Source organism: Cupressus sempervirens, chromosome 1 (assembly GCF_028749045.1).
Source record: "Cupressus sempervirens isolate cs-2001-9-10 chromosome 1, ASM2874904v1, whole genome shotgun sequence".
NCBI classification, from domain to species: domain Eukaryota; kingdom Viridiplantae; phylum Streptophyta; class Pinopsida; order Cupressales; family Cupressaceae; genus Cupressus; species Cupressus sempervirens.
In genome coordinates, this window is record NC_143118.1 from 538311124 (window position 1) to 538599481 (window position 288358).

At 33.7% G+C, this 288358-nt stretch overlaps 2 protein-coding genes across 3 annotated transcripts in view; one reads left to right on the forward strand and one right to left on the reverse strand.

Moving 5' to 3' along the window:
- The first annotated feature begins 89870 nt into the window (after positions 1-89870).
- On the forward strand, positions 89871-200917 carry LOC149578586 (callose synthase 3-like). Its single transcript, XM_089830012.1, has 42 exons — positions 89871-90544; positions 90640-90740; positions 116907-117031; positions 124338-124431; positions 124574-124684; positions 124989-125126; positions 125323-125415; positions 125517-125608; positions 125764-125890; positions 129493-129630; positions 129746-129822; positions 129909-130002; positions 134978-135100; positions 135267-135384; positions 144029-144360; positions 144574-144626; positions 144765-144825; positions 145071-145152; positions 145233-145282; positions 145394-145480; positions 145686-145820; positions 145957-146051; positions 146156-146240; positions 146323-146483; positions 146813-146936; positions 147034-147131; positions 147217-147340; positions 147422-147573; positions 151791-151900; positions 152008-152142; positions 152248-152316; positions 152501-152690; positions 152805-152916; positions 171985-172104; positions 172182-172297; positions 172539-172622; positions 198318-198430; positions 198567-198796; positions 198968-199765; positions 199880-199930; positions 200127-200312; positions 200424-200917. Exons 1-42 carry the CDS (start codon positions 90355-90357, stop codon positions 200664-200666), a joined length of 5817 nt encoding a protein of 1938 aa, XP_089686138.1. The 5' UTR covers positions 89871-90354; the 3' UTR covers positions 200667-200917.
- Positions 200918-286416: 85499 nt separating this feature from the next.
- Positions 286417-288358, reverse strand: part of LOC149578587 (microtubule-destabilizing protein 60-like) — a 7555-nt gene continuing 5613 nt past the window's right edge. The window contains exons 4-8 of one of the 2 annotated variants that reach the window (XM_089802394.1): positions 287437-287556; positions 287221-287319; positions 286934-286993; positions 286763-286857; positions 286417-286669 (exon numbers count right to left, since the gene is read on the reverse strand). In XM_089802394.1, the coding sequence (XP_089658520.1) occupies positions 286534-286669; positions 286763-286857; positions 286934-286993; positions 287221-287319; positions 287437-287556 (510 nt within the window). In that variant the 3' untranslated portion in view covers positions 286417-286533. The remainder of the gene's footprint in view (positions 286670-286762; positions 286858-286933; positions 286994-287220; positions 287320-287436; positions 287557-288358) is intronic. The other variant, XM_089802370.1, reaches the window with a different exon arrangement.

A 288358-nucleotide genomic window follows, 5' to 3' on the forward strand; every position in this document is an offset into this window, starting at 1 on the left:
GTTTGTACTCTTCAACTCAAACTTGCATTATTTGTACTTTGTAAACATGAAAAAGTTGTCAAATACATTTTGAAATCAAATATATACTAAAGATCTTCTATCTGATCTTCAGATGCTACTCAAGGTTTACTATAGCCTCCTTCCATCACGACAATGCTCCACAAAACTTTGCTTCACAAAATTCTCTGTAAAAACATGAATTTCATCTTCTGTTACATAATTAACTTTCTCTGTAATAACAATAACTCTTTATTCCTTCATAACTAGTTTAAATAAGCTCCAAATTACAAGCAAGATTAGATATTGTTTAAACTTATCTTGATACACTTTTTCCCAACTTTGCTACCTCTAGTTCTATCTTTAGATGAAGTTTCAAATTCTGGTGTAGTGAGCAAGCTTAATTCAAATTAATTGAATCAAACTCAGTTACTAACTTTGATCTTTCTATCTCATCATCTTCAAACTTTTCTTTTGAGATGTCCAATCCTTTTACAATGCCTCATTGAGTTCTTCTCAAAGTTCACTAACTACATTTATTTTTTCCTCATTGTCTTTATTAGTTCCTTAGTTCCTCTCATGGTTCCTCCTATCATTTCTAACATTTCTTCCATCATTCCTTCTATTTCCAAAGTTTCTTCCATTGTTCCTTCTATCTCTAAAGTTTTTGTCCATTCTATAATACTTTGTTGTATGTCCAAAGTTGTTGCATAACTAACATACTAGAATTTTTCTTCTAATATTTTGTTGATCATCAAGTTCATGACAATTCTGAGCTATGTGTCCAAAGTTGTTACACTTATAACACACGATTTGTCTTTTTTCTTCATAAGGTCTTCTTTCTCTTGATGTCCTTTCATTAGATCTTCTTTTATCTATGAAGTTAGTATTTCCAGACATTCTACTATTCCTTCTATCATTATCATATTTAGGCTTCCTACAATCATTTTCTCTATGACTCATACCATGAAAATTATGACAATAAAAATATGTAACATGATTAAATGACTTATTGTTACAATCTCTTTTCATATGACTTATTTCATTACATGAAAAATACTTACCTCTAAATCCATACTTGGTTTTTTTAGGAGATTCTACTTGCTCTGGTTCATCTAATATCTCAACTTCCTTGTCTTGTCCAACTTCTTTGGGTTTATCATAAGATTGACTAGATTCATTCTTACCATTAGATTTATCTTTTTATTTCATATATAATTTAATCTTAGGTTTCTTTGTAGACATGTTAAATAAATAACCAAGACCAGTCTTATCATAATTAGGTCTTTGTATTGACATTGAATCATCAATTTTTTCTCTACTAGATTAAATTTTCTCAAGTTGTTGTTTGCATAAGTTAATTCACCTTTCACAATAGTATTGTACTTATGAATTTCTTCATGATCTTCTTTCAATGTTTCAAAATTAGATGTCTTCTTTGCTAGATTTTCTCTAAGATCTATATTATCAGTCTTCAAATTAGTTTCAACTTTTCTAGGATCACTCTTCAAAGTCAACTTTAGATTCATAATCTTTAATTCATGATTCAAGATCTTGTACTCTATCTTTAGGTTTGAATAATCATCATCACTAGTTCTAGATTCAGTAGATACAGACTTGGATTTGAGCTGGTCAATCTTTTCCTTCAACTATCCAATGTATTCTTTGGAGTTTTCATATCTATTATAATGTCCCATTTCAAGACATTAGCTGATTTCCTCTTATTTGTATAAAATTTGATAATTTTTTCGTATGATATGTTCTCAAAAGTTGACATTTGATATATATAGATGGTATTTCATAGAGACATGCCCTTTCAATAACATTAATTAGATTATATTAGTAATAATAATTATATAATTATATTAATAATATATATTAATTATTATATCATATATTATTTTAATAATATATCAACTGTATAATAATACTTTATTAATTTAGTATTAAAATATATCTCTATTATTTATTATTTCATTCATATTTTTATATTATTATTATTATATAACATAATATGATTATTATATAATATTACTTGTAATATAATAATATTATTATTTTGATATTACTTATATAAAATATTTATTTATTATTTAGATTAATTGCCAAAATGGGGACATCACAATCCTCCCCTCTCAAAATTTTCTTGTCCTCAAGCAAAATCACAATCATAGATATAAACATTTTTGCATATAAAGCTTAAAAGATTTATAAAATATACATGTTGATGAATGAGAACACGAAGCAAACATAGTACAAACAGATGAAGACACGGAGCAAACACAATGCAGACACATCATACATTCTTTATAAAAAAAAATTACAATGAAGTAGAGTAAAGGGAATGATTTATAACATATAGTTCCCTGGTACACCTTTTGATAGTGGATCCTACACACACAAATAGTTATTAGCATGTACATGATATAATAGCTTCAAAGAAAAAATTAGTCATGATAAATTAGTTCTAAACCAACTTCCTACCAAGCCCAAGAGAAAAACTTTGGCCCTCTTGGCCTTGATGGCATCCTATGACATCCATCAAGGTGGTCTACTTGGAATATTCTTAACTAAATTGAGTTGACATGTTGTCAAGTCTTAACTTAAACAATCTAAGCCCAGGAGCAAAACTTCGGCCCTCCTCACCTTGATGGCAGCCTCTGACATCCATCAAGGTGTTCTACTTAGATGATAATCCTATTCTTCCTACCTAAGCCCAAGAGCAGAACTTTGGCCCTCTTGGCCTTGATGGTAGCCATTGACATCCATCAAGGTGGTCTACTTAGGAGGTAATTTTATTCTTCTTAAGTATCCTACCTAAGCCCAGGAGTAGAACTTTGGCCCTCTTGGCATTGATGGCATCCATTGACATCCATGAAGGTGGTCTACTTAGGAGGTAATATTTATTCTTCTTAAGGAACTTCTTATAACAAATCTTGACAAAAGTATTTATATTCTTAGTTTTTAGAGAATACAACATATTTAACTTTAAAATAATCTTATCAAACTATTCTACAATCAAGACAGTTTTTGTAGTGTTAAAAACTTAGTTTATTATTAAAATATAGGAGGAGGAACCATAAGAAGGTGCCTTTGTATGATGTACCCTGGGATATCCGCTCCACTGTAGGCCTTACTCGGTACTCGTAGGCTTTATCCAGTACCTCAAGTGGTGTCACCTAGTCCATTCCACCGTAGGCCTTATCTCAACTTGGAGAATCATGATCTTATTAGTTTTAAGAATTATTCAATTGCTATTCTAATGCCTCCTCTGATTAATCTATTCAATTATTCTGAGAGAAATTAATATTAATCCAATTATCAATTTTAATGTATATTATTGCAATGAAAAGTTTGATATTAATTCAATTATCAATCTTAGTGTACATTCTTTTAATAGAGAGATTGAATATTAATTCAACTATCAACTTAGATGTATAAGCTTTAATAGAAAAGCTAATGTCAGTTCAATTATTAACTTAAATGTATATTCTTCAATAGAAAAACTAATATCAATTTAATTATCAACTTTAATGTGCATTCTTTAATTTAATGTATATTCTTTTAATTCCATTACCAACTTAATTTATATTCCTTTAAATTAATATTATTTCAATTACCAATCTTTAATGTATATCCTTTTTATCCATATTGATTTGATTTATCTACTTAATATATTCTTTTAATAAAGCTAATGATAATCACTTTTCTCAATGATCACTTTTAATTAAACTACCTTATATCGATTTGGATGTATATATATACATACCTAATAATGGTCTGCGTACGGGAGTAGTACCTATGTCAATCCTACGCAGGGCTCTTTGGTTGTATCCTATGATGTAGGGCCATAGGTAATAGTTAATCTTTGCTAGCACAAATCCTTCACCATATGTGGTGGAAAATATTTATCACGCCCACCCTTATTTTCATTCCAAACTTTTTCTATTGATGTGGAATCCGAGCTAGATGCCTCGACCTCCCTTTTGGGAAACTACTTGTATACCTACTTCATGTAAGTGCACTCATTTTATTCTTTGCACATGCAATCTCACTTCAAATATTGAGTTGAGTTGGATCTGATTTGTGAGCAAACTCCTTGGCAGTTTCTATTTAATGGTTTCTCAATGGATGACAACCAAAAGTAATTCCACTACACGTTTTAAATCAGTAGCCTTATTTTTAATAGTGCCCCTCCCGATTATCAAACTCTTAATGCCCTACAAACACATTTTCTTAAAGTTCAACATATTTCTGGTGTTATATATTCCTCTCTCACTCCTCACTTTTTCCTCAACACCAAGCTCTCTACATTCTTGATTCTTTTTCCCTCCACTTGAAAATATCTTTCCCACAAAATTCAAAACTATAATTCTAGATATCTTTCACTTTGCTTGAAAAAAATGAGAAAACTACAAGATCCCACTCGAAATCCACTCCACAAAATCACAGAGAAAAAAGCAGGCAATTTACTAGAGTTCGAATGAGAAAATGGGGAAAATGGGTTTTTGAGGTGAGAAGTCCCAATTCCAGAGCTAATGTGATTCAGTGTCAATGTGTTTATCGTGCTTTCTCATTTTAGGTTTCACGCCTCTTAAATGATGGTAGTCTTCAATATGCTTCTTGTTAACTTGTTCCTTGTCCTCCTAAGTGGTTGTCTTCCTAATTTGCTATTTTTGTGACAAATTTGATCTTTTCCTTATTCGCTGACTCCAAACATATCAAATCTAGAACCTGTCAACTCCTCTGGCAGTGTAATCTCTCTAGAAACACTCAATCAACATCATTAAAGGTGTGCATTGAAAAAAATCTCACTGTAGATTCCAATGGAAATCACATTAACTGTTCAAATCTTTTCTGTGTTAATTTTGACATCGCTAATTCCATAGCGAATGTGGGCAACCTATAAATCTGTTATTTTATGTTCAACTCTCTCTCTTCCCAATCGGCTGAGATTTGTATATAATACATTGTGCCATTTACTCTATTATTTTCCCAGTTCTACATAGTTATTAGTGGAATAAAGTACATTCTGTAGCTATGAACTTGAAGAACTTAATCAGATCTGAGGCTATTTGTGCAGCAACTCACTCATAACATGTAAATTTCATTTTAATGAATATAAAGCTCCTATCTATTTCTATTTTCGCTCCCCTATTTCATTTGAATGCTCTCTTGTATCCTTCAAACTACAAACATATCAAATTGATCACTCTATATAATTCCCTTCCTCTCTATTTCCTTGACTTTCTACTGAATACTCTCTACATGATGGCAAGAAAGATGCTTTGAAACCACTTGTAATGTCCCATTTCAAGACATTAGCTAATTTCCTCTTATTTGTATAAAATTTGATAATGTTTTCATATGATATGTTCTCAAAAGTTAACATTTGATATATATAGATGGTATTTTGTAGAGGCGTGCCCTTTCAATAACATTAATTAGATTATATTAGTAATAATAATTATATAATTATATTAATAATATATATTAGTTATTATATCATATATTATTTTAATAATATATCAATTGTATAATAATACTTTATTAATATAGTATTAAAATATATCTCTATTATTTATTATTTTATTCATATTTTTATATTATTATTATAATATAACATAATATGATTATTATATAATATTATTATTATAATATAACATAATATGATTATTATATAATATTATTATTATTTTAATATTACTTATATAAAATATTTATTTATTATTTAGATTAATTGCCAAAATGGGGACATCACATATATCCTTCAACTTATCTCTTTCTTTAGTAAGGAGATCATTCTATTCAAGTGCTCCTTCAAGGTTCTTCATCAACCGTTCCATATCCATAGGGATCTTACTCAAGTTGTTAAGCCTCTTCTAAGTAACTATGCTCTAATACAAATTGTTAGAAATAGGAATTACTAAGAGGGAGTGAATCAGTAATCTACAAACTCTAGTCACCAACTAGATATTATTAGTTACTTTGAACCATACATAACAAAATATACAAGTAATGATAAATAGTAATAGTAACCATGTACAAAGATAACTCATAACACCATATTTTGTTAACTAGGGAAACCTTTCCAAGGGAAAACCCCAGTGGGGATGATACCCACTAGATAATATATTGATATATAAGTTCCTTGTTATAGGTTGGACCCTGTTAAGAGTCAATGAGTAAATTTAGTATAGAGAGTCCCTATTAGGAGACTTTGAATCCTTGTTAGAAGATTCCAACCCTGTTAGGAGTTGTAGTATAGTATATGCAAGATGATCCCACTACCTAAACTCACACTTCCAATTACAAGAGTTCACTACAGGAACAAGTAATTAGACTTCTGGAATGTAGGTATTGTAACTTCTTCCTTGTCTGATCTCTAATCTTTAGCTCGATCTCAAATCACAAAAATAGATTTACAAAACTTCACATATATCGCTTTTACAGAAAGTTCGCATATCACAAAATTCTACACAACTTACACTTTCCTTCACAAGATGTCCTTTGCATAAATACAATGCCTTTTCACAAATTTTTGCTAGTTCAACTAGGACCAAAATATACTTTTCCAACTTAGAGTAAACATCTAGAATGTCAGTCCTAATTGGTCAGGTAACTATTTTGTAAGAAAAATAATTCCTTCCTTTAATTTTGCTATCATGTTTCACTGGTTAAAAAATGAATATCTCTTTTCCATACAATTTGTACTAGCTTCCAAGGTTATACATGTCATCATCAATATGTATACAATCTCCATCTAACTTTTCTAGTCATAATATGATGTTGGTAACAAGTTACATACAAAACAATACTTTGTTGTGAAGTAAATTCATACTTAGACAATTTTCTGAGTACCAAAAGCTAAGTATCTTTATTTTCAAGGTTTCCTATAAGTATGTACATCATGTGTTGCCATAAATGACCAATTACATATCTTCATTAGCCAATTTTTTACACATAGAGCCTCTAACATAGTGAAAATTTTTGGGAGGTCAATACCCATTGAAGAACCACTCCAACTCAAAAAAATCAAAAGTTTAAATTGTTTAAGAAAATTAACATGTTGTTATAAAATCGTAGATTATCATCAATTACTTTAACTATAAAATTAGAACTATTTTAAGTTTTTTAAACTTAAAAATGAAAAAAAGAATAAAATTAAAATAATTATTGGTTGTGAGATTGGCACCTTACCAGGCTCTTATTTGGGATTGCCCCTTTGTCTAGACCCACCTGAGATATTTTGGAGTTCGTTGATTGATAAAATCCATTCAAAGTTAGCAGGGTGGAAAGGATCCCTCCTTAGCCAGGCTAGTAAGATTTGTGTTCTTAAATTCACATTATACAATGTTTTGATGTATGCTTTGAGTATAATTAAGATCCCTAGAAAGTTTTCCTTAGCAATTGAAAAAATTTAGAAGCTTTTCTTATGGATGGGTATAAACAAAAAAAAAAATATTAGCCTTGATTGCATGGGAGAAAGTTTGCATGCCTTTCAATAAAGGTGACCTTGATCTAAGAAGAGTTGCCCCTATAAATGATTATTTTCTTGCCAAGTTGATATGGAGATGGCATAAAGAGGAAGGAGAATGGCAAGATATTTGGAATGATAAGTATAATAGGGAGAATCAAGATCTTAAACACTTCTTTAACAATGAGACTTTACAAGGGGGTTTAATGATTTGGAAACATGCACAATAAAATAAGTAGATTATTAAGAAAGGGATCATATTGAAGGTGGGAAATGGGAGGATTATCCTTTTTTGGGATGATATTTGGATTTTTTATCACTCCCTCAATTTTGATCAAAGGTGGAATGGTTTTATGGAGCAATGCAAGAATCTCTTTGAGATTTTTATAGGAGACTATTAAGAGGAGAATAATTGGTTGAACCTCAATAGAGTGGATAAAAACCTTAATGATCTCAACAAGATTTTGCATTATGTCTTTTTAAGCCATGAGGAGGATGCTCTGATATGGAAATATAATCCTAATGGATTATTTTCTATGTCTTCAATGTATGCTAATGCTTTTGAAGAGCATCATGAGCCTTGCTAGGCTAAAGCTTGGTTTAAAGATATGACTCCCAAAGTTAACATATTTTTTGGATTCTTCTGCAGGATTAAATCTTGACAATGGATAAAATTTTAAGAGAGGTTTGAACATTGTTAATAGATTTTATCTCTATAAGGATGTTGATGAATTGATTAATCATTTGATTATTCGTTGTTCTTATACTAGAAGATTATGGGAAAAGGTTTGTGGCTTGTTGAATATTACCTGGGTATTCCTTGCTACAACTCAAAATTTTTTTAATGGTTGGAAGTCTCCCTCTACTAATACCTTGGTTATGAGATTGTGAGATTTTATTCTCCTATTCCTTTTCTAGGGCGTTTGGAAGGAATGTAATGATAGTGTGTTTAGGGGTATAGAAACTAATCTAGGTCAGTTATTCTATAAGACTAAGAATATGGTGTCTGAGAATATCAAATCCTATGGAAAAGGACACCAAACCTCAGAATGTTTGGGAAGAATTAGTGTTTCAGAATTGGAATTTGAATGGTCTTAGTTTGGTGCAAAATGGTCCTAACCTTAGGGATCTAGCAAGATGAGATTGTCCTCTGAAGGATTGGTATAAGATTAATTTTGATGGGGCCTCAAAAGGCAACCCAAGAATAGCTAGTTTTGGTATCATCATTAGGAATATGAATGGTTATAGAGTGGGTGGAATGGCCATTCCTGGCAAAAGCAAGTGTGGCCCTCTATGGTCTTAGGCTTGCAAAAAGTTTGAATTTGAATAAGATACGGCTTGAGGGGGACTCCCTTAATATTATCAATTGTCTTAATAAAGTTACTAATCATTCTTGGACTATGAATAATATTATAGGTAAGGTTACAAATCCTATCAATTCCTTTGAAATGTGTGTTTTCACTCACAACTATAGGAAAATGAATCAAGTTGTTGACTGGGCAGCTAATATGGCATGCAAGAGTGATGAAAAGTTAATTTGAAATCACAATGATATCATTCCTATTGAGGGGTTTTTATTGATCAAGCATGACAAAGCTATAATCAAACAAAAATATTTCATTAATGATGAATATTCTAGCAAGGAGTAATTATTAAATGGGTAGGATAGGGAAGTGGTGGGCTATTATGAGAAGAATAGTGTATTACCATTCAATACCTCACAAATTGTGGGTCTTTTTTCCCAGAATAATCCTTGGCTACAATTTTGACTCTAGTTTTCTTTTGCAGAGGGTTTTTTTGAGAAGAGAGAGTCTTTGTTTTAGTTACAAGAAGATGGGAGGAAGGAGAAAAAGAATTGAACTGGCAAGCTACAAAGAGTGGAAGAAGAAGAGTGAGATTTGGGACATACTAGAGCAAGGTAATTTTACTAGTTATATGGAAAAATTGAAAGGAAGTAACCCTGCCATTACCTAGCAATTTATCAAAACATGGAAAGATGGGAGTATGTTGGTGGGAAATAACAAGATGGAGGTTTCTAAAGATATCATTGCTGAATTAATTGGGCTTGACACTGAGGCTATTAACTTCTATTGAGATAGGAAGCTCTCAGATCAGGTAGTTAAAGAGTTTGTGGACTCGGCTAAGGAACACAGTAGAATGGTGAAAATAGGTAATTCTTACTTTAGCACTAGTTCCATTTCTTGCCCCTAGAGATTTATTATATTTGTGGTGATTGAGTATCATACCTTAGATGGTCACTTCACTAAGATATATGGTCACCACTTCATGTTGGTTAACCATTTTAGGCATAGGTTTAGGATAAATTTACCCTTTTACCTCAGATAATCTTTGGGTAATTCCATTTTAGCCATTCAAAATTGTCCTAAGGAAGATCATGCCTATCATGGGGTGTAATGGTTTTAATAATGAACATTCTGAAATCAAAAAAGGTGGATAGGCCTAGGCAGAGCAAGAAATCTCTAGATTGTGAGACAGAGTGTAGTGAACCTGAGGAGGATTTTGATGAGGAAACAAAGGATGAGGTGGCTGAGGTTGAAATGAAGAAGAGGAAGAAAGGTGATTTTGGAAGCTCTTCCAAGAAGAAAAGGAAGGAAAAGGAGAGTAAATTGGAACAAGATAGTGATTATGAGGAGGAGTAGAAAAAGAGTTTTTAGAAGAGAGGATCTTTGGGAAAGGTTTTGAGAAATAGGGAGAAGAATGTTGAAAGAGATCTTGTCCCCTCTAATGATGAACTCTTAATTAAGAGGGTTGAAATAAAAAGAGAAAAGGTGCTTACTTAGGATGCAAGTGATGAGAATGAAATTAAGGAGGTGGATCTAAATAGAAACAAACAAAGGGAGCATGAGGACTACTTTGAGCATAATAGGGATGAGGATGACTAGGGGTTCCTAAAGGGAATCATTGGTAACCTAGGGACAATGATAAAGGATATTGGTACCCTAAAATAGAAAATTTAGGATATATTAAGGGACTTTGATCAGCTTAGCAAGATGGCAAGGGAGGAGAGAACACTGGGTCAACACAGTGATAGACTCTCTAAGGTTATTGGCAATGCAGAAGAGGTAAAGAATTTGATGAAGCATGTGCCACCACTTGAAACTAAAAATAGTAATTTAGATCAGTTAGGCAAAGATCTTCAAAAAAGGATGGATGGTCTAGATTTTAGAGTGAGTAACATGGAGAGAACAGTCAAGATACTGGCAAATCAAAACTACATTATTTTGAAGACCATGGCTAACAACTTTAACACCTTGCCAAACAAGTTGGAGCAGAGTAAAGGCCAAGACTCCCATGTTGTGAATGAGGACCAGGGCATGAGCAAGTGCACAAGGGCTAATTCCAAGAAGAATGAAGGAATGGAAGCAAAAAAGTAGCAGAACTTTTGAAGACTCTGTAGTTGTCTGGTGGCTATCCTCCTACTTTTCTTTTGCTATCTTTTCTTGCATAGAGGTATTCTGGCCTCATGTTTTTTGAGATTTTTTTGTCTATTTACCTTTTGGCTTTGAGGCCTTCTATTCTCTGAACTTTTATGTTCTTATTTCTCTGATACTTTATTAAAGTTTTTGGGTCCTTTAAAACCTATTTTTACATAATCAAAACTTTAAAATGAAAAAAGAAATTTACATTTGTAATTATTAATTGATCAAAACTAAAATTTAATTAATTTAAAGTTAAACAAATTTAAAAAGACTAATTAATAGTAAAAAAATTCATCAATTTAACATTAAATTAAAGAGGCACAAGTCTTTTAATAGTAACATAATTACAAAGGCATTTAGTACCTAAGAAACCTCTATACATTAGAAGGTAAAGATAAACTAACATTTATATTATTAATTGTTGAAAAATAAAATTTAATTGGTTTAATATTAAAGTAAAGAAATGTATGATATTGCCTGTCATAAAAATATTTAAAATCAAACTAATATCAATAAAAAAGAATTACACAATGATTTTAGTTAGTGTCTAAGAAGATTATATATATATTAGAAGACCAACATGAGGACCAATTATACTACAAAGAGTCATAGGCCAAATAGATCAATCATTCTGATCAATCAAGGAATAAAACACTCTCTAAAATAGGAGTCTTACAAACAAATGATCACAAATGTAGCATCGAGAAACCACTCTACCTAGAATGGAAAGCAATACAGAATCAAATCACCAAGCACAAAGAAATTCAAATTTCAACAATGTTGTTGACAAATTTCCTAAGGAAAAAGGTCGTGGGTCATCTTGATTCCTTCAAAAATCCCTCATCTTGCATCTAGAGAGAATTCCATATTGCTTGGAATAAATCAAAACCCTGATCATCCACCTACAAAAAAGTGCTCTCACCCATGCCCTAACCCTAAAATAATTGGGAAACCCTCATATTCCACATCTCCCACTACAAACAAATATATCTATTTTTTCCATCAAATATCGTATTCCATGAAAATTCATGTTATAATGGGCAACACCAACTATATTATGACCATCATTAACAAAGATTACATAGATGGAATGCGGAACCACTATAAAGATCATGGATTCTTTGTGTTTTGGGATGACTCTACTTAACCTATTTCCACAATTATGGAATGGATTTTTGAAGCACTAGGAAACTATGTAAGTATCACAATTATGGAAAATAATAATTCGTTCTTAGGTTGCAATAATCTTGAGCTATTAGTAAATTCCTAGTATATTTTTTTCAAAGGGCATGCTCTAAGTTTCATTAGATAGAAACATTAAAAGATAAATAACTTAACTATTGCATATTAGCTTGTGTTAAGAATTTTCTTATGAATTACTACACCCTAGCATCAAAGAACCATTAGGTGGAGCCATAGGAATTGATAAATCCTACTTATCAGATTCATGAATAAAATTCCTAATTAACTTAACTATTAGATGCTCTAATAGTTAACTAGATGCTCTAAGTTTCATTAGATAGAAACATTAAAAGATAAATAACTTAACTATTGCATATTAGCTTGTGTTAAGAATTTTCTTATGAATTACTACACCCTAGCATCAAAGAACCATTAGGTGGAGCCATAGGAATTGATAAATCCTACTTATCAGCTTCATGAATAAAATTCCTAATTAACTTATATCTAAAAACTCAAAATATTAAGCCACTAAAATTATCACAAATCAGTCCTTGTACAATCTAATACTAGCAATCCATATATGCAATATTATAGAAATTGAATGGTTATAAAAAAAACTTCTAGTCATGAAATGACCTGTCATGACAAGGAAGCAACTACTTCACTATTGTAGTTGAAATTCACACAATAAAGGGTATCATATTTATGCATTTCCTCTCAACAGTCACCACTCTCTAGATTTTACAAGTTTGAAATCCCTAGAATGTTGTTGTAGATGAATGACATGGAGATCATTATTCTTAAATTTATAGATCTAAAGTCCTCAAACACATGAGCTTCTTCCCAAGTTTGATCCACATATGAGGACATGGATAAAATATATCAAAATTATTTCCTACAAATTTATGATCTAGATTTTTTTTGCAGTGCAATTTGGAGGTAGTTTACAATTGTTGAAGTTAATGGAGCTTCTTGCTTTCCTATGCTTGTCTTCTCTTTGTGCTCTTGTTTATTGTCAATATCTTCTCATTCTGTGTTACAAATTGATTGTAATGGGTACAATAATTTCACCAACAAATTTAATCTATTATAGATGTCAAATATGTTCTCTACTAGAGATGCACCAGGATAATTAGTTTTTGACCTCATAATGTTGATCAAGAATGATATAGAACATTGAGGTTCTTTCCTATTGCAATGGACTTTTTTTTAGTTTAGTGAAAGTTCATTATGATTGATATTACATGCAGACGTTCTGTGAATATGACAATTATGATAGTTGAAAACATAGTGCAAGTTTTAAATTTTTAATGGAGGGAACTCTTGTCTTCAGTTGGAGATCACATTTATTAGAAGAAAATATTAAATTTGGTGCTTATTCAAATCCATTTAGTTCCATTAATGATGATTAAGCCATAGTATTCTTGTACAACATTTCCTTAGATGCCCTTTTTATTGGGGCATTAGAAATTATTTAGGTTGATCCATTATCTTATGCTTCACCCTCATTTTTTATTTGTTCTCTAGGTTATGAGAAATTGAACCCCTTCTTTATTGAATTTATTCTTCCCCATTAGGGTCAATTATAGATCCCTTTTGCATTTCTTTAAATTTGTATTCCCAAGTAGTTCATTAATAAATTATTTTTAAAAAGGTCAAGAAATGGGAAAAAGGGCCATTATACGAGACTAGATGAGGTTAAGAAGACCTTGTATAACACATTCTCTAGTGTTTCCAATTCATTGTCATGACTTTATAGGAAAGAAGAATGCCACATTGTCGCCACCATAGTAGAATTGCCTTTTCTTTGGCCTCCAATAGTAGTGGTGCTATCTACAATTTCTTGGGGACTAGGCTTCATTTTCCATGGAAAATTGTTCTTAATTCATGTCATTCAAATAGCTCAACCTAGTCTATAGGCACCAATCTCTAGATCACACAAAGCTTTCTTTTGAAGCTAGAAAGCAACATGTATGGCAGGTAAGTATTGAAATTTAGAGATATGTTATGTATTTCTAGTAAAATTGATTGTTTTTAATGTTTCCTAAATGGTGTGAGTAATTTGTGGTGTGTGTATATATATATATATATAGGTTAGTAGTAGTTGGGATTTAATCAAATTTAGTTTCCTCATAGAAATGATAGGTTGAAAATCTAGTCTTATGAGATTGCTTTTTCTTGATCATTTTAAATATTGGATTAGGTTATACTTCTCCTTTAAAATAGTATAGGGGATACCCAACCATAGTTTTGGGATGCAGCATGTGTCATACTACCTCATCAATGTTGGAAATTCCCTTTAGACAATAGCTCATTAGATTAGTTGTGGTTGAAATTTTTTTATTTAGATATCTTACAAACTATTATTGACACACATTATTACATTCAACATCCTACCCCCATAGTTTTCCCTTTTCTTAGAACTCAAACTCTGAGTTTGAATTGTAGTAAGTATTTTAAGTTTAATAAGATAAAAGATAATATCATGCTATGAACCCATTTTAATGATTAAATAAACAAGCATCAATAATCCAAGCATGTAATTTTCTTATCCTCGTGCTATATGTTTTTTTATATATTTGAAGATGGACATATAGATGTCATGTTAATAATTGGGTGTAAAAAGTATGGGTGATTGTTTTGTAATTAATATTGTTTTTATATATTTGATAAAAGAAGCCCCCAAACTATACTCATGTGTGTTCCTACCAATAGGCTTATGCTGAAAATAAATTCTAAAATGTCACTTTATGTATAATGAGTTCAAACAATTACCTAAATTCAGTTCTACTTAGTCATCAAGTTTGTAGTTTAAGTTGGATATTTGTAGAATTAATCAAATATTATATCTCATCATTTTATATTGATGCAAGTTTATATCAGAAATTTTTGGTGAACTACTCATCGTGAGATTCAAATGATGTTTTTAATAATATTATAGGAGAAAGTAGAAAATATACCAACAAGGTCTAATGGCACAAGAATTAGATTGAAGATCAAGAGTAGCAGAAATATTTGGCTATCTTTAGGTTTGAAATATATTTTTTCTCCTTTCATACCTAATTTAAGATTAAATTATCATATTAGAAATTTTTGGTGAACTACTCATCATGAGATTCAAATGGTGTTTTTAATAATATTATAGGTGAAAGTAGAAACTATACCAACGAGGTCTAATGGCACAAGAATTAGATTGAAATTGAAGATCAAGAGTAGTAGAAATATTTGGCTATCTTTAGGTTTGAAATATATTTGTTATCCTTTCATACCTAATTTAAGATTAAATTATCATAATTTATATTTTCTAGTCTTGGAAAACTTATTAGTTATAATGGTTTACAAAATTACATATTATTGGGTAAATCGGGAGCTACAAAATTAGATTTTGTCAACATACTTGAAAGATAGTATTGTGTCTATTACTTCCAAGGTTGTAGTTTTTGTTCAAAAAATCTAGCACATCTAATGTGTGCATGCAATGATATCAAAATGACTAATTTTAGCATATAAGGTTTGTTTAAAATGCAAAAATCATAGTTAGATGTGTATTGTACTTGGCACATATCTATAAGTGGGAGATACAATATTTTTTGCATTATGTCTAGTTTATGGATGACAAATAGTCTAAGGGCCTAGATCCATTGCATTTTTCACTATTAGCTAATTTGTATATTGGAATACCTATGAGGATTTCATAAAAAATGTCCAATATAGGGGGGATTTTTAAACAATTTTTGAAATCAAATTATGGCCAATATGCCCTTGATGTTTTTAATAGTGTTTCTACATTTAAACATGATTTTTTTCAAAGTTATTATTCAGCCCACTTCTATACCTACAAATATGTCAATCTAAAAAAAAATCTCTACAAACACAATTTCTTCACATCTGGGTTTTTCATTGAAATTTCATCATTTTGTTGTACGAAGCATGCAACCTACAAGAAATATTTTAGGTCATGTTTTTTCACTAGAAAATATACCATTAAGTTTTCTATAGATTCTCCAAATCTAGAAGTACTCATAAATTTAAGAATTTCAACAAACAATACAGCGATCAAAATCAGTGTCATTCCAATTGTAGCACACTAGCTTCACAGTATTTGTTGTGTGCAGGGATACAGTCAACAGTAGCATACCACCCAATTTATTCCATTATCCTAAGCAATAATCTCCAATAAAAAAATTTAAGTTTATCAATATGTTTGTGTTGAATATTAGCCTCTATTTGTACACAAAAAATGCTTATTACTAGTTATTCTTATTAGATGATATAGTTTTAATACACAAGAAGCTACATTTTCTTGTATTCATAAATAGATAACCTAATAACTCATTAATTTTGGTCTAGTCTTTTCTTAATATATTTATATTTACTCAAGTCTGATATTGGCTATAAAATTCTAGTTAGATCCTAAAGTGATACTGATTGTTGGTTACCTACGAAACTTTTTTTGGTGTAATAATAAGATTATTCTATTGAATTCATGATTTTCTTAAATATTCATTTATTACCATCAACAATAATCAAAAAGGGGTATAATAACAAAACTACACCAATTGTGGTTCCAAAGGCAACACAATCAACATGAAAATCTTTGTCAAAAATCCATGAGCATAAACACAAGCTCCTTGATCATCTTCTTCAAGAATTCAAATGTCTTAATTATGGCAATAATCCATAAGCCTATATTCAACACACAAGTTAATGGCATATAAATAACATTAAACTTCTAATGAATTGATAATTATATTTTTCCAACCCGATGAAACATTTGACAAGTAAGTGTTGATAGGGAAATAGCTTCATATTAGAATAATGTAATTAGCAAACTTGAGGATGTGACTCAACAAAGACTCATTGGAGATAAGATCTAGCATGGTACTCACCCTTTTTTAGCACCACACACATCTATTTCACCTCCTTTACATCATGATGAGGCTCATCATATTGAGGAAAGATTGTACCCAATACTACCCCTATAAGGACAAGTGCTTGAGTCATTCCACATCCAAGTGGATAAAGAGTTTTTCTCTTCCACTATACCTTCACAAGTCAGGCTTGGTAGTTCTTGTAATTATTTGGAGGGGTGTTTTAATGTACACCTTCTTTTCCCATATCCACATGCTAAATAATATGATTTCTTAGAAAGTATGAGGCCTATGGCTAAAGCTATTGCCAATAATTTCAATTTTTGTTTACCATGTCTCATTGTAGAGGATAGAATGGGAATTTTTTTAATTTTATTTCATTATCCTAGTTTTACTAATTTCCCTACTTTACATTACCTTCATATGTATTAATTCTTATAAAGTTATTCTCTTACTATCTTCCTAATATATTTTTATTAGTTGATAGGCTCTTCTCCTTGAGAGACGTCGGTCAGATTGTTTAGACAATTTGATGGTCTTATGTTGGGAAAAGAAAGCTAATGGTGTTGGAAAATGGCCTAAATTTTTTGTCAAAACACATGGTCACACTAGTACTTTGTTGAGTAGTCAGGTGTTTGTATGGTGAACAATCTAGCAATGTCTTTGTCAGCAATTAAAAGAAAGTTATTGAACCATTTCCTATAATAAAATATTTGTTACTTTCTAGAGTGCACATGTGATGGTAAAATTTTGAAATGAATAGTTGGTGGGAAAGTTGGATGTCATGAAATCATGTATTTGCCACCAGTGTTATGCTATTCTCAACAGGCACAAATCTTGTAGTCTCTCTTGTTGTCTCCATTGCATCTACATAGAGAGCCCAAACGAGCGTTACACTATAATTCCTCGTTGGTATAACTTTTTATGATTCATTTTAAATAGAGATTATTTTGAGATTTTTTGGGTATGGTTTGTGATTAATGTTCAGTGATCAATTAGTAAGAAGATAAAAATCTTTATTGAATATGATCTTAAAAATGCACACTCAATTTAGAAACAAATAGTTATAGAATATAATCTCTTTACTTTCTATGTTCATCATCTATAGAATGTGATATAAAACATTGATAAATATTTATTCACATCACATAAATGAATCCATAAACAATATCTAATCAATATAATCATGAATTTCTAATCAAATAAGTAAAGGTTACAAGATCTCACTCATTTGATCCACTTTGATTGATCTAAAATGTGCAGTGCATCTTTTATTGTAAGCCTAACCTCATACATATCTAGAAGAGTTGAAACCTGCATATAATATTCTTGACAAGCATTTATGATAGTTGTGGGCAGGGATATCTCTTGAGCACATCACGAAAGCATCTAAATTTTGTTGTGCTGGAGTGAAGTAGTAAGATGATCTAGTAGTGAATCCATTATAATTACCCTCAGAAGAAGCCTCCATAGAAAAATTGGCCAACAACTTCCCCAGACAAGCATCAGATTTAGCAGGGCTCTTGGATATCCTTTATTACCTGTCCTAATCCATGGCATTTTTCTTTTATTATTTGATCAGTTCTGAATTTGGTTGTGTGATGAAGCATGTATTGGACATGATGCCTACATCCAAAACAACAAGAAACAAATGTGTTGAGGTTTTGGATCATGCTCAATTTTAGGTGCTTAATATTGTAGCTTTCAATCTGATAGATACACCAATTTGGCAGACATTTATTTTCTTAAAATTTTAAGGGATTTTAGATTTTATCAAAATTAGATTAATTCAATTGAAGAAGTTTACTTTATTTTATTCATATAAAAAGAAAGTATTTATGGACAAAGATAAATAAATAATATAAATAAAGGAAGAAAGATAAATAAATAATATAAATAGAGGAAGAAATTATTGCATATCCAAAAACAATAATTCATGTAGATGCTACTAATAAGGATTCACTCAATACTAAGAAAAGAAATAGCTATAATGACATTTTTAAGATATCCAATTGTATTGAGATTTAAAGATGTAAAGTTTTAGTTTTCTACCTGGAAAAATAAAATAAAAAAATCTTTTCATTTATTTTTTTAGATGATATCTTCATTTTCATACAAATTAGACACGTATTGTCACTGTAATTTGTATTCAAATTAAGTTTCCTTCTTTTAATTTGTATTCACACATATGTAATTTTTCTTCAATTTAGACTCATCTACAGTAAGCATTTAAATTTTTTTAATAGCTCTTTCTTTAAAATTATGCTAAATAATTGTAAAACTAAAAAGTAAAGAAAATAACATATCAAAATATTGTATCTTATATCATGTGTTAATAATGTTGTCAACACTTATCATGATGCCACATTTCCATATATTGGGTTGCCTAATGGAAATGTCTATTAAGTTTGGAAGTTTAAAATTGGAATACCATAATAAATAAATGATGTATACAATTTGTTTTTAAAGATATACTAATATGATATATATCATAATATTATCATAAAGCTTAATTAAAATTTAATAATATTTTAGTAATAATATATATTATATAATCAAACTAGGAAATTATACAACACAAAGACATTATTTAACATATAATATAACTACCAGCTTTACCCTTGCACCCTTCAAAAGTGCAAGTACTAGTCTAGTTTGTGTTGGATTTGGTGTGTTGCACAACATGTGTGTACACCCACTTGCATATTTATGACATTTGAGGCTAGCCATGTATTTTTCTATTTCAATTTAGCAAAAAATATTTTCTCTATATATTTATATCTATGCATACATGCATCTATTACAAAGATTTTTTAATCATTTTAGCATTTGGATTGATAATTGTGTTTTTATCCTATCAACTTATCATTGAGTTAGTTGAGAATGAACCAATTATAAATTATGATATCTTTGTTTTAAGATATAATAATTTCTTGACAAGATCAAGTTGCTCCTTCATATGTATGCAAACATTTTAATAGTTTTTTATTTTTATTTTTTTTAGAGTTGATGCTTGAACTTTCATATGATAAGAGTAACACTATTTGAAATTTGTTTTCTAGTCTTGAATGGAGAAATTTTTTAATGTATAGAGATCAATCCATAGGAGGTAACCATGTTATTGTAGGAAATTTGTTTTTCTAGTCTTGGATGGAGAATTTTTTAATGTATAGAGATCAATCAATATGATGTAGTCATGTTGTTGTAGCATAAAATTGGTTCATATTACAAAATTGTAGCCATAGAATGCTAAATAGAAATAAAGTTACTAATACCTGTGTGTTATAATTTATTGATAATTTTTTGGACTATGCCCACCAAATGATGAACTAGACAATGTTGGTGCTTCTCAAATAAATGGTAAATAATTTTCTTTCTTTTATTTTTCATAATAATAAAAAGGAAATTCAACACATCTATCATTCATTATATATACTAAATTCATTTGATTTTATATGTTATTTGTGTTGGGATTTTTTGTATTTAAATTTGTAATGATTTATCCTAATTGAGTTTTTATTTTACTCAAGAATAGGTAGAATTAAGTTGGTTTTTTTCCTCCTAAGGCTACCGATCAATATTTGGATAGTTTTTCTTCATAATATATTAACTTTTTATTCCTCAAGAAGAGTATAACATAGCTTGATACTATAGTTGGTATTCAAGGCCTAAATCTATTACCTTGTTATAGTAGATGATACTTCAAGCACTTATTCCTGATGTCAACCCCTCTTCAATGTTTGACCAAGTTCTAACATTTTGAGTATGCATTTTGTAGATAAGCCAAATTTCACAAATTGTAAATAGAGATTTTGTTAAATTATAAGGTTGATGTCTACTATAATATATAGGGATGACTTTCCAAGAATGACCAATCTCATAAATAGAAATCAATTTGTAATAAAGATATTAAATTTTGGTGGGAAAATATGAAGAAGGGGGTAAAAACAACCATATTAATGCAATTTTGAATTTTTTTACGTTATTCTTTGAAGGGTACTAGCTCAATGGAAGAGCACCTACTTTACATGTACATAAGAGGAATGTGGTTTAATTCCATTGTGCCATAATGTGATTAAATGAATGATTAAACTACCAAATATACTACCAAATAAACTACTAAATAAATTACCAATATACTGCCAAATAAACTACCAAACTTACTACCAAATATACTACTAACTAAACTACCAAATCAAATACCATATAATTTGCCAAATATAGTACCAAAATCACCAAATAAACTACTAGGTAACTATAATAAATCACCATATTAATGATTAAAATTATTTAGTCATGTATTTGGTTGTGAGATAAATGTCTAGCAATAAACTACCATTGGTCATTTGATCAAAATTAGTCATATATCTACATTTTATAGTAGTTTATTTAGTCATATATTGTTGTTTTTGTACTAGTGACCTAACAGTCCTTGCATAATCTCCTAACCGAGTGCATACTTAATTGTATTGTATAAATCCTTTCACAAGGTGGACCTAGAAGTCCTACTTACTCTTAACTGAGTAGATCACCAAAAGTGATCAATTGTAAGACTTAATAGACCAACTTTATTACTATAGTAGTGAAGCATTGTGGGTGTCATCCCCACCCTAGTTTTACCTTCTCCTTGGAGGGTTTTTGGGTTACCAAATATTATGTCAAAGTATTATGGTGTTGTTACTTTTATTTCTTTATGTTTCATGCATGCAAGTAGATTAGGTAATCTATTAAAGTGGGATTAAGGGAAATAAGTTGTAGTGGTTCCTAATTCACCCCCCCCCCCCCCCCCTCAATCACTCAATCATCATTACATTTCCAAATATAGGGACCAAGGATGAATTTGGATGATTAAAAAGGGTAATGGATAGATAAATCAACATGTATAGAGTGATGTATTTGAGGCTTTCATCTATATGATTCATCTTGATGCCAATACACTCATGAGTATCTTTCGTAATAATAATGTGTATATAAGTTGAAGCTTGAAGGGATTACTTATTATGCAAATATTTGGAAGAATAAGATATTTTTGAGGTGTATATGGAGGAGTATAAAAAGAGGATGAGGGCATACACTAATCTTGATAAGGAAATTTAGATAGCATATGAAGAGTTTTTTGCACTTTTTCTTTCCTAGGAAGTGAATGGATAGGTGGATCTTGATATGGAGGGATATATTATTGAAAAAAGGTAAAAGGTATGTCTAAGTTATCATTACTTGGGATGTGATACATTGGTCAATTATTAGGCATGGATGGATTTCTTGATCTAGATCCTCAGTAAGACTCATTTTTTCACCTTTTGGATTATCCTCTCGAAATGGAACCTCTTCCAAGGATGAGTAGAGGTTTTTATTTGGGTGAGATATTTTTGAAGGGTTGATGGAGGATTATATAGAACATCTTTGGTAGGTTTTCAAGAACATGGAAGCTTGGGGTCCATAATTTTTGAGCTATGGAAAATAATTAAAGAAAGAGGTAGGTTATCTTGGATCTATTTTAGAGGCATCCATTGAGGGTAGACATAGTCAACATGAAAGTAATTAGGTTCTTTGTTCAATGGAGGAGCTTTGGATATCTTAGATTCTTTAGAAAGTGACTGCATTTTAGAAGAATTCAAGGTCCTATTTAACCATTACTAGATATAGGTTCATGATGTTGATCAAGGTTGAGAGTGGTATCTTTATTAGATGAATCATTAGGATTTTAAATCTCAACTATGTCACCATAAATTAAACTTTAGATTTTATTCTTCAATTCCATGCAATCTAAAATTTTATGCTCATTATTTCTATGATAGGCATAATAGGTACTCACAAATGAGACTCCATGCAAAGTGGCTCAAGGTGGCATTATGAGATTGTTTCCAAGAAGCTCTTCCAAAGTTGATTTGTAAGATGGGTGAGTGATATAACCACTAGAATTGTAGAGATGTTGGATTCAAGATCATGGGGATTTGATTTTTTATTGTCATAGGATTGATATATAATATTCTTTTCTAAATCTGTTATAAAATTATCTTCAAGCTCTTGATCATAGATTGGATTACCATAATTTTGTAGAAAAGATTATTGATCAAACATTAGAATTTCTTGAGATTGTGAAGTGAGATCTTGATTAAAGATGATATTGATATGAGATTTTAAGGTAGAAATTTTATTTGAGGAAGATGAATATATGAATGAGTCATAATTGTAGAAGGAAAGGAAAATTTATCTCAATGAGAACTTGGTGAATTATGTATCATTTTGTTCCTTTAGGTGGATCTCAAAGATTGGATTTATTTTCATATTTCCATGATAAGAATCTCCTCTTCCTTGCTAGGAGTGTAGGATTAAGCCCATTTGTTTTCAACCATTGTGGCATTGTATCTCTTCTTTCTTTATTCAAAGTTCTATTGAGTTGTTCTAGTCCAAAAGGGCATAAAAGATTGATGAGATTGATATATTGAAAGTTCAATAAGATATGAAGATAAAATCCAGGATGAGAAAGTGACTTTTTCTCAAAAGATAATGAGATTGATTGTTGATTAAGCTAATATGATGTCAAACTAAGTACAAGATATCAAAGAAATAAATAAATAGCCTATAACAGTGACACTCATGACAAAATTTTAGACATTATGACTCATAAATTTTGTTTGACATTTGAATGAATGGATATGAGATAATTTCATTCATAAATTTAAGAAAAGATCATCAAAATTAGGCATATAATTAGCTAGCAAATCATAGATATGGATTGACTATCACATATAGACTAGTCACATAACTGAACAAATAATAATAGGTCTAAAAGAGAATAGTTTTTAATAGAACAAGATCATTAGAATCAAAATATTCTATATGTTTGTATGACAAAATACAAGTTCTAGACAACAAAATACCAATCCCAAACAACAAACTACAAGTTGTGATAGAAGTTGAAAATTTTGGCTATGTTTTAACGAATGATTTCAAACTAATTTTAGTGTTATTAGATGAAAATATAAGAATCTCTATACAAAAATGTTCATTCAAAAGATCCATAGGTTTTTTCTCATACTAGATAGATATAGGGAGCAAAAAATAAACTAGCAAATCTAAGATTTTATCTAGATCTTACACTATTTGAACTTGATGAGTTCATTTTTAGAGTCTATGTTAGTTTTTAGATTGAAAAATAAGAATAACATGACATAAATAGTAGTCTCAAACAATCTTACAATTGACAAAGTAACCTTGCAAGATGAAAGCATATGTAACGTTTGATCTTCACAGTGTGAGAACATCTATAATTTTATAGCTTTTTTGGGTCCAAGTGTGATAACTTGGTATATAAAAACAAAGAAATTTCAAGTACTTAATTCCTAATGAATAAGTTGAGTATAAAAAAACTTTTCCCCACAACTTGAATATCCAGTCAGCTCACACATTTGTGTCACCCCTTAGAGGGCACCTGTGTTTATGCCTTCTCAAGGAGCTCAATGGAATATGATATAGAGGGGACTATGTAATGAGCCCCAATAGCATATCTACAACATTAAAATTCATAAGAGGATTATTATAGTGAGTTTATTTACAAGATATTGTGCCCCCTCCTTGTAGAAAGAATAATAATACTTTAGAGGTAATCTGGGTAGGCCTAGTTTAATGACGTTTAATATGGGTTTTGTTTGCAACTATACCTTGTAGCCCTGCAAGTAGTAGTAAAATTTCTTATCCCTATAAGTACTCAATATATTACATCCTTTAAATAAATATTGAGGCCTATTTTATCCCCAACTAGTAATATTGTTAATGTATGTGAAAGAGTCATATCAATTCTTATATTGTCATTGATGTCAAGCCTTAATTAGTAAGACATTGTACTAATTCAGTAGAGTTCTATATTATTTGGTTGATGAAAAATAATTTCAAGATATTATAGTGATGATTTAAATGTTGGAAAGTGTATTGTATTCAATGGGAACTTGAATGAGTTAGACTTTGATAGTATAATGTTGGTTTGATTGTTTTACATGATTTGATTAAGTGTTGAGATCATGGATAGGTAAGATAGTTTGTTCGATGAATGAAGAGTAATAGTATTAACTAAGCTATTATACTTGTCACTGAGCACATAATGAAGAAGTGAAGGATGTGTAGTATTAACCAAGAAATAATAGTGTTAATTGAGCCTAGTATTGACCAAGTGAAGTGTAATGTTGACCAAGCAATGACAAGGAATAATAGTTTGAAGATGAATTAATTTGAGGTCAACATTTGATGAAAGTAAATATTATTCAAGAATTTTTGAAGATATGGACGAGGTTAGTTATTAGATCTACAATTGGAGAAATTCAAAGAAGAACACATGAAGGACATTTGATGAAATGAATTGAAGCACAAAGTTCAAGGTGAAGGTGTGATAATTGAGTATTTAGATTCAAAGAATCTAAGATGAAGGAAGATTAAACAAGTGTAATTAAGAGCCAAAATATGTAAGAATATAGTGAAGTAGTAAAGAAAATTATATTTAAGGGATGAGTGAATTATTCACTATTTCTTATCAAGTTAAAGAAGAAGATTGATAGACAGGGGATAACCAAGTAGAATTGCATTGTGAAGATCAAGAAAGAGAAGAGTTAAGTTGATATGTGAGTGAAGGGATCAACCAAAAGGGAGAAGAAGGAATAATGAGGGTGAATAGACAAAAGAGATAGAGAGAAGTAAAGACCTAAACAAGAAAATGTAGTGTTAATTTAAATAGATCATTTGACTATCACTCTCTAACCATTAAATAGAAGAAAATATCTTAACCAAATGGACCCAATAGTCTTATTTGTAAACCCATTGTATGGTGAAATTCTATTGAATATTTTTTTAAGTCCCTTAGAGAAATTCACTCTATAGATATTCAGGAGTGATACAGTCTAGATGATATTTGGTGAAAATCCTCTAACAAGGTCACATTAACAACATGTTTGTAACCTTTAACAAGGTTGGCTCCTAGCAAGGATCACTTTAGAAGAGTGAAATTTTTGAGTTGCTAGTCTGAGGTGGTTTTTCCCATAAGAGAGTTTCTAGGTTAAAATACTTGTTTCAAATTATGTGGATTCTTATTGTGTTGCATATTTATTTCATGTTTACTATTTATTGATGCAACTCAATATACAATGAAAGTTTACTCTAATACTCAGTATATGAAGTTAACAGTTTTCTAAAATATTAGTTTGAATGTTTTATATGTTTACCAAGCTAGGGATATGAAATGCTAAAGTGTTTATGTTTGTGGAAAACAATTCAAAGGCCTGTAGGTAACTGGTAATAACTTATTTACCCCCCCTCCCCCCAATTATCTAACAATTGGTATCAGAGAAAAGTTCTTGAAGGATAAAGTTTGAAGGAACATAAGGCAAAGATCTGAAGATGTATAAGAGAGGGGTACTTAAGTTGAATAAGGAGAAATTTTCTTAATGCAAAAGCAAGATAAGGTTGAACCTTTCAGGAATTACACACTATGTATTACATTATTTGGACAATAAATACACACCTCCAAACCCTCTTATGATAGTTGAGGAGATGAAACAAAAACACAAACACAATAGACTGATGATAGAGTTTACTTCTTCTCTAAATGATGTTGAATTTGATGATGTCAAAGATTGTGCTACTACTAAAGAGATATTTTGAAAGATAATACTTGTGCATGGTGAGATAAAAGGTCTTTGAGAGCCAAAGCTAAAAGCCTAAGAGAAAAGTATGATGACATGAGGATGAAAGAATGAGAAAATATTGTCCAATATAGCAACTAAATCAAGGAATTTATTAGTGTCATCAAAGCTACCAGAGGAGTCATAAGAAAGGAATAAGTTGTAAGTAAAGTATTGAAAACCTTATCACATATTTATGCTATTAGTGTATCTTCTTTCATGAATTTAAAGATATTCATGGTAATGTTCTTACTCTTGATGCCTTGGTTGGTAGATTGAGTGCATTTGAATTTTATAACTTTAATAATATTATAACTAAAATTGAGAATGATTTCAAGACATTTTACTAACTATTGGAAGTTCAAAGAAAGATAAATGTAGTACGAATGACAATAATTAAAATTCAAGATGACAAAGAGATGGATGAGCTTGAAGTAGTGTTGGCTAGGAGGCTACCAAAAGGTAAAAGAAGATTCAAAGGTAAGCTACCCTTGATATGCTTCAAATATAATGAAGTTGGTCATATTACTTCTAAATGTCCTAACAAGAATAAGAATGACAAGAATAACAAGAAGGATATCAAATACCAAAGGAATGAGGATTATAGAGAAAAAGGAAAGAATTCATGTTACTTTATTGAGGAAGAGAACCCTTAGTCAGTAATAGATGATGAGAATAAAGTGAGGAAGTTGTATATGTTGATGTGAAAGAAGATTCAAATTCTAACTCCTTTTCCAACTAAGTGTCCCAATAACTTACCCTTAGTAACAACAAATAAACACTTCCTAGGATTTAGAGAGATACCAAACTTTAATGTTCTAATGAATACCTTTTCAAGGTGCATATAGTAATCATTCTCATCTTTTGAGTAAGTTGTCAAGTCATCCTGATATAATACTAAAAATTTGTCAATAATATCTACAAAAGCCACATCCATAGCTCTTTTAAAAGTATCACCAGCATTTTTTAAGCCAAATGGCATTCTACTATATAAACATAGGTATCCTAGGGTGTTGTAAATATTATTTTATACTATTCTTATTCTTTTACAACCACATGGTTATAGCTTGAGAAACCATCCATCATGGACATGAGTTCTGCTCCAATAACTCTCTATAACATTGCCTCCATGTTAGGTAGACCATAGTTGTCTTTCAATGAAGATATGTTTAATTTTCTAAAATCAACACATAACCTGATATCTCCATTCTTCTTCCTAACTAGAACCAAATTTGACACCCAAGATGAATACTTGATAGGCTTGGTGATCCCAACATCTCTTAACTTTGTTAGCTCTTCCTGCATCTTGGATGCAAGAGTAGGATTGATTGGTCTTTTGTTCTACCTAAAAGGATTTGTACCATCCTTAAAAGGAATTTCATGTTGAAATAAATCTTCTTTATATGCCTTTAAATCATCATAGGACCAAGCAAATACATGTTCATACTTTCTTAATAAACCAATCAATCCTTGTCTAGTTTTAGGGGCTAATTTTTTACCAATGTATACCTTCTTAGGTACTTCATTACTCCCTAGATTCACTTCTTTCAGATCCTTAGCATAAGATTCTTTGTTTTCCACCTTAGATCTATCATGGTTGTCAAAGATAGTATCTAAAACAACCAACCCTTTTGGGATCTTGTTGGTTTTTAACTGCACCAACTCGTGTCCAAATATAGTTTCCTTACCATCAATATTCTCTACATAAGCTACACAATCATATTTTTTCCCCCAAAACTAGTCTTCAAAATTCAAAAAAATTATTATATCTTTGTCTTCTTCAAATACTTGCCAATTTTGGATGTTATTGAGGACTAAGGGCATGGTCTGCACTTCTACTTTTGATAGACTAGCAAAAGTTACATCATCAAGCTTAATAGAAATATTTTCTAATAAGTCACCCATTTTATTATTACTTCTATCCTTCTAGACTATCCCAAAAGAATCAAATCATTTAATCATATCCTAGAAAAAAATTCTATATTGCTTCGATCTTTTATTCTTTAAAACATATACTCTTATAACTTGAGAAACAATTAGTTTAGAATCACCAATGACATACAAGCATTTGATTCTATGTTTATGAGCTAATCTTAATCCTAGCAATAGGGCCTCATACTCTACTATGTTATTTGTACATGGAAAACTCAGAGTAAAAGAGAACTTATAAGTGCAACCCTTGGGAGAAATCAAAAGAATACCTACCCCTAATCCCTCCTTGCAAGAAGCTCCATCAAAGTACATCGTCCAAAGATCACCCTTTTTTTATTTTGATTCAACTTCTTTTGCAATAGGTTCCTTGTTCTTATCTTTATTCAGTACCAATATTTCAGCCCTAAAAGCATTCACATCAATATCTACAAAGCATGTCATATCATCTTTATCATCTTGCTCAATCATGTAGATACTTTTGGGCTCTATATTTACCTTCGCCAACTTATCAACAATTTGAAACATTGCATGTGACAGATCATATTGCAAACTTCCCCCCATTGTTGCACTCCATTTTCTAGATAACATGTCATATTGGGATGGGATATCTACAACTAACACACTCATGGTTTTCTCCTTTTTAGGATAGGCAAGTAATTTGTAAGGCATTTCATTTATGGTCCCTATGATTGCAACTTCTCTTTTATTCATAGCACATCACCTACCCTAAGGAGTGTCCACTTTCAATCCTAATTCCTTCATTACCTCATAAGGCATGATTGTGTTGGATGCTCCAAAATCAATCATATATTTTTTTAATGGTTTTCCATTTATAATGATACTTAGGAAGAAAGAATCTACACTTCCTAGACATTGTTTCATTGAATCATTTAAGTACATAGGTGGAATTTGGGACACAAAAACCTCAATTTCTATTTTATTTTTAGGCTCATCAAGGATCTAATTTATGTTACAATCATGATCAATCTTACTATCTAAACCCTTGGCCCATGCAATGGCTTTGCTCTTATGTTCAGGGGTTCTTAACAACTCTAAAAAAGGAACTTTTACTATGATTTTTGATAACAATGACAACATATCAATAGGAGGGCTGGTAGAGTTATCAATTTACATACCTTTCACCTCCTTTTTCTTATCATATGAGCTTGGATCATTCTGACCATTTTGTTTCTCACTCATAGTAGTGATCACTAATGACCCCTTTTCTTTCTTACTATCATTATTCTGAATTTTAGGATCTTTTGTAATATCTTCTTTCTTGGCTTCCCTCTTTTTATTAATTTTTTTCACCTTGATATTACTCTTGTCCTTTGGCTCATTGATCTCTATTTTGTTTGGATTGGTTTTTTTAATAAAAACACTAGACATCTTATTACCTTCAACCTTGTGCATCGTACCTCTTGCTTGCACTTGAGAAACCATGTCTATAATGATATGATCAATTTCTTTCTTAGTTGGCATTCTCAAGGTCACTTCATTTTTTAATGACACCATATTGCAAGTAGTATCATCCTCATCTTCCTCATCTAAGAAAATCTACTAGTGTACTATACTACTAAAATACCTTATGTCATGAACATCATGTTCATTATCATCACATTAAGAAGTATTATCAAAATATGAACCTACCATGTTGCATCCAACATCTTCAATTCCATCATCATAACCTGGTTGTTCTTCATTATTTTCTTGATCAACAACAAATGATAAAGCAATAGCACAATATTATGGTGCATGAGGTAATTGACAGATCATACACCACTAAGGGTCACTAGTGAGAAAAATACTCTCGATCCTCTGCAAAAGACATGTCTGTTATAGAGGATCGAGTGTATTTTTCTCACTAGTATTATTAGTAGGAAGAATAATAGGCTTACAATCCTTCCATTGAGTGGTATAAGGGAAGTTTTGCATTCTATTCTACCTGTTATAATTATTGTTGAATGAAGCTTTCTCACCAATATTGGGCTTGTTTGCATTGAATGTTGGTGGATTCATATTCTCAAGTAGGTTTAGAACTTGACCTATTGTATCCTCTTTAGGCTTCTTACGTACTATAGGCTTTTTACTTTCTTTCTTATTGTTTTTGGTATTAAATTATTTTGGGTCATCTCTTCTTCCCAACTTACCAAAAGCTCTCTTATTGTTCTCAATATTCATAGCCATCTTACAAGAATCTCTTACTATCATGGGATCTTTGTCTCTGAGCATAGAGGCCATCTTACTATCAACTACATTGAAGTAAGTAGTGAGACAAACATCTTCACCAAGTCTCATCACTTGGAATAGTTTCTACATTCCCTTTTGAAAGAAATTAAAATCAAAGGTGGACTCATTCAAGATCTTTTTTATATTATTGAAGTTATTCATCATAAAAGAAACATTGGTATTATCCCCATACTTCTCTTTAAAAAAACTTTCCTTGGTCACTCCATGAACTAATGTTGTCATCAAGAAATCTCCTGAACCAATCCTTAGCATCCTCAATTAGTGAATGTACAAACAACTTCATTACCACATCCTCATGCTCTACTTCATAAGAATTGAACATGTCAATGAATTTTCTTAGGTGCTCTTCACCAGTCATGCCATTATTGCCTAAAACTTTTATGACCTTATCTCTTAATTCATTAGAAATAAGATGTGGAAACCCAAGGATGCCTACAAATGAGATTTGTTTATATTTTTCCATATAAATGGGTCTCCTCTAGAAACCAACAACAATCAATGTGCTTGGTCCAATAGCTTGTGTTTGGATAGGGATTTGAGGCTATTAAATTTGTGGAGTAATAGATATTTGACTACTTGTAGTAGAAGATGAAGGAGGGACTAACTATGATATGTTTTCACTAAGTAGAATTAGGTTTAATAAATTGTATTTTTCTTCTAGTTTCAGCTTCTTTTGATTCATTCTCAACCTTCTCAAGCTCTTTAGCAAAAGCCTCTCTCTCCTTCTTTGCTTTCTCTAAGTCTAAATCTAGTTTAGACATGGCAAGATCTACAAATGTGTTGGGAATAACCTAAGGCTCATTTATTTGGATCCCTTCAACCTTCTATTTTCCTTTATCAAGATGTTTTACAGTTAAGTCTATGATCTTAGGTTCAATAGTTCTATAAGGTTGTATTGAGAGATGGTAGGTCCTTTTTCATTTAGACATTGTTCTTGTTCTTGAATCCTAGACTTTAGACTGTCAATATCTCCAAAACCATCATAATGTAGAGTAGAACATATTTCTTCTAGTTTCCTATTATGTTCTTTCAAGGTAGCCATTCTCCTAAGAAAATTATCTCTCTTAATGAGAGCATTCATAGTGGGCTTGTTCCTTCTCCAAATGTATGTGTTTGGCATCTTCTTCTACAACCCTTCTCTTAAAGACTTCTACTTCAGAAAGAAAGTCATTATGTTCTATGGTTGTTACTTTAGATTCTATAGGGTCATCCAAATCTATTAGATTTCTCTCAATGTATGGAGCTTTCCCAAAATTTGGCCTATTAGATTGAACACTTCTAGGTCTAGGACATTGATTTATTCCTCCTAAATCACTAGATCTATATCCCCCATAGACAACACCATCTTGTCTTGATAGGGATGTTCTTCATGAAAATTGTGACAAAGAGATTTCCTATAAGTCTAGTGTTCTTAGATTCTAAGCTATGGGATAAGGCTTCTTTTTTTACTATAGGCTGGAACTAGAAATGATCTCTAGGTTTCCAAGCATGACTAGTTTCCCCTTTCTTCCTAGGCCAATACTTTTTACCACCCTTTATGTAATGCCCCACCCAGAGATCCTTGGAACAAGGATGAAATACAAGCCAAGATAATTTTGTTTTTTAAAAGTATGAGTGAACACGACAACATCATACAGGGATCACAAAGATCATAATGGAAGACTTCACCAACAATTCCAACAACGAATAGATCTCCAAATGCCACAACCTAACTAACACAACCAAACAAAAGAACAAAAGCCAAAGGTGACATTAGAATGCAAAATCTTTGATCTATCAAATCATGTAACCACCAACAATCCTAAAGGGCACTAAAAAGCCCAAATTGCATTCTCCAAAAAATAGTGGAGAGGCCCCCTATTTTTTGCATGAGAGAATAACAATTGATAGTCTCATACAAGGAAGTACCTCTTTGCACAAGAAAGTACACTAAGCCATATGAGGAAACACCATCTCACATGAGGACATGCTTGGCCCAACAGCCAAAACACCCAAAACTAGTGTGAGGTTTCACACAAGGACTGACCCCAAGCCACACGAGGAAATTGGGCACATGAAAATTTTCATTCTCACATGAGAAAGTACAATTTCACATGAGGATACAAATCAGCAAGGCAGAAAACATAAAGATAAAAAGCTAGGAAATAAACTTCCTGCACACTAGGGAGTACCAAATCCATGATCAAGGCGAAGGTACTCAAATAAAATAACTAAAAGGTGAAAACTACATCTAACCATCTAACATAGCAGTAAAGGGAAATAACTGGAAGCAACATCGCAGTGTACAGAAACAACATCACAATATATAGAAGCAACATTGCAATGTACTAAAATAACAAATTAAGTGTGTGGTTGCTCCCAACTATAATAGCATCATGAAACCATCATTGGTCCTAGCCATCCCTCGCACATAACATCTTAAACCACTGACCAAATTGTCGGAGCTATCTTATAAGGACATCACTACTAAAATATGCTACAACATAAAAATAAGGAAATCTAACATGCTAGAAGTAAAGCATAAGATAATCCTACAAGTAAAACTCATCATCTAACATATGCTAAACATCATATGAATAAGAAATCTAACATGTTAAACAAAAGTAATAGATGCTCCAACGAAGTAATTCACATCATCTAATAATATGCTACACATCATAATATAGGAATGCATCAAATAAACTAACATCATCTAAACATGATATTCAAGCATTCCAATGAAAGCATAAATCACAAGAAAGCATACTCTAGAACCTAAAGTACCTAGTGAAAAACATCCAACAACAGTCGCACTAGGACAATAGATCATCTCTGTACACTGGTCCTGAGTAGTGGTAAAGGTAGCTACACCTCCCAACCATGTAGAACCTATTGGTCCACTCCCACCATGTTGATGGAGATAATGATCCAACCACAAACACACATAAAGCAACTATCCATGGCTAACACTCGTGCCAGATAGTATGATGACTAAAACCAAGAACATAGACAATGCATAAACTATAGGTCTTGGTCAGACACTCAATAGGGCTACTTGTTAACATCATGGAGAGTCACTTGGCATCCAAAATTCCAAGCTCAAATTGTGTAGATTCAACTCCCTCAATGGAAAGGCTCTAGCACAGATTATTATCTTAAGTTTTATTACCACCTAGTATTTTATTTAGTTATCACTCAATTAAAACTTCCTCTGCCAACCCTCTAGGCACAATGATCACTAGGCTATGAGATAGAAGCCCCCTCTATATGCTACCCTACCCTACCCATGCTCATCCAATGATGAGTTCTCGTAGGCATGCATATTCCCAACCTAGCTCCAAATTATCATAATCCCCAAAAAAACATGGAAGATTAGGCTTTGCAAGTCACCTGACAAATGTATGTGCACATGCTCATGTGTGGCATACCACCATCATGAAGATCATAACAACAGGATTGGATGAGAACATAAGAAAAAATATCACTCAACCAAAAACAAACTTGAGAGGTCAAATTCTACAAGAATCCTAATGAACAATAAAACTATACATCATGAACTCACTCAACTGGGCTCAATCCAGGAGTATGGGTTCTACATGAATCCCAATGATGTAACAAGACTAGACATCATCAACTCACTCAACCAGCCTCAATCTAGGGGTATGGACGAATCCTAGTATCCACAAAACAATAAGAAGGGTCCAAAAGAAATAATATCACCAGGTATAAAATCACTCAACTGAACACAAAGTTGGGAGTACAGATATGGCACGCATCCCAATAAAAACATAAAAGTGAAATAATGGTCTAACTAATATTCTATGGATAATCTAGGTCCATGACCAACATCATGCCAAGAAAACTGAGAAAACTAGGTGGCACACAAACCAAGTTAAAAACCTCAAAATTCAAAAAAATTGAAATTAAAACCCATTTGGTCTTAGAGCACAAAAGCTCCAAATGTCAAATTAAATCTAGGTTTGGAGTCCATATGCAAAAATGGCCAACATAACATTGCAAAACCTTAAACCCTCATCCTAAAAAATAGGGAAACACTCATACCCACCCAACCGAGTAGAGCTAGCATATAGAAACGAAGGTGAACACTAGTTCTCACCCTTCTAACAAATGGTTACCAAAAATAGAAGCTAAAATGGAGTACAACCAATATAGTGAGAGAGTCCTACCTCACAGCAAAAAGGGAAAAATAGTAATCTAAACCATAAAATAAAAATCCTACACAAGTAGTTGAAAATTGTGGCAATCTAAGGTCTCCTCAAGCTGGATCCAACGAGACCAACCTCATGATGATCCTACGCTCATAACTCCCACAACGAACAAAATGGTAATTTCTCATGAAGAGGATTTTGGGTTTTACTCTCAAACTTTTTGATTCAAAAGTGAGAAGTGAGAAATTAAATTCCCTTTTCAATACTTATTCACCTTTTGAGTGAATAATCGATTAGGGAAAATAACCAGCCAACCTAGTTAAACCCCAAATCAACCCAAATGAAAACAAGCTATTCCTAGAAATAGGAATTCATCTATGGAAAAGCTGCTAGAAATTAAAATGAAATAAAATAAAATAAAGCATGAAAACCCCAAAATCACATAATTTTCCTTAACAACTTTCACGACAATGTGCACCTCTAAATGCACAAACATTCTCACTAGTCTAATCACATAATGCAAATTAGTTTGTATTTAATAATCACTAAAAGGATTAATTAAATAATTAAAATAAGGATATGTTGACCATATAGGGATGACATTGGTAAAATATAAATGGTTGAATCACTAAATCCATGTATCACTACCAAGGATATAAATCCTACACACTAAAGTACATGATCAAGTGAAATTGCATATAACAACTTAGCCAAAGCAATAAATGCATCAAATCACCTAATTTAACCATTTATATACTGATATAATCTATTTACATTACTCACATTTTCATATAGCATAATGAAGCAAGAATGAAGTAAATAACCATAACATTAAATCCATCACATAACATAATTAGAGAAATGTCCAAATACTAGGTAACCATATATCATCATAAAACATATTGTCATCTCAAAATGGCATCATCATGCAATATGATCAACTAAACAACATAGTAGTCTAACATCTATGATACTAAAATCAAAGTGTAACATCTGACCCTCAGGTCATCTCAAATGTAAAACATAACATGAGTAACAAGTATCTCTTGGATCAAAATATAACAAGGTAAATATCCACAGCACATAACCAATGAATCCAACATGGAAAATTCATCTCTAATTATTTAAGCATTTAATAATGATTGTTTAAAAAACCTAAAAAGGCACTCAAAACACATAAGAGAACAAATTCATATACATGACTAACCATTGCTATAGGAACCTAGTCCAGTGTAGTAGGGTAATAATACATAGTGCAATCTCTACACACATCTCTAGGTAATCAAAAAATAACATCATGATACCATATTAATCTTGGTAACCACTAACACAAACCTCAAAGAACCATAAATCACATCATAATCTCATAAGTCATCCATAAGAATAATCAAAGCAATCAATAGAGTAACATAAATGCAATCACCTTAAGGGTGCAGACCACTCATGGTCCCAATCATGATCTCATCTCAAGGAGAGATCAACAAGATTACATTCATCGAGATGACTTACAAAAGTCAAATGAGAGAGGCATTACACTTTGGTAATTCTGTATATAATGGGATATCTAAGTTTTCCTTTACATAAGCTCTCATATTTTTCCTTCTATCAGCCATCTTTCACTTTAACACAAGCACTAGTGATAAAACCTAAGATTGAATCGCCACCCACAAGGGAAAAATATCTTTTATAATGGCTAAAAGACAAGAAACTTTATAGGAAAACTTTTCTAAAAATAGATCTAAAAAAGGGAACCAATGCAAATGAAAAATATATTGTATACTTTTAAGAATACAACTTTATATGGCCAATAACACACTGTGCAAGCCCATTCAATGTCACATAGCTTTTGTGGTACTAGAACTTTTATAAATTCTCAAGTTTTATCACTCAAAAACAACCAATACCTAAGTATGGGTTTACAAGATAATAGAACTATGATTGTAGATATGTGATTCACAATAGAGATTCTAGAACTTCAGATTTCATTACTTTCATAGGCTCCACATCAGAGTCACCATTTTGTTGGTGTTTTAAAACTACCATGTTGATCTAAAACCCAATACCAGGATGCAAAAGACAAGACTCAATCTAAGGGTTAGTTATTTCCTATATTCAACTAAATTTTCTTCAGATCTAGACCAACTTCAATAGAATCACAAAGGACTATCTACACTTTAGGCTCTACAAGGCTAAGGTGGGTGCACCTTAGGGATGGACATGACTAGTTATTTGATATTCTTCTTCATAATTCAATCACTCACACTTTTCTCTCTAGATCTATCCCCTATAGCAAAACATGGTCAATAATTCCTCTTAGATTTGTAATGACTCCTTGATTATAGTAGCTAACTATAGTTTAGAGGGGAACTATTACAAATAAGTAATGACTAGCACTTTGATTCTTCATAACAAAAAAGTAAATATTGATTTTATTTTAAATGTTCTTTGTGAAACTACATGAATTTATCAATTTGTATCTGAATTGATGATCAATTCCTTATCCATTGTTATACAAAGTCTAACCAGCAAAAGTTGACCTAATTAATTGCCTTGCAATGAAATTTATCAGCAATTACCCCTAGATTTCATTCTTATAATATCCCTTCTATACATCTAGTAACCATATCAATTCGTGAAAGCATTTACTTAACTCCCTGAATTAAAAGCAATCAATGAAAAGATACATAACCCATCCAAGTTGCATTAAAATGAAAGAACCTTGTCCATTCAATTCCAAAATATAGATATATGAAAATGGAGACAAAACTCAAAGACACGGATATTGCAAAACCTTCTATTGTATTAATGTTCCTTGAAAATAATACATTATTGTTGCAAACTCAAGGATAACTCAAGATATGACAAATTGTCATTCAAGATTCATTTGTATTCCTAGACTGCAAAACTAAATACATCACAAAAATTTGACACAAAGACTACTGGACTAACTAGAACATAGCATAAACACTAAAAATATACAAACTTTGGACCCTCACTCCACATCTTGGAAATCCTTTTATAGGAAGGATTGCAACAAGCTTCAGATGGGAGGACACATGTCAAAAATTCATTGGGAATAAAATACAAAGATATTTCATATAGTTACATTACAAACATTCTTTGTACTTTGACAAAATTTAGGATGCAGTTGCAAAATTGGCAGGTCACACTCTCAGTAGGTGTCTTTAACATAATTTTCTTTTTCCTCAAGCTCCTATCACTTTTGTTGCCTTTTTATGTTCCTTCTATCTCTTCTACCCCTAACTGCATCCTTGAACTGCCTAGTCACTATCATCGAATGGTAAAACTTTAATATCTATAGTGACTTCCCAAATGGCTATTTTTGTGTCCACATCAGGCTAGGTGGCATCCCTAACTACATTTAATTCTTTGAGGCATTTTTTCCATTTTTCATTTGTTACTTCCTTATCCTCTATAGTTATCTTTGGCATCTCCACTTCTAGCTTATAGAGCATGTCAGTCAAATCCTAAACTACTACTACACCTATCTCATCATTGCAATATGTCAAGAATCTAGGATAATTCAAAATATTGTCAAATGATGCTGACCATTCCACCCTGTCCTTAACCCCTCCATCATTACCCAAAAGTGTAGGCACAAAACTAGGTGTTCCTATAGTGATTGCTTTCATTTTATTCTGGACCAATTACAACTTCCAACAAAGAAACCATTCAAATATTTTACCTATATTGATCATTTTTCTGGTATTTATAACAATTACCTTGGGTGGATCTTTCTTCCATGCCAACATAGGTACAAGACTATCAAAAAATGGAGTATAAGGACCCCATGTGGTAAAAAGAGGAGATAATAGAGCAACTGCCTTAGAACACCTATACTCTACTCCCTGCAAAACAAGATAGTTGATCCGTACATTTTGGGAGACTAGTTTCAATGCATTTACCTTGTCAACCAAAAGTTCTTTATGGTTCTAATTTCAATCTCCTTGTTAGACTCCAAGTCTTCCTCATCAACTATCATGGCTTGACCTAATGTACCTTCAATCTTATATGTTTGGCCCTCTATCTGGATGCCCTAGTTTGATAGTATTTTTTAGTGCTACTATTTCATTCTCCAATCTTAGGATTTTTTGTTCTACGACACAAGTCTTCTTCATTTCTTCCTTATAATGCCTCTTATTTTCAATGTACTGCTCATAGGCTCCCTCCAACTATACTTCAAGGGCATCCATCTTATTCTTGCCCAATAGTGTCACTGAAGTTTGCATTCCCTATATCTAGTTGTTGGATATAGAGTTCACATTCCAAAATATTACATTCCCTCTAGGGGACTATTTGATTTCCATAAGGTTAGGCTTTAGATGCTCTAGAGCTCTGGAGTTAAACTCCACATAGTCATTTTTTGAGCATCAATATTGTATCCTAACCCTCTTAGTTCTCCCAACTGATTTTCATCTTGAAAGGAAATTAACTTGTCCTATATCCTCATCTGGTCTAGTAGAAAAGAGGAACTAATATCCCATCCTAGGAAGACAATCATACCACTTCTTCTCACTAGGTCTTTGGCCTCTTCTATAGTGAGGGTTTCACTAGCAGGATCATATTCTTATAGTTTTTGTACTAACTCAACAACCACCTCATCATAATCACGTGGCTTCATTTGTAGAGACAACTCATTCTATTTCGACTTGAAAAGGAAGCTTTTAAATTCTCTTATTTTGATGAAATTATCATCAATCATAAATTTCTTTTCTTCTATGATCTTATCATCAATCATCTAAGCTTGTAGCTATAGTTTTCAAGTCTTTTTGTCATCCTCAGTGGCCTAAGCTATCAAATATCTTCTTCTTACATCATTGAAATACTAGCTACCCATGGGTAGGATCTGTAAGGCCTTTTGATGAGCTTTTTGTGCAATCTCCACCATTTTCTATTTCTTATTCCTCTACTCTGCCCAATCTTAGTTATTAGGTTGATCTTCCTCATCATCATTGACTTCAACTATAATGTCTTCATCAAAATAGTTAGTATCAAATTTCTTCCTTATTTCTTCAGCCACTTGTGTTGATATTTCATCAAAATTATGTTGATGCAATGAAAGGTAGGAGAATCCCCAAAAGATATGTCCAAACCCCCAGCAAATAACAACACAATGGAAACACAATAACAAGCAACAACAATACAAGATTTGATACCAAATCATAACTCTTTATTTATAAAATAATTGATTACATGCAATATGCTCAATTGTAAGGCCTTCTAGGTTAGGGCCAAATACAAACAACAATTATGCTACTAGCTATGCAAGATCCCATAATATCCAATTACCACACACCAATTCCAACTAGTCTAGATCCATAATTGGATAAGAACACCAAGAAGAATTTCATACTTGTACCCTCAGGTCCACCAAGCAACCCTCTGATTCCTAAGCCACAACCCTAGCTCTTCAAAATTTGCATCTACTCATCCTCTTCTCCAAGCTAAAATAAATCATAATGCCAAAAGACTCTACAAGACCCCTTCTTATACCCAACTAAGCCAAAATTTAGTCTAGCTCATTACAAACTAAATTAAATCCCTTACATTAAATATAGGTCAAGCCACAAGTCAGTTACAACACTAAATTAAATACCCATACATAGATTAAATGCCAAAAGTCATCTCACAAACAACTTGGTGCCAACAGAAACCAAGACCAAACCAAGTGTCAGAAAAACCAAGCTGAGCACCAATAAATTCCCAAGCATTGTCAAGCTCTAGAGACCATGTTGAGTTGTAGAGACCATGCCAAGTTCCAAAGACCATGTTGCTTCTAGAGACCATGCCAAGCTCCAAAGATCATGCCAAGTAACCAAAGCCCATGCCAAGCAATACAATGTATGTTGAGATCCTAGAGTATTTCAAGCTCCCAGGCATAAATTGTACCTAATAGCAACCAAGTCCACAACCACAAACTAGAATTTCTCCAACATATAAGATTACAAGAAAGCCCAAGATGTTCTTGCATCACCCTAGGTTTGAAAAGATATTCTAGAAGCTAGAAGAACATCTTCTAGGATTCAACACATAAATCCCACATTGGTTCTTCACATACATATCCTCCAAGTCCTCAACTTGTACACTCCTTCCCTTGTTCTTCTTCTACTTCTTCACTTCCATTTTTGGTGTGCTAGAAGTTTGCTTTCCATTCTAATCTCCAACCTTCCTAGAATCTACCAACTCAACTTAGTTGTCAATACTTACGTTCCTCCTACAAAGCTCTTCATTCTATAAAGGAATCAAGGAAAACTTCCTGCCACCTTTCTCAACAGTAAACACATTGTTGACATAATCATGCATAGCCCTACAATCATACTACCAAGGTCTACCAAGTAACAGATGACAACTTTTTGTGTTCACAATATCACACAACACTTGATCCTTATACTTCTCAATTGCTCCCTCAGTTTCAAAGCATGTTCACCTTGCAACCTGCAAATCCTATATGGATAAGGATGTATCACTCTCTTCAAACCAAGTTTCTAAACCATCTCCTCAACAACAAGCTTATCTATACTACCACCATCCACAATCACCTTATAGACTTTACCACCAGATTCACAAGTCCTGAACAAACTAGTCCTTTGACAAGAATCTAGTTTCCTTTGACCAACTAATACAAGTCGAGCTAGCAAACTTTCTCCTTTCTTAGGCTGACTATACTGGACTACAACCTCATTCAAAATAGTAGTTATCCTACCAATCATACATTCAAAAGATCTATGCCCTTCTTTATCACATTTGAAACAATTACCTCTGAATCCACCTCCACCTATTCTTCTTTTCTACCCAATAGTTTTTGGTTCACCCTCTGCACTTAGTTTAGCTTGTGTTGAGCTATCTTCCTTCTCCTTCCCTCTAGAATTACCTTGAATTTTTCTCTTCAACTATCTTCTGCCTTTCAGAGCATACTGATAAGCATCCTTAATTGAAGAAATATTCAACATACCAATCTCATCCTGAATATTGAATCTCAAACCATTAATGTATTGAACTACCTTTTCCTTTGACAATTCTCTATGACCAGACTAAATAGTCAACTTGTAGAACTCCTTGGTATAATCCTTCAAAGACATATCTTTATGTTTCAAATTTTGCAATCTTTTAAACAACTCAAGTTCATAATTGGCAGGAATGAAATTAACCTTCAATTTAGTCACCAACAATCTCCATCTAGTGATCTTCATCTCACCTTCTTCTTCTTTGTCTCTTTTTAATTCTTTCCACCAAAAAGTAGCATGTCCTTTCAACTTAGTTTGTGCCAACCTCACTCTGAGTGGGTCCTCAACATCCTTAAGCTCAAAGTAGTCTTCTAATTCAGTAATCTAATCAATCATGTCTTTAGGAGTCAATGTACTTGAGAAATTAGAGACCTCCATCTTATGCCTTAGCTTCAACTGAGATCTAGGTCTCTCCACTCAATCAATTATGTCCTCACCACTAGATCTAGTAACTTTAAAGTCTTTAGCAACTTCCTCATAATTTCCTTTAGTACCCACATGCCTAGGTACATCAACTAAAGCACTTACAATTTTAGCAATCATGTTACTTTTCATCAATGCAATCTTGAATCTGAATTTTTCTCTAATTTTCTCTGAGATCCTTTCCTCCAAAACATCACCAAGATCATCAATTTACCTAGGATGAAATCTTCTTGGAGACATCTTCTTAAAAAAAATTAAATCCTAAGCATTAGATCCACCAATCCAGAAGATCGATCAGCTCCACTAGATCAACCTTCTTTGCAAGTCTTGGTGCAAACTACCTCAACTTCAACAATATATCAACACACATAGGAACAACTTGGCTCTAATACCACCTAATATAGTGCAAGGTAGTCGAATCCCCAAATGAGATACCTAAACCCCCAAAAAATAACCACACAGTGGAAACATAATAACAAGAAACAACAATGCAAGATCTGATACCAAATCACAATTCTCTATTCATAAAATAATTGATTACATGCAACATGCCTAGCTATAAGGGCTTCCAGGTAAGGGCTAACTACAAATAGCAATTACAGTACTAGTTCTACAAGATCCCATAAGATCCAATTACCACACACCAATTCCAACTAGTCCAAATCCACAACTAGATAAGAACACCAAGAACAATTTTACACTTGTACTTCAGGTCCAATAAGCAATCCTTTGGTTCCTAAGTTGTAGCCCTAGCTCTTCAAAATTTACATCTATTCCTCATCCTCTTCTCTAAGCTGGAGTAAATCATAATGTCAAAAGACTCTACAAGACCCCTTCTTATACCCAACTAAGCCACAAGTTGACCTAGCTCATTACAAACTAAATGAAATCCTTGACATAAATATAGGTCAAGCCACAAGTCAACTAAAACGCTAAACTAAATACCCTTACATAAATTAAATGCCAAAAGTTAGCTCATAGACAACTTGACACCAACAAAAACAAAGACCAAACTGAGTGTCAGCAAAACCAAGTCAAGCACCAGTAAATTCCCAAGCATTGTCAAGCTCTAGAGACCATGTCGAGTCTTAAAGACCATACCGAGTTCTAGAGACCATGCCAAGTAACCAAAGACCATTTCAAGTAACACAGTGTATGTCAAGCTCCCAGAGTATGCTAAGCTCCCAAGCATAAACTATACCTAATAGCGACTGAGTTGACAACCATAAACCAAAATTCCTCCAACATACAGGATTGCAAGAAAGCCTAGGATGCTCCTACATCAAGTAGTGACTGAACCTAAGATTCTCCAATTGTCCCTATTGTGTAGCAATGATCTCCTCATGGATTTTTTTGATGATGTATGTCACATAATCATACCCAACACAGGTGTTAGGGCCTTGAGTATTCAATGTCATGACATAGTGTCCTCCTAGGGCATGCATGGTTCCATCTAAAGCTAGGACTTTGTTGAGGCCAGAAATAGTGTTCTGGAAATACATTTGAAATAATTCAAGAGGCATGATCTTATCCACTTCCTTCTTCTTTGGAATATCTCCCTTTTCTTTTTTGGACATAGGGATGTGTCATGTCATAGCCCTACCCATATAAAATCTCTTCTATCTCTTAAAATTCTTAGTTAGGTCATTGATGTCAATAGGCCATGACATTGGGCCTCCCAAATTGAATGCCTCTATGAATTTATTCTTCTTTAGAGCCAAGAAAATACTTCTATCTCTCTAATGGAATGACTTGGTGACTAGATTGTAACATTTGATTAACGCCTTTAACAGGTCCACATCCACAAATACTTCTAGCATAATCATTTTACCCAAATTTCTAACCCAAGGGTTGCAAATTGGAACCTTTTTCATTTTGTTCTTGTAAAAGAACCAGAATAATTCATATTTGTTCCTATCCAAAACCTCTGCATCTCTACAAAATGCATATGGATCTATGAAAGCATGATCATTTGCAGATTATGCATTGGTAGAACCAAGCAAAATGTGCAACCACTCTTCCACAAATGAACTAGGGTTTTTTTGTTTGTGATGCAGATTCTTCAATTTGGACCTATGCAATCAATTCACCTTCTTTTTGAGCCATTTCTTCAAGTAATTCAATTAATTTTGAATGCTAAATGTTGGATAATCATTGAAAATCACTCTGCAACTCAAAATTTGCTCGAAAAGCTCAAACAATTATGCTACTAGTAATGAAAATCTCCATGGAATTTAGAATTTATCTATCTCTACAATAGGAGCGTGGCATTAATGGAATTTAAATCAACACACTTCAAAACCTATCTATCTTCAAAAAGCTAGCAAAATCTTCACTTTTTCTTATTTCGTACTTCTAACTCATACTTTGTTTATCCAGCTTAGATATGGTTATTGAAAATTATTTTATGCGTTAAAATTGAAAGTTGTGATGATGTGACCATGGTTTCCTCTCTTCTTTCATTTATGGCTACAACCATGTGAATAGGGCTATCTTTGCTATTTTGCAACATTGCTTATCTTTTCCTTAACTACCAAGTCTAGCCCATGACATTGCGATTTCCTTTAATTGTTACTTCATAACTATATTTTACCATTTACCACATGGGCGTGCAATACTATGATTAGCTCTTTGTTTTATGTTTTGTCATTGCTTCACAACTACTCACCACTTTATCTTTTTTACTATTGCAATCTGGCGATGATATGCTTGTTTACTACTTCACATATTCACAGTGGTTTGGAACTTAGCACTTCTATCACTTGCGATGATGTGATGTCTTTGATCTTAACCTTGTCTCTTCTTCGTAACCACCAAACATGATGCTTACTCTAATCATGCAATGTTGCACTAATTGTCTCCCTTAATAGCTACGTCATCTTGCAATATCACAACTCAAAATTTCACTTGCCTTTGAAAGCTTGTGAAAGTACGATAAATAGTTCTTCACCACTTCACAACTTAAAATATTAACAAAAAATGAAACCATGCGAAGATGTAATGATCACCTTTAACTATAACATTTTCTTTTTTTTGCAAGCTCACAACTTCATTTCTTAACCATAGCTTGTGACCTACAAAGACACGATCATGAGTATTTCACTATTTTGCATCTTTGACCTCATATCAACTTCTACTCCTTGTGATGTTGTGATTTATTTGACCTTAACTGTCAGGTTATATTTAACACATTCACAACTATCAAATACAAGGCATTGCTTTGACATGTGATGTTGTGACCACCATTTATACTAATTACTAATCTACTTCATTGTTTTGCTACCACAACATATTAACCTCACCTATTCCTTGCAATGTTGTGATGGTTTGAATTTTGACAGCTTGACTACTTTCTACACCATTGTAACTTAAGTTTTCATTTCATTTCAAACTCTTATGAAAGATTGATGACCTTTTCTTCTAACTGTCATATGTCCTTGTAGCTTTGCAACTTAAAATATTAGCTTCCATCTTATCCATACGATGTTGTGATCAACTGTTAACTTGATTGTTTTCTCCATTGTTGTTGCTTCACAACTTAAACACTGAATAAGTAACCTTGTGAAGGCATAATTAAAAGCTTTCATAGCCTCGCCACCTTAACTCCATTTTTCTCTTAACCACCTGCAAGCATGCGATAATCTTAAAAGATAACCATAGTTGTCTTTCACATCCTCGCAACTTTGCCTTCAAGGTTTATCTGACTTGCTTCGATGAAGTGATAACTATCTAGACTGAATTTCTTTTATTGATAAGACAAATTCTTTGAAATTAAAAACACAAGTTACTCTTAACTGCTAGTGATGTTGCAATAGCCTAAACTTTGACTATCAAATACTCTTCACAATTTCACAACTTAAAATGTACTCAATGCTTTCTAACTTGCGACCTTGTGATAATTGTTTGAACCTAACTATTTCCTTTTCATCGTAGCCTCACAACTACAAACTTTGACATGTCTTTTAGCCTAGTGATGTTACAATAACCATCTTGTTGACTTCTTTCTTTTATTCACAAAATTGCAACTTAGAATTTAGAGTTAATATGAATGCTTGCAATCATGTGCCAATCCAAATTTAAATTGCCACTTATGTCTTTCGCACCATCACAATTTGAATTTCTTTATGTTGGAATTAATCTATGACAATGCAATCTCTGTTATATCACTCCTTCACACCCTTAACTTGGCAGTTAACACTAACAACTACAAAGTCACATTGAACTGATGATAGACTATTTTGCATCCTCACATCCTTCAACATGGGTAGTGAGCAGATCAAAGCAATGTTATCATTAAATTAATTTCACAACATCGCAACTTTAGAAATAAGAGATGCATGAAATATAATGCAGTGATACTTAGGGATATAATTGTACAAGCAAGGTTTTTTATCTATCGCTATAGGTGCTTCAAGTCAACTTACAAATATTTCAACAAGACGTAAAGCATGACCTTTTTCCCTAGGGTTTTATTATGAGAAAAATAATCTTTTCAAAAACCCTAAGCAAGTTAAACATAATTTCTTCCTGATTTCCACAAAATATCACAAAAAAAAAAATTGTTAGGTGAAAATTTAGGCCATCAGGAAACAAGAGTGATGGAGTCATGAAAAGAAGTAAGTTGAGATACAATACATGATTGGTTTCTGATATATTCACAAAGCCATTTCCTAAGAATGCTTTTGAGTATCTGAGAGGTAACTTATGGCTCCTTCCCCTATCTAAGATTCACTAAGAAAGGATGCATAGTGCATTAGTTCATGGATGATTATAATATCTTTGTGGAGTTGAAGTAGGAGTTCACTCTTTAAAAACTCTCCTAAAGTTCTGAAACTATTTGTAATGAAGCATATGTAATTAGTACATGCAAGGTACAAGGTATAACTAAAATGTTTAATAAATTCCTCATAGAAGATTATAATTACCTTTGGAATTGTTGTCAAAGGGGGAGAAGAGAAATAAGGGGGAGAGTATTGAATGGAGTGATAAGTGATGTGTATGAAACAAGCTGAGAAGTATATGAAACAAGAAAGATGTTTATTTCTATCAAAGGGGAATGAAACAAAAGAGATGCTACAAGTTTCTAGTGTATGGAAGAAATGAAGTTGATGTTGTATGATGTTAATTATTAATGTCAAAGGAGGACATAACATGTTGCAGAATATGGAGTACACCCAAAGGGGAAGAATGAGTTGAAGATGTTTCTAAATAGTAAAGTATATCCTAAGGGGGAACATATGAATATCACAAAAAAATATGAGAACCTAATACAAAAAAAAGATCAATAAATTTTAGAGAACTTGAGTGAAGTCAGAGAGTCAAAGACAAAGAGTTGAAGATCTGTTGGTGTTTGATGATGTTTATTTCATAATAAATTGTTATGTAATAATGAGTTATGTGTTTCCATAAATTCCAAAGGGGGATATTGTTAGCCCCAACTAATAATGTTTTGATTAAAATAGGTTTTGAAAGGACCTAAAACCTTTTACAAAGGAAAAAATTGATAAGCAAAGAAATCCCATGAGAAACTATGCATCAACACCACACAACTAGACAAGCTAGTACAAAAGACCAACAAACATCAAACAAAAAGGTCAAAAAAAGATAGCATCGGGATAGCTATAAAGTATTTAGTAATTCAATAGCCTAATCAGCTAAGATGTTCATAGTTTTTATGTTGTCATCGATGCCAAACCTTAATTGGTAAGACATTAAGCTAATTCAATAGAGTGTTGTATCATTTTATTGATGAAGAGGATTTGAAGAAAGTATAATGATGATGTCAGTGTTGATAAGTCTATGGTATTCAATGGGCACTTGAATGAGTTAGACTATGATAGTATAATGTTGGTATTATGTACATTAATTGATTAAGTGTTGGGATCATGTATAAGTAAGATAGTTTAGTCAATGAATGAAGATTCCTAGTATTAATCAAGCTACTCTAGTTGTCATTGAGAAATTGATGAAGACGTGAAGGATGTGTAGTATTAACTAAGCAAGAATAGTGTTAACCAAGCCTAGTATTAACCAAGAAAAGTGTAGTATTGACCAAGCAATGGAAAGGAAGAAAAATTTGAAGATGAATTAATTTGAGGCCAACATTTGGTGAAAATAAAGATTGTTCAAGAAGTTTTGAATATATAGATGAATTTAATTATGAGATCTACGACTAGAAAAATTCAAATAAGATCTAATGAAGGAGATTTGATAATTTGAATTGAAGCACAAAGTTTAAGGTGAAGGCATGATACCCAAGTGTCTAGATTCAATAAATCTAAGTTGGAGAAAGATTGGATGAGTGTGATTAAGTGAAAAACATGGAAGAATCTAGTGAAGAATCAAAAAATAAATTAAGGGATGAAAGCATTTTTCATTTTTGCTAATCAAGTTAAAGAAAAAGATTGACATTCAAAGGATAACATAGTAGAATTGCATTGTGAAGATCAAGCAAGCGAAGTGCTAAGTTGATGTGTGAGTGAGTAGATCAACCAAAAGGGAGTAGAAGGAAGAAAGAGGATGAATAGAGGAAAGAGATAGAGATAAATAGAGATATGAACAAGAAAAGGTGGTGCTATTCTAAATAGATGATTTCACTAGTGTTACTCTCTAATCATTGTAGAAAAAATTCTCTTAAATGAGTGGACCTAACAATCTTATTTGTAAATCCATTGTATGTTGACATTCTTTTAAATATTTTATAAGTCCTTTAGAGTAGGCCACTTTATAGATATTCATGGGTAATAAGGTCTAGATGATATTTGTTGAAATTCTTCTAACAAGGTCAGATTATTTTGGTTAACAGTCTATTCTCCTATTAGATTTTATAATCTTGACTCTTTGATATCCAATTCTTGGAGAGACAAAAGGATGTTTACCAAAAAATGGGTCAATGTATGTATTCTATCACTTCCCTCTAAATTGACTAGGTATAGCTCCCTATGATTTGCAATGATATGAAATGCATATGTTTTTATGAGATCAAAAGTTTTGACATTATAAACTCTTCTTGAGAGCAGTAAAGGATATCCAAATTGTTTATAGGCACAAGAAATTTAGGAAAAATAGATTTGGACAACCTATCACACCCAATAGAATGACTATAATAGACTATCTTGAGATTTATGACTCTTCTATTCTAAATGCAGAGTTAACCATCTAAATGCAAAAGAGGAAGAGAAGAAGAAATGCACATGAGGGCCAATTTGCTTTGACTACTAGGCTTGAATGAAATGGAATTCATAAAGTTACTAATAGATTCACACACATCTGTCCTTCTATTCCCAATGAAATTATCTAGAACAATATGAAATGAACAAGAGAAGAAACAAAATTATAAATGAAGTAAATGGAATCACGTCTACTACAAATATCAAAATGAAATGGAATCCATCGGATTATCACAAGATCACATATAATTGTCTTTCAACTCTTAATGCAAAACTATTCTATCCATGGGAAACAAGACATTTCAAGAAAATAGGGTAAATGGAATTATAGACCAATTCACCATCATTTCTGTCAACCATTGTATTATCACAAGAGTTTACATTTATAGTTCTCTATCATTTATTAATTTTGGCAGACCAACGGTCATATAATAGAAAAGAAAATGAGAATAAAATATAAAATTATCCAATCTACATCATGATATGAGAACATGGTATCTCTTCTATTGATATTTTGAATCCGTGATATTCCTGAAAATACATCATGACCAATCATCTTCATGTGAATTCACAAATCCTGCAAAAACCTCCAATTCTTCGTATTCTGCTATTTGGCACCAATTCAATATAATTCATATTATAATAGTCATTGAAACTTTGAATTTCCATCATTAACCTCAAACTGATGGTCAAGATTAAATTATTATAAACCTTCTTTGTAACTTCCTCTGTTGTTCCTTTCATGTACGCATGTCTTTCCATTGTTATGTCACTATGATTATTTCCCTTGCAACTTTACATAGAGAGATGGTGATAGACATAGATCTTTTTCTAATTTGACAATGTTAATAAAATGATATTAAGTCTCTTTGTTTAATTTGCGGTGTGCGTCCACCTTCCAATTGTATACCTCATGGCCAACATGTGGCAGTACTTTATTGAGTGAATCTGACATTAGACTACCCTGATTTGTGGCACTTCATGACTAGATTGTACCTTGTGGAATATAATGAGCCCTTTGGGACACGTGTTGAATCATCACTTTGTCACATAGATTATCAAATGGGCATCTTTTTATGGAGACACAATGACCTCTATAGATCTTCTTTGATCTAACAGTGGTGAAAAAGGTCTTAACCCTTTTTTTGCTCTACACTATGGGTCCATTTCCTAGCTATACACATTGTGGTCAACAATTGGCACTTTTTCATTGCCTAGAAAGTATGACATTGGCTTGTCTATACCCCATGGAATATAATGGGCCCATTGAGACACACGTTGATCTATCATTATGTCGCTATGAATAATGATCAAACAAATTTTAATAGTGATATAACGATGATTGTGGATCTTGTAAGATCTGATGGTTGAAGGCATTTAACTTTCATTTAATATTTGAATGGAACCTAATCTGACAGGTAAGCATTTGGACTTTTCAACTAGCCAATAACACACATTATTTTATTTTATTGACTTTTCAACTCTACAATGTATATGCACAGATTAAATATTAACCATCAATTTCATTTCAAAAGAGTCATACCACCTTTGACTTGGTTCTTTTTCCATTTCTACATTTTGAGTGCTCACTCTATATTGAATCCAATTGATCTTGCTTTTGACTTATTCTCACAATTTGTATATCAATATATTAGCCTCGGTCTTCAATGTTCTCTACTGCATTTGTTCTAAATATGCATGTGATCTCTTTTAAATGTATTCTTCTTTTAGATATAGACTTTTGACCATGAAGTTAGAAACTCTCAGAGATTTAGAAATGTTTATCTGAAGAACTGCTTCACAGCATGAATCCTTATCCTCAACATGATTAGAAATAAGGAGATAAGAATTAGTAGAATATCCAAACCTTTTTCTCATTGGGATAACACGTAACAAACCCTCCAAACCCTAATCACCTAGCTTTGGATTAATGCATTGCTCTTATGGTTCCCGCAATAGGTTGACTCAAAGGAATAATGAGAAGAAAGATCATCCTATAGGAAATCTAGACTCAAACTCAAGAGATTGACACTTGACTTGACTCAAAAACTCTAGAGAAAAAGATAGGAACTAAAACTTGGGCAACACATTAATATTGTGTTTGTAACCTTTAACAAGGTTTTATCCTAACAAAGCTCACTTCAAAAGAGTGAAATTTTTGGGTTGTCGGTCCTAGGTGAATTTTCCCTTAAAATGGTTTCCACATTAAAATACTTGTGTCAAATTGTGTGGATGCTTATTGTGTTGCATGTTTATTTCATTTTTACTATTTATTGTTGCAAATCAGTATACACAAAAGTTTTAATCTAATACTTGGTATATGAAGTTAACAATTTTCTAAAAGATTAAGTTGAATGTTTGATATGTTTATCGAGCTAGTGATCTGAAAGGTTAAAGTGTTTAAGTTTGTGTAAAAGTATTTAAAGGCCTTTAGGACAATTGGTTATAACTTATTGAATATATATATATATATATATATATATCATTATAATCTATTAAATATATATCATTCTAACCTAGTAAATAAAAATTATTTTCTTCACTATTTACTTTTTATTAGTTCCTACCTATAGCAGGAAACTAATGGAACCATTAGGTGCTCCATACAATTAGTTTTCACCAATCAAAATTTAGAATTAATCTATTCTTGAAGTTTTGTATAAAGTTTGCTATTTTAATCTATTTTTCAAATTTGAAAATAGTTATTTATCCAGATTTATATTGGCTCCCACTAGAAAAGGCAAGGAAACAAATCAAAATTGTAAAGCCAAAATTACAAAGAAATTAGCAATGTACTTTTGCATTAAATATGATAGATGTGATAGGTTGACATGTCCTTTTCTTTCTTTTGGACCATTCTTGGTGCTCCCTTTTCTTCTTGATTATTCTCTATTTTTTCTTTATCCTTCCATGATTGTGATGCAGATGATGCACATTGATCACTCTAAGAAAAAAATTAATAGTTGAAGTAATATAAAATTTTTAATATTACAAAAGAAACTTTTGTTACATTATTTTTTCGGTCTATACATATCTCTATGTTTGCAATGATTGCGACACTAGAAATCTAGTGGTCTTGTCTCTCATGTTGATGAAGTATGCCTTGTTGAAGTGATTTTTCCTAACCTATAGCCAACAACCTACCTTTCTTCTTAGGTTTGAAAATTCAAATTGATGAGAAATGAACTACTTTTGGAAGCCTATTCACCATTCATTTTTGGTTTGACTTCACTAAGAAACCTCTCCTAGTCAAGGGCCATTGTATTAGCTTTGGGAGGCACAAATGGGGATTGGATAGTTACTTTATATGTCAGAAGAGGGAGAGAGGGACTAGAAACTATCTAGCTCACTCCTATTACATACTACACAAATCTCCATTGAATGCAAGTGAACAGGGTTAATTGTCTTAAACTTCTAGATGAAATTCTTGATGGTTCACATAAAGTCTTGAAGAGAGTTTTAGAAAGAGATGTAATCTCTTAGAATGTGCTTATAGTGGGTAATTCCCATCATCCTCAGTAAGATGCAGAGGTCTACTCCTTTGCTCTTCAATCTTTTTCACTAGAAATCCATCACGGCACTTGTGCAGGCTTCTCAATCCATCAAGAGAATCACCTAAGAAAATCCGCTCTAGAAAAGGAAAAAAATCCCTAATCCAAAAATAAGTAGTTGTTCCCAAGAAATCATCCATTAATTCCCTCAAATGCTTAGCCTCAAAGTTATTTTCGTCGCAAAGTCTCATATGGAAAGTCATTTGTCCAATAAAATTACAAGTAAAGACATTAACAAAATCTCCCATATTTATAGCATGATTAACTCCCTCTTTGAAGATGGATGCGAGAACAAGCACCATTTATTCTTCTCATGACATTTATGGGTCAAGAGGTGGAAAATGCAGAGATTTCCTATTGAAGGCCATACGGAAGACCAAGTGATGTTGCTTCTACAAATGACAAGGCTTTCAATTTGTTTAGTTAGATGCAACAGAAAGGTACTAAACCAAATGACTCATAGCTTCATGGTTGTATTCTCCACATTGATTATTTGGTGTTTTGTCACAATTTCTAGTAGTTAAACAATTGTTCATATGCATGAAATTGTTCATGCCACCTATTTTGGAATTGCATTTTAACCACCAAACACATAACACGTCATCCATTCCAAAATGATAAAAGGTTAATAATTATTGTAAAATAAATATTATAATATATATATATATATACTTATAACTAAATAAATATTTTTAGTGTTGTTGCCTATGAATTTATATTTGTGAATGAAGTAATGTGTGTGGTTTAATAATTGTTCTATTTTAGTTGTATATATTTTAAGAGATTTTAGAAGTATTCTATTCCATTATCCAATACCTTATCTAACACCATATCTGCTTTTGAAAATTGAAACTATATTTCAAATAGTGGGTTTTTGGTTTGGAAATGGTCTCCTTATAGTTTCCAATATGATATATATTTTTCAATAAAATATTTATTTATGGATCAAAGTTTCTATTAGCATTCATCTAAAAATGTGAGTTTAATTATTTTAGATAAGTATATAGATGATTTTGGTAGGCTAATCAAATTCATTTGGGGCATAAATATTGTTATCATCTTTAGTGTCAACTATTATTGTATTTGTCATAGGCAATATACTAATACTATTGCAATCAGATTTGCTTATCTAACGATTAATTTTTCCAATTCCAACCAATTAGATGTAAGAATTTTTATTTTTATTTTTAAGTTTTGATTTTTCTAATGTTTACATGTGATATTTATAATTTCTAAAATCATTTAAATCATTTTACTCTAACTTGATTGGCTCTTTTCTTTCGGTGTTATAGGAGCGGAGTATGAGGAAGCACTACCCGATATTTGAGGATGACTATATATAAAATATGAAACATATAAAAATATCTCATAATTTTTCAAAATAGTTGCACCATCAATCTCAACAATGACATCTAAGATGATAAAACTATAGCAAGTTTAAATTTTTAAGAAATCAATATTTTCTTTCTTTCCTTTTGTAAAAAAAATATTTTCTAACTAGATTAGGGCACAAATATATGTATATAATGACACATAAGATGACAAAATTTATAGTAAGTTTTAAAAAAAATTAAAAAATTTAAAATTTATTAAAATAATAATCAATAAAACTTAATATTAATAATATGTTGTATCTATGAAAAGTTTTTATAAATATATTCAAACTATATCTTTAAGAATTAATAAACAATATAAATATATGTTATTATTCTATTGATTTTCATTTTGTAATTGCATTAATTGAAGTGAAAGTACAATAAAATGAGTTATATAAGAAAATATCATAGCATTAAAATAAAAATATTAATAAAATAAACCTAAAGTCAAACTAAAAATTGCAAACTAAATAAATATAAAGTTCATAACTATAAAATAATATATAAAACAAATTGTAATTATAACTACACAGGCTAGTGTCTATTAAGATCAAGTTTTGTTCCTTTAGCATCCCACAACAATGTCTAATATAATTTCTATATTATACAAAACTAGCTTTTTTAAATATTTGTGATATGTCAATACTATTGTATCAAGAAGCACTACTTGATACCTATATATAAGAATATGAAATACATAAAAGGTAAGATTAATGAAATAAGAAGATATCCAATGAATAAAAATAAAAATAGCTACACATAATTTTGAATGAATTTTTAGTGATTTGATATTTTAAGAAAATATAATATTTAACATTGCATTTATAAATATAATTAGAAACTATTTTTAATTATAAATATTTTTCTATGAAAAATATTATTTTCTAGATATTTAAATATATATGTACTTTATAAATATAGAATGATACCTTTTTAATCATTTTGAATTAATAAATTAATAAATTCTATATAAAAGATTTATCTATTAATTTTTTTAAATTTATTTTTATATAAAAAATAGAGAGTTCAAAAAGAGATAAGTGTAAAGAACAAAAATACCCGAGGAGGCGAGGCCTCACACCAGGAGTATCCACTGATCATTGAGTATTTGAATACATCAAGTATCAAAAAAAATGACTATCCATCATATGCAATTGAGGAATATACAAAGAAGAGGAAAGCAAAGTAAAACTAGTGCAACAAATGGGCATAAGGCTGAGCACAATTAGTTCACCCTTTCGAGCCTTCCATCCAAATGATATTCATTCTATCCTAGATCTGTTTAGCATAAGAATTGTAACACCCCATCAAGGGACCAAAAAGAAATTACCTAAATATTACTAAGTTTGCCAACATTTTTTTAACCAAGAAAGATAAACCATACACATCAAACACATAGTAGTGAAAGCAATAACATACAATCAACTAAAAGCATACATAACAGGTTACATTCCTTAAGGATCTCATGACGTTAAATTACATTTAAAGCTAATTGAGACTAAGTCTAACAACTACCACATCCACATGAAAGAATAATAGAAAGTCAAAAGTCCATAATATACATTTGTCATGAATGCCTCTTGGCAAATGCAATCTAGAATGCTCAATCATCCATTGTACATGTCACAGGGTATGAAAGGCTTAGAACAATATACATTTGTAGAAATATAAATACATCATCCTCCTCGAATCCATGATACAAAGTACAATAATATAAATTAAAACATCCACCATACATGATACATCCATCCATCATAAAACACAACTAGCTAAGTGTGTGGTTCCTCCCAACTGTCAATAGCAGCATAAGACCATCGTGGGCCCTAGCCATCCCCCGCACGTAACATTCCAAGCCACCAATCAGATCGTTAGTACTATCGTAATAGGGACGTCACTACTAAACATGCTACAACATACACATAAAGAAATCTAACATGCTAGAATAAAACATAAGATGATCCTATAAAGTAGATAACATCACCTATCACATGCTAATCATCAATCTAAGAAAATGCATCAGTAAATAACATCATCTAAACATGATAAACAAGCATCCCAAGAAGCTCCAACCATAGTGACTACGGACGAATCTCGATGGTAAGAGTGAAAAAGCACTACCACCCGACTGCGTGGAACCTAAATGGCCCACTCCCACTACGCTAAGGAGATAGTCTCAAGTCCCAAACAAGATATCAAATCACATATCACAAGTACTCTCTAAGTCTAGGAAATCCTAAAAGTATACTAACTCAAAGGTTTCAAAATAGATCGACATATATACCCAAAGGCACACAAGTCACGTAGGAAACCTACTATGTAAGCAGGCAAGTGTCATCGCATGAATAATGCTCGGAGTTACATGAGTTGTCCCTTAGGACTCCTGGGTCCCTAGTGATCCCACTATAGCCACTAGTATCCTCTCGTATTGACAAGGAATACTACAAAATGCAAGGTCGCAACCAAGCGTTCTCGCCTTCCATCTTAGTTTGTACTAACACTCGAGGCATTGGCGAAAACATACAATTAACTCTTATTAGGTTCATTTTTAATCCCCATTTAGTGTAAATGTTTTCACTTATTAAACAACTTACAATGGGTTACCCTCATAGCCACTTAGGCCCCTCGGCCTCCATTGCAAGCCACTTCCCAACACTACATGTAGATAACCTACCCTAGGCTCATAAAATTACAAATCCATAATCATATAAAAATCACCTCAGCCCAATAAAAGCAACTAGAAAGCATCAAAAGATAATCCAAAATAATCACATTAGTTCTCCACGAGCAACTAAAAAGCATCAAATGATAAATCACAATATCCATCGGTTCTCAATGAACAACTAGAAAGTATCCCAATAATACTGATCAATGATTCAAAATGGTTAAGTCAAACATGTCACAACATGACATCACCAAGATCAAAGCAAACACTTCAGTCCCATCAAGGCGATTGGAAAGTAACCTAAATATAACTGATCGAGGACTCAAAAATGGTTAAGTCAGATATCTCATAAACATACACCTCAGCTTCACACAAGAAGACTAGAAAGCAATAACAACAGTAAATACAAACATATCATAGAGCATGCCATCACATTACCATGGTTGGGTATAAAAGATCAAGATCAAAACATCAGCATGACATCACAACTCATAACTCTCAAATTCACTTGTTTTATCTTTTAATTAATTTCTTGTATTTTAATCTCATGTACGCATCATGCAAACTTAAAACTTTTAATAAATTACTTCCTTTTCACTTTTTAATTTATTTTCAAAACTTAATTGATAAAATATTTATTAACTTAGATAATAATAATATTTAGCATTTATTTAAAAATGAACTCTAAATATATTATTAAATTAAATAAATATTATCACGTCCTAAATTTAAATTTATAACTTTTATCCTCGAATTCATTTCTCTTTATTTATTGAATTTTTTAATTAATTAAATATAATTAAATATTAAAATTTCATAATAATTTTCCATTAAATTATATCATTAATTTTATCTTTTAATTAGACTTAATTAATAGAAAATTTACCAAAGACTCATAAAGTAAAATACGAAAACCCATCATAGAAAAACACATACAAAATCAAACTAAAGGGTTATAATCACGAATTAACATCATCTGATGCATCTGAAGGGTACATGACTCATATCCTTGTCCTAATCATCAATTAGGACAAATGGCTTAAGGGTTTAGGATTTGGACTTAAGAATTTATCTCTCCTCTCTTACCATTGAGATAATGCGATAAGGTACGCTCATCCTGGCAATTCAGGAAAGTCAATACCCGGTACCTTCAACCTGCATAAAATCCACACATGTACAAACACAATATTCTAAGCTAAACAAGCAATGGTAGGAAGTGGTGCATCATGTAGATCCCGACTAGCAGGTGACTACGACTCCCTTCCTTAACTACATCAGAGATGCCATACATAAAGAAAACAAACACACGCATCATACACATGCAATATGGGGTAAGTATGCATAAGAAGACACATAATAATCCATCTAACTAATCATCATCAATAACTCAAAAATATTGTATTAATCATCATGCATACAAGGAGTATAGAGTGCCAAAGAATCTCATAATAAAATTAACTAAATCTAAAACAATATCTGATAATCTTGAAACAATGCCACTAATCATAAGCATAAAACTAGCCTAAAAGAGTTTGGCAATGATAACAGAAATGTGAACTAGGGGCAGGCACTACATCCACCCCCCCAGACTTAGGCTTACTCCTGGAAGCCTACATGAATGATAAAACCTAAAGAACTCACTTTGCGGGTTCCATTAGGCCCCTTTACCATAAAACATACTACTTTTAGTCACTTAGAGCAATATGATCCTGGTTTAAAAGTAAACCGAAAACCATATTGATCCAACATTCATCCTTTTGACAATACCAAAGTAGATCCCCTAAACACTCTAAACAAAAACAACATAATGCTCGCAAGGAAAATAAATGACATACCACCTTAAAGCATAGATAAAAGATACATGTTTTGCAAACAACATAAGTTTCAATTTTCAATTTCCCTATAGTTAGGTTTACGTATAATTTCAGTTTTGAAGTCTTTGAAGTATGAAAAATATACAACTAAAAGTTTAAGTTCTATTTCAATTCAACTAGTTCAAGTTTTATTTTGAAAAGGATATACATAACAGTTTAAAGTTTTCATTTTTGTTCAACTAGTTAACACTAGTGGCATTCCAATATACCCAGAGCTCCCAATGTAGAAACTTAGGCTCAGATACCAAATGTAACACCCCACCAAGGGACCCAAAAGAAATGACCTAAAGTATACTAAGTTTGCCAACATTTTTTTTTAACAAGAAAGATAAACCATACACATCAAACACATAGTAGTGGAAGCAATAACATACAATCAACTAAAAGCATACATAATAGGTTACATTCCTTAAGGATCTCATGACATTCAATTACGTTTATATCTAATTGATACTAAGTCTAACAACTACCACATCCACATGAAAGAATAATAGATAGTCCAAAGTTCATAATATAAATTTGTTCCAAATGCCTCTTGGCAAATGAAATCTGGAATGCTCAATCATCCATTGTACATGTCACAGGGTATGAAAGGCTTAAAATAATATACATATGTAGAAATATAAATACATCATCCTCCTTGAATCTATGATACAAAGTACAATAATATAAATGAAAGCATCCACCATACATGATACATCCATCCATCATAAAACACAGCTAAGTGTGTGGTTCCTCCCAACCGTCAATAGCATCATAAGACCATTGTGAGCCCTAGACATCCCCCACATGTAACATCCCAAGCCATCAATTAGATCGTTGGTACTATCGTAATAGGGATGTCAGTACTAAACATGCTACAACATACGCATACAGAAATCTAACATGCTAGAATAAAACATAAGATGATCCTATAAAGTAGATAACATCATCTATCATAGGTTAATCATCAATATAAGAAAATGTGTCAATAAATAACATCATCTAAACATGATAAACAATCATCCCAAGAAGCTCCAGCCACGATGACTACAGATGGATCTCAATAGTAAGAGTAAAAAAGCACTACCACCCGACCGTGTGGAACCTAAATGGCCCACTCCCACCGTGATGAGGAGATAGTCTCAAGTCCCAAACAAGATATCAAATCACATATCACAAGTACTCTCTAAGTCTAGAAAATCATAAAAGTATACTAACTCAAAGGTTCCAAAATAGATCGACATCTAGACCCAAAGCCACGTAAGTCACGTAGGAAACCTACTATGTAAGCAAGCAAGTTTCATCACATGAATCATGCTCAAAGTTACTCGAGCAATCCCTTAGGACTCCTAGGTCCCTAGTGATCCAACTGCAGCCACTAGTATCCTCTCGTACTGACAAGGCATACTACGGAGTGCAAGGTCGCAACCAAGCGCTCTCTCTACTCTCATCCTAGTTTGTACTAGCACTCAAGGCATGGGCGAGAACATAAAATTAACTATTATTAGGTTCATTTTTTAATCCCCATTTAGTGTAAATGTTTTCATTAATAAACAACTTACAATGGGTTACCCTCGAAGCCACTTAGGGCCCTCGACCCCCATTGCAAGCCACTTCCTGACACTACATGTAGATAACCTACCCTAGGCTCATAAAAGTACAAATCCATAATCATATAAAAATCACCTCAACCCTATACAAGCGACTGGAAAGCATCAAAAGATAATCCACAATAATCACATCAGTTCTCCATGAGCAACTGAAAAGCATCAAATGATAAATCACAATATCCATCGGTTCTCAACGAACAACTAGAAAGTATCCCAATAATACTGATCAATGACTCAAAATGGTTAAGTCAAACATGTAACAACATGACATCACCAAGATCAAAGCAAACACTTCAATCCCATCAAGGCGATTAAAAAGTAACCCAAATATAACTGATTGAGGACTCAAAAATGGTTAAGTCAAATATCTCATAAACATACACCTCAGCTTCACACAAGAAGACTAGAAAAAAATAACAATAGTAAATACAAACATATCATAGAGCATGCCATCACATTACCATGGTTGGGTATAAAAGATCAAGATCAAAACATCAGCATGACATCACAACTCATAACTCTCAAGCCTCTAGTAACATCCTAGTACTGATCCAGCTAGGACAACCCGAAACCCCAAAGCATAGATAGTACATAGAACACATAATAAGATAGTCTCACAGTTTGGTTGAATCAGAAAACACATTGTTGAGTTAAACAATAAGGTTTCAGTTTTTGTTTCAATGTATATTTCAAGTAAGAGAGATTCTCAATTTTACCCTATGAGTTAGTCCCCTCATTTATTCGAATCAAAAGTAGAATTCACCCCATTATATTTAAATCAATTTCCCTAAAATATTCCAAGGATAATCATTTATTTAAAATAATCTTTATTGATTTTAAATAAAATAATTGTCAATTTCATTATAATCAAAACCATTTGAATAATTCTATAACTTTATTAACTAATTAATTTTAATTAAAATTATATTTAATCAAGTTAATTAACAATTATATAACTAATCTTATTAATAATTCTACAATTTTCATTTAACCATATTCATCATTAGTTAAATTCAATCAAACTAATTTTTAATTAAATCAATTAATGATTATCAACTAAATACTTAAATTGATATCTTTTTTTAATATTAAATAACAAAATTATTATTAATTAATAATTAATAATTAGCTTTATTAATATTTTATTAAATAATAATAACAAATTATAATTCACTAACCTTAAAACTTATTAATATTTAATATATATTAAATAACATTTAATACATGTTAAATAACATATACAAATATAATATTAATTAATAAATTTAATAATGCTTAAATCTTATAATATATATAACAGAACTTTAATAAAAATTAATTTAAAAAATATGATTTATACCACTTGCACCAGCCTTAAAAGTAGAGGGTCGCGCAACCCCTGCCTATACGTGCGACAACAAGTACGGTGTTGTCAGTAGGGTGTTGGGAGGTGGGGGTGGTGGCCCTGCCTCCCCCCCCCCCCCCCCCCCTCCCCCCATAATTTATATATTTTTTCAAAACAACCCCGCCCCCAATCAAAATATTAAACAATTATTTTTTTAAATATATTAAAATTTAATATGATTCAAGTTTAACATTATCACTTCTTTTTTTAATAAATAAATAAATTTAAATTTAAATTCAAACATATTATTATATATTTATTTATTTATTTTTAATAATTGATTTCAACATTAATCTAATAGAGAAAGTTTGACCAACCAATCGAATCTATAAATTTCCTTATTAAATTTAAATCCCTCCCTGATTAATTTCCTCTATGAGTTTCAACCCTTCCCGGCTTAATTTTGATTCTCCAAAATCTACAAAACGAGGTTTTCCCTTACTATATTTTGAATCTCCTCAAACACATAAGGATATTAACATGCATTCAATAACCTACAATATTGAAATATTCACAAGTTCACCATAGAGAAATTCAGATCTATAATCCATAGTCATGAAGAAGACAGGAAAATAAAATTGCATAATTGATCAATGATCAAAACACAAGACCCTACTTGAACTTGATGCTAATAAGCAACCACCTGAAGATTGTGAGAGAATTCACTTCTATCTGAAACTTTCCCAAAAATTCCCTTCCAAAATTTGCTTCCAATTTTTGCTCCTCCCAAATTCATGTCTCTCGAAAATGAACCCCCAATTGGTGATAAGGAGCTCTCTCCTCAAATTAGAGCACTAATTGTGCATTCCCCTGGAAGAACTCTGTGCTCACCGGACTCCAACTCCTATAACTTTTATTTATCTTTCTTTTATCTTTTTCATGTACGTTAATTGCATTATTAAATAACTTTATTTAATCTTCACTCGACTTCTCTTTTTAATTAATTTATTAACTTTAATCTCATGCACACTTTATGTAATTAAAATATCTTTATTAAATTCATTTGTTTTATCTTTTAATTAATTTCTTATATTTTATCTTATGTATGCATCAAAACTTAAAACTTTTAATAAATTACTTCCTTTTCACTTTTTAATTTATTTTCAAAACTTAATTGATAAAATATTTATTAACTTAAATAATAATAATATTTAGCATTTATTTAAAATGAACTCTAAATATATTATTATTAAATTAAATAAATATTATCACGTCCTAAATTTAAACTTATAACTTTTATCCTCGAATTCAATTCTTTTTATTTAATTAATTTTTTCATTAATTAAATATAAATAAATATTAAAATATCATAATAATTTTCCATTAAATTATATCATTAATTTAATCTTTTAATTAGACTTAATTAATAAAAAATTTACCAAAGACTTATAAAGTAAAATACAAAAACCCATCATAGAAAAACACATACAAAATCAAACTAAAGGGTTATAATCAGGAATTAACATCATCCAACTCATTCAGAGGGTACATGACTCAGATCCTTATCCTAATCATTAATTAGGACAAATGGCTTAAGGGTTTAGGATTTGGACTTAAGAATTTATCTCCCCTCTCTTACCATTGAGATAATGCGATAGGGTACGCTCATCCTAGCAATTTAGGGAAGTCAATACCTGGTACCTACAATCTGCATAAAATTCATGCATGTACAAACACAATATTCTAAGCTAAATAGACAATGGTAGGAAGTGGTGCATCATGTAGATCTCGACTAGCAGGTGACTACGACTCCCTTCCTTAACCACATCAGAGACACCATACATAAAGAAAACAAACACACACACCATACACATGCAGTATGGGGTAAGTATCCATAAGAAGACACATAATAATCTATCTAACTAATCATCATCAATAACTCAAAAATACTGTATTAATCATCATGCATAAAAGAAGTATAAAGTTCCAAGTAATCTCATAATAAAAGTAACTGAATCTAAAAAAATATCTGATAATCTTAAAACAATGCCACTAATCATATGCATAAAACTAGCCTAAACGAGTTTGGAAATGATAACAGAAATGCGAACTAGGGGTAGGCACTACAAGAATCTTCTCATCTGAAGCATTTTTATTCTTCTTGATCTCTTGGTTCAACAAAGTTAACGCATCTTCAAAGGTAGAGAGATTGTCCATGGTTCTTCACCAATCTTAGTCATTCTTCATCTCGAAAATTGTGGCATGCCCAACTTTGAGGAATCTTTTCAGTTTTTCACGATCAATCATCATGAAAATCATGACCTACGAGGCAATCTTAAAGAGTGTGAGTCTTTGAAAAGACTCAATAAGGATTCTAGCATTGTTTTGATACTTGTCTTCATTTTTTATTTTCCAAATCTGCCATAAAATGTTTTTGATTCAGAAAAATGGGTTTTACAGGGATCCTAAAACCCAAAAGTTTTTACAAAAAAGCTGGCAGCATAATATTAAATAAAGTCCAGACCCAATACTTCTACCTGCATAAGGCCAAAACAAAGGACAGGCCAACAACCAGAAAGGAAAAGCCAACAGATCCAACTGACAAAAGGATAGGATAGGAAATAAAACCCTTACTATTCAATCTTCCTATCAAGTTCCTGCATGGTTTTAGCTACTTCATTAGCACTCTAGATCTCCACAGTCACGCACTCCTAGTTCAGATCAAGAATATTCCAAAAAATATTAGAGTCCTTGTTTAAACCATGAATATAGCTAGTGATAATTTCAAATATACAAACATTATGCAAATAAGATATGCCAAAAAGTAACCAAATTTCTCTAGCAATAGTATAATCAAATAGAATATACCTACAAGTATTAGGTAATCTATAGATATTACAAAATTCTATGACATTGTTATCTTTTCTAAGAGGCAGTCTATCAAGAAGCATGAACCATTTAAAGCACCTAATTTTTGGCTTAACCTAGTTCTTCCATAGATTCTTGAAAAACTTCTTCCAAATAGTGACATCTAAATTAGTATACCATAGTGTATTGATATGATTAATAATGTTGTTATTATAAGACAAAATATTGTAAATATTTTTAATCCTTAATACTAGTAATCGCAGTCCCATTAGGCCACTTCATATCAAGGAAACTGTGAGAGTCAACTTGGCATGTAGTAGGAAGGTCCATGCATGCTTTGGAAATTATATTAGAGGTCTTCCTTTGAGAGATCAAAATGTTATATGCAGAATTGAGAATCTCCCAACTTATAAGCCTATCATATTCAAATATGTTTATAAGTTGAGAAATTCCCAAACTAGCCCAAGCTCTAGCAAGTAGCCTTGAGAAAGGGTTAGGGGTTTACTGGATATGCAAAGGTTCCACCAAATGGACTACTCTCCAAAAAGAATATTTTTATCATGGAAGGATCTGACAAGGAGGAAAATCCTAACATGCTCCCAAGCCTTCCAAATGGATTTAAAAATAGCAAATCCATGGACAATAATAGGGAAAATCCCCTCAATAAGATCTTCAAGAGGAAGAATTTTCCAAGATTTAGCATTTTTAAGAATGCCACATTGGATATTATTCCTAATCAAGACCTTCCATGGTTCATACCCTTCAAGAGAGTAAAATATCCATTTGGATGCAAGGGCTATGCCTTGCAGCCTTAAATCCTTAAGCCCTAGACCACCACCACCTTGCTATAAAAAAAAAAGTTTATCTGTGTGACACCAATCCCATTTGATAGAGTCATCTTCTTATTGCCTTTTCCATCAGACTAATGAAAATTCTTGATGGCCTTTTAAATTTATAGAATTTGATAATTGCTAAACATCGAGGTGGATGAATAGTAGATGTTGTAAGAAGAGAGGATCTTTTCGTCGACCTGAACTCTTCCTGCCATGGAGAGAGATCTATTATGTGACTTGGTCAACTTTTTATTGATTTTGTCTTTAATCCATAACCACATTTCCTTAAGTGATGGCTCCATAGAAAATGGTATGCCAAGGTAGCATACAATTTTCTAAGGACCCCCTATTGGTACCCATATTTAATAATCCAATCTAGAGGCCAATTATCCCACCCCAAGATGGTTGACTTGGATTGAGATAACTGAGCACCAAATATAGAGTAGAAGAAGTTAAGTTTGTTGTGGAGAATCTCAAAGCTAGTTTCATTGAATTCAAAGAACAAGGCAGTATCATCAGTGAATTAGCACTAAGTAAGTGTAGAATTATCCAGTAGAGTTATAAAACAATGAGAAATAGAATTGTCTTTGAGGATGTAAGATAGAGCATCTAAAGCAATCACAAGGAAAGCAGGCACAACGGGGCATCCCTATCGTATGGATCTACCAAGCACAAAATGGGGGAGAGGGAGCCATTAATATCAATTTGGGTTGAAGCATCTTTGAGTAAAACCAAGATCATCTTGCAGAACAAGCTAGGGAAACCAAAGGCCTCAAGCATCATGAGAATAAAATCCCATCCCACTCTGTCATAGGCCTTTTCAAAGTCAAGAAGAAACATAGCCACTTTTTTATTAGAGTGATTAGCCCAATTCATGGCCTCCTAGCTAGTGATAAGATTCTTAAGAATGTATATTCCCTTTATAAAGCTGGTTTAAGTGGGCCAGATAAACTTCGGGAGGATTCCCTCAAGTCTAAGGGCTAAGATTTTCAAAAGAATCTTGTAAGAAACATTAAGGAGGGTGATGGGTCTCTAGTTTTTTATGAAAGCCTTATCCCCATCTTTAGGAATTAATTTGATGAACCCTCTATTAATAGAACTACCAAGGGATCCTTTATTGGAGGCTTTAATATAAATATTGTAAATGTCATTACAATTCTAATTGATATTGGCTTAATAAAATTCAATAGGCAAATTGTCAGGTCCCAAGGCCTTCTCATTCTTAAAGGTGGAAATAGCTTTATGAATCTCTTCAAGAGAAATTTCTTTATTTAGCACCTCAGAATCACACAAGGAGATTTTGTTAGGGATAATAAACTAACACTTGTCTCTAAGAGACCTAGCCTCAACATTATCTTCAGAAGCAAAGAGCTTTTAGTAATATAAATAGAAGGCTTCCATAATATTCTCAAGGCTCATTATTTCAACACCAGTATCATTAAGTCTTTCTATGGATTTATTAATCTACTTCAACTTGATAAGGTTGAAAAAGAATTTTGATCCTCTATCCCCATGTTGTAACTAATGCGCATGATATCTAATAATAGTTCCCCTAGTTTTGAAGTGTTGATGTCTTCTAAGCCTATCCCTAGCACTAGAAACATTAATGGTAAGGCTAGTGTCAAAGGGATTACATTGGATGTTTTCCTCAACTAAAAGAAGATCAACAGTAGGATTTTTCTCAATGAATCTATAATCCTTCGCCTTCTTGTACCCAATAGTTTGGAGTAGGTTTTGCCATGCAAGAATATTTTGATTCCATCTATTAATGTGAGAGCAGCAATTAGGGTTGTTCCCATTGATGTTATTAATAATGTTGAGAGTAGAAAGGACATCTTTATCTTGAAGGAGACTAGTATTGATCATGAATTTGGGATTAGTAGGCTTTCTACAAGGAACTGTGGCATTAATTTTAATGCTCGCAGAGATCAAATTATGATCAGATATAGTAGGAGAACCAGTGATGAAATTACCTAGTTATTAAGGGTAAAGGAGAAGTAGTTGTTGTTAGCATAAAATCTATCAAGCCTAGAATATATCTTGGTAGAGCCAGTTTGAGAGTTACACCAAGCGTACCAAAGGCCCAAGTTGGTGGGTTTCCCTCCATTGAGTGAGTCAAAGAGGGATTTGTATTAGATCATTCTATTCCATTGAAGTTTTTCCTAATCTTTCCAGATGAAGGATTTGCCTCCACTCTTGTCATTCTAAGATTCAAGCATATTAAACTCCCCACTTAAGATCTATGGAATGTTAAGTAAGGATGAGAACCAATCCCATAATTTAATTATTTTCTTATAGTCATTAACGGCATAGACAATGAAGATGCCCACTATAAGGTCATGGTGTTTAATGTTGACCCAGACAGCTCTGTTATAGGGAGAAATCCCATGATTAATAATGTGATTTTCCCATTTAAGGTTGATAAGGACCTCTGCCTCTAGGGTTATTAGAATGAAATTTAATAGCATCTTTCTAGATATAATCCAACTTCATATTTAAAACAAAGTTTGTAGCTTTAAGCTCTTGGAGCATAAAAAAATCAACAGACTTATTCATATTTAGAAAAAAATTGACAATAAACTTTATGTTGGGGGATTCTAACCCCCTTAAATTCCAAGATATAAAACTCATTAGGAAACTAGTTGGAGGGGTGATCAATTGGGTTCACTTCTAGATGGAGTCATCTGAACATCTTGGTTATGAGTATCATTGATACTTCCTTGTTTTTTGGTTCCTTAATTTTTATTTTTGGACCCAAAGGGGCATTCTCTTCTTTTAGACTTTGGTATGTTACTTATAGTTTCAAGGTCATCATCCTTTGAACGATGGGAAGAAACAACCTCCATATCCACCATAGCTTCATATTTAAAGCAAAGTTTGTAGCTTTGAGCTCTTGGAGCATTAAAAAAATCAACAGACTTATTCATATTAAGAAAAATTTTGACAATCAACTTTCTATCAGGGGATTCTAACCCCCTTATATTTCAAGATATGAAATTCACGAGGAAAGTAGTTGGAGGGGTGAGCAATTAGGTTCACTTTTAGACAAAGTCATCTGAACATCCTAGTTTTGAGTATCATTGATACATCCTTGTTTTTTAGTTCCTTAATTTTTATTTTTGGACCCAAAGGGGAACCCTCTTCTTTTAGAATTTGGTATGTTACTCATAGTTTCAAGGTCATCGTCCTTTGAATGATGGGAAGAAACAACCTCCATATTCGTTATAGCTTCCACAGGAGAAGCTGTTGGAAGAGGGTCCATAATATTAAATTGGTTCTATGTTGCCAGAATAATCTTGAAAACATAACCATCCTCAATTTATTTAAATGTTTTGGATGGGTGTTGCTGCGAGGATATATTAGCATAAATTTTATTTTCACTAATAGTTTGTTGAGTTGTGTTGTTGGGAGGGCTAGCAATTTTGACAAAGGTGTCTATGGAGATGATATCTAGGGGAACTGGGGAAACAGTAGAATTTTTGTTTGTCAGTTGTTGAGAATTTCTACACCTACACTTAGTGGTTTTTTTACCATTGTTTGGAAGCCTTCTTCATTGATATCAACTCTTATGTTTGGTGATGTTGATGAGGTGTTAGGGGTGAATGGGTTAGGAGAGAAGAGATCTGTTTGGGCAATATAGTAAATCTTATTAAGAGGTTTATGTTGAACTCATTTTGTGAGTTGAGGAATCTTGGGTGTCAAGGTTTCCCCCTTAGTCTACTCAACTTTTGAAGCATCAACAACTTTAATAGCAGCTAATCAATGGGTAAAAATAGGGCAAGATTTCCTTAAATGTCCTTCCCACTTATAAATGAAGCAAGCATTCAACCCACCAAGTATTTCTAGAGGATAATTAAAAAATTCATTTTTTATATTCATTTTGAGGGAGGAAGGAATGTCAATACCTAGTTTCATAGAGATCAAAACCCTGGCATCCATATGAGGGATGAGCCATGACAACTCATCCATCCTAATAATCTTTCATAAAGGAGCCAAGATCCGAGGAAGCAGGCACCATAAAAAGCACAAAACTTGTTTAACCATCAACCAGCGAGGAGCTGAGAGAGCTAAAACCTCTTCATGGATAACATCATGTGACCAAGCAAGGACCCTAAAATATGTAGAGCTGATATTGCCTCTTAAGCACTTCAGCCTGCGAAGTGGAATTTGCAAAGAACATAACACAGAGACCCTTTTAAATTTGATGAAAAAATGAAATATGCAAACCAAGTTTAAGATTCCAATAATTATGAAACCAGTCATCCATAAATTTGTGAGCAAGGCATTTTTAAATTTCAATAGCCACAAAGAAAATTGTAGAGTCTCTTAACCTACCCTTATCCTTAGAAATTTCACTAATCATTTTTATGTTTGGAGAAATGGAGAGAGAGGCCAAACCAATGACAAAAACCTTACCGTCTTGGTTGGTTCCATCAAGAGAGTTGAGGATGAAGCTAGCACTGATACCAATGGGTGTCACCAGGGAGGCCACAATAGTAGAGAAAAACTTAGTCATGACAAAGGAACCAGCTATCAAAGTTTTAATCATGTTCAACTTAGGGTAGATCTCACCTGTAATGCCTCACTTGGAGATCCTTGGAACAAGATTAAATAAAAGCCTTTTTTTAAAAAACATGGAATACAACATCAACATGCAACTAATCATATGATCGCAGTGGAAGACTTAAGCAACCAATCCAGGCTTCCAACGAATCTCTAAGTGACACTAAAACAAAAAATGACAAAGCTACCCGAGGTCACAAATTGCATTCGAATCTAAGAGACCCCAAATTCAAAAGGTTAGATGTTAGAGTTTGAGAACTCCATAAAGGGTAATCAAGTCAACTCTCAAAAATTTTTGGTCAAGTGAAAAAATACCCGCTAGTCACCTGAGCTAGTTTCTCACAAACCCATGTGATACTTTCCACTATAGCCATGCAATATTTCTCACTATAGTCAGACAATAATTTCATACAGGCATGCAATACTTGTCAAGTATCCTATGGCATTTCTCACCACTACCATGCAATACTTTCAGGGGTTGCATGATAGAGTTGGTTATAGTCGTGTGATGCTCTTCTAGTATTGTATGATAGAACTTATAACTATCGTGCGATACTTTCTAGTATCATATGACATTTCTCCCTAGGGTGTGTGATACTTTATCAATATCACCCAATGCTAAAACATTGTCACCTAGGAATGCAAGGAAACATAATGATGAACATTTAGAGGGAAAGAAAAGAGTTAGAACCTCCACACAGGGGAGTATTAGATCCACAAAATTGAGGCTTGGACACTCAAACTCAAGAAATACGCAACACTAAACAACAAGAAGTAGAAACCATCTAACTATCTGATCTGTAATAGCATATGAAGGAACATGCAGAAAACAACATCACAATGTACATAAATGGTTCATAAAACAACATCACGTGAAGAAAACATAAACAAAAATACTTGTGATTGATTCCTCCCAACCGTAATAGCATCATGAGACCTCAAAGGCCCTAACAATCCCTTGCACATAACATCCCAAACTACCAACTAGATAGTTAGAGCTATCTTATGAGGGTGTCACTACTACAATGTAATAACAACATAAAAATAAAAGATCTAAAAAGCTAATCCATTGAAGCATAGATACTCCAACTAGTAGTGAATCACATCATCTAACAATATGCTAAACATCATAATAAAGGAATGCATGAAACTAACATCATCTAAACATGATATCCAAGAATTCCAATTAAAGCATAAATCTCAAGGAAGCATACTCTGAAAACCCAAATATATCAAGTGAAACATCAAGCATCGGTCTCCATTGGAAATAGACTATTTCTATACACCAGTTCGCAGTAGTGGTATAGGTAGCTACGCCTCCCAACCACATAGAACCTGTAGGTCCACTCCCATCATGATGATGGAGATAATGATCCAACCATAAACACACATAAAGAAAACATCCATGGCTAACACTCACGCAATACAATAAGGATGATTGATACCAAGATCATGAGATAATCCAGGTACAATAGGTCCTAGTCAAATGCTCTATGGGTCAATTATGTAGGGACTTGATGGAGGGTAAGTCACTTGGCATCAAGTAGTGTAAGCTAAATATCACATGGAATTAAAACCACCCCAAGAAGTGCATCGCACTGTGTTCTCGTGTCCACTCCAAGTGCTCACATTTGTCCTTGGGTCAACTCCGGGTGCTCACATTTTTATTATCTTATATTTATTACCCAATATTTTATTTGATTATCACTTGTTTAGAAATTCTTCATGCTAACCTAGGAAATAGTCACCAAGGTTGTGAGAGAAGCCCCTCCATGGTGCTACCCTACATACCCATGCTCATTACACAATGAGTGCCCATAGGCAATGCATGTTCCCAACCCAACCCTAATGAACATTACTCCACCAATAACAACCAAGAGATTGGGCCTCACAAGCACCCAAAAAATTTATGTGCACGTGCTCATGTGTAGATGCACCAACATCAGGAAGATCATAAAAACATGGGTTGGATGAGAACATAAGCAAAATAACACTTAATCGGAAACAAGCTTGAGAATATAGATGTGGCACACATCCTAATGTAACATCAAAGTGCAATAGTGGTTGGATTGAAATCCTATAGATAATCCAATTTTGTGACCAACACCATACCAAGAAAACCTAAGAAAATTAGATGGCACATAAATCAAGGCAAAAACCTCAGAAAACCCAACATTAACGAAAATCAACAAAAATAAAACCCACTCAACCCAAGGATGAATGAGCCACAAAAATCCAATAAAAATTGGGTTTGAACACCGTATGCAAAAATGACCAACATAACGATGTAAAACCCCAAACCCCCATCCCAAAAATCAAGGAAATGCCCATACCCAACCAACTAGGTAGAGCTAGCAATCAGAAACAAAAGGGAACACTATTTTTCAACCTCCTAACAAACAACTACCAAAAATGGAAGTTGAAACGAAGTTAAAATAGGAAAACAAGAGAGCCCTACCTAACAGCTAAAAGGGTCAAAGCAAGAATCTGAATAATAAAATAAAAATCTTGCAGAAGTTGCCAAAAATCATGGCAATCCAAGGTCTCCCTGAGTTGGATCCAACAAGACCAATCTCGTGACAATCCCACGCCTGTAGCTCCTACAACAAACATAATTGCAATCCTCCAAAAGAGGATTTGGAAATTTGCTCTCAATTTTCTTATTTCAGAAAGTGAGAAGTGAGGAATAAAATTCCTTTTTGGATACTTATTCACTTTTTGAGTGAATAATTGATTAGGAAAAATAACTAGGTCACTTAGTTAAACCCTAGTTCAACCCAAATGAAAATAGGTTATACCAAGTAATTAGAATTCATCTACAACAAAGCTGTTCGAAATAAAATAAAATAAAATAAGCCTGAAATTACCTTAAACCAGAATCACATAATTTCTTAATAACTTTCATGACAAATGTGAACCTTTAAATGCATAGACACGCTCATGGGTCTAATCACATAATCCAAATGAGTCTAGATTTATTAAATCACTAGAGGGTTTAATTTAAATATTTAAATAAGATACGTTGACCATAAAAGGATGACATTGGTTAAATATGAAGAGCTAAAACACTAACTCCATGTGCCATTGCCAGGGATATAAATCTTGCAGACTAAAAACAAACGATCAAGTGCAATTTCATATAATAACATAGTCGAAGCTAAATACATTAAATAGCCTAATTTAACCATTTATTTAATTACATTTAAATAATCCATTTACATCACTTACTTTCACATAACGCATCACAAAGCAAGAATGAAGTAAATAACCATAACATCAAATCCAATATATAAACATAATCAAAGGATATGTCCAAATACCAGATAACTAGATATCATCATAAAATATACTATCATCTCAAAAATGCATCATCATGTAGATATGATCAACTGAACAACATTGTAATCTAACATCTATGATACTAGAAATCAAAGTATAACACCTTACCATTAGGTCATCTCAAATGTAAAAATAACATAAGTAACAAGTATCCTTTGGATCAAAATATAACAAGGTATAGACTGCAAACATGAGAGGCAGTATATCCTCCCCCACTAGGCATAGGCTTACTAGATAGGGGTACAAATATCTCAATCGTGTAGCATCTTCCCAAGTAGCAAAAGTCTCATCACTCATGTCCCACTAGACCCTTACCTACTCTATGTCATGACCTCTCAAAGTCAATATCTGATGTTGAAGGATACGAATGGGCTCCAAAGAAAGCTACATGTCCTCCACCTACAAAGCATCCCAATTAAGAACATGGGTCACATTGGGAATATATTGCCTCGAAATGGAAACATGGAAAACATCATGGATGTGTGATAAGCTAGATGGTAATGCTAGTCGATAAGCAACAGAACCGATCCTCTCAAAGATCTCAAATAATCTGACAAAACATGGCACCAACTTAGAGCCTTTCCCATAATGGATGGGGCTCTTCCTTGGATGCACTCTCAAAAACACCTTGTTACTAATAGAAAAGTGATGATCCAACCTATGGGCATATGCATACTTCTTCTACCTATCTTGAGTAGTAACGAAATGCTCTCTAATACAAACAACCTGCTACTCCATATCTTGAAGCATCTCTGGACCTATAAGTACTCAATCCTCCAAACAATCCCAACTGAAAGGGGTAAAACATGATCTACCATACAAGGCCTCAAAAGGTGACATGTTAAGAGAACTATGATACCCATTGTTATTTGCAAACTCCACAAAGTATAAATAATCCTCCCACTTCACCTACATGTCCATCACATACATGCAAAGCATGTCTTCTAGAACCTAGTTCACTCTCTTTGTCTGACCATTGGTCTATGGGTGGTAAGAAAAACTAAAATTGAGTTGCACGCCCAAAGCATTTTGGAGAGATGTCCACAGTGCTGAAGTAAACACTAGATCTCTATTTGAAATAATCCAATGAGAGATCCCATGCAATCGAGCAATGTCTTCCATGAAAACATGCACTATAGAAGAAGCTATGTAGGATGTCCTCATGGGTGAAAAATGTGCCACCTTGGACAACTTGTCCACTATCACCATGATACAATCATGTCACCATGATGAGAGAGGCAACCCTGTGATAAAAGCAATAGATATAGTATCCCATTTCCACTCTGGAATGGTATGTGGCTGCAAAAGACTCGTTGGATGTTGATGCTCCACCTTCACTCTCTAGCACTCATGGCATTAAGCAAAAAAATTAGCAACATCATGCCTCATCCCTACCCAAAATTACAATTGTCTAAGATTAGTATGCATCTTCTTGACATCAAGATGTGTTGAATACAATACACGATGCACTTGTGACAAAATCACGGTACAAAGATCACCAGACACTAGTACATAAATATGCCCCAAGTGTCACAGCAGTCCATCAGACTTAAGAAAATAGCCAAAAAACCTCCCCTCAAGGGTGTGTCTAGACTCAATCTTCGCCCTCACCTCTCAATACCATATGTCACTAGGAAAAGCCTCTAAGATACAACCTCACAAATCCACTCCCAATGACAAAAATGATATCTCATGTTGCCTCCTACTCAAGGTATCCACGATGACATTTTCCTTCCCTTTAATGTAGTGAACATCAAAGTCATACTCACGCAAGAACTCCATCCAGTGACGTTGTCATACATTCAAGTTTGGCTGAGTAAAAATATACTGCAAGCTACGATGATAACTATGCATCTCAAACCTATATCCCAAAAGGAAATTGCTCCAACGCACAAGAGCATGCACCACAACCACAAGTTCCAAATCATGAGTGGGGTAGTTAAGCTCATGGTTCTTAAGTATTTTATACTTGTATGCAATCACATGACCATTTGCATCAACATTGCACCCACACCTTCCAACGAAGCATCCATACAAACCATAAAATTGTCTACAAGATTAGGCACTGCAAGGATTGGTGCACTGGTAAAATGATCCTTAGGTGCATCAAATGTTGCCTCACACTAGTCTAACCAAACACACTTCTTCCCTTTCCACTAAAGAGAAGTGATGGGATGAGCCACACATGATAAATTCTTCATGAATCGATAGTAGTAACTCGCCAATCCCATGAAACTACAAAACTCAAAAATATTAGTGGGTACCAACCAATCCATGATAACTTAGATTTTCTCTAGATCCACCACAATACCATCACCAATAATGATATGCCCCAAATACTTCACCTCTAACTAAAAGAATCCATATTTACCCAAGTTTCCATACAACTAATGGTCTCATAAGCACTACAATATTTGGCATAAATGGACCTCGTGTTCCTCTATAGTCTTATACTAGAATAGATCAATATGTCATCCAAGAATACAATGACACACTGATCGAAGTATGTGTGAAATACTTTATTCATCACACTCATGAAAATCGATGGCCCGTTGGTCAACCCAAGGGTACAATTATGAACTCATAATGCCCATAATGTGTACAAAAAGTTATCCGATCAATGTCAGCCTCATGAATCTGAAGCTTATGGTATCCTGACTTAAGATCAATCTTTGAGAACACTCACACTCCCTTCATCTGATCAAACAAGTCATTGATCCTCAACAAAGGATATCAGTTCTTCACCGCCACCTTATTCAACTGCTAGTAGTCAATGCATAACCACAATGACCCATCTTTCTTCTTCACAGAGATGACTAGTACACCCCATAGCGATACACTAGGAAGAATATGGCCCTTGGCCAACAATTCCTCCAACTGCAATCTTAGCTCACTCCACTCCTGAGTAGTCATGCAGTCAGGAGCTCGTGAAATTGGCTCCTCTCCTAGTATGAGATCAATCGAGAAATCAATGTCATGTTGTAGTGGCATATCTAGTACCTCATCAGGAAACATGTTTGCATACTCATGAATGAGTGGGTGATCATCAAGTGTCACTATATGACTCTTGGCCTCCTTCAAGTTACTAATAGAGACTACAAAAATCTGACATCCCTTCGAAACACTCCACTTCAGCTAGTTTTTTGAGATTATTCAAAGTGAGACTAGCCTCTAGACCCCTACAAGTTCCATCAGGCCACCTATGTCATCAACACAAAGTACTAACTTACACTAGCAATCTATATTCGCCCGATGAATAGCTGACCAATCCATGCCCAACACAATATCATACGATCCTAGAAGTAGGATGTGACAATTCACTATGGTGGTGAAGGTATCCCAATCCAGTTCACATCCACTGACCAAGGAGTCTACAACCACTTTAGATCCTATGGCTAACTCAATTTGCCACCTATCGACCTAACGTACTGCCACTAGCCCACACCAATGAATAAGAGATGGTGAAATACAAGAATCTGAAGCACCTAAGTCAAATAATATCGAAGATGAAATACCATGTAATGTACTTGTAGCTTTGACTATAGTACCCTGGTGCTCAACTTGACAATTATCAGCCACCACAAAGACTCGATGGTTTCTGCCTACATCTCCTACAGTAGGCTCCGACATGGTTGCATCTCTACTAGGTCCTGAAGATGCTTTGAAGGAAATTCCACTGCTCTATGGCCAAGTTGACCACATGAGAAACATGCTCGTCTCTTATTGGGGCCTTGTCCACATCCACCCTGATAAGCACTAGAATAGGGTGCACTTCCCTTGCTAGAGTTTTGTTAACTACTCTGAGATGGGAAATTCTATTGAGACTACCAACCACGACTCTAGCCATCCCCCTTCTTCCCTAAGGCACCTGAATTTTGTCTAACCTTATACTACCACTGACAGTTCTATTACTTCTGGTGATGACCACCCTGCTAGGGTGCTAACTAGGTTTAACCCTTGTTAGAAATAATAGTCCACCAAGATAACTTTGGGGGGGATCAGTTATCCAATAATTAAAACATTTATCCACCTTAAATAATCTTAACTATTCAACCAAAGTAAACAAAAACCATAACAAGATGCACATACATGGTTACACTAGATAAGTTAACTAGGGAAACCCCTGATCAAAGAGAAAACCTTGGCTGAAATGATGCCCACAAGATGATGTACTAATATAAATTTTCCTTATTAGAGGATGGACCCTGTTAGGAGTCTATTACAACATTAGTACATACGAGTCCTTGTTAGGATACTTTGAATCCTTGTTAGAAGATTCCAACCCTATTAGGAGTTGTAGAAAACAGAAGGACTCACTATCCAAACAACTTTTGGGGCAAGATCATTGAACTCACTATCCAACTAATCTCTCAACTATTCCTTGTAGAATAATTGTCTATATTGTTCTTTAACTTCTTTCCTCTATCCTCTCAACTAGACCAATCATTGTTAGACCTTATAACCAGGTCACAAACCTTGACCAAGTATCAAACTTCAGACCACACAATAAAACCCTGGCAGCAAAGTTTCCTTCACCATTTCTCTGCTCTACTTATCTTCGCATTCTGCTCTTCATGTTGCTTACAATCATTCAATTAAATCCATACATGATAAAGGAAAATGTCCTTCTTTATACCGAATCCATAAAACAATTCCCTGAGTCAGCTATTACACCTTCTCAATTAATTATTATAGGACCACATTAAGAACACATTACAATAACATTAATCTTTCACTTTTTAACTTGAATAAATTTCCATGTATGTAATATTGTGATGAGCAAGCTTAGCTATGCCATCTCCAGAATGTCTTCTTCACATCTTTAACTTTGGCTTCTCAAAATAACAAATTTGCTAAGAGATATAACAAGTTTACCAAAACATGCCTCTGTAAACTCTATCTCAGAATAGTCTTCACCAAAACTTGCATAACTTCTTCTAGAATTAATATCTTATGCTTTTGAGGTTAGTTGCATATACTAGACACTTAGTAGTATCTCCCTTTAACCTCATTTAGTGAAAATGCTCAATTGTTTATCTGTACCAACTTGATCTTTTTTGTTGTTCTTCTATCATATACCATAGAAAACTACTATGTTGACATCAATGACAAACAAAGTCATGAATGTAACATATCATCATGATAATGATCTAATCATGTTTCTACAATACTCCCCCGTAGGAATATCATCAGCATTTATGCTTTCAAAAATCTCCCCCTTTGGCATCGATGGCAACATTGAAGAAAAACATCTAGTTCCAAAAATACCAACTGCAAAAGACTATTAACCTTTCTTTTCAAATCCTCTTCATCAATCATTCTTCCCCATTGATATACCTCAATGTGCTCAAGATCAAGCTATTTTTCCATGTTGTACTTCTCCCAAACTATTATTTCTCCCAAACTATTTTTCTTTACTTCTTCCAAACTATTACTTCTCCCAAACTATTTTTCATTTTGTACTTCTCCCCCATTGACATCAATGTCAAAGGTTTCAGCAATCATTAATCTCCGTAAAAACTATCTCTAACCTGCTCAAGTGTCCAAAGACACTATTAAAAACAACATCCAACAAGAGTCCTAGATGACTCTGTCCATCATAAATACTCCCCCATATAGGAAGCATCAACATTTAATCCAAACAAACAATAGTGCTTTGTTACACTAGACTAATGCACTCTTGCATCATCTACTCTGATGTAGGAAGGGGCATAACCCCTACCATACCTCACAAATACTCAAAAGTCTCATTGGGAAGAGGTTTAGTGAAAATATCTGTAATATGCTCTTTGGTGCTTACATACCCCAATCTAATTTCCTTTTCAGCAACTATTTCTCTCAACATGTGATACTTGATAGAAATGTGCTTAGTCTTAAAATACAACACTAGATTCTTTGATATATTTACTGTGTTTGTGTTGTCACAATGTATGATAACAGGCTCACTAAATTCTATCCTTATATACTTTAGCATATGCTTCATCCAAACAACTTGATTATAATTATTTGTTATTGCAACATATTCTGTTTCTATTGTACTTTGTGAGGTATAGTCCTGCTTCTTGCTTAGCCAAGAGACCAATCTTCCCCCAAGAAAGAAGGCTCAACCGCTAGTGCTCTTTCTGTCATCTGTACTACCTTCCCAATCAACATCAATATAAGAAAATAAATTGAAATCATTAGATCTATCATACCACAATCCAAACACTAGTGTTCTTTTTAGATATCTCAATATCATTTGGCTACTATATAATGTGCTTCTTTGGGGTCAACTTGAAATCTTAAAACAATTCCAACTACATTTGCTATATCCAGCATAGATATGTACTTCTTATGCTCAACAATAGGTGTCTCATCCTTTGTAGATAACTTGTGTCCAGTTACCTTAGGTGTTCCGATGGGTTTACATGTTTCCAAACCAAACCTTTTTAATAGATCTTTCAAATACTTAGTCGGAGAAATAAAGATTCCTTCTTTGTCCTACACAATTTGTAATCCTAGAAAATATTTCATTTCTCCCATCATGCTCATTTCAAATTCCTTCATTTCTTTTGCAAACTTGTCACTTTCATCATCATTTCCTCCAAATATGATATCATCAACATATATCACCAAAATCATCAATCTATCATCGATTTCTTTCCAATATAGATTATTATCTGCCATACCTTTGCTATATCCAACCTTTGTCAAATGCTTTTCTAACCTTGCATACCAAGTTTTGGGTGTTTGCTTCAAGCCATACAATTCTTTCTTCAATATGCATACTATGTTCTTGTCATCTATTAAACAACCTTAAAGCTATACTATGTATACCTCTTCTTCAAGTTCTCCATTAAAAAATGTTGACTTGACATCAATCTGATACACTTTGAATTTCTTATATGCTATGTATGCTAAAAATAACCTTACTACTTCTATTCTTGCCACATTAGCATAGGTTTCGTCATAGTCTATTCCTTCTTGTTGTGAGTAACCTTTACATACTAATCTTTCTTTGTTCCTTACCATTTCACCTTGTTCATTCATCTTGTTCCTGAATACCAATTTTGTTCCTATCATATTTTTGTCTATTGGTCTAGGGACCAATTCCCATGTCTAATTCTTCACTATCTAATCTAATTCTTCTTTCATAGCTTGCTTCCAATAATTATCTTTACATGCTTCATCTACATTCTTTGGTTCAACTTGAGATATCAAATGTAGTTCTTCATTTATTTTGCTTCTTATCATCACACCTTATCTTTGCTTTCAATGATCTGCTTGGGTGGATGATTCTTTGTCATATTCTTATCCGAAGTAGAAATTTTTATCTCAACTCTTAGCTCTATTGAATGAGCTTTGTTCCTGCCTTAGCTCTCCTTCATTCTGCAAATCATTATTAGTCTCAAAGAATACTTCATCATTCCTTGGTTTAGTAACAACATTCTCATCATTTGAATTATAATCAACTATTCTTTATTGTATCTTGAATTTCTCACCAACTCTTACATTTACACTTTCAACAATAGTCTTAGTTATCATATTATAACATTTATAGGCCTTGCTTTTCAATGAATAACCAAGAAATGTACCTTCATCACTTCTAGTATCAAATTTACCAATATCATCATCTCTTTTGATACAACATTTACTACCAAAAATTTTGAAATACTTAATTGTAGGTGAGTGACCAAACTATAGTTCATAAGGGGTCTTGTTTGTGTCTTTCTTGACTTGCACTCTATTGATAGTGTAGACTGTTGTATTCACAACTTCTCTCCAAAATATCTTGGATACATCATTCTCAGCTAACATAGCTCTTGCTACTTCTGTTACTGACCTATTTCTTCTTTCTACAATGCCATTTTGTTTAGAGTCTTCAACTCAACTTTTTCTTCTACTTTAGGATTGAATCTTTTCTCTTCAATCTGATTCACATTCTGCAAATCATTGCTAATGATAACTTCCACATTTTCATGGTTAGCCTTTGGATCAACAATAGTTACCAATACTTCTTCTTTCTCAACCAATTTAAGCTCATTATCCTTATCACAATCATTCAAGAATCTTTCCATACTTGCTTTAAATTCTTCATCTTCATCAGAAAGTGAACTTGTTCTAGATTTCCTTATTCTCTTAAGGCATGTAGATGAAAAATGACCAAATTCATTACACATCCAACAAGGAAAAACTTCCATACCTTCTTTATCTCCTTTTATAAGCAAATTAATACCTTCCTTGATCTTTGTGTCTTCTTTGGATCTGGATCTATCTTTTCTTGTGCTTCTATTCAGAAACTCAATGCTCAATTATGTACCCAATTATGTTCTCTCACCAAGAAGCTCCATCTTCTGGGTGTCAAAATTTCCTCTATCAGACTCAAGACTATCTTTTCTAAAATAACTCGCCATTGATCTCCCAAAGCTGTTAAACTTTATCTTCAAGGACCTGATGCTCTAATACCAATTGTTAGAAACAATAGTCCATCAAGATAATTGAGTGTGGGTGGGGGGTCAATTATCCAATAATTAAAACATTTATCCACCTTAAATAATCTTAACCATTCAACCAAAGTAAACAACAACCATAACAAGATGCACATACACAATTACACTAGATATGTTAACTAGGGAAACCCTTGATCAGAGGGAAAAAATTGGTGGGAATGATGCCCACAAGATGATGTACTAATATAAATATTCCTTGTTAGAGGATGGACCCTATTAGGAGTCTATTACAACATTTAGTACATATGAGAGACTTTAAATCCTTGTTAGAAGATTCCAACCCTATTAGGAGTTGTGCCAACCCTGTTAGGAGTTGTAGAAGATAGAAGGACCCACTATCCAAACAACTTCTAGGGAAAGACCATTGAACTCACTGTCCAACTGATCTCTCAACTATTCCTTGTAGAATAATTGTCTGTATTGTTCTTTAACTACTTTCCTATGTCCTATCAACTAGACCAATCACTATTAGACCTTGTAGACTAGGTCATGAACCTCGGATCCAAGTATTAAACTTCAAATCACACAATAAAACCTTGGCAATGAAGTTTCCTTCACCTTCACTCTCCTCTACTTATCTTTGTATTCCTCTCTTTGTGCTACTTACAATCATTCACTTACATCCATACATGATAAAGGAAAATGTCCTTCCTTTTTACCAAATCCATACAACAATTCCCTGAGTCAACTATTACACTTTCTCAATTAATTATTATAAGACCACATTAAGAACACGTTACACTTAGCAATAACATTAATCTTCCACCTTGTAACTTGAATAACTTTCCATACATGTAATACTATGATGATTGAGCTTAGCTATATCATCTCTAGAATGTCTTCTTCACATCTTTAACTTTGGCTTTTTGGAATAACAAATCTGCTAAGAGATATAAAATTTTTACCATAACATGCCTCTATAAACTCTATCTTAGAATAGTCTTCACCAAAACTTGCATAACTTCTTCCAGAATTAATATCTTATGCTTCCGAAGTTAGCTACATATACTAGACACTTAGTAGTATCTCCCTTTAACCTTGCTTAATGAAAATGCTCAACTATCCATCCATACCAACTTGATCTTTCTGTAGTTCTTCTATCAAATACCACTAAAAGTTGCAATGGTGACATCAAGACAAACGCAGTCATGAATGTAACATATGATAATGATGATGATATAATTATGTTTCTACAATACTCCCCCATCATAATATCATCATCATTCATTATTCCAACAACCCTTTCTTGAGGACTGAGGAAGCTATGTATCCTACCCTGAAGTTTGTGCACTATGGCTCTAAGAACCTAATTTTCCATTGAACCCCTTAGCCACATTGCTCTTTGCAATCCTTGCCTTTTCAGTAGCAAGGATAAGTGTCCTAGGTTGATGCATCTGAAGCTATTTGATGATGGAATCCTTAAGACCTCAAACAAAATGTTGAGTGAGGAGTATCTCATCATGATTATAGCATGAGTATTGCTCAAGTTTAAAGAATTTAATCCCATACTGGTCCACTGACATGTTCCCTTGTTTAATCTTATGGAACTCATTAGCTCGAGCCTCCCTAAACTAAGGGGAAAGGAACCTCTCTCTAAATCTCTCCTCAAAGATTGCCTAAGTGTGATTTGCTATATTGATCTGGAGCTTCTACACCTCAATGTTCCACCAAATAGATATGTGGTCTCTCAGTTGCATGCCAACACAATCGACTCTCAAGTTGGTTGCATACAAATACATGGAAAAGCAATGTTCCATATCCAGTAACAAAGTCTCAGCCCTGAGGCCACCTCCCTTACCATCATAGTATGATAGTTTAGACTATTGAAGAGATTTCATCATATCCATGCGAATGGAATCCTCACCATCATGTTCTTGACCTTTCTGATGGTGTCCTCTACCACCAAGTGGTGTGTGAGAATGTTCACACTCACACTCCTCTTCCTCTCTATGATCTAACATATGGGAATCTCCATGGTGAGATTCCTCCTCCTAACCACGGTCATGTTGGTTTTCCTCTACACGAGGTCCCAACTGAGCTATAATCTCTTGTAGAAAAGAAAACAATGCCCCAATACCACCATGATCATTACTACCCTGTTCTTCCCTACCATCACAATGTTCCTCCTTATGGTGCTCTTCCTCATTATTATTTCGTCGGTTATTACCCTGACCACAAGGTCTATGTGCAGGAGGTATCGCTAAGGAAGTAACAACATAAGAATCAAAATCACACATGAAAAGCATAAGAGCCACAAGAATAAGCTAAAATATGATAACAATGTAAGAAAAGAAAAAATATCATAATGGGAGCATAACATAGAGATCCCAATGTTGCAACATGGGCTCTAATATTATATGTAATGCCCTGCTCGAAGATCCTCGAAGCAAGGATAAATAAAAGCCAATTTTTTTAAATTTTTTTTTGAAAGCATGAAATATAACAGCATCAACATGCAACTGATCATACAATTGCAACAGAATACTTAACCAACCAAGCTAGGCTTCCAACAAATCTCCAAGTGACTTTAAAACCAAAAATGACAAAGCTACTAAGGTCACAAAACACATTTGAATCTAAGAGACCCCAAATTCGAAAGGTCAAACACTAGAGTTTGAGAACTCTGTAAAAGGTAGCCAAGTCAACTCTCAAAAAGTTTTGGTCAAGTGAAAAAGTGCCTGTTGGTCACTCGAGTAGGTTTTCTCACAAACCCATGTGATACTTTCCACTAGATAGCCATTTGATATTTCTCACTATAGCCAGGTGATACTCTCATATAGCCATGTGATACTTGTCCGGTATTGTACAATATTTCTCGCCACTATCATGTGATACTTTCAGGGGCCACGTGATAGAGTTGGATATAGTCGTGTAATACTCTTCCAGTATCTTACAATAGAACTTATAACTATTGTGCGATACTTTCTAGTATCGTACAAAATTTATCCCTAGGGTGTGCGATACTTTATCAATATCACCCAATGCTAAATAAATGTCACCCAAGAATGCAAGAAAACATTTTGACAAACATTTAGAGGGAAAGAAAAGAGTTAGAACCTCCACACTGGGGAGTACCGAATCCCTCAAGAAATAAAACACACTAAACAAGAGGAAGAAAAAACAATCTAACTATCTGATCTGTAATAATTTATGAAGGAACATGCAGAAAACAACATTGCAATGTACATACATGGTTCATAAACCAACATCGTATGAAGAAAACATAAATGACTAAACTCGTGCTTAGTTCCTCCTAACTGTGATAACATCATGATACCTCAAAGGCATTAACCATCCCTTGTGTGTAAGATCCCAACTGACCAACTAGATAGTTAGAGCTATCTTATGAGGGTGTCACTAGTACAATTTAATAACAACATAAGAACAAAAGATCTAACATGCTAATCCATCAAAGCATAGATACTCCAACTAGTAGTGAATCAGATCATCTAACAATATACTAAACATCATAATAAAGGAATGCATCAACAAAGTTAACATCATAAAACATGATATTCAAGCATTCCAATTAAAGCACAAATCACAAGGAAACATACTCTGAAAACCTGAATATACCAAGTGAAACATCAAGCATTGATCTCCATTGGAAATAGATCATCTCTGTACACTAGTCTGTAGAAGTGGTATAAGTAGCTACGCCTCCCAACCATGTGGAACCCATAGGCCCACTCCCACCATGCTGATGGAGATAATGATCCAACCACAAACACACATAAAGAAAATTCCATGGCTAATACTCATGCTAGATAGTAAAGATGACTAATACCAAGATCACAAGACAATGCAAGAACAATAGGTCCTAGTTAGACACTCTATGGGTCAAATATGTAGGGACTCAATGGAGGGTAAGTCGCTTGGCATCAAGTAGCCCAAGCTAGATATTGTGTGGAATCTCCCCAGGAAGTGCATCACACCGTGTCCTCAGGTCCACTCTGAGTGCTCACATTTTAAGTGTCCTTGGGTCAACTTTGGATGCTCACATTTTTATTATCTTATATTTATTACCCAATAATTTATTTAATTATCACTTTTTAAGAACTTCGTGCCATCTTGGGAAATAGTCATGAAGGTTGCACGAGAAGCCCCTCCATGGTGCTACCCTACATACCCATGCTCATCACACGATGAGTGCCTGTAGGCAATGCATATTCCCAACCCAACCCTAATGAACATAACTCCACTGATAACAATCACGAGATCAGGCCTCACAAGTACTTGACAAATGCACATGCACATGCTCGTGTGTGGGCTCACTAATGTCACAAAGATCATAAAAATAAGGGCTGGATAAGACCACAAGCAAAATAGCATTGAACCAAAAATAAGCTTGGGAGTATGCATGTGACACACATCCCAATGCAACATTAATGTGTAATAGTGGTCGGATTCAGATCCAATGAATAATCCAATTCCATGACCAACAGATGCCAAGAAAACTTGAGAAAATTAGGCAACACATGAATCGAGGTGAAAACCTCAAAAAACCCAACATTGACAAAAATCAACAAAAATAAAACCCATTCAACCCAAGGATGAATGTGCCATATAAATCCAATAAGAATAGAGTTCGAACATTGTATGCAAAAATTACTATCATAATAGTGTGAAACCCCAAACACCCATCCCAAAAATTAGGGAAATGCTCATACCCAACAAACTAGATAGAGCTAACAATAAAAAACAGAGGGGAACACTAGTTCTCAACCTCCTAACAAACAACTATAAAAAATGAAGTTGAAACAAGGAAACAAGAGAACCCTACCTGATAGCCAAAAGGGTCAAAATGAGAATCTAAACAATAAAATAAAAATCTCACAGAAGTTGCGAAAAATCGTGGTAATCTAAGGTCTCCCTGAGTTAGATCCAACGAGATTGATCTTGTGATGATCCCATGCCCGTAGCTCCTACAATGAACAAAAATGCAATCCTCTAGAAGAGAATTTGGAAATTTGCCCTCAATTTTTTTATTTCAGAAAGTGAGAAGTGAGGAATAAAATTCCTTTTTGGATACTTATTTTTGAGTGAATAATCGGTTAGGGAAAATAACCAGGTCACCTAGTTAACCATAACTCAACCTAAACAAAAACAAGCTATTCCAACTAATTAGAATTCAACTATGACAAAGCTGTTGGGAATAAAATAAAATAAAATAAGCCCAAAATTCCCTCAAACCAAAATTACAAAATTCCTTAATAACTTTTGTGACATATGTGAACCTCTAAATGCATGGACACACTCACGGGTCTAATCACATAATGTAAATGAGTCCAAATTTATTAAATTATTTGGGGGTTTATTTTAAATAATTAAATAGGATACGTCGACCATACATGGACGAGATTGGTTAAATATGAACAACTGAAACACTAATTCCATGTGTCACTACCAGGGATATAAATCTTGCACACTAAAACACACGATCGTGTAATTGCACATAATAACATAGCCAAAGCAATAAATGCATTAAATGAACCTAATTTAACTATTTATTTAATTATACTGAAATAATCCATTTACATCACTCACTTTCGCATACCACATCACAAAGCAAGAATGAAGTAAATAACCATAGCATCAAATCCAACATATAAACGTAATCAAAGGATATGTCTAAATACCAAATAACCAGATATCATCATAAACACATATTGTCATCTCAAAAAGGCATCATCCTGCAAATATGATCAACTGAATAACGTAGTAATCTAACATCTATAATACTAGAAATCAAAGTATAACACCTGACCATTAGGTCATCTCAAATGTAAAAATAACATGAGTAACAAGTATCTCCTGAATCAAAATGTAACAAGGTACAAACTGCAAACACGAGAGGCACTATATCACAACCAGCTGCATTAATGAGCGACATCATGTCGATCTAAGGGGAGAAGTTAATTCCCCCACTATGGACTTGCATCATAGGCTCCAATGGAGCCTGTGCAAGGGATAATGCCAGTTGGACAAACAAGCCTACTTAGCTAATCTTAGATGCAAAGAAAAAAAGACAAAGGTAAATGCAGGAACCACTACACTTGGTAGGGCACGCATTGAGGAGCGTTGGAGACAGAAAGATGATGGCCGAAGAAGATCGCAATGCGTTCACTGTTTCATTGCTAAAAATTTGCAGAGCTCAGTTATTAGTGTCAATCATAATATCTATTTATTAAATTTAGAAATAGTAATCATATATTTAATTAAATTATGTTAAATATTACCGTGACAAGTAAATCAATAAGTATTAAATTTTAATCCTTGTGATTATATCTCTATAAACTATTATAACGTAAGGCAAACACAAGCCACTACATGGCACTTGTTATATAATCAAACAAGTAACTATAATATCAAAAAACTAAAAATGCTTAAATTTGCATGTTATTTGTTTTCTTTTGTTAAAGTTACATTCAATTGCTTCATATTTGATGTTTGATAAATTGGAAGGGACATTGATGTATATCTCAAGTTGGTAACAATTTTTTTGGTTCGCATCGTTTAAATATATATAGCCTTATTCTTTTGTATATTTTTCTTAGAAATAATTAAATAAATTTCTATTTTAATATTAGATAACTTAATACTATAAATATATGCTAATAATCTTTTAAATGATTATTTAGATTTCAATTAAATTTTATATTTATATTTAATTTTTTTAACAAATTGTATTTCTTTAGAAAATTATTTCAACTAGATTCCACCAAATATTACTAAAATTAATAGTTTGATTCTTTTAAAATCTAAATTGTAACATTGACATTAGATGTTTACTAGTAAATGATTTAATATTCAAGATGAATAGATTATGTTTGTTTAAATTATTATGATTGTTTCTAGTGACTATAGTTAAAATATAGAATAAAATATGTTAGAAATAAATATTTTAAAGTTATATAGTCTCTTTAGACATGACTCCATTTTAAACATTCACTCCTTCTCCTTCTCCTTCTTAGAACTCCACAGTTCTCTCTGCCCCTCTATCTCCACCCTAGACACATTATTATGTGTAATTAGATAAAATTTATAGATTTAATAGTCCAATATTTGGTTGACTATGTTTCTATATTCACTTACTTATATTATGGCTTCTAGTCAATGCAATATAAAATTATTTTCAAATTATCACTTAAACAACTAATTATACTTAAAAAATATTTAACCAATACCATGAATGCAATTGGAAACATAATCTTTACAATTTGATCTTTGGAAATACTATCCTAAATCAATTTATTAAATCAAAATTGTGTCCTCCATTACTTTCTTGTAAGCTAGTTTAAGTATTTTCAAATGCAACAATATCTTTGTCCTTCTCATTTTACACAAACCATTCTTTATCTCACCATATATTTAATTTATGTTATTTTGTGTGATTATGTATATCTAATTAATACAAAATATAAATTACCATAAAACAAAACACTCTCACATATCATATACTGTAAAATGTATATTACTATATTAATATGAGTTTATATATAAAAATTAAATATATATTATTATGAAATAATTAATAAATATTCTTTTCTTCAATATATTATTTGATTATTTTTATTGTTTTTGTGTTGTAGAAGATGACCTGCCTACAACATAGACTTTATGTTAAAACAAATTACCGGTGTGACACTTTATTATCATTTGATTGATAGAGCCATATCATATTAATATTAATATTAATACGAGTATTCCCTGTCGGGAAACCCACCCGAGACCTGGAAAAACACACAAACAGTTCCCACAGAAAACCAAAAAGGAAAACTCGTAAAGAGGAGGAGAGGGAGGACTCCCGAGGTGATTCGCGGGCCCTATAGATAATTTTCTCTCTGATATCTTTTCTTCAGCAGAAGGGAATCGGAATGTTGTTCCATCGAGAGAGAGGCTTCTCCAATTTAGATATGGGGAGGAAAACAGAGGTGATCGTGTTGGAAAGCTACCGGGTGGCCAGGGTGTTTATTTTCTTCTGGTTAAGCAAAGAACCTGACGAGGATTGCATCAAAGGCATATTCTTTGCTTGCGAAGCTAAGACGACGAGTTTAAAAAAGCGAGAAAAAGGCGAGAAAAGCATCCACCATTCACTCTCACTTGTACGTCTGCTCAAAGCCAAAAGAAGCAGCTTCAACCGACTTGTTTGCTGGTTTTCTGCGATATAAAGAATGAACAATGCTCTCTACCCCCGTGTTTAGTAATGCAGTGCTTCTGGTTCAGTGAATTTGAATTGAATTGAAGGAATTTTAGTGAATTAAGTTGAATTGAAGGAATTTTAGTGAAGAAGGGATAATGGCGAGTACTAGCCAGAGTGAGCCGCCCAGAAGGGGGCTTACACGATCACGGACTATTGTAGGGAATCCGGCTGCCTTGGAGGAGACTGACAGCGAAGTGGTTCCCCCTTCCCTTGCCAAAGAAGTTGCCCCCATCCTTCGTGCCGCTAATGAAGTCGAGGTCGAATCCCCGCGCGTTGCATATCTCTGTACGCCTTCCACAAACACTAATTCCCCTTCTTTCAAAAATCTGCAGTCAGTCATTACAGCATTAGTAATGGATTCAATGATTATGGTGTAACAGGTAGGTTTTATGCTCTTGAGGTGGCTCACAAGATTGATCCAAAATCCGCAGGCAGAGGTGTTCGCCAATTTAAAACGGCTCTTCTGCAACGCCTGGAAAAGGTGGGAACAAGCTTCGCCTTTTTTCTCTTTTTTTCCGGCATTTCCATGGACGCATCAATGGATGCTCTGTGAAATAGCCAACTACAATTTAGCTTTACCTGTTTGTGCCTCGAATTTTTAAGCTGGGCTGTTATTGGTTACACCTTAGGGAGAGGTAGGGACGCTATATTCAAATACGTTTCCCGCTTAAAAGATAGTTCTTCCGGAAGTTTGTTCTCTACACAAAATTCGTTTACTTTCTTTGTTGTTTTATCGATAAAAGACTAAGCCAGAATGTAATATTATATAGAGTTCAGAGAATAACAGATAACATCATAATATCTTTGTTTTCTTAGCTGCCAAAAATGAGTTATTTTCTGCTTTTTGTGCTCACCTTTGCCTGCCCAAGATGGGAAGTATCCATGACAATAATTTTGGTCCAGTAAATTATGATGCTTTGGAGAAGCGTTAAATAAATGATTTACTGTTGAAGGTTTTTTGTTTGGTTCTGTTTTGTGCGAATACAAATTCATTATTGTTTGGTTCTGAGTTAATATCTCTCTTTAAAACTATGAGACGAGCTCAAGTAATATTTTCAAATATTTTTTCAGGACCTCCTTCCTCAAGGTATGGGTCTAAAGAAATTTTTGGAACATGGAATATTAGATGAAAAATTATGGATATCATATGCAAATATATAGTATATATTTGAATCTTACTTGAATTAAAAAATGTTATGCAAGCTGTCACATAGAAATAAAATTCACTCAAAAATGCTTAACAATGTTTGCAACGGTAGGTTATAATAAATTTCACTTAAAAGTCCTTAAGTGTACGATGCTTGTCATATGTAGACAATGCCAACGTCCCATTCAAAATGTTGAATCATACATTACAATGGCAAGTACGTAGTATTTTGAATGTCAGCGATCATTCGCGAGTCGTAGTAGCTGAATATTGGAATCCATTTCAAATTGAAATACTCAAATAAGTTATTAATTGGAAGTTGAAAGTAGCAACCAGGGTCTCATTATACAAGTGACAAGCATCAAAATCACAAAACTAAATTGCCAAATAAAAATGTACGCATTTGTTTGTGTTTGAACTTTGAGTAATGAGCTCAAAAATCAGATTCATTATCAATTTGTAGCTGCACATTTAGGAAACTCCTCAACATTGGAACCATTAGAAGGAAGTGGGACTATTTCTGCCAATCCCGTTTACACAGCATGGTTATCGTCAAGTTGATGTTGCTCCATAGGCTCTTCTAATAATAAAATTGCATTATTCCTACATATTTATTTATTGCTAGTCTTATGGCGAAGTACAAAAAACCATAGTAATTTTCAAAATGTGATTATGTGAACTTACCCTTTGGACTATGTGGTGAGACTATTGCGAGCATATTTATGCTTTCAAATTTATTGGAGCATTGCGTCTCCTTGATTGAGACACATTGAGTGATTTATCTAGTTAAATTAAATCAGTTACTATCATTTTACAATTTAAAAGGAAATCTTTACTTATTGCTATCTTGGGCTAACTGGCCCTACCTTAAGGGGTATGTATATTGCGAAGTTAATGTCATTTTTGCACCCCATTTAATTGAAACCTGCTCAAGGGAAAGGTTTTTAAAATAAGAGAAAGTATGTTGAGAATTGTTCAAGGGACTGGTTTTATCTTGTATAGTTCAGATGTTGAAAGTTTGGAACCCCTCCAAATCAAGAAAGAATACATGCCATACAAGACTCATTTAGTTTAAATATTATTTTAATATGATAATTTTTTTGGTTCAAGTAATTTATATATGTAATTAAACAACCACTCAATGTGCATTCTAGTATATGCATATATGTGAAACTGGGCATCAAGTTTGATATGCCACACAATTTTTATGTATTTATTGCAAGCATCCTCAACAATTTTTATGCATCTATTGCAAGTGTTCTCAACAATATATGATTAGTCTCTTGTGGAGTAGACCTTATGGTTGGTAGGTTGATATTTGAACTTGGGTTATCATTGTGGTAAAACTATATTGATCACTCTCTCCCTCTACCTTGACTTCAATGTACCTACACATAGAAGGTAAGATATGTATATGAGTTATCAAAGATGTTTCTTAGGTGCAAATGGTATGCTACACAAACAGCTTAAAGAAGACAAGAGGCCTAATATGACATTCCTGCAAGGATAATAAGAGTTTATATTTAACCAACGAGGGTAAGGTTAATTGGTTACAAGTGGTGTTGTTTTAGTGTGTACTTATACTCAAGTTCTTCTAGGGTTGGTTTGTTGGCTGGCCTTGTGCACCTACTTGGTTGTCAAGCTATCATGCTTTGATTGTTGGTTGATAATTTGATTGGAGATAATTCCTTTTTATTATTCAATTAGCTAGCTTGGATAGAATTGAGGCTGAAGATCCAGTGACACGCACAACTTATTGATAAAAAATAGATTTGTATTTAACATGAAACAACTGAAAACTCAAATATTCCACCATCATATTATAATTCCCAAATGTAGTGTAGAATGTTGAATCTTATGTGTATAACTTTCTTAAAACAATTGTAGAATGGAAAAATAAATATTGGTCTAAAGTTTAAACAAATCTACAATTTATATTATTGCGTTTCTTTGAATTAGTATGACAATTTAACTTTAATCAATTTGAACTTTATCAATCACAATAGCATCATATCTTAATTTAAAGAATCATGTACATGAGAAGAACACAATAACACAATATTTATGTGTAAACCCTTATGGGAGAAAACCATGGAAAATTGCTTGTTTGTATAATATTCTCTTACAAATTTTGTAGGCTCAACCTACTAGACCTGCCAACCCCTCATTTAATTCATGGGCACCAGGCTACTAGAGGTGCCGACTCCTCATTCAATTTGTGTGCACTAGCCAACTAGAGGCACCAACTTCTCAGTCACTTAGAGATATTGACCCCAAAGTCAAATTGTTTTCAAAAGAGCTATAAGTCTCTTCTTCAATCTGCTCTATTCAAATATGTTATAAACTGACCATAAAAATTTCTTCAATATGCTTCATAATTCTGCTCCTAAGTCTTCTTTATCTTTGCATGAAACCTTCTTCACAAATCTCATAAAGTCTTCATAATTATGCTCATAGAGTCTTCATAAATCTGCTCACTATTTGGAAGGATATTACACTGACTTTCTTTTACTTATTGTCTTTGATCCTACAATATACCCGTTCACCAAGAGAGGTAATCCTTCATTAGTATGCAATATTCTTCATATCAGAATTATATATCCTTCTTATATTCACTCACTCTACTCTTTTTTTTTACTCCACACTCCTTATGTAATTCTTCATATTTCAATCATACTTCTCAATCTGTACAAATACCTGACATTTATAAGAGAAACTATGTTTCTCAAGGTATGCACTTTCCTCAAGAGAGGGGACTCTTACACTAATATAAGAGTAATAAATGTGTGTGCTATCTTTGAACAATATAAATGTGGTGATAAAGGAAAAAATTGACCCACTAACTTATAAGTTTTGTTGTTAACAAATACTAAGCAACTATTTACTTAGTCACACCATCAGAAAATAGTCTCCTATGCATTTGTTAATTTAGTAGTCACTACCTTCATAAATCAGCTGTGTGTTTTTGAGAAAGTTGACCATTTTAATAATTCCTGTTTGCCACTTCAATAAGGAATTACCATTATTTATAAATCGTTGCATATGTCATATTACTCATAATCTTGAATTGCTTCTTCTCTGCACTTTATTATCCTTTCTTATCCTTATCATTCAAGTCTTCTATTTGCTGTCTTGCGAAGTGTATGAGTTGCTGGGATGAACTTGGGTGGTTTAAACTTCATTTGTTTGTACCTTGTCTTGTGAAGTTTATGAATTGCTGGGATGAACTTGGGTGATTTAAACTTCATTTGTTTGTACCTTGAATTTTTGTGCCAATAGTATGTCCGACCTATATACTTCACTGGCATTCCAAACACAGAATATAGTCATTCACTTCTTAATCATAGGCAATGTATACTATTTTGGAGATGCTTTTAACTTGGGTGATGTATACTTCATTGTGCTTGGACAGCATGTTTCATTATTATATAACAAGAAAATCTTCACGAGTGCCTTTTCTTCTACTTTATCAACATTGCTAGTTTTCAAAATTCTGTGGCTGACTTTAGGTCTTATACATAAAATGCTTGCCATGCTTAATTGTTGTTCACATTGTCTTCTTAGATGAAAGTTTGTCATATTGCTTCTCATGTCCTGTGAACAGTTCATACATCTTATAAATGGTTGAAGCATGTTATTTAACCATTTAACATGCTTTTATTAATATCGCAAGGCACTGTACCCCCCGAGAATAGATCTCAAAGTTAAGACATGTAGGAAATCATGTCACACAGATTTCCACATCATGACGCATTCTTTTCCATCATAAACATACCATTCTTGAGGGTGGCCTCCTTTGTAGGTAAATTTGAATATTCTATAGACTATTTCTTATAGTTCCCTCATGCCACCTCCTTGACATCAATGAAAAAACATTTATTTGTATACTTTTGACATCAGTGACAATATTTTTAACAATCTTCCTCTTTGTCATTGATGATAACATAGTTCTCTCAATTCTCTAACTCTCCCTTATTCTATATCTCTTCCCATTTCATATCAGTGGCAAAGGCATGTTCATTAAACATCTATCCACATATAGGTTATGGGAAACATTCATTCATATATTGACATCCAATACAACAAGAATATGCTTCTCTCAATGTTGGAGTTTCTCTCATTCTCCACCTTGCTGTTATACTCCTTTCTTGGGTGACCTGTGTCTTCTATGGTTCATAAAAAAATTGGATCATATCTTTGAGTTTCACAAGTTAGGAACTTTGTTTAGCTATTCCAACACTTTCTTATGTGTGTTCAACTCTTCTTTCTTTAACTATGGCCAGTAGATGAAGATCATACTTTTGATCTTTTTGTCAGTCTTCTAACCTTCCTTGTTTGAATCTAGTTTTCTGATTGCTGCTGAATAATTATCTCATCTTTGTGCTATCATTTTACATGGGAACATTTTGTTATCTTGTTGGCTCTCAAATTTGGGCTTTTTGACATTTTCTTGATTATTTGAAATATTTCTAGCTACTAAAATGATAACTCTTCTTTTCACTTCCTTCAAATCCTACACGCTATAACTGATCTTTTTCTTTCCAAGTGTTGTGCTCAGTGAAGATTGTTAGGATCAAGCAACACCGAGAGGTGGTTGGGGGGAGAGGGGATGACATGAATCAGTGTTGTAGCACTTTCAAATGAATTTATTACTTTGCAATTTAACCATAAACATCCACAAATCATAATAGAGGAAAGTAAAGCATAGAGTAAAAAAAAATTCATAACACCGTGATTTGTTTTCGAGGAAACCTTGGCCAAGGGAAAATCCTGGTGGGATGATATTCACAACTATGCACTAATTTGAAAGTTCTCTGTAAAGAGGTCTGACCCTATTAGGAGTCGTTACATAGCATTTAGTAATCTAGTCCTTGTTAGAGGTCTGCAACCTTGTTAGGAGTTGATAGCAAAGAAGAGCACACAAGCTCAAGAATGAAGGTTAAATCCACCTTTTGGACTCACTGTCCAATTATAATTAAAGTATTACAATAACGAGAGACTGTACTCGACATCACAATTTATGATTAGTCCTTAATGAAGCTCTCATTTGATCTGATCCAGAATCAAGGTTTGCACATATCATACTGTCATCATAATACCATCATCATAACATCATTATCCCGTGCTCTGTAATGATCCCTTCTTTTCGATGAAACAAAGATGATCTTAGAATGTAAATGTATACTCTTAGAATGTTATTTTTTTTATTACATTAAACAACTTGTAAATATCACAATCCCCAAACTATCAGTAATTTGGGACATCGTCTATAATTCTCCTTGTGTATCGAATCCATAATGGATGGTAGATTTACAGCTGCTCAAGTTTGGACATGATCTACATGGGCTTTCAATACTTGCCCCAAAATGAGTGATTGACTCCTCCCCTTGTGCACACTCCCTACCCATTATGCATCGACACAAGAGATCTTATAAACTTATTCACAAATTATTAATAGTGATGATCATATTAATTCAATAATATATTCCTCTAATGGCTATTCATTTAATTTAGATTATTATTCAACCTCAATGGAAAGAGTATATATTAATCGGAATATAACTTGCCTTTTTGGCCTCTGGGCCACCTTCTATACTTAGGGTATGAAATAATACTTGCTTGTTCTTAATAACAAAAGTGTTGTAAAGTCTGGCTGTACCCCATAGACTTAGGTACGTGGCTATGACAGATCACACCCCCAATAACATGTGTTGTTTGCTGTGTATTTTGTGCTTGTTTCTTGCTGTTCAATGTTGAATCTTCTAATTGGATAATGCTTGTTTTCTTTTGTATTCAGTAGTAATAGAATACGCTTCTATGCTGATTTGCCACGTGGGCGGTTTTATCCATGTTGGGTCATTAATTTCCCTTATAACCCCTATGTACGCCTCCCCACGATCTTCCATGTGGTTTTCTTTCTTTTTTTTCCGCCGGTTTCATTTCTTCCATCCATTTCATACTTTTCATTTCCTCCCCATATGCAAACATATAGGATTGTAAGAGGCAGGTCCCCTGAATTGATGCACTTTCATGGTTGGCGGGCCTTGACCCAAGGGTGGAAATGGTATACAATTTGCTTACTTTAGTTGTTTAGTAATAATAAACTTAGTTGTTTAGTAAAGAAACATTTGACATGTTAAATAATTAGAGATAAGGAAATAGGAATATAATGTGATCGGTTATATATTAATTGCTTTATGCGGGTAGATAGTAGATTCTTATTATTTCTTGAATAGTGATGATATTCAATTAAATGATTTATTCATATATGTGTTGATAATATTATTATGACTATTTAATGTCTTTTAGTATCCATGATGAGTAACAATGGTTATGAGTTGACATTTTAATCAAGGTGTTGTTATCAAGAAGGCTGTGTATTTGTGTAATTGATGTCCTTGAATTAGGAATATGCATTTATAATGTATTGAATTATATTCTTATTATATATTTTTCCTTAATAATCAATGTTTTTAATCATTGGGTTCCATTTAGAGAAGGGTCACGATAGTCTGCCCTTTTCAAATTGCTTGCCCTCAAGCAACTTCTACTTCTCACATGACATCTTATATCTTAGGCATTATCCTTAATAGTTTTATATATATATTTTCAAGCAATTTATATGCCTTGATCAATTTAGTCCAGATTGTGATATTGCTATTAGATTTAATTGTGTAATTTCTGAGTAGTGATTCAACACGAACCCATCTCTCATGAGAATAAATGGAACACTTAGCACTCATTAGATCTAGGTGGTGCTCATAGAAGTGAAGTACCGAGACTTTCCAAGAGGTCACCCATCCCAATACTACTCCAGCTTGAGCGTGCTTAAGTACAGAGTTTCCTCCATGGTTAAACCCACTGTGCTTGCAACCCTATTTGAGAGATGGGTTCGTGTTGAATCACTACTCATGAAACATGGAAGCAAATGGGGTTGCAAGAACAGTGGATTTAACCATGGAGAAAACTCACTAGTTAAGCACGCTCAAGCTAGAGTAGTACTGGGATGGGTGAGCTCCCGGGAAGTCCCAGTGCTTCACCTTTGTGAGCATCACCTAGATCCAATGAGTGCCAAGTGTTCCATTTATTCTCATGAGATATGGGTTCATGTTGAATCACTACTCATAAAACATGGGTCAATGAGTTTGACTGAGAAAGTACATAGTTAAATCCTGATAGCAATATCGCAATTTGACTTGCTGTGGAAATTATCTCCTACTTAGTCCATGTTATTAAGATCCCACTCAACATAACTATGAAGTACGATCATGGTCCCGACTTGGAGGTTAATAATCACAAAATTTTCATCCATTACAATGCAAACAACTTAAATAATTTTAATTATTTTAAAGGGATTCCTATGCCTTGATTAATTTAGTCCAGATTGTTAAGATCTTTCTCAACATAATTATGAAGTATGATCATGACCCCAACTTAGATGCGGTTAATAATCACAAAATCTTCATCCATTACAATGCAGACAACTTAAATAATTTTATGTAATGATATTTATCTTATAATGCCTCTAGTGTTTAACATGCGTTTTAACCTTGATTCCTTACTTCCCTCTTATACTCATCCTAAGGAGATCATGAATTTACTTATAGTAGGGCGCTTGACACTAGTGTATGCTCTGATTTTACTTCGCCTCTCCCTACATAACACCATCTATCAACTTGCAAAAGTATAAATAAAACTGGCTAAACATCCTAATCCCTTTGCATTAAAAGTTATATACATTCCTATAAACTTCATAAATATAAATCCATGTATATAGTGAATTAAACTCGATATGCAAACATTTATTTAAGTATATGTCTATATTGACACCATATAAAATGGTCCATAAACAAACATATGCATGATTATGTGAAGACACAATGTGTACATGGTGTATCCTATACACATAATAAACATATTACTAGATTCATGATTTTTTTCCCCTTATTGATCTCTTATCCTACAAGATGGCAAGATCATGCTCTGATACCACTTGTAATGATCCCTTCTTTTAGATGAAACAAAGATTATCTTAGAATGTAACTGTATACTCTTAGAATGTTATTTTTTATTATATTAAACGACTTGTAAATATCACAATCCCCATACTATCAGTAATTTGGGACATTGTCTATAATTCGCCTTACGCATCAAATCTATAATGGACGGTAGATTTACAGTTGCTTGAGTTCGGATATGATCTTCATGGGGTTTCTATATTTGTGCCAATGTGATCGATTTACTCCTCCCCTTGTGCACACTCTACCCGTTATGTATTGACACAAGAGATCTTATAAACTTATTCACAAATTATTAATAGTAATGATCATATTAATTCAAGAATATATTCCTTTGATGGCTATTCATTTAATTTAAATTATTATTCAACATTAATGAAAAGAGCATATATAATTCGAAATATACCTTGCCCTTTTGGCCTTTGGGCCACCTTCTATATTTAGGGTATGAAATAATACTGGCTTGTTCTTAATAACAAAAGTGTTGTAAAGTATGATTGTCCCCGATAGACTGAGGTACGCAGCTATGATAGATCACACCCCTAATAATGTGCATTGTTTGTTGTGTATTGCGCCTGTTTCCTGCTGTTCAATGTTGAATCGTCTGATTGGATTTTGCTTGTTTTCTTTCGTACTTAGTAGTAATAGAATACCCTTCTATGTCGATTTGCCACATTGGCAGTTTTATCCACGTTGGGTCATTAATTTCCCTTATAACCCCTACGTACTCCTCCCCATGATATTCCACATGGTTCCCTTCTTATTCTATCTATTTCATTTCTTCCATCCATTTCATGCTTTTCAGTCCCTCCCCATATGCGAATATATAGGATTGTAAGGGGTGGGTCCCTTAAATTGACGTCCTTGTCTGATTGGCGGGCCCTAACCTAAGGGGGAAAATGGTATATAATTTGCTTACTTTAGTTGTTTAGTAATAATAAATTTAGGTGTTTAGTAAAGCAATATTGACATGTTTAAATAATTAGAGATAAGGAAATAGGAATATAATGTGATCGGTTAGATAGTAATTGTTTTATATTATTATTATTGTTAATCTATGGGTAGATAGTAGATTCTTATTATTTCTTGGATAGTGATGATATTCAATTAAATGGTTTATTCATATATGTGTTGATAATATTATTATGACTATTTAATATCTTTTAGCATCCATGATGATTAATAATAATAATGAGGTGACATTTTAATCAAGGTGTTGCGATCAAGAAGATTGTGTGTTTGTGTAATTGATGTCCCTCAATTAGGAATATGTATTTATAATGTATTGAATTATATTCTTATTATATATTTTTCCTTAATATTTAATATTTTTAATCATTGGGTTCCATTTCAAGAAGGGTCATGACATGCTTGCATACGAATAAAAACTTTCTTTTATACCCTTCAATATATTTTATCCTGTTGGCTTACAAAAACCTTTCACAAACCTTTCACAAAACATGTAGCACAAACTCCAATAAGCAAAATAGAATCGTGCTATCAAAGGGTTAACATCTAGGATGTTGTCCCTGTATTGCCTAGCAATGGAATTGCCCACACAATTCAATTTGCTAGGTCAATTTGCCTGATCATGCAAAATTGTTCTATACTATTGTTATACTATGCCAGTTTCACTTTGTTCAATCAAAACATAGGCCAAACATTATGTAAACATAGGTGACCATATCTGAAGCATATATAAACTATATATTCCACGTTCCCAAAATTGTAGCCACATCTAATAGCTCTGTTGTTGTTAATGACTAAAACTGTTTGTATATCTTGAATACTTGCTTTGGACTTCGACATTTTTCATGTTCTTACCTTATCAAAACTCATTGTCTAACCCAGCAACCATGCCAACAAGATATGTTTCCATCAATGACAACATCTTAACTCCCATCTGATGCTCACTTGCCAACAATCTCTCCCTTTGGCATTGATGGCAACACTTAGTGAAAAATGACTAAAATGATAAGGATTCAGAGGGGGATGTGGAATCGGTTTTAAAGTCTCGTCCAAAGCCTATGCTGAGGGCTGCCTCTCCTGCCCAAACCTGGAAACTGGAAAGACCAGACTTTCGTTCCGTCCTGCATAACTCCCATCTGACGCTCACTTGCCAACAATCTCTCCCTTTGGCATTGATGGCAGCACTTAGTGAAAAATGATTAAGTGTCAATGCTAAAACAAAATGCTCTTAATAGCCTTATATATCGTTTTGTCCTTAACTGCACTCCCCCTTACAATGTACAGTATATACATCATTTTTCGCTCCATTACTCCCCTTTTGACATCAATGGCAAAGGTGAGATACAAAACTTATATACGAAATTTGCATCTAGGCAACCCTTATCTATACAAACCTCAAAATATCTGCACAATTGACTTTCAGGGCTTGAAAGTTTGCGTTTCATGTTTTCTTAAGCTTTCTGCCACTAGAATCCCACCACATAGTGCACATGCTGCAATCTCCTTTGCTTCTAAATATGTAGGCCTGAAAAGTGCATAAGACTATTGTGTAGTCTTAAGCAATTCCAGCTCCTTTTTCATTATTTCTATCTTAGGAGTAACCAAGCTCCTTAACATGGCAAATCTCTGCAGTACTCTTTCCTTCTCTCTTTGAAGAAAACTAATTTATCCATTATTGTACTAATATTCTGGTCAAAGTTAGCCACAACTTGACTGGATCTCTCATAAATAGAAGCTAACTTTTCTAAGTTATCCTCTTCTTCCTTAATAGACTTCTCTGCATCAGCTACATACCTAGCTGATCTAACACAATGAATATAGATCTTCTTCCCTTAAGAGATACATGCCTTCTACCTTCTTGAACCTTTCAGCCTTGTATTCTTTGCTTGCTCTATACTTGGCTGCCTGTTCTAATGACTGAAAATGGGTGCTGGCTATCCTCCCTACAAAACACACCAAAAGTCAAACTTTTTTTTTCTTTTTCAGATTGCTGAAAATACAGTGATTTTTAAAAACATGCAGATCATGAATAACAAATGCTGAAAATTTCAGAAAAATCCGTTTTGTTTTCGATTTTCTGATTTTTTGTCAAAGGTGCATTTTGCAGGGAGGATAGCCGCGACCTTGAAAATAAGCATTAAACTCATCCAGTTCCTTTTCCATATTATCCACAGTGTCGCTACCTTGGAAGGTCATTGGCATGGGCAGGATCTTGTTAAATTTATCAAGTGCCTTGCTCAGTACTCTGGCTTTCTTCTCAGTTTTCTGATCTCTCTACTGCCTTAGTAAAGGCCATCGTGGGTATCTTTATGAGTTGATCTTCATCATTGATTTTTAGTTCGCAAGTGCCTTACTCAAATCACTTGCCAACAATAATGTTTTAACTGATGTAGTGGGAGTCTCAATGAGACTTTCCACTTTCTCAATTGTCATATCTGTCCTCGCATTAACATTATCCTTATCAGCAGGATCAATGCTACTCTCAACTTGCTGAGGTGAAGAGTGTTCCACCTGAACTTCACTCTGATCAACTCTATCAATTGTGATCATTGAAGGTCTACCTTCATTGATCTCCCATCTGATCTCATCTGCTGTCATAACATCTTCTTTCTCTTTCTGTTTCTTCTCCTTTTCTTGATTGTCTTCTTCTATCTCCTCTACCACATCTTGGGTTCTAACATTATCTCATTGATTTTTTCATTGGAAATGAAATTTCTCATAAGTCTTCCCTCTCCTTCTCCTCCTTAGAAGGTTCCAAGGTAATTGGCACACCTGACACAAAGAAATCAGGTTGTTGAACAGTACTAAAGAATTGACTAACTTTTTCTGCTTCCTTAGTAGGTGTAACCATTTTCTCTCTAATGGAACTTATTCCTTTTGGCTTAGGCGCTGACACATCTTTAAACTCTATCTCCATTAGGAATTTGGTTATTGCATTTTCAGTTTCTTCTTCAATTTCCTCACACTTCCTAGCCATTATCCTAATAATCCTCATCTTTTCCTTAGCCTTATTAAGATTGTTTTTCATCTCATCACAAGTGATTAGACCACATATTGTGAAGTGTCTCTCTAATCCTGTGGTCTTCTTACATCTAACCTCTCAAATAGTTCCTCAGGTATACTTACTTCAATTTCTATCAATTTCTCTTAAAATTCAATTAGTAGTTAATGACTAAATCTTCTAATAATTTCTGATCATCTACCTCATACCTGTGATACTATTTTCTAGTTGATTGATCCTTCCTTCCTTTTCTATTCTCTTTGTTATCTTCTTCATATCCAGTTGCCATTTCTTCTCATCATCTTTCTTTTCCTCTTACTGTGGTTGATTTGTTGTAGATGGTTCCTTTTCCTTTTCTACTTCCCTGGTCTCAGTGACTTTTGGCTTCGTTGTACTTTGTCCCTTAGCCTTGGCCTTGGGTCTTGGAGTCCTAAAAGACCTCTTTGTAGGTTTTGCAACTGCTTTCTCAACCTTAGCTGGTGGAGTAATCCTAGATGATTTCCTTGTTCTCTGAGGCATAGGGGCAACCTCAGTCTTGGGGATCACATATGATGGTAAATCAGGTACCTCCAGTGGTTGCACAACTTCTGTAACTTCTTCAACATGTTCCTTTATAGTAGGAGCACTGATCTTAGCCTGTTTTTCTTCCTCGTTCTCTTTCCTAAGAGCAATCATCTGCTCTTTGGAAATGCCTTACTTCTCTGTAATTTTATCAACTAACTTCTCAATTTTCCTCTTTCTAGAGCCTCTGGTAAGCTCTTCTTTGACTTTACTGTATTTCTCTTCATAGGTGCCTCATCTCTCTGCATTAGCATCAGAATTGCATCTACATGTTGTACAACAATGAAAGGGTTCACTTCATAACCCATGGGAGGAATCCATTGAACCATTGGTTCAAATGCCTCCAGACAAGTATTGTCTGTTTCTACCATGAAACACATAGAATCCACATATTTCTCAACAAAACTCCTAGGGATCCTCAATTTCTGCTTCATTTCCCTTTGGATTTCTTTACATAATGCAATAAATCACTGTCAATCAACTTCTTGCCCTACATTCTGTAATCAATAATGCAGTTGGAAAGTTATCTCTCCATGCATGAGGATGCATGTTAGGAAATATGTGAATTATATGGAAAAACATATGAAGTATCAAGGAACCAAATCTGAAGACTTGCGACTTATCATGCTTTATCCTTCTTATATTCTCCAGTAGTTGCTGTGTTAGAATATGTATAATTTCTGCTGATGGAGAATTCTGTCTGCCTTATATCTTTCTATTTAATGTTTGCGAGGGTCATTGCTCACTTGTCCCATTTAGATCTCGTGTTCTTCTCTACTACTTCCTTTACTAACTTCGTTGCAGTGGGAACAATTCCAGCATTATCAAACCCAATGACCAAATGTATAAGTTCCTTGGTTATCTTTATTAGTTGGTCTCCTAACCAAATTAGCTGGTCATGAATCCTACTTAGCACAATCTTGATCCACTCTAGCTCATCAAATTCCTCGAAATTCATGACTTGCACGATATTCAGGGTTTCTAAATGTTTGAATTCATCCTTGAAAGTTCTATCCTCATTATAAAGTCCTTCATCTCACTTCAAATATCAGAATTCCCTATAGTCTCACACTTTCAGTGGATGTATGTCCTTATATCTTCCACATGAGGCACACTGTCGGGGGTTTGTGAGAAGGCATCCTCAGGTTGTCCTCCATGGACTTGAAGGAATGTTTCTTGAAATGGTAACGAGTCCTTTCATTAAAATCATATATCTGAGGTGTGTCCATCTTCTGCTCAACCAAAAATAATTCAAACAACCTCAAATAATGCTCGCAAGATGAATTAAATACCTCTTATGCCATCAAAGTAGGGTTTGCATGAAAACCTCTGAAATCTTCCACACAACTGCTCAAATCTCCTTCAACTCTTTCTGCTCAAGCTCTGGCAACATAAACAGTGAAGAACGAATCCATTTTACTTGTTAAATTCTTGCATTTTGGTCTGCGATTAATGCCTTAGGTAGCATTCAGGAAAAAATTGCTAAAGAGTCAGTAGCTATGAAATTTCACAGTGATGTTTCAAATCACCACATTAAGGTCTGTGATCAGAGATATCAAGTCTCTCTGCCTTGAGTCACCTTGATCCAAGCTTGCAATGCTTAACTTTGAAAATATGGGGGCTGGATATTCTCTGCATAACTGCTCCCCCTAAGGCTATACTAGCCAATTCAAGCTGATGAAGAGGGTTCGGTGCTTGGCACTGATTCTCCATTGTCTGATGTCACATTCTTCTCTTTCTATTTCCATACCTTTTCATTTCCACCCTTGCTTTCTTTCACAAATATCTTATTGATATTCTTATAGTTTGTCTGGTTTTGACATTAGGCATTCTTCCATTGTTCACAAATTCATTGAATCTGCAGTATCTAGCTGTATGACCTAGATTATTACACTTGAAACATGTAAAATCTGAATTTCCATACCTTAGTCCATTCTGATATACTTCCAATCTGCAATCTCTAGCAATATGTCCAAAATTGTTGCATTTGAAACATGTAACCCTAGTAGATATAACATTGTTATTCATAATAGGTCTTCTTGCATTAAGTCTAGGGTTAGATTTCTCATCTGTCCTTTAAGATTTGCATTCATGCGACTTATGCCCATAAAGCCAACAATTGTAACAATAACCAGTAAAAGACTTTGTATCAGTATTACCTTTGCAATCTTTTTTCATGCGTTCATATTTGTTGCATTCATAGCATCTTCTCTTGATCTTCTTTGTCTTCTTTTTAGGTTTTTCATTTTGAGTAGATGTCGGAATAGGATTTTGCATTTGTCTTTCTTCTGCTATCTTTGAAGTTTCACCATCACAATATCCAATTCCAGTCATGTCACCTTTAGGTTTCTGCTACTGCGATTACTTATCAAGTTTATCACTGCTTAAGTAAAGCTTTTCAAGATGTAACTTTGTTCCACAAGTTCACTCTAGACAATGTTGGTATACTTCTCAAGTTCCTGGTAATTAGATCTTGAATCTTCAAGTTCCATTCTTACTTGTCCAAGTTGATTACCGAGACTATTACATTTGTCTGTCTTCCTTTTTAGATCTGCTTTGAGCTTCTCTCTATATTTTTCCGTCTTCAATCTCTTTGGCCATCTGAAGTAATTGGCCTTATGAAGTGATATAGTCTCAAATTCATGTCGAAGTGCTTGATTTTCCTTACGAAGTTTCTCAATCAGATTTGACACATCTTCATCTGATTTAGGTTCAATAATTTGCTCAACAATTTCTTTCCTCTTTGCTCTTGAAACAATCTGATCTTTGAGTTTCTTGATGTAATCTTGTGCATCTCTCAGCTTCAATTTCAATATTTCCTTATGTGTATTTTCTCTATCTAGATCTTCAAGTCCTGCATCAAAATTACTCTGTAGGCTGCTTGCATCCATTAGGATCCTCCTCAAGCTGTAAGACTTTATCTGAGGAACTATGCTCTGATACCGATTGTTAGGATCAAACAACACTGAAGGTGGGGGTGTGTAATCAATGTTGCAATGCTTTCAAACAACATTATTACTTTGCAATCTAACCATAAACATCCACAAATCACAATACAGAAAAACCATGATTTATTTTTTAAGAAACCCTGGCCAAGGGAATACCCCAACAGGGATGGTACCCACAACTATTCACTAATCTGAAAGTTTTCTAGTAAGAGGTCTGACCTTGTTAGGAGTTGTTACATAGCATTTAGTACATGAGTCCTTGTTTAAGGCCTAGAACTTCTTAGAGGTCTGCAACCCTGTTTGGAGTTGATAGAAAAGAAGAGCACACAAGCTTGAGAATGAAGGCTAAATCCACCTTTTGGACTCACTATCCAATTATAATGGAAGTATTACAATAACAAGAGAGTATACTTGACATCACAATGTCTGATTATTCCTCAATGAAACTCAAACCTGATTTGATCTAGCATCAAGACTCGCACATATCATTTTGTGAATCAGTGTTCCACAAACTTTTGCTCAATTATGGATTACATTAACAATCTTTAAACTTGCATAGATGATCAAACTGAAAAGTAAACTTAAGTATAACACAATGAAACTCATAACACGATTATTTGTTAACTAGGGAAACCCTGGCCAAGGGAAAACCCCGGTGGGAATGGTCCCCACAAAATGATCCACTAATCAAAAGTATCTTGTAAAAGACTTTGACCTTGTTAGGAGTCTATTAAATCCGTATAGTGTATTTGTCCTTGTTAGAGGACTAGGCCTTGTTAGAAGCCTCAATCTAGCTAGGAGTTGTGATTATAATACAAAGTGCAAGCTGAGCCCATTGCCCAAACATGCATATACAATTGTACAATGCTATCGATAGAGATAGATACAAAACCTTTGACTGCTGCTGATATCTTCAATATCTGATCAGTTCTTGTAGTTCTTCTTCATAAGACAATCATACAACTGCTATGCTTCCCTCTAAACATCAAATTTGCATCTATACCAATCATACAAAGTGCACCTATAAACATTATATTATTACAATATTTTGCCACACTTCGCTAAACAAAAAGATAAGTCCTTTTTATACTAAAAACTTTAATCCAGTCGACCTTGTGTTGCCTTGCAGGTTACCAAATCTTCAAATTAGATTCTGCCATGTGTGGGTTTAACATGTAGGATGTCGTCCCAACCTTGTTAAGTAATTAATTTGCAAGACAAAATAATTCCTTAACCAAAATACCAATACTTTGTTGTTTACCCTGTTTTGTCCTGTCAAACCCGTCTTTGGTAAACTGCCCATAACTCGTCCAAAGCTTAACCTTTCCTTCTGCGTCCTTGCACATGTGTACTATGATGTCTGTACTTCCATCCTCTAAGCTCGCATAACTTTATGTGCTTCTAGTGAAGCTCACCGAACAAAATGAGTTGCTTGTAGCCTGTATTCTTGCTTTATAGTTCGTCAATTCTCTAAGTATACCTCCATCAAACTTAACCACAAGTACTGCCATATTAAAATCAGTGCTATGTTTCCATAAATGACAACCACATCAACTCCCCTTAGCCAAATTGCCAACAAAGTTAGAGCTTTATGCATCTTTCTGACTAGTATGAACAATTTGTCTATTTTAATAATAAATTTAAGAAATATTGGAGCACTATTCTTAATTAAACATACATGCTCACGACTAGTTATTATTTCTAAGTCTAAGAAGAAGAGAAATGCAATAAGGGACTGGCCTATGTAAATCTAGGCGATCAATCATTCCTAAGACAGGATAAGGATCAACGACCCCGAGCACTTTGCGGACATGCCCAAGAAAGGCTTGAGGGCTTGGATCTATAAAAACCTTGAGGAAGGCCATTGAGTTTGGTGTCCAATCAACCTATTGCATCTCAACATTCTCATAAACAGGAATATAACCAGGATAGCATGGTCTTCTCAATTCACATATATAGCTTATTACTAACTCACCTATGGTCGTTATCTTTATAACATGAATTAAGTTAATATAATTCGATTCAAGTATATTAAACATAGATTCATTTGTGCATAACTAGTTGAACTTACTATGGGATATTATACTAGCATAAACTCCAATAAGAAAAATAGAACCATGCTATCCAAGGGTTAACATCTACGATGTCATCCCTATATCACCAAGCAATTGAATTGTTTGGACAATTCAATTTGCTAGGCCAATTTTCTTGATCATACAAAACTGTTTTTTACTACTGTTGTACTGTGCTAATTTCACTTTGCTCTATCAAAACATATGCCAAACATCAGATAAACATAGACAACCATATTTGAAGCATATATGCACTATATATTCTACATTCCCAAAATTGTAACCACATCTGATAGCTCTACTATCGTTGCTGATCAGAATTGTCTGTCTGTATACTACATTTCTGCCTTGGAAATAGACATTTTTCATTATCTGATCTTATCAAAAGTGATTGTCTAACCAAGTGACCATGCTGACAAGATATCTTGCCATCAATGGCAAGATCTAGACTCTCATCCAACACTCACTTGCCAACACTCAATATGGGCTCTTTGACATTTTCTTGATTATTTGAAACATTTCTAGCTACTAAAATGGTAACTCTTCTTTTCACTTCCTTCAAATCCTACACACCATATCTGATCTCTTTCTTTCCAAGTGTTTCTCTCAGTGAAGCTTTCCTCTATTATTACCTCTATTGGCAGCTAATTATAGTGAATTTTCCTTGCTGTAAAATAACACTCTGCATTTATTTGAGAATTTGTATTGTTTGGAAGTGAAATACCGATGAATTCCCCCATAGTAACATGCACAGTCAGTGTGTACTTAAGTAAAGCTTATGTATATGGATGACAACGTGTGGGTTGCTCATCAACTAGTATTGGCACACATCAATTCGATCTTCCCTCCATATTGAGCCTCCCAAAATCTTCATAAGCATTAGTGCATCCAGATATTATAAACAAGTCTTTCATTTTAGTACGAATCTAATCAATTGGCACTAAGAAAAATACAAGGCACTCCATGGGAAGCAAATATTGATAGTTCCTTTGATTCTATGTGGGATTTGCAGATTGTATCATGTGCCCGATCTCTTTTTCATGGAAAATGTTGGCATTCTATGATCATGTGATAATTTATTGCCTCTTCTACAATCATCTAGGCTTGTATTGAGTCAACAATTAATGATAGATTCTAAAATCAAGCACACAGGATACTTTGATTAAGATTCTTGGATATAACACGAATGTATCACTTATAATCTTGTTTATTGTGATATGTCTTGCTAATTGTCAATCCAATAATGTTTCTTCAAGTCATTCTTGCCATAGTTGAAAATATAGTTATTGACAACTTATCGCCAAGGCCCCAAAAAAACAACGACAAAAAGTTGGAGATTAATCAACAACTAAAAAATTTCTTAAAGTTAATTAGAAATGTATTTGTTTGCAAAATTCAATGAGGAGATGCATCTAATGAGTCAGTAATTATATCTATAATTGTACCTATATGTATACATATATCTATATATTGTGCGATTTAGAGAGTACATATGATTTATTTCTAACATCATATCCTCTCTATATACACACGTGCATATATATATATATATATATATATATATAAGTGTAATTCATAGATATCATCAAAGTATCATGGTGACATCATATATATATATGTGTGTGTGTGTGTGTGTGTGAAAATTCATAATGTTAATCACTTCCGAGGTCTCAAAACAAGAGAGAAGTAATTGTTCTTATCATGATTATTAAATGTTTAACGTTATAAAAGATTGACCAAGTAGCTCATGACTGTCCAAGGTGTACTTTGTTGCCTAGTCGTTAAATCCTTCATCAAGGTAGTTAGAGTCCATAGCTGATGGTTTGACGATGGACTAAAGTAGTGCCCCATTCTTTGAATCTCGTTTAGCAATGCTTTCTCCCCTTTGTTTTCTCTTGCAACCACAATTGCATCATTTCCACAATAGTAATATGTTCCTCCATTTAAATCAAAATATCAAGAACATAATAACTGATAACTTGTAACAATGGCTAACTACCATTAATCAAGTAAATAAGTATACATAATGAATTAGTTGACAAATCATTTTCACATGAAATAACAATTAATCATATTTCCATGAATCAAACTAACAAGTCATTTTCACATGAAATAAACGGTTAACCATAACTTCCATTTCACAAGATCATGACATTCAAAAGTTTTAACTAACCATTGCAACGGCTATAAGATTAGTTTTAAATAGGTCAAAATTTGGGATGTAACATCATGCCTTTGTGAGATTATTAGAATAAATATGCTTGTTACACCTTATAATTATAGCATTGTGAGATTACGAACATCCTAGAGGGACTATATGATGTCAAACAACCCACCTTTGGTAAGAGGGCTAAAATCTTGAAACTTATGGAAAAATCCAAAATTTATATCGTTTTGTGAAGGAATGGTTATAGAGTTGTTTCAATGTTTCTCAAGGGAATAAGGAAACATCAACCAACAATGTGAGGGCCTGCATTAGAACTATCATGTCATTAATCTTAGATGAGGATGATGACATATGCAAAAAACTACAATCTGATTCGCTAACATTTTGGAGAGGGGAATATAAAAGATCACTTACGGTTTATGAGCTCAGAGAGGAATTGTTGAGCATAAGATTGAGAGGTTCAAGGATCACATGATGGAAAGTGAGCTCATAGCAATGGGCATACAGGTTTCAGGATCTCCAAAAATGAGTAAGAACCAAATGTGGAAAGAACAACTTTGTTTAACTTGCTGGCATACTTGGTCACTTGATCACATATGCGGGAACAACAAGGAGGAAGAATTGGCCAAAGAAGTGTAGATCAGCAAAGAGGATGTTAAGAACACCACAATTCAACTCTAACATAATGATACCCAAGTTTGCAAGCGGATGTTATTGGCTAGAGTTAATGGTAAGGGATATATCAGCCTCTCATTTGGTGACGTGGAAGTTGTCATTGATGAGCATTTTGATGAGAATGCTTATTTTCAAGATGTCTCCAAGGAAGGAAATGAATCTTCCCATGATGATGAATCGATAAAAGATAAGGTTATGTATTTTGAGATGGAAGAAAATACTTCTAATCAATCTAAAAATGGTACAGAAAATGATGAAATTTCTTCCAACCAAAGGGTTGCTTACACTTGTAAACATGAGCTAGACCATGATGATGACACTAAAGGGTCTGATTTGAATGATCAATGGGTATTTTTTTGTTTAAATAAGGAAATTTGCAGGATAAGCTGAAAATCTCGGATGATATGGTCCTTGCAACCTTAGTACATTTTGAAAATATCCATAAAAACATTGAAGAAACCTTGTGGGAAGTTCAAATTGAGGAAAATATAAAGGAATAGTGAGTTGAATCAATAGTGCATAGCTTTACACTCTTAAAAAAGCAGTGGAGAGAATGAAATTAGATTATTTGAAGCTGCTCAAAGATATAGATATAGCCATTAAACATGCAAAATGAGAGGAGGTAGATGAGCTTTGCCTACAATTGATTATGACACAGTACTCATTACACGAGGCTGAAAATCAGATTTCTATGATAGCCACTCACAAGGATGATGGTCATGATCATAAGTTCAAGGAGACCATATAAATTGTAGAAGGGGTTTACACCTTTGGTGACAATGAGGGTGAACACAGTAGCTACACTTCACCTTATCTAAATGAGACACTCTATGCAAAAGAAAGCCTAAACGACCAGCAACAAGTCAAGTATGAGAATTTTGATTTTTATACCAACAGTTATATACCTACACAATGTCCTAAGGAAAAAGATGAACTGAGTGATACTAGTTTTGAAACTTCATGTGCTGGTGATCATTTCATTGATGGTGTAGATTTGATTGATAACTCTTGTGGTGAATCAGAAATAGAGTTGTCCTCCATATGTAACAAATACTTCTATGTCCATCTAGAGATTTTCCTTTTGAATTTTTATGATATTGCAGCTGTTAATTTGTTGATTGCTGATTTTATATTTATACCTATTTTAATTATTAGTGTTGACCTGTTTGGTCTATCATTACATTTTCAGATTTGGCCTGGACTACAGGATATATTGAGTTGCATGGGTATTTGTGGAGGTATGACTTTGAGTTAGATTTTGCAGATGAGTTGGATTTCTTCCCTATACATGGGAACAGTGAAGCCTACGACATCTTTCTTAATGTCAATATATCCTGTAGCAGCACCATTTGGTGGCTTAATCGGCTGTTCTTCATGCATAGTGGGGGTATTTCTGGCATTGGTAGAGTGATACACTTGTTCTGTTAGATGATATAGGATAATAGTGGATGGATGGACCACTATTTCTACTCCCAGGATTGTGTTGATAGATTGGTTTGGGATCCAGAAGTTGATAGGATCATGCTTTGCACTTTGTGGATTATGATGAGTTACTACATAGTTTGAGGCTTGGTGCAGTTATGATCAGAGTAACTCATTAGATGGGTGCAACTGTGTTTTATAGGCTGACGTGGGATCTAGGGATCTTACTAATAGATGAGGTGCACCCTTATTTTTGGTTCCACAACATGACATGTCCTGATTTTATAGTTACTAGTACAAGCTATAGGGTGACTTGCAGATTGATGTGGGATCTTGGTATTGATTACTTGAGGACAGGCAATCTCAAGTAGGGAGGATTGTAATGTCCCCTTTTTTGGGACATTAGGGCATTACTAGGCCAACCCAATAAAGTATTAACATGATTTGTGGGGACTTAATGCAGAATTATTAAAAGCCAATTTAATATTATAATGAGGGTTAATTAGAGAAAAAATGGCAACAAGTCAGGAAAGGGAAGCTGAAGAGTCACAGCAGGATGCACTAAAAGAAACAATGGAGACTCATTTGACATGCTTGGGATTGAGTTTAATTTTCAAATTTCTCTTGTAGAAACTTGGAAGCTTGCAACTTTCATTTCCACAACATGAGGATGTAAACCTTTCAGCTCTTCTTGGTGAATCAAATGCAAACCTGGTTCAACTTTGTGGTGGATTCGAGACAGAGTTCACATTGTGCGTACAGGTTCTTTCTTAGTATTTCCCAATCTGACCGTGTTACTATATTTAAGATTGGATTTTGGTGTTATGTTATTGTATTGCTGATCAATATAATAAAATATAATAACATTGAGTATTTAAATCTGGAAATATTTGGTGTTTATTTTGCTGGTTTAAGCTCAAAATTGTGCATGCATTTGAAGTTTGATAATTCTGGAATTAATATGTAAGGAACTAGTTTAAGTATTTTGGGGGGGTATATTACACCGAGTCCCCAAGATGATTAAATCCTAACCTCTGTTATACCCTGAAGAGATGGTTTTCGACAAATAGTTCCATTTTGTATTTGCAGGTCTCATGCACATTCATTAATTGGTTGTATATGACATCAGTGAATTTCAAGCCAATAATATTTTGTATAACATTAAGGACTTTGGGTTCTGAATATCCAAAGGGGGCAAAAAGAGAGTAACATTTTATTCTATTATCTTGTGTATGAGAACTACCATGTCACATCTTTTTAACTATTTCAATTCTGTGCAATGTGTTTGCCAATGTTTTCCTTGGCATAAGTAATCAATTTTGACACTGTTCGCACATATCTTTGAAGATGTATCAGAAAGGAACAGCATGTAAGCAACAGATGTCTCTATATCAAAATCGAGGAACAAAAATCGAGATGTCCTCCATGGTGATGGTACTGAAATGCATCAGACTTTCTCAGTGATTGTATGTCCTTCGGGCTTTTAAGTATCATTACCTTCATTCATCAGAAGTACCAATTCTGCATTGCAGAGCACTGAAAAGGGAGTTGATTTCACAATTAAACTTGAGTTCTAAGATTAATGATAGACGGGCAACTCTGCCAGTTCTTAAATGCTCTCTGGGATCTTTCAAATCAAGGTGATCAATGTCAGTATCAGAAATCGCCACCGATTTCTAATCTCTAAACCTTAAATCTGATGAGATTTGCAGTGGAGGATTATAGAAGAGGCAAATAGGTTTGAAATGTGGAACTCCTGTAGCTTAAGCAAGAGGAAGGCTGATGGATATAGAGCATCTGTAAACTGGAAGATCTGAGTTTGGAAAGTGAAATTGAAGACCAGTGTTTATTGAGCTCTGAAAGAAAGGTTTGTAGGTGCATGTAAGAGTCAAAGAGTGATTTGCAGTTCGAAAGGGTAATAATATCATTGTTAAATGGAAAATGATGTGATACTTGTCAAAGTACCAATTATCTATTTGTGAATTGATTTAAGAGTAGGGGAGGTAATTAGGGCATTAAATTATGTCAAATCACAGAATGGCAGGAAAATGCATGAATTTGGGCTTGGGTGTGCAAACTTTCATCTGGACATTGACATGTTGCTCTCCATTTGTCTATCTTTGACCCATGCCTATCGATTTGAAAGGGAGGAAAACTAAACTTTCTGGCTTCAAATGAGAAATAAGCAACTGTCCAGATGCTTTATAATCCCAACATCCCTAACATTTTCTGGTACCTAACCATGTGACATTTTTATTTTTGACATGTAGAATACTGCTGGCAATTTACAGTCGAATTGAAATATGAAATTGGGCTTCTCGTTTTGGTACTTTACCATAACAAATGCTAGATTTCGGAGTTTGAACCCTAGAGGTGCATGTGTAATTCAGAAATGCAGTCTGCAGTCTGCCAGCTTTATAATATATGGGGCTTATTTGGATTACAACTTCCCAAGCAATCTTTCAGATTTGTGAGTGCAATTGTACATATGCAGAAGTGTATTGGAAAGCTAAGTTCGCCAACTAACTCCTGTTACTTAGACTCGATTTTGGTGGACCCTTGGATATAAGTATGCAGTTATTCATGTCTTCAATTGAATGATTATATTCATGACGACTATTGCTAATTTTTTATATTAGGGAATTGCATGTGGAATTGTTGCTGGAGTATATTTTAAATATACTTTTAGATTAGATATCAGACTCAAGGTGGAATTGCAGAGAAGTGTAAAACTATGAGTAGATTGATTAACAGACTTGAAAGGGACGGTTGCGGTCTTGAATTTTCAAATATGACTTATCAGAGATGAGAAATTAATTCGTGGAGATGACTGATTTATATTCAAACTCAAATGACACAGCCATAAATCTATATGAAAATTTACTGTAAAAAATTGGGGTAACAGTTAGAAAATTGGTTTGCTATGGTGTTCAATTTAGAGATTGGGATTTCCTTTATAACTGAAGTGGACAACTTGTAATTTCCTATTCCTATTTGAGAAAGGTCAAGGTGAGAAAATTGCTAATTCTGGGTGATGCATTAGGCATATACTTCAGTATGATGAGAAAAACATTAAGATATTTGTTTCCACTCATTGACACAGTCAAACCCTCTTAGATATTTCTACTAAATCTGGGAGGTTTTCACCCATAATCAAATCCTTTTTGAAAGTAGTTTGAACCTGCAAATTTATAGTGTTTCTTGTTTTCTCGTATAGTTTTTTGGTCTGAGTTCATATTCTAACAGTTTTGGTCTGTATTGAATAATCAATGAATGCTCTTTATTCTAATGATGCTTGCCATCATTGTTGTATCTTACTTTGATGTTCTGAAAGTGTAACATGTTTACATATCTATCTTTTCTCCAATACTTATGTACTCAGAATTATTAATTTGATTTTGTTATCTCTTTCCTGAAAAATAATCATAAATCTCCTACCCCGCCCTGGCTGTTTTTAAAGTACAAGCAGCTGCTGTGCTTCATATCCATGATCATTCATGATTTTTTATGCAAGTTAAATGTCATGTCCTCTAAATTTCCTCTGTGATTTACAGAAGTACATGCTACATCTTCTTGGAAAATATAGTTTAATGAGTATGGTATGTTTTCCTGTTTTTTAATTTTTGTCTTCAGTAACCTAGATATTTTATGGGATATGCAATTGCAGGATGCTAACACAACCTTGAACTCAAGGAGGAAAAAAAGTGATGCTAGAGAAATACAAAGCTTTTATCATCGATACTATGATCAATATATTAAGGCACTGGATCAAGCAGGCGAAGATGCAGATCGGTACAGTACCATATAAACATTTTCTTTCTTTTCTCTTACACATTTCTGGTTGTATTCTCCTGCAGAAAATCTGGCCTGCCTTCAAATTCTCTGAGCTCCATAATTCATCAAAGTTATATAAATTAAAAACAAACAAAAGATGCTGTGTTACAATTTAAAAATCATACTTGATCATTTCACTTTGAAAAGTGCTTGGTTTTTGGAATAGCCGACTCTTTAGTATATTGGTTTGCAATATGGAATTGAGGTGCTCTTTGGTAGCCTTATTGATTGCTTAATGTAAAAAAATAAAAAGAGGAGCTCCTTAAAGAGTGAAGAATCCATTGGTGCTGTAGGGTACATAGCCAAATTAGAGAATTTGGAGCTGATGGTTCATGCCATAATTCCATGGAGTTTTAGAATGAGGTGTGGAGAGATGGTAGACCTGAATTTGTGGATGGTGAGGGTACAGCAGGGAATATAAAATTCAGTTCTTCAAAATTAGTTATTCAAAATTGTACAAAAAATAGCATTTGATACATGTAAACTACCAAATACTAAATACAATGCATTGGATAATGAAAGTGTGTGGTGTCTCGTTTTGCGAGATCTTATAAAATGGAGACAATTAACTTTCAAAACTCAATTGTAAGAGGCTTCTTTCTTTGCAGTCTCAAATATCACTTGAATATAATGACTGAAGTAAGACTATTGATAATAGTCTATGATCCACTTCTAATTGATTGTTCTAAGTTATATAATTGAAATCAACGTCACTGCTATCTCTGATTCAACACTTACATATATGCAAGATAATTTTGATTAATATATCTGCACTTATGCAACAATCAATTTTAAGATTATCTCTTCCATAGTTAAAAAACTCACCAAGACTGGAAAATAAACTTGGCAAAAACTCAAGTGAAAATTTGGCAAAATCTTGACAACTTAAAAATTGCTCAAATTTAATTAGAAATAGTTTTTTTTTATTTGCAGAATTTAAGGAGGAGATGCATCCAATGAGTTAGTAATTGTGTAAACAATAGAAATGAGATGAGTCTAGATATATTCAAATGCAAATTGGGTACAAAATGGCATCCTTGTGTGGAAAGTTGATGGCTTGTAGCCTGATAGTCTAAAACAAAATTAAAATAGCAAATTATCTTTGTAAAACTATAAGTAAATAAAACATAAAAAAAATTACATCTTCAACTTCTGAGCTCTACTTAAAACTAAGGGAGAGGTAGAGGGTCTAGCCCTAGGAGTCCTTTGTTGCTGTGCTTCTTCTCTCAGCATGACTAGTTGTGGCTCGACCTCCATCCTGAAAAAATGATGTTAAATCTTGTTTGTTAGACTCTAAAGGAATTTACACTCTAGAGTACTTAGGACATGCCATTATTGAGTTTTGAACAAAAAGGAGATAAATGGTGTTCCATTGCTCGTCTGGGGCAGGCTGACATTGGGATGGCTTCCCAAGATTGGGGCAAAGGGCCTAAGTTTGGGGACACCGGGGGATGCTGGGTGGGGGTTGGGAGGGGGGCAGGGAGTGTGCCGTTGCTGTATATACTATATACTATAGGTATAGTACTTGAAATGCTACTTATGAAAAGACGTATAAGAAGTAAAATTGTAAAATTGCAAATACTAATTACCTGAAAATTGGACAATGAACATTGGATATCAATACAATATTAGAATATCATTCAATTTGACAAATTAAATTGTCGAATTAGTGAATAGAAGATTTTAAAATTTCTATTATATCAAAAATATTATAAAGATGATTACAAAGAGTAGCATAATATCTAAATGAAAGATCTTTAACCAATCTGATCTGAATTTTTCCTTGAGTTTTCTGTTGGTGATTAGAAGTTTTCAAGGCTTTTATATGATTTATTGGAAGGGTTCTGGATATGTTTGTCTTTGCAATGGTTTTTATCATGGATTATGCCAACATAACATGCTTTGTAACACGATAAACATAAAAATAATTGACTGATCGCAATTATTAGAATTCTGATTTTAGGTACAGAAAATGACAACTTTCAGATTTAGAAGAATTGACACAACGAGTAACAATTGTTCATACCCGATGTCCCATGCTCAATCAAGGAGGCTTTTATTGAATGAAATTTGTATAGAACACAATCTGGGGGCTTCCAATGTGGCCCAACTACTCCAATGAAGTTTAACTACAGCAATAATAATTACCAAAAACAATTGAACTGAATCTGCTATAATATACACCTGGCATACATGCAAAATTATTGACTTTCAGTACTTTTTCCTAATTTTTTAACTGATCTGGACAATGTTTGACATCTGAAACCCGATGAAAAACTTTATTTGCAAATTAAAATTGCTGATGATGGATTTCCCACAATTTTCAAACCCTAATTTCTTTCGATTAGTGGATTTGGCACCACCTGTGCCTCTAAGGTGGTATGGCCAGCTTTGGAGAGGTACAGCTGCTATAAATAATGGTACGGTTGCCCTCTAAAGTCTCCAAACCCTCAAATGACTTTGAAACTACTGTAACAAGTCTGATTTGAAGCATAATTAGGAATTTCGAATGAAACCTTCCGTTTTGTGAACCGGGGTATTGTCCAAATTCACTTGCCTTCAATGAGTTTTTGTTCCTCAAAGCTACTATGCCACTGAAATGAATTGCATAGCTCAAGACTCACAAGCTGATTGTAAACATGGTTTCATGATGCCCCAAATAGCCCTCAACATGTTTCTTTATTGGCCGCAAGCCCTAATCCGTTTTTGGGGTTATTATGCATTTTTTAGTTTTTTCCCTCGTCTCCTTCAACCCCCTTAGGCGCCCTTATTAATAAAATTAAGTTGTTTTTAAAAAACATCTTAACTCATGTCTCCTAGACATCATGACAAAAGGGGACCCCCAGCTTGTTACTTTATTATAATAATATAAGTAACATTATTATTATTTATTTGATATAAAGTGAATATAATACTCACATATTAATTTATTTAGTTCCAGAGTTAGGAAATACTAAAATATTTCCTGAATAATTCATAATGTGCAAGTCTAGACTCACAATTGAATTCCAACCAAAGCACTGTGATCACTGATGCTGCCCGAGTCCTACAGGCTGATTGACAGTTCCTCCTAAAGGGTAGGGGATTTTCCTAAGAATATAAGAACATCTCTCTAAACACCTCTAATTGCTCCCAAGGATCTTGCTCTGCTTCATGGTCCCCTAGGTGGTCATCCAGTCAATTGCTTGTTCTCCCTGAAAAATAGGAGACCTCCCCAAAATATAAGAAATGTCCTTTGAAAGTCCAAAAGGGTTCATAGAGAACTTGCAAAACTTCATGACTCTCTGAATGAGTCCCCTAACCATATTGTTGACCTACATGAACTCGAGTGATAGGTCAACCTGTGGTCATTTGGCTATCACCTAAGAAGGGGAAATTACAGTCCTCCCTTCTTGGAGATTCCTTTCCTCAAACAATCTGCATCTGCATATTGCACACCAGTTCTTGGATCCCATACCAATCCGAGACATGTCATTCCACCAATCTGTTGTGCTACTCTGATTTAAACATCGATACACCCAAAGTAAAGTGATCGTGATGTATCCACTAAAGGAATGCATACGCACGTAAATGCCATGATTTAAAACCGATCTCACCATGCTAACATTGTGATCCTTTGAGATTAACAACAATCTTGACACCTCATGCAATCCTAGGTATTTGTAAGAGTAATATGCTCAACCATAGCATATAATTTTATAAACCTTAGTATCTCTCCTCATGATGACGCCAATGTGAAAAAGATCAAACCCTGTCAAAATAGGATGAACTCTGAAGTTACCAATCCTAAAATGCTCCATATGACCCTGACTGAATATTGCCATGGGTACAAAGTCCATCAATTCTGTGGTGCTGGTACACCATGATCTAGCACCCAAGAAACTACCAATCATCCCCAATTAATGACCAATCATGTTTTAGAACCTAAGCTTGGCCTCTGGCTCCATCCATACAACCAAGTGGATTCGATATCAACAGTTCCAGGTTCCTTTATATTCTGAAAAATAAAAAAATCCTATGTTCTGTCATTTTTAGACAGTATAATCTTTTCTGGTTTTGAAATTACCCATTTTATAGAGCTGGTGCTTACATTCTGGAAAAGAATAGTTTTGGTAAATAAGAACTTAGTCAACCGTATTTAGTTGTGCATTTTTTCTGCATATCTGTTGCATGTGTGATCATCCTATCTGTAGAATTTGCAATTATGTCTCCTATTATGCCACAATTGAGAAGTCTACAGGAAAACCATCAAGCAAAAACTTAAATATAAAACCTTAAGAAAAGGAATGTGACAGTCTATCATTTCCTAGGATCATAATAGGTCATGACTGAGTAAGTAGCCGATATTTCAAGCCGATACATGGCAATTTTTTGTGATTTTTGAAGATATCTCCTGAATCGGTGATTCATGAGAAAAAATTGACAATCCAATTCACCGGCTCAGGAAAAATCACCCAAGGCATATGATGAAATCGCCTGAATCGTGGTGATTCCGGGATCTTTGGTTCAATTTATGGGCAACCGTATGCAAGGGAGCGTTGAGCTTCTCCCACTATTGTTGAATGATAGTCGAATGTGCGCATTAGAGAATTACAATGTGAGGTCTTTAGTTTGGCTAACGACATAAATATGGCCAAGCTTCTTGTGAATGCATTGATATGCCTCTTCAAGGTTTGGTATTTAGTTTCCCCATGTTTGATGTCTGTGAAGATTGCTGGTATGATTCATTCAGTATTTTGCATCAACCCAAAAATGTCGCTCTTCACCTTTTTCTTTAGCATCTTTCTGTAGGAACTCTCTAGGGATTTAAACTCTAACTGCAGCTGCTAATGACTTTAGCTTTTGAAATTTGGTTTTTTCTTTGTGTTTTTCCATAAATATGTTTTTTTTGAATTTTCCAGATTGATGATAAATACAACCATGCAATAAACAAATAATGATGTAGTCTAATTTATGAAATCGATCTTGTCAAATTCTCTTATTTTCAGACTTATTTGAATGAAATCGATTTGCAATGATATGTAGCAGCAAACAAACTTCACAATGCAAATATAAGGAACCTGGAAGCTATATAGAGCTGTAGCAGGTTCAATTCTGTTTGCAATTATCTGAGATTATAGCCTAATAATATTTGGTGCTGGAAAGAATTGCTGATGATTTGCAATGCCAAATCCACCTAATGCAGATCAAAACCCTTCTGAATGTTATTGGTAGATGCCATGGGTGATTCCTTAGACAACGACTGCCTCAAAAATTACTCAAGCAGCCTGCTAAAAGAAATAAGATAGCTTCAAGAAACGTCACACAGCCTGCAATCACTCCACAAACAAAAAATGCAGTCCCTTTGTCGAATCTTCACTATTTAATGAAATGTCAGCAATTGGGTGTAGCTGACGTAGAATACACAATTCACCAGCAATGGACTGATTCAAAGTGCCAATATCATACAATAACTTACAATTCCTGTATATGAAAACTTCGAAACCCTTACAAAGGCTCTCTTCACAAGACCATGAAAGTTCATCAAGACATTAGATGATGGTTTGATTTTTACGGGAAAGCTGTTAATATTCCCTATCGATTGGAAGTTTCAATAAGACACTTCTCATAACTTGAATATACTTTGGCGATGCAAACCATTCATATTTCAAATATTTGAAATAATATAAACAATAACTTTCCTCCACTTCATATTCGCGCCAAGACATAAGTTAAATGACTTGGTTATAGAATATAGTTTTAAACCCATATTATTGATTAAGTTAGACTTAATTAATAATTGTTAAACCAATAATAAATTCAAATCACCTAGGCAAGAGCTTACAACACAACGGTAAGTTGTGAATCTCTCATCTGGGAGGCCTTGGGTTCAAGTCTACTCAAGCTTAACAAATAATAATAACTAATCTCAATAAATAATAATAATTGATCTCTGATTCAGCCCATTACCCATAAAAAAAATTCAAATCACCAAATGACCAAGTAAACTCCAAAAATATCTGACAGAGCCAACACTAGAACGTCCTCCCACAAATAGTATCTGACTAAGGATTGACTTACCATAAACAGTAAGCCCCAATCTAGAAGCTCTGTTGATGTCCTCAGAACTCCATGCTACTACGAAGTATTCAAGTGCCCTACTTAGAGTAGTAACCTTGACTTTCCTGGAATCGTAGCTTACAATGAATAGAAAGTATGCCAATCTGACTCAAATAAAGAGCAATCCTGAACATCCTTGACCCCCAGAGTGGGAAAATAGGCTCTGGCAGGACCAATTGAGATCCTCAATCCAACTGATAACCTACAAGGGTCAGGAAATAGACTAATCCCTCGAACTTTGATGCTCACGCAAAAGGGGACATTCAATTTCCTTGCTATGAATTAGAATTGGGCTATCAATTGATCTCTTTTGTCATGACTCATGACCATTATTTGGGAAGCCTATTGCAATTCAAGCATTCTCTCCACGAAATTGAAGAATGATACGTAATTGGTCTTAGTAGTTATATTAATTCCTCATTCAAGTAGGATCAAAATAGTGCATGTAATGTATGATGATTATAGATAAACATTTCTATATCTCTAGCATCAAGAGCCACTTGTTTGTTCCATTTGATTTTCCCCATGTCATTAAATGCACCATTTCTGGTGTGCACAAAACAAAGAGTCTACCTTAGATGTTTTTTTGTCACCTCAATCAACTTCCCCCTACTTTTCATGCATAGGTTGTGTCTATCATGTTGTGCACTACATTCTTAGGGAAACCTCTTCATGAATTTCTTAATATATTGTCTTTCCATTTAGTCCAACCATCCTGAGGCTTAGACGTTAACAGACTAATATCTTGTGAAGAAGAGGAAAGCTATCTTTCTTCCCTCATGAAAACTGATCTGACTTATGCCTTGGAAGGAGGGAATGATGTTTATGGTTTTGCATATTTCATTGTTTACGGTTGATACTAAAAATACCTTATTATTATCATCTTTGAGACTGCCCCTGTTCTCATTATACCTGCTAATTGAAGACGAGTAGATGTAATTAGCGATTGGAAGCCAAGCAAATGGAGTGAACGAAAGTGGTGAGCTCATTTCCAGAAATAAGATAACAAATCGTTTTTCAATTGTACAAGGCCCTGCACCGTAGTCACAACTTGTGCAATGATAATGGATTATATTCTTATAGACTTTTCTTTTTTACGTGCTTTGACATGTTGAAGTACATTTTACCATTTTACATCCTAGTATTTGTTTTGGATCTACTTCAGTGCACAGCTGGCAAAGACATATCAAACTGCTGCAGTGCTGTTTGCAGTATTAAAGGCAGTCACTCTGACAGAGAATGCTCAAATTGATGATGATGTAAGTAATGCTAACTGTGTTCAATCTTAATGATCAAGACCCAAAGTATAAATTTTCTTATAATCACCATACTGAAAGTTGATTACATGAGGTAAATTATTGTGGATGTACACATCGAGTAAGCTGTTCCCTTTGGATGCAGCTTCTGAAATTTGGTAAAGATGTTGAGAAGAAAACAGAACAGTATGCCCCCTATAATATTCTTCCTCTTGATCCAGGAGGAGCAAATCAAGCCATTATGCAGTTTCCTGAGGTTGGTTGCCGCATCAATTAAATTGTAAACTCATTACTTCATTTTCTGTCTTATTTTATCCTTTATTCTTTGGTTTCTTATTTCGTTTAATAGTATACTTGTGTCCATATATGGAATTCAGAAAATTTAAATTTCTGTGAACTCTCACGTTCTGTGTGTCTGTTCATGTTTTTATGTTTGCTTGACATGTAATGTTGGAAACTGATTACATGCACATTAACTTCAATCATTTAGTTCGAGATTCTTATGTATTGTCTGTGTAGTATCGTTTTGATTAGAATTCCTACTTCATGCGTGATCTCAGATTAAGGCTGCAGTGGAAGCTTTATGCAACATACGTGGTCTGCAATGGACAGGTGACCATCATAATGCCAGAGATGCAGATGATAAAACAAGAGTTGTAGATCTGCTTGATTGGCTTAAAGTAACGTTTGGATTCCAGGCAAGTAAATTTGAAGCTTTTGAGGCACATCACCCACATCCTTCACGGGGATTTATTTGCTTTCCTTTTCCCTGTATTCTTACATTTGGGACTGAGAAAAGTGTATATTGACTCCAAATTGATATAAATATGGCCATTACATAATGGTTGTATTAAATTATGTTCAGATAATGAGCTTGATGTACATGTTTCACAGAAAGACAGCGTAGCCAATCAGAGGGAACACTTAATTTTGCTCCTTGCAAATGTCCACATCAGGCAAATTCCCAAGCCACACCCATTAAATAAGGTGCGCCACTTATATGTACTAACTGCAATGAAAATTATTTTGATCGAAGACAAGTTACGAGCATTGATTTTGTAACAATCCTCTCTCTGCTGTCCTGACAGCTGGATGACCGGGCTCTGGATGATGTCATGAGAAGATTATTCAAAAACTACAAGAAATGGTGCAAATATTTAAAACGCAAAAATAACCTTCGGTAATAATAAGCTATGATGTGGTGTCTCCTGTCTTTCTCTTGCAGTTATTTCTTTTATGTTTTTAGTTTTACTTCTGCAGAGAGTAGTGAGAGTACCCTGCTAGCAGCTTTGGTTTTTGTTGTATGAGAGCTGATTTCTAGTTTTGTTTCCACAGGCTACCTTTAATACTACAGGAGATACAGCAACGTAAAGTTCTTTATATGGGACTCTATTTACTTATTTGGGGAGAGGCTTCAAATCTGCGATTTATGCCAGAATGCCTTTGTTACATCTTCCACCATGTATGCAACCATTCCTTTTAGGTCTAAATCATATTTTCCTCTGGGAAAGTAAGATATTTGATTACAATATTTGGAACTGTATCATAGGAAAATAATTTTTTTGAATGATTTGGCACGCTGCAATAATTTAATTTTTTTCAGATTATCAACAAACTTTAAACTAGAGCTTTTTGAAATGATTCGAATTTAACTTTGAAAGAATGAATGAATGATTAAAATCATCAGTGGCATCCATGAGACTGAACAGTCTAAGGGACTGTGATTAACAACATTAGTTTCAAACATTCTTAACTAGAGACATTAGCATCAACTGTTATGGATTGTGGAAAATTTAATTGCTTTCTCTGTCTCTGTTCTTTGTTGTTATTACTTTGGTTGTTTTCATTTTTTTTTCGGACACCTTTGCGTGCTCCTGTTGGTGTCAGCCTCACTGTTGTAATCTTTCAGTCCCATAGACCTCTTTTTGGTCTTTTGTTGGACATTAATATCATTATCTTATCTTATCTTATCTTATCCTCAAACTCCTTCAAAGTAGATCCTACTATGAATCTTGACTAGGAAGCTGACCCAACTAAGAAATTATGTGACATAATTTCTGTCACATAATTTCTTATTGCTTCATTATATTTTTGTCACATAATTTCTTATTTCTTCATGTTTTTCTGTTGCATAATTTCTTATTTCTTCATTATGTTTTTCTATTGCATAATTTCTTATTTCTTCATTGATTTAGGACATTCATGCAAATTTATGTAACACTTGCTTCATCCGACTTTTCTTCTTGTGGCTTAGCACCTCCTCCACAACTATTTTGGGCTAATGATGGTTATTAATGCTTTTAATCCTCTTTGAATAACATAGCAACCAGATTATCTTGATGCCTTCCATTGGAAAAGTGCTTGCTTCAGACAAAAGAATTTCAGATGGAACCATGGTTTTGACTTTGAGATTACTTGTGATTAGATGTTTCCTTTGTTTCTAATTGTCTCCAATTGCAAATTGACATGTCGATTCCTCACACTTCATAGCCAGATAAGACAATTGCCATGACCAACAAACCACAAAAAGAGTTTTGGTTTTCTAATCCCAAACTTTAGTTTTTTTGCATGTAATATGAAGTATGAATCTTTCCACCCTTCCCATATTCTTTTCATTCTATGAGTCAACTTAGCTTATATTGGAAGTCAATCCCAACATTTGTATTCTTTCACAGTTTCAAACTGGCTTCCTTCAAAATGAAAGGAATTTTTTAATCTTTTCTATTTAGTGAGTAAAACATGGTTTTGGTCTTGGTAATGCTCACTTGCATCCCCAACTTCTAACCATGAGCTGTATTTAAAATCAGGATAAGGTCATCAACATAAAAAAGTAGCTTCACCATAGAGCCTACTAGGTAGATAAATTTGCCATCTGTTTTTTCTGAACTTGCTTCTAGACCAAACAAAATGGGTGATAGAGGGTATCCTTTCTTAACACCAATGTCGGTACCAAAACACTCAGACTTTCCTTCACTTGTTCTGATTTTAGTTCTAACCTTCTCATTGAGTTTATGCACTATTGCTCTGCACACATCTGGGATACCAATTTCTTCCAATTTGTTCCACAATTTGTCTCTTAGTTTTGTAAACTTCACAAAACAACAATAAGCTTCTGCACCTTGATTGCCTCATATCTTTTCTATAAGTGTCCAAGGGTGATGCAACAATCAGTGGAGTGTCTTGGCCAAAATCCCCTCTGCCCTTTTTCTCTTTTCCGCTCATTTTCTGTCCAACCACTAATTCAACTCTCTATCACACTTCCAAAGGGCTTGCCGAGAAGAGGATTGACCGTAATAGTGTAGTAGCTAGATGGGTTATTTATATCGCCACTTCTAAAGAGAGGGATGACCAAAAGGTTTGTCTGCTACATTGGAAAGCCATTCTGATTAACATCATTGAATATTCTTTTTCTATGAGCAGCAAGGGTCTCAACCCGCATTTTAAATTTCAGCATGTAGTCCATCTATGTCCTATGCTTCACCACTTGCTAAATTCTTTATTTCTTGTTTGATATCATCCATCGCGTAGAGCTCCATTGATTTGTTAACAATGGGAGGGGAGTCTTTCTCATGTAGCAGCTCATAAAGTAGTCTTACACATTCTAACCATTGGACATTTGTGCTATTGTGTTCAATCTACTTTATACTTTTCTGTAGTTCCTTCAAAAACCTCAGGGATTATGTGTTCCAAGAAAGATTAGCCCCTTGTTTCATTTACACGCTCTCATTTTTGGTTCCACCAATTTATCATAATTCTTCTTTTTTTCTATGTTCATGCCTCTTTTTTAATAATCTCCTGGCTGCCTTACATCTTCATACCATAGGTTTGCTGGAAAAGTGTTTACAAACCCCTCCTTGGGATGAGACTTTTTACACACAACCTAGTGATTAATTGGAATCATTTTATCATATTATTTTCTCTCTTATTTGTGCTATCAATTGAACTTCTAGATCTTGGCATTTTCATTAATTGCCATAGGCAAATTCTTACTTCTCCACTACTATGCATGTGTTATAGTTAACTTCCAGCCCTAACTAATGTGCCATCACCAGAAATTTAGCATGTCTTCATTGAAATAAAGTCGCCCCATATTTGGTTGTAATTGCAGTCCCTATATTAGGATCCAATTTTTTCAGTTATTGAATATTGCATTAAATGAAGGTTGCAATAGATGTGAGGATAAAAGGGGTTGTGACATTAGGTATCGAGGAAGATTGAATTGAGTCAGTTTTAGACAAAAGTCAAGGGAACATTCCCCTTCTTGGGCACTATAGAGAACGGAGCTGGATAGGGTGAGAGTCTTGCGCAAGAGAAAATACCTTTCAGAGAAATCTCATTTAACTTATCAATGCTAGGATCACAGTAATATCAATCTGAGCTGTGAGACAATGGCTGAACACATGTATCATTCCACATGCGATGCTGTAGATCAATACCGTAGTTTTCCATGAGGCATTATTTTGACACAATAAGATAATTGTGTATGGGTACAACATAATGAAGTCATAGGAGAAGTAGGATATGGATACGGGAATGCCATTTTGAAACAACATATTAAGTATATCAATAAGGGAGTGATTATAGGCCTATATGGATATAAATATAATCACTAGGAGACATGGCTATAGGTAAATGGTTGGCAGACCTAAAGCCTAATGCCTGATGTGAATATCATGAAAAGTATTGAAATAGGTCTGCCTCAGTTTTGAAGGACACAGTATTTGTTATGTATCACTTTGAGAAAATTGAATGTTTATTTTACTAGAAGTTTTTATCATTATATTCCAGTGGTCATCTCTTAGCCCACCCCAAAGGAATTGGTGTATTTGTTCATGATATTAGAAGAAACATGCTATGAATCCCTTGTGGATGTCTAGATGCTAAATGCCCTTACAGAATATTCTCTAGTTTTACAAAAGTTAGAAATCTAGTAAATGTTCCTAACCCTTTTCTTTTTTTTCCAGCCTTTCCTAGAACATTGCCTTAATGCAATTTTGCAGAGTACTCTTTGTTTATGAGCATATCCGAGATCTGGCATGACAATTCAAGTCAATATATTTGCAGATGGCATTGGAACTCAATGATGTTTTAGCTAGTGATGTCAAAACTGTCACTGGAGAAAATGTAAAGCCAGCATATGGAGGAGATGAAGAATCTTTCCTAAGAAAAGTTGTGACACCCATTTATGAAGTCCTTGCAAAGGTATAGTTTTCTACTTGTATTCAAATATACTCCCACAGAATAATGGTTTTTTACAATTATGATTTGTTAATAAATTTTTTCTTGACTTATGCTGGTACATATTGCATAAGTGTAGGAGGCAAAGAGAAACAGAGGAGGCAGAGCCAAACACTCAGAATGGAGAAACTATGATGATCTGAATGAGTTTTTCTGGTATGATATCTAGCAGAAATAATTAATATGCTATAGGTTTTGAAATAAGTGGTACATAATGCTAGTACACGACTGTTTTTTGACAGGTCACAAAAATGTTTCAACCTAGGCTGGCCAATGAAAGAAGATGCTGATTTCTTTTATGTGCCAAAGGAAAATGAAAGGCATCCTACTCTGAAGGTTACAAATGATATGTCATGCATTTCTTTTGAATGATTAATATTCTGTAAAGATCCTCCAGAATAAGGCTGAGGTACTGTAGAAGACATTTGAGTATAAGTCAAGTTATAGTTCTGTTGCCGATTTAATAAGCATTAGTTTGAATGTACAGAAACGAATTTGTGTTTTCAAGTTGGAAACTAGTTCATTAATTAATAATCTAATATATCAAATTTGGAAGACTATTCCTTTTGGCAAAGGAAAAAGCTGGGTTCCAATCTGGATGGCATTCACACGGAATCTTATTCTGCATAACCTCTTATCATTACTAATACCATCTTCTCATGACTGATTATAATTTATTTTCTTACTAGTTTAATTTGGAAGGGTAAACATAAGACATCATTTATTCTTGAGTCTACTTTAATCAGCAGTGATTCAACTACCTTTTCTTATATTATGTTACCTAAGTTTTTTATTTCTATGATCATTGTCTTTTCTACCAGTTCACATGAAATTCAAAGCTTCCTGTCATCCGCCATTTTTCTCAAGTATAAATAGAAACTTGAAGCAAGGGAGGAAGTTTCTATCCTTAACTCTGTAAATGGGCATTCAAGTGAAGATTCTGTTACTAGATGCAACCATTGTTTGAGAATCTACTCCTAATTAATAGGAATAGATGAAGGATTTAGAGAAACTCAAGCAGTCACGAGGATTATAAATCCTCAATCACATTGGTTGTTGAAGTATTTGTTTAGTTCTCATTGTTCTTTGGAAAATAATTGCGAAAAAGGAAAGACCTATAGGTAGTGTAAATTCGATTGCATTATTTTATATTATGGATGCCTAGAAGGAAGAAATGTGAAATTGTTTTTGACATTGAAATCCTAAGAATAAATATATAACCTGAGCTGGTATGCTGGGTCCTATAATGCAACATTCCTGGAATGTGTGAATGACGAGCATAGAGGATGAAATTCAGAAGTTGTGATGTGTATGTAAAGATTCTTATGAATCTAAGGACTACTGTGATTGCTAGACTTCCTAGTGGATATCAAGAGGCATTTACTGTTTTAAATTGTAATTAAACAACTAATTGATTATGGCTGTCAGAGCATCAAAAGTGGTCAGAAAACTGTACAATAACCATGGAAGGAAATTCTTTCTGAACACAAACTTGACAGCAAAAGACAATGGGCTTTTCAATTAATTGGAAAAGATTTGTGTAAGGGATAGTGTTCTAAATTATTAACTTTTTTCCATAATCAGTTTCCACAAACTGTAAAAAATGGTACAATAGGGGTTTTGACAGGAACATTGGTTTTCTAGAATGATTTTACAACTAAATCACACTTTATATACTGGGATTTGTTGCAATTAAAAATTTCTTTTTGCTGACCCAAAAACCAGAATGAGTGATTAATTGACATAGTCAGATTGTTTGGAAAAAACGTAGCAACAACGCTGAGTAGATAGATTGGAGTAAATAATGGTAGTGATAAATAAAGCTTGACCTCTGCTAATATTGATTCTGATGCTACTCTCATATACCATTTAAAGGCTTCCTCTTTTTTAGTAATTAGTGAAGAAGTTCTGTTGTCTGGTCACCTGGCAGTCTTTGTTGTTTGTCTTATATTGGAGTGACATGGTTATAGGGCTATTAATGACCTGTACCATCATAAAGTAAGAGATACAATTTTGAATATCCTAGTGAAATACCATTCATGGCCTCTTGATATCCGCTAGGAAGTGTAGCAATATAAGTGAGAAACACCACTTAGTGCCAAATATAGTGCCTTGAATTAATCATTTTTGGTCTAACTTAGTTCCTTTTTTAATAGTTGGGATTTACATGGATAGAAATCAATGGCACAAATCTGCTGTTGGAAAATATGGCAATATTAATTAATTTATTTTTAAGTCAGGTCAGGATAATGGATTTAAATTTTATTTAGCAAATATGAAAAATGACCTACATGGGTGAAACACGGATAGCAACAGTGATCAATCCCTTCCGTCTGATAATTCTTTCACTTTATAAATTTGTAAAGGCTTTATTATGATTGCCTAGACAAACCTGGATGCATCTGTGCAGACATTGCTAATTGAAATTCTTTTAACTCTGGAACACTCTAATTGCTAGGCTAAAAATATTTGATGTTTAGAAATAAAGGGAAGTGAAACTATTAGTGAAAATAATAAAATTATGACATTAAGAAATAAGAGAATCTACCGGAAAGCTGAAGAAAGCTGTAATAGTCCTAACAGCCCAAGTATCAACACAGGAAACACTGAAAGTCACTCGTGGTATTTTAATGCCTGAACTGTGGTCTTAACCATACCAGCATTGAAATGATTTCCATTTACACTTTGTGGTCATTACCAAAATGTGTTTGATAAGGAGACATTCGCATGGCAGTGGAGTCTATGGACTCTGGAGTATTAGAGGTTGTATTTGAATTTTGTAATTTTTTCAAATACATAATAGATTATGGAGAATGTGATAAATATATACCCCAATTCGATTTCTTCTGGATGCCTAAGGCAGAAACTCATGTTGCACAATTGTAAGCAGAATGTTTCTCAGCACCAGTAAAATAATGTAAAACTCATATCCATGATCGAAGTATGAGCAATTAGATTACAGATTGGTTTGCATGGTGTTGGAATGGAAGACTATACGGTTTTGTAGACCATAATCTTATGTTAGTTTGTTATAACTTATTTTCTTTATCACCCCATGTTTCTAGGACAGGGGGAAGGGAAAACAGGTTTCTGAGATTTTTTTTTGCAAGAGATGGGGACGACATGGGATGGCTATATATATATATATATATATGAATTTTCAAATATATTCTACAATTTCAGAATTACATAACATTGTGACATTCATCATAGCAACATAATTTAAAATTGATAAGTAGGAGATATTTTCCACAGAAATACAAGCTGTGATATTGCTATCAGGATTTAACTGTGTAGTTTTTGAGTCAAACTTATTGACCCATATTTCATGAGTAGTGGTTTACACAAACCCATCTCTCATGACAATGAATAGAACACTTAGCACTCATTGGATCTAGGTGATGCTCACAGAGGTGAAGCATTGGGACTTCGTGGGAGGTCACCCATCCTAGTACTACTCCATCTTGAGTGTGCTTAAGTACAGAGTTTCCTCCTTGGTTAAATTGGGTTGCAAGCAGAGTGGGTATAACCATGAAGGAAACTCTGTAGTTGAGTGCACTCGAGTTGGAGTAGAATTGGGATGGGTGACCTTATGATATTGGTATCTCCTCCTTATCGATGGTTAACCTCCTGGGAAATCCTGATGCTTCAACTTTGTGAGCATCACCTACATCCAATGAGTGCTTGTGTTCTATTCATTGTCATGAGAAATGGGTTTGTATAAACCACTACTCATGAAATATGGGTCTTTGACACAAAAACTGCATAGTTAAATCCTTATAGCAATATCACAATAATTTAAAATTATCAACTCCATTCATCAAATCATCATAAAACATAACATCAAATAGAATCATCATAGAATATTAAAAATGGGTATGTAGGATGACATCAAATGAGAGAATGAAAAATATCATAGTTTTATTTCATAATGCACAAAGGTTTCAAGTTTCAAGTTTCAACAAAATGAAAAATTACCAGTGTTACACGGGGACTCGCACCCTCCTCCCAAACCTCGGAGTACCCGTCCCCGAGACGTCCCCACACTGGGTACTCGCGTACCCAAGTACCCCCACCTCCGTCATTTCGCAACAATGTTGCCGCTAGAATGGGGACTTGGGTTTCTATTTGAATTTTGATTTTTTAATGTTACTATTGGGTATGTAATATGTTACCATGTTGAATGTTCAATGGTTCTAGTTCATGTTTGAATATTGCTATGTTAAAGTATTTTAATTTGGTATGTTCTACTAAAACATCATTTCATAACAAGCATTTCAAGTCCTATATGTATACCATACAACACCCTTCCCTGCCCCTTCCTCTCATTTCCGCCGTCCCCTTGCTGTCCCAAGAATGAGGCCTATTTTCCCCCAGCTTGGAAACTCGTCCCAACGTCCCGCCATCTCGATGTACCCCAATACTGGTGTTACATTGAAAATTAAAGACTTTAAAGTATCAACTATCAGTAATCATATAATCGTTCCATCAATGTATCAACTATCAATGATCATATAATGCCAAAGCACTCAGTTTGAAACATGAAAGTAAAAATGAAAACAAAGACTGTATGATAGCTACCTCTAATCTTGATCCATATCAATGTCACTATCACTATACAATGGTCAAATGCCTCTACACAAATGTCCCTGCAAATACCCTTGAACACCTCTTTAAATGCCCTAAACCTCGTCTGCAAATTGTCTATGCAGTGCAAATAAAACGACAAACAAACATATGATAGGTTATAATTTTACAAACTTACATATCATATGATATTTTATTATTTCATAACAGTTATCCCCGTGGGCCCTACGAATGGCAAAAAATAAATTGGAAATTATTATTAAATTTCGTGTTAATGGCTTTTTGGCCATCAAAATCTTCAAACCATCCTTGTGATAGTCGGGAGACAGCTTGGCCATCCCCAACCATCCTCGAGAAGGTCAATAAGCACAAGAAACCCGTTGACCATTTCCGAAATTTCTAGGATGGGTTTTCGATATTTGAGCTAATCGGGGATGTCTTGGAAATGTCCTTGACCATCCCCACATTATTGAAGCCGCCCCCATTTCTGAAACCCAGGGTTTAGGGGTAGAAACGTGTCTTCGGATAACATATATTTTTTATAAGCGTGCTTTGCACATGTTGTGATTGGGTTAACATAATTTCACCTATACACATGAGTCTATTTGTTTGCATTCATTGATGCAAAGATGGAGTCGATTTGTTTCCATTGATCTTTGATTTGATTCAATACTTTTGTTTCCTTTGATTTCGTGACACGGGTTATTTACTTTAACTTTTGCAGGGAGCTATGCAGATTCGAGGACCCAAATGGATTGCCAAAACAAATTTTGTTGAAATTCGTTCATACTGGCATCTTTATAGAAGCTTTGATAGGATGTGGACATTTTTTATATTAGCTCTTCAGGTAGAGATCTTGTATTCTATGTGATTGCTTGCTGAATTTTCTTGAATCTAATGTGAACAAATGTTAGTTTTTTAATGATAACTAGCAGGTTTATGTTTTAGGTAAACTTTGAAATCTATGAAGTATCTTTCAATCGTAATACTGTTAATCTTTCAATGTATTGCAGGCCATGATAATTATTGCCTGGCATGCACCAGCCTCTCCAACTGAAATCTTCTTTTCCTCCATCTTTAAACAAGTTTTGAGTATATTCATAACAGCTGCAATATTGAAGTTCTTGCAAGGTACTTATTTTTCATCTATGTGTGGTAAGGATCTGGTTTCTTATGCTTAAGAAAGAATAATGTCATAACAATATTTTATTGGATTTTTGGCTCATCTTCTTGTGCATGACTGATTTTGTGTATATGAAGGTATAGATGTATTTAATATAAAAACATACAACCTGATTTCTCATGTATCTTAAACCCCAAAATTAATGTCATTAATATTTCCAAATACATAGATAGGGTTGTTTTGATTAACAACCTTGGACATTCCTTTAGCATTCTGGGATTTGACAATTGTGTAGTTAAGCTTGTGCCAATTTTTCTAGTGAAATGTAGTCCCTTGCTAGGAAAATCTTTATGTGATGTGCATCCTGTCTTTCTATTTATTTTGGAAAATATTATCAATATTTTGAAGTATGCTTTCTGTTACGTAACATTGGATATTTGGAGCAGGAAACTCAAGGCCATTTGAGAACAACAGAAGATAGAAAATTAAATTTGGAATTGGAGAAGATATATCACCGAGTGGACCAATAGTCCTGTAAATCAGCCTGGAGTTTGAATAATTTTGATGAGAATCCAAATAAACTGAGCTCAGCATAACTTTTTGGGTGAATGGGTATTGGGGGGGGGGAGGGTCGGGCAGGAGTAAGTGAACTAATTGTTGCGATATTGATTCAGTAGCATCAGTGGAATCAAAGTGATCTTGAATATCTTAAGCAAGGCCAGCAAAGGATAAGCTTTAAAGGTTTTATAAATTTCACTTACTCTAGAGAGGCCTAGGAGCTGTTGGATCCACCTTGGATCATTGATATTTTGCACATGAAGGATGAAAGAAAGCTTTGCAGTCTTTTGATCATGAAGCACATTGAAACCTGTTGATCAACAAATATGGAGGGCTTTGGGGGGATCTTTTCCACCAAAAGATGGTCATTTTGATTTCTGAAGTATAGAATAAGGCTTGGAGGTCCTTTATTTGTAAAATGACTCTTTGTTGGATGCTCTACTGTCAATGGTCTTTTGAAGCTGGGGACTTGTAAAGCTTGGTAGTCTTTCTATTGATACCCAAAATTACTTCAGATTGCTATGCTGATACATGAGTATCATTGTAAATCCAAGTCATGTTTCAACCAGAGGCATCCAAGAATTAGCTCCAAAAGCTTTATATACTGTATTTTGGAGAGGTTTGAGAGTTGCTGGATTCTTTTTAAGGTTTAAATCAACAGCCTTTTGTATCTAATGATGAACAAAAGCAAGTTTCTGGGTCACTTAATTTTGGAGCATGTTAAAAGGCATTGATACAATCATGAATGGGGGGCTTGATGGGGCGAGGGAGCTTTTCAATGATTTTTTTTGAGTCGCTACATCTTTCATGATCAATAAGATATATCCATTCTGGATGTGGAAGCTATACAATGTTTGAACTCCTTTAATTGCAAAATTGAATCTCCATTGCCAGATGCTCTAATGTCACATTCTTTGAACCAAGAGAGTCCTTCCATGTTGAAAAGACTTGTGAATCATTGATCAAAGTGTGATGCACAGTTTTGTGGTTGTCATGAGTTATAAAGCAAATTGCAAGGAAGCATTGACACTGCTGGATCATTTTTTGTCTGTCAAAAGATTTAAAAGAACTTACGAAATTTTATTTTTTGAAAAAACTTGTGAACCACCGGATTGATGTTTTAATTGGATAGATAATGTTGGTTTTGATTGCAGTGTAGTAGGCAACATGTGAAAGAAGATCTTCATAGGATTTCTTATGGCAGTTGGATGACAGGAAAACCTTTTCATGGTTTTGTTTCTCTAGGTACTGAAAATTTGCAATATCAGTCCGGACGGACATGTAAACCATTTATCCTTGTGAGATCAACAACAAACAAAGCATCCCATGGGTTCAAGCAGAGAGGCTTTGAAATTGGTCTTGGGTATGCATCCTTAAGGGTTCAGTTGACATCCGTAACATCCTAAATATCCTTGGGAGCTGGGGAACTGGAGGGGATATTCCCTTTTCAGGGATTGGACAGCATGCTCTAGCTGGTGCATATAAATAAAAGCTTACATTTTAAGGGAAAAAATCTAGAAACCCTAAACCTAGAGGGTGGAGGATTGACATTGCAAATGCAGCACACTATATTTACTTTTTCAAATTTCATGTGCTTTTAGTTTGTTTAAACTTTTTTTAAGTCAGCCCAAATTCTGGAAAAAATTCCTGTCCCCATATCTCTATCCTAAGAACTTGGTGAGACATTGCTTTTTATAGTAATCATGATTTGTGTGATTGAAACATCATTTTTGACTGTAATATTGTTTGCCTAATCATTTACTAAGCTGAATGAAAGGTTTCAAATGAATAAATATATTATTTGGGCCCAGCAGGGGTTAAACCTTTTGAGGCTTTAGAAGAGAAAGAAGATTATATGTGGAGATGTAGTTTTTGATGATTTAAGCGATCAATCAAACATGTGACCTTTCTAGGCCAAAAGGACGATTACAGTGGCAATCAGTGCACAAGATCAATGGTGGGAAAATCAGTTCGAGGGTTTAAAGCCAGCAACTTCTTAATGAAGTCTGAGTAAAGATGGTGCTGTCTAGGCCTTTGGATGGCTTAGATTGGTGATTGGAATGAATATTTTTCATCAGATGCATTGCAGAATGAAAGAAATGAAATTAAATCTTGCTTTGAAACCGTTTACAGATGGTCTTTAACAGATGATAAAACATGTATGTGTTACATTCATTAGGCAATTTGTTTTCCTCAGCCCATCATGAAGACTTATTTTTGTAATATATTGTTAGTTACAAATACAGGAAACAACTAGCCGCAGGAAGTCGGTCTCTAGTTTAATAAGTCCAGGAAAGTTCGAAGGGCTAACATAGTGGTTTCTGGGATAGAAGAAGACTGTATATATCAAGGTCTCTGTGGGCAAGTTTGTGCACTACTTTTGGTTTCATTGAGTAGAAATGTAATGATGTCTTGCTCAGGAAATGTTTGTATCCATTCTTGGATATTAAGGAGCTACTGTTTGTTTATGTGTTCAACTAATTATTTAATGAGAAGACTTTGGGCAATTTTCTGCAAAGTGGGCTGTGGTAAAATAATCTGCATTCAAATGTCAGCTCTTTAAGATCCAGTTGTTGGTTTTAGAAATCCTGTTGACAACTTTAAAGAAACTTTCTTTTGACAATTTATTGGATAAATCAAACACTATAAGAATTCTGGCAAATGTCAAATGTTTGATTTTTAGTTTCAAATTTAGGACAGAAGTTAACTTTCCCACAGAATTTCCAGTAGAGGAGAGTCTCTGAGTGGGCAAAAACTGGAGAGGAAGATTCAGGAGTCTTACAGAAATCTGAGAGACAGTGAAAGATCTAGTGAGAAGGTCGACACCATGAGTCCATGACTTCAAACCTAAGTTTCCGGTATGGGTATGGATATAAGAACCGGGTATGTGGGTATGGGCAAAAAAAACTTTGCCCTTGGGTACATGTATGTATACATATATATTATATTATGTATGCATAAAACTTAAAGAAATATACAAACTTTCAAAACTAATTTCATTTGATAGTAGAATACTTCATCGATCAAAGCCAAATGTGATATGGTAGTGATGAAGATAAATATTAAATGCCAATTGATAAATACATATTTAATATTTATCTTTTATTGATTGGCATTTAGTAGTGATAATTTTATTTGTCTAAGTTCTTGACTTTGGTCTCCACTCCCAAACCCCCTCCCTCGTAATAAAATTTATTATATGACAAGAGACCCTACTAACTAGTGGGGATTTGGGAGTGAGACCCAAATGGGTTTGAGGGGAAGTAATCAATGTTACCCCAGTACTGGGGTACGTCGGGACGTCAGAACGGGTTTTCGGGATGGGGGGAAAATGGGCCTCATTTTCAAGACGACGGGGGGACGGCTGGCGGACGGTGACAAGGGGAGGACGGGGCAGGGAGGAGTGTTGTATGATATACATATAGAACTTGAAATGCTTTTTATTAAATGATGTTTCAGTAGAACATACCAAATTAAAATACTTGAACATAGCCAAATTGCAACATGAACTAGAACCATTGAATAGTCAACATAGTAACATTTTACATACCCAATAGTAACATTCAAAAAACAAAAGTCAAATAGAAATCCAAGTCCCCATACTCGTGGCAGCATGGTTGTGGAATGGTGGAGGCGGGGGTACTTGGGTACGTGAGTACCTGGTGAGGGGACGTCTTGGGGACGGGTACTCCAAGGTTTGGGAGGGTGTGCGAGTCCCCGTGTAATAGGGAAGTAATGATGAGCTGCACAAGGTGTTAGAGGTGAGAAAAACCCATTGATAGAAGGGGTGTGGGAAGCAAAATGAGAAGAAAGAGGTGAAGAGAGAAAAATGATCTTTGTATTGGGAAAAATGGTGCTTTTAGGGGCATTTTAGGATTTTGGATCCAATAAAAGAGTAAAGAAAATGACTTTTTTGTTACTTTTTGGCCCTAAGTACCTTAGGGTGCACGTGGGTATGTACCTAGTGCTACCTAGGGAATACCTAGGCATACCTCCTAGCAAACCCTTACCCGAATGTACCTAGTATAGGTGTGGGATGCCTTAAGGACATACCTGGTAATTAAGTTTCAATTGTAGCAAAGCTTTGTGTGAGAACCATGGGCCACCCTTGAGCGAGGTTTCCCTATCATGAGGGGAGTTGTAGGCCATCAAAAACCATCCTTTTGCACTAGTCAAATAATAAAGTCTTCCAGAAGAAAAGATTTGTAGTGGAGTTTCAACCAACCAATCATGCAGCTTACCCAGAGAGGGCCATTTAAAAAAAAGATTATAGATAAACCTTAAAAGTAACTTGGTTCAACCACTTTTCTTGTTGAACCACGTCATGACTGAAAATACTATTTGTGTCTTCTCTTCGTAAATTTTATTTATGCTTAAATCTCCATGTGGACCCTAGAAAGGAGAGGATATCCTTTAAGACACACGTATTGGACAATTGATGTAGAATTTATCTTTGTTTGAGATTGAAAAGAATTGATCTAAATCCTAAATAAAGGCCAACATCCGATTTGGGCTCATGAGAAAGAATTAAGTGTTTGCCATTCCACATGTAGGTTTTATTGCAGTTTCTAAAGGATAGTTGGAAATCTTCAATGTTTCCTCATTGCCATTAGTTTTGCTTACATAGAGAAGATTGGTGTAAGAATCCGGCCCTTAATCGGGTTAAAGAAATCAATCTCCAATTCTTGGAATTTAGTCAAATAGTTGGCATGCAAACTGGATAATGAACATGCTGATACCACTGTTGTGATAGTTCTATCACATTTAGGTAAATAACTATTCCCCACATATTAACTCATCATTCCCAAACCAATTACAACAATGATGATCTCAAAAAATAGCTAAATAGTATTGAATGTGCAAACTCAGTTCAATTAATAATAAGCTATCTTTATTTCAGATATGCAAGAAGATTACAGGAATGAACTCAAATATTTCTACTTGACTGGAAGTAGTGTACACACCCGTATTTATCCAAGGGGTTACCACCTGCTGGAGTGATGTGAGTGTGCTGTTACTGGTTCACGTTCCTGTCAACCACTGCAAGTTAGTGTAGCTCTTGGTCCGGATGTTGCCTTTCAATTTTTCTCCCCTGGCCACGTCCTGAAGTAGCTTGGTTCCATGTGCAGACCCTTGAAGGATGGCTCTGTAACTCCATGGCCTTAGAACAACAGTCACGGACTGCACTCTTCTATCACCTGCGGAACCAAGATGGTCTCCTGGTCATGTGCTAAGGTTGCTTCCCACTACGTTATTATGATAGCTTCTGCTCACATCAATCTATGGCCACCCAAATACCTCTACTGCCTCCAATCTAACGCACTTACTGAAGGTTGTCGGATGATGGACTGTGACTGACGTTGCTGTAGATAGACGTCCCACTGTCCTCACATACTATTCTCAAACTTGACAGACTGCCGGTTACCTCTATTAATTCGTAGCTATTACTGCTGCATAGACACCTGTCTTAAGCAAACTGTCTTTAATCTCCTGTTCTGCCTTCTGCCATTGAAGCTTCTCTATCCTGTAAATCAATGTATCGATTCAAGCCTCAGTTCTGAAATACAATGTGAGGACTAGGTTTGGGTCCAGCCTCACTATTTTCCTCACTATTTTCCTCAAGGGGTTTCGTCCTTAGGAAATATCCAATCACATTTAAGCAACTTTTAGGATTTGAGAAAATAACATATATTCGTGGTGACAATCCCAAAGCAACTGCTTTCTTTTATAACCTCAAAGTGAGGGGAGATGTGAACAACTTAGTAGTATGGGATAAAAACCTATTTCGTCTTTTAGTCACTTAAGTCCTTTTGTCATAAAGTGACTTTAAATAATAAAGTACTTTATAAAACAATGTGACTTTAACCTTAGAATCTCCCACTTAAAATCTCCTCTACTGAAACCTAAACTCCTGTGACTGGTTGACATCCTAAAACAAATGCCGTTAGCCTATCCGGATGGAAAGATAGACCAACTAGGTGCCAATAGGGCTAGCGTGAAGAAAGGGGTATTACAATTGGGCATCCTTGAGGAAGAGCAATCTAAAATGGTGTCCCAAATTTGAGCATAGAATAATCCTCATTCTTGGGACCTAAAGATTAAGAGGAAAAATTTGGAGTTGCAGCTTGTGCCAGCATGAAAGCATAGAATTGGATTGTGTTAGTTTGTCTGCAATCACAACATGTCACATGCTCTATTTCAATCCTTTCTAAAAGGAATTAATCAAACCCATCAAAACCAAATATGCATCCTTCTTTTTGGTTAGATGCCAAATGCATAATCTTTATAATAGCCCAAATCTTTGTGGTGATTAGATATGGAGATTCAGACACTTCCAATGTTGCAAAAATGTATGAGTGCATTAATAACAATCTTTGCCAATTTGAGGTTGCTGTTCAATAGAAAGAGACCATCTTGTAGTTATATGATAAGCTGATGATTTTGCAAGGTAGCAGAAACTCGACACTCCTTTTAACATGGCCTTCTATGCATAAAAAAATCGTGTGCACATTCATGGTAGAATTCTCTCCATAGATGATGTGGAGTTGAAGAGGAGCATCATGAAGACCATTATGATTGATGGCAAGAGGAAAGCCATATTGATCCAACATGAGTGGAACACATTTGGCGAACTTGTGATATATGTGGACACTTTGGCACAAGGGTGCCTAGTGTGCTTGTGATAAATATTTGTGCATTCATCATTGTTAGTGTTACACACGTCATTCAGTTCTTATCACTGCTGGTAATCTCATTGCACCTTTTTTGTTTTAAATAGCTTGAGTGAATATGGTTCATTCTCAGTTAGATAATAAAGATGTGCCATCCTTGTTTGAAGGCAGTTAGGTTCCACCTCTACCTCTACTTTTTGAGTTCGGTCCGCTTTTCATTGGAGTTGACTCTTCTTTGATGATTGTCTTTCTGATTCACTCATCTGTGAGGCTATAAATGTGTATTTTGTTTTCATTACAGAATGAGAAGGAAGCAAGAATGTCAATTTCTATTGACTCGTTTATCTCTTCTTTACTTAAGCAAACAATGTTTGTTTGATTGTTTAAGGTCTTACTTCGAGTTTTTAGTGTCACATTTAAAATCTTCCAATCACAGGTCGGTAGTCTCTCTACTATTGAGAGAAATTGGTGTTCATGTAACTTCATCTCTCAATTTAGAATATCATGCTTACCTTTGGGAAAGTAGACTTAAGTTGAATACAAAGAGAGTCCTATGGTATGTTGAGATGAAGGTTTTGAGGAGTTGACATAGATTGATTAGGACCAGGTTGCATAGACATGGTTTGCTGGTACTCAGCTGCAAGAGCTAGCGGAACCTGCAAGTTCCAAAGATTAGGAGTATTGCATGACATTTGTCTTGGACATTCAACAATGAATTTCATCAGTGATTGTGGTTTATATCTTTAAATTGATGAATAATATATATATTTGGATTAGTTGATTGATTTACCAAAATTTACACAAAATTTTGGCTTCTGTTTATATTTTTTACATAAATGATGAATTGAAACTTCTCATTCTTTATATCTTTTAAATTAAGTTTTTTTTTTTTGTGTTATTCTAATTGCTATTCCACTTGTGTCTCCAAAATCTGAAAATGAATTGCCATTCCAAAAATCTATCGATCCCTGAAGTTCTGTAAAATATCAATTTTAGGTCATCCTAAATAAAGGATCTTCCCTTCCACATGAATGACAATTGAACACTGTTTTCTGATACAACATTTGCCAAGTGAGGTACAGTGCAGGTGTCTTAAAAAAGCCTTTTCCTATTCTGGATACAACTGTTGCCATGAGAGCAAAGGTTTGATTGAATGGGTTAGGAAATACCTTATTGAAAGCAATAACTTTCTGGTAGTGAATGTATTGACCAAATATTACATCAGTGGCAATTGTCATACTTTCTATTTTTGTGTGTTTTAATTAAAATATCTCCGCTCTAGGCATTTCACAAAATTATGTTTGGTTATTCTGGTTCCATTTATGATAATGTATAACAAGGGATAGGTGCATATATTTGATTGTAGATTAAGATAACAGCATCTGGAAAGCAATATAGTTCATTTATTTCTCTTTTATTGTAGCTGTACTTGATATAGTCCTAAACTGGAGAGCAAGGAAGACCATGAAGAAAACCCAGATTATTCGACATATATTGAAGCTTGTAATAGCTGCTGCATGGGTCATCTTTCTTCCAGCTTGTTATGTTCATTCTTGGGATAATCCAACCGGTCTCTTAAGAAGTTTAAAGAATTGGGTTGGACAATGGAAAAGTCCTTCCTTGTATATTTCAGCAGTTGTAATATACTTAATACCCAATTATTTAGCGGCAATAGTGTTTTTGTTTCCGATGGTAAGGCGATTTGTTGAAAGCTCAAATTGGAGAATTTTCACTATCCTAACATGGTGGCAGCAGGTGAGCATGCTAGACAACTTTCTCTTCAAATCTGGCTAATCATTCTCATTTTGAGCTTATGAGATCAATTTATTGCTTTTAATCAAATTCTAGTGGCTAACTATGACATTGTGCTAGTTGTAGTCTGAAATGCAAATATGGTTGGACTGTTTAGACATTTCATTTCTATAATAAATGCAATGTCAACATCAATCTACTTCTCGTTATTTGCAGCCAAGACTATATGTTGGACGAGGAATGCATGAGAGCTTCTCCTCTCTTTTCAAGTATTTTTCTAAGTTTATTATATTATACTCATGACTTTGAATTTGAGCACGTTTGATGGATGAATTTAGGTTTAGTACTGATTATGATTATAGGTTATGTTTTCGTATTTCAAAAAATATTATTTGGCAAATTGCTAGGTATACATTGTTTTGGATCCTTTTACTCATAAGCAAGCTGGCATTTAGCTACTATATTGAGGTAACAAACTTGTTTCTGATCTGAGGATTTTGCTTTTGAGAAATATATATTCTAATGCAATTTCCCCAGAAATATTTAGCTAAATATCGTGAACATTGATATGTATAAGTCATATGTAATATCACTGTCATGATGGTTGATAGCAGAGATTAATTTTTTGTTCCATTTGTACCCTTATAACTTTGGATCTTGAGTGAGTTGAGTGTTTGACTTGGTGGTTAAAATTCACAATGTCTGTTTTTTAGATAAAACCACTGGTCAAGCCTACAAAGGTGATCTTGAAAATGAGCATTAGCAATTACCAATGGCATGAGCTTTTTCCACAAGGTGAGACTATATAATTCTGAGTAAGTCACTTATGATTGATTATACTGACAGAGTTCTCTAATATGTTATTTCTCTTTTAGCCAAGAGGAATATAGGGGTAGTGATTGCTCTATGGGCTCCAATAATACTGGTAAGAATGAATTTAGTTATCAAAATTATGTTATTTTTTGTTGAATACGAGCTCAACCTGATTTTTACTTTTGTTTATTGGCTATGTTGATCTGCAATTATTCATTTACAGGTTTATTTCATGGATACACAAATTTGGTATGCCATCTTCTCCACTATCTTTGGAGGCATTTATGGAGCCTTTCGTCATCTTGGTGAGGTGTGTTGCTGTTTGATTTTTTTAAAAATATTATTCTAAGTTCATGTATCTTTATTAAGTAAATTTTCTTTCTTGGGGGCCTGTTTTTATGAAAAGTGTTGATAAAGTGGCTTTCAATTTAAAACATTAAATTTCCTTGTCTGATTTATATTTGTATATAGAATTTTCTTATAAGTTACGTTTCTGCTTTGGGCTTCATTTTCAGATACGAACATTGGGGATGCTAAGATCTCGATTCCAATCTCTGCCTGGAGCCTTTAATGAATGCCTAGTACCACCTCTCAAGGAGAAAATTGAGAGAAAGGGGTTAAAAGCTTTCTTTTCCCCAAGGTTTAAGAAGGTGAAGCATACACGATTCAATAAAATATATTTCTCCAGTGTACATGTTTTATGTCTGAATAATTCAAGATTTTAATCTGACTGATAATCACATGATATCTTGAATTATTGTGGTTAATATTTGCTGATTTATGCAGGTTGAGGCTGGAAAAAGGAAAGAAGCTGCAAAGTTTGCCCAACTTTGGAATCAAGTGATTACTAGTTTTCGTACAGAGGATTTAATAAGCAACTGGTAAAAGTGATCTACAAGTTTGAATATAGAGACATCCAAATATTGCCTAGGTAAAACTTGATGATTATTATAATGATAATCTCGTTTCTTATGCTGTTGATTAGGGAAATGAATTTATTGCTTGTACCATATTCCTCGGATATAGAATTAACTCTTGTGCAATGGCCACCATTCTTACTTGCTAGCAAGGTAAACTTCTTAACTTTTGGTCTATATTTTTTTTGCTCGTATCGATTTGTATCTTATTATTCTGCTTTGCAATGCAATTCAGATACCTGTAGCAGTGAACATGGCCAAGGATTTCAGAGGGAGAGATTCAGATTTGTATAAAAGAATCAAAGCTGACGATTACATGAAATGTGCTGTGCAAGAATGCTATGGGTCAGTTAAACGCGTTCTTGGGATGATTATCAATGGCGAACAAGAGCGACGGTAGGGGTAACAAATTGTGATGAAGTGGGCTCGTCATTTAAATATTTTGAATGGTTTAATGGCATGGATTCATATTTTTCTTTATGATTTGAATGGGTTCCTTCAATAAATGGATTTTTTTGTTTTTGAATTTGATGCATTGTTAGGTTTGGTTACTCCTGTTGTTTAATAAATGCAATATAATTTTTCCTATAATTTTCTTTTCTATTTTATGGCCATGATATGAAATTCTTTCCAGATGTTTGTGAATCGTCCAAATGCTAATTCAAAAGGACTTGTAAAGTATATCATGATCATAGTTAGTAAAATAATGTCTGTTGTGCGCTCAGGGTTATCCATGAGATAATTGCTTATGTTGATCAAAATATTGAGCGTGGGACCCTATTGGATTATTTCAAGATGAGCGAGCTTCCCATTCTGTATGATAAACTTGTGGTTCTTGTTGAATTACTGGTATGTCCATATGATTATGTTGATTTTGTTTATTAATGTTGATAGCTCAGCTTCACAATTAACACCAGAGGTTCTTACTTGGATGTAAACATTTCAGTTGAAAAATGGAGAAGAAGACTCTTGTCAAGGTGTTATTCGTGCACTCCAGGATATTTTTGAGATTGTAACTCAAGATATGATGAAAGATGGTCCTAGGTGGGTAGCTTTTTGGCAATTGTCTTTTTACTTAATGAATGGTTGCTTTTATTTATGCCAATCCTCATATTGTTATTTGATACAGGGCTGTTGAATCAATTCACGAGTTTTCAACGAGAACTGGTCAACCAGACAAGGCCCACCAACTGTTTGCATCTGCTGGGGCTGTTGCTTATCCTGTTAGACATTCTGATGCGTGGAAAGAACAGGTATGTGTTTCTCATTGCTGATTACCAGGTGCATTGCAAGCATTCATTGCTAAAATAGACGGGTATTCTATTGTTTATCAGATCACCAGGCTTCACTTGCTGCTGACTGTCAAAGAATCAGCTATGAATGTTCCTGTCAACATAGAAGCTCGGCGCCGGATGGCATTCTTTACAAATTCGTTATTTATGGATATGCCTAATGCTCCCAAGGTTCGAAACATGCTGTCATTCAGGTAACTATTGAGCAACAGTGTATCTTATTGTATAATTGTAGAGGTTTCAACTTAAAAGTACACTTTATAAATGTATTATAGCACAAGATGGAATCTACTAAATATCTTTACCAAAAATAATTGATTGAAAATATGTAAACTAAAATGCATTTGTAGCCATCAAAACTCTGAGAGTTTTTATTCGAGTGATTAAATTGGTATTCTTTATTGTTGGGAATAGAATTTTACATTTACCTGCTTATATATGAGATACCAGATTAAATACACCATTGGAATTTTGACAATGAAGATAAAATTGGCCAAAGATAACTGAATGATAAGGAAGTTCTAACATTCAAATTTGTGCAGGATTTTTTCTAATGATAACGAGTTCCTCTTTGGTGAACTAAAGGGTGAAATGACTGAATACCTACTTTCATTATGGTCCATAAAATTATATATATCTGACATGTAAATCAGTACTCACTAGAGTCACTACTAATGCTGTTGTTGATATGATAATATAACGTAGCGTACATGTGACAGAGAGCTAAACCAGCACATTGAAGTATGGATGTATCCTATATTGAACAATAAAAATAGTAAATGATATGCAAGTATTATATGGTTAATAGCATAGTGAATAGAATGAAATATTTTATGCTAAATTTATGAATGTAAGATCACAGTAGTGCATCAAAGTCATAAAACAAATGTTACTATTTGCAGCTACAGCACAAAGGTATATCCATTATGTAATTCCTCTTACTCCTTGAAGAATTCCCAGCATAATTTTTTTGTTTATTGTATAATTTTTCATTGGTGTAAGTGGAATGGAATTTTAAGCAAAAGACTAAGTTACCAGGTCTCCTGATTTGGTCCTGGTGTAGCCCGGGTTCCCCCTTGGGTTTGGCTCGTGGGCACCCAGTTCCCTGTACACCTAACTTACATGCTACTAAACCTAAAACCTGAAACTCTCAATCATCATATTAATGGCAAGGTTCAAGTATTCCTGCGACTGCAGAGATATTCCAAGATAACCCCTGACCATCGATCACAGGGATACATACCACAACTCTACCCCTAGCGCTTTGTAATTTCCAGGTTCTGTGCAGTCTTTCTTCCATTCTAAGAAATATCAATGAATGCAACTGTGTGATTTGGAGGGAACATGGCAGTTTCTGTGAAATATAACTGTTTTTGGAAGGTGGCTTAAGTATTTACACGATTGGAAAAAAATTTATAATTTGAGCTGCTACTAGAGAGGAGTTGTGAGATTTACTGTGCAGATTGAATGCATTCCATCATTGATATCTTTCATACGGTTATAGTAATTCTTTATAATTGGAGCAATAGAAAATTCCTATGTTAGCCACAGTATCATGCAAGAGGATGCCTTTGTATTATATATATGTGAGAAAATATATGAATAATGTACAGACAAACCCAAATCGGTACCCAAGAAAAAACCAACAATCAATACTTTGAGTAGTAATTAGCTGCTGTATCCTTTGCATAAGTGAGTGTAAAATTAGCATTTTACATATAGCAACAAGTCAGCAGAATCTTAAGCAAGCTTTTCCCATCTCTCAATGTAAAAATAACTTGGGTAATTTTTATTTTTTGCTCAAATGAATCTGGATTCCATTCTGAGTACATTTTCTATTAAGAAGTTTGGATCCATTTAGATTGTTACACCTTCAGTTCCTTTATATATAATGCTTTAACATGAGAAGAATCAATGAGTAAGTGTTCTACTTTTTATTAGCATAATTGTATGGATCACATCACTAGTAAGTAGTAACGAATGAGAAGGTCATCCTTGTCAAACTTTCTCTGAAAGCCTCCTTAAGAGAAGTAAGTTTTTTACCTAGAAGATATGCATGGTCAGTTGGGATGTGGAAATCATCAGCTTTCATGGCATGGCTCAGATTTTGATATTTATTTTGTCACATAGCTTTTTCAAGTTCTAAGATCAGAACTATAATTTAGTGCTCAAGGAGTTGTGCTGCTTAAATTGACTCAAATACCTTACAAAGTGAGTGGGTTTGGTGCTTTTCACTCACTTTTTTTGATGAAGTAGGTCTAGATATTATCACACAAATAAATTATAAACTGTTCACTCAAAAAATAAAGTAGATGGAAAGGAATCATGTTCCAAAGCCACACAAAGTGAGCAAAGCCTAGGCAAATCTAAGTATTATGTGGCCACAAAAATTGGAATATCTTCTAAAACATCGCATGGCCCCAAATATGAGACACCTGATCAAATTAATAAGTTCACAACAACAAACAAATATGCAAGCAGCAAGACCAATAAAGCCAAAAGAGCGGGGCACATCCTTGTCATACGGTTTGTTAAATTTAGTAAGTTCGGGCCTTCCTCAAAGTCCTGCCAAGCAGTAAGAATAGCATCCTCTTTATTTTGATCCTTTTGCTCAAGAACTATATGTTAGACTTGGCTTGTGACTGGCATTGATTGTCATTGATATCAAAACATCCACACCATCATTCTGGCAGTATTGGTTGTTGGTGTTGTTGGTATTCTGTGGTCTGTTGGTAACAACAATCTTGCAAATCTTTTGGGTATATGCAAGAATGTTCCTGAATGCAGATATCTCGTGGTTCCTGGTTTTGTTGTGTTTGTACTCGGTTCCACCAGTGCACTCAGTGTTGCTGGTCTAGTGGCTACACTATGTTTTCTAAAATATCCTTTTCATATGTAGATCATCAGTTTTTGTCTTGGTGCTTTGGCTACTGCATGTGGTGGTCCCTGACTTCATCGGTTGTATTGAAGTCTCTTGGATCTCCATCTTTCAGTCTTGTTTGTGGCACTTCAGTGGTGTTGGTAGTTGTGATAAACAAATGCAATAGCTTCTGTGTGACCAATATTCATAATGCAACAATGTGGTAATATAAATAAAGGAGAACTGTTTGTATCCAAGTTACAGTGTATATAGCAGTGTATCAAAATATTTGTTGTTTCAAGCAAGGCAAAATATGTATTGAATGTGAAGCATGTGTATGTGATGCAAGTGCAAACTTACCTAGTGAGCTGATTCGAGGAGGTGCAAACAGCAGTAAACTGTAATTGCAGAGCCTCGACAACTATACTCCGTTTTGTTTCTACTTTCATCTTGTTGACAGTGAGCCTTAATGTATTTCTTGGTTGTGGCCATCCTAACAGTAGAGCCTACCAACGGAACTTCTTGTACAAAATTACCTTAATCAGTGTTTTTCCATTTCATGACAAGTAGCTTCTCCATGGTTTTTCCCAGTTTAGGTTTTCCAAGTAAATTTTGGTGTTGATTGTGTTGGTGTTTCCATGCTTTCATGCTTATTTTACATTGGTGATATATTGTTCTATAGCCAATAGATCGTAAGTGATGCTTGTTGATTATTTAAGTATTAACCAGCAAAATAAAAGTTTTTATAAGTGTGTGGGAATGACTGATTCACCCCCCTCTCAGTTATTTGTTATGTTCAACATTATATGGTAACAAAAAAAGCTAAATGGGATATAGTGTCCAATTTGTTGTCTAATTTGTAAAAGAGGAGACCATCATAGCTTTGATAGTGCTAGTGGGAAATTTTCTTGTGCTCATGCGGGGACTTGGCTACAAGGTGATTTAGATGGAGGAATTGGTGCCACCATGTGAGGAGCATTGCACTAGTGATCCAACAAGGTTTGAAGGAAGCCAACTTCCAAAGCCACCTTGTTCACTTGAACTTGGATGTGCGAAAACACATTGGATATAAGTTATAACTGAAGATTCAAAGCAAGAATATAAATTGTTGGCAATGAATTTTTAGAAAATAAACTAGCCTGGGATGAAAAATAGGTAAAAGTGCAAAGTGATGCACATTTCTTCTCTACAATTGTATATTTGATGGTTATGTTTAGCTCTGAAGGGCAAAGTGCAACTTCAGTAGGTGTATCTATTAGAAGTGACAATTAGAAATGTAGTATATTCTACAACACTCTAGTCATGTGCTTTACAGCTCAAGGGTTTTATATGGTATATAATGTTCTAGAAATATTATAGCATATTATCGATTTTAAGTAGAGTTCTTCTATAGTCATTTTGTTTAAAAGTAATATAATGTAAATATTATTTTCCTTATTATTATATCCTTTGATAAGAGTTATATAAGGAGAATTAAAATTTCTGTTTTCTGAAATATCTTTATGTGCAAAAAATGGTCTCTAATTTTTGTTAGTTTATTTTCTCTTTCAGTGTCATGACTCCATATTACACGGAAGAGGTTTTGTTCTCACCAAAAGAACTTGAGAAGGAAAATGAAGATGGTGTCACTATAATTTTTTATTTGCAGAAAATTTACCCAGGTTGGTGTCTGTACGTAGTTTACAAGTCTGAATCAGTCAGTTTTAACAATTTTATTTCTGGATACTGAATTCTATGACACTAGTTGGTTTTTTTCTTTGTTAAATAGATGAGTGGAAAAATTTCCTTGAACGCATGCAATATAAAAATGAGGATGATTGGAGGACTTACTTTAACACTCCAGAGAGATCTCTTCAACTTCGTCATTGGGCATCTTACCGAGGGCAAACCCTCACTAGGACAGGTTGAAAAATTAAAAAAGAAGAATGTTTTAGATGAGTTAAAAAATGCTTATATTTATTGTCTATTTCCTAGTACAATGACTGTTTAAGCGATTCTTGTTATGCAGTTAGAGGAATGATGTACTACAGAAAAGCTTTAGAACTCCAATCCTTTCTTGACATGGCAAAAGATGAAGGTGCAAAGATGATTATTTTAGTTGATAAGTTCCAAACATTGTCTAGAACTAACCTATGCCTATGAGTTGTGCTAATCTTATGATTGTATTATTTGTTTGAATTGTCTTTTGAAAGATTTGTAATATATGCTTTTTGAGAAAATTTATGAGAATTCTCTTCTTGTGTACATCCTTCATTCTGCAGAAATTTTGAATGGATACAAGATGCAGGAATTGCAACCTGAAGAGTCAAAGAAGGCCCAACGATCATTATGGGCACAATTGCAGGCAGTAGCTGACATGAAATTCACATATGTTGTTTCTTGCCAAGTATATGGTAAACAGAAGAGTACCAGGGATCCCCGTGCAAATGAAATTTTAAATCTTATGGTGACGTAAGTATAGGTCCATTTCTACTGAGTTATTTTTTTGAGTTAAAAATTAATTGATGTTTCCATTGATAAAGTTGAGTCATGGATATGCTAATACTTACTTAATATTGTCTGCAGATATCCTTCTCTACGTGTTGCTTATATTGATGAGGTAGAAGTAAGGGAGAAAGACAAACATCAAAAGGTTTACTATTCCGTTCTTGTGAAAGCATCGGATGACCTTGACCAGGTACTTTACCATTCTTCAATCAAATTTGTCATTCCTAAAGATGTAACAGTGTAATGGCTCCATTTCTGGATCAACACTACTAGAGCACCAAGACACTTTGTGGGCAAGGAGTGGCAGTCCTTAACCTCTAATAGTAGATAGAAGTAAATTATTTAAGGATACACCATAATAGTTAATGATAGAATAATAAAGAAGCGAGAAAATGTGAAGTCTTATAAATATGAAGTCTTATAAATAAGATGCTTTCCTAAGCCATATGCATATGCTAAGTTAATCATCTAGAAGGAGATAATGGTAATTATATAACTTGGGTATCATCAAGTATCCAGAACAGCTATGAGAGTTGTACAATTGCAGATGAAGGCGTAAGAGTTAATGAGGTTTTCAAAGAAAAACATGAAATCATTACTTTAGAAGTTGACCCTCAATAACCTCCACCTCTGTCTTGCCTTTACCTTTCATAGTCTTCTGAATGGAGGAATGGACCCTGTTGTCACTCTCCTTTAGGATTTTGCTAATTCTTCCGTCAAGATTCTTAACCTGGTCCAGAACATTTTTATAGCTACCTTCAACCTTTTCCTTGCCTCCACTTCGTTCTGCAAACTTTTCTCCAGGGTTAATACTGTTGGCATTAGATATAAAGATCAACTTGCATAATCATTATTATTTATATCAGGTTTAGCAGTGATCAATATCTCATATGCATATTGTTTTTGAATAATAATAACTATCCATATATCTAGCTTATCAATTGCATCATTTTAGCATTCATAAGCAATAATTCATAGTAATATTTGAAGACTTGAAGGAAAGAAGTCTCTTCCGATTTGGATTGCAAGTTAATTGTCCCTATCTCCTGACTTAGCCAAAAAAGTGGATATTACAAACGGAGTACCTTTAATTTAAATTTGGCTTGTACTATTTATAGATGGAGGTAATGAATGTGGAGGTTATAATATTAAGTTGCAACCTTTGTTATTAGGTTCTCGTAAATTGCCCCCCATCCCTATACCGGTTTGGTTTGGGGATAGAAGAATCCATAATGAACCAGGACATATCTTGGATGAACCATGGAGGACCTATGACTAAATTGAGCCAAAAGCAAACAATAAATACATTTCAAACCTTTTTTAAAACAAAAATTGTAACGCCCCGCCAGGGAACCCAAAAGAAATTAACCTAAAGTTTCACTAAGTTTGCCAAGCATTTTTTTTTTGAAAGATTAAACAACAAGAGATAACAAGGGGGAAGCAATAATTCACATACATACATACAAATCAAAAACATATTACATCTCTTAAAGGTCCCATGACGTTGAATCACACACACACACATACACACACACACACACACACACACACACACACACACACACACACACACACACAAGTTTCATTAATACTAAATCTGATACATAACAAATCCACATCATAGATTAACCACAAGTACGAATCCAATAATATAAAATTACATAAGATGCCCCATGGCATAACCAGAATGCATAATCATTCGTTGCACAAGTCACAGGGTATGAAAAGCTCAAAAAATATACATCATGAATAGAATACATCATCTCATAAGATCTCTGATAATCAAATACAACACAACAAAATATAACCATCCAACAGAAACACAAGATAAGAATAAAAGGAACAACTGCACATGTACATCTAGCATTGGCATCCAATTGTTGTATCTCAATGGTATAAGACACTACCACCCGATCTTGTGGAACCTAAATGGCCCACTCCCATTGTGCTGAGGAGATAATCTTAAGTCCCATACGGATATGAATTCCAAAAGTCATAAACAACATCTAGGTCAAGGAAAACTTGATAGCAATCTATCTCAAAGGTACCAATACACAAATAACATCTAATCCCAGAGGCAACAAAGACACGTAGGAAATGTACTATGTAAGTGGGCAAGTGCCATCATATGAGTCAACCCTAAGGTTACCCTGACAGCCTCTCTGAACTCCAACCCCCTACTGAATCTATGCGGCATCGGTATCCTTTCGTACAGACAAGGCATACTAACGAGGCAAGATCGCAACCAAGCATCCTCTCTACTCCCATCCTAGCCTATACTAGCATTCGAGGCACAGGTGAGGAAAAACTACCAACTCTTTTTAATTCATTTAAAACCCAACTAATGAAAGGTTATCACTTATTAAAACAACCTACAATTGGTTATCGAGGCAACCTTTTTAGGACTCCGGCCTCCATTGCAAGCCACTTCCCAACACACATAGATTACCTACCCTAAACTAATAAAATATAAAACTCATAAAATCACAATTTTCACCTCAGTTCTTTACAAGCAACTAGAAAACACCTAAAGACAAATCACAATATTCACCTCAGTTCTATACAAATAATTGGAAAGCACCAACATATAACTGATAAAAAAACTCATAAGTTGCAGCAAGAAAGCCACAATAATCACCTCAATTCTATACAAGCAACTTGAAAGCATCAAAAGATAATTGATCGAAACTCAAAGATTACACTAGGAAAATCACACCATTCACCTCAGTTCTATACAAGCAACTGGAAAGCACTAACAAACAACTGATCAAAACTCATCAAAGAAATACATGAATACATCACCATGGTCGGATATAAAAGATCGTGACTGAAATATACATAACATCATCATAGAACAAAATCCCTCAAGCCTCTAGTAAACATCCTCACTGGTCAACTTACTAAGTCAAAACTCGAAACCAACACCAATAACCCATACATTACGTCAATTTAACAAGTGTTTTCATAGTTCATTTGGTTTTAAAATCACAAAGGTTCGATTTACAAACAGTGTTCCAGTTTCATTTTCCTTAACTGTCCTATCTAACCAAGTTTTCCCGAGTTCACAAATATAATAAGATTTCTTTTGTATACAAATATTTCATAAAAAACTGAATCATTTCTAGAATATCATCCTTCACAAATTAATATATTCTTAATTACAATTGAAAAACATCTATTCATTTATTTTAAAATATATTTATTTATATATAAAATAAATAAATACATAATGAAATATCCCTAACCGGATATTTGCTAATTTCTCTTTTAACAATATAATCAGCAATAAAACTTTGTAGATAGTTTCCAGCACAATCGGAAAACCAGTAGAAATTTCAATAGGGATTTATTCAACTTTTCTTAGAGATAACATTCAAACTTAGATATAGACAAAATGGAATACAATGCTATAATAAACCCAAGGAATTCTCCACAAGAATATGACCTGTTATTTCATAATAATATCCAAGATGTCAAGCATATAACCATGTATTACAAACTAGTAAGATAAAACCAGCAAACTCTTTTAACTCCTTAAAATACGTTATTGCATTTTACAACAGTAATACAATAACCAGTACAAAAACACAATCTTAAATACAGATTAACAGTCAAATTGGAATGCTAGAATAAGAACTTGTAAGTGCTTATGAAACACTTAAACTAATGTTTCTCGGGACAATGGGTTTGCGTCTATTGTCTGCCAACACGCGTGGCTACGTCCTCAAACTAGCTGAAAGCTGAAGCTTTCTAAAAACCCTCACAAGAGAGAAAATTGAACTGAATCATAAAATCAAGCATACCGAAAGGAAGGGGTCTCTTCTCCTTTTATTCTCGCAACGGTGACCCTTTGACTTCCTTTCTAGATTTTTTGTCTTGTCTCTCCTCGTCCTCTTGTGACCACTTGGAATATTAATTTGACCTTTAATAATAAATTTCTAACTCACATAGTCAAACTTAATATTGTAAATACGTCCCTTAATATTACTAATGTCCCAAAAAAGAACATTACAAATCTTCCCTCCTTGAGATTGCTTGCCCTCAAGCAATTTGTACCAGGATCCCATGTAAATTTGTAGTTAACCCAGTAACCTAAACTAACAACAAACCCGACACGGTACCACTCTGCAAACCACCTGTCAACCAAATTCTTGGATCACATATTACTCTATGAAGAAATGTTGCGCCTGTAAATTGTTCAACACTGATCATCACCATATTCAACCTCAATTTGAATAGGACCACAATAAAATCCTTGTCCAACCATAGATACAATCTGCCAACACCTGGATCCCAAACTCTGTTACACTGCCTTGTTGCTATGATGAGATAGAAACATATCCAAGGTCCATGTATAATCCAGTAGAATGTGAAGATCTGAACTAAATGGATGATGTAAGAAATGAGTTGCTCAAAAGCTGAAACCACCATCCCATGGACATCAAAATTCATACTGTCGGCATAAACTTGGAGAATTCTCAAGCGCATAGGTGTTATGAATATGAAAGATGCTGAGAATCTAACCACAGACCTCACATAAATACTCCACTGAGAACTATTTAGAGGTTGATGAAGAAAATTCACCCAATTCCTGAATGGGTTGAATCAGAAAATATGTTGGGGCTGATCAAATGATAAGCAACAGAAGTTGATTCATCATTCTCATGCTGAGATCCGGATTCACTACTAGGATCTGAGCCAGGATCCCAAAGTTTGAAATCAAACTCTTCCTCTTCATGGCAAACAAGAGATGATCCCTCATTTTACACAAAAAGAGGATTGTTGGATGTTCAATCAGCAACAACTTCAAACAAAGGGTTGTCAACAAGCTGAAAGTGTTATGAAGTTTTGCTACTTAACTGTTTGGGGCAGCTATCCAAGTCATACATTTGTTGAATGCTCTCAAGTTCGTCAATGACTTCCTAGAAGAACTCGTGCTTCATTCTATTCTCATGTTCTCGAGAGTGTTCCATGAGCTTGATTTGATTTTCTGCTCCCTCTAGAGAAAATTGAGTTTCACTTAGTGCCTCCCGAACATACTTAAGCGTTCTGTTGAGATCCTCAATCTCATCCTTTTCCCTATTTGACTATGTTGCATAAATCTCAACAACTTAAAAAATATAATCCCTGTCAGACAGTAGATATAAGTAATCTAATTTCATAGTCTCGAGGGCTGTTTTGACCTTCTGTAAATCGACCACATGCAAGTCACCTTCCCCTTCCCTTGGGACCTTCCTGTAGAGCTCCTCAACCAACTCATGAGTACTGTCATACTGCACCAAGGATGCCACAACCATGTCTTCACTAACCTTCAGTTGATTCTGTACGGCATGTATTTTATTATCTCCCTGCTGAAACTGTTCAGTGTCTTGCAGTGTCATCTTAGGTTGTTCCTCTAAATTCATGTTTTGAGTATCATGAACCCCAAACTGTTATTACCTTGTGTGCAATCTACTTCATTATTTTGCTTGACAAAGCTCACCTCCAAGTCACCAACGAAGAAACGTGCACCTTGTATAACATCTTCTACGTGATCGCGAGAATGTTACAAATCACTGGTAGTTGTCTGCTCTTCTATTTCAAGACCATCCAAATGATAATTCTGGTCTATTGAAAATTCTTCGTACACCCTTGTGTGCTATTTGTTTGCAAAGAGATCCTGGACCAACTCTAGATACCTTCTTTTTGCCATATTGGTCCTGTTTTGCTGCTGGAGATAAAAATCCATATAATCATTGAATGGTAAAACATTCTGAATTTGGGTAGAAAGTTTTTGATACACGTAAATGTTGAGTATTTTTGTTCTTATATTTGTTGATTGGGGCACCCACGGTCCAGAATATTCAACTCTTTCTTTAGGATTGCTATAACTCATAGAGACATCTTGCAAGAGGAATTTATTTGAATAATCTAACATTGGTGGCTGGAAAGGAATCGATTCCTTAATCGTTGAATGCTCAAGAAGTTTTGATAGTTGATGCTTTTCTTTTCCTACCTTATTTTATCACCCTCATTCCATGGCTGTAAACTTTTGCCATCTTTGTGAGTAAATGCATCTGTGACGTTTGTGGTTGCCAATGGATTTCAACTATTTGACAATTTTTTTCTTGCCAGTGATCCATGCGCACTCTGCAATTTTGGCTCATGTTTGGTTAATGGCTTTGCGGTCCTACTTGGTGCCCACATAGAATTCATCCAAGTATTGTCCTCATTTCGATTCTGTCTGTAGCAAAACACTTTCTCTTGGATTTGGTCTTGAGACAAAAGAACGAAATCCATTATTTATAGAACCAGACTTAATTCGGGTGGATGCCAACTCCTGATGTTGCTAGACCTTTGTTCCCTCATCAACATCAGAACATTGATTCACAACCCAACCTTTAGTTGGACCCCCATCCCAACCTGCATTTGAAGATTTATGAGGTTGAACAATCATGGAATCTGTCGTTTCACAATTTAATTCTTCTTTTGATGATATTGGAGTTTCAACAGTTGCCAACATATGCCTAGAACCTTGAGACATAGCCCATCCATTTTTTTTTTTTTTGACTATCCAAGTTGTATGTTACTGCTGCTACACCATCCAATAGATTCGTGATTTAAATTCTTCATGTTCAGAAATACCCTCACGTGCTCCAAGAAGGCTGCTTCTCTCGGCAATTTCTTGAAAATATCGTCAGATAAACTTTTTAATTATTTTAATACAGGCTTCGTGTGGTCTCTGTATTTCACAACATCTTAAATTTGAACCAATACACAGACATAAATTTCCTTTTAAACTGACAATCCTCTTTTTCATGTCAACTGTCCAGAATATTATTCTTGCGGAATTCTCAATGCATAACAGTTTAAAGTCGGTATCGTGGTTAGAGGAGACTAAAGCCCACATTCGATGTTTATGATGAGAAACCCGCGGATAACACCAATGCTCAAATTCGAACTAAATGCCTTTAGTTCAAAGCTTCTTCAGTTTCTCGCTAGATAATCAACTTCCATTCTTGTCGCCAATGCAAGGATGAATTAATCTCTTCAAGCTTCTAGATAAGCCATGTCTATCAAAACTTGAGGCACTACAGATGTCAAAAGGGGCTCAAAGCCATGTCATCACAAGCCCGACATGGAGGTCAGAGCTTAGAGACAATTGTTTTCCGAATTGGTTATACACTTGGCATAGCGGTTTAAACCAACTGAAGTTCCTTACACTTGCCGTTATGCCCAATACGTTACCATAGGAATCATTCCCTTTCGGTTATTTGTCTTTTCCAGCACTCGTCAATCACCAACCTGTTCGCACCTTCGTGGAGGCAGAAGTTTTCGGTTCAGTCGATACCTTTCTTACGACTGTAGCAATACTTCAATATCAAACCTAGTTTGATGCCCCTCCAATGCCAACGCAGTCGCTTCCCTAAGATGGTTAATACCTACGACTATTCTGTGCAAATATTTCACATCCAGTCACCTTAATGTGAATACTAGCAGCAATCCGTCAATGATTAAGATTGATAGAGGATTGTATCTAACATTCAGAGCCTTGTCGCGAGCGTATCACTGAGTGTCTGAGACTGCGCCAAGGTTCCTCCAAGATAACAATGTTTAGCTACCTGGCATTATGAATCAATTGCTATCTGAGCTAAGCCAATGCCATCTGTAAGTGTTACCCCATCCTCACACTATTAACACACCTGCGGATAACTTGCTTTGAGATGTGGTTCTGCGGAATGTAGATGGCACTGTTCAACTTCCTAAATCTGCTCCCGACTGTTATCGCTCGACACCATGTATTATATTACAATTGACAAAAGAGTGAAAATGCACTTACATTTGAAGAGTTTATCTACTGCCATGGATGCAATTGTCGCCATTCTTAGCCGTCCTAGCCTTAGCTTATGTAGATATCGACCTGCGTGGCGCTGAATCTCAATAACTTTAATCACCAGTTCTGTACTAGATCTACAACCTCGGGATATTGATGAATCATTTCATTCCTCAATTCTGAAAGTGTCACGTGAGTGCTAGTTTTGCGTCCAGACTCACCTTTTCTTCTTAAGGGTTTTTGTCCTTAAGGAAAATCCAGTCACATCAAAGCAACCATTAGGATTTATAAAATAGCCTATATTCGTTGTTGTCCTGTACATTGCTAGTACAGATGGCTATTTTCAGTGACCTAGTTCCCTCTTCTTGTGGTTGAGTCTCCAAATTCACTTTAGATGCCACATGTAGCAATTCGAAACCCCAGTCCAAAATGAAGTTTGATCAAACCTTTTTTCTTGGATATTTGAATGACATAGCATTTCATGGCAATATGATTTGTAGCTTAACAAATCTCACTCTCCAAATACCTTCAGACCTATAATATGTAAAGAAATGCTGATAATATAACCTTTTTCCAAAACAGGTTAAAATTCGAACTGCAATTGAAACTTCCAAGAAGACCCAACAGGGTGGTATTCCCTGAAAATATGTTTCACAAGCTGGCAGGATGCAAAACTTTGATACCACTGAAATATCCCTAATTGGATATTTGCTAATTTCTCTTTTAACAATATAATCAACAATTAAACTTTGCAGATAGTTTCCATCACAATCGGAAAACTAGTAGAAATTCCAATAGGGATTTATTCAACTCTTCTCAGATATAGCATTCAAACTCAGATATAGGCAAAATGGAATATAATGCTATAATTAACTCGAGGAATTCTCCACAAGAATATAACTCGTTATTTCATAATAATATCCAAGATGTTGAGCATATAACCATGTATTACAAACTAGTAAGATAAAACCAACAAACTCTTTTAACTCCTAAAAATATGTTATTGCATTTTACAGCAGCAATACAATAACTAGTACAAAAACCCAATCTTAAATATAGATTAACAGTAAGACTGGAATGCTAGAATAAGAACCTGTAAGCGTGTATGAAACACCTGAACTGATGTTTCTTGGGACAATGGGTTTGGGTCCACTGTTTGCCAGCATGAGGGGTTACGTCCTCAAACTAGCTAATTGCTGAAGCTTTCTGAAAACTCTCACAAGAGAGAGAATTGAACTGAATCATAAAATCAAGCATACCAAAAGGAAGGGTTCTCTTCTCCTTTTATTCTCGCAATAGTGACCCTTCGACTTCCTTTCTGGGTTTTTCTGCTTATCTCTCCTTGTCCTCTTGTGACCACTTGGAATATTAATTTGACTTCTAATAATAAATTTCTAGCTCACAAAGTCAAACTTAATATTGTAAATACATCCATTCTTAGTATTTCTAATATCCCCAAAAAAGAACATTACAGATCAAAATATATTATTTAACAAATTTATTTAATTGAATATTATTATCATAATTTAATAATAATTAATAATTAATATATTTATAAACTCATTAATAAAATAATACTTCTATATATTAAATTATTATTAGTAATAAATATTAAATTAAATAATATAATAATTAAATTATTAATATTACTAATAATAATATTAATTAATATATATATTAAAACAAACTATAATATAAAATTTCTTTAATAAATTTTATCATATAAAAAACAAATAATAAGAAAAGCCCATGCGTTTAGGGCCTGTCGAGTGACTACACACATCACGGCAGCTGCAGCAACGTACTGCTGATTGGATGTTATTTCATACCTAGTTGATATATTTGATGAGCTACTTGATACTCAGTTATTTCATGTGTTCATGGTTATTCTTTTAATGATGATACATGTATGTCCATATAGTGCTTTCAGTTATTTCATGATGATTGTTAGATGGATGATTTATATGCATTTTCTATGGTTACTTACCCCATACTTGCATGTGTATGGTGTACTTGTATGTTTTACTTTACGTTTGACAAATTTAGTGAAACTTTAGGTTAATTTCGTTTGGGTTCCGTAGCGGGGCATTACCTCTAGTACCAGAGCCCGAGTTTCTACATCGGGAGCTCTGGGTATATTGGAACGCCACTAGATGACAACTAGTTAAATTGAAACGAAACTTAAACAATTTTATGTATCTATCACAACTTGAACACTTTGAACTTCTAATCCGATTACTTGAAACATAGAAAAAGGCAAAACTTGAAATAACTCTTGAGTTGGATTTTAGACATGTTTTCTTATAATTGTGCTTTAAGGTGGTATGTCTTTGTTGACTTATGTGTGTTTTGTTGTTCTTTCTTGGGTGTTGGAGGATGGTGTCTGAGACTAGATCCGTTGTTAGGGGTCGTAGTGCAGGCAGAGGTAGGGGTCGTGGGAGAGTTAGACATGATAGTCCTCTTTCGACTCATAGAGAGAGTCCTTGTCATGAGGAAAATAGGGAGGAGAGCCATAGAGAAGAGCGTGATGACTCAAAGGAGACTAATTCGAGACAGATGACGAGGATGATCTTAGAGTGTCTACCTCCTCCCAGGGTTGTTGATAAAGATGAATCACATCATGCTGGGAATGAGGAGAGGCAGAGATCCAGGAGTCCTAGGAGAGACCTCCACGGTGATAGTTAGAGATCGACTAAGGCCACTTAGATGAAGGACCTACAGAGGTCCAAGATCAAACCTTTCAACGGGGTTGGTATAGGATATGTGGCAGAGCAGTGGTTAATTGCATTAAATAGATGTTTTGCAATGCAAACTTTGACTTTAATGTCAAAGCGAGGTATGCCATCGCCCACCTAGAGCTCTTCGGGGCTACATGGTGGAACATTGAAGAAAAGAAACTGGGTGTGAACATGAACACTGTTACATGGGAGTTGTTCCTTGAGAACTTCTGCTTCCTACTAGAGGAATGACACCTGTAGAGGGCCGATGAGTTCCATAATCTGAGTCAGTATACTATGACTATGACAGAGTATGAGCAGAAATTCTACTAGCTCATGCCTTACGCAGGAACTAGTGACAGTTCACCGTTGATGGTTCAACACTTAATTCGGGGTTTGAACAACCATCTCATTGGGGGTGTAAAGGTTTTCCAACCTAAAACCCTCAAGGATGCGGTACATCAGGCTATCCTTGTATAGAAAAACATCACCTTGGGACATGATGGTTTTGTGGGAGCACCTGCAGCATCGGGATCCAAAGGTAATCAAGGAGCGGGTAGTAGTAGGAAGCCTCCTTCTGGAGGCAATCAACAACAGCAACAAGGAGGATCTTATCCTCTAGCATGGAGTGGGGGCGGTGGTTCACACTCCAGGGATTCTAAGTACTCTCAATGCAATAAGCGCAACCCAATGGAAACCATAGTTCTCGGATTAGAGACCTACAACGTCAGAACTCACGGTTGGAGATATGGGTAGATCTCAGAGGGTGTTTCTAGTGGAGTCTTATCCTCCTACAAGGGGAAAGGGTCCAATGAGACCTACACATTGAGTGCTTAAGCTTTATCTTGTTTGTAGGCTTCCAGGAGTAAGCCTAAGTCTAGGGGAGGTGGATGTAATGCCTACCCCTAGTTCACTTTTCATGTTATATTGCCGAATTCTTTTAGGCCAGTTTTATGGTTATGTTTTATGATTAGAGGTACTTGGTTACCGGATTTGATTAGATGTTATTCCAGACTCAGTTGATATATTTGATGAGCTATTTGATACTCAGTTATTTAATGCGTTCATGGTTCTTCTTTTGATGATGATACATGTATTCATATAGTGATTTCAGTTATTTCATGATGATAGTTAGATGGATGATTTATATGCAGTTTCTATAGTTACTTACCCCATACTTGCATGTGTATGGTGTACTTGTATGTTTTACTTTATGTTTGGCAAACTTAGTGAAACTTTAGGTTAATTTCTTTTGGGTTCACTGGTAGGGTGTTACAAAAACCTCTCTCTAGTCCTAATTTTTCTTTAAAGTAAGGGTATATAATCTATTTTGTCCCATGAGTCATCACAAACACAAATGAGCAAAACTTTAGTTTTGGCCTCCAAGATGTCACTATTGATTTTTGAATATCACCATAGTTTCTTCAAAGATAAATGCTATAGTTGTAAATGACCTACACCAATAAGAGAGAGAGCTACATGAGGAAGATTTACCTATCAAAGTAGAGTGAAGTTTATAATTTTCAAAACTTTACAATTTTGTTTTTATAACCTTTTATCCATAATATAGGGATTGTGACATTATAAAAAAACAAATAGTTTTATGGTTGGAAATTTGATTTTTTGTTTTGTTTTGTTGTATTCATACAAAATGGTTGGTAGCTCTAGTTTAGTAGTTGCCCCGCATGCAGAGAGCTTGTTTATAATGGATGTAGTGTCAGTCTTTGGAGATATACAAACATTATTTAACATCGTCCTAGTAGTGGAGGTTATCATTTGCATTGTAGTCAATGTGATAATGAATATAAGAGCTTGCTTGGTCGAGTGAAAGCTAACTTGTATGCTTTTCCTTGCTCAGGAATAAGAGTTTGTCTAGAGCCAAATTTATAGTGTTGCCAAAGCAACAATTACTGGTATTCAAAGAGCAAGAAAATGTTAGCATGGTATGTAGTGAAGCAAAGTTAAGAGCCCATTCTCTTTCTAAGAAAGGATCATAGAAACCTGTTGGTCGCTTAACACAATTGACTAGCCCATGCCAACATCTCTTTTATTCTTGTAAAAGAGAGACATTTTGAAAAGCTTTCAAGAGTAAGGCAAGAGAGGTTGCAGATAAGAGAATTTCTCATTTTATTTATTGCAATGTGTATAATAAGCACATTTGTCTAACACAGAGTAACAACTAATTTACAAAGAATTTTCAAATAGAAATGCTTGAAAAAGAATAATTTTTATTCTATGTACAAAGAAAATCATTTTAACATACTTAAAATAAAAACAATAATCTCCAAAACGTACTGAATCACCTTTGCATTAAAGTAAATCTGATCTACATCTGCAACTAACATCATATAAGAAAGAGCAAGGGAGGAAACTTACAGTTCACCTAACATCTGGAAAGTACATTTGATGTTGTCTATTACAATCAGCAATACAGGGGGAAAAGATATTGCTGAGGCATTTAGCCACCCAACCATGGATGGTAACTTGATCCTCCCCTGGTCACTTCCTACTCGAAGTGGGCCCGACCCTCCGCAAGGGATGGATTATGGTTATGAAGAGTCATGTGTGATTTGGTACAAGACCCTAGAATCATTGTTAGTCACGCCCTATAGCTACTGCTATCTTGGTTGACTCCTGACTAGGATTGTATCCAGTATCTTAAAATTAACAAGCACTAACACATTGGTAGTACACCCTAGCCAAGGATTCATTCTACATGATTATCATGTTGCCCAATTCTCACCCTATCCGACTTGCACCCCTAGAGACACAGTAAGTTAACGGTAAGATTGAGAGATACACAGGTTATTCATCTTTGTTCTCTATATGATCTGACACATTTGTCTTGCATATAAACACTGACATTTTATCTTGGTTCTTGAGTCATTTGCATTGATAGATTTGAGCCAATTATAGGCATGTGATCCATTCAACATGGATCTACAGTGTTACCTCTCAAGCCCATGTACTCCATTAGGGTCCTCATCTGATCCTAAGGAACACATGTGCTGGAGCTGCTTGCTCACGTTGTGCCGGTCCATGCTAAATGGCTCTTGGAGAAGTTTCATTTTCATTAAATTGAGTTCTCACAACAATTTTGAGAATATTTTTCAAATAGAACAAGAATCATTCACTGTGTCTTCTCACCTCATTTCTTTAGAAGGATGACAGTATTATTATCTTCTAGTTATGATGTAGTTTAGTGACTAGCAACTGTAGACAGTGGCATATTGAACAACTAAAGGTTTTACTTTAGTTCCAATCACCTTTCACAATTATTCCCTAGTGTTTACTAGAACTTTTAGAAAACCAGGACAACATGTCTACCATTACTTCCTATAGATTACTAGTCTGATACAGTATCTACGTTTCAGAATTTGCAAGAACTGTTTTGCCAACTAAAGCATAGAACACAAGACATTAAGAATATCTCTCCATCATTCTTGCATGTGAGCTCATTTTCCTTTAAAATTCATTCTAATGTGAATGATTCTGGGTAAAAAGATGTACAAAATAATGATAGGTCCATCTTTCTTATGTATTATTTTATTTACTGGTTATCCTGTAACAATCAACTTTCAGATAATAGAAGTATTCCAAAATAAGGTAACTTCTTTCTTTATTTTTTATTTTTTGCATTTAATCTTGCAACTATAATGTCTTCCCATTATGAGGATTACGTAGATGAAGACACTTCATTTCTTTGATTACATTTAATCTACAAAAATCCCTTTTCTCCCAGAAGGTTCTAATTTTGTCCTTTTCTCTTTACGTACATGTGAATTCTTGAAGCCTCTTCTGGTGTTTAATTATCAAGATGTGAATGGGGACATCTATTTTGTATGTAGATGGTTGTTCTTGAAGCTTCTGTCCAAAATGAAGTATCAAGGTTTTGATTATACATCATTTATTTTGCAGCCTCCATAATAGTTCTATTTTTCCTCTTTGCTATCCAATTTTTTTGAAGATTATAGGGTACAATAAGCTCCCTCTTAATCCCAACATTAACAAAAAACTCTTAGAAGATTTCTGAAGTATACTCTTTCCCGTTGTTGGTCCTTAGAGTTTTAATTTTCTTCCCAGATAAGTTTTTTGTTAGGGTTTTGAATTTTTTTGAATCTTTTAAGGATCTCTTTAGACTCTTTACACCCTAGGAAGTAGATCTAGGTCGTTCTGGATAAATCATCCACAAAGATCATGTAGTAGAGAGAACCTCCCATAGAGGAGTAGACATAGGTCCACATAAGTCTGAGTAGATTAGTTCCAATACATGTTTGGTTTTGCTCAAACTATTTTGAAATAATCCCTTAGTATTTTTCCCTAAAGCACACCCTTTACACATCCCATTATGGGTAGGGTTTTGTTTGGGTACTCTTGTTACTAATTTCTCCATGGAGGTTAAGGCACGGAAGTGTATGGCCTAATATTCTATGCCAGATCTCGTTGGAGTCGTGAGTTTCATGAATGAGTGTTTATTTGGTCTTAGTGCAGAGTTTGTATAGGCATCCTTGTCTTTCACTTATAGTTTTGGCTTAAATGTAGCGTTCTTTGGCCATGCCAGAACTTTCCCATTAATGAATGAGATTGCGTACCCATTATCTTATAGGGCAGATATTGAAACTAGATTTCTTCTGATTCCCAGTACAAACAGTACATCTTGAAGTTAGATAGTGATGCCTGATTCTAATTTGATGTTACAGGTTCCCATTCCTCTTACAGGATGTGCAGAATCATCTCCAATAGTCACCTCTTCCTCAGTCTCTTCAACCATAGTATCAAGATATTCTCGGGATCCTGTGATATGTCTAGATGACCCACAATCAATCACCCAAGCATTGAATTTATTTGATACACGATTTGATAGTGGTGCATAGAACAAGAATTTCTCAGAATCCATTTCTTTATTTGTTTTTCTAACTTCAACATAGGATGCTTGTTTCTTAATTCTATCAGGGATTTGGCGGCATAGTGACAATATTGATCACATTTGAAACATTGAACTTGGGAAGTATCTTTTCTTTGTCTGAATGAACCTTTTCCATTACAATTCTTCTTCCTTTTGAAGTTCTTTCCTTTCTTATGAAGGTTTGTAGAACATTGATGTCTTCATTTATGGATTTTTGTTTGATTCTTTTTGGTAATTGCCTAGCTTCTTCTTGTAGGCAGTTAGATCTTAGACGGTCTAACTTTGGGAGTTTTGACCTTGCACTTATGCCTTGTTTGAATGATTCCCATGAGTTTGGTAGGCCATCTAAGGCTATTAGGTATAATTCTTTTCATACCCAATGGTTGACAAATGAAACATGAGGTATGCAGTTGTTTGTTTTGCTAGTACAGGTATTGGTCTCTAACAAATCCACTATCAATTTCATAGCTTTCTTGTTATATTCAATCCATTGAGATTGTTTTGGCTTATCCTTAGCTTGTCATTTTATCTTTTATATATGAATCTACTTTTTTCTCTTCTAATATCATCATGATTCTCAATTTCCATGCTATGAAGTTGTTTTCACCTTCAAGGTGATCCTCAAATCTGATTTCGTTGGTCATTTGAGTGGTGGAAGTGTGACTATACTTATCAAAGTAGGTAGTATGATTTCTCATGTTTTAACTTTGATTTTCTTAACTTGGCTCTGATACCACGTAAATGAGTGTTAAACTTATGATTAGACTTGTTATGGTAGACTTATTTTCAGATTTGATGGATACCGATCTATATATGTGCTTTGCTTGCAAGTGATAGTCAAGATAATATGAATTAATGCAATTCTTAAAGTGATTGCAATGTCTGAATATTATTACTGAATTGTAGCCCAGATCTGGAGAGATGTAATTATTCTAGCTAACGCTATCATAGCTTAACAATGGGGACGCATCCCTGCCTTTCTTTCTTGGCGTCTCCAAGATGGGGACACATCCGGGATAGGGCGATGATGTTCCCACGTCCCCAGTAGCGCCACCATTGGGCCTTTGTCTTGCTTGGGAAATGCTTGCGTCTCCTATGGGAACGGGGGGACAAGAACAAGTCCCTTGAAGAGATGGGGGGACAGAAACAAGTTCCCTAACCCCTTTAGGGGACGACAGGGTATGCCCTATCCAACCAAAACAAAATAAAGTTTGTTTAAAAAAAATAAACATGTTTTAATATTCTATTGGGCATATTGAATATCATATCATGTTGCTCAATGTAATCATCTTTATGATGAGATATACTTTTGATACCTATGACTATTATTATTTAATATTTATGTAATAGAAGTTAGAACTCTTTCATTTGCTCATTCCTGTATTTACAATTTTAATATTTAGTGTTAAATGTTCAATGTTCAATGTTCAATGTTCAAGACTAATGTATTTAAATTTTAGTAAATTAGTACTTTACATCTTTATGTCTTATATTGTTCTACATACTTTCATTACTAGCATTTAAGTACCACATGTATAGTATATAGTGTACAATTACACACCCCCCGCTTTTGTCCCCTGCAACCGCCCCCAAATTGAGGCCCTTTTGTCTCCCCTGCCTGGAAACTTGTTCTCCGTTCCCCAGGGCAGAGTAACTATGCCAATAAATAACACTATGCCAGGAGAAGTCCTTTCGTGTTTAGCAATGAGGTGAATATTTGGGAGGATGCTCAACAACAGTAATAAAATTGGAGAGTAATTGAAGACAAGGTTCTGGACTTAAAACATCTAATTCTATTATTAAAACAACCTATAATGTTTTTCAGCTAAGTTGCTGATTCGGGTTTTGGGACGGATTCGGGTTCTAGGTTCAGGTTCGTGGGTGGGTTCGTGAGTACACACACACACACACACACACACACAAGAGAAACATGCATAGTTGCAAAACAAAGTCATTTCACAATATGAACAATTGTTGCTTGATCATTGATCAATGCCAAATGTCAACGATAAACATTAAATACTCGCTCATTAATCTATCTTCATGATTGTAAAGAAAATTATACATTGAATACTAAATTGCAAAATGAAATAGCAAAACATAGACTAGTTCATCAAATAATATATCGAATTACTAAATTGCAAAACAAAGACTAGTTCATCAAATAATAAAGTTTATAACATTAGGATAGATGACAAGTGTTTAGTAGTTTATCAATGATCATAGTATCAAATGCCCTTCAAGGGTCAAATAGATTATCATAAAATGAGGGATCAATGGCTTCATCCCCAACTGCAACTATATCTAGATCCTCATCATTGGAACCCAAACTGGTTCCACTAGTCCCATATGCAGCTATATCATCATCCTCCTCAATGTAAGAGATTAGATGAGTGAAATGTTTTTTATTAAGTTCCTTTTAGAGTTACATAAGAAAACAATTTAAAAAACACACTCTTTAAAGTTGTTTTAGCACCGGGTTCACTGTAGGTTCCCTCCAGCAAAGATCTGGATGAACCCACAGTCCAAACTAAGGACTGTGTCAGGACTCGCAGTGAACCCAGGGGCAAATCTGGACCCATGCGGACCCGGACCCGAATCCGGGCAAAAGGGGACGAATCCGACTTCTTAGTGTTTTTGGAGTTTATTATTTTCTTTTGGGAAGTAGATCTTGGTAACATTGCAGAAAATGGTTATATGATGAGGTCTTGGTTTGCACATGCAATAAATACTGTATTGTATAGAAGCTAGATCTATGTTCCCCGGGGACGCATACCTGGCCTAAGACTTGGCGTTTCGGGGACGGGGGGACGGGTAGGGGATGTCCCCCAGCCGTCCCCAAAAAGTGAAAAAATGCAAGGGACGTCTCAGAAACTTGGGTACGGTAGAGGGAAAAAGGGGGACGACCAGCCGTACCCGGTACGGCTGGCCGTCCCCCTTTTTTGTTTGCATAAAATTAAAATAGTTTAACATAAAAAAATATTTTTAAGCCTCAAACTTGGTTGGCCAGGTTGGCCCCACCCCTCCAAATACCCTAAAAGGCAGTAGAGGCAGAATAGGAGTAGCAGGCTGCTTCATTTTTCTATTTTTTGTTTTTTATGTTGAACATGAACATGATTATGATACATTGATACTTATTACTTTATGGCAGCCCTCTACCCTTTGGGCCTATAGCTTTGGGCATATTTTGATTTTGATTTTCAAATTTATCATGTTTATCATTATGACATTATGATATTGACAATTGTTAATGTTCATTGTTCAGTGTTCACTGATATTGATATGCATTTTGACAATTGGGTACTAAAATCGGATATTATTTCCTAGGTGGCATTCAAATGTTGTATGTTATGGTTATAGAATCTATAATGTTTAAATGACATGCTCATTTGAATGACATGTATATTTGCAAATTTCAATGTATATTTAAAAATTTTCCTGTATATATATAGCCGTCCCTGTTTGCCGTCCCCAAAATCGACAAAAAAATTTGCCGTCCCGGAAACCCGTCCCGCCGTCCCCGTACCGGAAACTTGGGGGAACATAGAGCTAGATGCAAATGAGTATGAGTTGTTGTTAGTGCGATGTTAACATCTGCCAGATAGTACATAATTTGGAGAGAATCTGCTATTGGAGATACTGGGTAGTTTAGTGCTTTCATGCATAAAGATTGCTGCTGAACAACCAGTCCATTGTTTTCATCTATTAAAATTTAAAACATAGGTAAATCAAGATATGTATTGGTACAGATGAATCTTATCTTTGAACACTAAACAATACAGTTTAGTAACATTTCTGGCAAATAATTTGTTTTGTGTACAGCAAATATACCGTATTAGGCTGCCTGGGCCAGCTAACATTGGTGAGGGAAAGCCAGAGAACCAGAACCATGCCATTGTCTTCACTCGTGGTGAAGCTCTTCAAACGATTGATATGAACCAGGTATATATAATTTGAAATTCCATTACTTACAGAATGATATTTTGTATGGTGCTCAACTTATATCCTGGGTATGACAGGACAACTATCTAGAAGAAGCTTATAAAATGAGAAACCTGTTGGAAGAATTGCTTAAACATCATGGTGTACGACGACCAACAATACTTGGTCTTAGAGAACATATATTTACTGGCAGGTGAGCTGTAGGATCACTATTTGTTTTATGTGCTGAAGCTAAAACAGGTCTCAAAGAGAAAAAAGTTCATTTATATTTGATAGTTGAAACCTTTTAGACTTTTCGTACCAGATATTGAGATCTCAATACAAATATGCATTGTTTGACTGTCTGAAAGGATGCACAAACAAAGCAAGCAGAGATTTCAGATTGATTTTCTTCAGAATATGAAACTTGATGCTCTCTTTTTGTGTTGATGCAGTGTTTCATCACTTGCTTGGTTTATGTCAAATCAAGAGACTAGCTTTGTCACAATTGGACAACGATTACTTGCAAACCCACTCAAGTAATCTCTCTCTCTCTCTCTCTCTCTCTCTCTCTACATATGTATGTGTTTGCATAAAATTGTCTTCTTGCTTTCTTAATATCTTTGGGCAGATAACAATTTCATAGTTTATGTACATTACATTAACTAGTGGAAAACTACTTGACCATACTCATTATGATGAAACCTAGACTTCTGTCATACTCAACAAGACTGATACACCGAGACAATAAGCGCTAGAAAAATGGTGAAAGGTAGAAAATTTGAAAAACATGAACTACAAGACATTTTTAATTTTGTTTTCTTCCACAAGAAGTAGAAGATTTGGCAAATTCAGAAACAACAAAATCAAAAAGTTTTAATTATATACTCTAAAATCAATTAACTTAAAATACATTAAACTAATCAATTAGAACTTAGAAGCTACTTTGCTCATATGGACAAATTTACATTGATCAAAATATACAAAAGTAGATTTGTGTTCAAGGAAAATACATTTCTAATAATATAAATATGGTGTACAAAAGTCATAGATTATGATATGCATGGCAACAAAAAAAATGCATGCAAATTCAGTAACTGTGGTAGATAGGAGTTTTCATCACTTGGCTCAAAATCAGTAGCTCTATGTGGGGTATTACATTTGCATTTGTCAAGATTGTAATTGACTTGGCAAACCGAAGTATTTATGTAATTCAATTTCTTGGGATTTAATTGAGAAAAAGTTGATAGGATAAAATTGAAACTCTTCATGTGTTGGGCCTTTCATTCAGATAAACACATGTTGCTTTCCACTCACCATACCTATTTTCTTAATTTTACTGCTTTTAACAAAGTTCAAAGAATGCGTTTGATCTGTTATTAGACTTAAGAGAAGCATAGTGTAAGAAACTCATTCAAGAAATGACGCTTCCTTCCTTGTAAGGGGGAAAACCTTGTTCACAAATCTGGAATTAGCCATCGTTTGGTTCCCTACCCGACTACTGAGTTCTGGTTACCGGGTTCTCGTTCTTGAATCTTTTCTTTTATAGTTTTGGTATTTCTTTTCAGAATGATGTTTTAGTCTCTCCTAAAGATTGAAGGTACTCAGTCGAGTTGCAACTAACAGTGGTCTAAACGACTCAAGGAGCCAAGACATGCAACGTAGTTATGAGAATCAAAAGGTCATTCCTTTGAAGTAAGCAGATTTACGATCAGTCCTTACTGTTATTTTCAAACACATTACATATGTAGAAGCTTAGAAAGAAACGCAAAATACAATCTTCATTTAATGGTGCCTATAGTGCAAGGAGTTTCATTCACTCTAGATTGAGAGCTCTGGTTACGTGACTTTCCTGAAAGGTTGTGTGTGACTTCTCTAGATTGTGATGGCCTTTCCTTATGTTTCTTCTCTTGTTACTCCAGCTATGTCCTGTGTTTCTCTCTACCATTTGTCTCTATCAGAGCTGATGCACCAAGGAAGAATGACTAACCAACTCCTCTACGTCCGAGGTGGTGACTTTCGAATGCACTCGCACATATGTTTTTCTAACTCCTTCCACGAATGATTGAGGATCCCTAATGATCTTGGCTGTCCAAAGAATGGTGTGGCTTTTCTCGTTGCCAACTACCTCGATTAAGACGTTGACAGCAGTTCTCTAATGTTTTCCCCTTTCCATTATTTCCCTATTTCCAATTATTATATCTTGGGTCATAATATAAGATGTTTGCCTATAAGTCTAATGTTAAAGTTGGAGTGGGTACCAAAGATCAATATGTGTTAGGATGAGAAGGAGGGCGTATGAGAAAATAGTTCCAAGATGTGGTAGCGCAAGGGTCTAACCAAGTTGGCGGAGGTTGATGGGGTTAATTAATATTTTCACTATATGACGACTTTATCTCATTTAAATATAATTAATTCAAATGAGAATATTCTTCTGACTGATGGATTGACATGAATAAAATAAGGTGGGTATGCATTGTTTTCAATCTTTCTAAGTTGATTGAAATTCACTAAGTTAATAGTGGTCGTAGATCAGGATACAGTGAAATGGTGACTTCCTTAGTTTTAAGTCACTTGGCTATCTAGGTGTGATTATCTAGGTGTGATTGTCAGGTCTTGCAAATTCCAAGTTTTGTACTTGATCATCCTACATCCCTGTTCCTAGTGATACCTCCTCCTCCTTCGGGTCTGCGTTATGTTCTTCTTGCATCCAAGTCCAAATATGTGGTTAAACCTTGCTAACAACTTACAAAAAAGGAAAGACATATATGTATATATATAAAACATCACTATTATCTCTTTGAGCATTCTTGCTAACAATCATCAATTTAGCTTTTTGATCATAATTAAGTTGTAATATTTAAACAAATTGAGTTTTGAGTTAGAGATATAGTACATTTTGAGACCGGAATCAACTTAGGGCATAGTCTGCAAAACCACAATTAGTCCACATATACCGCCAAGGGAACAAAAACTATACCACTGTATCATTGTAGTACAAAAAACCATTTAGGACAACAATACCATTGTAATCATCCATTTATAAAGGTGTAAGCATCAAAGTGTCAAATAAAAAGGGGTGTGACAAAGTTTGTTCTTGAACTGGTAACATGTAGGTCGTTTCCTATACATCTTTCAAGTTGGTGAATTGGTTGATGATGTGGAAGCAAAAGATATTTGATGGATCGATGATACATTGTAGATTGTGATGGAATTTCTCAGAGCTGTGTTTGTTCATTGTAAAAAGTGAAAAGGATAAATGATTGGTTTTGAATCGATGTACAAATCAAGTTGTTGATTGTGGGTTAGGTAATACATTTTAGTCACACGTAGATGGATTTCACAGGTAACACATTTAGGGTTAGGGATACGTAATGATGAAAAGTATAGGTATATGGTAGAATGTTATTTTGGAAGTGTCAAAGTATCAATGATAGAGATCAGTGTTGTACGATCAAGATGGTAACTGAAATGTTGATGGTGAACTAAAAAGGATTTGTTCAAGCAATTGTGAAGTGTTATTTCTTAGATCATTCTACTTGGTTAATCCTAATAGGTTGACAAGTTAAAAGCCTTTGACAAGGTCACTTCTAATAGGGTGAGAAGGATCTTTAGCAAGATTTGAAGTTAATTCCTTTAATTGGGTGGCTCATTAATATAAGTTAGAAAATCCTTTCACATGGTTACTCCTAATAGGGTAAAGCTCCTAATAGGGCTAGAGGTAAATCCCTTAATTGGGTGACTCCGAATAGGGTATGTTCTTAACTGAACATTATTGTAAGAAACTAACTGGGCCAGGCCATTAACATGGCACAATTCGAAAGAGTGCAACATACTTGTGGGTATTAATTCTGTCAGTGGTTTTTCCTTCTAACCAAGGGTTTCCATGATAAAAATCTTGTGTTATTGTGTTACTTGTGTGGATGGTGTTGGTTCCCAAAACCACAGATTGGAAATCCAAGAGCCTACCACTTCTTTGACAGGACTTCTTGATCAGTTTTGGCCAAAGAATGGGAATATTTCTCGATTCCCCTGCACTTCAAGCTTCGCTACACCTAGGTGGGTAGACCTTCTCCTCAAACTTGATCACCTGGCTTTCTAAAGAGAATTTAAGCTTTGGAGTTCTCCAGCTGGCAAGGTCCTCGAACTCAATTAAAATGAAAACTAGATGCTAAGTATTTGAATTGAATGTTTTGTATAAGGTTTGTTAATAATAGATTTGATGCTTGTAGGAAGATATAGATTTTCTGACTTCAATAATAAAAAGACCAGTGTCTCTGCTCATTTGGGCAATAGAGTCAACTTCAATGAATTTTCACTTACAACTTCATAAAGTTCTTATCCACTTATACTGCTAACAATTAAATCATCAAGATGCGACAGACCAAATATTACGCAATCTTAAATTAGTCTAGATTGAGCTTTAACTCCTTTGGTAGGGAGACAAACTAGACATAGATACGGAAATGATTTAATATTTCACAATACTTGTGATAATCAAATTTAAAATTCTAAATGACCTTGTCCACTTATCCGATATTAAAATGGTATATAGAATTCCAAATAATAATTACAAAGGATGATTTATCTCCAGTTTAAATCTCCACACCTTTAAGAATAAACAAAACACATTTTATTTTATTATTAAAATAAAATAATGGAATTTATATTACAAAATCATCTTAAACTCCTTATCCCTCCGTACAAGTAATATAAAATAATTTCTTCTGAATATGAATGTAATTGTTCGAATATGTCCTCTTTTTGAATAAAACAACTCCTATTTATATATTGAAAATAGAAGTGCCCCTTCATTTATGAAAGGATACAACTTTTCTTTTGAGTAATATTTTCCTAATTAAACAAACCTTTAGTAATAGCACCTTTTAGTCTTTTATTATTATAAGTACTTTAATATATCCTCGGGTCCTTTTAATTATTGATGGCATCTCCATAGTTATAACTTTGAAGAAGATGAATATTTTATAATTTATTTCTCCCATCATGAATCCTAGATTCACCGCTTTGCCGACAAATAAAAAGTATCATATTACACAAAATTTTAATCGTAACTTTATATTATGCCTATTCATCGTGCAAATCATCTCTTCCTTCAGCATGACCTTTCGAAATCATCTCTAACTTCACTTCGACCGAGCATATCCAGGTGTACACAGTCGACTCCATATGTAGCTGTACGTATATTGTATTTGTGAAGGTATATAGTGTTGTTTCGTTGTTTTCAACTTATTTTTGCAGGCACACAGATGGTGATTCAAACATATCCTCCTTTGCTTTCCATTCCGTTAAAGTTCGAGTTTTACTTTAGTGATACCCAGATTTATGGTTCACTCGACATCTCAACGTTTTCATTGTAATTCTCACAAATATTGCTCTAGACATCACCCTAGTATTGATGTGTAGGGAGAATTGATTTATTCTTGACAGAATCAATGAAGTGCTTTCATATTGACATTCCATTTCAATGTATTCTCCTTCAGTCTCACAGCTGTCATCTTTTTAATATTTGATGCTACTCCCATTGCATATGCTCAAACTATTGGAGCTTTGAATTAAAATTGACTCCTTTAGGGTTGTTGCCAATGTCTTCAATTTGGGGCTTTGTCTTGGTATTTGCATTCTCTTCATACCCATTGTTTGAAAGAATTGCACAAGGAGAAATAGAAAGTCTTGGTGAAGTACATGAAGGGGTTCTTGAAGTGGATTCGCATCTGTGTTTGTCATCATAACTGTAAGACATTATCTTCAAATGTTGACGCTGTCATTTCATCTCTGTTATAGTGCACTCACATGCTGAGGTAAATGATTTGAGCCACTCATACCTAATGAGTAGGGACTCATACCTAATGAATCTAAGAGAGTAGGGACAAAATATTTTAGTGTGACATGTCTCTAGAACAGGAAACATAGAAGGAGCTTTACCAAGTGAACTTCTATCTGCATTCAGGTTAGAAAAATGGAAGCCAATGCAACAGTAAAACATTTATCCTTGCTATCCATGGGTTGTTCATGATATCCTGCTTGCTGTCATATCCACTGCGCACATATGAAGCAATTTCTTTATTTCTAGTTCTATGATATTTCTGCTACTAGCGTAGTCTAACTTCTTCTTGACTTTCTTTGTATTGATGTTCTATGGTTGCCTTCCATCAAAATAAATCTACACTTGGGCCATTATACTTATTACTCTTCTTATTCATGTGTATGCTTTCAGAAATACACCACGTCTAATTCCAAAATACTGGTTTAAGCCTTTGATTCCAACATTATCTCTCAAATGGAGAATATAATCCTTTGCAAAAATTCGGGCTCCATCAGATGGTTTTATGAGTTGTTTTATGGTTAAGTCTTACTAGTTAATATGAATGGATGGGTAAATGAATAGATGTTAAATCTAATATTGGTTGCCTAGTTTGATTAGTAGTGATTTAAGTTTAAAGTAGGTGGATTGTTGATTAATCCTAAAAGGTTGACAAGTTAAAAGCCTCTAACAAGGTCACTTTTAACAGGGTGAGAAGGATCTTTAGCAGGATCTGAAGTTAATTCCTTTAACTAGGTGGCTCATTAATTTGAGTTAGAAAATCGTTTCACAAGGTTACTCCTAACATGCTAGAGCTCCTATTAGGCCTAGAGGTAAATCCCTTAATCAGGTGACTCCTAACTGGGTTTGTTCTTAATCAAACATTATTGTAAGCAACTAACAAGGCGAAGTCTTTAACAGGATAAATTTTAGAAGAGTGCAAAATACTTGTGGGCATCGATTTCCATTGTTGTTTTTCCTTCTAACCAAGGGTTTCTATGATAAAAATCTTGTGTTACTTGTGTAGATGGTTATATGGTTAAGTTTCACAAGTTAACATGAATGAATGGATAGATGAATAGATATTAAATCTGATATTGGTTGATCAGCTAGATAAGTAGCGATTTAAGTTTTAAGTAGGTGGATTATTGATTAATCCTAACAGATTGGCAAGTTAAAAGCCTCTGACAAGGTCACTTTTAACAGGGTGGGAAGGATCTTTAGCAAGATCTGAAGTCAATTCCTTTAACCAGGTGGCTCATTAATTTGAGTTAGAAAATCTTTTCACGAGGTTAATCCTAATAGGGTAAAACTCCTAATAGGGCTAGAGATAAATCCCTTGATTAGGTGACTCCTAACAAGGTCTATTCTTAACCGAACATTATTGTAAGCAACTAACAAACCCAAGCCTTTAACATGACACATTTCAGAAGAGTGCAAAATACTTGTGGGTATCAATTTCAGCTGTGGTTTTTCCCTATAACCAAGGGTTTTCAAAATTAAAATCTTTTGTTATTGTGTTGTGTAAATGGTTTTATAATTTGTTTTATAGATGGTTTTATAAATTGTTTTATGGTTAAGTTTCACAAGTTAACATGAATGGATGAGTAAATGAATAGATGTTGAAACTGATATTGGTTGGTTAGTTTTATAAGTAGTGATTTAACTTTAAAATAGGAGGATTATTGATTCAGCCCCCACCCTCCCCCGCCTAATAATTCCTTGAGATGTACTCTAATGAATTCTTCTCTGTGAGGGAGAAGTTTGAGGTGTGATCTCTTGTTAGTGAATTATTCTCTTTGAGGGAGAAGCTTGAGGTGCAATCCCTTCCTAATAAATTCTTCTTTCTGAGGTATAAGTTTGAGGTGCAATCTTTGTTAATGCATTCTTCTTTGTTAGAGAAACTTAAGGTATAAGCCCTTGTAGCATTTTTCTTGAAGACAGAGAAATTTGAGGTGTCTACTCTTGTAGTGCATTTATTTGCGAGAAATTGAGGTGTTTGCCCTTGTAGTGCATTTCTCTGAGACAAAGAAATTGAGGTGTTAGCCCTTGTAGTACATTTTCTATGAGACAAAGAAATTGAGGTGTCATCCATTGTAGTGCATTTCTCTAAGATGAAGAAATTGAGGTGTAATCCCTTGTTGTGCATTTCCCTAAATCGGATAAATTGAGGTGTCACCCCTCAGTTTGAGGTGTCAACGCTCGTAGTGCATTTCTCTGAGGCAAATAAATTGAGGTATCAACCCTCATAATGCATTTCTCTTTGAGAGAGACTAGAGGCGTAAGCCCTTATTATCACCCTCTAATACGGTTAATAGTGGATGTCATGTGTGTGATGCCATGATAACACTACACAAGAGAATCCGTGGTGACTTTCTTGTACTTGTGTGTTCTCCCTTTGGATGAGCCATGATGAATATCATTGTAAGGTGGCAATCTCACAATGGACACATGCATCTTACCATCATTGTGAGGTGACAATCTCACAATGATGATTGGCATCTCATAATTAATATTGTGGTGGATGTTACTTCTGGAGATATCTATAAGCATAGCCATAACAGTGGATATAACATGAAGTCATATTTGTGGATAAGTTGTAATGGTTGATATCACAAGAGGTGATATCTTTTCACATATAGATGTGGCCATTATGGTCGATCATTATAATAAGGTGATATAACTTGTTAATGGTAAGTAGGATTCCTTCCTATCTAAGATCGAGTGTTGATTTTATTGTAGTTGTGGTCAAAATCCACAAGCTAACATAGATATCACAATGGTTGCAATTATATATTATTATTATTAGATAATATAAAAATAGTGTTATATAAAATAGAATTGTTATATTTTATGATAATGTAGTAATATTATATTATATTAATAATATATCAATTTTCCACTTTGAAGAGTGGCGTTCCTTGGTGAAAAGTTACCTCTCTCTCTTTCTCACACACACACACATGCATACGTAATGAGATGTGCGATCTCATTCAAGACACGATAATAACAATTGAATAAATACACAAATCAATATATTATAGTGCTAAGGGGAGATTGATATATCGTCTATGGTTAGGAGGGGTATAAGAGTTATTGCTTGTAGATAATTGAGCAAACCCTAGAAAAACAACGCATTATGGGAGTTGAAGAATTTATATTGTATGGTTGGCTGAGAGTTCTTGAAGCATGAAGTTCTGAGGCTTAGGTGGTAAAACAGTCTTAGTTGAGAGCTTTGGAAGATTGAGGTTTTTAGGTTTTGCTGGTGAAATTGTCATGGCTGAGAGATCTCAAAGCTTGAAGTCTTGGGGTTTTGGTGCAAGGATGATAGGGAAAGGGAAGCAATTCCAATTACCTAACAACTTGCCAAGAGTACACACAGAAGCAACCACATGTTTAGCAATGAATGAACTTTTCTCATGAATCAAGTACTGATTGATTAAACAACTCGCATGATAAAATATACTTTCAAACACCCAACATGCCCAGCTGTGAGGCCTTTCAGGTTGCGGCCAATACAATGAATTACAATATCAAAGCTTGAAGCTTGCAATCTTGAGACTTTCTTCACCCTTCTAGCTACCTACCTCCTTAAAACTTACTTCCCTACATTTAATCCAAGTTCTTATATAGCCAATAAGACCACAAGTCGGCCTTTAGGCATTAAATTAGGAAGCAGGTCCTTGGGGAGATAACAAAAGAACTAACGAATGATCAAAATAGAATCCACGATCTTAAGGATAGGTCCATATGTGATCCAAGAGATGTCCTTTAATTGCACAAGACGCCTCGTCATCATAGGAAACTGCGTTGAAAGAAATTCCACAATGGGCTGCATGAAACAAAAATGAAAAGCAAGCTGAGAAAGAGGCATGTAACTCCAAGCACAAAAAACATTGAATTTTGTGCACTTAGGGTAAGAATCACCAATGGGTCCACAATAAGATGCCAACTGTGCACAACTTGAAACCACGAGCAGCAACAACTACTCCACGAACAACAAACGGGTACAAAAAACAAAGCAATATTTTTGGTTGATGCAAGATTGCTTATTGACCCAAGATGCTTCTACATCAGGTTTTGGTGGTGAACCTATCTTGGTTGAGAGTTCTAAAAGCTTGAAGTTGCAGCTATCCACCCTAGCCTTTGGTTGTGAGATCAAATTTGTAAAGTCTCCATGAAAGACAAATTTGTAGATTTGTAAATAATAAAGTATCAATAATTGATGATTGGAATGATTCCAAATAAGGCGATTAATTTTGAAGCCATTATTGGGGGTGATTGAGGTTGATTAGTTTCTCAATGTATTTGCAATAAATTGTATTCTTGAAACATGTGTATCCGATGTTTTCTATTAGATAATATGGCTGGAGTTAATGATAACTTGTTGGTGTAGTTTGACAAACCTTAAAGAGTTCAGTCCAATTGTGTAGCAAGAGTTGCACAATGGGAACAACAGGGAACAAGAGAGAGATATGCGAGATCAACCTTCTTTGTATCAGAACTTCAATTAAAATGGGCCTGCAACAGGCAGTCATATATGCCAGACAAACATATTTGAATATGAATAAAATTCCTATTGGCATCCTTCAATTGGATACCTACTTGATGTTCCAATACTACTTACTTCTATTGATGCTTAGAGAGATTGATTACAAGCCTTATAAAGGCATCACACCACGCAGGTCAACCGAGAACATATTGCATTCTCCAAGAATCAGGAAAATGTTTTACAATATAGGGCAAAATGTAAATTACACAGATCTCATCACCTAAGCCTTGAAATCCGTTGTGATCCAAGAAAAGTCCACACATGATACAAGAACATTGAGATACACACTAACACGATTTTCCGATCAGGAAATTGCTTCGCAAGATTAAAAGACACAAATTAGTCGAGAAACTGTGAAGTACATCAATGACCTGATAAGAATTCATCATAACTCGAATGCAACAAATTCAAATAAGGGAAATGATCCTAGCCTTGTAACAACTAACTCAAAGAATTGAAGGATCATTACAAGAAACACTACAACTGTATAGATAAGAAACTAAGAGCAAACAAAGTACAAACATATTTTTGGTTGATGCAAGATTGCCAAGAATTCAAGATGTTCCTACATCAGACACCTAGGGTTATTGTAAAGCGAGTCTCTCACTTTGGTGCTAGAGGAAAATCAAATGATTCACCTCAGCCTATGAAGTCTGTAAAGAATCTTCAATTGTTTTGTATTTCCATTTCACTAGATGCTCGTTATACTATTTACCTCTTGTACTTCTACCAGCTTTGCTATCCAAAAGCTCTTCTATCCCATTTAGACCCTTCTTAGGATACTGTTGTTGAATATCTGATTCGTCATTTGAACTCAAATCAGCTTCATGATACTCATTTAAATCTGCAACATTAAATATGGGTAACATAGCCATATCTGGTAAGTCAACTTTATAAGCATTCCCTACATCAAACTTCCACAAGAGCCTACTAGGTCCAAACTTTCTCATCCTCAACTAGCTATAAGTATCAATAAGAAATCTCCCTCTCTTCAATAAACCATTACTTCATTTTCCCACTTCAGATTACTTATGTCTCCTTTCCTTATTTGCCTTCTTATACTTTTGATTCATCCTTTCCAAATGTTGTCTTACTTCCTCATGTATAGACTTCATAAGCTCTTGAAACTCTTCTACTTCTGCACTTCCTTTATCCCCATGACTCGGCTCCCTTAATTCTGCTATTAGAACTCATTCCTACGACTAACTCAAATGTTGTCTTCCTTGTACTTCAATTCACTAAATTATTATATGCAAATTCTTCTTGAGCTACAATCAGATCTCAATTACCATACTTGTCTCTAACCAAACAACATAATAAGATCCTTAAAATCTTCTTCACAACCTCAATTTGTCCATTTACCTATGGATGAAATGTAGAACTAAACTTCATATCAGTCTTTATCTTCCTCCAAAGTGACCTCTAGAAGTAACCAACAAACTTACTATATATGTCTGAAACAATATTCCTTGGTAACCTATGCAATCTCACAACCTCTCTAAAAGAAAATCAACTCCATGTATTGCATTTGTGGTCTTCTTACAAGATATGAAATATGACATTTTGGAAAACCTATCCACTATCACACACACACACACATATATATGTATGTATGTATGTATATAATCATTGCCTCTCTGTGTTTTAGGTAACTCCAAGATGAAATGTAGGCTAATGTCATCCCATAGTCTACTAGGTATAGGTAAAGGTTTATATAATCCCACATTCTAACTACGACCCTTAACAACTTGACAAACTCTGCAACTCTGGACAAATTTCCTGACGTCCTTATAAATTTGGGGCCAATGATACCTTTTACTTTCCAAACTCATTGTCTAGTCAATACCAAAGTGTCCAACTAATCCTCCACAATGCTTTTCCTTAATTAGGTTTGTAACATCCCCTTTTTTCTTGGTCTTAATTAACAACTAACAAACTCATAGAAAATCAGTTATTACTTCGTTTCTTAGGAAGACAGTTATATCATTCATGTTCATGTGAATAAGATTTATCGTTAAAATCAGTTAGACAAAATTTCTTAACTAAGAACTTTAAACACCATCAAGGAATTCAATTTAAATAATAATATCCATGTACCTTGGAATTTGAATCGATAAATCAAACTAGGGATGCTTCTACAACCACTAGGTTAGTCCACAAATACCACTATAACATTATCACAAAACGACTTCCATCCAGTATTGTTAATTCAAATTCAAATGACAATTATCATTAAATACCACTATATAAAATTAGGGCATCATTTACCACTGTAAACATTAGGGCATTGATTACCATTAGATCTTTTAGGGCTTCTGGTACCATTGTATCACTTAGGGCTTCCAATACTACTGATTCAAATAGGGCTTCCGATACCACAGGTTCAATTAGGGCTTCCGATACCATTGATTCAAATAGGGCTTCCGATACCACTGATTCAACTAGGGCTTCTGATACTGCTGTATCATTTAAGGTTCCAGTTACCACTGAATCAGTTAGGGCTTCCGATTCCTTTCCATCCAATTACTTAACTGTTGCAAGAATTTCAGATTAGGAGATATGCTCATATAAATGGAAGTTTGTTATGTCAATTTATCTGATAAATCTATCCTTCGCATCTAAGTGTAAAATAATTGTAACAATGAAATAATTCAATTAATCTTACCTTCTCATATATAAAAGTGATAATACCTATTTTGCAATTGAATGTATATCTTATCTTTGTCTGACACACCTCCGACAACTTATGGAGAGATGAAACATTGTAAGGGGCTTAACCACCCAACCTCAGACCAAATCTTATCCCCACACGATCTCTAACGAGAAAGGCCCTCCCTACCTGGAATTGGCAGGGATCATCTTGCCATCCATTGGGCATTCTGGTATGAAACACACTATAGTGACTCGGCAGTAGGAGATCACAATATCAGAAATATGCATGAGCTATTAATTACTCATTACTTAAATATTCATATTTGATTTCAAAATTGGTTCTTGCAGTTTAACTCCACCTCTTCACCTTTCATGGCTTTTTGCCAGTGAATCCTAGGTGCTTGAAGATTTTGATTGTTTTGTTATCATTTATACCTCTCGATTTCAATTTCTGGAGCAAGCTAGAAAGTAATGTTGCATATTACCTAAAATATTTAACTTAAATTTATGGTGTATGTTGTGGGCAGAGGGAACGAAGTGGGGTGTGCAATCTATCCAACGTTGCACATTATAGAAGTACAGGAAGGAAAATTTGCAGCAGTGTCTAATCGGAGGAACTGGTTAATAAATGGATAATGGTTTCATGCAGTTCTAAGCTGTGAATGAGATTACTAGAATGATGTGGACATTTGTACATGTAAATAAATTGGAGATGAATATAGAGCTTGAAATTGTAGAAAGGATATGAAATGAATAAGGCACAAACCAGTTTGCCAAGAGTAATTATTTTGGCAAGTAACCAATTGGGAGCATCCAAACCGCCACATATTTCAAACTTCATATCTTCCCCTTAACCCTTGCCTCTTTGAAGTGTAGGACGGGATTGGGAATTATGGCAAAGTTGGGATTGTATCTTGAATGTCTTTCCCCTGCATCAAGGCAGTCAGATTAATATATAAAAACATCCGACTTCCAAACTCCTTCCATATTAAGGAACGGGCCATGACTTCTTGGCTCCCATCCGTTACAAGATAATAAACTATTCAAATTCCAAGATGACCATTCAAATACATCATAAATTCAAATTTAAAGATAAGAAAAGTAGAAAAAGTTGGAAGAGAAGTTGGAAAGATTTGAAAAACAATTTGAATTGCCAAATATTAAATTTATTAAAAGAAAGAATATTAAAATGGAAAGAATAGAGTTGGAAGATAATAATTCCATTATTATTAAAATTCAAATGTTATTATATTTCAAATATTATTATTATCTTATATTTATAAGTGTACATGCAAACATCACTTTGTTAAATTATTAAAATATAATGATGCCAAATCATTTTTATATTTATATGCACGTATATAAATACTTATTAAAATAATATGATGAAAGATAAATTAATATCCTTTGAGATATGTTTTATATTTTAACTCAATTATTTTAATTAAATTAATTATTTAAATAACTCATGCGGTTCCACAAATGTATCCTGTTTCAAGTTGTTAGATCCTCTACCCATCTGCCCAGTGATCGTGATGCTCCTGCCTAATTCTTTTTTGACAATGCTTCCACCCCCTTCGACATGTTTCCTGCAAGGAAATTCCCCACAGTTAAATTATATTATCATTATGAATTATTTAATCATAATTAATCATAACGGTTAACCATCTTCTCAATTCCATGAATTCGTGATTAACAATCAACTAGCATGTTATCTTCACTTGAAATCATAATGACTAACTATCTTACCATTTTGCTAGATTATAACAAATTAAACTGCCAACTGACTTCATGTGAACCTCAATGGCTATATTTCAATTTAGGTCAAAAATTGGGATGTAACAAGGTCAAAAATTGGGATGTAACAAGGTTCTTCTTCATTATACTCCTTGGTATGCACAATTGGACTGCCTTTAACAATTTATCATCTTGAATGAAATAATCTAACCATTTGCTCTAATCAATTACAATAGGTCCTCTACAAGCCTTCCATGGTTCTGCAAAATCAATCATACAAGTCTTCAATTCATCAAATCCAAGCACTTTCATTCGCATCTCTGTCTAAAAACTCCTACTCAATGCATCAACTACCTTATTTGATTGATCACTCCTATGCTTCAACACAAATGTGTAACTTTGCAAGAACTCAACCCATCTCATATGTCTTTGATTCAATTTCCCTTGACTACTGCAATATTGCAGTGCTTTATGATCAGTGTACAACATAGATTCCTTAGTTAACAAGTAATGTCTCTAGTTCTTCAAAGCTTGAATTATGACACAGAACTCTTGATCATAAAGTGAATACCTTTTCTTTGCATCATCAACTTTTCACTGAACTAAGCAACAAGTCTACCTTCTTGACTCAATACTACTCCAATTGCATTTACACTTGCATCACAATCCACTTGAAATATTTTCCTAAAATCAGGCAAGTCTAAAACAGGCTGGTCACCTTTTGTTTCAACAGCTCAAAACTCCTTCATGCTCCATTTGTTTACGTTAACTCCTTATCACCTCTCATGGTTACTGTCATAGGACTACAAACTGAACCAAATTTCCTGATAAATTTCCTATATAAACTAGCCAATCCATGAAAATATCTTACCTCTCCAATATTCTCTAGTGATAGGCCACTCAACATTTGCTTTCACTTTCTCAGTAACCACCTTTAGACCTTCTGAAATTAAGTACACTAACAGAAGAACATTTTTTAATATTGATTAACAACTTCTCCACCCTCAATCTCTGCAACATTTTTCTTAGATGCAACAAATGATCCTCTCTTGTCTTACTAAAAATGATAATGTCATCCAGGTACACAAGCACAAACTTGCCTAAGAACTTCTTCAATATCTCAATCATTGAACTCATAAATTTACTAAGTGTAGTGGTCAAACCAAAAGGCATTACCAATCACTCATACAAACTTTCATTTGTTTTGAATGCAGTTTTCCATTCATCATCTTTTGTAATTCTAATCTGATGATTTGATGATACCCGCACTTCAAATCAGTCTTGGTAAAATACTTAGCTCCACAACAGTTCATAATATTATCCATCCTTGGTAAAGGAAATCTATACTTTACTTTGATCTTGTTGATTGCTCCAGAATTCGTAAACGTTCTCCATTCTTCTTCAGTGCTAACACAATAGGAGTTGCACAAGGACTCAAACTTTCTCTGATTAGACCCTTCAACAATTCTTGCACTTGCCCATTCAATTCTTCATTGTTTGCAAGTGTCATACGGTGTGGTGCTTTGTTTGCTAAACTTGCTCCAAGGATTAGATCTATGCAATGACTTATACTTCTTACAAGTGGTAATCCATCAGGGACGTTATCAATATTATGTTTTCATACCAATCTTAAATCGGGGATTTTAGGAATCAAAGCATAACACATACTTCCACCATTTAAACCATCCAAGAATTTCCTACTTTCAAACAAGCATACTCCAACAGTAATACAGTTCTCATTCTTAGGATTTTTTTATCAAAGATAACAATACTTGCCTCATACCATTCGCTATTATGGTATACATATTTCTTCTAGCATCATGTAATGCTTGCCTATCATACTACCATGGTCTACCCAACAAGATATGACATACATCCATTGGCATAATATCACAAAGAACTTCATCATGATAAGATCCAATCTTCAATTTCACATACATTGTTCACTTACCAGATCCTTATGGTCATCCCTAGTCCAAGCAATTTGATAAGGTTTTGGGTGCTTCAACCTTGGTAACTGCAACTTGTTCATCAACTCCTCTGAGGCTAGGTTGTCTAAACTACCACTGTCAATGATTACTCTGCAACATTTACCTTCCACCTAATCACCTGTTACTGATCTGGCTCTTCATTCTTGTTCCTAAATAAGAACTTTTTGAGCATTGTTGTCGCTTATCTTTGGCTTCTAATACTCTGTGCAGGGTCTATATCCACTTACTGAGTGCTGGTACAACTTCTATATGACTGCTATAAGCATGAAATAGCTGCTACAACTCCATATGTCAATCCAGAGAAACCCAACATGTTTAATTGAAATTTCCTGATTTTTAGTTATATGAAGGTTCAAGCTTCAATGCAAGAGTCAGAAATAGTTGCTCCAAAATTTGAAGAACACAAGCATATGCCTTATCTAATCATGAAATCATGCAATGTTCCACCCCAAATCCAAACCAATTTTCTGCACTTGATGTCTTTGAATAATATTGTCAAACAATTTCCATGCATGTATTGTATGAAGTTCTCGGTATTTGTTTGTGATACCTTATCTCTTCTTGCTGGCTTTTGTAGTAACCAAATTAAAAGAACATTCGTTCAATTAAATATAAATGACAAACCTTAAGACTAGAGAGCTGGAAGTTGATATCAAGGCTGGTAGTCATTGCATATGCTGCTGTTGGAGATGAGACAGGTCTGAAAATGTTTGATAAGATGTGCAGCTCTGCAATTATTCGTGTGTGGGCGAACAGCAGTAGAAACCCCTTCCAATTCATGTAGAATTATATCCAAAGGTAATCAACAATATCACACTTAGCTCTATTTGACACCTTCAAAATACAAAGAAATTGACAATTAAGGGTAACTAGGGATAGATACGAATTGGATCCGTGGATTTGTGAAAAAATAAATTCCTATTATGATTCATATGTGTGTGTACAAAAGCATAAAAGAATATGCAATGAGAGAAAACTTAGAGCGGAATAGAGAGCAAATGAGAGGTGAAATATATTTGGATGTCGAACAAAAGGGTTGTGGTAGGGTTACAAGGCAAAAAATATATTAAAAAAGTCATATTAAATAATTTGGACCCACTTAAAACCTTGGCCTGCCCGTGGACCCTCGCTGATTCGTGCCGGATCCTTGAGGGTTTGTGCCGATCCGGGCAGGATTCTTGTTTTACATAGTGGATTTGTCCAGAATTGCAGGCCTGCCAATCCGGACGAATCGATTGTGTAAAACAAGGATCCTGCCTGGATCAACACGAATCCGGGCACAAATTTAAATCCGGATCAGACTCAGAACCGAATCTGGTAACTAGGGATAATAACTTCGCAGTCACACCCAGCACTAGTAGTGGCACTGAAACAAAGGCAGCCATTAATCTGAGCCCCTCTCATGCACCACTAGAAACTCACCGTTCACATCAGTATTCTGGTACTGTTCACATCACTGTAGCAAGTACGAAGTCACTGTAACAACACCATAAAAGTCTTGGATTCTCCAATTTCATAAACCTTGAAATTTGTCCCAAAGAGCTTCACAAAATTTGCCTGTCAAATCCTCCAAAGGGATTTTCAGTTGAAATCTCCGATAATTTGAAAATGAAGCATAATTCTGAATGAATCTACACCAGAGATGGAGTTAGGCTTTTACAACCCACCAAACCCAACGGTTTCCGTCCTAGGGCTTGCTAAAAATCCAGAAGCTCTCCGAGCTCTTCCAAGAAAAATAAAAAATAAAATATGAACCAAGCATGCTTGAAAGTGAGCATAATTTAAGTTTATTGATAAATAAATTAAAAATTACAAAGAGTTTAAAACCTCTGTTGTCGATATTAATAATTACCATTGACAATCTATGATTCGTTACTGACTCACTTTAAATAGTAAGCATGCCAAAACTGCATCTGGACACCTCAGATGAACCTGCAGTGAGAACTGCCTAGGCCAAATGGCCTCAAAGTCCCTTAAATGTCCTGGTTAGCCTACAAGACCATGGAAAAATAGGCTAATGACAAACTCATACCAATTGTGCTAGAAAGGGGACATTACAATTAAAGGGACAGTAAAATGCATTGCTTCCTCCTTGGCAGAGTTGCAATGCATACAATCAATGTTGATTATTGAACAATTGAGAGAAAGGCTATTTGTACGAAACATAATATATCCAGAACTTAGCAGTCAAAACTCTTGTAGCTTAACCAGAGGAGATATAATCTGATTCTCTTGATCTTGAGATCAAGTTGAAAAGGCCTCTATCAAGTGTTCTTTGAAAAATGAATCTGCCTGGTCAGCACAAGCATTTTTTATCTGGATAAGAAATTTCCTAATGTTCCTCCCACTCCTCACACTCTTCTGCTAGGAATGTCTCAACCGCTACTTTTTTGCACAGTTTGCCATAAAAATCTGCAGCCTTGTTGCTCTCCCTGGAAATGTGTCTGTAGTAAAATCTTGGAGATTGTCCAACTCAGGACTGATAAGATTGACCCAATTGATCTCCAATTTTTAGAGAACCTTTTTCTAATTGACTTGATATAAATCAAGTGAGCTACCTTTAATATCTACCACCTTTATGTTTTTTCTGGAAACTTAAACTTCAAATCATGAAAGAGGGTTGCCATTTCAGGCTCTTTGTTAGTACCAGACTGAAGTTCTGAAAAAGCCTAGATGAGGGTTCTCTCCTCATCTCTGATTATGCATCTGTGCTAGAAATCCTGGGATTACCTCCTGAAGAATGTTTAAATACTTCTAAAATTTCTAGTTTATAATTATGTATTTCAGATTTTACATGTTTGAATATATAATTAGTTTTATTGTATATATTCTCTGAAATACTCTTTTTTAAAAGATGAGATACTTGTCAACCTTACTAATACAAAACTATAATGTTCTGTGACAATTGAAATTAATTCTCAGTTTTTACTATAACATATTTTAATATTTATGATTTTCATATATTTCATATATGAGGCAAACCCAAAGAAAAATTATATTTGTTAGTTTTAGTGATCTCTGATAGATAAAACTATTTCAGTAAATATGGATAACAATAGATACTCTTACTTGAATAACTTTTGTGCAGAGTTGTCCTTCAAATAATGGTGATCTCGAATTGCTGAGATGCAGAATCTCCTTCACTGTATATTGCTGATAACACAGACTGTAGAATGAATATAATGATAGTCTTCCAAATTAGATTGCAGAGAAGAATCCTGAGAAACTATTCTGCAAGGTTAATATGCAGATCGCTGGGTCTGTGATGCCTTAGATTGATGACATTCCCATCGGTCTGCACATTGTATATATTTGGCCACGTAGGGTCATGCCTCTACGGAGGCACAACTAACTAATGTTAGTTTAAACCAAACCAACATAATCGGTAGTAAGACTCCCGATGGCATAAGATGTTCGTTGATAATCTTAAACAAGATATTGCCTGCTGATTGTAATACCAATCATCTAATATAAGTTAAGACGATTATCTAAACATGTATATATATGTAAATAACATCAATGACTGTTATTAGATAAACCTGATATAGATTCGCACATTGTCGGATGAACAATATTACTTCTACAGAGGCTATACATCAACACTCCCTCTTAGCAAAGGAGAAGTAATACACCTTCAGAATAGAATATCTGAATACTTTATTTGATCTTAACACTCTGAACTAGTGACTAGTCAAATAATTAAAATCACCATGCTATGAACACTATCATAACATATATTATGATCTCTAATTGTCCAGAACAATATCTAGAGTAAACATAATGAATACGTTGTCTATGATCTCTAATTGTCCGAAACAATATCTAGAGATGTCCATGATAACAGGCCTATCATTTGCAAGATTGTCACCTTACAAATGATTACCTTTTGAATATATATGTCTATGAAAGATCATCACCTTTCATTACATATCTGATGCGACCAAACAACAATAGAAGCATAAACTCACATGAATTAAAAATTTAAATTCAATATTCAATATTACAAATTAATCATACCAAGTTTTTCTCTGAAGTATTTCAACTTCACTTTAGCAAGAGGCTTAGTAAAGATATTTGTTGTTTGCTCATTAGTACTGATGTACTCCAGTTGAATGATTCCTCGATTCACCATATCTCTAATGTAGTGGTAAGGAATTTCAATATGTTTGGAACGATTTTGGAAAACTGAATTAGTTGAAAGCTTGATGCAACTTTGATTATCACAATGAATCACAGTGGGCTTCAAAGGTCTTTTGAACAAATTTACTAACAACTTCCATAACCATACTGCTTCTCTAGCACCCAAGGAAGATGCAATGTATTCTGCTTCGGTAGAACTTAATGCAACTGAAGGCTGTTTTCTGCTGAACCAAGAAACCATTCCAAATCTGACATTAAAGCAACATCTAGAAGTACTTTTACGTTCAGTAGGACTGCCTGCCCAACCGTAATCAGAATATTCATGAAGTTCGATGTTGACTTTATCATATTTGATTCCGATGCCAATAGTAAGTACCCTTTATATATCTCAAAATTTATTTAGCTGCATGTAGATGTATCTTTTTTGATGCACACATAAACTGGCTCAAGGTGTTAGTAGCATAGCATATGTTAGGACGAGTATTCATCAAATCCATTAAAGACCCAATGATCTGCCTGTAGTAAGTAGAATCTGTAGGTTCTGATTTGATTATATCATCCTTCAACTTGTGTAGATTGACTTCCATAGGAGTAGAAGCTGGTTTACATTCCATCATTCCAAATTTTGTTAAAATGTCGACTGTATATTTTTCTTGATTCAAAAAAATATAGTTATCCTGTTGCCAGACTTCCAACCCAAGAAAGTAGTGAAGAAGACTTAAATCTTTCATTTCAAATTCTGCTGTGAGTTCTTGTTTGCATTTCTTTATGAGATGTTCTTCACCTGTTATTAACAAATCATCAACATATAACATAAGAATAATCATATCATCACCATCTATTTTGAAGTATAAGTTAGGATCAGCTTCATTTTTGGAATATCCTAACTTCATTAGATAGTTGTCTATCCTTTCATACCATGCTCTGGGAGCTTGTTTGAGACCATATAGAGCTTTCTTTAATTTATAAACGTGAGTTTTGCTGTTATGAGTACTGAATCCTTTTGGTTGCTTGATATAAATTTCTTCAATTTTGCCATTTAGGAATGCTATTTTGACATCCTTTTGATGAACCTTCCATCCCTTGGATGTTGCAATAGCCAAGATGGTTCTAACTGAAGTATATCTGGCAACTGGTGCAAATGTTTCTTCATTATCAATGCCTTCTTTCTGTGAGAAACCCTGTGCTACAAATCTGACTTTTTACTTTTCAATGCTGCCATCGGATGCATGCTTAATTTTAAACAAACATTTTGAAGAAACAACTGATTTGTTTTTAGGTCTTGGTACAACATCCCATACATCATTTTTTAGTAAGGAGTTATATTCTTCAATCATTGCTTCTTTCCAAGACTAATTTGAAAGTGCTTCTTTAACACTTTGAAGGTTCAAATTTTATAAGTTCAGTTAGTAATGCAACATAACATGATTGATTTCTCGTTCTTTTACTTTCTCTAATCACTTCATTAGGTTCAACCTGATTTTCTTCTATCATTTTCCTAGCCCAAAGTGGCCTCTTTTTATTTTTGATATAATTAGAATCTTCATGATTAGATGTAGTGGAAGAGGATGGTTGAATATCATTCTCCCTCTCAATTTCTGCTTGGTGATTTTCATCTATTTCAGGAATAGTTTCAGTCATAGATTCATCACTGTTTCTAGAAATATTAAACGCGATATCTTCTTCAAATTTCACATCTCTACTAATCTCAATTGTTCTTTGACTTGGAATGAAGACCCTATAACCTTTTGTTGTTTCACTATATCCAATAAGTATCCCTTTCTTTCCAGATGGTTCTAGTTTTGTTTTTTTCTCTTTAGGAATGTGGATATAAATAGGATATCCAAATATTCTTAGATGACTTAGATTTGGTTTAGTGCCTGTAAATACTTTTTCAGGAGTGGTGTTCTCTAATACTGAGTGTGGACATCTGTTTTGAATGTAGACTGTAGTGTTAGATGCTTCAGCCCGAAAGGAAGTATGAAAGTTTTGATTGTGCATCATTGCTCTGGAAGATTCAACAATTGATCTATTTTTACGTTCTGCAACTCCATTCTGTTGAGGATTATATCATACATAAAACTCCCTCTTAATTCCAACAGCAATGCAAAAGTTTTTAAAAGTTTCGGAGATGTATTCACCTCCATTGTTTGACCTTAGTATTCTTATTTTCTGTCCTGACTAATTTTCAACTAGGGCTTTGAATTCTTTGAATTTTGATAATACATCAGTTGATTCTTTTTGTTTCAGAAAGTTGATCCAGGTTTTTCTAGAGTAATCATCAATAAAAATTACATAAAAGAAGCACCCGTTAAGAGAAGGTATAGACATAGGACTACAAAAGTCAGTGTGAATCAATTCAAGAATGAATTTTGATTTGTGAATGCTTTTAGGAAATGATTGCTTAGTATTTTTGCCTAAAACACATCCTTTGCAAATACCTAAGTGATTAGTTTTGAGACTAGGTAAAACTTTTTACAATTTTTTCTATGGATGATAATGCATGATAGTGAAAGTGACTTAGCCTCCTATGCCAAATTTCAGTGGAATTTAAAGTTTCATGACTAAGAGCTAAGTTTTGATTATTACAAAGTTTATATAGACTTCCATTTCTAAATCCGATGGAAATGACTTTCTTGATATTAGAGTTCTTTGGCCAAAATAGGACTTTATCCTCTTGAAAAGTGATTCTAAATTCTTGATCAGCATGACCAGAAATAAAGACTAGGTTTCTTTTTATTCCTAGTACATATAAAACATTTTTGAGTTGGAGAGTAATTTTTGAATTTAGGTAAATTGAATAGGAACCAATGCCTTTGATAAGATGAGTAGAGTTATCTCCAATGGTAACTTCTTCTAAGGATTGTTCTGAGAAAGTTTCAAATTTGTCTTTAAAACCGGTGATGTGCCGAGATGCTCTACTGTCTATGATCCAAGTGTTGTGGTTTGAGTTTAATTCACTTGAAAGAGCTAAGTAAAAAGCATAGTTTTTTCTTTCTTTTTTCTCTACTTCCTCTCCTTTGATTTTTGCTAAGGCTGCTTGAATTCTCTTCTTTTTAGGGCATAAGTTATGGGAGTGACCAAGTTTATCACATTTGAAACGTCTAACTTTAGACCAATCACGTTGCTTATATGATTTGTTAGATTCTCTTTTGTTATGTTTGAATTTTCTTTTCTTGTTTGAATTTACATGGAGTGCTTGAATGTCCCCCTCTTGAGTTGGACTTAGTCCTCTTGAGACTAATCTCGATTCTTCTTGTGTGCATTCATTCTTTAATAAATCAAATTTAGGGAGTTCGGGTCGAGAGCTTAAACCTCGAATAAATGTTTCCAAAGATAGAGGAAGACCTCTTAGTGCTATCATCTTAAGTTTTTTGTCATAAACTCGATTTTCCATTATTGCAAGTTGATTTTTTACTTCTGAAATCCTTAGAAAGTATGATGTAATAGATTCTCCATTTTTCATCTTTATATATAGTAGATCTTGTTTTAGCCTTTAGGGTTAATAATCTACTAGTATTGTTGATTTGAAATGTATCTTTTATAGTGGAGAACATCTCAAATGCAGTCTTGAGACTAAATATGGATGAAAGAATATGATCTTTTACAAAATCTATTATAATTTTCATTGCTTTGTTATTGTGTCTTTTCCATGTTACTTTCTCTGGATCATTTTTAGGCATGGATATATTTGTTTCAATATACTCTTCTAATTCCATTTCTCTTAATATTATCATCTCTAATTTTCCATGATGAAAAATTCGATGCACCCTCAAGCCTATCTTCTAGCCTTACATGATTCACCATTTTGATTTAAGAATATAATTTAACTTTTGTAAATCTGAGACTTTAGATTTAATTGTGAGTAATAGATTTTCTTATCAGAATGGCACTGATACCATGTTAGTTTTAGTGATCTCTGATAGATAAAACTATTACAATAAATATGGATAACAATAGATACTCTTACTTGAATAACTGTAGTGCAAAGTTGTCCTTCAAATAATGGTGATTTTAAATTGCTGAGATGCAGAATCTCCTTCACTGTATATTGCTGATAACACAGACTGTAGAATGAATATAATCATCGTCTTCCAAATGAGATTGCAGAGAAGAATTCTGAGAAAATATTCTGCAAGGTTAACATGCAGATAGCTGGGTCTGTGATGCCTTAGATTGATGACATTCCCATAGGTCTGCACATTGTATATATATAGGTAAGTGAAGAGTCATGTCTCATAGAGTCATGCTCATGCCTCTACGGAGGCACAACTAACTAATGTTAGTTTAAACCAAACCAACATAATCGGTAGTAAGACTCCCGATGGCATAAGATGTCCATCGATAATCTTAAACAACATATTGCCTGCCAATAGTAATACCAATCATCTAATACAAGTTAAGACGATTATCTAAACATGTATATATATGTAAATAACATCAATCACTGTTATTAGATAAATCTGATATAGATTCGCACATTGTCTAATGAACAATATTTCTTCTACAGAGGCTATACATCAACAATATCTCTTCTTTTATTTGGCATAAAGGGAAACCCATATCCTGTGTGAGCACTGCTACATCATATGTGCCTTGCTTTACTTATAAGAAAAACTATGAATCTCTATGCATCCAGGCCAAAAAATGCATCATGCAGTTACTAAAGTTATAGTAGGTAAATCTGTGTTGGATGGTGTGCTAGGATTACCACTAGGTAGAGAGCATAGTTTGGAGAGTCAGCCCTGGGAGAGTACTCCATGCCCAAAATTTTCAACTCGGCAAAAACCCGGCAACTTAGCAAGTAGTAAAAGTTAAAATTTTTAAACAGTACATTTCTTTTGAAAAATTCAATAACAAAAAATATTAAATGAAAAATTGAAATCTTAAAAGAGAAAATGTTTAGTTTAATAGCAAAAAGAAAAAAGAAAAAGTGAAAAATGCATTTTAAACCAACATTTTACCTGCATTGATATTTTTAAGCACATTTCTTTGTCTTTAGAAACACGAAAGTTATCTTGTGAAAATTCGCCTAGCAAAAAAATTAGTACTCCACAACTTTAAGAGTACTCACAGAGTTTGCAAACTATGGTAGACAGTATCTCCTTTCTGACTAATATAGTAAATTCAAATCTGACAAGTTCCCTTTGTCCATCTCGATTCTCACCCTGCTTAAGAACAGGTAGCCAATGACAACCTGCACTTGGCAAGCGCTGTAACTCTCTGCTTCATTGATGATTTCTTACATGTCAGCTTACCATTTTAACTCAAGTAAATGTTTGTTTAGAATTGTTTTATGGATACTTTTTAGTTGGTCACTTCATTTTTCTTGTGTTTTCAGGGTTCGTTTTCACTATGGTCATCCAGATGTATTTGATAGACTCTTCCACCTGACAAGAGGTGGGATAAGTAAAGCTTCAAAAATTATCAATTTAAGTGAGGACATATTTGCAGGTAAGCATTTTGTTCTATTTAGTAATTTACTTGTCCCACTTCCTGTAGCTTAGGTAAAGATCTAGGTTTCTGGGAGTTTAACATAACCTTTTGAACAGAGATGCACGGGCACATAACAGTATCTTTTGGTCTGCAGGATTCAATTCTACCCTACGACAAGGAAATGTAACTCATCATGAATACATGCAAGTTGGTAAAGGTCGCGATGTGGGGCTTAATCAAATATCACTGTTTGAGGCAAAGGTAGCATGTGGAAATGGTGAACAGACCTTGAGTCGTGATATTTATCGGCTAGGACATCGGTTTGACTTCTTTCGAATGATGTCCTGCTATTTCACTACGGTTGGATATTACTTCAGTACTCTGGTATGGATTTATCGCATTCTATCTTGTTTGATAGAGGTTGCTTCTCTTATTTGATAGCTTATAATAGTTTTACACACCAAATTAGATATTAAGAGACGAGTATATGCCTTGTTGCATCTGAGCAATGTTTCTTATATAAATGACAAAATTCGTCTGGCTTTAATATTGCAGGTGACTGTTCTTACGGTATATGTTTTTCTATATGGTCGTTTATATCTGGTTTTAAGTGGACTTGAAGCCAGGATGTTGCATGAAGCTTCTGTAGAACACAATGCTTCCTTACAAGCAGCCCTTGCGTCACAGTCTTTTGTTCAGCTGGGTGTCTTGATGGCCTTGCCAATGCTGATGGAAATTGGTTTAGAACGAGGGTTTCGTACTGCATTAAGTGATTTTATTATTATGCAGCTGCAACTGTGCTCCGTTTTCTTTACTTTTTCACTTGGTACAAGAACACATTACTATGGACGGACATTACTTCATGGAGGAGCCAAATACAGAGCTACTGGACGGGGATTTGTTGTTTTTCATGCCAAGTTCGCAGAAAACTATCGATTCTACTCACGCAGTCACTTTGTCAAAGGAATTGAGTTGCTGATGCTTTTGATTGTATATAACGTCTATGGCCAATCATACCATAACACTGTCTCATATCTCTTAATAACTTTTTCCATGTGGTTTATGGTTGTGTCATGGCTTTTTGCGCCTTTTCTGTTTAATCCTTCTGGATTTGAATGGCAAAAGATTGTAGATGACTGGACAGATTGGAACAAATGGATAAACAATCGTGGAGGAATTGGTGTAGCACTAGAAAAAAGTTGGGAATCATGGTGGGAGGAGGAACAGGACCATCTCAAGTATTCAGGCTTTCAGGGGCGAATGTGGGAGATAATCTTATCTCTTAGATTTTTCCTTTACCAATATGGATTGGTTTACCACCTTAATATTGCACACGAGAATCGTAGCTTTCTGGTATTGTTTCCACATTGACTCGTATGTTTCAATGTCACACTTTTTTTCTTTGACTGGGAATTGAAAAGCAACTTCTTTTCAGCTCTAATGTTTATTTTAATCCCCAATTCTCAGGTCTATGGACTATCTTGGCTTGTTGTTGGAGTTCTCCTCTTGGTCTTGAAGGTAGTCAATCCTGTTACTTACCATTTTCTGCGACTTCGTAATTTATACAAATTAATTCTGCGATAATGTCCCGCCTTTATTCATTTATATGCTTTCTCTGTTTATGGATACAAATTGCTTGGTAGCTAGACAGCTTTTGGTGTTGTCAAATTGGAAACCTGACTTACATTTATTATGCCGATTCTGGTAATCACAGACTGTATCTATGGGAAGGAGGAGGTTCAGCGCAGAATTTCAGCTTATGTTCCGGCTGCTGAAAGGGCTTCTTTTCATTGGATTCATGTCAGTTCTCACCATTCTCTTTGTTGTATGCGGGTTGACATTAGCAGACCTATCCGCATGTGTCCTTGCATTCATGCCCTCTGGATGGGGTATGCTCCAGGTAGCAGTCACTCAATGATTCATCTTTACTTTCTTTGATTTGTCCTGCTTTTCATAGGAACGGAAGCCTATTATTTATGCATGGGCTCACTTCAATTTTCCTTCTATCTAGATTGGACTAGCCTGCAGGCCCCTCATTCAACACCTGGGAATGTGGGACTCTGTTCGTGCCCTTGCTCGAGGTTATGAATATGTGATTGGACTGCTGATTTTTGCACCAGTTGCCATATTAGCCTGGTTTCCTTTCGTATCGGAATTCCAAACCCGTTTACTGTTCAACCAGGCCTTCAGCAGAGGGTTACAAATATCGCGTATTCTTGCTGGGAGGAAAAAAGACTGGTCTTCCACAAACTGAGAAAGAAATATACTTATGTCGGCACGGTTCTTCAACATGGTGGAACATATATTTGTAAAAAGTTGAAATTAGGTTTTAAAATAGTATTGGTGCCAGGGGTCGGATTTGACGGCTGAATCTGTCCGTCAATCAAATTTTTTTCTCACAAATTGTTTTATAGATGTTAAATATTTTGTTTTAGATATCTAATCTCATTTATAATTTTATTACTCAAATTCTTCCTTTTCATATAAAACAAGTTTTTCTTTTAATTTTAGCGCTGATATACATAGATCATGGTAATTGTGCATAAATTACAACCTTTCAACGTTTACCCTTTTTAATCAACTTATTAATATTCATAATTTTCACTTATTTCAACTTCTTATTAATGTTCATAATTTTATTAAAGCTTACTGAATAGATGGTCAAGCAATTAGTTCTATAAGCTTCACATTTAATCAATTGTTAAATTCTTGTATAATTTAAATGTACATTTATAGTAAAGCATGGTTTTATTTTTATGGAAATGAAGTTCTAGGTAAACAAAATCATTTATTCCATATACTATTAGTTGTTAAATATTATTAATTGTGATTATTATTATTTATGATATTGTGCGTTTAGTTTTACATTTAAAAAAAATTGTAAGTTTTGAAACTTTAAAAAGGCTAACAAGAGGTTGACCCGTATACAACCACAAATTAAAGGCATTAAAAGATAAAACAATAAAGAGACAAGTGTGCAAAAAAGAACATGCCACCAATAATTGAACAACAACAAAGCATATGTTATCAAAAACAAAATAAGTACACTTAGTACAAAGGCTAGAAGCCTTCCACAAGGGTGGGAAGGCCACACTCTCATTATAAGTGGAGAGGCGCATAGTTGAGAAGATTAATTCTTATTGCACCATCAGAGAATTGTCCAGACAATATTATCCTTAGGATCCCCAATAAAAGAGACTTTGTTTGGGTACTTGTCATCACCTTGAATAGAGTGTTGAGAGAGTTGTATAGTGGTAACATAATCTTGGAGTTGATCAGGAGTAGAGGTGGAAGGTGAGGAATGGTCCACATAGCTAGAGGGTGTCACATGAGTAATAGCAGGAACATCACCCAAATTTGAAGTAGGAGCAAGATCGCATATTAACAATATGAGAAATATCTAAATTTGTATTAGGAGAACCACCCAAAATTGTAGTAAGAGCCTCCTCATTAAAATCAACTTCCGGGGAGCCACTAAAAGTAGAATTGAAAGTTCAAACATGAAATGAATCTCATTTGCATCCTTCCACTAAGTAGGAGCACCTTTGTGACACAAAAAAGAAGTGTGTAGCCATATGCCTAGCAAAGAAACATTGTGGTCATCAACTTGAAGGGCCCTGAAAAAATGTTGGAGTCTAAGGCCTCTCCCCAAGCATGAGTACCACACGCCCCACAAGTGGTATAGAGTCTTCTTGAACCAAAATGCAGGTGAAAGTAGAGTGTTCCATTGTTGTTTTAGCTTCATCCACCTTCAAGAAATGAACAATAAAGATTCCAGTGGCCTCAAAGAAAGACATTTTCTAAAATTGGAGAGGAAGATTTGTAAGATGAACCCATACCAAGTGCTTATTGAGTGGTCCAATAAGAGGGTTGAAGGAGATTGTCCACAGTTTGGCAAGGAGAGTGATTCTTGCAAATATACAATTTGCTTAATACCAAATCACAATTTTTAGACTAAGAAAATGTAGAATTAGAAAACTCTTTTGCATAAGGGAAAAACTCAATGTTACCAAGTCGCCAAGAATTGTTTGCTCAATAATGAATAATTGGAGTGTGGTACAGACCAATAAATCTTCAAGCCAACCCACGACATTGGTAGAAATCCACATTATACATCACATTTGGGCCACACAACACCATAAAATAGGCATTGACATAAGCAATATGTTGAGCTTTCACCTTTGGAGGAATAATAAAATGAAATTTAGCAACACAGGCCTAACTTTGTCTATTGGTAGCAATAGATTTGAGGGGGGAACCCCATCCTTACCAAAGGTAGATATCCCCCCATCTCTACTGCTAGGAACGACAATATCTTCCGCCAACCCAAGCCAACGTAAGTGCAACACCCAACACAATGAGCTTAAGTATACAATAGTGAGTAGAAATCCCCATTGTATCCTACAAAGTATTAACAATAATCCAACCTTACAATAATTCAATGCCAATAACAACAAAGGTAATAGCCATAACCATCAGTGTTTCAATACCTCTAGCCGAGGCCCCTAATGGAGATATGTGAGGGTGACTGATTGCTATTGGAGATAGATGAGCGGGGAACAAGCAAGTGGGCATGATTTCAAATATTTAAAAAATAAATTATATATGTTATAAAATAAAATCAATTATGATTATTATTATTATTTATACTATTATGCATTTAAATGCTACATGTTTCAAAATTGTAATAGTTAAGAATTTGAAGTTGTAATGAAGACTTAAATGCTAACTAGTTTGAAGGAAATCTAATTTTAGAGAAACTATTTATTTAACTTTCTAATATAATATTAAATTTAAAAGATTTTTTTAAAAATAAACAAAGTTAATTATAAAATGCTAAAATGCAAAATATCTTAGAATTATTGTTAGTTTTGTAAATATTTATTAATAAATTAGTTTAGGTTTTACGATGGATTGTTTCTAGAAAGAAACCAATTTATATTATTTTAGTTATCAATTAGAAAAACATTTCTTAGAACTAACAAACTTTTGCCTGGTCAATTGATTTGGGCTTAAAGTATAATCTTGATATATAACTATTTAGACGAACTTTGAGTCCATATAGAAGCTTATGGAATAAAATTGGGAAAAATATACAAAGAAATAGAGTCAAAAGTAATAAATATAGAATTATTATATTGTTTGTTCACTACAAGGCATTTTGACTTTGCTCTATATTATCTATCTGTTGAATACTTATTGATATGTTACAAGGACTCAAGTTATATAGACCATCAATTGCTAGAAAGTTGAATTGTCCTTGTGCAAATGTAAGCATATCTTTTATTTGACTTCTCATCTCTTAAAAATTGTGAAGTGCAATTGTCTGTAAGGTTTTGACTTATTATATAGACCATTGAAGTATTCTCATAGTTTTTGCAAGCCTTAAAAGTAATATTAGTTTACCATAGGATATTACAATTAGTGAGTCCTCTCAGTTTTGGTCACCCCTTCTTTGAAGCAAAAATCTCATAATGTTGAGAATGAGTAGGAGTTTTGATGGAGGAGCATCCTGGGTTGCTTTTTATCCTGCACTTTTGTTCGTTTTTACAGTGTTGACTGATTTCTTTTAGACCTTGTCGAGGTCTTTAGTAGGAACCAAGTTTTTCCTTTGGTGATTGAGTTTCATTAGTATGAATCAAGTTGTTCCTTTGGTGACCGATTTACATCAGTGTGAACCAAGTTGTTCTTGCACTGATTGAGCGTTTCTTCATTCACTGAGTGAACCTATGTTGCTGATGCTGGGGTCCTTCTTTGACCGAATTGTCTATTTTTCTGGATCTTAGTTGGAGCTGACTCTTGTATTTAATTTAGATTGTGAATTTAATGATAGGATCCTATCTAGTGGTGAGTGTTGACCGTTTTGAGGTTGACCTTTCTTTGATGTAATGTTCTAGAATCTTTTGTAAGCTGTTTTGGCAAGTATAAGTAAAGGTATTTAGTTTAGTTTAGGATAGAACTTAGAGGACTGGGAGTCAGAGTAGTTGATAGTTTGAAGCTAAATATAGAACTTAGTGATATATATATATTAAATCTGGTTGTAACCCAAAAGGCCTTATAGCTGGGCATGTATGCTGAACATTTGATGAATCAATAAAAGTATTTGCTCTCTCTCTCTCTCTCTCTCTCTCTCTCTCTCTCTGGTGTTGTTTTCAGTGTTTTGCTTCTGTTGTGTTTACTCAGTGAGGTGCTTGGACAATTGGGTGTGCCTTTGGCCCTAGTTGTTCATCTCTCCTTGCGTCAAGTGGTATCTGAGCTTGAGGTTCATCCTTGTGGAGATTGGATCGTGTAGAGCCCTAAGTTGATTTGGTTGTAGAGTGTTAGATATGAGGATTTGAACTATAACTTATAGAGGGTTATGATTCTGTAGGAACCTAATTGTAAAGATGGTTCTAGGTAGACGAAATGTTGACTATGCCATATTAGATACATTGAGACAAATTGTAACCATATTAGATGTTGTGAAAACATCCCAGAGGAGAGCACATCTTGATGATGTAAGTGTTGATGAAGCTATAACACCAAACTCTAATCCAGAATTTGAAGAAGATCAAGATGAGGAAAGATTGTTGAGTGTATTGTAGGGCACATTCAAAGCCTGTTGTAGAAGTTGTTCCTTATGATGGAAAATTTGATACCAATGTTGTGTTAGATTGGGTCTCTGATATGGAGAAGTTATTTGAGTTTGAAGACACTCCTGATAATAGAAAATGAAAATTCCAATTACTAGGTTAAAGGGTCATGCCTCACTGTGGTGGGAGCATTTGCAAACTGATAGACAAAGGAGAAGATCAAAACTTGGCTGAAAATGGTGAACAAGATAAAAACAAAGTTCTTTCCTATTGATGACAAAGTTAGCTTGTTGAGGAAAATGCAAAATTTGAAACAAAGGGACATGACTGTGAAGGAGTATACTAAGGAATTCTATAGATTGGACATTAGATCTTAGACATGGGGATGATGATGTTGAGAAGGTTACAAGATATCTAAATGGATTGAGATATGGAATTCAAGATGAAATAAGTTTTGTGAAATTGGACAATGTGGAGGAAGCATATCAATATGCCTTGAAAGCTAAGGAGATCTTGACAAAGAAGCATGATCAAAGACAAAGAGGTAGAGGTGGAAGATTCCAGAGACATAGAGGTAGATCTTATGGAGAAGGTGACAGATCAGACAATACTGTACAAGATAAGGGCAAATCTGAATGAAAGAATGATGGCAAAGGCAAGACCAAGTGGAAAGGTTGTAATTCTTACCGAGGAGGTACTAGTTCTTACCAAGGAAGAGGTGATTCTTATTCTAGAGGTGTATTTCATGGTAGTTGTTTCAGCTATGGAAAAGAAGGGCATAGATCCTTTCAGTGTAGATCCTTTGATAATGAACAAGGTAACATAAATGTTGTGATTCAAGAAGACTTTGAGGGTTCACCGAGTGGACCTAAGGCTTGAGAAAATATGATGTTTAGAAGAACTTTATGTAATAAGGGAAGTGATGAGGAACCTGTTCTAAGGAGAAGTCTTTTTAAGACTAGATGTAAGATGGCTGGAAAATGCTACAAGGTGATCATTGACAGTGGAAGTTCAAAAAATTTGGCATCAGAAGAGCTGGTTACAAAGTTGTGGTTGTAGATGCTGAAGAATCCTAAACCTTATCATGTTTCATGGATCAAAGATGAGCATAAGCTATTGGTAAGTGAGCAATTTATTGTGAAGTTCAAGATTGGACATTATTTTGATAAAGTTCTGTGTGTTATAATGCCTATGGACTGTTGTCATATTCTGTTGGGAAGAACTTGGCAGTATGATATATATGCTATACATGATAGAAGATTGAATCAATATACTCTTTGGGTGAATGGGAGAAAGCAAGTATTGTTGCCTTTGATTGGAAGTCCAGATGAGGTTAATTGTACTACCGTGAGAATTTGCATGGTTAATGGAAAACAATTTGAAAAAGAAATGAAAAAGAATCAAGTCTATTTTGCCATTATTCCTAGGTGACCGAGTTATGCTAGTCATAACTGAGTGATAGATAGTGGCAATCGAGTGGAAGACCCTAGTGGTAATCGAGTAACAAATAGTGAAAATCAAGTGATAACAAAAATTGATAGTAGTGACCGAGTGCCAGTGGAAATTGCAAATTTTCTGAATGAGTATAAAAATATTGTTGCAAAAGATATACCAGATGGTTTACCACCAGTAAGGAGCATAAGTCATTATATGGACCTGATTCCTGGAACTAGTTTGTTGAATAAAGCACCATATAGATTGACACCTATAGAGAATGAATAACTTAACATACAAGTGCATGAGTCGTTGTAGAAAGGTTTGACCTGAGAAAGTTTGAGTCCATGTGTTGTACTTGTTGTATAAGCACTTACGAAGAATGGAGATTGGAGATTGTGTAATGATTCAATAGCTATTAACAAGATCATAGTGAAATATAGGTTTCTTATGTCGAGGATGGATGACATAATGGATTGTTTGTGTGGAGCAAAGTATTTTACCAAGATTGATTTGAAGAGTGGTTATCATCAGATTAGAATTAGAGAAGGTGATGAGTGGAAGACTTCTTTCAAGACAAATGACGGTTTGTATGAATGGTTGGTAATGCGTTTTGGTTTAACTAATGCACCTAGTACTTTCATGAGGTTGATGAATGAGGTTCTCAAGATATTTTTGGGTAAGTTTGTGATTGTTTATTTGGATGATATTTTGATATTCAATAAGACTAAGGAAGAACATCTTGAGCATGTTAGACAAGTATTACAAATATTGAAAGAGAAAAAGTTGACAATTAACTTGAAAAAGTGTTCTTTTATGCAAGAGGAAATTGTGTATTTGGGTTTGTGATTTCAACTAATGGTTTGAGAATGGATCTTGAGAAGGTTAAAGCAATTTTGGAATGGCCTACACTTGAGAATATGAGTGAGGTAAGATCATTTCATGGTTTGGCTGGTTTTTAGAGGAAGTTTATCAAGAATTTTAGTTCTATTTGTAATGCTATGACCGAGACAATGAGAGGAGATAGACAGGATTTCAAGTGGACAGATAGGGATGATAAGAGTTTTGAGACTTTGAAACAAAAGGTTGATGAGTTATCTGCATTGGCTTTACCTAATTTCAATAAGGTATTTCAAGTTGAATGTGATGCAAGTGGCAGTGCGATAGGAGCTATATTGAGTCAAGAAGGTCTGTTGCTTTCTTTAGTGAAAAGTTGAATGATGCTAAAAAATAATTTTTTTTTTGTACGATCAAGGGTTTTATGATATTGTTCAAGATTTGAAGAAGTGGAGACATTATTTGATTCCTAAGGAGTTTGTGTTATATACTAATCATAAAGATTTATAGTACTTGGGAAGTCAACATAAATTGAATCAAAGACATGTGAAGTGGGTTGAGTACTTGCAGAGTTTCACATTTGTGATCAAGCATAAAAGTGGAGTTACTAACCAAATTGTAGATGCATTGAGAAAAAGGAATTCTTTGTTGATCGAGATGAAGGTTGAAGTTCTTGGTTTTGATGAAATGAAAGAGTTGTATGATACTGACCTTGATTTTTCTGAAGCATGAAGAGAGTACAAAGCACCAAATCTATCAGATCACATGAGTAAGTATAATGAATATTTCATTCAAGAAGGTATTTTTTTCAAAGGAATTTAGTTGTGTATAGCAAGAAGTGCTATGAGAGTTAATTTGATTAAGGAAAAGCATTGTGATTGATTGGCTAGACATTTTGGAATTGATAAGACATTGAGTTTGCTAAAGGATAAATACTATTGGCCACATATGTATAAGGATGTTTAGAAGTTTATAAGGAGTTGTGGAGTTTGTCAAGTTGCAAAAGGAGCAAGTCAAAATACTGGTTTGTATGCATCGATTTCTATTTTTGAGAAACATTGGAGTGACATCAATATGGATTTTGTTCTTGGATTACCTAAGATAGTCAAGGGGTATGATTCCATATTTGTTGTTATGGATAGATTTTCTAAGATGGCACATTTCATACCATGTAAGAAGACATCAGATGCTGAGCATGTTGCTAAAATTTTCTTCAAAGAGATTGTTAGATTGCATGATTACCAAGAAGTATTATTTATGAAAAGGACAGTAAGTTTGTTGGTTATTTTTGGAGGATTTTTTGGAAGAAGATGGATATTGAGTTGAAGTTTAGTTCTACATTCCATCCAAAGATAGATGGACAAACATAGGTTGTGAATAGAAGCTTGGGTAATTTGCTGAGATGTTTAGTTGGAGGCAAACCAAATAATTGGGAGTTGGTATTGGCACAAGCTGAATTTACATATAATAATTCTGTGAATAGGAGTATAGGGAAAAACCCTTTTGAGATTGTTACTGGAATGCAACCTAGAGGAATATCAGATTTGAGGGATGTTATCGGTGAAGAAAAGATAAGTGTTGTAGGGCAAGAATTTTATTATTTTATGGAGTCTTTGCATAAAGAAGTAAAGTTGAGGTTGGAACAAAGTAATTAAAAGTATAAGGAGAATGTTGATAAGTCTAGAAGACATCACAATTTTAAAGTTGGGGATCAGGTGATGGTTACATTTGAAGAAAGGTAGATTTCCTATTGGAACATACAATAAGCTAAAGATGAGAAAGTTTGGACCATGTAAAATCTTGAGGAAGTTTGACAGTGGAAATGCTTATGAAGTTGAGTTACCTAATGACACGGATATATCTTCTATACTCAATATTTCTGATTTGCATAAGTAGCATGAATCAAATGATGAAGTTGTTGTATCAGATGATTATCCTAAGAAGCAGATTGAAGAGGTTGAACAAGTATTGGATAAGAGAGTTGGCAAGAGCACAAGAGGAAAATATTACTATGACTACTTGGTAAAGTGGAAGAATAGACTAGTTGAATATGCTACATGAATTTCTCAATTTGAGTTGGATTTAACTCAGGTTGTGACACTTGCATAATTCAGGAGAATTATTTCTTCAACCCTAGTTGTCTGATGCAGGAGCATCTTGGGTTACTTTTTATCCTACACTTTTGTTCATTCTAATAGTGTTGATTGAGTTCTTTCAGACCTTGCCGAGCTCTTTAGTATGAACCAAGCTGTTCCTTTGGTGATTGAGTTTCATTAGTATGAACTAAGCTATTCCTTTGGTGATAGAGTTACATTTCTGTGAACTGAGTTGTTCCTATACTGATTGAGCATTTCTTCATTCACTAAGTAAACCTCTGTTGTTGATGCTCAAGTCCTTCTTTGACTGAGTTGTTTTTGTTTTTGGTCCTTAGTTGGAGCTGACTCTTGTATTTAATTTAGATCATAAATTTAATGGTAGGATCTTGTCTAGGGATGAGTGTTGTGTAATGCCTACCCCTAGTTGACTTTTCATGTTTTATTATTAGATTCTTTAAGGCCAGTTTTTTGATTAGATTTTATGATTAGCCGTACTTGGTTATCGGGTTTAATTTCTAGATGTATTTCATATTCAGTTGATTTATATATTGAGTTAGTTATTTCATGTGTTCATGATTATTTCAATGATGATATATGTATGTTCATTTAGTGATTTTAGCTATCTCATGATGATAGATAAATGGATTATGTATATGTAATTCTATGGTGACTTACCCCATGCTTGTGTATGGTGTACTTGTTTGTTTTACTTTATGATTGACATTCCTGATGTGGTTGAGGGAGGGAGTTGTAGTCACTTGCTAGTTGAGATGTACACGATGCACCACTTCCTACCATTTCCTATTTAGTTTATAATTATATGTGTATTTACATGCTTAGATTTTATGCAGATTGCAGGTACCGGACATTGACTTCCTTGAATTGCTAGGATGATCGTTCCCTATCACAACATCTCAATTGTATAAGTGGGGAGATAATTCTTGAGTTCAAATCCTAACTTAAGTCAATTGTCCTAAAAAGTAGGACAAGTATCTAAGTTATTTACCCTTCTCAATTCATCAAGTGACGTGAATTCATGATTTTGACCCTAGAGTTTGAATCCATGTTTTGTCCTTTAGTTGAGATTTTATATTTAGTCTTGTGGGTCTATTGTGATTTTCAGTTATAATTAAATCAAATTAAAATATATTTTAATGATTTAATTTAATGAAAAATTATATAAAGGAAATTCAATATTTAATTATATTTAATTAATTGAGAAATTAATTAAATAAAAGAATCAAATTTAAAAGATTTAACGAAAGTTCTACTTTTGGCATATTTATATTTATTTAATTTAATAATAATTTATTTAGGAGTTTCACTTTAATAATAAACTCTAAATAATATCACTCTGCTTGCAAAAAATGTTGAATTACGAATTTAAAGCGTGGAGTTATTCGAAGCAGAATAGAAAGAAACCAAAAATAAGTCAGGGCTCTTGGAAGCAGGCGACAAAAGCAAAAGGAAAAATTTGGAAACAAAAGGAAGCCTGTTCCACAAAGCATTATCATGAAGGAGAATACTAAACCCCTGGTCTGGAATTATCAAACCCCTTTCATTTGCTAGGCAATGACAAGGTGCTGGACAAGGCAAGGCACTGGAATGAGAACAAATTGGAAAGATTGAACACTATAAAAAATCAACAAAATGCGGCCATTGAGAATAAAAAGGTACTAAATCTGCATCCAGTTATCTTCACAGCCAAAAAAATTGAACAACAATTCAAGGTTTTTAATCTCACGAAATATGCAAAGCAAGGGGTTCTTAACACATCTAGACCTAATCTAGCCGATTCTCTAAAAACCAACAAGGGCTTGGAATCAAAAAAACTTATTTTGTCTCCAGCATATATTCCTCCTCACCGTAAGAGAGATCAACCAAAGAAAAATAGGTTTCAAACAAGCCCTAGAAAATATTTATCCCTCAAAAATGAAAAGAATGTGGTTATTATCAGTAATCATTTTAGTGAAAAAAGATAGAAAGATTGCCAAGAACTTGGCATCTTTGCCTACTAGAATGGGCCAGTGGAAGAATTCAACAATCTTACAGACTGGCTGGAAGATTTCTATCTCGAACAAGTAAGTATCTCTCACTTTACTAATAGGTTAGTATACATGCATTGTGATAGCACTTTGATTAAGAAGGAATTCTTGCAATTGTCTGAATGTTTCTTTAAAGGATATGCCATTAAGTTTTTTGAGTGGATCCCTGACTGTAAGGAGGAAAATCTAGATTTCCATATCACCACTTGGATAACCTTTCAGTCAATCCCACCAGAACTAATGCATTTAGAAATCTTTAAAAAATTAGGCTTCTCTTTGGGAGACCTAATTGGTATTGATGCTTCATGTGAATTTTGTAATAGTGTTAGATTATTAATTAAATGCAAGGTCAATTCCTTCTCTTTTAATGCTATCAAAGTCATCAAAAACTTAGCTATTTATAGCATCAAATGCCAAAGAAAGGATTCAGAGATCTTTGAAATCACCAGATTGGATACAGAATATACTAATGGTTTCAAGAACATACAACTTACCACGGATCTAGAGGATGCCCTACCTTTGATGAACTGTAATAACCATAAAATGCATGAAGACAACTTACCAGATCTCCTGAAGCCCAAGGTTAAATCAATTGTGATCAGAGATGTAAACAATGATAGCAGTCAAAGGAGGGCAGAAAATTTAGAACAACCAAATCTAGCTAAAGAAATTATTGTAGAAACAACTAATGTTATGGAAGGATATCCCAATGATAAGGAAGAAGATCACCAGTAGAATACTCCTTTGGAAAGATCAAAGTCTATAGGAAGATGCAGAATCATCGGGAAGAAGAAAAAACACAGTAAAAAGAAAGAGAAATCCAAGAAGAAGACCCCTCTCAGTTTAAGCAAAGGAAAAGAATGCCAAGAAATAGATCAAAAGAAGGGGAATAAGGAAATCATTATTAGCAGTATAAAGATGGATACAAATATAACGATTCTAGAATCAAATCCAGAATTAGAACTAGAAGAAACTCCACTAGTCAGAGATAATAAAAATTTATCCAAGTTTTGGCAAACTCTTGAGAATCAGAGCATTAAAGGATGGAATGAAGAGCTAAACAATAATAATAAGGATATTGGAGAAATATCTCAGGATTTAGCAAATTTTTGAATGGTGATATCAGCTATAACAAAGATTCAGATATGGAATTCAATGAAAATGAGGATTTACAGCTCCTTACTGAAGACCTAGTTCAAGTCTTTAGTCCAGATAACATCAATGAAAGTAGTTTAGCTCAGAAGGAGAATCTTCTAAAAAGAGTCCTCAAGTTAGGAGGAGAGGACTACTCCTATAAAAATCTAAGGAGAGACATAATGAGCATAGAATGAGAAGATAGTAAACAGAGGCCAAATCCGAATGCAATCTTAGAAGAAGTAAATATAGACTTTATCAGTAGTACAATAGAGGATCATGCCAACATATTAGATAGAATTCTATTAGAACTTGAAGAAGAGGAAAGAAACATGATTGAAAATGAATAAGATAAGGATATCAATATTAACAATCATGAGCAGCTAGGGATATGCATGAATGAAGAAGGCATCAGAACTCTAAGATATGGGACAATGAAAGTTAAAAGAGGCAGAAAGTCGCTGAAGGAGCTTAGAGAAGCAGACGGCTAGGCCAAAGAGTAGCAAAAAATTAGTGATATCTTTAATGCTAGGAAGGGGAAGGTCCTTCCCAAGGAAACATGAAAATCACTACATGGAATGCTAGAGGCTTAAATGCCTCTAGCAAGCAAAGGCTTTTACTCCAAAATCTAAAAGCCTTTGAATCCAAAATCATAATGTTACAAGAAACTAAACTTAACAAAGAAGAAGGTCAGAAACTAGAAAATAAAATGAGAAGATGAAAAATGCATCTACAAGAATCAAGAGGGGCTTCAGGAGTTCTGGGTTTTATATGGAATCAAAGGAAGGTATGCCTCAAGATCATTGAATCAAGACATTCTTGGATCAATTGTCACGTCAAAGGTATTATCTCTGACCTTCAATTCTTGTTGATTAATGTTTATGGCCCCATTCAAAATCCAAACAAAAAAACTTTATGGGAAAAATTAAGTAATTTCATAAATAATTATAGCAATGAAATCATTATCATAGGTGGAGACTTTAATACTATAATTAGCTTAGAAGAAAAAGCTGTAGGAGCAAAACATATGCATCCAGCCTCAATAGATTTTAAAAACTGGGTAGATAAGAATCATTTGGTTGACATCCCTACCAGCAATGGTAAATACACTTGGAATAATAGGAGGAAGGATTTCAACTATATTTCTGAAAATTAGATAGATTTTTCATCAAGGGAGATCGTAGCTATTTTAATTTTGATATCCAATCCTCAATTCTCCCAATAGCTGGTTCAGATCATTTTCCAATTCGAATTTCTCTAATTGAACCGAAAAAACCACATAGAAATCCTTTCAAATGCGAAAAGATGTGGTTCTTTGATAATAATTTTATGAATCTAATTAAAATTTGGTGGAATGAAGAAAATTTTAAAGGGTCTAGGATGTTCTCCTTCATATCTAAAATGAAACACATTAAAAATAAGATCCTAGAATAGAACAAAGAACACTTTAGAAATACTTTTAAAGAGAAATTAGACATAGAAGAAGATTTAAATAAACTAAACTTGGAAAAAAAAGAAAAAAAAGGTATGAATAATAATTCTTACCTTCTAAAGAAAGAACTATTAAATAAACAAGAAAACATTTTAGCAAAAGAAGAAGTCTTATGGAGACAAAAATCCAAAGAAAAATGGCTGAATGGAGGAGACCGCAACACAAATTTTTTTCATAACAACACTATTACTAATAGAGCCTTTAAAAGTATTACAAAGATAAGAGACGCATCAGGAAATCTAACAAAAAATCCAAATCAAATTGTAGAAACTATGGTGAATCATTTCCATATAATTCTTAATAATTTTGAGAGCTCTAATAAGACAACCCAAGATAAAATGTTGGCAACCATTCCCTCTCTAATATCTGTAGAGGATAATAAAAAATTAAATAAACCTATTTCTTTGGAAGAAGTTAAGTTTGCCTTATTTAGCATGAATCCAAACAAATCACCTAGTCTAGATGGCTTCCAGGCCTTTTTCTTCCAAAAATGTTGGGATATAATTGGGATAGATTTATGGAAAGCTATTGAAGCTACAAGAAATGGTGGCTCTCTTTTATCTGAAATTAATTTCACATTTCTAACTTTAATCCCCGAAATTGATAATCCAGAAAACCCAGGTGAGTTTAGACCAATTGCACTTTGTAACACTATTTACAAGATATTTTCTAAAATCCTCTCCTCCTGCTTAAAACCCCTATTACCTAAACTAATATTCGAAGAACAAGCTAGTTTTGTACCAGGGCACTCTATCTTAGACGATATTTTGATCATTCAAGAAGCAATCCATTCAGCCACCAAAAGTAAAATTTCGAGCATGTTTATTAAACTTGATATTCAGAAGGCATACGACATGGTTGGCTAGAGATTTCTATGTAAAACGCTGGAAGCATTTGGATTTAATCAACAATGGATCAACCTAATATATCAATGTATCTCTACAACTAAAATTTCCCTTTTGATAAATGGTATGCCTGAAGGATTCTTTGATACTTCAAGAGGATTGAGGTAGGGATATTTGCTTTCTCTATTCCTTTTTATCATCATGGCTGAAGCCTTTGGTAGAGCTTTTTCGAAAGCACAATTTAAAAAGAAAATTAATGGTATCACAGTAACAAAGAATGTTCCAAACATTACTCACCAAAAATATGCAAATGATACAATTCTACCTAGTGAGAGCTCAATAGCAGAAGCTACCAATATCAAGTCTATGATTCAATCATACCTGGAAGCATTAGGCCAAAAAATCAATGTAGATAAATCTAAAATCTATTTTATAAACACAACTCCAAAAATGGAGAAGCTAATTTGCAGTGTCTTGGGTTTTAAGAGAGAAGAATTTCCATGTAAATACCTAGGTATAGAATTAGAAAGTGGCAACAAAAATCATAAAGTATGGCAACAGGTTCTCTCTAACTTAGATTCTAAGATAAGAGGCTGGAAGGACAAATGGTTAACTAAGGTAGGTAAAATTACTAAAATCAAAGCTCTCCTTGTTACTTTACCCATTTACCCACTCTTGTGTCTCCCTCTGCCTAAATCCATTAATAATAAACTAGAAGAAAAATTAAGGAATTTCCTTTGGAAAGAGTGTGAAGAGGATAAGAAAGTGGCTCTCATCAAGTGGGAAAAAATTAGTGAACCAAAAGAATTAGGAGGATTAGGTATTAAGAAACTGATTGGCAGAATGAAGCGTTTGGGGCTAAACTAACATGGAGGCTCTTTAAAGAACACAATAAAAAAGGGCCAAAATTTTATGCAACAGATACCTTGATGCAGATAAACCCATATCTATATTTAGGATGGGAAAATTACCCAAAGGTTCGGACAACTGGAATTTCATAGCCAATAGCAGGCATCTTATTACAAAATACCTCTCATGGGACATAGGTAGGGGTCAAGAAGCATTGTTCTGAGAAGATTCTTGGGATGGAGAACCTCCTATAGATTCTCTAGGACTCCCAGATAAATGCAAAAATCTCCTTACCAGCCTATGGGGATCAAAATTCAAAGATTATATGACCCTCAATAAAGATCAAGCATGGATATGGAAATCAGTAGATTACTTAGATTTAGAACCGGATGCAAAAACTTCTTTTAAGAAGATGATCAATAAGAGGAAAGTCAAACATATCAACAGGGAAGATAAATTGATTTGGGTAGCAACCAAAACGGGCCAATACAATGTTAAAGATGGGTATAAAACTATTATTAACTCCTAGAAATGGGAAGGAATTAACATACCTTTACACCTTTACTGGGATGATTCTTGTTTACCTAAAGCAGGTTTTTTTCTCTGGTTAGCTTTTCCAGGTAAGATCCTTATTGCTGACAAATTGAAAAAAAGAGGGATACAGGGTCTGTCTAGATGTGTCGTATGTAAACAAAATACCAAAGAAGTTGATCATCTATTATATAATTGGTATTTTGCTAAGCATTGTTGGGAATGGTTGAAACTAAAATTGGACTGGACCTCTCCGTTTCCAAAATATTATCAGGATCTTCTAACTGGTTGGCCCAAAGGACAAAATAATGACATGTATAGTACAATTTGGAACATTTGTCCATCTATCCTGTCATGGGAAATTTGGAAGGAAAGAAACAAAAGGATTTTTAAAAATCAAGAAATGCAGGTTGACGTCCTTATTAATAAAATTGAGGCTAGTATAACTGAAACACTCAATGCTCATATTAGAAAATCTAAATTTGAAGAAGGATCCTTTTCCATTTTGGATAGCAAGATTAAAGACAATTAAACCAAACTAATCAATACTCCTCAAGTCTATGCAACTAAAATATAGAGGCTAGGAAAAATTGCAAATGGTCTCCCCCCCCTCTGGTTGGTACAAACTTAATTTTGATAGTGCATCTCGTGGAAATCCAGGTCAATCAGGCATCTGTTGTATCATTAATAATGAAAAAGGGAAATGGATTATAAAAATAGCTAAAAATATCAATCCTACGTCTAATAATTTGGTTGAACTTGAAGCCCTCTAGGAAGGCATTGAATTATGCCATAAAATAGGAATAACCAAGGTGATCATAGAAGTTGATTCTCAAATAGTCCTTAATGCGTTGCGTAAAAGATCAACTCCAAATTGGGTCCTCAATTCTAAACTTGAAGAAATTCTCTCCCTGATAGACGAATTAGAAGTTTATCAAATCACCCACATATTCAGGGAAGGTAATCAGATAGCTAATAAATTGGTCAATCTAGGAGCCGATGGATCAGACATCCTAAGTATTAGCAACTCCTCTTAGTCTAGACCACTTCTAATCTAGCCTTGTCAATATCATCCCCTCTCATGAATTTTATTAATATCATTTCTTAGTCTAGATTACTTCTATTCTAGCCTCTATAATATTATATCCCATTATGAATTAAGTGTTTCAATTAAGTTAGGTTGGGATACATATTGGTAATAAGTCTTAGCAATCTAGCCTCTTAAAGTATGTTTTGATATATCTTCTAATGATTTCACTACGCCTAGGTTGAGTCATCGTATCATTTAAAATCACTCCTTCTGGAACCTTCCCTTCTAGAACTTTCGAGCATATCTCAATTTACTAGCAGGCCTCGATTTGATCATCGTCATACTAGAACATGGACACTAATATCTTTGTTTTTCATGAAATTGAAACTAGAATTATGGCTTTCAGGGTAGAATCAAGCCTAAAAGGTGGAGTAGGATTCTCAACCTGATTGACAATATGACTAGGGTGACAATTAATAGGGTTCTAGGTGAGGGAATTTTCAATTACAAATTCACCTGGAGGACCGACAACAGTATCATAGGAGCATTCATTGGCTGTTTGGCAAGGGCCAAAATAGAAAAATGGGAAATGATCAGACTTTGTTCCAATCTGTTTAATTCTGTCTGGAGCCATGGTATGGAAGAAGTTATAATGAGCCTGGATGACAAAGATAGGGTTCCATTTCCTGAAAGGTATATGGCCTATCCTTCAGGCAGCTCAAATATGGCCATTGTGCTAAGGCGTCCAACTCTAGTAATAAGGGACATTCAGGAGTTTTTGGGAGCTTGGCCCAAAATGGAGGTTAGTATCAATTTCTTTGTAAGATGGAGAGGAGTGAAGGACGATCATAACAATGACTGGTTGCTTAATTATCTTAACACCTTCAACTCCTATATAGAGCCAGGAACTGATATGAATAATTTGGTAAATTTGGAGTTCTTGTTGGATACAATTGTTAATTGTGTATTGTCTTTGATGTTACAAAAATGTCATATCAGTCATTAGACAGAGTCTATCGAGCTCAGATGGTTAGCAAAGCAATTTATAGTGACTACCGAGCATTCCTAAAAATTACAAAGGTAAGTTAGCTTTTACCGAGCTCACTCGGTAAGCAAAGGCAAGTTAACTTTTACCGAGCTCACTCAGTAAGCAAAGGAAAGTTAGCTTTTATTGAGCTCACTCAGTAAGCAAAGGCAAGTTAACTTTTACCGAGCTCACTCGGTAAGCAAAGGCAAGTTAGCTTTTACCGAGCTCACTCGGTAAGCGAAGAAAAATTAGCTTTTACCTAGCTCACTCGGTAAACAAAGGAAGGTCAGTATTTATTGAGTTAACTCGGTCTTCGAAGGAAGTTACAAGGTTTGTAGTGTTTACCAAGCTCCATTTGGTTAACATTGGGGAAAAATTCTGAGCAATGGTCACCGAGTTGGGTCGGGCAGTGAAATTTTTTATTTTTCTAAAGAATTAAGTCTAATGCAGCCGACTGATTTATGTTTTTCAGTTGATTAAGCCGACTTGACAACCTGTAAGGTATATATGAAAAGTCAAGTTGTGAATTAAAAAGCAAGGAAGTGAATGGATGGAAAAAAAAAAAAAGTGTGAGCAAATACATGAGCGAATGTTGAGGAAGAATTTGTCATCCCTATGAAGCTGCAAAGTTCCATTCGATCAACGAGGATTTAATGAAGCAGAACAGAGATCTGTATTCAGAAAAGATAAGTTGCATATATCTCAGATCACTTCATTGTTGCTTTCTAATCATTGTAACAGTGATTCAAAATCTCTTAACAGAGTTGGTTTGACAACCATTTTGTAAATCCTCTAACAAGGTGACAATTCAGTTGAATTTTTTTAAAGACGTCTCACAAGGCCATCTCTAACAAGTTGATCAAATCCTCTAATAGGGTCACACCTAACAGTGTGTTTTGTAACCCTTAACAGGGTTGGATCCTAACAGGGCTCACTTCAGAAGAGTGAAAATTGGTAACTAGTTACTTGGTGGTTTTTCCCAAATTGGGTTTCCATGTTAAATCTGGTGTCTCTTGTGTTCATATTATTTCTTTATGCATGCATGTTAATCACTTTAAATGCTTAATAAAGTTAACATAACATCTATCAAGTTTTAGCATTTATTTGTGTGGTTACCAAGTGTCAGCAGCAGCTGTATTTTAAGACATCTAAGGATCTGTAGAAATAATTTTTGTGGTAACTAATTCACCCCTCACCTCTCAGTTACTCCATCTCTATTTCCAACAGTTCTGTCTACCCAACTTTGACAAGTCTAGTAAGGAGCGAACTACACTGGTTTCTCCTCCTAACTTTGTTTTTGCAGATTTTATTGAAATATCGGAAGTCATCATGGTATATGAAAAAATTGACTTTCTAGATGAGTAGTTTTAGTTTTCCTAGGGTAGTTGATCAGGCTAGTTATTATGTGGACAGACTCAGGCAGTGTTTAAAGTCTTTTTTGGTGTTCTGAACCAAACTTAGTATCCTTTTATATTAAATGGTGTAGATATCCTAAATATGAACAATGTTTAATGATGTAATTAGTAAGAAAACATCTTTATATTAAATTGGCCTGGTATCGGTATCTTTTAGTTGCTTGGGGTTAGTTTCCTTCATGCGTTACCAATCTAGGGATCATCTAAAGATGTGTATATTAACTCTTCCATTTGTATATACGTATTCAAATGTATATATGCATCTAGTTTGGCCTATGTATATGTGTTAATGAAACCTCTGGCTTGTTGGGCTTTGTTGACATATGTATGTAAGAATAGAGTAATGAGGTTTGGATCATATATACAGGTGTAAAAGTTAAGGTATACACTTGTAGGTGCATCCTCGGTTTTATATGTCTTATTTTTTACAATAAAATACATCTTAGTACAGTGTTTCTATATAATTATTATGACAACTACTTTTAATTTGGCTTCTGTAGAGTTGTTTTATCTTTATCAATGATTCTTAGAGGAATCTCTTTGCATATTTACATGTAGATAGTTGATGGAGTAAATTAGTTCCAGTATTTTAAGTATTTATTTTTCTTAGGTATCTTCTTTGTTCAATCATCTGTATCTGCAATCTAGCTTGTATATGGTTTGATTGACATTCAATTTTTTTAGGATATCTCTAGATTGCTAACCTTGGGCGTAGGTGATAATAAGTTGAAGAAGCTTCATATTATAGGTTTTGGTTCTTTATCTCTGTCATTTTTTGGCCTGCCGAGACCTGGAGTTGTAGTTAAGACACCTACAATAGTGGATTCTTTCTGATATTATTTTGATTTGTATGTCTGAAGGTTAGTATTTTTTAGTAGAAGTTTGGTTAGATCATTGGATTATCTTTAATTTGAAATTCAGAGTATATGCAATTTTAGTTTAATTCTTAGACAAATATATGATTGCTCTATGGTTTTGTCCCGTTCTTAAACTCTTTAGAGTATTTTTAGGATGCTACGCTTCTCTAAATGGAAACTTTCTATTTAGTAGTTTGTATTTATCTTTAGTAGGTCTCTTAAATTGCTAATCTCAAAATATTATTCTTTTATTAACACTTTTGGGATTAGATTCTCAGCATCATAGATATAGACTTAGTATTATCCTTGGCTAAACTGTTATCCTATTTTAGTTATAATTTGTCTTGATGGAGTAAGATCTGATTTTCAGAGATTCAGGTTGCAATTTAACTCTTTAGGTTATTTTTTTTTTAATCCTTATTAATATTTATAGTTCCTAGTATTGAAGCTAATCAGTCTAACAATCCTTTACTTCTTTAGTGCTCTAGTTGTTTTGTATGTTTTGTTTTTCAGGTCAAAGATTAAAGACTTTTAGTAAGATTCTTCTCAAGAATTTTGATCAAATCATTTGTAATATGTTAAAATTATTGTAAAATTTCAAATGTAATGCCATTTAAGCAGATGGATATCGTGTCAGGGGTATGCCCCTTAGAATTTTTGTATTTTAGGTCCTAGAATTTCCTCGAGAAGACTCATTAAGTCACTATGTAATTTGTAAAATCCATTGTAAATCTCAATTGCAATATCCATTAAGCAGTTGGATATTGTATTAGGGGTATGCTTCTTTGAATTTTTGTATTTTAGGACATCTGTCCTGGGCAAGACTGGAGGTTTTCTTCCCCATTCTTTCCTACCAATGCCTGTTTGAACGGAGGACGTGTAAAATGTATTTTATAATAAAATATATTAAAAGGCTTCGGTTGTTTATCGATTTAAAAAAAAAAACTCTAAATAATATTATTAGTTAAATTAATAAATATTTAATCAAAAATATATTCTGAATTAATTAAAGAGAAAAAAAGGAATTGACTTAGAGTTTATTTTAATTAATTGCATAAAATTTGTCCATGAAAATTAAAATATAACAAAATAATAAAGGAAAAAGGGGTTTTGCGTGATTACACAATCAAAACCTTAAATTGGGAATAACTCTTTATTATGAAATTAGAGCTCATTTCTCCATACACAGGTTTGGAGGAGTTGATTTTTGAGAAAAAGGTTTTTCGAAAGAAAAGGAAAATTGTTGCATGGTTTGTGTGTTTGTTGATTAACATCAAATCCAGGTAGGATCTCATGAGTTTTTCGCAGTAGTTTTTGTTCTATGATTTCTTTGCCTTCTTTGTGTCTGGATGGATTTAATTTCAAAATTTGAATCGGGTTGAAAACCCTTGTATTCAAAATTATATTTCTTGGATTGAGAATATTTGTATATGCTTTGAAAATTAGAAACCCTCATTTATACATTTTGAGATTTGTATTTTGATATGGGTAAGGTTTAGAAAATAAATCAAAATTTAATATACAACATTTGATTGGTTATTCGTAATTGTCCTATTAGATATGCATTAGAAATTTATTTAAAAAATATGGTAATAAAAATTACCACGGTAAAAATTTACTGTGATAACTTTTATCACATATTACGTATTGGAAAATGTGAAATTTCATATGATTTGGGGGGGGGGGGTGGGGGGACAGTGTTTTATGTTTTTGAAAATATTTAAAAAAAATATTGAATAGTGGGCAGGGCCACCAAACCCCCACCCACCTCTTTTCTCTCTCTCTCTCTCCACCTATGACACATAGGCTGCACAATAGCCTGTTGCTGCCGTAGTAGTAGGTACTGCCTATGGCAGTATGCTGCTATTGCAACAACAATAACTTGTCATGACAACCGTCGGTATAGGCCGAAAAGCCTTTAAACATTCTTAGTTTAATTTAACTATTAAATTTAAGTTTTATAATTAGTCTAGTTACCAATAATTAATTTAATAGAATTTTCATTATTAGTTTTAATATATAAATATTATATTATGAAATTTAATATTTCTCATTAAATTTAATATTTATTATTTTTAATAATTTAATATTAAATTAATATTTTATTGATAAAATTATATATATATATATATATATATATATATATATATATATATATATATATATATATATTTTAATCGATAAACGGCCAAGGCCTTGATTAATTTTATTAAATCAATAATTTAGATACAATAGCTTCACTCCGTTCAAATGGGCATTAGTAGGAAATAATAGAGAAGAAAACCTCCAGTCTTGCCCGGGACAAACGTCCTATATTATTACAATTAAAAGGGGCATACCCTAGTCAAATAAAAAATTAAAACAATATAGGGGCATACCCCAAATGATTGTATAAGATTTGATTACAAATATATCGCCAATGTCACAATCCATAAGAGCCAATGTCGAAGCCAAATAAAACTATCATATACTTGCCTTGATCACTTATTCCTCCTATTGAGCTTAAAACACCAACATTGTTAGAACATGTTTTAATTAGAATCATAAAAAGAATAGCCTGAAGGTTCCAAGACAGTCTATTTTATGTCTTTATTAATAAAGAATCCATCTTATTAAATAAAAACAACAATAAAATGCATCCCATGCACATTCATTAAATGACATGAGGAGGCCAATAATAAATTGCCTCAACTACTCTAAGGGTTAAATCATGAAACCTGAAACTAAGCCAAATAATCAAAATATCCCATAATAAAAAGACCACAAATTTAGCCAGAGACATCATGGAAACCAAAAGAAAGGGAATGCAAATATCTCAATCCCTGCATGGAACATACCTTACTATGAACAAGATCATAGACATACATAACCTCCATCATATGATAGTACAATTAGATACCTCAAAACAACACAACTAAGAATCTAATCACCATTGTAATATCAACAACAATAATAAACTTGAGGCTACAATGAAATAAAGATCCACTACCCTAAAAATACTAAGTCTAGAGGGCTACTGTAGAGTAAAACATGCACAAAAGTGAGAAAAAAAACTATAGAAATCTTATGATGATAGTACCCATGATCGAACTATAAATCGTAAAATGACCTCGACAACCCCTCAATTAACCAATGTATCTAACTTACATATGATCAAGGATAAGCCTAATATATAAGACCAATATAAAATTTAACGAAAAGGAACTACTGATTATTATAAACTAAAATCAATTCTCTATCAGCTCCTTTATTGGCAAGCCAATCAGCTTTCTTATTTCCTTCTCAAAAAATATGGCAAACTAATCAAGGAGCATAAGGACTTCTTTTAATTTAGAGTTTAAGACCCGACTAGGCATCCCATGCTTCCTCACTGCATTTAGAATAATCTGAGAATCACCTTCAACGATGACCTTAGACAATCCTAGACTAATACAAAGTTGTAAAACTTTATCAAGCGCTTCTAATTCTGCCAAATTATTAGAAGTAGGAGGGACGGGCAAGGCTAGCTTTGCAACCCACTTGCCAGAGTCATCATTAATAATGCAATTGATACCTACCACACTCAGGTTACCTCTAGCAGTGCCATCAAAATTGAGTTTATACCATCCACATGGAGGAGGAACCCATTTGCAAGTAGCCTTGGCCTCCTTACTTTTCTTCAAATAAATAAGGGGTGGATTAATGAGATTGGGCCAGTTCTTTTTCATAAGTCCATCCCAGATGGAGAAGGATCCTTATTCTTTGGTCGATTTCCTAAGATTAGAGTTCAAAACCTCCACAATGGATGCTTCTATTTTTAGTAGTAAACCTTCCATACTCATTTCTGTATCTTGGAAGATGTGATGATTTCTTTCCTTCCATAACTCCCATACAATAATCAAGGGGCAAATATTCCAAATCTTATTATAAACCCCACGATCCATGCTAGTAGGCCATGAAGAGATAAGATCTTGAAAAGAGTTCGGCAAAGGAGTATACCACATAAGCTAGGACCTAAGCAACTCCCAAATTGCTTGTGCATATGGAAAACTATAGAAAAGGTGGTCCAAATCTTCTTTATTATGCTTACATAAAACACACCAAGATGGGCCTATGATGCCAAATCTAGCTAGTCTATCGACAGTCAGGATTCTATTTTGAAGGGCAAGCCACAAAAAGAATCCTGCCTTAGGAAGACAAGCATAGTTTGAGAGGCATCTTAACTAGCTTCCAACTTTGAGAATGGACTAAAGCCTTATAACCATATTTCACACTGTATTTACCATCCTTAGAGCTAGTCCAGATGAGATCATCAAACCTTTCAGCTTGTTTAATACACCTTTTTGACATAATCTTCTCATAAGCCTTAACTGAGTCGAGATCTAATCCTAACCCATCAATTGGATGCCACCTCCACTGTTGGAACCCATCAGAGCATGTCTTAATCTTATAATCCTTGACCTTATCACCCTATAAGGATGTCAGCTTGATTTTGAGATTATCGTGACAAGGGGAAGAGGGAATCAGAGGATATCTGTGCCATGAGTCCTCCCAAAATAAGGCTTTATCCCCCAATCCCACATCCTAGGTCAAGAACTTACATATTAATTTTTGACATTTAGACATAAAGTTCTAGTACTCTAACCCTTTTGGCAAGCTTTTCATCCTAAAGAGTGACAACGGTTCTATTGGATCAAGATATTTGTTATATAAAATCTTGGCCCATTTGTGGTCTCTTTTTGAGTATAATTGCCAAATAAGTTTTGCACCTAATGCTTCATTTTTGTCACTGCAGCTTCTTAATCCCTATACCCCCAAATTCCTTAGGTTTGCATAGATTATCCCATTTAATGAGGGCTAATTTGTTATCATCTTCACTATCTTTCCATAGAAAGTTTCTAAGTTTTGTCTCAAATTTCAAAATCATACACTTAGAGAGGGGAAGACAAGACAAAGGAAAAATACGAATGGCAGATAAGACCGAATTGATTTTAGTTTTTTTACTGGCCTTTATGAGCCACTTATCTTTCCAGCTATCTATCTTCTTATCCATCTTCTCAAGTGTGTCCATCCATACTTTACTAGATCTCAAGCCTTTTTCAAGAGAAATACCTAAATACTTACACGAAAATTGCCCCTTATTGAAACCCATAATCCTAAAAATCCAATATTCCATGTCAGGATTAGTATTCATAAAGTATATTTCAGATTTTCCTTTATTCACCTTCTATCCTGAGGCGTCCATGTAGGACTGTATAATATCCTTAAAACCCAAAGCCCTAGGAAATGTGCTCTTTCTTGGCAAGATTATATCATCTGCATATTGCTGGTGAGTGATGTTAGGTAGATTTCTAGCCATAGTGATACCAAAAATCTTGTGTTTTTGGTATGCATTTGAAACTGCTCTTCCAAATGCCTCCACCATAATGATGAAGAGGAATGGAGATAATGGATCTCCTTGTCTAATACCTCTTGAAATTTTGAAGGAACCTTCAGGTGTGCCATTAATAAGAATAGAGATCTTAAGAGTGGAAATAAATTTGAAAATGAGGTTAATCCATTGATGGGAGAATCCGAAGGCTTCGAGAACCTTGCAAAGGAAACACCAATCAACCATATCATAAGCCTTTTGTATGTCTAATTTCATTAACATACATGCTTCTTTATTTTTGGATGCTGAATGGATAGTTTCTTGGATAGTAAGAATACCATCCAAAATAGATCTTCCTGGGACCAAACCAGTTTTCTTTTTAGAGATCAACTTTGGCAAAAGTCCCTTAAGCCTATTCGCTAGAATTTTAGAGAAGATTTTATATATCGTATTACACAAGGCAATAGGACAAAAGTATCTAGGATATTCCTACCCTTTCTTCTTAGGAATCAAAGTGAGAAAAGAATAATTAATTTTGGCCAACAAAGCTCCTCCGTTCTTGAAAGCTTCAATGACTTTCCATAAATCTTCCCCCAAAATATCCCAACACTTTTGAAAGAAAAAGGTTTGAAAACCATTAGGCCCTAGAGATTTTTTCAGGATTCATATTAAAGACAACTGATCATACTTCATACAAAGTGATTGGTTTATTTAAATTTTTGTTGTCCTCAACCGAGATTAATTTAGGAATAAATTTAAGCATTTTGGATTGAGCCTCCCTATCTAAACCTTCATAATTATTTAATAATCCTTGAAAATGTGATACGAACGTATTCACTATTTCTTGAGGATTATCCGTATGAATACCCAAATGATTAGTGATACTTGTGATTTTGTTTTGAGATCTATTATATATGGTAGAATTGTGAATTTTTTTTGTGTTTTGATCTCCCTCATCCAACCATTTGTCTCGAGATTTTTGTCTCCAAAATATTTCCTCTTTGGAGAGGATATCTTCCTGTTTTGCGAGAAGTTCTCTTTCTAGTACGTAACTTTCATTATTCATGCGATGCTTGATAATTTCTTGATTAAGAATCTTTAATTTGTCCTCAATTTCCATCTTTTCTTTGAAGACATCATTAAAGTGCTCTCTATTCCACCTTAGGATCTTTTCTTTTAATAGTTTTAATTTAGAAATAAATATAAACATCTTGGAGCCTTTAAAGCTAGCTTGTGTCCACCAAGTTTTAATATTCTTGATAAAATTAGGATCTTGAAACCACATCTTTTCACATTTAAATGGATTTCTAATTGGTTTAGAAGGTTTAGAAAACTCAGCACACATAGGAAAATGATCTGATCCTGCATATGGCATGATGGAGGACTGAAAGTTTATGTTACAATCAACAAAATTTCCCAAAATAAAAAATCTATCTAGTTTTTTTGCAATAAATGCATAATCCTTCTTTCTATTATTCCATGTGAAAGTGCCATTATTCAATAGAATATCTATCATGTTATGTTTATCAATCCATGCTTTAAAATCTAAAGAGGGTTGAGAAAGATGCTGCAAGCCTCCTCCCTTTTCTTCTAAACTTAAAATCTTGTTAAAATCGCCACATATCACAATTGGACTGTCTTTATAATTGAGGAAAACAAAACTTAGTTCATCCCATACAATTTTCTTCCCTATATGACTAATAGGACCATAAATATTAATTAAAATGAATTTCAAGTCTGATTTTAGACTCTGCACATTGGCACACATCCAATTGTTACTAAATTCTAAGCAATGAATATCTACTTTCTTAGAATTCCAAATTATACCTAAACCGCCTGACGCACCTGCAACTTCTAGAAAGATCGATTCCCACACACCTAACATCTTATTAAGTTTTAAGCCTTCGTTTGACTCAATTTTTTTTCCTAAATTAAAATAATTTCTGAATTAAAATTTTTAAGATATTGTTTAATTAACCTTTTTTTGCTAGGCAAATAACAGAAAAAGCAAGAAAGATGTTAAACAAATCTTAGGAAAGAAAATCGACAGGGTAAGTTTCTCAAAAGGAGCTAAAGAGAACTGGTAAAGTAGGATAGAAAGCAGTAAAGATACTAAAAAAATTAAAATCTCATAGATTTAAAAAATATTGCATTCAAAATAGATATTTTAAGATAAAGATTAGGAAATATTTTAATTTTTTTTATAAAAAATATGAATAGAATATGTTTTAAATTTGAAAAAAAATGAATAGGTAATATTTTAAATTTCATTTTTTAAAACTAATCTATTGTGAGTACTAAGGGCTTTTTTTTTAAATAATCACACTTAGGATTATTATTTCCTTAATATTATTGTAGGGAAAATTTTTTAATTAAATGATAATAATTAATCTACAAAAATTGCACAATTAAATGCTACTCTTCCACATACACTAAAATAAATATTTAAAATATTAAAAATTAAAAATTGCACAATAAATGAGTGTTATGTAAGAAATGCTCCTTGTTTTGGCGGCACACCTTCCAAAACAAGAGCAATTTTAAATTTTTTTTTTGATAGGAAAACCCTTTGGTGGCAAGCCTTCCAAAGAGGGTTAGTAAAAAATGATAAAAATTGATAAAATAAAACTTGCACACACAAGATGTTAGGATGAGCTAAAAACCACAACACAAACTTCTTCTCTCAATAGCATCTCCAAATAAGGTGTGCTCCAATGAATGAAAACCTTCAACACAAAAACTTAAAATTTGGATTAGTAACCAAGCTCTGATACCATGTAAGAAATGATAAAATAGAGCAAGGAACGAAAACAATCCAAGTAAGTTAAGTGTGAAACAATGTTACCATGAGATAAGAAAAATCCAAGAGCATACACCAAGATAGTTCAACAATGGAGACAAGGATTTATAAGGGTAAAGCAAAGAAAATCCCTTGTGAGTATTATGAATGAAGGCAAATGCCTAAAGAAGAGAGAGAGAGAGAGAGAGTGGTGGAGCAAAATAGCTCAATACAATAACATCAAAGTGATGTGTAGAGAAGAATGAGAAAGGAGCATCTCTTTTAAAGAGATGAGAAAGGAGTTGCATGTGTACGCATGTGTAACTCCCATTTCTATGAATGCCACATTCATAATAGGTGTGTGCAAAGTGTCACAATGCTCTTAAGGAGGATAAATTAAATTCCTTAATAAAAGAATTATAAAAATGAGTTGTCCTCACATGTGGACTAAAGGACAAGTAATGACATGTCCTCCACATGTGTACAATAGGACAAACTACATTTAGGGATCCTTGGAATATCCCAATTAAATACATCCAAGGGAAGATTAATGTTTATAACACCCCCCCTTAATCTTTACTTGGGGAGTTTACATCAAAGGGTTGTAAACCTAATTTTTTACAATGAAATTGAAATCTCTCTTTAGAAAGTGGTTTTGTCAAAATATCAACAACTTGATGTTCACCCTTACAATAGAGGAGAGTAATTTTCTTGTCTTCAACTTGTTCTTAGATGAAGTGATGTTGAAGAGAAATATGTTTGGTTCTTGCATGAAAAACTAGATTCTTTGCCAAGGCAATGACACTTTGATTGTCATAATGTAGAGGGGTAGGTGCTTGTTGAGGTAGACCGAAATCTCCAAGAAGTCTTCTAAGCCATAAGGCTTCCTTAGCTGCATTGGTACAACCTTTGTATTCAGCTTCAATTGAGCAAAGAGAAATAGAGTGTTCTTTTTTACCTTTCCAAGAAATTGCACTTGAACCAACAAAGAAACAATAACCACAAGTGGATTTCCCATCATTGGGACCTCCACCTAGATTGGAATCAGTATAGCCTTGTAAAATAAATGTAGAATTGGCATTATAAAATAATCCCATATTAATAGTTCCTTTAATGTACCTTAAGATTCTTTTAGCAACTTTAAAATGAGTTTGTTGAGGTTTAGACATAAATCTGGAAACTAAACCAACGCTATAAGCAAATTAGGTCTAGTAAGAGTTAAATAATTTAAACTTCCTACCAGTTGCCTATACAAGGTTTCATCAACAAAAGGAGTATTCATATCAGCCATTAATTTAGTTCCTAATTCAAATAGAATTGAAACATGGTTAGAATCATTCATCTTAAATTTTTCTAAAAGGTCATGAGCATACTTGCTTTGAGAAAGAAAGATACCCTTAGGAGTTTGCCATATTTGCATACCTAAGAAGTAATGTAAAATACCTAAATTAGTCATCTAAAATTTCTGTTTAAGTTGAAACTTAATATCAAAAATCAAAGTATCTGAAATAGAAGTGAGAATTATATCATCCACATAAACAATAACAATGATAATATCATCTTTAGTATGTTTAATATACAAATTAGGATCATTCTTACTTCTTGAAAAGCCTTGAGAAATAAAGAATGAAATAATTTTAGAATACCATTCTTTAGATGATTGTTTAAGACCATAAATAGATTTTTTTAATTTGCAAACCAGATTTTCACTACCTTTCTTAACAAATCGAGGAGGTTGATCCATATAGATTTCTTCATGTAAATCACAATTTAAGAAGGCACTTTTAACATCCATTTGATGAATGGGCCAATTCATTTTAGATGCTAAAGAAAGAACTAATTTGAGATCTATTAGATTTCCACAATCCATGCTAATGTGTCTAAATTTTTTGGATTTGATTGTGTATAATTTTTTTACATCAACGTTTCAGATCATACTACATGATCCATCATCAGGATGATAGAGAGAAAAGAGAACATGAAAAAATCATGTTCTCTTTTCTCTCTAGCATCCCGATGATGGATCATGTAGTATGATCCGAAACGTTGATGTAAAAAAATTATACACAATTTCATGTTCTCTTTTCTCTCTAGCATCCTGATGATGGATCATGTAGTATGATCTGAAACGTCGATGTAAAAAAATTATACACAATCAAATCCAAAAATTTTAGACACAAGAACTAATTTGATAGAAGGCATTTTAGCAATAGGGGCAAAAGTTTCATTATAGTCTAATCTTTCAATTTGTGAAAAACCTCTAGCAACTAATCTAGCCTTAAATTTACTAATTTCATTATTAGCATTCAATTTTGTTTTGTATAACCATTTACATGAAACTATATTCTTTCCATGAGATAACTTGACTAAGTACCAAGTTTGATTAGCAATTAAAGAGTCATATTCCTCTTCCATGGCCTTTTGCCATTAAGGTTGAGAGTTAGCTTGATCAAAAGACTTAGGATCAATAGAATTCATAATAGTAGTCATCAAAGCATAATTAAAATAATTAATCCTTCTATCTTTAATTCCACCAAATCTAGTAATATAGTCATCACTTTCATTAATTAAGCTTTGAGCCCATTTAGGTTTATGTTTACTTGTAATGGAATCATCACTAGAGGAAGAATCATTATCAATAAAAGCATCATTAGTAGCTATTTGAATATCATTACTAGTAGAAGCAGAAATAATAGGTGGAGCTTGAGTTGCAGGGTTAAGAGGAAGAGTAGGGTTAAGAGAAGGAGGTTGGTCCTCCACTAGCACAATTTTAGTGCCACTGAATTCTGCATCATGTGTAGTAGAATAGTCATGGACACCATTTTTTGCAATGCAAACATCTCTTGCAACTTGAACGTTGTTAGTAGTAGAATCATAAACACAATAACCCTTAGTGTTTTCATCATAACCAACAAAAATATAAGGAGAAGACTTAGCATCTAATTTATGCCTTTTTTGTTTAGGAGTATGAACATAAGCAATAGATCCAAAAATTCACAAATGATGTAAATCAGGTTTCCTACCAGACCAAGCATCTTCTGGAGTAATATCCTTGAGTGCTTTGGTAGGAGTCCTATTAAGAATATAAGTTGCACAAAACATGGCTTCAACCCAAAATTTATAATACAAATTCTTAGCATGTAACATTTATCTAGCCATTTCAACAATGGTCCGATGCTTTCTTTCTGCCACACCATTTTGTTATGGTGTATAAGGAATAGTAAGCTCGTGTTTAATTTCACATGATTTTGAATAAGAGTGAAAATCATTATTGACATATTCCTTGCCATTATCAGTTCTGAGAATTTTAAGTTTAAAACTAGATTGCCTTTCAACATATAACTAAAATTCAATGAATATATCAAGAAATTGATCCTTGCTATGCAAAAAATAGATCCAAGTTCGTCTAGAAAAATCATCAAAAAAGGTAAGTGCATACCGAGAACCTTGGATGGAGTTATTCTCCATGGGGCCCAAAAGGTCACTATGGACAAGGTACAACTTATGAGTTTCCCTCCATGATTTACCACTTGGAAAGGGCTCCCTATGCATCTTACCACTCATACAACCAGTACAAGCAATCTTAGAAGGAATAATGTGAGGCAAACCATCAACCATATTGGTTTTTTGCATTAAAGTAATATAATCTAAATTTAAATGGCCAAGTCTTTCATGCCATATATTGAAATCAATGGAAGTATGTAAAGAATATCGTGAACTAGTAAATTCATGGAATTTAAATAAACTGTCATTATCCATTTTAGCATGAGCAATCACTTGCTTAGTTTGAGGATCTATCACATAACACATATCTTTATAGAATTCAACTTTATAGTCCTGACATAACTTTGAAACAGAAAGCAAATTAGTTTTCAGATTAGGTACATACAATACATCACACAGTTTACCATTAGGAATAGTTACATCACCTAAACCTTCAACTTTACAAGTCTAATTATTAGCTAATTGAATAGGAATGTTAGCAATATCAGGTTGTAGAAAATCAAAAATTTCCTTATGAGAAATTACATGTTGTGATGCACCACTATGAACAATCCACTCTAAAGGTCTACAAACATTATAGCTACAAGTAAAAGCATGACGAGAATTAGAACCATTAGAGTCACCTTTTTTATGATTTGATTTTTGATTATGGTTACTGTGGTTCATAGGTTTTTTATCATTTTGCTTTTTAAAATAGTTATTGACAACATGACCATCTTTGCCACAATAAGAACAATGAGGTTTGGAATTTGAATAATTCCTTTGATTATTATTATTACAATTGTTATTATGATGATTGTTATGGTTATTGTTATTATTGTTATGTTTGACATTAGATTTATTAATGGAATTATTAGAATTATTATTATAGTGTTTGTTATTATTATGATGATTATTATTATTTGAACGAAAGTTATTACTATTTGAATTCTGAGACATAAATGCATGTTCAGTTGATTTAAGAGTACCAAACTGAATTAGCTTAGCTTCTTCCTGTCTTAATAAATTTTGAAAAATTACATAAGTTAACTGAGCAGTTAATGTAGGAATAGAAAGCTGTGCATGAATATTAGTTATAAACTGTTGAAACTGTATAGGAAGACACTTTTTAAGAATAATATAAATTAAGCGAATGTCATCTAAATGAACACCTAAAGCAACAAGATGACTTTTAATAGAATCAAATTTTAACAAAAATTCATCCATGGTCTTAAAATCTATATACCCAAGATCTTCAAGTTGATCCTACAACTGTATTTTACGGGATTCATCTGCATTGTCATACTTGGTTTGCAAAATTGACCAGGTGTCATGAGCTTTAGAACAATGCACAATTAAAACATATAAATTTGGAATAATGAAAATACCAATTAAACCTAAAGCTTCTTCATTTTTAAGTTTCCAAGTATCTTTTTCATCTTGGGTAGCTGCTGAACTAGGTTCAATAGAAGGATCAATGGCTATCTCGAACAAGTGTTTAAAATGAAAAATGAACGAAAAATGTGTTTTCCAGGAGTGATAACTAGAGCTATTAAGTTTTATTGCTGGAATTAAGGTTGACATCTTTATGGAAAAAAAAAATGTCCCCCCCTAATAGAAATATGACTTAAAAGTTAACTGGAATTAAAAAAACTTGCTGATGACACTAAAAAACAATACAGCCCTACAAGAAAATGTTAGAGTAATGATTAATTTTGCAATGTAAGAGAAACAAATTATCCTAAAAAGGCATTATAAAATGATTGATTGAGCAAAGAATCTACTAAAAAAAAGTAGAATGGAAGCAGAGAATGATTAAAAGACTAAATGACAGTCGTATCCAACTAGGTATGATTAGATTCCTAATAAATATAAATGATTAAGCAGCCTTAGATAACTTATAAGAAGACAAAATTTGATGTTATAAATTAATTTTATAACTATGTATTATGACCACAATAATAAATGATAAATGATAAACAACAATCCAAATTTTTTTTAATAAAGCTCTAGAACTTAATTTATAACTAGAACTTAACTTAAAAAAAAATGTATAGGTTATAAAATAAACCTAAAAGTTAGAATATATGATGAGGCATGAATGAAATGAAAAAAAAACAACTCAAAAAATGGGGCAGCAAACTGCAAGCAAGGGCATGGCATGAACTAAACCAAGGAGTGCAAAAAAAAAAAACCAACAAAGTAAATCTAGGGTTAGAGAGAATGAATGGCAATGGATTGGCAACAAGCTGAGAGATCTTTACTTGTGTTAGACATAGACAACAAAGGTGATTGCTGTCACATAGCTGAATCACGAGGTGCAAGAGTCAAAATTGTGTGCAGTTCACTGTGTGAACATGGTTTTGTAGGGGTCGACTTTCACTGAGTTGGATTTGGCAAACGTTGTGAAGGATCAGTGAGAGACAGATGCAAAGAGGAGGACACGCACGACAATAGTATAAATTGTAGCTCATGTGAGGAGGAAAGGCATGACATGCAAGGAAAGGCAACCGAACACAGTGAGGGAGAAGTAGGGCACTAAAGGGATGAGGTGACTATAAGACTCAACTCACATAGGGCAGAGATCATGCAGAGAGCAGAGGGTAGAAACAAAATATGGAAAGCTGAATGGAGAGATCACGCAAACTGCCAAATGGAGAGGAATGCAAAGGACATAGATGAAAGCTCAAGAATGAGTGAAGAGAAGAATTAAAACGTGAAAAGAAAACAACTTAACGGGAAAGAAGCCGAATGTGAAAAAGGCAGATAACAGAAAAAGCAGGAAAGATGTTAAACAAATCTTAGGAAAGAAAATCAATAGGGTAAGTTTCTAAAAAGGAGCTAAAGAGAACTGGTAAAGTAGGATAGAAAAAAGCAGAGATACTAAAAAATTGAAATCTCATAGATTTAAAAAATATTGAATTCAAAATAGATATTTTAAGATAAAGATTAGGAAATATTTTAATTTAAAAAAAAAAAGAGAGAATAGAATATGTTTTAAATTTGAAAAAAATGAATAGGTAATATTTTAAATTTCATTTTTTAAAACTAATCTATTGTGAGTACTAAGTTTTTTTTTTTAATAATCACACTTAGGATTATTATTTCCTTAATATTACTGTAGGGAATTTTTTTTAATTAAATGATAATAATTAATCTACAAAAATTGCACAATTAAATGCTACTCTTCCACATACACTAGAATAAATATTTAAAATATTTAAAATTAAAAATTGCACAGTAAATGAGTGTTATGTAAGAAATGCTCCTTGTTTTGGTGGCACGCCTTCCAAAATAAGAGCAATTTTTAAATTTTTTTTTTGATAGGAAAACCCTTTGGCGGCAAGCCTTCCAAAGAGGGTTAGTAAAAAATGATAAAAGATGATAAAATAAAACCTGCACACACAAGATGTTAGGATGAGCTAAAAACCACAACAAAAACTTCTTCTCTCAATAACGTCTCCAAATAAGGTGTGCTCCAATGAATGGAAACCTTCAACACAAAAACTTAAAATGAGGATTAGTAATCAAGCTCTGATACCATGTAAGAAATGATAAAATAGAGCAAGGAACAAAAACAATCCAAGTGAATTAAGTGTGAAACAATGTTACCATGAGATAAGAAAAATCCAAGAGCATACACCAAGATAGTTCAACAATGGAGAGAAGGATTTATAAGGGGAAAGCAAAGAAAACCCCTTGTGAGTATTATGAATGAAGGCAAATGCCTAGAGAAGAGAGAGAGAGAGTGGTGGAGCAAAATAGCTCAATACAATAACATCAAAGTGATGTGTAGAGAAGAATGAGAAAGGAGCATCTCTTTTAAAGAGATGAGAAAGGAGTTGCATGTGTACACATGTGTAACTCCCATTTCTATGAATGCCACATTTATAATAGGTGTGTGCAAAGTGTCACAATCCTCTTAAGGAGGATAAACTAAATTCCTTAATAAAGGAATTATAAAAATGAGTTGTCCTCACATGTGGACTAAAGGACAAGTAATGACATGTCCTCCACATGTGTACAATAGGAAAAACTACATTTAGGGATCCTTGGAATATCCCAATTAAATACATCCAAGGGATGATTAATGTTTCTAACACTTTCTATGGTGAAAAATGAATGTGGTCAAAAATTACTCAATGAATCTGAGCTATGGTGGTTGCAATTTGTATGGCATAACCCTAGATCCGAAGACTTTCTAGACAACCCTTCATTCAGTAGAACAAATTTACCGCATTTAGGCTCATTATGATTGTCAAATTCAGCTAGAATGGAGAATTTGTTTTTGGTTTCAACAATGTATTTAACATTTGATGTATTGAAAGCTTTTCCAAAGATTCGATAATGACTATTCCTAGGGCATCTCTAGTTCCCATTTTCCCATTTGGAGTTGTTCGCATGTCTACTGAAATTCATTGATTTTCCTTTGTTCGCTGCTCTACTTTTGTTCGCCATTTTTTGATAAGATAATAAAAATTATAATCAATAATCAATATATATATATATTTTTTGGTAAGAGGCCGAAGCCAAGATTAATTATTATGTATTATTATTAATTATTATTTTGTTAAGCACGGGTAGATTGAAACCCAAGACCTCTTCGATAAGAGGCTCACAATTTACCATTGTGTTGTAGGCTCTTGCCTAATAATCAATAATTATTATTAAAAGTTGATAATAATATATAATTACATTAATAGGTTAAATACTAGTTTATTTAATTAATATATTATCAATTACTTTATTCGTAATACTTTAATGAAGGAATCTGATAATTATAATTCTATTGGGAAAATCGTTTGTTTTGGTTCTACTTGGATTTTATTTAGATGGTTTTGTTTTATATCTGAAACTAATTCCTATTTCTAAGGAACTTTGAATTAATTGTGAATTTGAAAACTTTAATATTTATGATACTTGGAAAATGAAAACTGAAACCCTAGTTTTGTATATTGAAACTCTATATTTTGAAAACCAAATGAACTATGCAAATAATTGTTAACACTCTGATGAGATGAATGTTGTGTTTCAGGTTTGACTTAGTTTTTTGACCAATCAAGGTGTTTAGTAGAGGCTTCGGGGTTTTTTTTTTCTGTGTGGATGTTTTGTATATGATCTTTTATACTTGACCATTGTGATGTAGTCACATGTCTTCTATAATGAGTTTGATTTATTGGTTGTTATTGTTTTCCAAGTTGCTTGTGTAGAACTGAGTTGTATGACATGACTTTTCTAGTGTAACATTTGAGTCTTCGATCAATTCTTTTTGAATGATTGTATTAATGAAATTTGTGAATGTTGATAAGTGATATTTTAGTGCTTTCTAGTTGCTTGTTTAAGAACTGATGTGTATTTTATGGTCGTATGAGATCTTCTATTAAGCTTAGGGTAGGTATGTAATTTGTTTATGTGTTGCTTATGTATGTGCATATGTTATTACTTCTATTATATTATATCTATTGTTGTTTATTATCTTTCAAAAAAAATGTTTGACAATCTTAGTGAAACTTTAGGTTATTCTCATGAGTGCTAAGTGTTCCATTTATTCTCATGAGAGATGGATTCATGTTGAATCACTACTCATGAAACATGGGTCATCGAGTTTGACTCAAAAATCACACAGTTAAATCCTGATATTCACATCACAATTTGACTAGCTGTGGAAATCATCTCCTACTTATCATTTAGGTTAATTTATTTTGGGTTCCGTAGCAGGGTGTTACATATGGTATCAGAGCCCAAGTTTCTACATTGGGAGCTCTGGGTATATTGGAATGCCACTAGTTGATAACTAGTTAATTGAAAATAAAACTTGAACTATTATATGTATCTATTATAAACTTGAACTCTTGAAATAGTTAAGCTAAATCAAAGCTTAAATAGTATTATGTATCTTTTACAACTTGACACTTGAAAACTTCAGACTTGATTTCTTGAAACATAGAAAAAGGTAAAAAATTGAATAACTCTTGAGTCAACTAGATTTCATACATATTTTCTTAAAATTATGGATGAAGGTGGTATACTTTCTTGATTTGTGAGCATCTTTTTTGTCCTTTCTTGGGTGTCTTTAGTGGAATCTTATTCTCCTATAGGGGGAAATGGATCAATGGGATCCACATAGTGAGTGCTAGAGTTTTTATCTTTTTGTAGGCTTCTAGGAGTAAGCCTAAGTCTAGGGGGTTGGATGTAATGCCTACCCCTAGTTGACTTTTCATGTTGTATTGTCGGATTCTTTTAGGCTAGTTTTATAATTATGTTTTATGATTAGCAATACTTGGTTACAGAGTTTGATTTAGATGTATTTCATATTTAGTTGATTTATATGTTGATTTACTCAGTTATTTCATGTGTTCATGATTATTTTGATGATGATATATGTATGTTCATTTAGTGATTTCAATTATCTCATGATGATGGATAGATGGATTATTTATATGTAGTTCTATGGTTACTTATCCCATACTTGCATGTGTATAGTGTACTTATCTATTTTACTTTATGATTGATGTTCCTAATGTGGTTGAGGGAGGGAGTCATAGTCACTTGCTAGTCAAGATCTTCATGATGCACCACTTCATGCCATTACCTATTTAGTTTAGAATTATATGTGTATGTACATACTCAACTTTTATGCATATTGTAGGTACCAGGCATCGACTTCCCTTAATTGCTAGGATGAGTGTGCCCTATAACAGTATCTCAATGGTATGAGTGGGGAAATATTTCTTGAGTCCAAATCCTAACTTAAGCCAATTGTCCTAGAAAGTAGGACAAGTATCATAGTTGTTTACCCATCCGAATTTGTCAAGTGACGTGAATTCAAGATTTTGACCTTGGAGTTTGAATCTGTGCTTTGTCATTTAGTTGAGTTTTCATATTTAGTCTTGTGAGTTTGTTATGATTTTTAGTTATAATTAAACCAAATTAAAAGATATTTTAATGATTTAATTTACTGGAACAATATATAAAGAAAATTCAATATTTAAATATATAAAATAAGTTGAGAAATTAATTAAATAAAAGAATTAAATTTAAAAGATTTAATCAAAGTTCTAATTTTGGTGTATTTATATTTATTTAATTTAATAATAATTTATTTAGGAGTTTCATTTTAAGAATAAAATCTAAATAATATTATTAGTTAAATTAATAAATATTTGCCAATAGTGTCATGTTGTGGTGGTTAAGTTGTTGAGTTGTTATCCTTGCCAACAAGGTTCAAATCTAATGGGGATGAGGTCTCCCGTTTGTGGCCTCACTGGTTCATAGCTCCAGGTCAAAGCATTTACCCCTCTTGCCAATAAATTAATAAATATTTAATTAAAAATATCTCATGAATTAATTAAAGAGAAAAAAGGAAATGATTTAATAGAGTTTATTTTAATTAATTGCATAAAGTTTGTGCATGAAAATTATAATATAATAAAATAATAAAGAAAAAATAGGTTTATGTGATTGCATAATTGAAGTCCTAATTTGGTGAAAAACTCTTTATTAAGAAACTAGAGCTCATTTCTCCATACATAGGTTTGGAGGAGCCAATTTCTAAGAAGAGGGTTTTTTGAAAGAAAAGGAAAATTGTTGTGTGGTATGTGTGTTCATTGTTTAGCATTAGATCTAGGTAGGATCTCGTACATTTTTAGCAATAGTTTTTGTTCTACAATTTCTTTGTCTTCTTCGTGTTTGGATGAATTTGATTTCAAAATTTGAAGCAGGTTGAAAACCCTTGTATGTGAAATTATCATTCTTGGATTAAGAAATATATATATGCTTTGAAAATTAGAAACCCTCATTTGTAAGTTTTGAGATTTGTATTTTGATACGGGTAGGGTTTGAAAAAGAAATCAAAATTTAATATACAATGTTTGATTGGTTATTTGTATTTGTCCTATTAGATTTGTATTAGAAATTTATTTTAAAAAAAATGGTAATAAAAATTACCATAGCGAAAATCTATTGTGATAACTTTGATCACATATTACATATTGGAAAACGTGAAATTTTGTATGAATTGGGGGGTAGTGTTTTATGTTTTTGAAAACATTTTAAAAATAAAATATTGAATGGTGGGCAGGGCCACCAAACCTCCACCCATCTCTTTTCTCTCCCTCCACCTATGACATGCAAACCACATGACAACCTATTGTTTCCGTAGTAGTAAGTACTACCTATGGTAGTACACTGCATATCAACGACTTGTTGCAACAGTCATTAGTATAGGCCGACATGCCTTATAACATGCTTAGTTTAATTTAATTTTTAAATTTATTATTATTATTAAATTTTATTAAATTTAAGTTTTATTATTAGTTTATTTGATGATAATTAATTTAATAGAATTTTCTTTATCAGTTTTAATATATAGTTATTATATTATGAAATTTAATATTTTTTATTATTAATATTTGAATATTAAATTTTTATTTTATTGATAAGATAGTAAATATTATAATCAATGATTAATAATTATTATTAAAAGTTGATAATAATATTTAATTTACATTAATGGGTTAAATACTAGTTTATTTAATTAATATTTAATCAGTTACTTTATTCATAATATTTTAATGAAGTAATATGATAATTATAGTTCTACTGGGAAAATTGTTTGTTTTGGTTTGACTTGGATTTTTTTTAGATGGTTGAATTTTATATCTAAAACTGATTCCTATTTCTAAGGAACTTTGAATTAATTGTGAATTTGAAAACTTTAATATCTATGATACTTGTAATATGAAAATTGAAACCCTAGTTTTGTATATCAAACCTCTGTGTTTTGAAAACCAAATGAACTATGTAAAAAATTGTTAAAACTCTGATGAGATGTATGTTGAGTTTCATGTTGGGTTTCAAGTTTGACTTAGTTCTTCGACTAGTCAGGGTATTTACTAGAGGCTTGGGGGTTTTTGTTCTGTGAGGAAGTTTTGTATATGAATCTTTTATACCTGACCATTGTGATGTAGTCACATGTCTTCTATGATGAGTTTGATCTATTGGTTGTTATAGCTTTCCAGTTTTTGTTATATCTTTCCAATTTTCTTGTGTAGAACTGAGGTGTATGATATGAATCTTTTGGTGTAACCATTGAGTCTTCGATCATTTATCTTTGGATGCTTTGCATTCGCTTGTATTGGACTGAGGTGATTATTGTATTTTATCTTGTGATTCTTCCCAATTTCTTGTATAGGACTGAGGTGATTATGATGGTTGGTTGTTTTAGGTGCTTTCCAATTCCTTGTAAAGGGCTGAGGTGAATTCTGTGTTTAATGTATAGGTTCTTTCCAATCACTTGTAAAGAGTTGAGATGAAAATTGTGATTGTATGATGTATACTTTTTATGGGCCTAGGCTAGGTAATCTATGTGTTCATTTGGGAAGTAGCTTGCAAAGGAGGCTAGAGCCTAGAGTGGCTATTTGAGTAACCCATTGTAGGTTGTTTTAACAGGTGATAAAATTTCATTAAATGAGGTTTAAAATGAATTAATAAGAGTAATTTTTTTTCCTTGCCCATGCCTTGAGTGCTAGTATAGGCTAGGATGCGAGTAGAGAGGTGCTTGGTTGTGACCTTACTTCATTAGTATGCCTTTCTTGTACAAAAGGATACTGGTGCCACATAGAGACACTAGGGGGCTAGAGTCCAAAGTGGCTTCCAAGGTAAACTTAGAGTTGGTTCATGCGATGACACTTTCCTACTTACATAGTAGATTTCCTATGTGTCTTTGTTGCCTCTGGGATTAGTTGGTACTTGTGTCTTGGTACCCTTCAAGATAGTTTTCTTTCATGTGCTTCCTTGACCTAGATATTGGTTATGACTTGTGGTTTGATTCCTATATGGGACTTGAGTTTATCTCCTCATCACCATGGGAGTAGGCCATTTAGGTTCCCTAAGGTCGGGTGGTAGTGCATTTTTGTTATACCATTGAGATTTGACCATTGGATGTCATTTCTAGATGTATATACTCGATTAATCAGAGATCTTATGTGATGATGTATTTTATTGATGATGCATATCCTTTTAGCCTTTCATACCCCATGACTTGTATAGTGGATGATTAAGAACTTTGATTATGCCAAGTAGCATCTTGTGATTAGATATTATTTAAATAGATTCATACTTATAGTTATTATTGATGTGGATTTGTTATTTATTGAATTTAGTATTAATTAAACTTATATGTGATTCAACATCATGTCTTAAGAGATGTAATCTGTTTACGTGTTGCTTATGTATGTGTGTATTTTATTTCTTCCACTATATTATATCTGTTATTGTTTATCATCTTTCAAAAAAAAAGTGTTTGACAAACTTAGTGAAACTTTAGGTTAATTTATTTTGGGTTCCTTGGCAGGGTGTTACATGTTGACTATTTTGAGCTCAACCTTTCTTCAAGATGTAATGTTCTAGAATCTTCTGTAAGTCATTTTGGCAAGTATAAGTAGAGATATTTGATTTAGTTTAGGATATAACTTAGAGGGCTGGGAGTTAGAGTAAATGTTGAGAGTTTGAAGTCAAATATAGAACTTAGAGATATATATTGTATCTGGCCATAACCCATAAGGCCTTACAGTTGGGCATGTATGGTGAACATTTGATGAATCAATAAAAGTATTTGCTCTCTCTCTCTCTCTCTCTCTCTCTCTCTCTCTCTGGTGTTGTTTTCTATGTTTTTCTTCCATTGTGTTTACTCAGTGAGGTGGTTGGCTAGCTAGGTGTGCCTTTGGCACTAGTTGTTCATCTCTCTCTACATCAAGTTTGAGGGCCTTAAATTGTAGTTCCTTGATGGACCATTTGGTTTTTTGTGGAAGATGGCCTTTGTGAAAACTCCATGTATAAGAATGTCATAGTTTAGAACAAACATAATTTGAATTTATTTATTTATCTATGTTCCAACAAGTCAATCACTGATTGGAGATGAACTATGGCATGTTGAGTATGTGTATTTATATAAAACAACCTACTTTGGAGTTAGCATGTTAGGTGTTATGTGTATTCGCTTCAAGAATGTTGTATCTTTAACTACCTATTGTCACAATTATCTAGCAAGAATTGGTAGTATGCACATACTTATGATTTTGCATGTATTAATAAGTAGGATGGTTAGCATATCCCCATTATTATGTACACCATAATCTATCTTTTCTTGAAAGGAGAAATGAAGCTAGAAAGTGATGTTTGTACCTATACTATTGTAAGAGCTAATCCTTCCTAGTTTATAGGCCTTTGCATGGACATTATTAATAGCTTCAATATTTGATTATTACATAAATTAGGTTCTTTTGCTATACTCATCAATCATGAAGTAAAGTTTATTCTCTTTCATCCATATTTTTGAATTGAATTTTCATTTTACCCCAAAGTTTCTTTAGAGATCACATTTTTCATGTTGAATAAGATAGTGGGATGCATTTCATAGTAATGTAGGATTGTTTAAGAAAAATCACACTAGACTTGATAGTAAAAGTATGCAAAAACTTTCCAAGCTTTATAGAGTTGAAGCTTTTTATATGTTGGAAGGAAACACAACATCTAGATGGATTCACACCTATATGTGTCAATATGTAGACCCTCTTTAATATTTAGTAACTTGTATGCAGACTAAATCAATTATAGGACCCAAGAGGTCAATAGAGTTCATTTCCATTGACGAGGTTTAATATCTAAACACATAGAGGAATAAAAAATCATCAATAATAGCTAGGTGAAGATACTTGAAGATTTTAGTTTTGTAACTCATTGTAATGATCTCACAACATCCTTTATGTTTGCATGGGGTGCCAGTGGGCATGGATATGTGAAGGCCCACATGCATGGTGACATTCAATTTTCATGAATAAAAATATGGTTATTTACATTCATTATGTGTTGTGTTTTTATATTCTTTGGCTAAATGGTTTGATAGCCCATGCTAGACCATCTAACATTGACTTGTCACATTAATCCACTTGAGGGATTGAAAACATCCTTTGTTTTGACCTTTGTAAGAAAACTCTTGTATAAAACTCAATTATTGATTGACTATACCCCTTATTCTTGTCACACCATTTATTAGTCTTTGATGATTTTTTTTAAAGATGTTACATATTTTGTGCATAGGTTATCTCCCACTTTTCATTATGCTTGAGCTCCTCAATAGTTTTTGAATAGAAATATGCCTCTCCCATTGTCTTCATTTTGGATAGTATTAGTTTAGAATATATGGTTCACTTGATATCACTATTCTAGAAATTTTTGTATTTCTTTCATTGAAAAAATTCTAGCTTTGCGTAGAGATTGTGGAAGGAAATCATGTAGGCATGGGTTGACATACCGTGTCCATGTTGTAATTTTGACTACTACATGTATCATTCAAAATAAGCATCTATACAATATATTATTCCTTTGAAACCTTCCAAGAGTCATGCCAAAGATTTAGATTTTTTAAGGAAATAATGATCATGCCCAATCATATTTAACCCATTTTCTACATAACCCATGAGATACAAGCATACCTATAATCTTACAAAATTATCATCCGAATAAAATAAAATAAACAAGCCAGAATATAACACCAAATATACCATAAGAAAACCATCAAGAGGGAAATACTTGACTTCCAAAAGCATCCATTGTCTATTGGATTGTTCAACAATAAAGAAACACAAATCACTTAGAGAGTTTCAATGGACACCTTTGAAACATAAAATCCTTCAATGCATTCCCATGTTTCCAAGGATTTATCGCCACATCCCATGCCACTTCTAAATAAAATCTTCAGAAAGACTCAATAATGAAAAATCAAATCATCAATAAATATAAACAACTAAGACACACTTTATTTTTTAGGGAAATTCACACAAAATACTAGTGGTAAAATAAAACCATGTGTCACAAAACTTTGTGAACACAATATAATTGACCCTTTATTTAATATTGGGTGCTAAGTTCTCATTTTATTAAACAAATTTCACCAATATTACATAAATATGATATCATATACCAATGTGATACAAACATTAGGTATAAGTCCAATGTTACAAAACAACTTGTTAAGTGGCCTCAAGAATTGAATCTCTATGTAATGTACTTTCATCTAGGTGCTCTTATGTAAAATACATATAATAATAAAATATAAAATTACAAGTATTATGCAAGGTGTACACAACCTTATCTTAGCATGTGCTCACTTGTTGCAATATTCATATATGCCAACCAATGAGTAAATAATCATAACCATACATGTAATTCATGAGTAGTGGTTCACATGGACTCTTATAATGGACCAAAGGACTGTTCTTTGGTGTCTTAGAAATCTCCAAATATTTGAGAAACAAATAGAAGCCACATAAAATAGATGCTAGGAAGGATTCTAATTCTTAACACTTCTCTGATCCATATTTTCCTAATGGGAAAAAATCAATAAAATATTTACCTAATTGTGCTTACTTTAGAAAACTAAATCATGATGAGTCTCATTACTATGAGAAGAAGATATATGGATATGAACTTTCTTTTTTATATATGATATCTCTTTCCTATGAAGAGCAACAATGATATACCTTCTTCTACTACTTTTTCAAATGACTTCTTCTCCATCACCATTTAAGAGATGGATATGATATATAAAAGGATCATTGTGCAACCATTAGTCCACACTCTTCTAGATGGGTACCAAATCTAGGTTCTTTACACCATATGACATCTTCTTAGGATTTATTCTCATAGTTTGAGGCTTATTCTACCCAATACATTTTGATAGGGAAAAACACTATTATGATTGTATGTGGGAAATGTTATGTTGATATTAATGAAGGTTCCTTAAATGATGTACTTCATGTTACATTTTATTAATCTAACCTTCACCATATTTATTAAATTACTCATAGTGGGATAGGGAGAACAATTGAGTTCCCACAAGATTTAGTGTACATCAAAGATAGTGAGACATGCAATACTATTACAACAATAATAATTGATCATTCTTCTTGCATGTAATATTTTATCATTTTGGTCCCCTATCTCCACCATTATATCATCACTCTCTTTCTTCATGAGATCCTCTTTAGGAGAAGTTAGAAAACTTGAAGTTATGTGTTGTTCCTAAGACTAGTGTTGTGACTTTTACACCTCCACCTTTCATTGAGTTTGCATATACTTAGAAGGATTTCTCTTCAAAATTTATTAGCATTATATCTCCATGCATCAAGCCACCTAGTAAAATTATCAAGGACATATTAGAGGACATTCATCTCCTCTCATATCAGTTGATTCAACAAATCTCTTATAGCACCTTCATTAGATATTCCATTAAGAATTTTCACGTGTTTTCTTTTGGGAATCGTCCAAGCCTTACATTTTCACCTCACACTTATGGGTTTCCTCTTCTTTTTCCATTTCCTTTGTTTCTTACATATTAGATATGCATTGGTATAATCATGAGAACATGGGTTTTATGATTATGAGGGTCTTTGGAGTCTCGATCCTCTCTCATGGCAGGGTTGGTTGTACTTATGCTCTCTCGAGAGTATTTTAAGATATTAAATTTGCATCTTTTCTCCATCTCTTATTGGAGAGGAGTTTATTCCCACTTATTTTTCTCCCTTTTCCCCTCTTTATAGAGATTTAGTCATGTATGGGTACCTCATCAACCCTTGTTTCCAAGGCCCAAGTTTGCATTCTTGAATGTAGTTGCATTCATGCACTTATCTTTGTAGCTACTTCATAAGTTTGTCTTAAGGTGGGGGGGTGGTATTATATTAAAAAAGGTTATTTATCTTAATTAACTTAATAATATTGATTAATGAATCACATCCTAGTCTAAATTTAGGAAGATTTTTAAGGAATTTAATAATTCTTTTATTTTAAGCATGCATCGTTGAGGGCTTGTATTGGGTTTTTTTGTTCTCCTTTATTAAGGATTAATCTATTGTAAAAATGCATTGTGATTAATTCAATTCTTATTCATTCCTTTGTTTCTAATTGTTCATTTACTTTTTTATTTAATAATTTTCTATTGTATGTGGTAGGTTAGATTCATGTAGACAATTAATATTGAGCTTATGAGAATTCACCAATCTTAAGAATTCTAACATATCTTTATTGTTACTGTTTTAATTTAGGATCCTTGGTTTGATACAAAATTTTGAACACTTTTGGGTGCTAAGATAGGGTGAATAAGTATGGATAAAAATTCAACTAATCATAATTTGCTTATTATGTTTAACTTATTTTTTTAATTTAAAAATAAAACAAAAAGAAAAGAACACAAGGACATAAGTATTTTTTCATGGAAAACCCAACATGAGATAATCTACACTAAGAATCAAACTCACTTATGAAGAACTAATTAAAATTATTTAGGCTAAAGGCAAGTTTATGGTTACACATATGCCTTTAACCTAAGTCCTTTTGCGAAAGGCATTATCATAGGTCACTTCATCTGTAATATTGAAAGGGGGGGTACTTATTTCTACTAGCATTAATTTGTATACTAAATTTCAAAACCTTAGGGAAAGATGTAAGGAAATGCTAATCATTATAGACCACTTTCTTTAGGGTAAGGTATGATAGTAATGACAATAATGTACTATTACAATTAAACTAAAGAGAATAACATTCTCATACATTCTTATTACCATTTACTATGTATACATCTAGAAATAACTTCATTAAGTTACTTGTATGTACTTTCACATTTCACACCTAGTCATATTCAAGTCACACACCATTCTCTAAAGGATATTCCCATAAAATATTGACCACAAATAACATCAACCAGCTCAACCAAACTATCTATGATGTGAAAAACTTAGACCACAAGTCCAAAACACAATATCAAAAGCATAAACAAAATAAATAAGATGTGTTAGGGATCACAATATGTTGGCACATGTTTATTTTAATTAAAAATCATCATTGATACCACTAGCTACCATATGGGCCGAAGTTTCTTGAGTCATCCACAAAAGATAATATTGATAATACATGTCAACCAATCAAACATAAGAACTAGTTTGAATCTCCATGATCTATACATATTTCCAATATAACATCATCTAACAATATTTGTGAGCTACACATGTGAAAAGACAAAATAAAATTCATGAAAACAAGTTTATTAGCTCAATCATGCCAAAACTTAGAACACCATACCTTTTTATGTACACCAAATGGTACCATGAAACTTGAGATGTTTTAAAATTTGAGTAATAACAATAACACACTCTGTCCATAAGGTAAAAGGATAAATACTTCATAACATGAACAAAAAAGCATTACACAACTTGTAAGTTTGTTAAGTAGTGTAGTCATACTTTGTCATTTTCATGTGCATATAACTAAAACCTTCTCCAACACTTTGGAAAATATCTAAGACATCTACATATATATTTTATACTTATCTTCAACAATATTCACTCATAAATGCCAACAAATGTTTACTTGATTGATTCAATACCATTGTAAAACACATGGGAACACTACTAAATGCCCCTTAATAACATAGCTGACATCAATGATAGCATATCATTTATATTTTTAACATTAAATTCTCCATTTGAGGCTTTATCTCCCTGTTTGTGATACATAGCATTCACTGTGTACCTCATTTAAAATCTGTAACGCCCCGCCAAGGGATCCAAAAGAATTATCCTAAAATTTTACTAAGTTTGCCAAACAATTTTTTTTAAAAAATCATGAAAGATAAACCATTCACATCAAACACATAGTAGCGAAAGCAATAACATACAATCAACTATAAGCATACATAACAGGTTACATTCCTTAAGGATCCCAAGTCATTGAGTCACATTTGATCTAATTAATACTAAGTCTAACCACTACCACAGCCACATGAAAGAATAAATAGAAAGTCCAATGTCCATATTACACATTTGTTTCGAATGCCTCTTGGAAATTAAATTCGGAAAGCTCAATCATCCACTGTACATGACACAGGGTACGAAAGGCTTAAAAGAATATACATGTGTGAAAATTAAGTACATCATCCTATTCTAATCCATGATGCAAGTGCAATAAAGTAAATGAAACCAATAACATACATGATACATCCATCCAACAATAAAGATATAACAACCATCATAAATGATAACCATCCATCATAAAACACATCTAACTAAGTGCGTGGTTCCTCCCAACCATCAATAGCATCATTAGACCATCATGGGCCCTAGCCATCCCTCCACATGTAACATCCCAAGCCACCAAAGAGATCATCGATATTATCATAGTAGGAATGTCACTCCTAAAACATACTACCTCATATGCAGAAATAAATCTAACATGCTACAACTTATGCATAAGAAATCTAATCATGCAAAATAAAGTATAAGAAAGGTAAATAACATCATCTAACACATGCTAATCATCAATATAAGGATACATGTCCATCATCATAATCCAAGAATAGAATGAAGATAGATGCCAACAAGGAATGCATCAACCACGATGTCTCAGATGGATCTCAAATGGTAAGAGTGAAAAAGCACTACCACCCAACTACGTGGGACCTAAATGGCCCACTCCCACCATGCTGGGGAGATAGTCTCAAGTCCCAAATAGGATATCAAATCACATAACACAAGATAACAAATCACGTAACACAAGTACCCTCTAAGTTCAAGAAATCCTAAAAGTATGCTAACTCAAAGGTTCCATCATAAAAGGGTCAACACCTATACCTAGAGGCACACAAGACATGTAGGAAACCTACTATGTAAGCGAAAAAGTGTCATCGCACGAATCATGCTAGAGTTACCCTAGCAGTCTCTCAATAGACTTCGACCCCCTAGTGATCCCTATGCAACCACTAGTATCCTCTCATACTGACAAGTCATACTACAGAATTCAAGGTCGCAACCAAGCGTTCTCTCTACTCCCATCCTAGTCTATACTAGCACTTAAGGCATGGACGAGAACATACAATTATCTTATTAAGTTCATTTTAATCTCCATTTAGTGTAATGTTTTCACTTATTAATACAACTTACATTGAGTTACCCTAGCAGCCACTTAGGGCCTCGGCCCCCATTGCAAACCACTTCCTGACAGTACAAGTAGATAACCTACCCTAGGCTCAAGAAATCACAAATCACAAAATCACATAAAATCACCCCAATTTTGAACAAGTGACTGAAAAAATACCAAAAGATAATCCACAATAAGAACATCAAATCTCCATGAGCAACTAAAAAGCATCAATTGATAATCATGACCGCAAAAGTTCTCTTAGCAATTGAAGGTATCAATGATAATCACAATATCCATTGGTCCTCATCAAGAAATCATATAGTATCTCAAAATAAATCTCAATATCCATATCAATGATAAATCACCATATCCATTGGTTCTTAATGAGCAACCAAAAAGGCATCTCAAAGAAAATAATACTTATCGAAGACTCCAAAATGGTCGAGTCAAAACATGTCACAACATGACAACATCAAGAAATAAATCAACACTTCAGTCCCATCATGGTGACTAGAATGTAGTCCAAGGATAACTGATCGATGAATCAAAAATGGTTAGTCAAGTGTCTCACATACATACACCTCATCTTCACACAAGAAGAATGAAAAGCAATAACAATTAGTAAATACAAACATCTCATAGAGCATGCCATCACATTACCATGGTTGAGTTTTAAAAGAATCGAGACCAAATAACATCAACATGCCATCACATTCGCATAACTCCCAAGCCTCTGGTAGACATCCTAACTGGTCAACACTCTAGGACCACCCAAACCCCAAACATGGATAGCATAAAGAACAAGATACAAACACATATTTTAGTTTGCTTTCACAATCACATGGTTAAGCCAAATATTAGGTTTCAGTTTTCATTTTCAAGTACATTTCAAGTGCATAAGCTTCTTCATTTAATCTACAACTCAACCCATTTATTTATTTTGAATAAAACATAGAATTATCCCTCCATTATTTTAAAACAATTTTCTAAAATAATCATAAGATAATTATTTACTTATTTAAATCATTGAACTAGTTCCCATTGACTTTTAGATAAAAACATTTGCATTATTTTACTAAAAATCAATGTTAATAATAATCCAAGAAGTGTCTCCCACTATTCAAATTATTAGAATAATACTTATCAATTTTCAAATAAATAATTCACAATTTCCTTAGAATCGATATTATCGATAATCATACAACTCTCAATTATCAATTAAATTTAATTAATTTACAATTAATTAAATTTATTAATAATTACATAACTATATTTATAACTCAATGAACATTGGTCAATTAATAATTAACAAAAGTCCCATAAATTAAAGAGTCAAATATATTTCGATGCATTAATATTCCAAGTGCTACGAGGGTAACTATAGTTTAAACCATTCAATATCATTATCTAATAATCAGTTCAACACTTCATCTCATATCTCCCGAGGTTGTATAATACAATTAAAATTATTATATTAATTAATATAATTAATCAATCTTTACTCCTTGCCTATTAGTGAGTCTACTATCACCAATAATTCCACAACTTATATTTAAAGGAAATCGAAATTATGGATATTTAGACAAATCCTCGATAACATAATTGTATTTCCACTGTGTCGAACAATAAGAAATAATCTCCTATTTAGTTATAAATTGAATCAATTTAAATAAACAATAATTAGAATAATGATTGTTGATTTCCAATAAAGTCCTCTTGACTCTATCAAAAAAAATTCAAAATTGGAACTAACCAACTTTCCTCATTAAATCATATGATTAAATTAATTAATAATGTACATGGTTCCGCAGTCTATGACCCATTATCATTTTAGTAATACTTAATTAAAACTTAATTAACTATTACTAAAATTGAAGTCACTTAATTTAAACTTTATAATAGTTGTTTATTATAAATTAATTCATCACTAAACAACTTTTATGATATCTAAAATTATTTATTGACATTTATAAATTACCATCTTTTAAAAATATTTAATGTATATTAAATAGTATTTAATATACATTAAATAATACAAAATTAACATTAAATAATATAAAATTAACATTTAAATAATATAAAATTAACATTTAAATAATATAAAATTAACATTTAAATAATATAAATTTTATATAAACTAAATTAAATATACTTAAACTTTATTAAAAAAAAAATAAACATTATAAAAACTTAAAACATACTCATAAGCGATTAAATTGCTGCAACTCACATCAAAGCCGTTGACTTAATAAGCCGTGCGATCCCTCCCAAACACCCACCGCAGTCAAGTACATTGCGCATGCAGAGCTGATGCAGGTGGAAGCCACCGAACAGGGTGGAAAGAAGTAGGTGGGGTATGGGGTGGGTAAAACCCACCCCACCAAAAATATATATGTATTTTTTAAAAATAAGCTCCATCGCATGAGACTATGGGGGTACGGGTCCGTCCCTCCCCAAATTGATAATTATTTTTTTATAAATTTTATTTTCATTAAATAAAACATTTTGTATATATAACACTATTCCAATTTCCCTTAACTTGAATGCTTACTTATATATATATTTTAATGCTCATGGACATTTTCAATATGGTTTTATTTAAATAAAATCTCCTTACCATATTAATGACTACGATTATCTATTCAAAATTTTAACTTAGAACTCTCCATTCAAAATACAAACCCTTGTCTAATCAAATCCTTGATTCTATTACAATTCGAACCCAAACCTGATTTAGAACTAATTTCTTCCTTAATTGGAACTAGGGTTCTCTAATTGAATTCCCTATTGATTTCTTCACAACCAAGTAAAAATTAACATACATATCTAGATTCCAATTTTAAGATTGAAGATTCGTTCATGGAGTATATTCAAACACATATAACAGACACAATGAAGACAAGAAGAGAAAGAGTGCAAATGGAATATGTGAAAATCATGAGTGCACCTAGATATTGATAATAATTTTCTATGCCTCAAAAGTCCATAGAAAAATCCTTTCCTTCTCCAACATTCGCCATTCCTCCAAGAATCAAACCAACCGAAACCCCCAAGTGACTAGAAGTGCTTGTAGAAGCATATGAGCATGTAGAAGCATATGAGCTTCTTGAATGCATGTAAGCTTGTCCAAACACACTAGGAGAGCCTCTATATAAAGGCCTCTAAGATGGGTCTAGAATGTGTCTAGAAAGAACTAGGAGATAAGCATGAAAACTACGCATGTAACTTCCACAATAAGAAGATAAACATGATGAGGTGTTTAGAATGTTGTAGACACCATGTGCTCAAATAATGTGCTAACTCCTAAGTGTAGACAACATGTGCATAATTAGAGTGCAAACTCTTGTGTTGTCAACATGACAACCCCCAAGAGCTCGCATACTCCTATGTGAATAAATATTAAAATAATGCACATTAATTTTTTAAATTAAATTTCTTTATTTAATATTCATTTGACTCCTTTTAAATTAATTTATTAATTTTAAATCTCATGCACTCAATTTATTAAATCCACTTGTTTTATCTTAATATATTTTAATCACATGCATGCATCATGCGATCTAGAATCTTTTAATAATTTTAATATCTTTTCCACTTTTAAATTTATTTTTGAAACTTAATTGATAAAATATAAATGAGCTCTAAATATATTATTATTAAATTAATAAATATTATCACGTTCTAAATTTAAACTTATAACTTTTATCTTCAAATTTAATTATTTTATTTAATTAATTTTCCAATTAATTAAATAAAATAAATATCATATTAATTTTCCATTAAATTAAACCATTAATTAAATCTTTTAATTAAGCTTAATTAATAGAAAATACACTAAAGACTCATAAAGTAAAATACAAAAACCCATCATAGCAAAACACATACAAAATCAAACCAAAAGGGTTAATATCATGAATTACGTCATCCGACATATTTGAAGGGTACTCGACTTAGATACTTGTCCTAATTTTCAATTAGGAAAAATGGCTTAAAGGTTGGGATTTGAACTTGAGAATTTTATCTCCCCTCTCTTAGCATTGAGATAATGCGATAGGGTACGCTCATCCTAGCAATTTAGTAAAGTTGATACCCGATACCTGCAACTTGCATAAAACCCACGCATGTACAAGCACAATATATATACTAAGCTAAACAGGCAATGGCAAGAAGTGGTGCATCATGTAGATCCTGACTTGCAGGTGACTACGACTCCCTTCCTTAACCACATCAGAAATGCCATACAGAAAGAAAACAAACATGCACACCATACACATGCAAGTATGGGGTAAGTATCCATAAGAAAACACACATGATAATCATCTAACTAATCATCATCAACAATTGCAACACTGAAATAATCATCATACATACATGAACTATAAAGTACCAAGTAATCTCATCATATAATAAACTGAATCTGAAACAATATCTGATAATCTCAAAACAATGCCACTATTAATCATCAACATAAAACTAGCCCTAAAAGAGTTCGACAATGATAGCAAAAATGCAAACTAGGGGTGGGCACTACAAAATCCTTATGTCCTATTTGTGGTACAGATCCAATAATACATATAGACTCCTCGTAAACCTCTGCTTCCTATAAATCAAGAGGAGTGAGAAATAGTACTCCAAACTTATATCTACAATAAGTATAGTGAAAGCATCCATAAAATAAACCATACTATCTCAACACACCCCACATTGACTTATTTATTTGCAAGGTTTTCTCTTTGAAAATAATACTTGATTGAAATATGTTTTCCAATTGAATGCATAAATAGATTCTTTCATTGTTTATATTCATCATTAAACCTAGGAAAATTCACACACATTTCTTACTCTTAATTTTCTTGCAAAAAATGAACCATAAACCCTTCATTTTCATCTCTCTTATTAGGTTGGTAATTGAGCCTATTTATAATTTGAATGACATGCCATGGACATTTGAGATTTTTGTTTACATTCTTAATTTATGATCACATTTCCAAAATATTAGAAAGGAAAATAATATTTTTATAATATGAATCATGCACTATTAATGAGTAAGTTGATAATGCATTTGAATTTTTTTTTAGAGCTAAGTATTAGTTTATATGCAATGTTTAAATAAAGAAACGATTCACCTATAATTAGGAATAATACAAGGTACATTCCATATTATAATATAGTTATAAACAACATAATTAACCTTATAATATTTACCATACGACAACAATTGGTTCATAAAAATAATAATTAAATAAGTGGTAAAATTTGATAGAAGACTAAGATAAATGCAACACCTAATGCTTCTGAAGTAGGGAGAGAATGATTTAGAGATATATAAAGTCATTAAAATTCTAATTCTAAGAAGATTTTGGATTTTTCCAAATAAAAAAATCATAATTTATTGGAGAACTATATTGTGGAATTTGATGAAATAAATCAATTTATCGTCTTTAATATTTATTTATTTTTCATATTTGAGCACCATGAATAGTTGGTTGAGGTATTGATGTTTTCATTGGTTTTCACATGATTCTATTGTCATTAGTGACTAGTTGTTATAGATATTGTTGGAATTTTTGTGTATTGGTCTTATGGGATATTCTTTGTATTTCTTTTATGTTGGGGTTTAGGAGGGAAATGGAAATAATGACTTTATTTTTTATTAAAAAGATAGGTCTTGAAGGGGCCCTGAAGCCCTCTACAAAAAAGATCTAAAGATTAAACATTATATCCCAAGAAACTACAACCCACAAATGAAAATGAAAGACAACACAAAAAGATGATACAATAAAGTTGTTAATATAAATTAGATGGTTTCATTATTTAAAAATATTCACCCTAAGCCATTCAATAGAAGAGAAAGATGGGCTTCCAAACATGACTCTCAATATAACTCAATTTATATTAGAATATAACCCAAATAGGATGAAGGGATGTCAGTACTAAACCCAAATTATGCTAAGGAAGTACATAATCAAGTCCCCTTTCATGCAATTTTCATTAACTTTAGATGTGCAATGTAAAAGTAAATTGATCCAATTGATTAAATGGAAAAGACGAGTTATGATACTTATAATTAATAGATCTAGGAGAAATGTATATGCAATAAGTTCAATTACAATGGAAAACTAGATCTACAAAATGAGATGAAAATAAGAGATAAAATTGAATTCAAAATTTGAAAGGCAATGTTTCTTTCTACTTAGAATACTATGGATTTGAAATTGCAATGAGAAAATTGACCATTCAAATCAAAATAGATAACCCAAAAAACCTTAAAAATCTCGGACCTTTGGGTATAGATTGACCTAGATGACCTATACTGATAGGTTTATATACTAAAGGACATGTTCCTAGAGGGAAGAAACAAAATTGACCTAGAATCCCATGAAATTCACTAACTAGAATTCTTTGAATCCAAATTTTAAATTTCGATAATCTATTCCCACACACAAGAAAAAATAATTTTTGTTGGGGGGAGGGCTTACCTTGGTCAAGCCCCCATTTAGTAATTAACCTTCAAAGAGACAAGTATGAAAAATCATGTAAAATAGTAATTCAAATGTAATGATTCATTTTACTTAATGAAACCCTTGTTTGGAAGGGTTTTGTTATTACTAGATGTTGTTAGTATATAATCTTCAATAAGAATGTAGGAGATCTCCATAAATGTAATGGATCTAATACCAAATCATGGATCCATTGATGTAGATGTTCATAAAGGAAGAAGGAGAAGATGAATTACATAATGTATATCCTCCTTTGGTGACCAACAAAATGCAAGATCTTAAAGATAAAATTCTTGCAAAGGATTATTGAATCTTGAGAACACCTTGAATGTTTCATGAAATTGGCTTGATAAATTGGTGAATGCCTTAAAATTTACTTTCTTGGGTTCCCTTTTTATGTGTATAGATGTCTTGTTATGTCCTTATATATGAAAATGAGATTCCTACATTTTTTTTTTCTACTATTTTTCAAGATCTAAAACAAAGCAAGCTAATGGGTTCACCCAATTTTCCAAATTATGTCCTCAAGAAAAAATTGGCCTTGATAATCTCATAATATAGGTCAACCTACCTAACCTATACTAGTACAAGTTGTTCGGTTCAAACTATACTAGGATTATCTTGAGGAGGGATAATCCATAGGTCTCAAAAAATGCATAGATATACCTAAAAAAGAGGAAACTGAGTGAGAGAAAGAGTTATTTGAGCAAAAATCCATCCATAGATAATAAAATCACTAAAACATGAAAAATAAAAGCTTTAGCAAGAGTATGAGACTACCTTGTACTAGCGCTAAAGTAGATCAAATGTAAGAGCTCATCTTGTCATGAATAAGGAGGTGAAGAAAATGCCAATCCCCTAATAGACTTGATTCTTCACCATATCCAAAGTCATAACAACATCGATGTTATTGACATGATAAAAATAGCGTAATGAACTGACCCAAAAAGGTTTATATTCCTTACTTTGAACTACATGAGAAGGTGCACTACAACAAACGATGGCATTGAATGGTGTAGTAAGTGTGTGTGGCATTCTAGTCCACTCACCAAAGATGAATTGAATGGTCTAGAAAGTGTGTGAGGGGATAGTAGTCAATCTATCAAAGATCCATCCTTAAGGGACCATAAGCCTCAAAAGGGAATTTTTAGAAATAACATAGGCATAAGGATGTGTGTGTACTTAAGGAATACAAAATAAGATTAGGCTTCTTTGATTGATTGTTAATCCAAAGAAGGATCCAAAAGATACGATCGTGACTCCTAGATAGTTATTAATTCAAAGATGGTTCAAAAATAAAGGAGCAGGACTCGCAAACTTTTAATAATTTTATAAATGGATCCAAAAAGAGTTGCAAGGATAAGCCCACCCCCCCTCCCTCCCCAAATAGAAAAAACACAAAAAAAAAAAAAAAAAAACAAAAACAAAAATGTTATACTTCAATGAAGGGATCCAGAAAGAACTATAGAAAAAATAACAAATTTTGTGTGTGCACAAGTGAGTGGAGTGTATGCTCCCACTTTAAAGTGATTGAAAAGGTCTAAATGAGGATAATAAATTTAATAAAAGTGCACATATATCCATGAGAACATTTCCACTATGAAATGCCACCAAGAGAGAACACTTGAAGGGATATAAACATGTGAAAAAAGAGAGAACTCAAAGGGATCTACTAACTTTGGGGTTAGTAAGATCATATGATAATATGTAATATTATATCAAATATGAAATGTCATCATTACACAAAGGAAGTAGAACTACAATAAAATGGAGGAAAAATCACATAAGAAACACAAAGAAGGGTCATTTTGGGCCAACATCATGGATATAAAAAATAATTAGTGCTACCATGTCACAAGCATCCAAGAAGACTACAAATGGGGATATTTATGGACAATGAAACATGGCCCACAACATGTAATGAAACATAGAAGAAGATAGATACAATTAGAAGAATGTACAACATGTTTGATTTTTTTGTCGCCTTGCTGCAATGGAGCAACAAGGATCGTCAAGAAATGTAGGTAAAACATATAACAAGATAAACATGCATAGGGGAAAATTAGTACAAAACATACAAATACTACCATGCTAGAGAAGTCCACTTCAAGCATGTCACTTGATACCCACCTCCTCCACCAACTCAGTCTCTATCATCAAGGAAATGTGGGTAACTTGTAAGAGGAAAAACATCCAACATAGTAGGAACACCAAATGGATCCACAAAAGGACTCTACTGGGAGTCACTGTGCTCAATACTATTAGTAAGTATTAGTTGTTTAGAAAACATGTTAGGAAAATCATGATAAACATGCATAGCCTCATATACATCATCACTGACTTGTGCATTATCATTAGCGTCAATAACCTCATCTAAAGGAGTATTATCTTGATCAAGACTAATCATAACATAATCTAAGATACAAATAGAATCATCATGTTTATCCATTTTCATGTTATTAGTATGATTCATTTCCTCTAAGGGCTCAAGCATGGATTGATTGAAGGAAGGAAAGAGTCATGCATTAGGTTCACTAAAATGTTTGGGTAGAAAGTGGAAATAAATGTATTTTTTCAATGTAAACTAGATGAGATATGAGTTCATTTGTCAAACAAATCCACCCTAAGAGATTCAATATAAGTGAAAAAGGGGCTTCCAAACACAATCTCAGTATAAACCAAGTTAGATTAGCACAACCCAAATAGGATGAAGGAGATACCAATACTAAACTAAATTTATACGTAGGAAGTATGCAAGAAAGTCCTCTTTCATGTAATGTTAATTAACATTAGATGTGCAATGTGAAAGTAATTGATCTAGTTGATTACATGTCAAAGATGAGCTAAGACACTTAGAATTAATAGATCTAGGAGCAATGTGTATCCAATCAGTCCAATTAAAGTAGAAAACTAGATATAAGACATGTGATGAAAATAAGAGAGAAAAATGACCACAAATATGTGAGGGAAAGTTCCTTTATATCTAAATATTATGGATATGAATTTTTGTGGGAAAATAGACTACTGGAGTCAGAACAAAATCCCAAAAAGCAATAAAGAACTTAGGTCTCTAGGTACAGGTCAACCCGTGTGACCTATACTAATAGGTTTACAAATGAAGGACATGTTCCTAGAGGGAAGAAACAAAATTGAACCAAAATCTCCCAAAAATATTTGACTTAAAGTTTTTGAATTTGAATTCACAATTAAAAACTCTATTCTTACACATAAGAAAAAGTGTTTTTTGTTGTGGGGAAGGGGCTAGCCTTTGTCAACACCCCATTTAGGAATTAATATTGAATGAGAAAAGTATGAAAATTATGAAAAGTAATAAGAAAAATGCAATGATTCACTTTACTTGATGAACCCTCGTTAGGAAGAGTTTTTTTATTGCTAGGTGTTATTGATGTAGAATCTTCAATAGGAATGTAGAAAAACTTCAAAAAATAATGGATCTAATGAAAAATTATGGAGCCATGGATGTAGACGTGCACAATGGAAGAATGATAATACAAATACCAAAATGTATATATCCTCCCTTGATGGCTAGAAAAATGTTAGATCTTGAGATGGATATGCTTGTAAATGATCCTTAAATATTAAGAACACCTTGAATGCTTGATGAGGTTGCCTTTAGAAATTAATGAATGGATTAAATATACTTGTTTGGATGTCTATACATGTATAGATTTTTTGTAATCTACTTATATGTGAAAATGATATGCCCAAGCTTCCTTTTATAGTAGATTTCATGATAAAAAATGAAGAAAACCAATCAAGTCATTCAATTTTCCAAAGTAAATCCATGAGAAAAAATTGGCCCCGAGACCAAAAATACCTAGGGTACATGTTAGCTTGATCAACCTATATAAATACATGTCAACTACATTGACATTTACTAGGTATAGGTCGACTAGGTTAACATATACCAAGGTTATAATGAGGACAGATAATTGCTGGATCTTAAAAACTATACAATTGATAAAGAGGAAACAAAGTGAGAGAAAGACCCATTTGAGCACAAGTTATGCATCCATGGACCAAAAAATCAATATAGGGCAATATATAAAAGGTCTTAAATAATGAATGCTTCCATTTTAAGATGTCAACATTGGATCTCTATTGATGTTGTTTTGGGTATATTGTTGAAGTTGTGTCTAGAGGTAATATATTTGAATTTTTGTACTTTGGATCACAATTTAGATGACTTGATGGTTATCCAAGTGTAATTTTATTGAAATAGTTTCACATGTAAATGCAAGCTCTACATTTCTCTATGTGTTGGTTTCTACAATTGAGAATTCAATATTTCTATTATAATGTATTTATCTTTTCTCAATTCAATTGATATGAGTCTTTGTGTTTCAGAAGCTTGGTTGCAAAGTTTGATGGTGTTTACTCTAAGTTGGGCCAACATCAAGTGTTTACACTTATAAAATGCTTCAATGAATGAAGCATGGAGATTAAAGTGTATGGTGTATTATTTGGTTCCAGTTAAGATGTGTTGTGGTCCTCTTTTCATTCTTAGTTAGGTTCTAACGCAATTTAAATTATGCATTGTTAAGATTCTTAGGATATTATTTTAGCATGAGGATGATATAAGTAAAGGATAACTTATTGAGGAATGTATGCATGTATGGGAGAAAATCTGTGTGCAAGTGTAGGTGCATGCATGAATGAGATGAGAATTTGTGATTTAGAGAACCTATCTCCAAGTATATATGGTTATGAGTTGGCATGAATTTTGATGTTATGCAAAAGTTTTAGATTTTCATGTGTTAGCTATAAGAAATAGTAAACATAAGGTATTTATGTCAGATCTTTTGGTCAAGGTAGAAGTGCATCAATAGTGGACCTTTTCTATTTTCTTCTTCTTTGCCCAAGTAGTGAGCCTTTATATTTTAGGTAATTATTGTTGAAGTTGATGAAAGATCAACCCCATAGCTCCCAAGAATCACTTGCATGCAATCACCTCTAATAGAAAGAGGGAAAGCAAAAGATATGGAGGCTGGAATTCCTAGATCCATAGATGAGACATTCTTGATGAGCAAAAAAAAGAGATTTCTATAATCAAAAGTGAATGAATAAATTACAAAGAGATCAATCCTTACAAAAGAAGACCAAAACCCTAATAGGTAAAACCTAGGTTGCATGACAATGATTAATAAAAGAATTAATTATTATATGCCTAAAGATTAGTTTAAGTAAAATAGAGATAATAGGTGACTTAATAATTAAATCAATATGATCTAATTAATAAGAAAATAGTTTATTATTCTAACAATTATCCCTTTCGTAGCAAGCCTTTATTCATTGTCCTACATATTCAATATTTTATAATTTTACTTTAATGCATATAATAATTAATCAAAAACCTAAAATATCTAATACCAATGTAAGAAAATCCAAACTTGATGTGTTAAACCTTACCCTTTAGTCTTCATTCACATTTATCTTCTAGATATTATGAGAATGTTTTAAATATTTTTTTTTTGAGGAAAATTATATCAATATCAAAAACCACTTCTACTATAGAACTTTAGATACTCTTTTTAAGAATAAGATATTATGAATGTATTAAAATTTTAAAAAATTTCCTTTATAAATAAGATGCAAATTTGCATCCAATATGTTAAGAAACCTAAGTATAATAATGGACAATGGAAGTATAATAGTGGGTGGTGCAGATTACAAAATCATAATATTTAAGTTACTTTTTTCATCTTAATAAAGAAATAACTTCATGCTAAAATTACATTAGAGGTATTTTTACTCTAATCAATTAATTATATTATGCTTAGTTGGAAGAATCATTCAAATAAAAGAGTTAAATATAGGAGTTACTATTAGTCTAGTTAAATACTCACTAATTATAATTTACTAAAGTTTACTTAGGATAATGCATTTTCATATTATTATTCAAATAGACATGTTGGAAATGTAATGAAAAACAAGTGATTGGTTGGGGGGAGGTGAATCAAGAACCAATTAAACACTTTTTCACTTAGATTACTTTTGCCTTACTTGTTTATATCGCCTACTCTAATTTCATGCATGTGTAATCACCTAAAAATGGTCTCTAGACTATTAGCCCCCTTCTTAGCATTTTGGCTAATTAATTAATCATTTGCCTATGACAAATTTCTAAAAATCAATTAATTTGATTATAACCTATAGTTTGACTACACTATCCTAAGTTCATTATTTGATTAAAAGAACATGTCCCCTTTTAATTAAATAAAAGACCCCATTCTTCTAACCCACTCAATGTGCATGCATAAAGTTTTATTTCTATTTTGCAAATTAAAGGAAAAGACTCTTTTTGTCTCACATGCAAAGTCAAACTTGTTTTATTGGTTGACTTGTGTGTGCACATGGACCAATCTCATTTTCAAACTCCATGGTTGATCATTCATCATTTGATCTTGATATCCATCGTTTGTACGTCTTTAAAAGAAAGAGCTCTCCCCTTCTGAAAGGATCCACACTCTTGAGTACTATTATGCTATAGGTTTACCATTTGAATTTGGAGAACTTCTACTTCTTGTCTACTTTGTAGGATCCATAAAATTTTAGCTTAGAATCATATTGCATAATGGATTAGTTTCACATAGCATAATTAGGTTGGTTTGTAACACATTCATTTTCTTAATCTAGTTGCATTTGTTCATTTCATTCTAGTGTGGATTCATGTTTGCAATGCATATTTGAGGAATCCCTTTGTGAACACTTTCATTCTTTCATCTTGTCTCAAAGAAACCTCTTGTTGCATGGTTTACTAGCAAGAAAAGTATCTCTAAGGCTCAACTGAGAGCCCTCATATAATTGAAACATACTTTGTTGCTCTCTGTGGATAGGGAGCTCTAAGCCAACATCCAAGCATTCTAATCTCATGGAATCACTTGGAAAGAAGGGTTTAGAGTGTGACACCTTTTGAGTGTACATTTTTGGCACCCACCATGGGGCAAGATGTCCTAGTTTTTTTCTTTATCTTACTGCATTTTCCATTTTCTATTTGCATTTTATTTTCTTACAGCTATAGGTGTCGGGCGATACTTTTCTAGTATCCTACGATATTTGTTTGTTCTATTAGGAAATAATTTTCTAGAAAAAGTATTGCACGCCCTTACTATAGTTTATCACCACGGTGTAGTGAGTTTTATCACTTGATTTAAGCATACATATCACACAAAGGAAAACTATCGCACAGGTATACTGAGAAGTATCATACGACAGTCTTCCAATAAAAAATATTGCTTGACTTGAATTTTCTTACTATTAGGGTGATTCAGTCACTTTCTCAATTGATGCTTTCTATTTGTTGAATTTTACAAGTCTGTGATAGTTTGATAGAGGTTTATTTGCATATTTTATGCTATTTTGGGACTAACTTATGGGACTAACATTTGTTCTTGTAGGTTGTTGCCTTGAAATGCTTACGCAATTACCTTGAAAAGAATGCATGTCAAAGTTTCAAATGCACAAGGGCTTGTATTTCTTTTATTCAATGTGTGACACTCTACTAAGTTGTTGTCATTTCATAGGCTAGTATTTTTTCTTATTCCATGGGGTTCTTTGGTGATAGGAGAGTATTCTCTTTACCCTTGTGGTGAATCAAAAATCATGACTTGCCTTTGGATTTTGAAAGGTAGGGGTAATTTAAACTTCTTGGGGTGTTTGGGGGAAATGATCAAGATAGGAGAGTATGCTTTTCACCCTCACAGTGAATCAAAATTCGTGACTCTTGAAAGTGAATCTATTTTTAGTTAGAATCCTTTAGAGGGCTTGCTCTTGCTCTTGGACAACCAAGAGGAATGACCCAAGTGGGGACAAGAAAAATTGACTATTCCAACCCACTATAGCCTCAAGGCTACCAAGGACACAAAACCTTGGTAGATGTAGTGTTTGTCTTCTCTTAGTGTGAGTACTTGTGGGATTGGGACCATGAGGAAAATGTTAAGTAAGAATGATTAAGGTGCTCTTGTGGCCACGAGGTCTATTACCCACTACAAAGTGAGGTGTCCCTTAATTGGGTACAAGAGGAACATTATGAATGAAAACCCTTTTTAAACACTCTAAGTTAGGAACTACCCTATTTTATCACTTAACTTCTTGGTGCAAGGATGAATCCTAGTGGACTACCTGGATCACCCTAAGATTTTATATTCACCATCTATTTTCCCTTGGTTGTGCTTACAACACTCCCATGACAAAGCCAATATCTCTTGTGGGCAACCACTTGGTGTGAGGCAAAGGAGCACTTAGCACGGGCCAAGTTGTTGAGTAATAAACCATGACTTTTAGGTAGATTGCTTGGAAAATATTTTTGAATGTCTTGACCTTTGTAAATGTTCTCACAGATCAAATTTCTCGATAAATTTGGTAGGAAGGCTATTCTAATATCACAAATGCATAATGGAAAGGTTGTTTTGACCTTTGTTCAATTGTTTGAGACATGATAAATACACCTACTATTTGCAAACCATATTTTTCTTTGACATAAATTGAAATGCTAAACTATATGATCTGAAAACTACTTGACTGACAAATTGAAACACACTTTTTGAGTCAAAAATGTCTTTTTTCACATTTCACTTGCAAACTATCGCACTATCTTTGGAGAAATATTGTACAATAATTTTTGTCCAAAACATTATCGCCGGGATACTTTGACATATGTCACCTAGTTAAATCAAGTTCTATTGTGCTGTTTAGAAAAAAATATCATATCAAAAAATTGTGTCACCTGGTTAATTTGAACTATATTGTATAACATTATTTGCTATCCTACTTTTTCATGGCTTTTGGAAAAGTATCGCTTGGGTTCTTTTGCTATCAAAATATAGTCTACAGTGTGTTTTAACTGATCTAGGGTCTTGTTGCTTCATTCCTTCCCAAGTATAGTCTCAAATATGTATGTTAGGTACTATCCTAAGTTGAAAAGATGAGTCTAGTTTGTTAGATGTAAGTCTCAAAATGTCATTGATGATCACTTTTCAAAATCTAGTTACCATTCTATGCTAGCCATTTTCTATTGAGCTTCTCTCTCTCTCTCTCTCTCTCTCTCTCTCTCTCTCTCTCTCTCTCTCTCTCTCTCTCTCTCTCTCTCTATTTGAGTTACTAGTGTTGTAAATTCTTGAACACTCTTGACAAGCGATTTATGCTACTTTGAAAAGTGATTATTCTTGATTGTACTAGCTTCAAATTTGAAACACTTTTATTGTCCTATTAAGAAAAGACATATCCTTATATGCCAATCACAACTAGATTCCAAGTTGGTAACGATAAAGGTTGGTACTGATCCTAAGAATACTTCATCATCCAAAAAAGAAACTACCTTAGGGATCTCCAATTATGACCTTGTTAGCTAGCTACAATATACCTTGGATCAAATATCCATCTTTGTGTTGTTAGAATTATCCCCTTTGCACAAGGACATCCTTGAAAAAGCCTTGTGTTCTACCAATGTCCCCACGGATATTGATACAGAGCGATTCCAAGCTATGGTGAACCACATTTCTTCACCTCACTATCTCACATTACTAAAGAAGATGATAGAGCTCTTAGTCATCCCCACAATTTTTCCCTCCATGTTGGAGTCCAAATCTTCTGTACTTGTGTTCACCGAGTCCTGATAGACAATGGTGCAGGATTGAATATCATCTCATTCAATGTTATCCAAAAATTAGGCATGTCTAAATTTGCCATTGACCCTAGGTGCAAGATCACTATCAAAGCCTATGATGAGGTTGAAAGACCTTCTAAAGGTCTCATTGTACTTCCAATTTGAGTTGATCCAATTGAAAAAGATGTCATTTTCCAAGTCCTAGACATACCACTCGCATACTATTTGTTGTTGAGATGACCATGGATTCATGATATGCAAGTAGTACCTTCCACATATCAGCAATGTATCAAGTTCCCTTTCAATGGTACAGAGATAATTGTCCCCAAAGACAACTCAATGTCTATCAATACACAATTTGCTATAGAAACATTGGTTCCACATAATCACTCTTCTTATGAGCTAACACCATCTTTTATAGAGTGTGAACAGAAACTGAAAATGATGAGCTAGGCATAGGCAAATACACTCTAGACTCTATTTTTGCTTTACCTATTTCCCCTCAGTCTTATGGGAAACCTTCTGCCAAAATGAAGCCTTCAACTTTTGCAATGACCATTTTTGGCACCTTTGTTCAATCCTTTGTTCCCATAGAAGCAGAAAAATAAGAACAAGTAATCAAAGATTGGATATATAGGGAAGAGGGAGATAAGGAGGAAGTCACAGTCACTACTCCCATCTCTCCAAAATGCTACATAAAAGGATATAAACTTCTTGCAAGCATGGGTTATTAGGGTCATGGGTCCTTAACTAGTACTAAAAAAGCTCTAGTAGAACCCTTAAGTCATATTGAGGGTCACAAAACTTGAGATAGTACTGGCCTAGGTTTTGGGCTAGAAGATGAAGCACCAAACTTTAATAGAAGAGCTCCCATGTCTAGTGAATCAAAGGATGATGAGCCTCCCTTTCTTGCTACCACTTTGCAAGATAAGGATTTCATGCCTCTCACTTCTCTCATTTGAGGAGAAGAATCATTTACTACCAACAATGATGCTAGAGCTTCTACTTCTAGACAACATGGACAAGATGAATCTGACCATGAAGACTTAAATAGAGGAAGGACTAGAAAAATTATTGCTGACTTAATTGCTATGAACTAGAGTATAGATTCTCATGAATATGAATGGGAATGTCTATCAGATGCATCTTGTGATTAGGGGTGGATGCCATTCACACATGTGCAACCCAATCAAATTCTATTAAAGAGTTTGGTGTAGGGTTAGATGAGTTTGGTTCACAAACTTCTTTAGTGGACCATGCTAGTTCCTTTAGGTCTATTCCTAATCTAGATTCTTTTGCAACTTTCTCTATAGGCTTGACTTCTCATGTCACCAAAGATGACTCTTTCCATATCAATAACCTTAAAGCTTCCATATACATCTCCTAGATTCACCTTGATCTTACAGATTGGTTGGATCAACATCAAAGACCCAAAATACCATCTTTATAGAATTACTATGAGATCACTTGCTACATAGATGCCATTGAACCCATGACTTCTTCGACCAGTGAACCCATGGTTAACATGATGAAAGTAGATATCAAGTACATCAGTCACAAACTTAAAAGAAAAAACAAGTGGTTAGATGGCGAAAACCACTTTGTGGTAGTATCTGAACCTAAAAAAAGTAAAAATATAGACGTATTCAATGGTGAAATCCTCCTTGAGGCACCTATAGATGAGGTACTTGGTAGTTTTCCAAGCTATTTTCAAGATAGATCTTCAATTATCATTGAACCTATACAACCTATGAACTTGGGTATAAAAGAATCTCCTAAAATTATCCATGTGGCTCAATCATTGTCAACTAATGAAAAAGAGAGTTTTCCCAAGTTCTTTCAAGAAAAGAATATCAATTTTGCATGGACTTACTCAGATATGCAAGGGATTGACAAAGATCTAATTATGCAACATTTATCTATCTCTCCTGGTGTAAAACTTGTCAAGAAAAAAATCAAGAAAGATGCATCCACATGTAGCTCTCTTGGTCAAAGAAGAGTTGGAAAAAATCCTAAGTGAAAACTTCATCAAAGCTATTGATTGTGTAAAGTGGATTTCCAATAGTGTATTTGTTTCTAAATATAAAAAATCCATTCGAGTCTGCATTGATTTTAGAGATCTAAACAAGGCATGCCCTAAGGATGACTTTCCACTACCCAACATAGAATGATAGTGGATATCATGGCTGGTTATGAAATGTACTCCTTAATGGATGGTTTTTCTGGGTAACCAAATTAAAATTGCTCCTACTGATCAAGAAAAGACAACCTTTACATGTGCATGGGGTACCTTATGTTCGAATGTCATGTCTTTTGGGCTAAAAAATGCTAGTGCTATCTATCAACGAGAAATGACCACCATCTTCCATGATATGATGCATAAGAATATGAAAGATTATGTTGATGAAACCTTAACAAAATCTAAAAAAAGAGACACACACCTTGATGACTTTAGTTTGATATTGGACCATATGGAACAATTTGAATTTAGGCTGAATCCAAAAAAGTGTGCCTTTTGTGTCACATCTGGAAAATCGCTAGGCTACATTATATTAGCAAAAGGCATTGAGGTTGATCCTAAAAAAGTGCAAGCCATTATGGAAATGCCTCCTCCAAAGAATGCTTGTAAACTCAAAAGTCTACAAGGGTATCTGCAATCAATTAGAAGATTCATTTCTCAATTGGTTGATAAGGCTCATTCTTTTAACAAAAAATTGCACAAAGGGTCTACCTATATCTGGAATGAAGATTGTCACCAAAGCCTAGAAAAAATCAAAGGGTACTTGGCTAAACCTTTAGTTTTGATGCCACCCATCCCAAGAAAACCTTTGATTTTATATATCTCAGCTACAAATTCCTCTCTAGGAGCCTTATTGGCACAAATGATGAGAGTGGAAAAGAACATGCTATATACTACATTAGTCACACTTTGGTGGCCTATGAGATGAACTACAACAACATTGAGAAAGCTTTCCTTACAGTGGTCTTTGCCTCTCAAAAACTCATACATTATATGTTGGCATGTACAGTTCATCTGATTGCTAAAATTGATCCCTTAAAATACTTGTTGAGTAATGCTGCACTTACTGGCCACCTAGCTAGATGGATGATGATTCTTTCAGAATTTGACATTTAATATTTCAACTATAAATCTATCAAGAGGTAGGCATTAGCTGACTAGGTAGTTGATTTTCCATTATAAGATACAATACTTATGTAGATTGAGTTTCCAAATGCCTCCATTATGCACATCACTGAGAGAACTTGAAAAATGTTCTTCAATGGTTCTCATACATAGAATGGAATAGGGGTAGGCATCTTATTTATTTTTCCTCATGGTTACACAATCCCAAAACCCTATATACTCCTATTCCCTTGTACTAACAATATTGCAGAATATGATGCCTTAACAAATGGGATTAAAATGGCTCTTGAATGGAGAATCACAAAATTGCACATCTATCGAGATTTCCAACTTCTTATCAATCAAGTAAAAAATGAATATCCAACTAAAGATGAAAAGTTGGTACCTTACAATAAGTTGTTGATGCTTTAATGAACTATTTCACTTTTGTGACATTCCACCAAATTCCTAGAGCAAAAAACAAGGCTGTCGATGCTATGGCTACTCTAGCATCTATCCTCCAGTTACAAGAATATGAATCACAATTTGAGTTCCTGGTGGAAGATCTACGTCATCCTACCTATGATTCCTCTAATAACCATGTGATCTACACTGATGTAGGTCACAACTCATAGATCTTCTCCTACCTACATGATCAGGTTATTTTTGAAACCTTCACGTGCATCCAAATATGCTAATTCCTTTGCAATGCTTCACATTACACTTTGGTCTCTGGAGACTTGTATAGGAAGAGTCTAAATGAAATACTGCATAGGTGTTTAGAACTAGACAAGTTTTAAAAGGCACTAGCTAAAGTCCACAGCAAAATTTGTAGGGTACATTCCAATGGCCTTGCACTTGCTCAAAAATTTCTTAGGGCAGGTTATTTTTGGCCAACCATGCAAGCTAATGCTATTCATTATGCTAAGTCTTGTAAAAAATGTCAACTTCATGCTAATTTGATTCATGTTTCTTGTCATGAGCTTATACCCTCTGTGACATACTAGCCATTTTAGAAATGGGCCTTTAACTTGGTAGGGAAAATTCATCCAAGTTCATCTAGTGGCCACAAGTTCATTATCACAACAACTGACTATTTTACCAAATGGGTTGAGTATGTGTCGTTATCTGCTACTATAGGAAAGCATGTTTCCCTATTTATACTCAACCACATCATTTGTCACTATGACATCCCTTCCTCCATTATTATTGATAATGGAGGACAATAAAAGAACAAGGACCTCAAAAAACTATGAAAGAAATTTAGAATCAAACAATATTGGTCTTCAATCTACTATCCTCAAGAGAATGACCAAGCTGAGGCTTCTAACAAAAAAATGCTGAAAATATTGCACATAACAATTCACAAATTAGGGAAGGACTGGCACTTATAGATCAATCTCACACTATGGCCTACAAAACTACCATACATACTCCTATAGGGGCCACAACCTTTTCTTTAGTCTATGGCTCTGAGGCTATCCTCCCCTTAAAATTTGAGATCACCTCATTATAGGTCTCCTTGCATAGGTTGATAACCGATGAAGACCATAGGGTTATCTAAGTACATAAACTAGAAACTCTTGATGAATGCTACAAGGATGCTTTTGATCATATATGGGGCTTATTAGAAGCAAATGTCTACTATCAACAAAAATAAATTTCATCCATGTGAGTTCCAAGTGGGTGAGATTGTGCTCCGAGAAAATCCCAAAAATCAATAGCACAAAGAAAAAAAAGGAAAATTTGAGCCTAAGCGGTTGGGCCCTTACATTATCATAATAGCATTTGGGTTTGGTGCTTATTAGCTTTCTACTCTAGAAGGGGAACAACTGGAAGAGCATATCAATGTCCTACATCTAAAAAAGTTCTATGCTTAAAAGCTCACAACTCAGCTATTTGTACATATCTATTGATCTTGAAAAAATCCTAAAGAGTAGACAATGTCCTGAAAAAATGATCATCTTAGTGAAAACTTAGCAATAGGCACTTTGATGTATTGCCAAAAAAAAAAAAAATTCAAAAAATAACAAATTCAAAAAGAATAAAAATTGAACAAAGTCGTGAAAAAATATGCCAAGTTGTGAAAACCTAGAAACAGGTGCTACTTGAGACCCTTGCACCTATGTCTACTAGTCTCATCCATTCACTCTTCAACACATTTCCTATCTTGAAATTGTCTCTTGTCCTCGTCTAGGGGGTACAACTCCTTAGCCTATTGGGGTCTCCTTATACATTAGGGTTTCTTTGGGAACTCACAAAACAATGTTTCTCAACACTACCCCCCCTTGACATCAAGTGTTTCCCAACACTTTTTAGATAGTTTACCTATAGTCTTTGATGTCAGGATATTTCTCACTATCAAAATCAAGTCTTGAAGAAATGGCCAAGTGGCTTACACACATACACTTAAACATTTAAATTGCTAAGTTATGATGAACTTTATCTTTCTTTGTATATTGTTTATGATGATTTCTTTGCTATGTGTTGCTTCCCTAATAGTCTTTCAAGGATGTCATGAACTAGAAGACTGGGGGCATGGGGCATGTTTACTTGCTTTCTACTTGTGGGTATACTTTGTTAGTCTACAGTGTATGAAGCATTCATGCTCCTTCTGCTTGACACTTTGACTTATAATGTATTGTCCTTGACTATTTTTGCAAGACCACACTTAGGGGTTATCCTAGTGCTTATGCCTTGATTTAAGTGTAATATTTCTATATTAAGCTTCAAGAATCTAATCAAGTAACCATCTTGACATACATGTCTTTTATGCTTAGATTGGATTTCCACATTCCTATCTGATACAGATCAGATTCATATCCTCATAGTTACAATAGTGATGGTTGCATGATCTTTTGATGTCCCCAATAAACACTCAATGATAAAATTAGAATCTAAATTTTATGTGCTCCTTGTTGGTAAACTACTTTGCATATTAGTTTACATTATAGGTCCATTTTCTAGCTTAGTTTTGCATTTCTGCATATGGGGAGAGCTCTCTCTTCATCTTTTCTTAGACATGTCAACTAACTACTTTTATACCTTCTTTTCTTTCTTCTTGATCACATCTTTTCATTTTCTTGATCTTTCACTTCACCTCTTTGCTATCTTGTCATCACAAGGGGTTAATCTAAAAGTCACATTTGATCTATCCAAGTGTTACATTTTTGAAAACATAAGTCTATATCACACACATGATAGATAAGCATCACATATGAGAGAGATTCATGAACATATCAACAACACATACATGAGAAAGAAACTGAAACATATCATGAAAACATAAAATTATGAAACATCCATCAAAATGATGCAAGAACACAAGGCTATTTATCAAATCTAGTATCTCATATATCTCATATATATCAAAATGTGTAACAATACATATACAATGTGAGATCCAAAATCTAGATATTTGTCTCAAAATACATGGGGTACAATAAAAAATATCATGAAACATCAACCTAGACTGAAGATTGACTTCCCCCCTCATGATTTGGCTGTGCTAGGGGAGGAGCCACTGGTGCCCTCAATGGTGGTTGATATGATCTACCATCCCTCTCTGAGTACATAGGTACTCGTCAATCCACAAGAATTGTAACAATGTATATCTTGTGATAGCAATTTGCCCTAGTTGTCTATCACTCTACCTCTCATCGGGACTCTACTAAGTCATCTCTTAGAGATTGCTCTCATCTATCAGCCTCTGCCTGTGCATCCACTAACTACTAGTCCTTCACAATGATAGTCACTTGAGCTGCCTATAACTCTGCCTCCATAGCCCATAACCTAGCATCTCGATCATTATCTCCTTTGGTTAGCTATTCCCTCTATACCTCCACTCACTTATCTCTCTTGAATCTCAATAGACACTCTGCATCCTCCTCCTCATCCCTTGCAGCCTGGGCCCATGTTCATCTCCTCCCTACTCAGGAACTACTCTTGGCCTCCATATATCTACAACCTCTACCTCTGCCTCCACTATCATATCCTCCATCTCCCCCTATCATACTACTACAAGTAGGGTATGAACCATGGGAATGGGTGACTGTACATCTCATGTAAATAAGCTGGGTCTATCCCCACATCTTCTCCCTCTGGCCTATAATCCAAAGGCTCACACACCAAGGCTACTATCTCCTAGAGGGCTATATGATAATCTAGCATAGGCCATCTACCTCCTCCCCATGGTATCATACATAGGTAGTAGTCTCTACTTAGACCACCTCCCACTTTGAAAACTAGCACCATACCTAGCTAATCACAAAGCACTCAACTATCTTTGCATGCTTCCCAACTAGTGGTCAACTATAGTGCATATACTCTAACTCCCAAGAGTTAGACCATCTATGGAACTGTTAGTATGACTGCCACAAAAATGATGTAAGCTCATCCAAAACTTGTTGATGACAAGTAACATCTCCATTGTGGCTCTACGCTATGAACCCTATATGTTTGAAGACAAATGGCTAGCTACATTCTCATGGTTGAACCCATGGTCAATTGATGACAATGTGCTCCCATGCCCATATCTAAGACGACACTACCCCACATGCCCAAGAATTCCCATCATGATATACCATCTTGTGCATCTCACAATACATATCTGCGAGGATCATTGTCCCCATGCCATTCTCTAGGGCCACCCAATCAAATGGCTACCAACCTACCCCATCCCAGTGGGAAGCTCTTCTGGGTCCTATTAGTAACTAGAGCCTGAGCAACCAACAAACATAGTAGACACTACAATAGGTACTCATAATTTTACTCATCTATGAGCTACTCCCAGCTCAAATGGTGGTCTAAGATATTGACATCATGGAACATCTCCTACATAGTTTCCCTCCCCTCTGTCAGGGTTTGATCATAATAAACTTGTGACATATAACAAAACCTCACATCAGTATGCCTCACATGGATATCAGAAACTAAAAACATAAAAGAGAAATCAAACATAGAACTCATCGGATCACCGTAACATGGTACTCAAAGGATGCGATATACATCCTCCAATGTGATTGTCTCCTCTCAAGTAGGCAAGTGAAAGGTGTTGTGCTTGCTATGTCATCACTTGGCTAACATAGTGAACAACCAATGGTTCACTCGTATGTGGGGCATCCGTATAACCCACTTCAACCCCATACTCAATATGGTGGCTTTGTCATCATCAGTAAGATTCTCTAAAACACACAACCCCACCACTTTGGGGGCTCTGAAGTGAAGTGCCAGAAACATAATTAGAAAAACAAGGTCAAGAAGACATTAATAACATTGAAAAAATGATCAAACACATAGAATACAACTCAAAATACTCAAAAAATAGGTTGTGCAATACTTATGGTTATATGTAGGCAATATTTTTTTCTGATTAAATGTCATGTGACACTTTTTATAATACCCAAGTGATACTTTTTTCCCGGGCAATATTTTGCACTGGCTCGCATGAGATTTGGGTATAGCCCATATGATACAACTTTGCACATTGCATGATACTTATTTCTATGTGAAATATTGTGTGATATTTTTCAAAGTACCTATGCGATACTTTTTAAAATATTGCATGATATTTTTTTGTATAACCCTAAAAATGTGCAAAAAAGGTAATAAATGCACCAAAAAGTGACAAAATATTGATAACTCACCAACGCCTCGTAGTTGGTTGGCCGGTTGTGCAGCCGACTGTGCTTGAAACAATATTTTTGGATTGAAATGTTCACTAATGCCATGTTTCTCTCTCTGGACCACTCAAAATTTCTCAAAATCACAAAAGACAAATGAATCGAAAATGATACTTGGACCCCTTATATAGCGTTCCAACCTCATTTTGGCTCATTTTTCAAACTCCTCAGAATTTCACAAAAATTGCACCCTAGCTAATTTCAACATCCTAGATCTAATTTTAGAATCAAAATCAAAATATGAGTGCATCTTAATAGTCAAGATCATATTTCAAAATTCTACCTTCTTCTATGTAGTTAGCTGACCTTTTGAGGTCTAATCTTCAAATCTTTGTTGGGGCATCTTTATTTCTCCATGTCTTCATCAATATTACACTTCATATCTACTTCAATTCACATTTTCATGGCTAAATCATCTTTCTACTTGATTTGAGCTAATTTTCATACTTTATCCTTCATGGTCAACTCTGGTCAAGCTGGGGCATTTGATCATTTCCTTATGGTCACTCTTTGGTTCTAATCATCTATCTATCATCTTGGATATTTTTATATCTCAATTTTCTCATATCTAGCTCATTTATGCATTCCCCTTATCTCATTTCAATTTTGATCCCAAGGGGGCAAAAATACTCTTATCATCGCTTGCTACAACTATCTATTTCTTAGGAGCATATGTTTGATCTTCTCATTTTCTCTCAGTCTATCTACTTTTCTTGGTGTTAAATTCTTCTTGAGTTTTTACATCATCTCTTTCCTAGTGTTCAGTACTACCGCTCGTAGGCTGTGCATTTAGGATTTGCTATCTCTTTATGCATTTTGCTCTTCAGAATCCGATATCTCTATCTATTGCTGCCTACTTGGCTTATGTTTTCTTTGACATAATGTGTTCCTAGATCAATCACACATTAGTCAAAAAGGGGAAAATGAAATCACCTAAAAATGGTCATCTAGACTATTAGCCCCCTCCTCCTCATTTTGGCTAAATTAATTAATCATTTGCCTAGGCCAAATTACTAAAAATTAATTAATTTGATTTTAACCTATAGTTTGACTACAATATCCTAAGTTCATTATTTGATTAAAAGAACATGTCCCATTTTAATTAAATAAAAGACCCCATTCTTCTAACTCACTCAATGTGCACACATAAAGTATTATTTCTATTTTGCAAATTAAAGGAAAAGGCTCTTTTTGTCTCACATGCAAAATCAACTCTTTGTTTATTGGTTGACTTGTGTGTGAACATGGATCAATCTTATTCTCAAACTCCACCCTTGCTCATTCATCATTTGATCTTGATCTCAACCGTCCATATGGGGTAAGCACAAGATGTTGGGTCTCACTCTTGGGCAAAAAATGGAAGTGTTTTTCGTATTTTTGAAATTTCTTGTCAATTGATGTCAAAATTTGAGGTATTTAGAAATTGAATATAAAAAATTTTTAGAAATAAAAATTGTAGTGTTTAGAATCTTCTTTTTAAATATGTAATTTATTTGTGTACCCATATTATAGATTTTTATTTTGGTATGGATCCTTAAAAACCTCTTTTTCAAAATGCCTATTTTAGGACCATACCACACTCATGTATGGATAGTATACTTTAATACAAAAAAATAAATTTTCATAAATCTTTTTAAAGGGAGTTATCTAATACACCTAAGATCGATGATAATATTTTTCCTTAATTTTTTATTGAATAATTTTCTAATTATTAATTATTAATTGGCTATAAAGGTAAATTTTAAAATCTCTGGTGTATGGACACCATAATTTGATCAAAATTTCACTTTTAAAAATTTTTTTAAACCTCAAAAGAATTGTATGTATATTTATGACATCTAAATTAATTTTTTAAAAAATATAAAATTAAAAAGTTATTAAAGTTTTAGTGAACTTCACTATTTTACATTTAGGTACCACCTTTGATTAAAAGATAATGCAAAAATAGTAAATAAAATCATAGCACTATAAAATTTATATTTCTAAAATCAAGATAGTGAGAGCTCCAATGGGTTTTTGTTTCATAAAAAAAATTAATTGGGAAAACCCTCTAAAAATTATGGCAAGGTGTGAATTTGTTAGTTCAATACCTTAGCCAAATCTTGAGAGGTCAAGGCATAGACTTGGTCTCACCAAGCCTATCCCGAACCAAAATACGTGGTAGGAGAAAAAAAATCCTGCCCCATGTTGTAAGAAATGTGCACTCGTTATTTGAAATTCAAAAAATGGGTACCCATTTTGAAAAAGTAAAATCAACATTTAAAATCCCCCCATTTTTTAATGAATTTTTAGAAATGGCTACCCATTTTTTACTTTTAAAAAATGGGTACCTGTTTCTAAAAAATGCAATTTTTTTTATTTTTTCAAAAATGGGTACTCATTTTTTGAAAATAAAAAATAAGTACCTGATTTTAAAAAAAATAGGTACCCCTTTTTCAAATTTTAGATCGAGTACTTGAGCCTAAAATGGGTACCCATTTTAAAAAAATAGGTACTCATTTCTAAAAGAGCACGATCTTAATTCACGCACTTCTGTGAAATTGAGACCCAATTTCTCGCTTCTACCCTACATCTTTAAAAGAAAGTGCTATCCACTTCCCAAAGGATCCACATTCTTAAGTACTATTATGCTGCTAGTTTACCATTCAAATTTGGAGAACTTCTACTTCTTATCTACTTTCTAGAATCCATAGAATTTTAGCTTGGAATCATATTGCATAATGACTTAGTTGCTTTTACTATAATCTATCTCACATAGCATAACTAGGTTGGTTTGAAACACTTTCATTTTCTTAATCTAGTTGCATTTGTTCATTTCATTCCAGTGTACATTCATGCTTGCATTGCATATTTGAGGAATCCCTCATATACTTGAAACATACTTGTTGGAAATCTGATGGAAAAGATCATTGTGAGAAGAAGATTGAAGATCAAAGAGGGAGATTGTTGTTAAGAGAATGTTTTCAATCATTATTTTGTCATTGATGGCAAACCTGCTATTTGTAGGAATGACAATTAATTATAAGATCCAAGTACTATCACGTAGTTGATTGATGAAGAGGATTTGATCAACAAGATGTAACAAGAGTATCTAAGGGAAAGGTTGAGTTATGATGTTGTAATGAAGTCCAAGGATCAGTTAAGATAATGGTTAAGTGATGTATTGATAATATACTCAAAGATATAGAGGTTGGTCACACTTAGAAACATTAGAAGTATAAGTTGTAACGAGGTTGACTCCAAAGTTCATTAGTGGGTGCCGAGCAAGCTAGTTGAAGCCAAGAAAATTCTCAGTTGGAGCCGAGAAAAAGAAAAATCTAGTGTGTGCTAAGTGATCTTGAGGTGCCGAGTGAAGTTCAAGTGCCAAGTAAAGTAATATGTGCCAAGAATTAGAAGATCTTAATTGGTGCTAAATGAACTTCAGGTGCCGAGCAGTAGTAAAAATGTAGTTGATGCCGAGTAACATAGTATGTGTCGAGCATCAGGATTTCAATAGTGCCGAGCTACTATATTATGTGAAAAGTCAAAGATTCACCAAATTTGAGCTGACATAGTTGTTACCTTGAATTTTGTGAACCAGTTGGAGGATATAGATGATGAACTGGTGGCACAAAATTCTGTGTAAACCATTTTTGGGTGAATTCAAAGGATTATTCATGAAGTTTCTAGAGGAAATAAAATATGGATTAGATACAATGAATCCTACCTAATCCATACGAATTGAAATTAAAGATAGGAAGAATTGAGTGGGAAAAGATTTTTTAGACTTCTATTTAAGGAGTCACAAGCCAAGAAACAAGAGTTGTTGTAGTGCCAAATTGCAAAGTGGTTAGAAGGGTGTCAAGGAGAAGACATCTAGGCTAAGGTAGAATAGAACACAGAGACTCTGCTTCTACAAGTGGGCAAGGAAAGATAATTGCACTGGTACATTGAGCATGGAGACTCAAGGAGACAAAGCTTGAAAGGAGGGAAAGCTGACATAGTTGTAGAGATTGTAGGCTAGGCAATGTAAAGAGCTGAGAAGTGATTTGGGATCTATAAGTTGAGTTGTATTCTATAATTAGGTCAAAATCTCTAATTGTTACTCTTTAGCAATTGTACTAGTTAGGGTAAAGGAAAATCCTATGGACTTAGGTTGGCCTAACAACCATTTATAAATCCTTTAATAGGGTGGCATTCCAAGTGAATGTTCTAAAGTCCTCTAACCAGGCTCACTTCTAATAGGGTGGTTGAATCCTCTAACAAGGTCACATTTAACAGTATGTTGTAAGCCTTTAATAGGGAAGGCCTTTCATAGGGCATCACTTTAGAAGAGTGTGAATTTAGTAGCATGTTACTAGTGGTTTTTTCCAAATTGGGTTTCCATGTAAATCATTATGTTATGTGTTGATCCCTTTATGTGTTATGCTTGCATATTGATTTACAGTAACTTGTTGATTAGAAAAATTAAAGCTTGGATAAATGAATGGTTATATGTGCACACTTTAGTTACTGAAAAGTTTGAATTGGACATGTTGGACCTTGAATAACTAATTCACCACCCCCACCTCTTAGTTATTCTAAAGCATTTCTTACAATTGGTATCAGAGCCATCTGCTGATTTAGTTTCAAGGTACTAGAAGTAGGAAGATAAAGATGTCCAAGAGAGAAGTTCCCAAGCTCAACAAAGATAAATTTTCTACATGTCAAAGTTTGACGAAATTGCACCTTGGATCAATAGGTGACTATGCAGAAACCTCAATTGGAATAGAATATGTAAATCCAACCGAACCTCTTACTGTAGATGATTTGAACAAAAGGAAGCAACACAAACAAGAAATGCTGGAGATTACTTTTGTACTCAGCTATGCAGAATATGATGACATCAAAGATTGTGACACTACATTCAAGATGTGAAAGTCCTAACATACGTCTATGGAGGAGATCAGAATGTACAAAGAGCAAAGAGAGAAAGCCTCAAAGGAAAGTTTGATGATCTGAAAATGGAGGAAGGAGAAAATGCTGCTCAATATGTTGTGAGAATGAAAGAAGTGGTAAGTGTGATAAGAAGTCTATGTGGTCAATTGGAAGAAGAAACTATCAATAACAAATAGTTAAGAACTCTGCTCCCTATCTATGCTATTAGAGTTTCAGCCATCCAAGAGCTAAGGTGGGTACAAGGAAAAACACTAACTTTTGAAGGAATTATTGGAGGACTTATTGCATTTGAATTGTCCAACTTTGATAACTATAGACCCGAGAACCTTGAATCTAGTTTCAAGGCCAAGTTGACAATAAAAGACATTGAGGAGGAGACATCAAACAAGAAGAGAAGAAAAGCAAAACATGCATCTAGTGATAGCAGCACAGATGAGGAAGATGTGGAACAGTTAGAAGCACTACCGGCTAGGAGATTCCATAGAGGCAAAGGTAAATTCAAATGTAAGCTCCCTATCATATGTTTTGATTGCAATGAAGTGGGTCATATTGCTGCAAGGTGTACACATAAGACGAACTATAAAGAAGGAAACAAGTACATGAACAAAAGAGAAGATGATAGTAAAGACTACAAGGACAAAGACAAGAGATGCTACATTGTTGAAGAAGATTTTGATGAGAATGATGATGAAGTAGTCTACGTGGCCATGAATGATGAATTAGATAAAGATGAGGATGAAGTAATAGCATTGGTAACTTGTGTGAACAAGAATGACAAGTGGATCATAGATAGTGGATGATTACATCACATGACAGGAGACAAAAGTAAGTTTATTGCCTTTACTCAATATGATGGAAATAGTGTTAGATTTGGTAATGATGCTCCATGTCAAATCAAAGGAAAAGGCTCTATTAAACTTATAGAGAAAATTTCATGTGATAATGCATACTATGTTGAAGGATTGAACTACAAATTGTTGAGTGTATCACAGTTAGGCAATATAGTTTGCAAAGTAGAGTTTGGAAACAAAACTACCAAGATCTATGACATTGATGGAAATCTGATAGGAAAAGGTGAACAAACTAGGAGTAACATGTTTTACCTAGATATGGAAGATGAAACTTGTTTTGTTGTTAGACTTGATGATGTGTGGTTGTGGCATAAAAGGTTGTGTCATGTTAAATTTGACAATCTGATTAGCATCAACAAAAAGAAGAAAATTAGAGGGTTGCCTAAACTGAAGAAACCTAAAAACACAATGTGCAAACAATGTCAACTAGGGAAGATGCCTAAGTCTAGTTTCAAAAGAAAATCATACACTTCTAAAGAAGTACTAGAGCTAGTCCATAATGATTTATGTGGTCCAATAAAAGTGAAAAGCTACCTATGAGACAAATAAATAATGCTATTTGTAGATGACTATTCAAGGATGATGACTGCTATGTTCTTAAAGCAAAAATCTGATGCATTTCAAATGTTCAAGTGGTATTTGGCTAGAGTTGAGAAGGAAATAGGAAAGAGTCTGAGATGCCTAAGGTTAGATAGAGGAGGTGATTTTACATCAAAAGAATTTGAGATGTTCTGTAATGATAAAGGTATCAAAAGGCAAACATCAGCACCAAGAACTCCACCTTAGAATGGTATTTCTAAACGAAGGAATACATCAGTAATAGACTGTGCAAGAACCTTGATGATGGAGAAAAATATTGCTCTAAAATATTGGAGAGAAGCTATAAGCACTACTATTTACACCCTCAATAGAGTCCAAGTCAAGAAAGGTACAAATGCAACACCTTTTGAATTATGGTATGGTCACTCACCTAATGTGAAACATTTCAAAGTATTCAGTTGTAAATGCTATATTCTTAAAGATACTATAAATGGAAATTTTGTTGCAAAAAGTGATGAAGGTATATTCCTTGGATACTCCACTAGAAGCAAGCCATATGACTGTTTGAATACTAAAACTAACAAGATTGTGGAGAGTGCAAATGTAAATTTTGATGAGCATGCAAAAGTTCAAGTTGATGAGTCCAAGTAATTAGAGGATTGTAGATCCTTTGTATACTTCTATGAAGAAATGACTATTGAAGATAATACTAATAATCAAGTTGGGAATCAACAAAATTTTTTAGTATCAGTCGAGTCATACCTAGTGAATGCCAAGCTGCATTCAGAAGTTGAGTTGCAGAATGAAGAAAATGTACATTCTAACTCTGAGAATAGTGCACATGAAATAAATAATGAAGTACCAGATGAAGAAGAACAAAATGACTTTGAAGTTGAAGGATCAAACATGGAAAGGATAGAACCAAGATTAGCCAAGTATGTGAGAAGACATCACCCTGTAGATCAAATCATTGGTGACAAGGATGCCAAACCAATGACAAGGAATAAACTCATAAATGAATCATGTCTACTGAGCTAGGTTGAACCCAAAATAAATAAAGATGCACTACAAGATAGATGAAATTAAGAAGAACAAAACCTAGACCCTAGTTCCTAGACTAGTTGATAAGAATGTAATTGGTACCAAATGGGTATTTAGGAACAAACTTGATGAGAATGGTGTGATAACAAGAAACAAAGCCATACTAGTTTATAAAGGCTATGCACAACAAGAAGGAGTGGATTATGGGGAAACATTTGCCCCTATTGCAATAATGGAAGGAGTAAGAACACTACTTGCATATGATGCCTACAAAGGTTTCAAAGTCTACCAAATGGATGTGAAGTTTTCTTTTCTCAATGGTATACTCGAAGAGGAAGTCTACATAGAAAAACCTGAGGGATTTGTTGATGACAACAAGGATATGGTCTACAAACTGCATAAGGCACTTTATGGTTTGAAGCAAGCACCTAGAGCATGGTATGAGAGATTACAAAAATATTTTATAAAGATAGAACTTGAAAGAACAGATGACAACAACAACTTGTATATCAAGGCAGAAAAAGGTAAAGGCATTTTGATATCAGAAATCTTTGTTGATGATATAATATTTGGAGGAAAAGATTGTCTATGCAAAGATTTTGCTGATCAAATAAAGCATGAGTTTGAGATGTCAACATTTGGAGAAATCAAATTATTTCTTGGATAGCAAGTACATCAATTGAAGCATGGCATAATTGTGACCAAATCAAGATACATCAAGGAGATACTCAAAACATTTGGATTGGAAGACTCAAAACTAGTTAGCACACCAATGGAAAAAGGTCATAAGTTATCCAAGAATGATGAATCAATTGAAATGAATTAGACAATGTATGGATCAATGATTGGAAAGTTGCAGTATGTTGTACATAGTAGACCAGACATTGCATTATCTATTGGAATCATGGCAAGATTTTCTAAAAATCCAAGAGAAAATCATCTGATGGTAGTAAAAAGAATACTGAGATATCTAAAAGGAACTGATGACTTTGGTTTGTACTACAAGAGAAGTGAAAAGTTTGAACTAAAAGCCTACACTGATGCAGATTGGGGAGGCAGTATTGATGACAGAAAAAGCACCAGTGGAGGAGCACTTTTCTTGAGAAAAAGATTGATTAAATGGACTAGCAAAAAGAAAAGTTGTATCTCATAATCCACTGCAGAAGTTGAATATGTTGTAGCTGCTATAAATTGCACCAATATTGTATGGATCAAAAATTTATTGCAAGGTATGAAGGAAGAAGTGAGTGAGCCTGTGATACTTTATTGTGATAATACAAGTGCTATCAACATATCAAAGAATCATGTAATGCATGCTAAAACCAAGCATATTGCAATCAAATATCACTAGGTAAGAGAATTGGTGGAAGATAAGAAAGTGAAGATGGAATATGTAAGCTCAAAGGAACAAATTTTTGACATCTTCACAAAAGCACTACCTAAAGATGCTTTTGAGTATCTTAGAGGTAAGTTAGGGGTGATACCCCTAGCCAAGGCTACTTAAGAAAAGACAAGACTCCCCTACATCAAATGAGTTGATTGCTAAAATATTACAAATTGATGCAAAGAATATTTAGTTTAGGACTCATGCCTAAAGTAATTGAAGTGCTAAAGTTCCAAATTAGTCACAAGCAAGGTGATAGAGGGAGAAATTGGAAGAGCCTACAAATGCTACACTTGCATATTAAGATGCTGAAACAATATGTCTTTGGCATTGTTGTCAAAGAGGGAGAAATGTTAAGAAATTGATCAACAACTATTGAGTAGATAAAGGATGAAGAAGCTAATCAGAACAAAGAGAGAACAATAGAAGATGAGCAATGCATATAGAGGGAGAGAATGCAAGAAGGAAGAAAAAGGATACAACAATTAAGAGGGAGAAACAAAAATGAAGCAATCAAGATAGTAGATCAAGAGAGGGAGATGTGAAACTGATGGTAACACAATTTTATTTTTGGCATTTGACTTACTATTCTAACCTAGTTAGCATGTGTTTGAATAGTTTAGTTTGATGGTTGATCAATTTGGTTTGCCATCAATGCCAAAGAGGGAGATTGTTGGAAATATGATTGAAAAGATCATTGTGAGAAGAAGATTGAAGATCAAAGAGGGAGATTGTTGTTAAAAGAATGTTTTCAATCATTGTTTTGTCATTGATGTCAAGTCTACTATTTTTAGGAATGCCAATTGCTTATAAGATCCAAGTACTATCACTTAGTTGATTGATGAAGATGATTTGATCAACAAGATGTAACAAGAATACCTAAGGGAAAGGTTGAGTTATGATGTTGTAATGAAGTGCAAGGATCAATTAAGAAAATGGTTAACTGATGTATTGATAACATACTAAAAAATACAGAGGTTGGTCACACTTAGAAATATTAGAAGTATAAGTTGTAACATGGTTGACTGCAAAGCTTAAACTAAGTTCATTAGTGGGTGTCGAGCAAACTAGTTGAAGCCGATCAAATTCTAAGTTGGAGCTAAGCAAAAGGAAAATATAGTGTGTGCCGAGTGATCTTCAGGTGCCGAGCATTAGAAAATCTTAGTTGGTTCCGAGTAAACTTCAGGTGCCGAGTAGCAGTAAAAACATAGTTGATGCCAAATAACATAGTATGTGCGGAGCATCAAGATTTTATAAAATAGACCCTTTGAATAATATGATTACTAGACTGTAATGAATGATCTTTTTCCTACCCTTTATACTTGTAGCTTGCTTTCTTAATCTGCTCCATATTTTGTTGTTGACGTCATATACACATCATATTAAACAACTTATTTCTTAGATGTACACACTAGACAAATGAATTTGTCTTCCCTTTAGTATCCATCAATCAATAACTTCATACCATTGTTCAAACTGAGATTGGCTAACATTGTGAACTAGGTGCACACTAGGAACTTGGTCCTCATAATCTGTCAAATGCTATCCCTTAGCCAACACTATGTTTTGACACTCGATCATTACTAGATTACTTGGTCTCTCATAACTTTTACATTTGATGTCCAAATTTATTGACACTCAGTCAATATTGATGTTTGATCGACACTATAATTGTTCAACTTATATTGACACTTAGTCATTTATAACATCGCTTGACTTAAACTTCAAGTTCCTTAATCTTCTTCTCTTTTGCTCGATCAAGCCTACATATTTGGTCATTCATTGATCACTTCTTCTAGGTCTTAGTACAACTATCTTCTTCACTTGTAGCATGATTAAACAATCACTTTATCTTGTCAAGTCCAACTAATCAAGTGCCCATTGTAGTTCCTCATAACTCAACCTTTCCTCTAGGTCCTTTTGTTATGTCCTTCTTCTCAAATCCTCTTCATCAATCATCTTGATATGACACTCTACTCAGATAGAAAACTATCTTACCAATAAGGATTAACATTAATGACAACATTAAAATTTTCTCAATTGTAGTTTCCAACAATGATATCAATTAAACTTCTAGATCTTGACATTTAATTCTCTACCTTAGGAAAAAATTACAATTAAACTTATTTTACAATATATGATATGTATTGTGATAAAAATATATTTTTTTATTGGGGGATAATATGTACACTAATTTTCAATGGCCTTAAGTGTTTCAAAATACATTCAAGATAGTTTTAGGTTTTTGATAGATTCTTATATATCTATCTTCTTCAAGTTCTAGTACTCTCTTGAAATAATACATCTTGGTTATTGATTTTCCTCATAGAAACTAAATATATTGAGGGGTTCATCTTCCATTTTTATCACCCACATTCATTATATGGTCACAAAATTTATCAACAAGATACTTCTTAAGAACATTCATTCCAAAATTAAATTTTAAAAAAGAAAAATAAGAATTTATTTTAAATGTTAAACTTGTCTATTAGTTGTGTGCTAAATATGATAGAAGATTTTGACAAACTACGTTATGAGAACTAAAAATATTTTTGAAACCACTATTTGTTTGTACACGAGTGAAAAAAATAGATTAAATGTAATTTTTATTATTATAGTAGATGACAATAAGACACTGAGCTCCTATTTGACCACATTCACTAAGATTCATATGCTCTTAAAATCAATATCAATAGCTTTATGGCTTCATTCTTATCCAACACATAGGGAATTGGTACATCCTATGTTGAACTTAATGATATCTTCCATGCATAGGCCCCAATTAGGCCTTTTTCTAAGAAGTGTGTGAAATATTGGCTCCTTTGGGATTGTGAGAGGAATTGTAGATCTGTTGAAAACATACAGCTGATTTTTTTTCAAAATCTCATAATATAAAGTGAAATATATATTTAAAAATTTCCCTAAAAAGTGGGGAGCAAACCTCTTTGGAACAAAGGGATGATCAAAGAAAGGCATCATTTGAGCTTGTGGAATCATCTCTTGTCTCATTCTCTTAACTTCTTCCATTTCAAGTACCTATTAAATTTATGTTAGTCAAGATAACCTATAAGAGAAAAAGAAAAGAAAAAAAGTTGAGGTCATGTAAACAAACCTTTTGCATCCTCTCTTTTTCTAGCCTCTGTTGTTCTATAAAATAATTTTTCTTTGCGATCTGATAAGTGTTTCACAAAGTTTAACAAAATATTTGTGATATTTATCCTCTTAACTATGCACACCTTAAAAATTACACATCTTGAGAACAATTGAAGAAAACTCGAAAATGACACCCTATAGTACTTCAAGTTTTAATTAGATTCTATTAAAGAAAATTGACATTCATTGTATAAACATGTAAATATAAGTGCTAATAAATTTTAAATGTATAAGTAGATATTTTACCAATTGATCAAATTGAGCTCGTTGAATTGCTCTTGTCTCAGTATGAAGCTTTACATATAATGGTTGTGTTTTCCCTCTTGGCGGAGGCTTTGGCAAAATCTATCAATTTTAAAAACAGAAATCAAGATTAAACTATGAATATTGTGAAAACAATTCATAAAAGGTTAGGATTGATCTCTTAGAATATAGTTTTTAATAAATATAAATTAAAGGTACCTGTGGTTCATCAGTTGTTAATGGTAAGCCTTGTGCAATTGGGATACGCCATTTCTCTTCTTGAGCAAGCATCTCATGTAGCTTTTTCATGAATTCTTGCTCCTTCAATTGACCCCTTTCCTACAAAACATTACCTTTGAAATTGTTAGCTTGTGTAATTATACATTAAATAATTTAAATGCCATTTTTCTTACTTTGAGAATAATGTTAGTGGAATGAAAACAATATTTTTCTAAGAAACATAACAAATCAGGAAGGCCTTTTAGTTTTATTTTCCATTCATGTGTATACATCAAAGTATGTTATTTATTAGAACGCTAAAGCAATAAAATATAATTATAAACTACAATTTTATGAAGTATGAATGCTTGAGAAAATTAAAGATTTGTACTTATCAATTTGTCTTAATTACAATATTTAACAAGCATCATGTAGTGGCTAGTATTTTCCTAATAACTAAATATAGTTTTTATATTTAATAGAATTTAATAAATTTATAATTTAAATTAAAAAATATATAAGAATAAATTTATAAATATCTATCAAAAAATATAAGTATAAAATAATTTAATAAAAACATAAGAACACATTTTTAAATTTTTAAATTAATAATATAAATATCAATATACATTGTTGATGATTATATCATAAATATGTTTACTTTTGAATATTAATTTAAGACTTAAAATTCAAAATATTCATAATATTTGGATGAGTTGGATATGTCTCATTTGCATAAAATTTGTGTATAAACCCTTGGCCAAAGGAAGGCAAAAAACTTTAGAAGAGTGGAAAATGTTTTAAATGAACGCCTTCATCTTGCTGAAATAGATGTGCAAGCTAATCCCACTTCCATTCCTCATGTTGAACGTGTCTCGGTTGCCAGAGATACGCTAAGGAAACATCAACATATTAAAACCAT

What these genes read in the sequence shown, in the direction of transcription:
- LOC149578586 (XM_089830012.1), top strand. Translation starts at nt 90,355, where the DNA reads ATGGCGAGTACTAGCCAGAGTGAGCCGCCCAGAAGGGGGCTTACACGA. An exon ending in CCATTATGCAGTTTCCTGAG is followed by an intron (nt 124,685 to 124,988) that starts GTTGGTTGCCGC and finishes GCGTGATCTCAG; the next exon opens with ATTAAGGCTGCAGTGGAAGC. An exon ending in AATGGCGAACAAGAGCGACG is followed by an intron (nt 146,484 to 146,812) that starts GTAGGGGTAACA and finishes TTGTGCGCTCAG; the next exon opens with GGTTATCCATGAGATAATTG.